The 239,002-nt window shown below is 43.1% G+C and overlaps 2 protein-coding genes across 11 annotated transcripts; both read right to left on the bottom strand.

Moving 5' to 3' along the window:
• Nucleotides 1-42,053: 42,053 nt before the first annotated feature.
• Nucleotides 42,054-77,585, bottom strand: LOC125109007 (interleukin-1 receptor-like 2). 3 transcript variants are annotated; one of them, XM_047745556.1, is made up of 11 exons: nt 77,453-77,585; nt 76,910-76,971; nt 75,597-75,831; nt 73,693-73,888; nt 68,281-68,440; nt 64,562-64,636; nt 56,608-56,737; nt 55,704-55,840; nt 53,837-53,980; nt 45,374-45,535; nt 42,054-43,652 (listed from the first exon to the last, which is right to left on the bottom strand). In XM_047745556.1, the coding sequence occupies exons 2-11, from the start codon at nt 76,965-76,967 to the stop codon at nt 43,285-43,287; spliced, it is 1,665 nt and encodes a 554-aa protein (XP_047601512.1). In that variant the 5' UTR covers nt 76,968-76,971; nt 77,453-77,585; the 3' UTR covers nt 42,054-43,284. The 3 variants fall into 3 exon arrangements, with proteins under 3 accessions (XP_047601512.1, XP_047601513.1, XP_047601514.1); XM_047745557.1 differs by having other exon boundaries at nt 64,562-64,633; XM_047745558.1 differs by lacking the exon at nt 53,837-53,980.
• Nucleotides 77,586-89,841: 12,256 nt separating this feature from the next.
• IL1R1 (interleukin 1 receptor type 1) lies at nt 89,842-168,628 on the bottom strand. Of its 8 annotated transcripts, none has more exons than XM_047745351.1 (14): nt 168,316-168,628; nt 165,128-165,233; nt 113,804-113,880; nt 112,167-112,258; nt 111,006-111,072; nt 107,989-108,223; nt 107,691-107,880; nt 106,735-106,903; nt 104,740-104,805; nt 99,510-99,627; nt 97,647-97,798; nt 95,324-95,467; nt 94,403-94,570; nt 89,842-93,082 (listed from the first exon to the last, which is right to left on the bottom strand). In XM_047745351.1, exons 5-14 carry the CDS (start codon nt 111,064-111,066, stop codon nt 92,664-92,666), a joined length of 1,722 nt encoding a protein of 573 aa, XP_047601307.1. In that variant the 5' UTR covers nt 111,067-111,072; nt 112,167-112,258; nt 113,804-113,880; nt 165,128-165,233; nt 168,316-168,628; the 3' UTR covers nt 89,842-92,663. The 8 variants fall into 8 exon arrangements, 7 of the variants coding, with proteins under 7 accessions (XP_047601307.1, XP_047601309.1, XP_047601308.1 ...); XM_047745353.1 differs by having other exon boundaries at nt 165,138-165,233; XM_047745352.1 differs by lacking the exon at nt 165,128-165,233.
• Between the last annotated feature and the right edge of the window lie 70,374 nt (nt 168,629-239,002).

The raw sequence follows: 239,002 nt of genomic DNA, 5'->3' as shown, positions 1-239,002 counted from the left end.
TACTATTAGGTGACGGGGTGTGGACCTATTCTTATTGATTTTGAGGGGGGTTCTCTGAACCTCCTGGATTTTGATGCTTGTTCCCTTTGCCATATTGGGGAAATTCTCTCCAATAATTCTCTCCAATATACCTTCTGCTCCCCTCTCTGTTTCCTCTTCTTCTGGAATCCCAATTATTCTAATGTTGTTTCGTCTTATGGTGTCACTTATCTCTCGAATTCTCCCCTCGTGGTCCAGTAGCTGTTTGTCCCTCTTTTGCTCAGCTTCTTTATTCTCTGTCATTTGGTCTTCTATATCGCTAATTCTTTCTTCTGCCTCATTTATCCTAGCAGTGAGAGCCTCCATTTTTGATTGCACCTCATTAATAGCTTTTTTGATTTCAACTTGGTTAGATTTTAGTTCTTTTATTTCTCCAGAAAGGGCTTTTATATCTCCTGAGAGGGTTGCTTTAATATCTTCCATGCCTTTTTCAAGCCCGGCTAGAACCTTGAGAATCGTCATTCTGAACTCTATATCTGACATATTACCAATGTCTGTATTGATTAGGTCCCTAGCCTTTGGTACTGCCTCTTGTTCTTTTTTTTGTTGTGAATTTTTCCGCCTTGTCATTTTGTCCAGATAAGAGTTTATGAAGGAGCAAGTAAAATACTAAAAGGGTGGCAACAACCCCAGGAAAATATGCTTTAGCCAAATCAGAAGAGATCCCGAATTGTGAGGGGGGAGAAAGGGGATAAAAAGGAGTTCAGAAAGAAAGAAAAAAAAAAAAAAGAAACTATTAAAAAAAAGAAAGCCGATAAAGAAAAAATATAAAAAGAGGAAAAAAATATATATATTAGATAAACTATTTAAAAAACGTTAAAAAAAGAAAACGGTAAGAGTTAAAAAAAATTCAGCAGAAGAAGAGAAAAAGAAAAAAAAAATTGAAAAAGAAAAAAAAATTAAATTAACTTCAAGGCTAAAAAATCATGGGGAGGAAGCCATGAGTTCCGTGCTTTGCTTTCTTCTCCTCTGGAATTCCGCCGCTCTCCTTGGTAGGTGAACTTGGTCCTGGCTGGGTTTCCCGTTGATCTTCTGGGGGAGGGGCCTGTTGTAGTGATTCTCAAGCGTCTTTGCCCCAGGCGGAGTTGCACCGTCCTTACCCGGGGCCGGGCTGAGTAATCCGCTCGGGTTCACTTTCGGGAGCTTTTGTTCCCTGAGCGCTTTCCGTAGATTTCCGGAGGACGGAAATGAAGCTGGCGGCCTCCCGGTCTCCGGCCGGGAGGAGCCGAGAGCCCGGGGCCCCACTCCTCAGTGCGCCCTCAGAGAACAGCGCCCAATGTCTCCCGCCACCCTGGCCTCCGGCCACGCTCCGAGCTGACCGAGCCTGCGACCGGTTCAAGGCAACCCCGAGCTGAGAGTCACTCCTCGGCTCTGTCTCTGCAGCCGGCTTCCCCGTTCTAATACCGGTAAGCTCTGCGACACTCAGACACCCCCGATCCTTCTGCGACCCTGCGGGACCTGAGGCCGCGCTGACCCCGCCTGGGCTTCACCCCAGTTAAGCCTCTGGAGCGATGTCCCTCAGCGGAACAGACTTTTAAAAGTCCTGATTTTGCTCCGTTGCTCCGCCGCTCGCCGGGAGCCGGCCCCTCCCCCTGCGGTCTATCTTCCCGTCGCTTTGGATTCACTTCTCCGCCCGTCCTACCTTGCAGAAAGTGGTTGATTTTCTGTTTCTGGAATTGCTGTTCTTCTTCTCTTCAATCTCCCGTTGGATTTGTAGGTGTTTGCAATCTTTAGATAAGCTATTTAGCTGATCTCCCGCTACCCGAAGTAGTCTCAGCCTGCTACTTCTCCGCCATCTTGACTCCTCCCCTCAGCTACCTTTTTAATTGATATTAAAATTAAAAACAAAATTTCAACAAGAACCTAAAGGACATTTCAAAAGATTTGTCTTATCTTTAAGAATGTTGTTGATTTGACACTAAAGAAGAATGGTGTTTGTTTAAAGGAACAAATAAAAACCAAACAAACAAAAAAAACAAGTGTGAGGGCACCAGGGTGGCTCAGTCGTTAAGCGTCTGCCTTCAGCTCAAGTCATGATCCCAGGATCCTGGGTTCAAGCCCCAAATGGGGCTCCTTGCTTGGCGGGAAGCTTTCTTCTCCTTTTCCCATTCCCTCTGCTTGTGTTCCCTCTCTGGCTGTGTTTCTCTCTGTCAAATAAATAAAACCTTCAAAAAAAAAAAAGTGTGGGTCTTGTAAGTCAGAAAATCAGAACAAGTGTGATGTTAGAACTTTTTTTTATTAATTTTTTAATTTTTTTAAAAAAACATACAACGTATTTTTATTCCCAGGGGTACAGGTCTGTGAATCGCCAGATTTACACATTTCACAGCACTCACCATACCACATACCCTCCCCAAGAACTTTTGTTTTTTAAATGGAGGACACATGAATATCAAGCTGAAGAAGAGAAGAATTTTGCTAGGAAAAATGTAATGACCTTAAAGGATAGGACAGATCTTTATGAAAGGAAAAGGGAGACGCACTGGACCCAACTATTCCTAAAGACTGGGATGAGCTCTTGACCCAGACACAGCTATGAAAGAAATAAATGGAAGATCCAGGAGAAGACTGGGATGGCTGCCTGGGAGGGAGCCCAGAGTTCAGAACTGCCAGAAGGTGGTTCCTAAACTCAAGAAAGGAACAACCGTGTGTTTGGGAAGTCCTCACCTAGAGACAGATGATGTGGTTTATGCACATTTAGGCAGAGCTGGAGGATCAGGGTAGAATATTTTAAATGTTTTTTGATGGGTTTCATGGTACCAGAGAACACAGAAAACAGTCACAGTCAGGGCATGTCCTCTGGGGGAGCATGCCAAGAGGAGAGTGGGGTGACGTCTTCAAGGGATGATCCAGAGATGATGAAATGAATCCCCAAGGGGCGACCAGAACAACCAGGCAAGAGGTCCCAGCATGCTCCACAGACAGCATCGCTATCCCAGAAATTGTCCGCCTACAAAGGAACTCCAGGAAGGCTGGTCTGTTTTAGCACAATAGGTACTTACAGAAAGAAGAAGAAATTCCTTAGGCTACACCATCAGCCCCTTCAAATAAAGGAATTTCCCTGATGCATGCATTCCAAAAATAAAACCAGGACTTTAACCCTATTGGGGCTATTTGACTCCATCTCTCTTTATAGATTTGTATGTATAAGCCTTTCCTTTCCTGGTAGGAAAGGGTGTTGCTAAGGGTTGACCTCATCTAATAGTGATTTAAGCTCTGTCCTGAACTGAAGAATGGAATGAAAGCCCTCCTATACAGATGTGTCCCCTTACCCGGCTAGAACCTCCAGGTGCCAAGACACTAAATATAACACTGGCCCCGTGAGCTGGTTATTGTCCTATTGGACTTCTGTTACTGTTTACGGACCAAGAAATTCCAGGATAGCTGTTTTGCTTATATAGATCAAACTTCTTTTAGAGCTTTAAATGTGGGGTTTTTTTTTCCCTTTTCAGATTTTTTTTTAAATATCCCCACCGTCTATGCAAATTATATTACATCACATCCCCTGATCACATCAGATCAGCAAACTCCCCAACCTGTTTGTTACCTCAAGTAATAGAATACAATGCAGAATTCAACAGGAAATGTTTTAAGGAACTCAAGGCCTCAGATAGCCACACCAGGACCCAAAAGCCAGACAAGCACAGGGGTTAAGACCAGACTTTTGAGGCCAGACCACCTGTGTATGCAACTCCCCTACTGCTTCCTAGCAGTGTAATTTGGGCAAGTTATTCAGTGCCTCCAAACTTCAGTTTCCTTTTCTGTAAAATAAAGGTAACTCTTAACAACTTCCTAAGATTATTGCAATGCTGCATGAGAAAATGGCAATGTAAAATGCTGGGTCCATAACAAAAATACCACCAACAGTAGCATCTTTTTGTAATAATGTGTGGTCTTTTCTTTTCTTTTTCTTTTTTTTAATTTCTAAGAAGTTTCCAGCTCCATCTTCTTTGGAAGACTAATAGTTATCTTGGGACAGACCTTTTTTTTTCCTTGACTGAGGTCACTTGAGCGTGCTCTTAGGTATGAAACATAGATGAATTGGCAATCGCTGTCCTTAGAGAACCATATAATTGAAAGATTTTTAAGATTTATTTATTTAAGAGAAAGAGAGAGAGCATGGGGGAAAAACAGGGGGAGATGGAGAAAGAATCCTCAAGCACACTCCCTGCTGAGCACACAACCCAACATGGGGCTCAATTCTATGACTCTGAGACCATGACCTGAGCCAAAACCAAGAGTTGGACACTTAACTGACTGAGCCACCCAGGTACCCCGAAACTTCTTTTTGATGGGCTTAGCCCAGCTGCCTCTATGGGGAAAAGACCTTGCTACAGAGAAACCTTTTCTGAAAGAAAAGCAATGGACTGGTCCCAGGAATTCCAAGGTAGAGGGGCATAGTGATGGATAGTAGGGTGACCTTATCCAAGACCCTCAAATTGTGAGTGTAGACTCATGACCGGAGTTCTCAACACATTGGTCATCCACTGGAAATCAAGGAGTGAAACATGGAAAGGGGCATGTCCGAGGCTGGCAGGTCCATCCTGAGAGCATAATGGCCACCCCAGGCAATGACTGTGCAGAGAGGAGCACTGTGGCATCAGACTCCTGGCCCCGTTGAATGAATGAAGCAAATAGTATGTGCAATAACTGTAAAGTATTTTTAATGAAGAGAAGTGTGCTATTATTTAGGGGCCCAATTTTGATCAAAAAGCAAAAATCCATTTTGATTTTGCAGGGCCATTGAATGGGAGGTCCTCTGGGGAGAATTCCCCCTCAGAATGGCTCACCACACTCTCAGAATCTTTATGCAACAGTCGGAGTCTTGCACCTGTTGTCAGATCACTGGAAGCAAGAATTGTTGACAATGGCCATTCATTTGCAGGTAGAGTATGCAGACAGGCATCTGACCTAAGTGAAGCTCCTCTTCCTTGCAGGTCTCAGAGAGATTCAACAGTCTGTAAATATCAGGCAAGCCATTCCAGAAGCCCTGAGGCAGAAAGTTTCTAGGGAATGGACAGAAAGGCTGTCCTCATCTCTTAATTTTCTACAGATCTCCTCATGTTCAACTACAGGGATCAGTTCTAGATACTTACTACTGGGTCAATCTTTCCATGGATTCAAACTCATCTGAGAACTTCTGAAGAAGAAAGGTCTGAGTATAGATGTCTCTCATGTCCATTTTCCAATCACTGCACCCAGGGTAGTCTTTCCAGGAACTGGGGAATTGGATGAGTGGCTTTCTGCTACCTTCTTTACAATCAGAAAACCTATGATTTGAAGAAAAGTGTTCAGCTCATATGCTGTGCCATTAGCACAGGGACAACCATGACACATACCTTCCAGGGAAAGTTGAGAAGATCAACAGCCATTGGGAGCATCTCCTATGGAACCAGAGATGTCGGCTCTTAAGCTACACCTAAGCATCCAACAGAGCCCCAAGGGAGGAACTAACTTGCCTCTGTGATCACAGCAGCTGTTGAAATCAATACACTCCATATTTCTACATGCGATAGTTAAACACAAAGACAGCTCCACAGCTTCTTATAAAACAAATCAATGAAGGGGGCACCTGGGTGGCTCAGTGGGTTAAGCCTCTGCCTTCGGCTCGGGTCATGATCTCAGGGTCCTGGGATTGAGCCCCGCATTGGGCTCTTTTCTCAGTGGAGAGCCTGCTTCCCCCTCTCTCTCTGCCTGCCTCTCTGCCTGCTTGTGCTCTCTGTCTCTCTGTCAAATAAGTAAATAAAATCTTTAAAAATAAAAAAAAAATAAAAGAAATCAATGAAGAAGGAGAATGTTAACATTTGCCAGGGAGCAGCTGCCATTTTTTTTTTTTTTTTTTTTGAGACCCTTCTCTATGCCAGGACCTGAGCTCAGCTCTTCACAATATACTAGCCCATTTGTATGCTAAAGACAACTCTGAGATTAGGGTATTATTAAGACCATTGTGTTATAGGAAACTGAGGCACATAGAGGAAGCGGTCCCATCATTAATAAGTGGGAAAGCCAGGATCCAAGGCTCAATCAAGCCACTCACTGGACACCAACATCTGTCTCCCAAATCTTTGTGTTTACTGTCCACTTCTCAACTGCCTTTTAGGTAAATGCCTTTGGTTATAGAGTAAAGAAGGAGGGTATTGTCTAATCAGTAACATTAGCAGTAACAAAATGCTAGTGCTGTACCTTGTTGGCCTTGTGTTTGCTACTGATTCCCTGTAGCCCTTAAAAGGTCACTGATCTAGACACGTTATAAGAGACCACACAGAAGCTTCCTGCTCTCTAGAAGTTTCTGTGGCAAGATAGATGTACTGACAGCACTTGCAGAGACAGATAAGGTATCTCAAGACAAATACATATGCTTAGAGAAGTAGAAATATGTGCTCCACACAACAGACTATTCAAGAAATGCTTTGGAAGCAAAAAGTTAACATGTTTTTTGAAACGACAGTCTCAGAGTTCCCTAGGTCAGCATTTTCTGAGATTTCTTAAACACAGAACACTTGAAAATTATAATACATTGACCCAGTGCTATAAGAGAATACCAGCTATTCAATGAATTTGGGAACACTGAAAAAAAAATAAAACAAATTAAAATGGAAAAAAAAAAGAATATCAGCTATTTTGTTTGCTTAGAATAAAGTACAGAGCAAAGATGTTACAGATGAATTAATTACTGTGAGAAATGTTGAAAACTTAATTTACGTTTTTTTATGACAACATTTAAAAATCAGAGGATTTGTCAATTTTTGTTAAAGGAACAAAACATCACAACTACGTATGGAAATTCTATGACAGAGAATGAAACATAGATACGTGAAGAAAACAGCATATTGAGAATGGGGCAGGTGGCAGTCTGAACCTGACAGCACCCCCAAACCAAATCCTAGCGTGTTCAAGTATGGCTCTCCATTCTTTTTTTTTTTTTTAAGATTTTATTTATTTATTTGACAGTCAGAAATCACAAGTAGGCAGAGAAGCAGGCAGAGATAGAGGGGGAAGAAGGCTCCCCGCTGAGCAGGGAACCTAATGTGGAGCTCGATCTCAGGACCCTGGGATCATGACCTGAGCCGAAGGCAGAGGCTTTAACCCACTGAGCCACCCACGCGCCCTGGCTCTCCATTCTTTAGAGGTAGGTTATCTAAAACTAAGAGAAATACATAAACAAACAAAATTTAAGCTTTTGCCTTTTAATTTGATTTTAAGTGTTTTTCAGAGGGTACATACTATGGCATTATTTGTTTCTGTGTTTATGCAGGACTCAGTAGAATATTCAGGGAATAATAGTGATCCAAGGGATACATTGTGGTTGAAGAGAAGGAGCTGTGCAAAGAGAAGAAATGTAGATGAAGAAAAGAGAAATAGGGACGGGTTCTCACTTCATCCTCTAACTCTAGGAAACCCAATTGTTATTTTTATGAAGTAAAAGAGTCAGTTCAGGTTCTAGATTTTTATGGTAGCCCCATAGATGATCAGAGGTAACCAAAGACAAAGTGAAATACCAGTTGAGAGGCTCCTACCATCATTCCTACCAAGTAGTAGTAAGGGCTTGAATTTATAAAATGGGTTTTAGAATGGAGTAGGAAGGAGAAGCAAATTACCTTTCTATGTTTAAGAGTAGTTAGGTTTATTAATTTATTTTGTTTTGGAAGGAAAAGAGGGAAGGGGTCTGGGGGATAACCTTCAAGGCAGGTGGGATGGTGGAGAACCATTCACAGAGTTACCAAATATTGGAGGAAGATCAGTCAGTGGGAAAGGAATGGTAGCTCTGCCTTTGGATATGCTAATGTTGAGTTACTGTCTTGACATTGAGGTGTTAGAAATAGAAGTCAGCAAAATTATGGGCTAGACCTATGAACTTGGGATTTCTCAGTGTACACATTGTAGTCAAGTCATGGGGATGAGTGGGGTCATTCAGGAAGAGGGCGCATAGCAAGAACTGCAGAGGGGAAGGACAGAGCCCTGGGGAGCGTGAACTTGGGCAAGAGGAGGAATGGCACTCATACAAGAAAGTGAAAGACAAAGAATGGAGAGGTTTCCAGTTAGCAACCCCTGCACTCACCAATGACATCACTGAAAGTGATTTCAGAGGTGTTGAGAATGGCCCGGGTAGGACAGAGTGGGTTGGAAAGAAATGCTAGGGGATGTGACAATGTGAAATTCAACATGTGGTGGTTTGTAAATGGCAAACTGGCATTTGAATCAAAAAAACCCCACCATCTTCTCCTCTCAGAAACATGAAAAGGGGGAGATGAAAAAGTCCCAACGGGAGACAGGGTGCACTCAGAGGAGAATCAGGTGTTAGCTAATTCTGGGAGTTATAAACAATGTTCTCTGAAGAATTTAGGAGTGAAAGCAGTCTATCAACAGTGGAACAATAACCCTTCTTTCTGCCCTCACTGCCATTCCCCCAAATGCCCTTGACTAGTTCCTTCCTCAGATCCCCAGTGTACAGTTTCAATGACTTCCTGAGGAATCCTAGACTCAAACTCTTTCTTTTTTTGTAGAGCCAGGGATACTTTCCCTATTCTGTCACTCTTCGTATACGTAATTTTTTCAAACTCTGTTTTCTTCTAGATTGAGAGCTCCAAGAGGCTAGGAAATGTATTTAGTATCTTCACTATTTTATCCCCACATAATAGGAGCTCAATAAATGATGTGTGGGATGAACAAATGAGTCGGTCATTCTCTGGATAGGGATCCAGAGTTCACGGTGAGAAGGTTTTGCCTGGGGGGTAGCAGTGGGAGAAAGAGTGAACAGGGAGGTAAAACAAGGAAGTATTGGAATGAGAGAGAGAAAGCAAGTCACTGAGAAGTATGTGGTTCTTGGTTTGTGAAGAAGGACTTGGATGAGGTGCAAAACTAGTTGCAGGATTCTGCCTGTGGTTCCAGTCCATAGAAATTTCTGTTTTGATACTTAATTAATAGCATCCCACTAAACCTTTGTTCAGGTGTCTGAACAGAAAGCTGGTGATGAAGTTCAGATCTGGTGTATGGGTAGCAAGTTAAGGGACATCATCCTTCCTACCTACCTTCCTTCCTTCCTTCCTCCCAACTATCCATCCATCCATCCTTCCATCCATCCATCCATCCACCCATTCATCCTACCTATTCATTCATCAAAACTTACTGTGGGCCAGGCACTATTCTAGGGGCTGGTGACACTCTAGTGAATTAAGGACACAAAACCCCACATCCTCATTGAGTTTTGGAAAGATAATAAATAACATAAGTGGAATTTTGTAAAGTGATGAATACTAAGGAGTAAAATGAAGCAGTGAAAAAGGACAGAGAGAGAGAGAGCCTGTGTGTGTGTGTGTTTTGAAGCTAGGGTGAGATCATACATTTTAGATACAAGAGCCAATGAAGACCCCATGTTACGTTTTGAGCAAGGCAGGAGGACCTGGAATGCTCAAGCCACAGGGAGGAGGAATCCAGTGAGGCTGAAGCAGTAAGGAAGGGGAACAGGGAGGAAGAGAAAACATAAGAAGTGTGTCACCAACTGAGGGGGACTCAACAGGGAGATCTTCCTGGCTACTGTAAGGACTTCATTTAGCTTTTACTCTGGTTTGAGGCTTGAGGAGTATGATCAAAAATCTTAACCAGGTATTAAAATCATTACTTTGGCTAATAGATTGGGAAGGGAGACTTAGAGTGAAAGCAGGAGTCACAGCTGGGGACTGCAGTCATCTAGATGACAGACTGGGATCAAGGTGGCTGGGTGGGGATCATGAGAAGTGGTTTTATTCCAGATAGAATTTGAAAGTAAACCAATAGGATATGCCATTGGATTGGGTTTGAGTGTGAGGGTGAGAAGGAAGGAAAGGGAGCCCCCATACTCTCAGCCTGAGCCCTTGAAAGATGAAACAGGCCCCAACAAGGTAAGAAAGGCTTGTAGGTAGGGAAGGTTTGAGAGGGGCTGTTTTAAATATGTTAAGTCTCAAATGTTTATTAAATATCCAAGTGGCAAGGTTGAGTAGACAGTTTGGAGCTCAGGGGAGAAGTCCAGGCCAGAGATATAAATTTAGGAGTTTATCAGCCTATTGATTTGATTTTATGTCATGAAGCTATTTTTAATTCTGGAACTTTCATTCCATTTTCTATGGTGGCTATACCATTCTCACCAACAGTGTGCAGGGTTTCAAATTCTGCACAGCTTTGCCAACACACATTATCTTTTTTGTTTTTGTTGTTTTGGGTAGCAGCTGCCATTTTAGGAGTAAGGTGATATCTCACCTCAAGTGAGATATCAAACCCAGGTGTTGGGTTTGATTTGCATTTCCCTGATGATGAGTGAGATCACAGAGAAGCTCTGACCCAGGGTTCCTCATTGAGGATGAGAATGCTTCTTTGTTTGATCCAACTTTCGTCAGGCTCCTGAACCTTCTCCCAGGCCCAGCTGTACACTTCCCTGTGAAATAGAGTTTTAGCAAGAATCTGGCTTTATCAATTTATCAAGAAACCCACACCCTCAATATCTGATCACCTCAATATCTGATTACCTCAGTGTCTGACCAGGTTTGTCACCCTCCACCCTTCCCCAAGTGATGTCTGATCCAATTCAGACCTGCCTTCGGCAAGATTCCCATTCTATGGGCTTAGCCAGAACTCCTCCCCATAGCCCTGATGTTTCCTCTCAGTAATTTTCCACCCACTCACCCCCACCCTGTTCCTGGGCTCTAAGGCCCAACTTGCCCTTGCTGTGTGAGAAGATGAGCGCCATCGCTCCCACACTGCAAACGCGCCCTGCACTGGGCCCTCTACCTATCTCAGAGGTCCTGAATAACCTGCCTTACTGTCTTGAACAAGTGCCTTTCAAAATTTTTTTTCTTTAACAAAGATGGAGGATGAGTTGCAGAGAAACCAGGAAAGGTCTTCAAAGGTTAAGGAGGGGCAAGAGATGGAAACAGAGTTGGAACTTTATGGGGGCTTGGGGAGCATGAGCACTGCAGACTGCGGGAGACAGGGTGATCTGAGGTATGTGGCGTTCCAGTGATGGACTCAGGTCGAGGAAAAGGGGTGACAGGCTGAGACCCGAGGTCCCAAGGCAGAGGGTGGAGGTGAGGCCTTGAACTAGGGAGATGAGAAAGGGGGCAGCCAGGCCCCATAGGAGGCCTGGGGACAGGGGGAGAGACAGTTTTACTCCAAACACACAGGTCCCCTTCTCACCCCCAGCAGCAGAAGTCAGTGGGCCTGGGAAAGTAGTCTTATCCCAAGGTACTGGGGTCACTCCTGACCCAAAAATCTCAGGAGGCAGGAAGGCCTATAAGAATTGCCCCAGAACGCCATGCAGAAGTTGTCAGGGCCACTGTCAAGTGCGGTATTTGGGGTTCAGTCCCAAATAAAGCCTCCTGTAGTATCCCCTAAGGTAGTCATGCTTTCAGTCCCAGCCAGGTTACCCAGGCCAAAGGTGCAAAAAGGGGAGTGAGAGTGAAGTGTGACGCCCGCAGCATCAGGAAGCCTAAAGAAATGGATTGGTGAGAGAAGACGGAGTTAACAGGACCCGGAAAACTGGAGATTCCCCTGGAACCAACGAATCTGTGACTCATGAGCTGAGCTGGGCTTAGCGTGTCCTGAATGGAGGCTGGAAATTTGGATGCACGAGCACGTCGGGGAGAGGGTGATGGTCAAGGGAGCTATGAGGCACCTGCAGGGCTGAGCATGGGGGGAGGGGCTGAGCACTGAAGGCCCAGCCACCCATGCTCCCCTGGATTTCTCACAGCAGTGCCACAAATAACAAGACAACCATGAGATAGATCTCAGCAAAGCCTGACCTTGCGACCCAGCCCCCAACCCTCCTTCTGCCAGGAAGGTCGGCCTCTGGAGCAACCATCCACAAGCTTTGGTATAGGCGCTCTACACCTGTGTTTGGAAACCACTCCTCTAGCACCATGTGGAAGCTCTAGGTTGTAGTCCTTTTTTTTTTTTAACGTTTAAATTCAATTAATTGATATATAATGTATTATCAGTTTCAGAGGGAGTGGGCGGTGATTCCACAGTCTTATGTAACACCCAGCACTCATTACCTCATGTGCCCTTCTGAATATCCATCACTCTGAGTTATATTCTTATTAAGAACAATTAAATGTTATTACATCCCCATAAATGTCTAAGAGTGAGTTGTGTCTAGGCCCTGGGCTAGCTTTCAGGAAACTAACTGTGGGTGTGGTGATAATGACAGACGTTAGCCTAGGCCTGGGACAGCGAAGCAGCCCAGGGTTCAAGATGTGGGCCGAGACAGGGCGGGGTGGGCGGGAGGGGGCAGGAGAGCTTGGCCCCAGTCGCGGGAGGTGCTGGGGAAGGCCACCCAAAAGCCCACATGTGCTGGCAGGATGCTGTAGACAGGCACGAGGCCATGGCCACACGAATGGCCAGCAGCAGGACGGGCCTGGCTGCCAGCAGCAAGGTCAGGGCCTTCAAGGATCTACCCAGAGCCATGACAGAAACCAGAAGCTGAGAAACAAGGCAAAGGCTGACGGGGTTTTGTGATTCTGGCATGTTCTTCCTGCATCTGCTTGACGTTGTCACATGCACGATGAAGTATCAAGTATCAAGAAGGCTGAAAATATGACTCCCTGGAAACTTTTTGGAGAGCCTCCCAGGCCCAGAGGCTTATGATATGATGTCATGAGAAGCCGCCTCCGTCTCTGAGCCCTCGTGGGCTGCTTGCTTCCCATGACCCCATCCTGAGACAAATCACCCAGAAGTAAATGCCACCATCCACTTGAACATCACACGCTCTATTCTCCTGTTCTATTAACTACTATTAGCTATCGCTGGCAGCAAGCTCATTGTACGACAAAGGCTGTACTAACCCCTTAGCTTCATTATCTCCTTTATCGCACAGGAGAAAACATCATCCTGATTTGTAGATCCAAAACCTGCGCTTAATATAGTGAAATAATGGTCGGGGCACGGGGATGAAGAAGGAGGCAACAGGGGCTGAAAACCTTGGTGTCCTTAGCTCACACCCTTTCTTGTTATTGTGATAAAATAGACATAACATAAAAGTTACCATTTTGGCCATTCTGAGGCGTACGGTTCAGTGGTATTGAGTCCTTTCATGCTACTGTACAACCATCACCACTGTCCATTTCCCAAGTTTGCTGGGCTCCAGGCTCTGGACCCATCAGATAATACCTTCCCGTTCCCCTCCCCAGCCCCCAGCAACCCTGTTCTACCTTCTGTCTCTATGCATCTAAGGTTTCTAGGTCCCTCACAGAAGTGGGGTCATACACTTCTTGTCCTTTTGTGACTGGCTTATGTCACTTGGCATTAAGTCCCCAAGGGAAAGCAGAACCATAGCCACGGGTGGTTTTAATCCCATAAGCCCAACATTTTTGCATGGTGCCTCTCTGTTGACTTAAGCTCGTCATCTTGCTTTTGCTAGAGATAGTATTCTGGTTACATTGTGACTGTATTTGGAAATAGGGCCTTTAAAGGGATAATGAAGATTGAATGAGGTCATGTGGTGGGGCCCTCTCCCAATAGGACTGATGTCACCACTAGAAGAGAGACATCGGGGATGGGTGCACGTGGAGGAGAAGCTATGTAAGGGTATGAGGATACCGTGGGAAGGCTGCCATCAGCAAGCCACGGAGAATGGCTTTCTGGAGAAACCGAAGCTCCCAGCATCCCGATCTTGGCCTTGCGACCCCCAGGGCTATCAGAAAATGTCTGCTGTTGAGACCACCCAGGCTGCAGGATTTTGTGACAACAGCCAGAGCTGACTATGTGAACGTGGCTGGCTGTGCTTTGACACACAGGACCAGGTGACACAGTGGCCTCCTCCAACTGACAGCAGTCCCTCCCCCATCTGACTTGTGGGCATGGAGCACAGTGGTTACCTGAGTCTACATGTATGCCTCATACCGAGAGAGATGTAGTTTCTAAGCCTGCCCAGGAGCCGGCAGTGGATGACCTTTCAACATGTTACGTTTCCAACCCTGCACTTGGTCCCCGTGGCTGCAGTTTCAGTGGCCCCGAGAGGCTTGTTTTCACCAGGGGCTACACGTTCCCATGGCCTGCAGCACCACAGAGACATCAGGGCTTCACCAACTCTGTGAATCAGTCCCCTCCAGCCTCTGGGACACCAGGAGGGGCCACCAAAAAAACAAAAACAAAAACAAAAACACCTCACAAAGAAAGTCATGTGGCAGGAGAAATGAGCCTCCACCTCCTGAAAGGAAAGTTACTCATCTGCTTCATAAAATTATAAGTCTTTGACCTCAGATTCAAGTAATTATCCTACACTTTCTAATACTCTGTGATTGAAGTTGTCACTTTCTGATACCATCATCTGTGTGTCATTTTGCTTTTCAGCAAAATGAGTAGAATTTTTTTTTTTTTTTTGGTTCTGAGACCTATAAATTCTAAAAGACAGCCTACAGATGGTCTGGAGAAGCTGGTGGCCCTGAGAGAATTTTCTGGAGGGTAGAGAGAGCTGGGTGTGGAAGTGTGCATTCAGGGAGAAGGAGAGAAAGCCAGAGATCCTGCCCAGAGAAGGTACCACGAGAACTAAGCAATTGCTAGGAGAGGGTCATCAGGGCCACCCAGGAAATTCAACGAGGAAGATGACACCCCACAAGCGGTCTTGGAAATGGATGATCCAACACAGGGAAACTGAGTAAGAGTGAGAACACCCATTACTGAAAATGAAATTCATGAATTGTCATGAAAGAAGAGAATATCAGTCATGCCGTGAGGCCACAGGTTTCCAGACCGATGTTGCAGCCGGAAGCCAAAGAGGGTCGAGGCAGAGATTCCAGCAAGGTCTTCAGGCTTCTAAGACAAGAAGAGAAATAGGGGCAGGGTTCAGGGAGTAGGGAGGAGGCTAAGGAGAATAGATGCGTGTGTGATCGGAGAATAGAAACTAAAGGTGAACTAAAAATCAAAAGGGAAAATCTTCCTGCAAAAAGATCAAGCCAGTGGCAGCAACCACGGCCCCTAAAAAGAGTGCTCACAGAACTGGGGTGACAGAGGGCTTCACTTGTGGCCAAGCTACAGGAGGCCCTATGGCCTGGATCAATGCCAGCCCAAGGTCACTCGTACCAGGAAGGCTCAGCCCAAGTAGCAGGACGTCTGTGCCTGTCATGGGTTGTGCTGTGGTCGGTGGACCAGCTGGAGAAGAGGAAACCAACAAATAGGAGAAAGTGAAAAATCTCTGTGTGCCCTGGGCAAGATCTCTGCCTCTGTAATCATTTGAGAGTGATAATGGGGAAGTTCATGGGCATCAACAGCAAAGGGACTCTGCCGTCGGCAGTGGACCTGGGTGGGGTTCCCATTTGGTCGTGCCTCTTCCTGTCCCCTAATCCTGTTTTCTCTGCTGGCTATTGAGTAAAAGTGGTGGCCCTTGTGTTACATCACACAAGTGCCCTGGAAACAACAGTAAGAGAAACACAGGTTTCTCTGTATCAACCAGACAAAAGCAGTGGCTCTTCTCCCAGCATTCACATGGTCACATTACCCAGCTGCAGTGGGAGGCCTGCCATGGTGTGCATGGACCCTTCTCTCCCCTCTACCCCCCGCACTCCCGAGCCTGTTTCCCTTATGTTCTCCCATAGCATCTTGCCAGATCCGCACTTTGGCTTAAAAATCCATCCTGGTGTCTCTCACTATGCGTCACTGGTCCCATTTCCCAGCTACAGAGGAAAGGGACACCATCCGATGGGCCATCACCGCCTGTCTTCCCCAATGCAAAATTTCCGGAATCATCAACCATGTTCTCCCTCCTCCCCACTACTCCTCCTCCCTGAGAAAGATGACTTTTTCTCCCCCCCAGCTATCCCCACCCTTTGTGTGTTCTCCCCTTGTGTGATCTCTCAATCTCCCCAGCCCTGAGGGCCATCTTAACTCTTAAAGGCTTCTGCCTTGTCTCATTTTCCTGTGTCTACGGGCACCCCCACCACTCTCTACAAGTGGTCTGAACTCCCCGCCCTAACGAAAGCCTTCCCTTACATTCACTTTCCTCTGCTACCGCTGCCCTCCGTCTCTCCTTCTTTCCTGTCCAAGTGCTTGCTTAAGCCCTAGCCCAGCCTTCACCACCCCCACTGCACACCCACTCCATAACCCTTAGATTCTGATTTCTGCAGTCTTACGTGAATGGCTAATTAAAAGGTAACTGAAAGACCTTTCAAGTGGCATGTTCTCAATTCTCATCTACCTTCCATGGGGACTATTTGACACTGTGACCACTTCCTCTTCGAAACTCCAACCCACAGCCCCACTCCCTTCTTGCCCTCCCTCCCACTGCTGATGGCTCTTTTTGGATTCGCACTCTGGTCCCTCTCCCCGCTACAGCTCAAATGCAGGCATGGTCTCAAGATCTGCCATCACTTCTCTCTCCAGGGACTCTTGTGGATTCCCACAGCTGCAGTCATCAGCACATCCAGGTGGACCATTGTCTCAGCCCCCTCCTTGCTTCATCTGATGGGCAAATTGTCGCATGCCACCCACGAAATATGCATTGTGCTCATCCACTTCTTTTAGTACTCACTGACATTACCCTGATTCAGGCCTTCTCATCTCGCCAGCACTACTGCAACGGCTTCCTCATTACTCTCCATGTTAGCTGTCATCTTAGTGCAATTTAGTTTCCTTCTAGAAAACTGGTTCACACAGCCCATAGAATGTGTCCAAATTAATTGCTTAAGAGTCTTCACTCTGGTGCATGCCCCTGCCCCAAAAGAGCTGCAAGACTATGAAGAAATTATTTGCCTTCTTTGAACCTCACAGTGTTGTAGGAACAGTTGCTCGGGTTGTACACTGCGACAAGTGTGCCCAGATGCTGAAACAAGTTGAATCTAAAATCCAACTCATGGTCCAATCACCAAATCAGTGGCCTAGGCTGAGTTTCAGTCTGGTCAGAGCTGGAAGAAGACTTTGCCTAATTTCCCCAATGCTTCAGTTAGGATTGCACTTACCAGATTTCTTCTGCAATACACATATATTTCTGCTGCTACTTGATACTCAGAATCAAATCTTTTATTTTCCCCAAGTATACCAGGTACTTGAACAGCCCAGGATGTGTCTCCATCATCTCTGTAATAATTTGTTCCCCAATTGTGCACCTGGGGAAAAGTTCATTCTCTAATACCGCTCAGTCTGGAAAGGCTCTGTGCGTCCCACCAACTCTCTTTAGTCCACATCCTGGTAACACAGTTATTGAGGACTATGTCACTCTGGCTTGGATTTTGCTTTTGGTTGGAAATCTATCTCCTCCACTTGTTTTTGGGTGATCTGACAGCAAAACCCAGAGCAGAACCCATTCACATTTGCTGTGGTGAGCTCGGTATTCCTGACAAACATGAATTTGTAGCTAAGCACTATTGGGTTATATCTGGAAAACAAAAGAATAGAGCAGAGTTGGCGGAGTAACATGTTTATTTCGAAGGGACCAGGTTAGAGAAGGACTTTACTTTTTTTAAATTTTTTATAGATTTTATTTATTTATTTATTTATTTGACAGACAGAGATTACAAGTAGGCAGAGAGGCAGGCAGAGAGAGAGGGGGAAGCAAGTTCCCTCCCGAGCAGAAAGCCTGATACGGGGCTCGATCTCAGGGCCCCGGGATTATGACCCGAGCCAAAGGCAGAGGCTTTAACCCACTGAGCCACCCAGGTGCCCCTAGAGAATGATTTTAAAATAGCTTTTTAAACTGAAGCAATCAAGCACAATGGCCCTAAGTAAATTAGAAAAAACACCGATATGCAAAACAAAATAAAAGTCACTCTTAATCCCTCCAGCCACAGATGACCATTGTCCTCATTTTGCTCTGTAATTTTATAAATGTTATTACATATTGATGATTTATTTTTAAAATGAGATTTATGTATTACCTACTTCTTTACTGAGTATATCATGAGTGTTTTTGATGATATAAAATATTTCCTATGGAAATAGTATTTTTGATGTCTGTGTAGTATCCTGCTGGGTAATTGTACCATAATTTATTTATTTAAATACTCCCCATATAGGTAGACTTCAGCTCGGGTCATGATCCCAGGGTCCTGGGATGGAGCCCCACATTGGTCTCCCTGCTCTGTAGGAAGCCTGCTTCTCCCTCTCCCACTCCCCCAGCTTATGTTCCCTCTCTGGCTGTCTCTCTCTCTCTGTCAAATAAATAAAATCTTTAAAAAAAAAAAAAGGGAAGAAAGAATGAATGCCTAGAAATTGATTTGAATCACTGGGTCAAAGGTCAAGTACATGTTTAAGAACATGCTTTTGACATTTGTAACTAAACTGGCTTGGAGAATCACCATATCCACCTCACCTTCTCATTTGAGATCAATGACTTGTCAATTTCACCACCCTCACCAAAATGGGTGTTTCCCATTACAGAGTTTTAAAGCTAAAAATAACCTAAGAGATGATCCTCCACGAGGGTCTCCCCTGTCTGACTGTGGAATCCCTGGGGGCCAGGCAGGCATGACCTATTTAGTAAGCTGAGCAGGTAACTCTGTGCAGCCAAGTTTGAGAACCACTAAGTCCAAACCCCACGTTCTCAGGTTTGAGGAAACTAAGAGTTTCCTCAGAGGAAACTAAGAAACTAAGAACATAGAGTAGAAGGAACACTAATCTCTCTTCCATTCCATGGAGAAACCATTCTCACAAAATCCATTCATCATGATTGGCTCATTTTAAAATCCACATTTTTTGTAAGTGTATTCTTATTTTTTTTTTGAAGATTTTTTTTTAATTTTTTTTTGATTGTTTAATTTTTTTTTTCAGCATAACAGTATTCATTATTTTTGCACCACACCCAGTGCTCCATGCAATCCGTGCCCTCTACAATACCCACCACCTGGTGCCCCCAACATCCCACCCCTGTAAGTGTATTCTTAAAAGAAAGGGAGGAAAGGAGCATTGACTCCCATAGTTAAACTCTGCATGAATTTATTTTTTACAAAATAAGTAAAGTTTGCTTTTACAAAACTCCAACAAGTGAATTTGTTTGTGTCAAGACAAAGAAAAAAAGACCAAAAATTCATTTTTAAACAAAAATCAATCCTGATAGTATAAGTCAAGTAACTATTTCTTTGTTGGGAAAACAAAACAAAAACAAAACTGTGCACCTGCAAGTGAAAACACTTTTGGGGGTTGGGGGGTGGGGGAAGTACTGTAGCTTCGTGGCTTTAAGAATCTTCAGTCAATGGCAGGGGGCACGTTTGGATTTTGTATTTATTTTAGGTCACATTTAACTCAAGTTGAAGAAGAACTGTAAATGGTGTGATGTATCATTGCTGCAGATGTGAGCACATGGAGAACTGCGTATGCGTGCGTGTGTGTATGAGTCTGTGTGTGTGTGTGTGTTTGCTGGGCAGCAGAAGCTGAGGAATCGTGCCTGACACGCACTGTCTTTGAGACCCTCTGCATTAGCAACTGTGACCACTGGCTGCTCCCAGTTACCACTTTACAAGAAAGTGATTGTAGCACCTTTTTTTTTTCTGAGAAGGGAAACATTCTCAGAAAGGAAAGAAAAGGTCTTTTTGCTTTGTTATTCTCTGTTCTCAGGAGACACACAGCTTGTGGTTTTGAAAGTCTGAGTGGCCTGTCGCCAGATCCACCTTACCCCTCCTGCTGGTGAAATGGAAACAGATCTGTCTTGGGTACTGATCAATCGGTGAGCAACTTGGCAATGAGCGCCCCCACCCCCACATTGCCAGGAGTGGCACCAGACATGCCCGGAACCCCAAAGAGCTTTGGCTACAGAACGGGGAGGGAGAGTGAGTTCACCTCTCGCTCTGCAGGCAGGACTCTCACTTCCCTTCAGCTTCCTACGGGAGACCAAGAACAGCAATGTTCCCGGAAGCCATTCTGCTCTCAGGAGCAATTTGGCTAAAGGACAAAGCAGCTAAGCGTTTAGAGAAACCAGAACACCTTCGTCCAGGAGATGATCTTTTCCTGTTTTTGAAGTGTTATGATAAACCTTGGGCACATTGGGATCATTAGGTGACGACACCCAGAGGACCCTCCCCAGGTGATTCTGAGGGCTTCTCAACCTCAGCACTACTGACGTTGGGGCCTGGGAATTCTTTGCTGCAGGTGCTGTCTTGGGCATCATAGGGTGTCCAGCAGCATCCCTGATCCCTCTACTCATGGTTAGGTGCAGAGAGCATCAGAGGGGGGCACTTACGAAAGGCACAGAGAACAGAACAGTTGTCTGCCATCTTACGAGGAGAGCAGGCTGGCTGGCTCTCACACCGAGAACAGGTATGGTGGGACAGACTACCATGTCCCAGGCTCGTGTTCTCATCCCCCAGACACGTCCACGGGTAGGCATGATTCTCTGTACAGATCAGAAAACAAAGGCTAATTGTTAAGGTCACCCAGACACTGTATCACCAGGTTGGGATCAGAACGGGGTCACACACGCTTCTTCTATCACTATCACAAGGAACCGAACTCATGATCAACTGTGGAATTTTCAACAGAACAAGGTAAAAAAGGGTCGCATGAGAAAGGGCTGGATTATCAAAATGAGCAACTGGATTTTTTAAACGCAAGAGACATTCTTCTCACTGATGTTGGACACTTTTTCATAAACAGTGGATACTAGCTTTGAGCCAGAATGTCAATTTTTGGGGGGGAAAAATGTCCAGGGATAATTAAAAAGGCCGAGGCAGTATGAAAGGATAACAGAGTCCTAGCAAAGCACCTAGTTATGTCCCAGTTAGAAGCTGAAAGATATAAACATGAAATTTTTAGAAGAGGGAAAAATAGATATTCAGCAGATATTTCTCTTTTTTTAATGTAATAAATGGCCCTACCAGAGGGACATTCAACCAGAAATTAAACTTGGGTGTTGTGTAAGCAATAGTGTTCTTCACTGAGAGTCATTTCTCCTACATCATAATGTAAGGGAAGATAAGAAATCACTTGGGATTCCCTGTAAGGCCGTACTCATTTAGAAAGTACTATCACGTTTCACGCACTGACAGTGTCTTCCCTTAGAAGAGTAGATGCCCTTCAACAGACGAATGGATAAGGAAGATATGGTCCATATATACTATGGAGTATTATGCCTCCATCAGAAAGGATGAATACCCAACTTTTGTATCAACATGGACAGGACTGAAGGAGATTATACTGAGTGAAATAAGTCAAGCAGAGAGAGTCAATTATCATATGGTTTCACTTACTTGTGGAGGCTAAGGAATAACATGGAGGACATTGGGAGAAGGAAAGGAGAAGTGAGTTGGGGGAAATTGGAGGGGGAGATGAACCATGAGAGACTGTGGACTCCAAGAAACAAACTGAGGGTTTTGGAAGGGAGGGGGTGGGGGGGTTGGGTGAGCCTGGTGGTGGGTACTAAGGAGGGCACGTATTGCATGAAGCACTGGGTGTGGTGCATAAACAATGAATCTTGGAATGTGAAAAAATAAAAATAAATAAATAAATAAATAAAACCCAGTAGATCCCAGGAAAAGAGGACCTGCTTCCCTGGGGAAGAAAGGGTGACCCCACATGGGAAAAGGAGTCACAGCCCAAGAGACCAGAGCAGGTGGCAGCCGTGGTCCACAGAGTGGCCTGCACAAGGAGGACACATGCTGCAGTGCCCACCGGAGTGGCCAGGACAGTGATCACAGCATCCCCCGCGGTTCTGGATTCGGCCTGTGGGAGACGCTCTGCTCACATGGGGAGCAGCACACCTCCCTGCAAAACTGTCCCTGTGTCTTCCACCATCTGGTCCCATCCCAGCCATCTTGTACTTACTCCAGACCCCAAAATGCCTGTTTTTTGTAGCCCAAACCTTCACCATCTCATGCCCCGGAGGCAATGCCCCCCCCACCCCATCCCTGAGCAGTGAGGAGCATGGATAACAGACATGAAAAGTGAGGGTACCCTTCTCCTTTGCCTTTTGGCAATGGGTATCCTAACTGCACTTGAATGTGTATCCCAGCGATGTTTCCCTGGACATGATACTGCAGACTTGACAACTGTGAGTGAAGTGACCTGAGAATGTGTTAATCGGGCACTAACATTGTCATAGAAAAATTATCATCTTGCTTCTAATGCCACAGGAATGACGACGATAATTGCCAAGAGATTATCTAACACTATATGAACAAATATTCTGGTCAGGATGCAACAAAGCCAGAAATAATTAACAATGTTACCTGCAAACAAACTGAACCACTAAAGAAAAAGAATGGTAACCCTCTTTGTCAAAATGAAAATCAAAACTCAAAAATCCCCAAGCGAATACAATCATACCCAGGAAAATGTCACATATCAAATTTCTGGAATGCAGCCAAAGTAGGAAAGCAAACAGAAGTTTGGTAACCTGTATACCTCTTGTATGCATGGGAGATACGAGGAAACTGAGTAAAACTCCCTGATATAGGTCAATGAATGCCATCTCCAGCTAAAGTTGGAAGAAAGATGTTGGGGGCTGGATGGGGGACGTGGGGGTGCAGTTATGGGAGGTTAGGGGGAAGAGCACAGTGAGCAAGGGTAGGTTGCTAGGAGATTGAAATAGGGTGTCTTCCCCACTGGTGAGTGTTTCTGATGATTTAGAGTCATCCTTTCTTCCTGGTACAGAGAGGGAAACTTACAAAGGAACATTCCCTTTATGAATGCAAATATTTCATACAAAAGGGTAACTTCTACTGTGTTCAGCGTTTCTCATTTCTTAGAAAGACCGCTCAAAATAATCTTTGTGCCCAAGAAGCATGTTTCGGGGGTGGGGTATGCTATAACCCTTCAATCCTTAGATTTTAAACTAGTTTATTGATCTCAACTCAAAATACCTTTAAACACAAACTGGTTCTATTACTAGGGATATTTAACACTTATAGTTTTGCTCCTCAGTCCAATTCCATCAGTCTGCTTAAAAATGAGCACAAAGAAAATTCAGAGACTTTTGAAAGTCTTCATAAGTCGGCCCTCTGTTGAGGTTGCTAAGGCACAGTGGTTTCCTGAAAGTGACCTTCACTACATTTTCTTGTTTTATTGTTCAAAATATTCTGTGACCCCTGCCCTTCTGCTAATCTCTAGCATCAGTGATCCAAATCTCTTTCTGACCTTTCTGGTCTTCAACGGTTTCCTCTGAACTCCCCCCAAGGAGTACCTCATGATTCTTCTTTCTTCTCTGCTTGTTGACTGTATTTTTTATTTTCCCTTTTTTTAAGAGGGACACCAAATCAGTGAGCCCTGTGGTTTGTAACCACTGAAAAAATCAGCTGTTTTGTTCAGGAGCGACCAGGAGTAAACAAACTTACCTCTTTACCTAAAATTCACACATGGTAAGGGTGATGAGTGGGTAAGCAAAAGAGGGCTTCCTGGCCAGAACAAACAAGTGTATATCTTCAGCAGAATTTTCTTGTCATGTTTCTACAGTCTATCCTGCATGTCTTCAGCAGTGGTGCAAAACGAAGTGAGAAAGAGAGAAAGAAAAAAGACAGACAGACAGACTTGGCCATGCACTGATAATTCTAGCTCATGATTCTAGCTAAAATAAGAGGCACAATTCTTACAACTGTCCCAGAAGGCCCCTCCTATGGGCTCCCTTCTTTCAAACAATCAGACCAAAACCCATCGCACCAAGCCCCCTGCCACAATCAGAACTGGCCTCACTATGGAAAAGTTAACTGTTGCATGATTCACATCTAAACCCATCTCTGTGGAGGGATTCAGGCAGCTTAGGGGCAGAAAACACTTTGCTTCTTCCCTTCTAATTTCGTCAGCTGATGTAATAATGACATTGACATAAGAATGATTAACAGGAGAAAAGCAAATTTAATTTCCTATGTGCAGGGGCCCCATAAAAATATGAGAACTGAAGAAGTGATCAAAGCGAATGGCTTTTATACCTTTTAGACCAATAATCCTCTGCGAAGAACAGAGAAGACAAAGGCGTTTGGGCTTGGAGAGATATAGTGAGGAAGTAACAAGGTTTGTCTGTGTGGCTTTCTCTGCTGTGAATTCCCTGTCTCTGGTGACAAGGATCCCTTCTACCCTCGTTGTACAGAGAGGGGGACCTTTCACATGGGAAATAGATTTCCTGCTTTCAGGGGGACAAAGGAAGTTTGAGTGTCCTCCTTACACTGGCTGTTTCTCAAATATCATTAATTCAAAATAATCAATATGTCAATATTGGTGTACTTGGGGATGCTATATTCTTCTCTCCTTTAGTAGTCTTTAAACTAGCTCTCAGGGAAAAAAGAGAAAGAGAGAGAGAAAGGGACTTCTTTTCATTGGGATGTGTCAGATATAAAAAGGAAAACCTAGAAGTGTCCTCCCACCCCTTGTCCTAGTTGGTACCAAGATGGGCTATGCTTACAATCAAGGCATTCTACTTTGGGACAGATGAAGGTAGAGAGACACGTAATGGCAATCCTTCCTTACACCAACACGTGCCTGTGCTCAGCTCCCATTTTTGTAGTTGCTTGGCTTGTTCCTGTAAGAAATTTGTTGTGAATGAAACAAGATGGGATCGGGAGGGAGACAAACCATAAGAGACTCTTCATCTCACAAAACAAACTGAGGGTTGCCAGGGTGTGGGGGGTAGGGAGAGGGTGGTTGGGTTATGGACATTGGGGAGGGTATGTGCTATGGTGAGTGCTGTGAAGTGTGTAAACCTGGCGATTCACAGACCTGTACCCATGGGGATAAAAATATATTATATGTTTATAAAAAAATAAAAAGTTAAAAAAAAAAGAAAGAAAGAAATTTGTTGTGACCTGAAGCATTATTTCAACAATCTCAAAAAAGACCCACTGATAACTAGCCAGTCTACTCCAAGCGGCTCCATTGGAAGCAGGGAATCAGCCCTCACTGTTTCATTGATTCCCAAGATTTGTGGAGGGAGGGGAGAGTCAGGGAGGAGTAGAGAAACATGACATTGTTGGTTCAACTTTAATTTCATTTTACTGATTATTTAAAGCATGTATTTGACTCGGTTACATGAAATAGATAAATAAAAAGTTGCTTCAGAGCCATTGGGTCATTTTATAATTTAAACTAAAACATGTTCATCATAGAACCCCCACACTTATTTAATATGTCTCTTTAATCTCTTTTCTAAGGGGAGAAAGTTGCAACATTATTCTAGAGAAATATCTGCATTGTTTATGGTTGATCTTGATCAGAACGGAAATCTAAAGGGAAAGGAATGTTGAATGTTGAGGAGGTTTTTATTTGTCAGAATTCTTTCAACTCCAAGAAACAGAAGCCCAACTTAAGCAGAAAGGAGAAAGGGTTAACTCCTGAACTTGAGAATTCCCAGGGAATTCAGGCACAGTGGGATCCAAGATCGCCAACAATGTCATAGAGCTCTCTTATTCCTTCTAGCTCTTCTTCTCCTTCTCTGATTCTGTTGATCTGTCTAGCTCTTTGTTTTTGGCATGATTCTTTCTTGATTCTGACAAATTTTAAGCTCATGGAAAGAAAAAAATGCTACTGGCAAATCTACTTCAGAGAGAGAGAGAGGTGTTATGGTGAGGGGCACAGAGAATGAGACAGAAGCATACACTTTTCCCCACTTAGTCCAGCTGAAAAAATTCTTGCATGGTTCTGGCTTACCCATCCTGAGGCATAAGGCCATGGTTGAATTATGTGCAAACCATACCATGTTAGGACAGATCAAGCCTGGATCATGGACCATGAGATCAACATGTATACAAGAAGTAGTTTCCTAATGGAATCAAAAGAAGGGTGAGAAGACGTGTGGATCAGACCCAAAGTGTATGGATCAGACCCAGGTCCACAAACCAGGACCCTGCCAAGGAATAAGCAAAAACAGGAAGAAAACCATCACTTAGAGCCATCATGGCATACTGAATTTTGGAGTCAGCTAACTCTGTATCAAATAGTATTATATATTTGGGAAAGTTACTCCATTCAACTCTCTGAATCTCAACTGATGTATCCACCAAATGTACCTCAGAAGGGTGGTGTGAGGACTTGTATGCTCAGTGCCTGGCACATAGTAGATGCTCAACAAAATGTTAATCCTACAGTCATCAGAAGTACAACTGGAGATACCACGTGTTATTCCCATGTTGCCATGTTTGTGCAAAACACCTACATTCAGTCAACCTTGTCTTGCTTTCTCCTGGTTTCAAAGAGCATATACCCTGCTTCAAGTGTGGTACCCATTACTACCCTTTCCCCCAGGGGCCCACATTAAATGTCAGCTCTTTGTTCTTTTCCTGTAACAAAACTTCCATGTTATATCTCTATTCCTTTTTTTTTTTTTTTGAAATTTTTATTTATTTGACAGAGAGAAAAGGATTGAGCACAAGCAGGGGGAGCCACAGAGGGAGAGGGAGAAGCAGGCTCTCTGCTGAGCAGGGAGCCTAATGTGGGACTCCATTCCAGGAGCCTGGGATCATGACCCAAGCTAAAGGTAGACACCCAACCGACTGAGCCACCCAGGCATATCTCTGTATCTCTGTTCTGTGTCTCTGTTCTGTCTCAGCTAGCCATCACGCTGTAACACAATCAGAGTTTTACCCCTGTGAGTGTGTAAGTGGAGTTGTTGGAGGTATTTGCATTAAAAACAAAGCAAAACAAAACTCTTCTCTTGCTGGGATTGTGTTGATATTGCATATACCTTTTTTTTTTTTTTTTTCATTTAACTCCAGAAAGTTATGTGGTAAAGAACTGTTTTTGGAGTAACACAGGGTTCTGAAATCCATAAAACGTTACTAAGTAGGCAATCACCTATGCAGAAAGCCAGATCTAATTGAGACACAGGGTTACATAACAGATATAAAGTACCATTCAAGTCAATAACAAGCATAGAACCAAAGGTTTCTGGTGTCCAGTGACAGGCTGTTCTCAAAAGCTTGAGCCCACAATGACATAGGATAATCAAAAGATCCTGTCTTAGAGTTCAAGGAGAAGCTCACAACTAATATTACCCTTTGTTTTGTTTCATCAGCACACTATATGACTGCAAGAACCACAAAGAGTCAGACCAATTGCAAGTTTTCATTAAGGTGAAACGTATTATAGAGTTTACCATTCTTTAGTGGGCAAGTCTGTGGACTAAGTACCTTTGCATCATTGTACAACCCATCCCGCCATCCATCGTGAAAACTTGTTCATCTTCCCCAGCTGAAACTCTGCACACACTTATATCTAGCTTAATAGTAAATGTTTCATGTGTGTGAAAACACATAGAATAGGACCATGAATACAAATGCCCCTGCCACTCAGCTTCTCACATTTATTCCAGATCTCCTCCTCCTCCTTATTCTTTATTTTTAAGAAATGGAACATTTGTGGATGCAACCAGATATCATGTGGTGCACTCAGGCCCATTTCACTATCTTCCACCCCCAAGGTAGCCACCAGGTCCATAATTTCATAACATTTGTGCGTAGCCATAAATAACACATAGTACTGTTTTGTGTGTTATTGTATCTTTACTATGTCTAACTGGTATATCTCTGGTATGTATCCTTCTGCAGCTTTCCATAAACATTGCTTTGAAGACTCTTAACTCTAGGAAACAAACTGAGGGTTGCTGGAGGGGAGTAGGTTGGGGGGATGGGGTAACTGGGTGATGGGCATTAAGGAGGGCATGGTATGTGATGAGCACTGGATGTTACATGCAACTAATGATTAACTGAATTCTACATCTGAAACTGATGATGTACTATATGTTGGCTGATGGAATTTAAATTTTTAAAAAGGGGAAAAATGCTTTGAATTTTACCCATAACAGAACTCCCCCCAAATCTGGCTTTGACTCTCATGGTCCTTTCCATCTCCTTTCTTGTCCCAGTACTGATTTGTAGGTGTGTAGGGCCAGAGTCCAGTGAAGAGGAGGGGAAGAGAAGCCATCTCGAGCACTGTGCTTCCCTGGGTGAGACCATGCAGAACATGGGATCAAGGGACCTCACTCTCATATCATGGGGTACCAACCATGTTACCTAAAATATTCCATTCTTTCTCATCTGAAGATCTGGGAACAGAGAACCCAAGCAAGATTTTTTGTCTGGTTCCTCATTTTCAGCTGAAGATGAGACTGAGAATGTGCTTCATTCCCCATAACTGAAATACAAACAGCTCGAGCCAAAGGCGCACGGAAAAGAACAGCACAGAGGAATCGATCCTGACACCTCACCACCCCAGCACCTCACCCCTTCCCAAAGAACAACCATTCCACACGTGGAGAGAGGTCAGGGGATGGAATTTCAACTCCTGCTGTGCCTGCCTGGCTGGCAGATTGTGAGCACCTGGTAGGTAGGACTCGAAGGGCTCACCATTTACCCACTTTAGGCCCGTGGGCGATGAGTGAGGACAGCAGTTCAGATGCCCCAGGGAGGCGACTGCCACCACATGCAGTCAGAGATGTAGACATCTTTCATTTCTCTCACTGCTCTAACTAGGGTCTGAGAGACAGAGCCAGGGGACAGGGGCATGACAGCACCCCGTGCCTACCTTCACTCCAGCCACCCAGGGCTGGTCTCCCATCTCCCCTGAGAAAGCAAAAGGAAAAGATAGGCTTTGAATCAAATGACTGACATTTTAATATAGAATAGAGCAGCATCCAAAAAGTGACTATGAAGCTACAAAACCTACCCAAATTATCATTAAGACACCTCATGGGAAACGGGGGCCCAGCACGGGAGGGTGGGGAATATATATTTGCACCACACTTGTTGAGCTCAATGACCTGGGTACTCCTGTCTCCCACCAACTGCAACAGCCATACATAATGGTTGGGATGATAAAGTGAGATTTCGTTTTACACTTTTCCTTCCCTGATAAGACATGTCTAGAAAAGCCTTACAGCAAAAAACTTCCCTGTTCAATCCTATAAGAAGCCCAAGGCTGCCTATTTCTGAGGCAAGGAGGAATGTAGGATCAGTATGCCTATCTACTCTCCACTAGAGATTTTTCTTTAAATCTCTACTGAGGTATAATTAACAAAGAAATCTGTAAGATATTTGAAGTATACATAATGATTTGTTATACACTGTGAAAGGATTTCTACCTTTGAGTTAACCAACACATCCATCACCTCACATATGAATTGATTTTTTTTGGATGAGGATCTTAAGTTGTAGTCTCTTAGCATATTTCTATTATACAATGTGGCATTATCCACTATGGTCATCTGTTATACATTAGATACTCATAAGTTATTCATCTTTTAAAAAATTATTATTTCATTAAATTTTCCATTATGATAAGTGTACTTTTAATTTTTTAAATTATTATTATTATTTTATTTAAATTCAGTTAATGAACATTTAATGTATTATTGGTTTCACACATAGAGGTCACTATTGATTTGTATTGCTTTCTGCCAAAGCAGTTCTATTTGAAAGTCTTTGAAATAGAGAAAAAAAAATGTCAGGGCGCCCTCTGCAGGAAACTTGGCACAACTGCGGGCGCCTCCTAGGCAACCTCTGGCCTCACCTGAGTTTATGGGTTTGAGACATCCCTGCTGCTCAATCACAGGGGCCTTAAAGAACTTCCAGGAACCCAAGCAAAGCACAACTTTTGGATTCTCTGTCTTGGACCACACCCTTGAGATACGTGACAGGTCCAGCCCCAATACTGGGCTGCCCTCCTGTTCTCCCCAGAGCCCACTGCCCAAAGTCCTGAAGGAATACCAGCTACTGAAATCTGCTTCCCATTTGATATTCATCCTTTAAACCCCAATCTCAAAGTATTGATACAAGTAAAGTCAGTTCAGATTATCCTTACTCCGCTTGAAAGGCATTATGTAGATTCCGAACTTGGACAGGAAGGAGACTGCGATTCAATGTCACTGATGTTCCTGGGCCCCGTGTTCCCATTATTCATTCATTTGGCAGACCCCTGGGAGGGCACAGTGGGGCCGGGCACCATACAGGGTGGGGAGGTGCTCAACTCCAGACAAGACAAAGGCTGTACCCGCTGGGACCCAAACTGACTCTTGTCAGAGTTGAGAGATATGACCCTATATTTTCACCTTGAATAAGATGCACAAAGCCAGTCTATCATTCAAAGTCCTTTGTGCAGATTTTCAAACCAAGCTGGTAATGTTTGAAACAGAAAAATTGGAAAACTGAGTAGGGAACTGATTTCAAGCACGGAGGTCAGGGGCGAATTCCTAACTCTTGTCCACCCACCCTCAATAAGATATTCAATTTTGTTGGTTTATTCCAAAAAAAGACATTGAGTGTCTTCTAAAAAGACCTTCTCAGCTTCAAACATCTCTTCCCAAGAATATCTGTGCCCTGGGGCACCTGGCTGGCTCAGTTGGAAGAGCAAGCTGCTCTTGATCTTGGGGTCGTGAGTTCAAGCCCCACGCTGGGTACAGAGATTACCAAAAAAAAGTAAATAAACTTAAAAAAAAAAAAAGAATATCTGTGTCCCATCAGTTGTGGAATAGGAAAAGAAATCAAGGGGATGACATCAAAGCAGGGCCAAGACCAGCCTAAAGCCCCAAACCCTCTCTTAGTTTGAGGGGATCTCAACCTTCTCAGAGGGAATCATCTCTCCACAGGCACCTGCCTGCCTCAATCCTGGTCTCTGTCCTCTTCCTCCCCGGGAAGAGAGGTCTGCCCCCCGGGCCTTTAATACAAGAGACCCCAAAACACAACACCAGCCTCTCTTGCCCTGGGTGGATTTTGTCAACAATGTTGTTGAACTTACTTACTCCATCAGAGTAGTTAGTAGGATTCAGTGGGAGCCTGGATGTTTCTCTCTTTCCATGTGGACCCTGGACTTGTCCTCACCCCTGTAGTGTGGCCCTTCAGGTTTTTAAGATGTCCGCAGTGGGATGGAGCGGTAGCAGAGCCCAAACCTGCAGGAGTGCCCCAGCCGCCATGTTGAAACCCTGCTGGAGAAGATCCCCTGGTAGGGGTCCGGGGCCTGAGCATGCTCTCCCAACAGGAGCACTAGAGGGAGACAGGCCTGGGAATTACATGACCACACCCCAGCATGGAGACGTGTGTTCCTGGGCCCTACCAGATCAAAAACAACCCCCTCATCCTGTCAATCATTTCTTTGAAATGTGCAAAAATGAAATGGGCAAAAATATGTTTCCCATTGTCGTTACCAAAATAGGAACTCAAACGTGAACCTCAAATTCTTCACTGACACACCTTAGACTATTTCCTTTTCTGGCATCTTCAATCAACATGCTGTGAATCACAACTAGTACAAGCTCTCCGGAGGGGAATTTGGAAGGGTGTACCAGATGTCTTAACCTGGAAATTCTATTCCTAGTAGTTTATCCAAGGCAAATCGTCAGATGAATGTACCACGTTTGCCAAAGTTATGAATTGGAAACAACCTAAACATCCATAAATCAAGGATTAAATAAAGTATAATACCTCCACCCAACCAGTGAAACACTATGCTACCATTAAAAGGATATATGGTGACCATAGTTAATAACACGGTATTGCATATTTGAAAGTTGCTAAAATAGCAGATCCTAAAAGTTCTCATCACATGAAAAAAATCGTAACCATGTGTGGTGACAAATGCTGGCTTATTATGGTGGTCATTTTACACTATACATATATCAAATCATTATGTTGTACACCGGAAACTAAAGAATGTTGTATGTTAATTATACCTCAATAGAAAATGTGGCTTATAACTATATTGGCTTGTAACTATGTCCATGTTATATTGCTATGTTGGTATGTGGATATTTAATGGAGAACAATTAGCTATGTACTGCAAGATCAAATCTTTGTAAATATTCATATATACACTAAAACACGAATAAATACTGTTTTTAAATAATTTCCTATCTTATGAGTTTTTCCAGTGAGCAGAGTCGAGAAAAGAAAAAGCCGTCTATATTTTCAAAACAAAACAAAACAAAATGCCTCCTTCCCTAGCTTCATCCTACCTTATAGAACACTCCGTCTCTTTTTTCATAGGCAAATTTACTCAAGAGTCTGAGAGTTGGAGTTTGGTTTTTTTATTTTTTAATTCACTTCTTAATTTTTTAATTTTTTTTTTTTTTTTGAGAGACAATATGAGAGCATGAGTGGAGGGGGACAGTGCGGGGAGAGGGAGAGAAGAGAGAGAATCTCAAGCAAACTCCCCACAGAGTGTGCGGCCCGTCTCAGGGCTCGATCTCACAACGCTGAGATCATGACCTGAGCCGACATCAAAAGTTGGGCGCTTAATCCATTGAGCCATCCAGGCCATCCTGGGCTTTTGTTTTGTTTTGTTCTTAAATCATCTTTTAACTACTTTATTTTTCAAACTTATTTTGGAGAAAATTTTAAACATACAAAAATAGAGGAAATTGTATGTTGGACCCCACGAACCTCATTCACAGCCATCTTGTTTCATCAGTTCTCCCATGCTCTCTACCCCTCCCTGCACTGGATTATTTTGAGACAAATCTCAGACATGGTGTTTAATCTGTCAGTGTATCACTTCTAAAACACAAGGACTCTTCTGGAAACATAACAATGCTACCATGATCATGCAAAAACAACAACAACAACAACAACAACAACAGTAATGCTCCAAAATCATCAAACAGCCAATCGGTGGTAAATTTCCCCGGGACCATCTCTTACAACTATGTCACCCTGGGTGGGTTACCTAATCTCTTACATCTTTAATTTCATTATTTTAAAAAAGAGAAAATATAGGCTACTTGAGAGTATCAACTGAGACAATATATTTATAAAGGTTAGCATGGAATCTGGAACATTCTAAACATTAACTAGTAGCACTGGATGATTTGTGACGTTAGACACTTTCTCACTCACTAGACCTTTACATGAATTAGCCCTTACGTTGTACATTTCCTGTTCATTTGCTTTGGCCCTTTTTCTATTGGACACTAAGGATATCAGTCTTTAACTTCATACTTCTGCGCAGCTTTTCAATTTATTCCATGCCTTTATTTAACTTATGATTACATAGTAAAATATGTCAATCTTTTGGGACGCCTGGGTGGCTCAGTCGGTTAAGTGGCTGCCTTCTGCTCAGGTCATGGTCCTGGCATCCTGGGATGGAGTCCGCATCAGGCTCCCTGCTCAGTGGGGAGCCTACTTCTCCTTCTGCCTGCCACTCCCCCTGCTTGTACTCTCTCTCCCTTTGGCATATAAATAAATACAATCTTTTTTTTAATGTCAATCTTTCTTTTGTTTTGACTCAATATAAGATACACCTATATTTTCTAGCATTTTGTGATTTCCTAGGTTTTTTTTAAATTTGGCACATATAAACTTTGAGAAACACTTTTTAAATGAGCCCTGTAATCTATTGTTTAGAACACACACACAAAATGTAATCATTCTCTAACTCATGAGCTTACATTTTTTTATAGAATCAGGTCTTTCTTAAGGTAGAACTTTTCTATAAATCAGCTCTCTAAGGTATATAAGATAATTTGGGCTTACCATATTCACAGCAATACCAAAAACCAGTTCTTGTCTAGGGCTCAAAATGCTTTTCACAGATACTGACAACTACTCTACCAAGGAAGTACTATTCTCACCTGGATTCTGGGGCTGAAACAATGTGGCTGAGGGAAGAGAGCTTAGATCCCTTGAACTCATATTCTGCCTCTCTTTCCTCCTCTGAAAAGCGGATCAATGCACGTACAGCACGTAGAAGAATCTCTGAAAAGTTTTAAGTACTCCACAAATGCTAACTAGCATCCTCATCACTGCAAGCATTAATGCAGTAATGACAATAGTAAATGCAAAATACTAATTATAGTAAAAATGACAGTATAGTAAAAACAAGATTATTATTACAATATAATAAGAGCCAATGTTCACTGAAGTCTTACTGGTGCCAATAAGCGTTTTACTTGCTGGTTATCGTACAGTGAGGGTACTTCTATTATCCCCTTTTTACACATAAAGAAACTGAGGCACAGAGTTTGTGACTTGCTTGAGACAATCACCTGTTTGGCAACTGTATTCAGTTAGTGAGTTGTGACTGCAGTCCAAGTCGTCTGAGGTCAGGGCCCTCTTTCTGGAACCACCACACTGAGACCCGTGGCTTGTGGACACAGAAAAAGGAGGACTTCCTGGCCTCCCTCACAATTCTTGGGCAGATTTCAGTAGTCTCAAAAGCCCAAGGGGTAGGAGCACAGTGGCAAAGAAAATGGCCCTACCTCAACCCTTCCCACGGCCTCAGAAGAAAAGACATTCTTGGCCTTTAGTTAAAACCTTCCGAAAGCTAAAGGTGTGCCCTTGCACGTACACCTGTGAACACCCCGTTCTGCCTGGGAGGGGGGGCCGGGAAAGGGGCGGGCTGGAGGGCATTGCCTCGGCCGCCAGCAGAGGGCGCAGTGGCGCCGTGAGGGGTCCAGACACCTGCGTTGTCTCCTATTTATTTATTTATTTATTTGCCAGGTTAAGTCTTGAACTTTATTTTCTCCTGTGTCTCGTGAGAGGAAATGTTTTTCTCTTTCTCAGTGTTTGTCACCCACAGGGCTGCTTTCTTTTCCTCTTGATGTCATCTTTTTACACAGGCAGGAAATTATCTCCATTTAAAACTGCTGTTGGGGAGATTTCTGCTGTCCTGTGGTCATTTGACATAACAAACAAAGCTAATTGACCTGGAAGTTAGATACTCAAAGAAGAGCCATAATAAGTTCCTGATAAAGACTTGTTGATTCAACAAAGCAGAATGTCATGACTGACTGGGTCACCAGCAGTATGCAAAACTGGTGCTGTGTTTTTCAAATTGCTTTGGAAACACAGAAGTTCGTCATGAAACAGGTTGGTGGGCTGTGACCCGCATTTTGAAAAATTGAGCCAGACTAGAACAAAATAGAATTGAGCCCATAACAAGAAATGGGGTTTCTTTTCCATTCCTCCTGTGTGTGTATGTGTATGTGTCTATACTGAGTTGCAATGTAATTAATCCTGTGTAGTTCGCAGTTTTCAAGATATGAATGCCTTTGGTAGCAAATGCCAGCACTTCACCTATAACCTCATTCTGAGGACTCTAAGTTTGGCACCCCTGGCCTGTCTTGCACTTGGTTCCATCTGGGGTGGGGTGAGACTAAGATGTGGGTCTTCGGGCTGGCCACATTTGATAGATGTGTTGAAAATCATCCAGAGCACGTGCAACCCTCACGCCTTATAAACGTTTTCATTTTCTAGAAAGATGCTAACCAGAGTGCTGGTGGTGGTGATGATTAGGTGATGATTCTCCCTAGAAGGCAAGTACCTCCTGCTGAAGTACTTCTCTTTGTACACAAAGAGAAGGTGGGAAATAGGGAGTAATAAAGGGCAGAGAGAAATGAGGGTGTGACCACAAAACCATCACAATGAAACCTTTGGTCTCCAGGGTTCTCCAGGTAAGTCAAGGGATGGCATGAATCGATCAAATAAAACGGTAGGTGTCAGTGGCTCAGATTAAAAAGTAATACAGCCACTGAGTAAGAGGGGAAAAAGTTACTATGCATCGTTCTCACATTTTTCTACAACTATGATCACAGTCTGGGATTCACCCAGTTTTTCAGGTGACACAATCTCTGGGGGAGTGCCATCAAGTTACAAATATTTGAATGGTGACAAACTGGTTACTTGGTTGTTGTAGAAAAGGGTTTTTCATCTCTAGATTCATAAAAATGTCATTTTCATAGGAGTTCTAAACAAATAAAATTATGAATTATATTTCAAAATTGAGAAGAAGTTTACTCAATGGACTTCTGAGATTTCCAAGATTTGCAGCTGAATGTCTCCTTGTGGACAGAGGGGAAGGGGGACACACTGTTCAGGTACAGGCTTCCGTGTAGGACTGAGGCCACCATGGCCCACGGTGATGCTCCATCAGCTCTCACCATGGCTGGCTCTCCCCCATGACTGAGCTGCCAGAGTCCCCACACCAGTCCCACCACACAGCAAGAAACTGCTGTCTTATAGGAGAGAAGAAACAGAGCAAAACACAGCATATGCGGGCAAAACATTTTGGTACAATGTCTTACTGCTGGGTGTCTCCCTTGACAATTCTGGGCCTGAACTGGAAAAGATGTGCTTTCTCCTCTTCTGAGGTGATAGGAGGTGAGGGCCGAGTCATCTCCTGAGGAAGACAAGAAAATCTCCATCTTATAGTCCAAGCCATCTGATGGTATATCCCTATGGATTCCAGTCTGTTTTGTTCTCCTTTCTCTTTCTATAAAATCTTGTCTGTCCTTGCAGATGTCAGCTGTGCTCCTAGGAATTAGTCAATGGTAGCCAGGCCAGAACATCTAAGTTAGGCTGTGGCAACTGTCATTAATAAGAGAGCCTCTGAAGAAAGGTGGCTCTGGAGGACAAGACCCAGGGCTACAAGGTCTAATTTCCCTACTTTAGGAGAGAATCTCTCTCTCTCTCTCTCTCTCTCTCTCTCTCTCTTTCAGAGGACTAAGGTTTGACTTTTATTAAGAGAAATGGCAGCACCCCTTCGAAGCTACCTGGGTATGGAGAGGAGAAGGGTTCCCATCCATCAAGGGCCCCAGAAGAATACCATCTGAGATGTGTGGCCTCCAGCCATTCAGACTGGATGTTCTGCAGCTATGAGAGCCACGGTCACACCCAGTCACTTATTCTAAACATCGTGGATTTGTCTGCAATAGTCTTTATTCTAAGAGGGAAACCAGGGAGGAATTTTCCACTTTCTTAATTTTCCAGACACAGTCCTGGAGAAACCCAACTAAATGAAGCATGTGTTGAAGGGAAATTTATGAAACTATGAATCAAGATCAAGAGCCAAGGAAAGGTCAGCAGACGGGGCCACAGCAAGCAGCTCTCTGAGGCACTGTGGGGTTCAGCAGGGGTAGAAGACACTGAGGGTCTATGCCCCCCCCAGCCCCCATGTAGTTAAGACAACTCCTTGTAGCTCTGTGAGGTTGCCAAGCACTTTCGCATGTGTCTTCATCTCAGCTGACCTTCGGGGGAAAGACCAGACCTTCCTGGGCCGTTTATTTGATATGACTCAGTCTTCACCTAGGACTTTCTCATGGGCAGACTCACGGTAATTGAGGGGGGAAACCAAAGGAAGTGGGTTCTGGTGCTGACTCAGTCATTATAGGAAGGTGAGCCAAAAGGTAACTGAGGGGTTCAACATCTGTATTTTATCTTTTCTCTAACCCATTCACCTCTCACCCCTGCCCCCGGGTCAGTCCTGCCCCCTCAGGTTATCCCAAGAGACCTGGGGCCCATCCCTAAGGAATGGGGATAAGGCTCCATTTACCTCACCAAGCTCTGCTGGGGAGACATGAGAGAATTGGTGGTGGCCTTCAGTTTTCATATAATCTGCCTTTTTTTCTATTATCCATGGACATCTAAACTTTCTTTCTTTTCCATGCTTAGACATGAGTCCATCAGCTGGCAAATGGATCTTACCTTCTAACCGCCACTTCAGGGACAATTCAATTACTTATATTTTTACCACATTGTATCTCTTTATTCCATAAAAACTCATGGAAATTCACAATGGAGTTGCTCAAACTAGTAAACTAGTAACAATAAAATTGACAATGAGATGGGTGTCACCAAGATTCAAAATGGCAAATATTTAATATGACACTTAATGCTCCTTGGTCTCCAGCAGCTTAATTATGGGTCTGAATGCTGAGATTAAACGCTAAAGAACACCTACAAAACAGTGGAAAGGCACATTTCAGGGACTGTGTTATGAATAAAACGGAGGGAGCTCAGTGGAACTCCAGCACCCCTTTCCTGAAATCTCTGTTAGGAATCAGCGCATTCTCCAACATGAGCCATTAATGATTTCCCCATTTTTGGCCAAGGGCTAGCTACACAAATGCTACTCCAAGCCCTTCTCTCCCATCACCACCACCCCAACCAAAGAGTGCCTGTGGGCCCCTGGAAGGCTCTGAGGGAAGCAGTCTTCAGGGCAAAGTCTCATTTCAGGAGTGTTTGGATGGAATCGTGGCAAGAAGTGAACAATCCCCTGTAGGGATCTGAGGGAGAATGGAACATGGTCTGAGAGGTGGTAGGACTCGCTGGAGGCCGGGGGAGGGGTAACAGCGCTGTCCTCCAGAGACCTAAGAGAGGGATAGTATTGTCAGTTGGATCTCCCAGTTCAGGTATTTCCTTCGGTTCTGGCCTAGGCTACTGTGTGGTAGAACTCCCAGGACCAGGTTTCAAAACTCCTTCAGCCTCCCAAATCAAGACCAAACAGCAAGCAAGGACAATAATCAAAGGCTCCATGGGAAAGGATATCCCTGTGTGGATACCCAGGGGATCGGGAAGCCTGGGGGTCCCTGCGTAAGTGGAAGGGGACACCGGTCAGCAGACCGGACAGGATCGTTTGGAAGGTTAGTCCAGCCAAGAGCCCACAGCACAGGGCATAGTCATAGACCCCATCGATGCCAATACAGAGCAACCCATCTCCAGGGGAGAGTGTGTGTGTGTGTGTGTGTGTGTGTGTGTGTGACTTTAAGAAGCTAGTAGAAAATTTAGGAATCTCCAAAAACCATGAGCTGCCTACTGCAAAACATTCAGTGCCCATGGATTTTTTTCCCCTCTCAATTACACTTTTGTCCCTGAATATCATAGCCAGAGTTCTATCAAGTGTGTGAAACCTGTCCATAAATAATATCCACTTATCATCCCCACACTCACATGTGTTATATGCTTTTTCCTCGTGTCATTCCCAATTGATGACAAGCTCAGAGAGGCTAACTGGCTTCTAAAAGGCCCCACAGGAAAAGCTGAGTTTCAAACACAAGCTCTTCACCACTAGGCAGAGGCCTGGACCCCCAGGTTCCCAAGTGGTAGTGAGGCTCCAGGCAAGAAGTGGAATTCCGTGAAGTTCAGTGCTTTGTGATAGATGTGATAAAGCTGTCCCAGGAAAGGATATAGCCTCCTTCATTGACCTCTCTCATCTAAAACCTCCAGCCATTCAGAAAGATCCATTCAAGGAAGGTAAAACTTACTGAAGAACTTCTTAATCCTGAATGTTAAATTTCCTACGAACCTAAAAATGCTACAGTTTTGCTTACCGCTGGGTAGACACAAGACAGAATAAAACATAAATGTGTGTGTTCCTAAAAAGTCCCAGAGCAAATCAAGGGAAATCACTCAGAAGCCCTAACTGTGTATTGCTAGAAGTCCATTCCCAGGTTTCTAGAAGTCAATTCCAATGAGTGGCTGGTGTCACAGGACTGAGAGGGTAAGAAAAATTGCCACAGCATAAGCCACAGCACAGTGAGAAGATGGAGGCATCTGTCCCAGCTCTGCCACCAAGTATCCAACGTCTTCAGTTTACTCCCTTCACTCTTCCAGGCCCTCTCTGACTAGGATCTGTTTCCCAGTCTTTTTCACATCATGGCATGCACACAAGCCTTGAGGAAACATCTCAGGAGTCACTGTTGTCAAAGACCTACATCTCATTGGTGGCAGACCAGTAAGGCAGTCCTGGGCTAGATGATGACTAGAATACCACAAAAATCCCAAGTCTGTGTTCCTTTCCAAACAACTTCCAGGAGGATTCCCCGAATGGCTCACTCAGCATGTTTATCATTGGACCTCTACATAGAATTGTGTAAAATTCTGAGATCACATCCAGTAAGTACAGAAATGAAAGTCCTTCTAGGAAAGGGGTCCTTTTGTCAGGGCCTGGGGACCTTTTTGTGTAAGATGCCTTTGAGGAACTTGAAAAATTCTGTCAACATTCTCAAACCGCACCCAAAATTTTGTGTGTACATACATTTTTTCTAGGGAGATATCCACATTGTTCCTCAAATTATCAGAAAGTGCCACTGTTTAAAAGGGCAGAACTTATCGGGATAAGACAAGTCTTATCCATCTTTGAAAACATGTGGCCCTATTGTACAAATCTTGATTCAGAGCACATGGTCTGTCATGAGGAGCATATATACATGCCTGAGAACATCAGCCCTGTGCCCAAATACATGAAAGGCCAGAACCCTCGAGAAAAGGAGCCTCTTATATAGGACATGAAGCAATAACAATAAAATTGCAGGGGCGCCTGGGTGGCTCAGTGGGTTAAGCCGCTGCCTTCAGCTCAGGTCATGATCTCAGGGTCCTGGGATCAAGTCCCGCGTTGGGCTCTCTGCTCAACAGGGAGCCTGCTTCCCTCTCTCTCTCTCTCTCTCTGCCTGCCTCTCTGTCTACTTGTGATCTCTCTCTGACAAGTAAATAAATAAAATCTTTAAAAAAAAAATAAAATTGCAATGTGCTGATATAATTCATTGCTATTGCACTAATAATACACCTTTACATATTTTCAAACAAAAAGAAACATAGGGCACATGTTGGAGGGGAGGGAAGTTTCTGACAAAAAATCATTCCAGCTAAGAAATTCACCAACAGCACTGGCCTCCCAGTAGTCCTAGGTTTTCAGAAAATACCTTTGCTCCTGATGGATTGGCTTTCTTTTTTCTGACAGCCTCAACTTGTGCTGTGTGGATACAGTCATTTATAAAAAGTTAGTCACTGGAAAATCCTGGAGAACCTCTTTCTAAAATTCACAGGCAACCAGGACAGCCTAGGGTTTCAGCCTGTCTCCTGACTCATGAGGCTGCTCTGCCTCTCTTCATCCTCCAGAGAGAAAGGGCTTGGGAGGAAGGGGTAGTCTGTAGGGGATGGGATAAGAAAAAGTGAAGGGCAAAGCGCCACTCTGGGTGCGGCCACAGAGCCTTCTCCAGCATCAGCGGCAAGCTCCAGGTACAAGCAGAGGAGAGAAAACTGAGGGGTGAGGGGAACAGAATGAGGAACACACCAGTGGCCATCCCTTCGCTTCTGGGTGCACCAAGAGAAACAGCTTCCTTTACTTGAACGGGCAAATTCTCCAGGAGGAATCGCTGGAGAGAGAAACCAAGAAGCAAAGGGTTCACAAGCATCTGATTAGAAGGACCCCGAAAAGCTTATTTCTTTTGGTGGCTGTCTCTTGTCCCTGTAAGATTACCTGATATCCTTCACCCTGGGAAGAAAGAAAGAAAGAAGGGAGGCGGGACTACATAAGAAGAATGAGACAAAAAGCAAATATTACACGTGAATCTTAAGGATCTGTGGCTAAGTGCAATAAGCCAAGCACAAAAGAACAAGTCCTGTATGATTCCACTTACACGAGGAGCCTAGAGGAGCCAAAATCATAGACAAAGAAAGCAGAACGTTGCCAGGGACTGTGGGCAGGGGAGAGGGGGAGTTACTGTTTGGTGGGGAGAGAGTTCCAGCTGGGAAAGATGACAAAGTTCTGGAACCGGAGGGTGCTGATGGTGGCACACAACAGGGTGAAAGGACTTACCATCACTGAACTGTACACTTATAAATGGTCGCAGTGGTAAATTTTGCATGACATATATTTTACCACAATTTTAGAAAATCTTTAGGGGCGCCTGGGTGTTAAGTTGTTAAGCCTCTGCCTTCGGCTCAGGTCATGATCCCAGGGTCCTGCAATGGAGCCCCACATCAGGCTCCCTGCTCAGCAGGAAGCCTGCTTCTCTCTCTGTCCCTCCCCCTGCTTGAGTTCTCTCTCTCTCACTGTCTCTCTCCCTCTGTCAAAAATAAATAAAATCTTTTTAAAAAATCTTTAAAGAGCAAATATTAAATAAAATAAAGAGTGGCCTCATGTTAAGTGAGAACCAGCATAAGATGACAAAGAAATGTGTCATGTGGGGCGCCTGGGTGGCTCAGTTGGTTAAAGTCTCTGCCTTCAGCTCAGGTCATGATCCCAGGGTCCTGGGATCGAGCCCCACATCGGGCTCTCTGCTCAGCAGGGAGCCTGTTTCCCCCTCTCTCTCTCTGCCTGCCTCTCTGCCTACTTGTGATCTCTGTCTGTCAAATAAATAAATAAAATCTTTAAACAAAAAAAAGAAAGAAAGAAATGTGTTATGTTGGGTCACCTTAGAGCATACATGCTAGAAGACTGGAGTAGGCTCTTTATCATCTCAGAGCCCACCAGACACTCTATGCTATCTGCAGCCTGTGAAGGCCACCTGTTCCTGCTCTCTGCCCCTGCCTATTCACACTGCTCTTCTCTGCAGGCTGGGATCCCTGTTCTCCCAACTCACCCCTCCTCCTTGGCAGTCCTCCTCCCCTGTCCTGCCCACTGGCGGACCCCCATCCAGTCCCCATGGACCCTTCACTAGGGCCATGCCTTAGACTGCTTGGGCCGCTATCACGAGATACCATAGGCCAAGTGTCTTCTAAACAAAGGAAATTTATTTCTCACAGTAATGGAGGCAAGAAGTCTGAGAACAGGTGCCCCCGTGGTCAGGTGGGGACCTTCTTTCAGGACACAGACTTCTTGCTGTGTCTTCACATGGCCGAAGTGGCAAGGGATTTCTTGGGCTATCTTCCATGAGAGTACTAGTCCTATTCAGGAGGTCTCCGCCCTTCTGACCCGATCACCTCCAGATGGCCCTACCTCCCAATACCATGACACTGGGTGTTAGGATGGCAACATGTGACTTTGGGCAACATAAACATTCTGACCCCAGCAGGCCACTTGTTAGAACTTGACGTCCTCAACCACGGAATGAGAGTGTTGGACTCTATCTCAGCTCCTCAGGTCAGGGTCTTTGAAAGTAGTGATGAATTTCCAGCTAAATTTTAGCGTCAAAAATCCTTGTGCCTTGTTAAATCATAAATGCACCTGTGATGAGGGGATGCTGGCTAACCTAAAGATTTCTTTGTTTTATGTGTACTAGAATTACATCATCTCGGTGTGCTAATTGTGTCTCTCATGCTGCTCAGAATCCCAGCCTTCAGAGGCCAGCTGGAGAAAGAAATGAAGTGTTACTTATTTTGATTGGACAGATCAAGTCTTTCAAGGTTGGGACCCAACAGGAGGGTGATTAATGGGCAATCCCAGTGGGGCCACACTTGGGCCACACTTGGTCCCCACTGGTCTGTGTGACCACTACATGCTTCCAGTATCCATGTGCTAAGATTATGGTCAAGAAAAATTACAGTTCTCCTTGCCAGCCCTCTCTAAGCCCACAGATTACCTCCTGCCATCCCTAACTTCCGTCTCTGGCCCCACAGATGCCACACCACGCACCAAACTTCTTGACATCTCATCTGCCACTCTACAATCCTCCATGTCCCATTCCCCAGGGGCTCTGTGTATGGGGAGTGCCCATTAGAGTCCATAAGTGAATGAAGGCCTTCTGGAAGGGTGACATCTTTCCCTAAAGAGGGAGCTCTGACCCAAACAAGCAACAGATAGAGGTCCTGTCACAACAAGGACACAACGGCAAGCTTCAAGCCGACGGCCCAAATGCCAGGCATCCATGCCATCCGTGAACCACCTCATGCCAACAATGCCATCACAGGTGACCAACCCCATGTCGGCCCCCCACTAGCCAACCAGGAGGGGTCAGGACGTGTGCTTCAGTGGCTGGGCAGAAGAAGATGGTGGAGGCCTTTTGGGAGGCATGTGGTACCTCACTTTTTTCCAGAATTTGGTCTTGGCACACTGTGACTGTTCTGTGAGGTCCCCGCTCCACTGGATGGCCCCGTGCTTCTGCTTGATGTACTGAATTGACTGCGGCATGGCCGTGTAGTCCTTGACCTTCTCTAGTTCAATCAAGATGACCTTCATCCCGTCCTGGATGAGTGCATTGTAGACTGCAATTTGTTCTTCCGACATGTTCTTTAACACGTCAAAGCTCAGGGATTCAGGAACTAAGACAATGATCAGCCTCCGGCATAGCTTGATGTTTTCATCGATGACGTTGGCCACCGCTGGAAATAAAGAAGACGCAGACTATCGCATGAGTGAAAGAGCCTAGATTCATCTCTGAGAATATTAGAAATGGGTCCTGGAAGGACAACATAGATTTTAAAATAAATGTCACTTAGGAATGGATAACAAAAGTGGTTTTGTTTTGCTTTTTTAACTTTTATCATATCTTCTGTGAAACCTTTCTGATTTTCCCTGAAAAAATTGGCCCTTTGTGTTCATAAGTCATATTTTTTTGGTAGTTGGTTGCTGCAAGGTCACTTACCTTAGCTCACTGGCTGCACCCACAGACTGTGACCTACTCAGAAAAAGGGTTTTATAGTGCCTAACTTTTATCACTAACTTCACTGAAGGTCTAGTATATAGTAGATGATAAACACATTTTTTTAAATAAATATATTTTAAAGGGACAGGGAAAGTGTAGATAGATCAAATGCTGTATTAATCTTTGTTTGTGTTTTCTTCTTGTGCTGTAGCTAACTAAATGCCCAGGATTTATAGGACTAACTTCAAATTAGTAACACTGCCTGATGATTTCTTGGGGATAGTTCTGGAAATATCCAGCTACAGATGAAACTTGGCCTTTTTTAGCAATAAATAGTAACTTTTATATCCTCCTGATTCTTAGAATATAAAAATAGACTGTGACCTCCCCAAGCTCATGTTCTTCTTCTCTTCAGTTTATTTTTCTATTTCTTGTGCCTAGAATATTACCTGTCACATAGCAGGTGCTCAATAAATATTTGCTGAATAAGTGAGTGAAAGAATATGCTTATGAAATTTGAAGTCTTCCCCATGTTTACGGCGAGCACTAAATCAGATTTTCACTTCCTCATGGAGGTTGATCTTATAACTTATAAAAGATGTGGGCTGAGATGCGGTTGTCTCTCACCATAGAGATAAGCAACTTACAAATCCGAAGTACTTGGCCACCTCTCCACAAACAACCCAGAGTGGACCGCTACCAAATGCTCTAATGTAGTCCTCTTGGTTTCCTCTTGACCAGTGAAGGAGGTTTATTTCATATTTTAGCCGTTTGTTGTATAGCCGCCCAAGAAAAAACATGTAGGTCAAGAGGGAAACTTTATCTGTCAGATGTCTAACATGCGCTAAGCTCCATACTGGTCTCCACTCAGATTTTATCTCATTTCATTCTCTCGCTCGAGTCAGGGAAGCACTCTGTTCCTCATTTGACAGATGAGACAGTTGAAGCTCAAAGATGTCACCCACAGTGCCCAAAGCTACACTCTTGTTCTATGGGAGACATAAATAAATAAATTCTATTTTATTTATGTAGGAGAAACCTGGGTAGTTAAGGTTTATAAAATCATCTTTAAATATGAGCTGATTTACATATTTGAACTGATGGAGGATACTCAGCAGTTAGTCTCAAGGACGTGAGGGCAAATGACCTCTTTTTACCATGTGGTCTCTTGGCCAAGGCTGTCATTGGTCAGCTGTTCGTGTTACTCATAGTGAGAGTCACATTATTTCAACCAGGAATCCCAGTTATCCTGTAACAGGAATGAGCCCCAGAGAGAAGAGAACTGGTCCTAACTTGGCTCACGGACTGTGGGCTGAGGAAGTGCGAGACTCTCTGTGGTTCCATGGGGGAAGATGAGCAGAGTCTCCCAAGCCCTCCCCACCCCCATTTGTGAGGTGAAGGAAAAGAGACTTCCCTTTCCTTTTTACTTGTGGCTTTGAAACCTCACTCAAAACATACCTTGTCCAGGAAATTCATCCCTGCCAAATATAAATAATTTATATCCACACTGCCTCTCCAGCACCTCAGGCAGAATCTTCCACACAAGTGTGTCTACCTCATGGCTCTGGATTTCTCTTTGAGGCTTAGGGTATAAGACATAGGCATCATAGATCTTGCCATCTGAAAAGGAAATGGGATAAACTCACGGAGTTACTCGTACCAAATTCTCTTATGTTAACAGGAGCAAAAATCTGGCTTGGTCCCATGAGGTCCTTTTCCCTTGGGTTCAATGACTTCAGAGTGATCAGCTGGCTCTCTTGGTGCCAACATTGTCACACTAGGCTTCTCATTCTCTCAACACTTTAAATATTTCACTTCATACTCTTTCACTTGCATAGGTTCTGAGGACAAGCTGAATGCAATTCACATCTTTGTTTCATGATAGGTAAGTTGTCCCCCCAACCTCTGGCTTCTTTTAGGATTTTTTTTCCTTATCTTGGATTTTCTGTAATTTGAAAATGATAACCCTAGGCTTTTGTTTGTTCATCCTGCTTGGTATTCTCGGAGCTTCCTGGATTACAGTTTGCTGTCTGACATTAATCTGGGGAAATTCTCAATCACTAGTGTTTCAGATACTTGCCTTCCTTTCTCTCTTTCTTCTCCTTTGGTATTCCCATTACATGTATGTTACACTTTAGGTGGTTGTCCCACACTCATTGGATACTTTGTTTTTTTTTTTCCTCCAGACTTTGTTCCTTTAGCTTTACAGTTTTGGAGGTTTCTAGTGTGATAGCCTCAAGCCCAGAGATTCTCTGTTCAGCCATGTCCACTCCACTAACAAGCCCATCACAGGCAGTCTTCATTTTTGTTACAGTTTTGTTTTGTTTTGTTTTGTTTTCCTAATGGCTATCTTTGTTTTTGGTCCTTTTTGAGATTTTTCATCTCTCTGCTTACATTGCCTATCTGTTGTTGCATGCTGTCTGCTTTTATGCATTAGATCCCTTGGCACACTAATCAGGATGATTTAAATTCCCAGCCTGGTAATTTCGACATCCCTGCCATTTCTGGCTCTGATGTTTGCTCTGTCTCTTCAAATTGTGCATTTGCCTTTTAATATGTCTTATACTTTTCTCTGAAGCTGGATAGAATGTACCAGTAAAAGAAAGTGCTATAAACTGGCCATTAGTAACATGATGGTGAGGTGTGGAGGGAGGGGATGTGTTCTATGGTCCTGTGATTAGATCCTTTAGTGACTCTGGACTATGAACTTTGTGAACATTTCTCAGTCATTTATCCCCGCTTAGATGGGGCAGGATGGCCTGACTGGGCTGGAGTTGGGTATTTCCTTCTGTGCAGTCAGCTAGGCTCTGATAATATCCTAGCAGGTAAGGCTTTCATTAACTAGTTTATCCTGAGGTCAAGCCTTGTTAATAAGAACAGAGTGCTCTAGGATATTTCAGAATGACTTTTCTCCTCCCCCTGCTGGAAACACAAAGAAATTTTTTCTTTGATATTTACAGTCCGAACCAGGTCAGGCTTCTAGAGGGAAAACTCACAAAAGTGTGGGTTTCCACCCCTTATGACTAGGTCCCCTGAAGAATTTAAGTCTCAGATTTGTCCACATTGAACCTCCAATGATTTGTCAATTACTGTTGCTACTCCTAACACATTGGCATTGACCTATGAGGAAGATGGTCCTTTCCCCCTTATGTAAGAATCATTTCTCCAAGATCACACAGCCCCAATTCCAACCTGACTCCTTTGACTTAAGTTCACCAGTCCCCATGGCGAAAATGAGAATTGAAAGCAGGAGTTTCCATCAATGTCACTCCGGATGGGTCCTGCGCAATGGTGGACTGTCATAACTGCACCAGGCAAAATGGGTCCAGTCTCTCGTGATTCAGACCCACTAGAGAATTTCGTCACTGTAATTGCATATGGCATTATAGAGACCAAGCCTCTGAGTAGACTCCAGGAATCTGTTGTGCAGTACGGAGACGTCCCACACAACAGCACATTTCGTCATCACTGAATGAGCTAAGCATCTATTGAGTAACCAACCGCAAGTAACAGTCACTGTGCTCACCCCTGAACAGATGAACAAGACACAAGATCTAACTGGAAAGACCATTCAGAGACTTGGAAATAAAAACATAAGGTGCTACAAGATAACATGGCAGAATGAACAGGAGAGACGGAAAGAAATCAAACTTCCATAGCCTGGAGCTCTTGGGGAAAATTCATAAAGGATGGAGGGCAGTTCCTGAATTTTAATTGGTTTAGGAAAAAATGAAGTGGAAGGTAAAGAGGCCAAGAAGGGGGAGAGCTTGAGAAGGGCATGGAAGGGGGATGCTTATGCTCTACTCAGGGGTCATGTGAATGAGTAAGAAGCTCTAGCAGGGATAGAAGGTTCTAGTGAACATCTCATTAGAAAATGTGATTTTTTGAGCCTCAGGCTATTAGGAAATTCACAGCCAACCTAAGGGGACCCAAAAGGAAGGCTGTCTTTTATTCCCTGTTCATGGAAGTTTGTTTGAGTGAACAGACTTGAAAAGAAAGGTAGGTCTGAGCCCAAAGAAAGAATACTTGTATACTTCAAGTTGTCATCTAAATAATAGTACAGATGGTCCCCAACTTAGGAGGGTTCGATTTATGATTTTTTTGACTCTATGATGGTACAAAAGCAATACATATTCAGGAGAAGCCATACTTTGAATTTTGAATTTTGATCTTTTTCAGGCTAGCGATATGTGGTCCTATCCTCTCTTTGATGCTGGGCAAGGTAAAAAGACACAGCTACGAGTCAGCCACGCAATCCCCAGGTTCAACAGTCCATATACTAACAACAATCTGTACCCACACACCATGCAGTTATCCACCTTCAGGACAGTATTCAATCAATCACATCAGACAGTCAACCTTGATTGTAACACAGACTTTGTGTTAGATGATTCTCCCCAACTGTAGGTTAATGTAAGTATCGAGCACATTAAAAGTAGGCTGTGGGTTACATGCATCTAATGCATTTTAAAATCATGATATTGTTAACTTATGACAGGTTTATCAGGCTACAACCCCATCATAAATCAAGGAAGAGCTGTAGTTAAAATGTGTCCAGAACTTTAGAGTTTACACGTAGCCTTTTCTCATTTCATAAATTCTCATACCAACCACCACTTTTAAGGACCTGAGATAGAGGCGGTCTCTATCATAGTTGCCAAATGTCTGAATGAAATTGGATTTTACAGAGGCTCAAGGATGTTCTATCTCTATGGGGGAGAGAGAAGTTTTAGATCATGAGACAATCAGCTTTTTAGTAAACTGGGGTCATAAAGCAAGTACCAAAGGGATGATGAATTTGTGTCTGGAGTCTGCAGAAACCCAACCCAGCTAAATCTCCTTCTGCAACGTCTTCAACGTTACTAGTCTAAACCACCACTCCGTAAGTGGGTATTTTTCTGAATTAAATTTGTTGTCATACTCTTGACTTTCTAAAGCCAGAGGCTATATGAAAAAAAAATATATTAAGATTTCATAAAGGCTTTATTTTTAAACATTTTAGAAATGATGTAAATTTCCTTAAAATCTTGATAATATTTCATCCTTTTATGATAAAGGATTGGTTGGATTGGTACTCTTCTCACCACATAGCAGACATCCTGAATGAATACAGTGATTTTTGTCTATAAATCTGTGTTTATCACCACCTCTGTCAGAAACCCTGCCACTCATGTCTCTCTTCTCTCAGGCTCTTTCTCTTTCTTCCTGCTCATTAAAAAACAATACAAAACAAAAACCTATCTTTGCTAAGTGAATTCTCTCTTGACAGTGTTCCATGTTCCCTGTTTTTCAAAGAAAAGAGAGGTGCAGACTCAGAGACAAAAGAGAGTTGGGTAGTGAGCAACTCCCACACCTTTTAGAAGATAAAAATATAAAATGCTCCCAACTTTTTGGTCTTTTTTTTTTTCTTTCTAAGCTTTTGAGTAGAAATGTTACCTTGGTGGCTCATTCTCAAAATGCAGTGGGTTCTCAGAACTTTCAAATGATCAATTGATCATTTATTCACCAATATAGCAAAAAAAAAAAAAAAAATCAAGCTTGAGGCCATTTTGCTTTTCCCGTCAGCCTGTGGTTTTGAAGGGCGCTCTCAGACAACTGCCTGCCAGCTTTGGCTGTCATAGTCACAGTGAGGGTCACATTGGTATCCTTGGATTACGGGAAAGAACGCTGAGACAGACAGGGCTATGTTATTTCTGTGGCCTTTGAGCAGCTAAGTGGTCAGCCTTGATTCAAACCCAAGTCTACCACTCCCTCTGGTGTGGCTGAGATGAGAATTGGGAGGAGGAAACTTCAAAAGCATATCCCTGATTAGTCCTGTGCAAGTGTGTCAGATTGCATTTTTTAAGAAAATAGCCCTAGCAATATTTCCAGTTCCACAGGCTCTTTCAGAACTGACCACACCCCCGATAAAGAGGTAGAATCCATTTCCACTCCCTTAAAATTGACTAGGACTCTGTACCTGCCTTGACAGATAGAATGTGGTAGAACTGACTCTGGGAATTCAGGGTCTGAGTCATAAGAGAAAGTATGGGTTTTCCTGACTCTCCTGTTCTTGAAACACTAGCCCCTGGAAGCCAGTTGCTATGCTGTGGGGAAGCTCAAAGTAGCCCACACAAGAGAGACCACATGGAGAGGCCCTGGGGAGAGAAACTGAGGCCACGAACTAATAGCCAAAATCAAAAGACAGCCCTCCAGCGGGGTTCCCAGACATTGTGGAGGTGGCACAGGCCATTCCTGCAGTGCCTTTTCACATCCTGACCCGAAGAACCCATCAGCAAAATAAATGGTTGCTCTATGCTATAAAGTTTTGAGGTAATTTGCTTCCCAGCCATAGTAACTGTAACAGCAATTGGGAAGGTAACAATGGGCAATAGATAAAGATGAGTCTGACATGCCCCACCCCCCCAACTGTCTATTTCACCCAGAAAACTATAGAAATGTAGACCTACTGGTAAGTTTTTACGGAAAGGGCCTGCTGGCAGATACTCCCACAGACTCCCTCTATATAGTGGATAAACCTAGACAGTTCATCTAGGTTCTGGCCAAGCTCCTTTTTTCTCCTAAGGAGATTCAGCCCTAATTTTGATGCTGAAATATCTGCACGTGCCTTTATGGGCCATTGGCACAGAAACACAAGAGTTTATGGGCGTGTATTCATATTTATGAGAGATTGCTAAAAGATCATTCAACCCCTTAATTTCTTTTATGTTATTGCTAAATTTCAAACCTAATCAAACTGGACCCAACGAAAAATCAGACAGAATCAATCTGGCCTTCACATAAGTGCTTTGACATAATTTCATGAGGTTTGGCCTTTTAGCCCTAACATGGTAGACACTAAAAGAAAAGTCACATTCAACATGCTACCACTTTTACCACAGGAATGTTGTCGTAGACAAGATTCATTATATTACACCCTTTAAAGATGAGGACTCCCCACAAAAACTCTACCTCGGAAAATGGTCCCAGAAGAAGCCACATGCTCTCATAAGCAATTGAAGAGTATTTGTGAACACCACACAATGCATCTTGTCATTGCTTTTGCCTTTACTTCTAAAGCCAACTCATCTTCAAAAAGTGCCCAAGATTTGTCATCAGTTCTACCCCCAAGCTTTATTTTACCATTCTACACTCTGTTCACTGTACCTATTTTGTTTTTGTTTTTAATTGTTGTGTTCTACATGTATATTCTCCACAAACCTATTTGGAAGGTGGTGAGACCTATGCAAATCTCTCTAGATGTGTAAATTAACCCTTATATTTTTGTACACGCATGCACACCTGGAAGGAGAATTTTTGAAGTCACTCCTATAATTTACTAGAGAATATACAGAACCCATGGACTAGGGCAGGTGATAACTCAATAAAACTGAGCTATACCCACCTGTTACTCATGTTATAAAGCCTAACTCATGCAGCTGGGATAATAATTTATCACAGGAAGGACACAATTTGTCTATTTCTTCATTCCTATTTGCCACCCCTTACTCCACAAGCTCCCCCCATAACTCAGAAAATATCCCCCAGGGACACAATGCTGGAAATAGCAACTGGGACAAATCTTAAGTCTCATCACAAGCTCATTGCCAAAGCCAACACTCAGAGAGGAATTTATAGGGGTCATTCTCATAGATGGAACTGTAGAGATTAGACATTTAGTCATAAAGTATACAAGCACTTATCTGAATTAAGAAAAAGAAAGAGGAGGGGCGCCTGGGTGGCTTAGTCCTTAAGTGTCTGCCTTCGGCTCAGGTCATGCTTCCAGGGTCCTGGGATCAAGCCCTGCATCAGGCTCCTTGCTTGGCAGGAAGCCTGCTTCTCCCTCTCCCACTCCCTATGCTGTGTCCCCTCTCTTGCTATGTCTCTCTCTGTCAAATAAATAAATAAAATCTTGGAAGGAAGGAAGGAAGGAAGGAAGGAAGGAAGGAAGGAAAGAAAGGAAAGAGGAGCCCTGGCCCACTGAGCTCCAATGCCCAAACTCTCAGCAGGAATTTGGGGTGGAGCCCAGTCTCCGCAGAGGGTGGGGCTCCCTGAATCTGTCATCTGCTCAGCTCCCCCTGCTCTGGATGAGTCACTATTCCTTTTTTCTCTTCCTGCTAAACTCAACCTCACTGGCAGGCAGCTGCACCAGCCCTGGGTTCTCATGCTCCTGAGAGTCCCAGTTGAGTCAGGGAGTGAGACACGCACCAGGACCAGCGATATGGGAATACCACTGAAGTGTCCCCAGTGTCCCTTCAGTCAGTAACCAGAAAGCAGGTGGGCCACTCATGTGTGTGTGTCAGAAAAGACAAGTGGGGGCACGCAGGTCTCCTCCGTCACATTCGTAGGTGGGAGCATAGGCACAGGATGGCCCCGCGGGGACCACAGCCCCGAAGAGAGACCCCACATCCAGCCAAAGGGCCTCTGGACTGGAGGGGATTTCAGCAGCATTGGACAGGCACAGTCAGGTTTCCCTGACTGGATTTGGCTCTCAAGAAAGAACACGTTGCTTTCTACACTGCCCTAGGACTAACTGTTTTGAATTCGGAAATTTAGCTTAGAATAAAGTCTGAGTTAGGACAGCTGTTTTCTCAAACTGATGGACAACAACTTGTGCTGCATGCTTTATATGCTTTATATATCCCTGAATTCCCACTCCAGTCCTCATCGCTCGTCTCTGGACCTGAGTGGCATAGATGTACGTATTTCTGTGCACGTGAAGCAAGTGGACTTATCTCTGCCATGTGTTAATTTTCCATCCAATCAGGGGACATTAAAGCAGACTATTACTTTTTTCCAAGGCCTTAATAGATCACAACCATTCTGAGACAACAAGAAAATAGCACAGAATTTTAAAAACACACTTTTGGGGGGTTTGGGTTTTGGGGGTAGGGGTTCCTGGGTTCCTTAGTCGGTTAAGAATCCAACTTCTGATCTCAGTTCAGGTCTTGATCTCAGAGTCATGAGTTCAAGTCCCAAACTGGGCTCCAGGCTGAGCTTGGAGCCTACTTATAAAATGCAAATAGAAAAGAAAAAAAACACCACAATGGTGGGAAGTGCCTGTTCCTCAGAGTTTTAGGATCACACTGAGGCATTTGTGTGTTGAGATGTATTGGCAGGACGGGAGCTCCACAGACCAGACTGAAACCTGGGGTGGAATGGCCGAGGCAGCTAGCTTTGGCCTTCAGACTCCAGGGTGTCCCTGGGCCCCAGGTCCTTGCTCAGTGCCTTCCTGGACATTAACTCAGTTATTCCTATAATACTCTGTGAGGCAGGCTCTGAACATTTTCTCTCCCTCCCCACTTCCTCCTTTTCCTTCCTTCCTTCTTCCCCTTCTTCCTCCCTTCTCTCCTTCCCTCCTTGCTTCTTTTTTTCTCTCATTCTATAGCCAAGAAAGAGAAGAACATTCAACACTTCCTAAGATCACAGGGGACTAAGTGGAGAACCAGATGCAAACCCAGGTCTCTCCCCAGCCTTGCGAGTCAGCCACTTAAATCTTTTTAGAAAGCGCTCCTGCCACAGGCAGCTCATCTCCCTCCATAATGTCAACTTTGCTCACGCCCCACCCCCTTGCGTTGAAGATGCAGTGCGGGTGGGAAGCCCTCTGTCGCTCTAGGAGAAGCTGTCCTCTTTGGAAAATAGCAGTAGGTGTGAGAACTCTCCAAAATGGTCACAGTGGGGCCCAGAAGCTGATGTGCTCCTCCTGAGCAAAGATTTGCTCAGCCACGACCAGGCTGCAAGCCTCATTCCACTGAACAATGCCTGTGGCCATGAACCAATGGCTTCCCTGAAGCATGAGACATTCCAGGAAGAGCCCTTCCTCCCAATTTGCCAACAACATGAAAGGCAAGCTAGTAAAATAGAATGAAGAGCATTTACAATGGTTATACAGATGAGCGGAAGCCAAGGAGGAGGCAATCTGCTTTGGTTGCCCACACTTACCTTCTTTGCTCCCGGGAGAATGGAAAGCACTTCGATACCAGAGTACAATGTCGATCTTAAAAATGTTGTAGAGGTACATGACAGACGCTGTTGCGCCTACCAAGGCGAGAAGTCCTCCTATCAAGTAAGCTTGAACATTCGGAGCTACAGATGACAGCAAATAAAGATGTAAATAATCCAATAATAATGATAATACAAATGCCAAATGGACAGGTACTAGAGGTCGATGAGGATTCTGCTTAAGTATTTTCTTACAGTTAAATATAATAGATACATGGGAGTAGAATAATCTGGTGTAGCCCGTGAATTTCAGGAAGGAAACATGCCCTTGGGAACCTGGGGAGGGAAATTCTGCAGAAGCCTGGCCTCTCATGGTGGCCACAGCTGGGCTTGAGGGCATGAGGACTGCTCTCAAAACACACACACTGCCAGGTCTCACTTAGCCAACACTACTAGACTCTCCCGATGTACGGCCTTGAACATGCTTATTGGAAGACCTTCCCCGGTGGTTCTGTGGCACATTCCTGATTGTTCCACTGTCATAACTGCTTTCACAGGCACTCAAAACTGACAGCACGATACCTGTCATACATAAAGAGCCATCAGCTGTCTCCCCTGAAAATCCTTGTTGTCTCCCTGAGATTGGCCGAGAGCCAAACTCCCCCCTTATCCTCCCTGTGCCAACAAGGTCTGCACCGGGGGCCTGTCTGCAAGGCACAGTCTGGGGAAGGGCAGAAAGGGTGTCTACCCCTGCTCTGCTTCGCAAACACAGGGCAGAGCGATTATGGCAAAAGCAGTGGGTGGGAGATGATCAAGAAGGAGAACCGGTTCTCCTGGAATGTCAAGTCCCTGAAAACAGGCTCAGGCACCTACACATCCCAGAAGAGGAACAGCACAGCTTTCTCCCTTGCCACCGCCCAAGACCAGTGATGGCACAGAAGGAGGCTCTGGGAAGGAGAGAATTTGGAAAGAGGAAGAAGGACAGAAGGACAGAGGAAGAGAAAGTCTCTCCATTCTTAGAACCCACCGCATACACCACTTCCTTTTTCAGTCCCTTCCTGGTGTTCTAGTCTCCACAAGAAAGTGTGTATGCATGTATGTGTGTATGGGGGGCGTGGGTAGAAGGGAAAATTCTCTTTTCTTGTGTTCAAACGTGTTCAAAGAGCACAATCATTTTTTTAAAAATACTCCCTAAAGAGCTTATCATGACCTGCCCTAGGTCACACCATGTTGCAAACAGTTTGAGATCAAAGACACCCCATGCACTACTATATGTCTTTAAATAAATGTCACGATAAAGCACAATAACTAAAATGCATTCTGGGTCAACCAAAATAGCAATCCATTGATTAAGTCCCAGCACAGCCAAGTGGAACTTCTCTGCACGCAGGTCCCTGATCTGATCCTGACCACGTTTGAACCTCTAGCTTCTAATTCTTAGATGGATCCACACTTCCCTCCCATCCTTCCACTTCTCTCTGTCCTTCCCCAGCTCTTGGAACAACAATGCCACCTTCTCCTTTGGGAGGACCCAGGTCTGGGAACCTATAACGGTTCAGGGATCTTCAGGGATCTTGGTACTGCAATGGTCACAGTAAGAAGACCGTGCCGTGCAATATTTATGAGAGTCATAAAGTCCCTGGTAATAGACAGGAGTGACGGCCCGATATTCTTGAGTTGGTCACTCATTGCCTTCAGGAGCACTGACCTCCCCTCTGCTCTGGAAATGAGATTAAAACCATCAAATGCCAAACAAGAAATTAATGCTGAGTTTCCCTACTGAATATCGCTTTGCTACAAGGAGACACTTGTCTCCTTGTCATCATTTTGAACCCTCTGAACAGTGTGTATCCCTCAAAACCATTACCTGGGAGTTTTAAAATAAAATATGCTGCGGACACTCCAGCGTGACAGACAAAAGGATGGCCGTAATCTTCCATTTTCACTTCCAAGAAGGTTATGTTCACTGTGTAAAAAATATCTTTCTGGAAAAAAATGTGTGATCTATAAAAGAAAGGAGCCAATCATTTATACATGAGTCCTAGTTCCCCAGCATAGAGTATCATCTTCAGTCTAGAGAATAAAATTCTCTCTCCAGAGAACACTTTGGGCCATCACGTTACCCTGAAAATGCTTCATGGACTAGCTAGGTGAGGTGCATGCATGGTGGCCATTCCAGACTTGCATTTTCTTCTGGACAGGGACAGACAGCATCCTCAGCCCTCCAGAGACTTCCCCTGGTCATCTCCACTTAGGCTAATTTACCTACTCTACATGTACCCAACACCAGTTCTTCCATCCCTCGGACTAGTGAGTCTTGCTTGACACCACCCCAATTAGACCACCACAAATTGGGTATCTACCATGCAATTAGTTCATGATTAAGTCCTGTTTCCCCCAAGAGTCCCTGTGCTGCTGCCCACTTTGCTACTGAAGCCTTGAGGATCTATGGGTCATGATATAACGAAATAGGAATGAGGCTGGTTTTAAGGACTAGCTGAGAGAAAGAGATTTTGTTCCGGGAAGCCCATACTTGATGTTTTGCCTCATGTGTCTAACTAGGACGTGAGAAGTTTGATAACGTGGGCCTCATGCTTCTCTAAACCAGAAGCTTGGCCCTGCGTAGCGCTGAGGAGATCTTTGAGAGACAAAGCCAAAGAGGGTTGAGGAGTCATTGAGAAGCATCTACAAAAGTAGTACTAGCAACAAAATAACTTAAGTGAGGAAATTCTTGTCGGCTTTTAGGGAAGCCAGAAAAACACAACACTTACTCAAATCCTTCTCTGATGCGTCTGGATTCATTATAATAATCATCCACCAACATGTTGTTGACTCTCCAGCACCGGAGATTTGTATTATCCCTAGTGTCTGTGATATTGCAGTCCACAATAAGAGGGGAGCCTATAAAAAAATTCATAAATGTTACGTGAAAAGCCTACCAAAAAGTGGTCACCTAAACAACATCCTGAATATAATTTGGTTACCAAAAATTCACCCCGGAGATCAATGTTCCTCTACTTTATTCTCTCCCTGGACAGAGATCACAGGGACAAGGAAACTTCCAGAATGTCTATTTTGTAAAGAGATACCCATGTGCGGCCAAGTATCACCAGCTTGGGACACAGACACTACCACCAGTCTTAGGAAACTTAGCAAAGAACTTTACAAAGTATTTCACATACATCATCTCCTTCAGTTTTCTCACCTTCAAAACATTCCTACGATCAGGAAAGAGGAGGCTCTATAGATAAGAACACTGAAGTTCAGATCGACTGGTGACTTGCCCAAGGTCACATGTGAGAGAAAGAAACTTCACCAGTCGTGACCCCTCTTTGACCCCATCACACACAGTCACAAATTATATTTAATAGGTTTTTTTAAAGATTTTATTTATTTATTTGACAGAGATCACAAGTAGGCAGAGAGGCAGGCAGAGAGAGAGAGGAGGAAGCAGGCTCCCCACTGAGCAGAGAGCCTGATGTGGGGCTCAATCCCAGGACCCCAAGATCATGACCTGAGCTGAAGGCAGAGGCTTTAACCCACTGAGCCACCCAGGCACTCCAATATTTAATAGTTTTATATTTTTATTTAATTTTTATACTTATTGGTTTTCTATTTTTATTTTATTTTGCTCCCTGAGCCTAATACCCTCCATCTATTTACTCTACACAGAAAATTATTTCTACACAATCTATGTTTCTTTATTCTAGGTGGAATTAAGGTTTTTTTGTTTTTTTAAATAATGAACTACAACCCATGTAGAGTAAAAAGTATAGGACATAAATGCAAAGCACTCATCCATACCTCTTTGACCCCATCAGGAAACAGCAGATTGGCCAGAAATCCAGAAGCCTTCCCCATGCCCGCCCCTTGCCTGCTTTATACTCTAACACTTCCACATTCACACTTGAACTGTAGCTTCTGTTGCCCCACGTTTTGTTTGTGAGGCTCATCTGTACTGTTGCACGTAGCTCTACTCCACTCAGTGAAGGGAATACACTAGTGCATCTCTATTTCTTGTACTGCTGCTCCGCACACACCTGCATCGCTATAGTGTTTGCCTCCGTGTGAAGACTGCTCCCCGCTGCACACCTCCTGGGGCGCCAGTACACACCTGTCCTGTATACACGCCCGTGTCTGTGACGGTACACATGCCCAGCTACCGGTAAAATCGGTAGATCGTAGGTGATGCGTATCTTCGACTTTAAAAGAGATGCCACATCGTTTCCCAGCACGGCTGTACCGATTTACGTTCCCACCAGCAGTGTAGATGAGCATGTGTAAGAGGGCGGGCTCAGCAGTATGTGCTATTGTCAGTCTATTTATTTTCGCCAGCTCGGTGCTGTCTGATCTCACACCTTGGACTGAATTTGCGCTGCCCTAGATGGCACCTGCTCCACCATGTTTTTAGACCTTCGTTGGCCATGTTGGCATCCTCTGTTGTAAACAGTCACAGCGGTCTGCTTCGCCTTCTGGTAGGTGGACTTGTCTTTCAATAAATGGAAGTTCCTATGTTTGCTGTACTTGTCAAATTCTACCTCAAGACTAGTCATTGAGGGGCACCTGGGTGGCTCAGTGGGTTAAAGCCTCTGACTTCAGCTCAGGTCATGATCTGAGGGTCCTGAGATCGAGCCCCGAATCTGGCTCTCTGTTCGGTAGGGAGCCTGCTTCCTCCTCTCTCTCTGTCTGCTTCTCTGCCTACCTGAGATCTCTCTCTGTCAAATAAATAAAATCTAAAAAAAAAAAAAAAAAAGACTAGTCATTGACTAATATGTCTTTATTTTTTTAATCTTTCCTTACCCCAAATTATGAAGGATTTTTTCCTAGAAATGCATCATTCTGACTTCCATACTTAGATCTACAACTCACTTGAAATTATTTTTTTATAAACAGTGTGAGAAAGGTGTCAAGTTTTTATTTTATTCCATATTCTGTCCCATTGTCAAGTCCCACTTGTTGAAGAGATCACATCTCTCCTAGTACTGTGTCAGCCTCACCAAAATCAAGGGCATAATATGGCAGATTTATTTCTGGGCCTTCAATTCTAACCCACCGTCTACCTTGTATCAGAACTACACTCTCTAGGCCACGGTAGCTTTTTATTAAATCTTGAAATCGGGTGGTACAAATCCCTCAGCTAGTTCTTTTTCATTAAAAGTGTCTTGACTATTATTCAGTCTTTACTTTTCCATACCAACATTATAACCAACTTACCAAATTCAGCAAAAACTAAAATCTGTTTGGCTTACCCTCAAAACAAAGGAAATGTGTTTAATAGTTTAGTCTTGAGCGTGTTGTTTCTTCTATAGGCTTCTAAAGATAGATTTTTAAAAATTAGATTAAGGGCATTCCCTTACATTCCTAGTTGTTGTTGTTGTTGTTTTTCTTTTCAGCGTAACAGTATTCATTGTTTTTGCACCACACCCAGTGCTCCATGCAATCTGTGCCCTCTCTGATACCCACCACCTGGTTCCCCCAACCTCCCACCCCCCCCCGCCCCTTCAAAACCCTCAGATTGTTTTTCAGAGTCCATAGTCTCTCATTCCTAGTTTTAAAAGAGTGTTTTCTTTTTAAATAATAAATTCCTAGTTCAGGCATTCTAAATGACTTTTCAGTATCTATAAGTGTATTATTTTTTCTCTTTTGGTTTGTTATGTAAAATAAAAAAGGATGGCTTACATAATATGAGGCAAGTTAGCATTGTTTCACATAAACCAACTGAACCGTAATGTATCACTCTTTGGGTATGCTGCTAAAATAAGTTTGCTAAGAATGGGGGAGCCAGGTGGTGGGTATTATGGAGGGCACGTATTGCATGGAGCACTGGGTGTGGTGCATAAACAATGAATTCTGTTACACTGAAAATTTTAAAAAAAATGTGCTTAATTTTTTTCATCTGTGTTGATGAATGAGATTGGCCTGAAATTTCCTTTATAACGACGTCCTTGTCGGATCCAAGTGTCAAGATTTTCCTGACCTAATAAAATGAGTTAACAACTGTTTCTTCTTTTTCTACTCTGTGAAACTATTTAAATCTGTTGGATTTCTTTATTAAATGTTTCGTAGAGCTCACCAGTAAAGCCAGGTGGATCTAGAATTTTGTTCACGACAAGATTTTTTATTTCTAGTCATATGCCAATTTTGAAATCTGTATCTTCTTATACCAGATCCTATGTGCTGGTTTTTATGGAAACTGCCCATTTCTTTTTAGATTTTCAAATTGTTTGGCACTAGGTTTTCCAGAGTGTTCTTTTATGACCTTTCTCATGTGTATATGATCTATGGTGATGGTCTCTTTTTCCTTCAGATTGTGCTTTCTCTCTTCTCTTAATCGTTCAGGGGCTTAGCAATCATGTTCCACTTTTCAGAAAACTAAGTTCTTTCCTGTTAATCACTCAATTGCATGTTCATTTACTATTTCACTATTGTCTGTGATTACCGCTCACCTCGTTTCTCCCATTTTGTTGGATTCATTTTGCTTCTCCTTTTCTGTCTTCAGGGATGAGCTTGCATCTCATGGATATTTCAACTAGCTTCCTTTCCTAATTCAGGCTATCAAGCGTGCTCTGATCAAATTTTTGTATCCCACCAGCCTTGGTATAAACTTTTCATGAGTATTCATTGTCAAAATATTTTCTGATTTCTACTTTTATCCATAGGATATCTAGAGAGTTTTTTTATTCTATTGTTTTCTATAAAGTCTAGCTTTGCAGTCCAATATACAGTTGATTTTATTAAACATTTCTTTTTTCTTTTTAAAGATTTTATTAATTTATTTGAGAGACAGCAAGCATAAGCTGGGGGCATTGGCAGAGGGAGAGGAAGGAACAGAGCAGGAAACCCCATGTGAGGCTCAATCCCAGGACCCTGGGATCATGACCAACTGAGCCACCCAGGCCTCCCTTTATTAAACATTTCATTTTGCTTAGAAAGAATGTGTAATCTGTCGCAGCTGGGCTCGGGGTTCTATGATATGAACATTAGGCCATTTGTTGGGCACATTTTGTTTGTTGCAATAGGGTGTTCTGCTTGCTTTGTTCTACCAGCTACCTTGCAAAGTGTCATTATTATCATTCCATTATTAGTGTGGACTTAATCCTGAACTGGCTGTGTCTTTCTGCATGTATATACACACATGCACAAACACACACTTCTAAGGCCATGTTATTATGTATCTACAGGTTCACTATTGAACTTTTAGTCATTATGAAGGATCTCTGTTCACCTCTAATAATGGATTCTACCTTCAGATCTACTTTGATATTAATATAATTATACCAACATTATCTTGGTTAGTGTTTATACCATATATCATTTTCTACTCTTTTCTCTTCCAGCATCTTGTAAACAGCCCAGAGTTTTGATTTGTTCTTTCAAATCCAGTATGACAATCTTTATTTGGAGTGTTTAGTCCATCCTGAAATCGGTGACAGATGTACGTTTAAATCAACTATCCATATATATCATATCATATATATCATATATATACATATCACATATATTTTTTTTTTGTAGCATCTGTCCTATATCTGTCTTTTCCCTCTTGCTATCTTTTGACTCCTTCTTTCGGATTTCCTCTTACCTTCCTCTTGATTATTTTTTAATTATTCCATATAATGCTCTATCTTTGAAATTATTATTATTTTAGGGTTACCCTAAATATTAAAACAGAGATCCTTGAACTTATCAAAGCCTGATATTATTGATTATTTCTATCCTCTTCTAAGAGAATGTAAAGTCTTAGGATGCAATTGCTTTTAGCCTTCTCCCGACAGACAGGCAAATGCAGTTGTGAATTCTAATTCCATATATATTTTAAATTCCATGAACAGTCATCATCATTATTGCCTCATAGAGTCACGATTCATTTGGATTTACTCACTTATTTTTGCCAACATTTGCTCCTTCCTTCCCTCCTCCATAGCTGATTCACAATCTAGAAACATTTCCTCCTACTTAAAGAATACTGTAGTAGCTCCTTTGGTGTAAGACTGTGCTCAACAAATTTTGTCGTTTTTTAGTTTGTCATATTTTCACTGACTATAAAATTAGCAGCGCTTTTTTTTTCAGCAGACAACCTCCACTCTTTCCATCAAAAATTCAAACAGTGGGCTTACTGTTGCGCATAGACGATGGGTTTTTTTTTTTCCTCTTCCCCTAACTTTTAAGATATTTTTCCTCTGTTTTGGGTTTTCTGCAGTTTCACTTTGGTATTTCAAGGTGTAGGTTTGCCTTTATTTGTCCTGCTGAGTCTCCTTAGCTTACAGCATCTTTGAATTAATGTGTCTATCAGTTTGGAATATTCTCAGGTTATCACCTAAATAATACTGTCTCTGCTCCGATTTTCTCTTTTCTCTTTCTTCTGGGATTGCAATTACATACATGTTAGCTCTGTATTTCTTAGTCTTCTGTCTCTCTGTGCTTAATCCTAGGCATTTTTTTTCCTGACCTATATTTTCGTTCAGTAACTTTTTTCAGGTGTCTCATAACCTTCTAAACCTTTTATTGAGGGACACCTGGGTGGCTCAGTTGGTTAAGTGGCTGTCTTCAGCTCAGGTCATGATCCCAGCATCCTGGGATCAAGTCCCACATTGGGCTCCTTGCTCAGCAGGGAGCCTGCTTCTCCCTCTGCCACTCTGTGCGCTCGCTCACTCTCTCTCTCTCTCTCTCTCTGACAAATAAATAAACAAAATCTTAAACCCTTTATTGAGTTTTTGGTTTTGGTTATTATATTTATCAATTCTGTTATTTGATTTGTTCTTTTTCAAATTTGATATGGTCATTTTTTAAAAGTCTGCAGTTGTCTTTTTAAAGTTGCAATCATGTCTTTTCCTTCCTTAAACATGGTAAGCACAATATCTATCTCTCTGTCTATCTATCTGTCTCTATCTGGGGCCCTGGGGATCTGTTTCTGTTGTATGTGGTTTACCATCTAAAACATACTGAGTCAAAAGTTATTTGTGAAGGTTCTGAACACATATTGGCATTTCCTTCTACAAAGTTGATACCAGTCCATTCATTTATTTAGCTACTTAGCAACTATTTCTTGGGCATCTGCTTTGTTCTACAAACTGTTCTGAGCACTGATGATATAGGAAGGAAAAAAACAGACAAAATGACAGCTCCTAAGGAGCATTCAAATAGAATTAGAGATACCAAGACAAAATATGTGGGGTAGTGATAAGTACTTTACTGAAAACAGAGCTCAGGGGATAGAGCATGATGGTGAGTGAGGTGTGCTTTGTTTTTGTTTTTTAAGATGTTATCTATTTCTCTGAGAAAGAGCAAGAAAGAGAGCATGAAAAGAGTGAGGGACAGAGGGAAAAGTAGGTTCCCTAGTAGGCTTAATGTGGGGCCCAATCCTAGGACCTCAAGATCATAACCTGAACAGAAATCAGGCGCTTAACCATCTGAGCCACCCAAACACCCCAGAATGGTGCTGTTTTAATGTGGTGGGCAAGTGACATGACATTCAGTGGAGACCCGATGGAAGTGAAGGAAGGGACCAAAGAGCTGTGGGGGGAAGAGCATTTCAAGCAGAGGGAAAGGCATATGCAAAGTCCCTGAGGTGGAGATGTGCCTGAGATGTTCAAGGAACCACAGGTATATCAAGGAGATCAAGTGTGAACTTACCAGTGTGAGGACTGGCAAGGGGAAGTCAGCTGTGGAGGGCCATGTTGGGAATGCAGGAACTTTTGAATTCAAAATAAAATTTTATTCTGAGTGAGATGGAAAACGGTTGAGGAGCTTTAAACACAAATGTTTTAAAGGGATCGCTTGTATTTGTGGCCACTAATGTATTAGAACACCCTTTATGTTATACTTGCTAATATTTGGTATTTATATGTTTTAATACTTACCAATTTCTTAGATACATATCATTGTTTTCATGTACATTTCTTTTATTTCAGATGAATATATTTTCATACTCTGTTAGTCTTTTTTTTTTTCCTTCTGAGAATTATTCATTTGCCTTATTTGGATTATTCTTAGTCCTTGATTTGTTGATATTTTTGTACAGAAATGATATTACCTGTTTTTTGAGATCTCTGTCCCAAACATTCTCTCTTAGTTTGTCATTCACATTTTAACTTTACCATTTTTCCTGTATATAGACATTTGCAGCTTCTATGTGAGTATAATTTTTAATCTTCTGTGATTTCTTCCACTGATTTTATGCATAGAAAGTACATCATTTTGAGGTTAGGTATAAATTTATCTCAGTTTTAAATGGTACTTCACTGGGTTTATTTTTATATGTAGTTTTTTAATTCATCAAAAATGTATTTTTATATCTGAGGTAAAGAATGAACTACATATTCTTCACATTTAAAAAGTTACACTCATACCACACACATACTATGTCTCTCCTTCCCTACATATTTTTAAATGCCACAAATCTCCTTTACTAAATTGTTGTATTTTCTAGGATATGTTTATTATTTTCCATTATGTTGCTTTAATCTTTCTATTTGTATACAAATACCAGTATTTACATATTGTTGCTTTATAATTAAACATACTTTACTATTTACTAGAAAAGATCTCTCTTTATTCTTCTATTCAATTATTTTCCTGCTAAATTTTTTCCAACATTTTTTGACATGAATTTTTAAAATGCTTTATCAAGTTTCAGAACATTCAGTGAAATTTAACTGGTTTTATATTAAACATGTATATTAATCTGCCCTTAGTGATTTCAATGGCTTCAATAATTTTACTCACCCAGTTGTACTTCAATTGAATTGTTTTTTGGATAAATGATTTTAGGAATTCTTCCTGCATATCCATTTGTTTCTGCTAAAAAATCATACGCACATGAAATTGCATTAGAATCATGTATGATACATTTCCAACTATTTATCCAGTTATAGTGTAAAGAAAACATGGCACTGAGCAGGTCTTACCTAAACATGAGCCAAGGAAAGAACAAAACTCCTGGCATGATAAGCTACTGCCTCTTAAATGCATATTTTTAAACCAGAAATTGAATTGCTGAGCAAAAACCCTAAGACCTGGGCTACCAGGAGATTTCGCTTCACCATTCTATATTTTATATAAATGTAAACTGATGAGATTGTGTAATAAAATCTTATTACCTAATAATCCAATTACAGTTTATTTTTTTTCTTTTTTTTTTTTTAAGATCTTATTTATTTATTTGACAGAGAGAAATCACAAGCAGGCAGAGAGGCAGGCAGAGAGAGAGGAGGAAGCAGGCTCCCCGCTGAGCGGAAAGCCCGATGCGGGGCTCGAACCCAGGACTTGGGATCATGACCTGAGCCGAAGGCAGCGGCTCAACCCACTGAGCCACCCAGGCGCCCCCCAATTACAGTTTAAAAGCACTGGCTCTAAGCCAAGCTCTGGTCTAGGTCCCAGTTAGGGGGAGAGAATGATCCTAATGTTTTATGTTTGGTCCCACTGCTCCAACCTCCATCCCTGCTTTTCCGTATTCTTTAAATCTGGTCCTCTTTTGTTCTTTGGTTCTCCCATTCCTTCACCCTGCTGTGAGACTTGTCTTCACTCATACTGACTTCCCAGCCCTTTGTTTCTCTCCACTTATTCCCTTCCCCATTTGCTGATTACTTCTCTACCCTCATTACCTCGCATGACCTCCCCCATTCAACATTGCTCCCGTTCACCTACCTACTTCCCATTATTCACACATACCATGGTCTGTTTTGTTACAGGGCTCCCTCAGTTGGGAAAAATCTTGCCCACTCCATCACTCAGTTAATGTGTCCTGTCAGCATGACTATTATCAAGAAGCGTTCCCTGACCCTCAGTCTTCTCAACAGGTCCTTGTCTGTTCGATCTCATACTTTCCACTCGCTCATGGCATTCATCTCTTTGGTAATTATACATCTCACTAGCAGACTATCTGACTTATCTCTGCCTCCCTTCCCTGCTCAAACTTCAAAGCTCAATCAGAGCGGTGGTCATGGGTGGTTCCTCCTTTTCATGCTCTCTCCACAAACCACAGGACCTGGCCTTATTAGGCACTTAGTAGAGAGCCACTAAATTACTGTCCAAAGGTGATGCCTGGCTGGCTCAGTGGGTTAAAGCCTCTGCCTCCAGCTCAGGTCATGATCCCAGGGTCCTGGGATCGAGCCCCACATAGGGCTCTCTGCTCAGCAGGGAGACTGCTTCCCCTTCTCTCTCTGCCTGCCTTTCTGCCTACTTGTGATCTCTCTCTCTGCCAAATGAATGAATAAAATCTTTTTAAAAAATAAAAAAATTACTCCCCAAAGAAGAATCCCCTGCCACTTCTACTCGAGTTCAGATCATCGGCACCCTTGTGAAGACTGAGTATCAGTTCCCATCACTCCTTACCTCACGCTTACATAGGCTCTATCAAAGTTAACTTTAGACCCAATACAAACTACGCAGGTAGACCCTTCCATGCTTTGTCTTAGACTATTCTCTCTGCTCTGCCTGACTCTTTACCTTTATAAATTTGACTCATCCTTCAAAATTCAGCTGAAAAGCCATTTCCTCTTGGAAGCCTTCCAAGACCATTTGCTTGCCTCCCTTCTGGCTACTTCTGATTCTTTTCCTTCCCAGACACCATCTATAACTCTATCCTTACTGCACGATGTGAAAATGATTCATTTACACCTCCAGCTCTACTACCACCAGGCTGAGAGCTTCTCAATAGAAGAAATGATGGTTGTTTTTTTTAAAGTTTTTAATTATCAGGATCCAACAATTGGGGCATACAGTAGATCATAAATAAGTGTTTATTGCAAGGGTACAAAATATAGACTATTGCAGTCAATGACCTCTTGAGGTAGTCTCCATTTTCCTTTCGAGGAATTCCTTCAGTTATCAATGGAAAACTAAGCATGATCGTCAGCAACCACTCAGTTAATAAATGGGTCTATGCCTAATCTAGTCCAGGCACTGGGCTAGATGCAGGAGATTCAACTGTGAACAAGACAAAGATCTTTTTTGCTTACATCTGGAGAGATAACAGGTAACATAAAACCCAAGAACATAAAAATCACAAAATGTAATAGTTAATTTTCTTAAGTAAAGGTTTCTGGTGGGGGAGAAACAGGAAGCCACCGATGCTGAACACATAGTCCGAGAGAGCCACACCATCAAGAAATTGCTAGGTACCACCCAGTACGATGAAGTCTGACAGAAATTAGTGACAGACATGATGGTTCAAGTCAAAGAAATATTCAGGAGCACCACCTGCGGGGTTCAGTCGGTTAAGTGTCTGCCTCTGGCTCAGTTCAGGATCCCAGGATCCTGCATTGAGCTCCCTGCTCAGTGGGGAGCCTGCTTCTCCTTCTTCTCCCTGATTGTACACTGTCTCTAGCTCGCTCTCTCTCTCTCTCAAATAAAAAAAAATGTTTCAAAAAGAAAAAAGAACTATTCAGTCTTGAGTTCTTTCCATTTAGATGAATCAACATAGAAGACAACTGTCTACTGAGAAAGGAGCAAAAGACACCGTAGCAAGATCTCCTTCTGAATGTGCAGAGAAGAAACGATGCTCATCTGGGCACCACAAGCCTTTGTCTTGGTCCTGTTTCTGTCATTAACCAGGTTTGCAAGCTTCCTAAGTCACCCCCTCTTGGGCCTCTATAAAATTAATGGCTTAAACTAAATAATCTTTAGGGTTCCTTCTAGCCCAGCCCAGAGACCTTGAACTCTGCTTGCTGTGGGCGGGGGAGGCCAACGTTGGAATGGACCAGCAAGGTAGTCACATCAGTGATGGCTGAGGAAAATAAGAGTAACAGTAATATCTACCACTACCCGAGCACCCGTACTTCACCCGGCACCCAGTACCCACTTTACATGCATGCTCTCATGTAATTTTCATGCCAAGAGTATTGGGTATTCGGGTGCCCGGTGTCTCAGGTGGTTAAGCAACTGCCTTCGGCTCAGGTCATGATCCTGCATCGGGCTCCCAGCTCCATGGGGAGTCTGCTTGTCCTTCTGACCTTCTCCCTTCTCATGCTCTCTCTCATTCTCTCTCTCTCTCAAATAAATAAAATATTAAAAAAAAAAAAAGAGTGTTGGGTATTCTGTTTTTCCAGATGAGGAAAACAAAACTGCTCATGCCCTTTGCCCTCTCCTCTCTACCCTCAGATTCTAACAGTGGCAAGACTGAGAGCCTGTGAACCTTCAAGAAAACTGAGATCAAGAATCACTGCTGCCCATGGGGTGCCCGGGTGGCTCAGTGGGTGAAAGCCTCTGCCTTTGGCTCAGGTCATGATCCCAGGGTCCCAGGATCGAGTCCCGCATCGGGCTCTCTGCTCGGTGGGGAGCCTGCTTCCCTTCCTCTCTCTCTGCCTGCCTCTCTACCTACTTGTGATCCCTGTCAAATAAATAAATAAAATCTTAAAAAAAAAAAAAATCACTGCTGCCCAAAAAGCCAGCCATCTCATGCAAAGCCAAGAGGAAACCAAGGCAATGGCTACAAGCTTACTTACCAATATTCACAGTGATGCTGTTTACAACAGTGTACTGTTTCCCTATGTGTGTCAGTCGGGCTTGACATGCATAGCTCCCTCCGTCCTCTGCCGAAACATTGCTCACTGAAAGCTTCATTTCCCAGGAAATAAACCGTTCTCCTTTAATCTCTTCACAGTCCTAAATACAAAAATATACATATATATATATATATATAAATTAAATCAAAGAGTATTTTGGTGTATCAGTTACATTTCTGGTTAACAGCACCCTATGAAAATGGGGAGAGGCAAGAAACATGTAATCTCTAGACCTCGGGTAATTTATACTGTAACTGAAAATGATATCTATATCTATAGGTATCAGTGGGTAGATCGATAGATAGATATCTACAGATATGACGAGTATGTTAGAGGCTATCGTGCACACTGTCAATATTAAGTCTAATGGAAGTTGAGAGGAAAGAGGGCTACTGGAACTAGAAGGCAGACCACATGGAGGAGGACTGTGTGGGCCCACAGAGGAGCGTAGAAGGAGGGTGTGAATAGGCAGGAATGCCCTCCACCCACAGGGGCCCATAGCTTCCGGTAAACCACCATCTCATGACACCAAGCCCCTATACCAAGACTTCAAGCCCAGGTGATTAATGAGCTCTTCCACTGTGTTCCAGGCTCAAATACACCTTCTCCACCTATCAGGTTGGACTTTACAGAGGTCCAAAATAATTCTTCGAGAACATTCTGCTTGGAGGCCTGAACAACAGTCAAAGTATGCTGACTAGGCTTATGGGCAGACGTCACCTAACTCATTACATCACCAATGCTGCCATGACATCAACTAGAACAACCTCACACCAAACCAACCCGAGGCCTGGTTAGTCTCAGGAATGCCCTTCTCACTTGTCATCCTCGGCAACCACCCCCAGGGCAGGCCTCCCCATCCATGGCAGGACACTGTCACAAGCTCACATTCTCATGCTTCTCCCATCTCACAGACCCCCTCCTAAACTCTCTCAAAACGTTTCCCCTTTCTTTGGAAAGTGCCGCTCTATAGAGTAAGTTCTCGGATTACTGAGTCCACATACTCATTCAAGCATTCAGGTTCCTGCTCTTTGCTATGTTGTGAGAAGCGCTGTCAGGCAGATGTAGTCACTGTCCTTAGAAAGCTCACAATCCTACTATAGCAGACCAACTTACAACCCCGGTAAAGATTTAACTGCCCACGTGTCCAGCTGTCTTGTCCCTGAGTCAGCTGTAGCTAGCTCAGCATCAGAACCCATTCTTCACAAAGGGGAAACTCAATCATGCCAGAATGAGCATTTGTTTATTTACAATATGAATTTCTAGAAGACTCACATTATTCTTTATTTGGGAAACCCAGTTATAATTGGGCAATTGCTTACCAAGTAAAATGGGAATTACCAGTGAGAGTCAGATGGGTGAAGGCATCAGATTCCAATAACGTGGTGCCCCCTTCTTGAGAGTAGGGACAAACAAACAGCACTGGGTCCTCGGACGATGAAAACGTCTTCTCTAGAGAGAGCTTGGATAGGAGCAATCCCCAGGCCTCCCTTTCTATGTTTCCAGTATTGACCAGTCCCCTTCTGATCAACTCATTCTTTCTTTCAAGGTATATAAACATTTAATCATATTAAAATCTAGCCCTGGTAGTTTAAGAGTTATTCTGTCCCATCTCCCATGGCCTGAGCTGAGAACAAAAGTCAGACACCCAATTGACTGAGTCACCCAGGGGCCCCTGAGCATTATTTTAAAAATAAAAATACCTGAACCCCATCCACGGATAATCTGATTCAATGAATAGAGGACAAGCCCAAACAAGTGCTTAAAAAAAAATCCATTGATCTTAATGCTGAGGTAGCAACAAAGTTGATCCTAAAAATCCACCTCTCTACAGATGTCAAGTGCTTTTAAATCTATGACCATGACAGGTCCAGGCCAGGAGGAAAAAATTCCAGAAGAGTCCTACTGTCAAGAGGGTCCTGATGCTGGTGTCAGGAGGGAATGGTTGCAGGGCTGTAAGGTGGAAAACAGGATGCTTCAGGAAGAGTCTACAGAAGCCACAGAGAGGAACTGAGACTCACCATATCCTGAGAAGGCTAAAGCAGGACTTGGAAAATGGGTAATGTCACAGTCAGAGCCAACTGAGGTGGAGGGGACTGTGGCCTGGCAACCAATACCCTTTGAACAGAACAGGGATACTGTGAGGGGATTTTTTTTTTTTTTTCCAAATAGGCTTTATGCCCAATGTGGGCCTTGAACTCACAACCCTGAGATCAAGAGTCACAAGCTCCACCGACTGAGCCAGCCAGGAGCTCCCTGGAACAGGATTATTGCTAATAATTAAACTGTAGGGGCACCTGAGTGGTTCAGTGGGTTAAGCCTCTGCCTTCGGCTCAGGTAATGATCTCAGGACCCTAGGATCGAGCCCCACATCAGGCTCTCTGCTCAGCGGGGAGCCTGTTTCTCCCTCTCTCTGCCTGCCTCTCTGTCTACTTGTGATCTCTGTCTGTCAAATAAATAAGTAAAATCTTAGAATAAATAATTAAATTGTAGAGAGCCAATGTTAATAAGAGGATCATGAGAGAGAGTATGCAGTGTTGATTATACTTGCTGACACACATTAAATGAATAACTGTGTAATTTTTCCATTAGCCCAATAGTTGATACACAAAATGAAAAACACTGAAGGTAGAAAGAACTTGGACGCCATCCATCTAGTCAGCAGAAACTTCCTGAACTAAGGCTAATACCTAAGGACCAGGTATTAGCCTTGCAAGTGGAAAAGGCACAGCGGGTAGCTTTAACCTCTATAAAGATGAACTTTTCATTAATGGAATAGTAGGTGTTCAAAACTATCACCAATTATTCTGAAGGTGATGGCTGACAGACTAAGACAGTGCTTTTGACAAACCTATGCATGTAGGGGACAAAAGCTAGAGTCAGGGCTTGACAATGAAGAACATCCCCATCCAATTCTCAAGTTGTCAGCTGGGATGTGAAATGGCCGTGTGGTTTCATTGAACCACCAAAATCATGGTCCTAAAAAATGACTGAACCAATCCTCACTTCAAAGGATGATTCTCACAAGTTTACTACTGAGCCAAGCAAGCCAGACACAAAAAGCTTCATACAATAGGACTCAATTTCAATAAAGTCCATAAGCTGGCAAAACTAATCTATGCTATTACAAGTCAGGGAATTCGGGAGGCATAGTTTTTGGAAGATGGCAGAAGCGAGCCCTCTGAGGTCCGGGTGGTAGTTTCGTTCTTGACCTTGATCGTTGGAAGGAGTAGCCAAAAGGTGTGTTCACATTCTGATAATTAATCAAGCTTGTCCAATTATACTTCATGCCTTTTCTATACATATACTATACTTCAATGAAAACTGTTCATTCATTCCCAACATTGGTACCCAGGATATACAAATACATAAAATCTCCTGTAAGTCAGTAATGAAATGGTAAGAAAAAATAAATTAACAGGGCAAAAGATAGGAGTCAGAAGTTCAGAGGAGAATTCCAAACGGTCAATAAACGTATGAAAAATTTGGTCCACCTCCTTAATGATTAAGGAAAAGCAAACTAAAACAACAATTAGGTAACAACTGTACCTACCAGACAGATTTAAAAAATATAAGTCTTATAGTACAAAGTCCCACATAAGGTTTTAGGGAGCCCAGAATATTGCACAGGAGAATAAAAACTAATATAAAATTTTTTAGAATAACTTGGCAGCATCAATAAAACTGAACACCTTATTCATATACATACTCTACAACCTAACAGTTATAAAGCTAATCAGCATGTAGCCTAAAAAATTCACACACTGGCAAACGTGGGTTAAAAGAGAGGGATAAGTGGCACCTGGGCGGCTCAGTCAGTTAAGCAGCAGCCGACTCATTTTGGCTCAGGTCATGATCTCAGGATCCTGGGGTTAAGCCCCATTTGGGCTCCATACTGAGTAAGGAGGCTGTTTGAGGATTCTTTTTCTCTCCTTCTGCCCCTCTCCCCATGCATGCACACATATTCTCTCTCTCTCTCTCTCTCTCTCTCAAATAAATAAATCTTAAAAAAAAACAAACAGGAATAAGGACATTCATTGTCACAGTCCTCATGAGACAGAAAAGTAGAAACAATAAATGAACATGAAGCATATAATAGAAAGGATGAACAAGGCCAAAACTTGATTGTTTGGGAAAAAAAATAATAGAACGGACAACTCTCTTATGAGACTAGTCAAGTGAGGAGTGAGAGAGAAATACATCATAAAAGGGATTAAAAGAAGAACCTCGGGGTGCCTGTGTGGCTCAGTGGGTTAAAACCTCTGCCTTCGGCTGAGATCATGATCTCAGGGTCCTGGGATCGAGCCCCACATCGGGCTCTTTGCTTAGCAGGGAGCCTGTTTCCCCCTCTCTCTGCCTGCCTCTCTGCTTACTTGTGATCTCTGTCTGTCAAATAAATAAATAAAATCTTAAAAAAAAAAAAAAGAAGAAGAACCTCACCAGAGAATTTAGACACGAAAAGAGCAAAGATGACAAGCAGTTGTGTACCAATACAAGTATCTGAAATATTTAAGGAAATGAGTGATTCCTACAAAAAAAGGAATCTTACCAAAACTTCTTCAGGAAGAAATAAGAAACTGGCATAAGGCTATCTCCATTAAAGAATCTGAATCAGCAGCTAAAAAGCTTTCCACAGAGAAAACTCATGACCCAGACGGTTGGACCGGCAAGTGCCGACAGGCAGAGAGAGTTACAGGAAAACTAATCCCATCTTAAATAAGCAGCCTGTCCCCCTCTGTGTCTAGGATTACGTCTTAGACATTATCATCTGACAAGACAGCCAAGAAAAGAGAGTGCTGGAAGGCGCAGAAAGGTGAGTTTAGGATTCCCTGTTTGCGTAAAAATGGAAGGACAAGGGTTTGGTTTCATTTGCTTGTATAGCATTATACAGAAATAATGAAGAGAAGGCAAGTCCCTAACAATGGCAGCCACAGGTTAGGAAAGGTGTGATGGGCCCAGGGCAAATATAGCTCAGGAGTGGGAAGGACACTTGCCAGAGGTGACTTTTTATACTTTGGGATTATTGAATCACAGGCATGTAGTACGCATTCCAAGAAATTAATTAATCTGCTCAGGAAAAAAAAAAAAAAAGGATACTGAAAGTAGCCTGAAAACGATTATTGTAGGGAGACGGTGAATCCAAGTGACAAAATATTATAAAGTTGTAATAACTATTAATTTTAAAAACAATAATTAGAGGGTAAATTATCAGTAACCACTGACAAACAAATCTGTCTCAGGTACACAAACCTCTTCACTAATTCTGCCCGAAAAGAGCCAACTTCAACTAAAAAGCAGGTAAGTTTTAAAGAAGAAGAAAAATATCAATAGGAAAATTATTTGGTTTTTTACCTTATACCACTTCAGTGAATCTAAAACACAACTCTGTGGGAAGTTCAGATGACAGGTAAGGCTGTCGTCCCTTCCTGCGTGAAGTATTTGTTTGTATTCATCTGATAAAATCAGCTGGCCATTTCCAGAAATACCACACCAGTCTTTTCTTAACACAGTGAGGTTAACATGTATTCTGTGACAGGTGTCTGTGCCGCTGTAGGAAAAGGGCAAATGGAAACCTCATGAACTCAAATAACCACCAGATCATCCGAAGCTGTTCATCTTCACATCTTGCCAAATCATCATCAAGACACTGAGTAAAGGGGCACCTGGGTGCCTCAGTAGGTTAAAGCCTCTGCCTTCGGCTCAGGTCATGATCTTGGGGTCCTGGGATTGAGCCCCGAATCGGGTTTTCTGCTCAACAGGGAGCCTGCTTCTGCCTCTCTCTCTCTCTCTCTGCCTGCCTCTCTGCCCACTTGTGATCTCTATCTGTCAAATAAATAAATAAATAAAATTTTTTTAAAAAAAGAAAGAAAGAAAGAAAAGACACAGAGTAAAGGCTCTGCCCCAGCCCAGGCAGGCTGCAGCTCACAAATCATTAATTACAAAAGGAAAAAAAAAAAATGTTTCTGTTGCAGAAACGCTGGTCCACACCTTGGCCAAAGGATCGGGCTGAACAGCACCAGTGAGGGGTAAATGGATACCACAAGCCTTGGGGTGCATTGTCTGCAGAGAACACAAACTACTTACCTGGTATTCTAGCCAAGAAAACCACAAGGAAGAGAAAATACATTTATAGTAATGTATTTATCAAAAAATATGTGTGTATAAGTGGACCTGTGCACTTCAAGTCCATGTTGCTCAGGAGTCAGTCACATACGGAGGGAGAGAGTGAGAGAGAATTCTAAGGTAAATGTGGCAAAATGTTAAATAATGGGCAATCTAGATAAAGGGTATGTAAATGGGGGATAAATGGGGCTTCTTTATACTATTTTTGCAAATTTTGTATGAATTTGAAATTACTTCAAAGTAAAAATATGCAGTTGACTAAGTATGTTTCATCTCTGTATGTTAAAGATTTTTGAGAATTCACATTTATTTCATGACAGAGAGCATCTATGTCTACCTTCTATGAAAGGTTATCTTTCCTAGTTTATAACTCCCAGATTTAAGTATTCTAAATAGAATACTTACTTACAGAGAGCATCTATGTCTACCTTCTATGAAGGTATTTTTACCTTCAAAATTTTTTTTTTACCATCAAAATTTTTAAAAATTTTTAAATCTGGGAGTTATAAACCGGGAAAGATTACCTTTCATAGAAGGTAGACATAGACATAGGCCACTATCTTTGGTGGGACTAATATGCTTTCTGGCTCACCGCAGCCCCCACCAGGCTCAACTGTCTCCCACCAGACCTGTGCCACTCCCCTACACTACTTCCCAGCACAGGGCTCAGCATGAGGGCAACAACACAGCTGATGGTGATGCCGAATCACCATTAAGTCCCTATCACAGAGCCCTTACAAAAAGGGCTCAAAGGAGGTTTATTCCTATCTGGCTGTGCCACCAGTCATACACACTTCCCGAATTCCAATTAAGAAGGTAGTAGTAATACTGGGAGAAACAGGTTTTTAAGCTGGTCTGGCCTGTGGCCTCATGATGGAGGTTTCCTCACTGGAAACCATCTGGTAACAATTAGAAAACTATTATCTATTCTTCTCATTGAATTTTCTACATTTGTTAAGAATTTTCCTAAAAGAATTATATATGTATACAGTTATATACTATATTATATTTCCACATATATACATTAAATATTTTATATATATTTATATAAAACATTATATATTTTTACATACATATATCATGTAGAGATATATCAGAGAGAAAGAGAGCTCTATTTTAAATGAGAAACTTACTTTATAACACATTGGTAGATCCCAGAGTCCTCCTGTGTCAGGGGGAGAAACAAAATCCAGTTTTGCTCCTGGTGAATTCTAGACTGTGTGTTTTTGGATACTGGGATTTTGCTAGGATATTTATACCATGTTACATGTACTTTCCCAGATGTTAGTGGTGGGTGTGTACAGTCAAAAGCAAAAGGTTGGCCTGCTGAAGGTGCCTCATTTTGCAGACTAACATCCTTGCATGCATCTAGGGAAAGAAAGGGGAACAATCATGAAAGAGAACTCTAGCATTATAGATTATTAGTTTTAACAAATGCCTCTTTAAGGGGCTCCTGGGTGGCTCAGATGGTTAAGCGTCTGCCTGCCTTCGGCTGGGGTCATGATCTCAGGGTCCTGGGATAGAGCCCTGCATCGGGCTCCCTGCTAGACAGGAGGCCTGCTTCCCCCCTCTCTCTCTCTGCCTCTACTTACTTGTGATCTCTCTCTCTGTGTGTCAAATAAATACATAAAATCCTTTTTAAAAATGCCTCTTTAATTTTCTAGCCAGTTTAAAATTTTACTGGAGAATCTCCTGTGTGGGAGTTCGGTAAATCTTCTGCTGATTTGAAGGCATAATTGGAAGTCCTTCAAATGTGTTCATAAAACATACGGACTCGTCCTCCCCATTTGGAATGATTTCTCTCCATCCATTCTCTTCTAAGACCCTGAATCCCCTTCATCCTCTTCCTTCAGAGTGAACATTCCTATTCTGAGCCTTCCTTGTTCCGTTTCTTTCTGCTTTGCCACCCAGGTATTTCACTCCGTCTTCACAAAAAGGTGTAAGTATACATCCCAAAAAAGGATTGCTTTAAAAAAAAAAATCTGCTCATTTTTAAAGTTCGTTGCTACTGAATTGCACTGAAGAAACCGTGTTTCTTCTTGGAAGAAATGTTGTGTTGATGGTTTCTGTGTTTTAACCCTGGGTCATAAAATGACCCTTTGTCATATAAAATAGTGTTATTTCCACTGGAGCATTTTGACTCCAGACTTCCAAATTTACCTATTCCCCCACCCCCTCCCCTCCAAAGTCACCTCAAAACTCAAAGGTGAACTGGAGGCTGAGCGTCAGAAGCTGGGAACTGAAACTTGCCCTTTCATCATTCGGAGGGAATTCTGTCTAGCCCCCTGGGATAAGTGTAACCACGAGGCTCCGGTGTCATGAGATCCCCCGGGGGGATCCGCACGGGGTTGAGGGGCGGAGTAGGGGGACTCTCTCAGAGCCACAGGGAGGTGGGTTAGGAGAGGGTGGCCTCTGAGGCCCAAGGACAGCCGAACCTGGAACCTACCTGCTCGGACAAAGGGTGGGAGAGCGAGGGAGAGTCCGCAGAGCAGCAAGGACAGCATCCCCCTGTTGGGTTACGAGGAAGAGAGAAGGTGGGCGGGGATGGGGCATGGCGGGAGCGGCGACAATGAATCTCAAGAAATCCTAATCCAGGCCTCTGGACTTCCCTTCTTCGTGGGGAGCCCTCCAGCTCTGGCCCCACATTAACCCGACGTGCCCCCAAATACTCCCTCCTCCCCGCCCGACCTGCAGAATTCCGGCTGGAGAGGGATTCGCGGAAGGGGTTAGGAGCCCCCGGGTTCAGGTAGTCAGGGTAGTGGCTGCAGCAAAGAGACCCCCAGCTCCGGGGTACGCCTTCTCCGCCATCTGGCAACCAGGCGGGGTCTGCGTCCTGCGCGCGGCGGGAGACACGCTACACTCCCCGCAGCCCCCTGCCCCGCTGGATCCCCACCTGCACGTAGTCGCGCGTAGCCTCCCCTGCGCGTCCCTAGCCTCGGGGGTCCTGCGGGGCCCGGCAGTCCAAACGGAACCCCCGCCACCCGCTCACCTGGGAGAAGCCAGCTCAGGCCGACCTGGCAAAGGTCGGCAGGAAAAGAGAAAGGAAACCGGAACGCCGGGGGACTGGCTGGTAGACGGGAGCTGCGCACCTTCGCCCAGAGACAGAACCCTCTCCCCCAAGGTCGCCCAGCCGGTACGGGGCAGCCCCGGAGTCCTGACCTCTGGCCTCCGGATCTGTCACGTACTTGTTTGCCAGCCACCTCTTTCCCTGCACACCTTTCCGATGGTGGGCGCCCCACCCGCTTGGCTCAGTCGCACACTCCCAACAGGTGCCTACCTGCCCAACCGGCCTGGAGCGCGCAGGAGCCCGTGGAGAGTGGAGAATCCTGCGAACAGGCACTGAACCCAGGCGTGGCGTTTCCATACCAGGCTACTTCCTTGCCACCGTGGGCAGGAACGGTGGCATCACACTAAGAAGTGGGTTTAAAGACGTGTTTCCTGATTTTCTGGCAGCTAACTAGTCTTTCCTGGGCCGGCCTGTCTGCTAAAATCTACTCGGAATTGTCCCCGTAAAGCAGTTCTTTCCTTTCTAAACCCCATTTGAGCAGGAATTCCATGCTCTGCTTGGCTTATATGGAATGTCCCCAAAGTGGAACCCATCCCAGTGGCTTCCAAGGAATAGCCTTTATCTACCTGATTCGTGTGGTCAACTTCTGTAAAGCAGACATCCCAGCGGGATTCTAACCATCTGGAACAGGAGGTCTGGTCCTGTTGAAATTTCCAAATAAGATAATATCAACCAGGACTGTTGCGCTGGCCATCAGGAAACACGTCCAGAAAGATCCCCGAGGGGCTCTGGGACTTAGAAAATATATATAAAATGCCAGCTCCATTCAGCAGATTCCCAGCCAACCATCTGGTGGTGGTTGTAGTTTTAGAAACAGAGGCAGAAGCAGGACAGGAACAGGACAGGAGGAGTTCAGCATCTGCATTAACAGTAGCACTTTCTGGCATAGCCCGAGGCCAGGGGATGGTTTGCACATTTCTATGCTGTTACACATTACTAAGGATTCCAAAGTGCTTGTTTACGTGGGTTACATCTGCCAATAGTTACTACATTTGAAAGTAAACTGAAGAGCTTGTAAAACATTTATGTTCTTACTTATTTGGAATAACAACAATAAACTTAACATAAATGTTACCGTAAATAGCATACAGTTTATGAAAAATATCCAAACTTTCCAAGGAATAAACCTAACCAAAGAGGCAAAGAATCTATATTCAGAAAACTATAAAGTACTCATGAAAGAAATTGAGGAAGACACAAAGAAATGGAAAAATGTTCCATGCTCATGGATTGGAAGAACAAATATTGTGAAAATGTCTATTCTACCTAAAGCAATCTACATATTTAATGCAATCCCTATCAAAATCCCATCCTTTTTTTTTTTTTTCAGAAAAATAGAATAAACAATCCTAAAATTTATATGGAACCAGAAAAGACCTCGAATAGCCAAAGGAATATTGAAAAAGAAAGCCAAAGTTGGTGGCATCACAATTCCAGACTTCAAGCTCTATTACAAAGCTGTCATCATCAAGAAAGTAGGGTACTGGCACAAAAACAGACACATAGATCAATGGAACAGAATAGAGAGCGCAGAAATAGACCCTCAACTCTATGGTCAACTAATCTTCGACAAAGCAGGAAAGAATGTCCAATGGAAAAAAGACAGCCTCTTCAACAAATGGTGCTGGGAAAATTGGACAGCCACATGCAGAAAAATGAAATTGGACTATTTCCTTACACCACACACGAAAATAGACTCAAAATGGATGAAGGACCTCAATGTGAGAAAGGAATCCATCAAAATCCTTGAGGAGAACACAGGCAGCAACTTCTTCCTAGGAACATCGCCAAAGGCAAGGGAAGCAAGGGCAAAAATGAACTATTGGGATTTCATCAAGACCAAAACAAAATTATTGAGAAAAGTTATATTGTTCTACATACTATCCCCTACCCCTACTTAGTGTTTGCAAATCTCTTTGATGTGTAACCTGAGAGAAGACAGCTGGACTCTCAGACCTTTTTCTGTATCAAATCTCTTAGGATAGAACCTGCCAGGCAGCCTCTGAAAATGTCCACTATACTCAGGTGAGAGAATGAGAATTAAAAAGACAAATAAGATCTGAATATTATCATGAAAATCATTTTGATTTCACAGATCTTGGGGGGACCCTTTGGGCTCACACTCCGAGGATTGCTTTGTTAAGCTATGAAAGGAGATCTTTATTTCTCCTAACATCAGCATTAAATGAGGTTCCTCTGCATGTGCACATTTTGCCAAGTTTGTGTCTTCCCCCAAACAAAACAAAGGGGTTACTATGGAAATTGTCAATTGATACCCATATAGAACTATTGTTACAAGCAGTATTAGAAGTTATTTCCAAATTTTTCTTAATTTTCAATATCTGTTTCAGTTTCTACCTTATGAACAAATGTGGATCATATCTTATTTTTTTATAGTTTGAGTATAGGCATGAATGCCAAGTCCATTCGGTATAGTTGCCCCAAAGCTTATGAAGTTTTGAGGGGGTCACCCAGTCCCCTGGCAGCACCTCTTACGGGACATTTCTGGGATTTCCCTTTTGCAGGTGAGGCTCTGGACCAGAAACTGACACTTCCAGGGATGGTTTCTATGCCAAGTGTGTTTCCTGATACAGGGAGAAGGAAGCACGTGGCTTTGAAGGCAGAGCTGATGCAAGGTGGGGGTGGGCAGGATTATAAACTTTACAATTAAAAACAACAGAAAACCAAAATATTTACTGCAGGCTCTCAATTACTTTAAAAGTTTGGAGAAGTCTGATAACATTGTTTGCTAATGAGAAAAGGGGAGGAAGAAATTCAAACAATTTAATTATGAAGCTTCTATGTTGGCTTTGTTCCAGCCCTGAGAAAATTGTTGTTTTGTGCAGGAACTTCCTGAATTCAATCACTTTATTCTTCTTTTCTGATTTTCACATTTAAAATTTTCCTTTTAAATGGGCATCATGCAATAGTTAACAGCTAAGTAATTCAAAATAAGTCCTAGGTCATGTGATCAAGACCCAGCCTCAGAAACCATGATGACCAAGTTTCCTGTATAGGTGTCTCTCCCTATTATCCTATTTAGTGCTTACCATTCTGATGTGTGTGTGTGTGTGTGTGTGTGTGTGTGTGTGCGCGCGCGCGTGCGCATGTGTCCCTTAAGCAATATAGAGTATGATAAGTAAATATTTTGAGTCATTCTGGTTCATGCAAGGTCACTACTGTATGACTTGCCATTGTATGAATGTACTGCGATTTATGTATCTGTCTCCTTTGGACATTGTTTCAAATTCATATTTGCTCTTAAAAATAGTGTAGTCATCGGGTGTTGTGGTCGGGCACCAGTCAGTTAAGTGTCAGACTCTTGATTTTGGCTCAGGTCATGATCTCAGGGTTGTGAGATGAAGCCTGAAGACAGACTCTGCACTGAGCAGGGAACCTGCTTAAGATTCCCTCTCTCTCCCTCTCCCTGCTCATGCACCGCCCCCGCCTCTCCCCCCCAACAACCCCCTCTACCTTCCTCTAGGTGAAAAAAAAAATAGTGCTGTGTAAATATTTTTATAATGTTCTTTTATGTGGATTTTTGAGAGGTTCTCTAGAGAGTAAAATTGCAGTGTCTTTGGGTAGATGCATCTTTGTATTAGAAAAATCCCCCATTTTTTCCACATTAGCATCCTTTAGAGGATAGGAGTTTCATCCTTTCATTTGGTAATGTCAGAAGGACTTTGCCTTGTTGCCAGTTTTGTTAGCCCAATGATATAGAAGCTATCTTGTGACCTTGTGACTTTATTTTACATTTCTCTAATTCCTAGGAAGATGGGACACCTCTGTCTCTGTTCATTAGCCATGCATGTGTCTTTCTGTGAATTGCTTCTGTGAATTACCCACCTGGTTGCTTCTCAGTTTTTCATCTTGTCAGTTTGCAGAGAGCTCATTGAGTCCTACCTCTAGTGCCTCCTGTAGTTGGTTGCCTTCAAAGGGAGGCACAAATGTATCTCATTGCCCTCTTCCTGACCGGAAATTCAAACACCAGAGGTACCCCTTATCTATAAAATAGGGATGATTAGACCCACTTTACGGAGAGGTCATTTGTAAAAACCTCCTTGCAGAGTGTCTGACAGCAACAGAAACTTGATAAGCGAGGGTACGATTTATTTTCATCCTCCCACTGACCCCTCCTCCTCACAGTCTTTCCCAATTGCAGACATTTTTGCAATGGGAACATTTTTGGAAGTTTTATGCTGTTAGTCACAAGCCATGGGTAATGGACTCTTTCCAGTTGTTTTGTTTTATTGTTGTGTTTGTTTTCTCAAGTGAAAGAATTCCTCCTAGGATTCATCGCCTCATCCTGAGAGCAGGTGTGAAACAACAGTCTCTGGGCGAGGGAGGCATTGCTGAGTTCAGGTTGGTTGAATTTTACCTTCAATCTAGTTGCTCCTCACACGAGGCTGTGTTGCATATATGGAAGAGTAGCAGGGCGGTGATTTGTGGTGAAGGTCTCACCTATGAATGTACATTTTACATAACTGACAGTGGCTTTTCTGTGTTCTAATTAAATATCTAATGATTTCCCACTGAACCAAACCTGCACGTAAAGTTCCCCAGGGATAATGAAGCAGAAATATGTTCTCGTGTAACAGGAAAATGCTCAGAAACCCAGATTAGGCTAGGGTGAGGGGTGGAGGTTCTGCCCAGATCTTTATACCTTTAAGGTTCTTATGTTCTCACATTTATCCTCCCTGGGAGACTTGAAATCTACAGTAGCAATGCTATGGCAGGCTGTTGTTGCTGAGATGACATGAACTTCCAGAGACAGAAGAAGCTGCAGGGCAACAGCCTTTGGTTTCCTGAGGTCCCGGGCCAGCCCTCTCCCCCAGGCTCAATGATCAGCTAGCTCCTGGAGCTCACGTGGTGAGCACTCACCAGCCCCTGCCACACACCGGAAGACATTCTTGAGTGCTGGAAATAGCTGTAGAGAAGACAGATCCTCTGAGAGCTTGCAGTCCCGTGGCTGGTGTGTGTGGGGACAATAGATATGGGAGAGTCACTGAGTAAGAGATGGTTTATGTATTTACATATCCATAAAGGGTATGAAATATGAAATGATAGCATGCTGGGAAAGGCTTCACTAAGGAAGAGATCCTATAGCTGAACTGATGACAAGTAGCCCACCAACTAGCTATCTGGGGAGAGAGTTCTCCTTCTAGTAGGGACAGCTAGCATAAAATCCCTGAAGGTGGGGAGCATTGGCACATTTCAAGATAACACAGATGAAACCAGTGTGACCTGAATAGAGTCAGTCTGTAGGAACCCTGGGTAAAGAAGTCACAGAGTAGGCTGGAGCTAGACCATACACAGGGCCAGAGGCAATAAAAGGAAGGTTGGATTTTATTCTAGGTAAAATTTAAAGCTCTTAGAAGGTCTAAGGCAGAAAAGAGATATGATCTTATCTACATTTTTAAAATGTCACTTTGACCATTAAAAGCTGATCAAAATGGCTAAAATTATAAAAACTGACACTACTAAGTGTTAACAAGGGTGTGGGACAACTGGAGCTGTCACATACTCATGGTAGGAGCAGAGATTGGCATGACTACTTAGGAAAACTGCTGGTATTTTCTGATGCTAAGTCAGCAAATCCACTCTGAGGGATATGCCAAATAGAAATGCATGCCTATGCTCACAGAAAAGACATTTGCCTGAATATTCACAGCAGTGATATTTATAACAGTCAAAAACTAGAAGTTAGGGACGCCTGGGTGGCTCAGTTGGTTAAGCGGCTGCCTTCGGCTCAGGTCATGATCCCAGCGTCCTGGGATCGAGTCCCGCATCGGGCTCCTTGCTCAGCGGGGAACCTGCTTCTCCCTCTGCCTCTGCCTACCACTCTATCTGCCTGTGCTCATGCTTGCTCCCTCTCTCTCTCTCTAACAAATAAATAAATAAAATCTTAAAAAAAAAAAACAAAACAAAAACTAGAAGTTACCTAAATGTGCATCGACAACAGAAGAGGTAAAATGGAAGGGGTAGAGTCACACAATGAAACACTGTGGAGCTGTGAGGGGTGACTACACACAAACACAGGCAAGGACATGGATGAATCCCACAGATGAATCTCATGTATATATATGATGTCAAACAAAAGAAAATAGATTTAAAATAAGACATCATGCTACTGGACTTCACATACATTAATTTCAAAACCAGGAAAAATTAATCTGTGCTGTTGATAGTCAGAATTGTGGTTTCCCTTGGGGCAGGGGCTGTATGTGTCTTGAGGGGGCACATGATGGAAATGTTCCAGTGTTGGGCATCTTCCTTTCTCGATTTAAATGCTGGCAGTGTGGATAAATTATGTCTGTAACACTTCATGAAGCTGTTCCTATATGTTCTCTTCTCCAAATGTAGGTTATACTTCGATTAAAAAAATCAAAGAAAATTTCCTCTGGATGCTGTGTGAAGAATTGGTTACGAGGAGTGGGGTAGCAAGAGGAGAAACATGGCCCCAGGTAAGAGGCTACAGGAGTAGACCAAGGAAGAGGTGATGTGGTTAGGTCTAGGTCGATGATGGTGGAAATGAACATATGGGGACCCATTTAGTATACCCTTGAATGTCTCTCTGTTCTCAATTTCAGTCTATCTTCAGTCTGATTCAGAAAATCACAAAATCACAGGGTTGGAATAGAACCTACAGTTTGGCTCTGTTTTGGGTAGAGTAATATGCCCCCTCCTGTACATGGGGCATTGCATGGTGCAATCATCAAGATTTCTAAGCCCTCACAATTTAAGGCCTTTTATGTTACACACACACACACACACACAATCATAACAGCCTTCCCCCACACCCGCCCAGCACCAGCTGATCTGGATCAGGCATTGCCTCCCACTAGAGACACCTGCTATATATCACCTGGTTTAATCTTGCATCTGCTGTTTGGATTTCTTCATATCCCTGCTTAGCTTAGACTGGGAGGAATTCATTCTCTCCATGGCAGCCCAGTCTAGTAGTAGGCCTACTAGCAAACCAATCCTTCCAAATGGGAGGAAGAAATGTCATCCACTTAGGGATTATCTTTATACACTTTGGGTCCATAGAAAGAAGAACCTAGTGTTCCACATTGCCACGCATCTAATGTTGCTGATGCTCCTACATCGGTCCTTCTCCCCAGACCTAGTACCTGACATCAGAGACTCTACCAGGCACTCAGCTGCTGGCTTATCTCCTGGCCTCTGACACATGAAGGACATGGGACTTTCATCACCATAATTATAGATGTTCCACTTGTGTCGATATAACCTATGGTCTGAGCGGACTTGTGTGCCATTTTGGCTTGTTCTTGCCCCACCTTGTGCATTCATTCATTCATTCTAGAATTACTATATGAGAACATCTTAAATACTTTTTTTCACTTTTGTTGCTGCTAAGCCATCTTACCACACCTATACTTACACATTTTTTTTATTGTAAGTGAACTGTCTTACATTTATCCCTAATCAATGTCATCTACAGTGATTGGTTAAAAAGATTATTTATCTGGGAGTTGGAACATCTGGGCTATATTCTTAGTCCTCTTGCTGATTAGCTTAGAGTTTTAAAGAATTTGGGGGTAAGGGTCACCTTACTGTCAATGCTAATCACCCCAACTGTCAATGCTAAGTGAAACTTTGACCTCATTGTTTAACTTACAAAAAATATTTATCACAAAGGATACCCTTTTTGCCTATCAAATTGACAAAGGTTTAAAAACGAGTATTTTCAGTGCCTCATACTTCCTGTGGGAAGGCAAAGCAAATGCATCTATGCAATTCAATTAGTGAAGAACCTGAAAAGATCCAGTGCCTTCCAGCCTACCAATTCTAGGAACCTATGCAAAGCAAATAATGAAGGAAGTAGACAAAGATATTTAGGCAGGGTTGACTATTTCATTTTTCACAACCAATGGCTAAAAAACTGGAAGTAATCTAGCTGTCCAAACAAAGCAGAAAATCTAAATTATGGACCATCCATTTGACAGGTTTAATTGTCCCTCTCAGATCACATCTCAAATAATAGTAACATGGGCAAATATTTTTACTAAGTTAAAAAAAAGGGGGATTAAACTGCACATATTAAATGATCTCAGTTATATCAATAGAAAAACAATAAAATGTTAGTAATTAGGGGCACCTGGAGGACTCAGGCTGTTAAGCATCTATCTGACTTCTGCTCAGGTCTTGATCCTGGAGTCTGGGATGGAGCCCTGCCTCCAGCTCTCTGCTCAACAGGGAATCTGCTTCTCCATCTCCCTCTGCCTCTCTCACCCCCAGTCCCGCTGCTCATGCTCTCTCCCTCTCTCATACTCTCTCTCAAATAAATAAATAAAATTTTTTTTTAATATTAGTAATTATTGGGCACCTGGGTGTCTCAGTGGGTAAAGTCTCTGCCTTCGGCTCAGGTCATGATCTCAGGGTCCTGGAATCGAGTCCCGCTTTGGGCTCTCTGCTCGTCAGGGAGACTGCTTCTCCCTCCCTCTCTGCCTGCCTCTCTGCCTAGTTGTGATCTCTGTCAAATAAATAATTAAATCTTTTTAAAAAAATGTTAGTAATTATTTTCTTAAACATTGTATTTATTTGTTTGTCAGAAAGAAAGCACAAGCAGGGAGAGAAGCAGGCAGAGGGAGAAGCAGGCTCTTTGTTGAACAGGGAGCCTGATGTGGGGCTCCATCCAAGGACCCTGGGATCATGACTAATGCTCTGAGCCTAACGGACTGAGCCACCCAGGTGTCCCTAAGTATTTTTAAGTTGTAAGGTTATGAATGACTTTTTTCTTACTTGTACATTTTAGAAATTTTTGCATTCTCTCAAACCAATATTGTTTCCATAATACAAAAAGATTTTTTTTAATTCATTTAAGAAAAATGGTTCTAATACCAACAACTTGCAGAGGGATTCCTATTCCCACTTGCTAACAGCCTCCCTGAACCTTTACTCCCTAATTCCTCTGCATCATCAGGTTCCCCCAGCCAACATTTCTCGAATGTCCTCTCACCCAAAATCTCTGATAACTCCCCTATACCATCTCCGAATGATAAAGAGCAGATATTTTAGTCAGGGATTTAAGACCTTCTACGGTACAAATTCATTTTCTGAAGTTCCATCTCTTCACACTATTCTCTTTGGCTAGATTTAAGTGTTTTCTGATTTTGAAGTGTTCTCAGTGTCTGGTATAATGTGAGGCAGATAATTAGCACTTTTAAAACAATCCAAAAGTAAACTTGAGAGCAAAAATATTTCCCCTACATTTGGGAATTTGAGGGAGGACATGGAGTCCAGTTTTAGGAAACAAGAAATCCAAAGAAAGCAGGATTACGGGACGTCCTCTAACAATAGCGTTCAAGCAGACGACCACTGTGCACAGCTGTAAAGGTGACGAGAAGCTCGACTCTGTCTGAGGCTAAGTATAGGAGAACTGAGGTAAGATGCCTGAGGAGAGATACAGCAGCCGCCACCAGGCAGGACTGACTGAGCAGAGTGAAAGGAGAAGTGGGTTCCCTTGGGAGCTGTTCCTCATGCAATGCCCCCGCCCCCGCATACTAAAGAAGTCCCAGGAGTCACAGTCTTTGGCTATATTTAGTGAAAGGAAAACCAGGGAACACTATGGAATGGTATCAGTGCACCTTGTCCCTGATCCAGAAGAGGGATCCCAGTGACACTTGGGATCACTTCCAGGTCAAAGGTTCTGAGAAAAACAAGCTTCACTGACTTTCACTCTCAGTCAATTCGTCTTCCAATTCTCAGCACAGGCCTCAAGAACAACATCCTGTTCATCTAGATTCAAGTGGTAACAGGCTCCACTGGTCTCACAGCTACAATTCTCCTGACTGCCGGGTTAATGTTGGGGGTAGCCTCCTACCTGGGGCCATGTTTCTCCTCTTACTGGCTTAAGGTGAACACACAGGGTCTGTGTGCTTTAATCAGCCAAGACCTAAGCAACATGTGTTAAGATGAACATGTTTTTTGTTTTGACAGGTTAATACTCACTTTAGATAGTGTTCTGTTTCCTGTAACTCTTCCTCTCCCTAAAACAAATATGTGCACACGCACACACACAATCATGTTTTGGCTGTAAAATAAATGTTGATACAGCAAAAGAAGATCCCTCTCACCTATCTCCCCGTGTACATTTTTTTATGTGTGATCTATTCTTCCTATTTTATGAATTCTGGTTACTGCCGTGGTCCATTTGTGCATCTTATCTCAGTGAAAAAGGAACAACTGGCCCCATCCCAATTCCAGAACATTCTCTTGCTACCTGCTACCCTCTCTGTGGCTTTCACGTCAAGCCCAACTCACCACACTCACACATTCTAGCCTAAGATGAAAAGATTTTCTTCTGACAAATTAGCTTGAGGAAATCTGATTTTATAACTCCATGATACCTGTATTTAAAAGCCCCTCAATTATTATCTGGGAAACCTGCTATACAAGTGATCCTGGAACAATGCACAGTTCAAACCTGCATTTTTCTAGGGTGAAGTATACATTAAAAATAACAAGCCAGATCCTGACTTGGTAAAACTGAATTAAATACAAGCTATTATCATTTTTAGAAGTTAACTCCAAGATGATATGCTTTTTTCCCTGCTCAACAGGGAAACTGCTTCTCCTTCTCCCTCTGCCCCTCCCCCTGCTTTTTCTCTAATAAATAAAATCTTAAAAAAAAAAAAAAAAAAGATGATGTGCCTTCCTCTCCCTCCACACCCAAAACCCCAGAATCTGAAAAAGATACATTCTGGATAAATGGGATAATTTTTTTGTTGTTTTATCTGATCAAAAGGCAAAATTAAAAATATATATATTTTGAGGTTCTTTCTCAGATGCTGGTCAGAGGCTTTCCACACATAAAAACCTTGAAACACAGGAAGTCCTATTTCACAGATGAGAAAACAGAGGTACAAACCAACAAAGTGCTTTGCTCTCTCTTCAAAACTATGACAGTGCAGGAATTTATAACCAGGAATTTTTCTACCAGATAACATCCCGACTAAGAAACATTTCAAAAGAGCAAAAAACACACAAAAAACAAAGCAAAACAAACCGTATTCTGAGGAAGTTATTTGGTAAAGAAAATAAAAATCCTCATTCAAAAAAAAAAATCCCACTTTTAAATATTTTCTTTAAATGATTGTTAGCATTGACATGTTTGTTTGTTAAAAAACATATTAAGTGGTAAAATAACCAAAATCTGGTGGAAAGCTCTCTGAATGTTTCCAGTAAGAAATTCTGTAGAGGCAAGTTTTCTGGATAGCTGATCCCCAAATTTTCAGAGGTTCTTACATTTTTTCGTTTTTTACTGAGAAATCCTTCAGAAATGTGTGAAATCCCTTTCTTTAGAAACCAGACATCCCTTCAAGTCCCTGGGCAGCAGAGGGCCAGTGTGAATGAGCATCAGTCACTGGTCCTCGGTGACACAGTCACTCGGGGGCTGATGGGAGCAGGGCTCTTGGCTTCTGTGTCGCACAGCTTCATCTGAGCATTTGTACTTTATTTTTCCAATGGCTTGACTTCCCACTTTCCTCGGTGTCAGCTGCCACTTCTGGTTGGCAGATTCTCTTATGCAATACCATTCTATTTGCAGATTCTAATATGACCGAAGTTTATTCATAGAATTGCTACTAACCAAGCTTCCATTTCCTGAGGACCTGCTGTACATCAGGCACAGTGCCTGTCAGAAGATACCTCATCCTTCTAATCCTTTCACAGCTCTACGAAGGAGATATTATACCCATTTTATAGGTGAGGAAACTGGGGCTCTGATAGTTTGTCCACATTTGCACATCAAGGAGGAGGCAGAATCTAGGGTGGGCCTTCAGACTCTGGGCTGACCCGCCTTCCTCGGGCGTGCTCCCTGGGTGCTGCCAGAGCCACCAGCCATGTGAGAAGAGCTGGGAGATGAGAACAGAGCAGCACTGACGGGCCAGGGCTCTCTCTGATCCCTGGAGTTCTTGAGCATTGTGAGCTTGCGCTGTGGACACCCCGTTGGCCGATTTCGTTCACTTCCAGGGTCAAAGGAGAAAAGCAACAGAAACTTTTTGTAAAATGTAAAAAAGTCCATACAAATGCTGCCCTTAACTTTTTTGAACTAGTAAACAGCAAATCATTAAAAAAAACAAACTCACATTTTAATCCATTTTAGAAGCAAGCAGACAAGTAGACTGCCCCGGAAGCTACAGATGGGATTCAGGGCTCAGTGGCTGGCTAATGGCCTCCAAATTCCCCAGGTACCAGGGGTCCCCTCCCTACATCAGACCTGGGAGTGTGGCCCAGTAAGCCCAGGACACGGCCGGGCAGAAACAGATTTTCATGAGAATATTCAATACTAGGTTTTGCCAATTTTATTGGAAAATAAAATCAGTCCATTGACCAGTGATACATGCTGTACATGAATCAGGTGTTTTACTGTATAAAAATACTTGGTATCTGCTCATAATCGTATAAAGACATTTCTAAAAACCCTTCATTATTAACCAGTAAAAATATAATTTATCAAAAATACCACTGGAAAAAATGGCTCAATACCTTTTCTTTTATCACAAATACACAAAGAGGCGGTAGGAGAAGAAAAATACAAATTCTGCTAAACTAGTTTTCACTACTGGAAGCGAAAGGCTTTGTTGGCAAAGTTTCCTTCAAACACTTAGGCTGACCACCATCAGATAATGCAGTAAAATCTAATTAATGAGGAAGGCCTGAAAGGAAGAGCTTAAAAGAGGTTTGGGGGGGAAACAATAAAACAAAGGAAGTTCCCAGAGAACTAAGAGTGTCGCTCCTTCCTCCAGAATCCTCCCCTGGGAAATGGGAATGACACGGTGACATGCGCTTTCCTGTTGGGGCTCCTCCTGGTCCCAGGCACATCCCTTGATTCTTGTCCCTCCCTGAACTCCAGGTGCAATGCCACTGGTAATTCTTGGTCAGTCTCCCCACTCCTTATTTTTCTCGCCAACTTTGCTGCTAAGTCTAGGTTTCAGAATTGGCTTCCTTGGCGCTACACACGCAAGTGTATTTTATAGATGACAGACTAAAAATCATCAGCAACCTAGGTTTTAAGTAGCTGATAGGCCTTTTGGCCATGACCGCCCCAAACCCCAGCCAAAATAAAAATAAGGCTGGTTTTTTGGAAACAGCAGTTCCAAAACAGTGCTATTAGTCAAGGCTGCCAGATCGGATCCAAGAGAAAGCAGGTGGAAAGAGAAGAGGCAGAGCATTCAGCTCTGTTTCTGTCTAGCTCTGATCACTGTGGGGGACGGGGATACACTGTGCCATTTGCGTTCACTCGTAACAGTGAACATTAAAAATAAAAAAACAGAGGGCCTGTCCATGTTCATCAACCTTTAAAATGGGGCAAGTGGCATGTGAACTTGGCTTTTCAGTTTTCTGGGGTTTCTCTAAGGAGTACCATCAAGTTCTAAAAAATAATTTCCTATACCAAAAATCTAACTTGCTTTCAATTTTAATTCACTAAGAAATATTTACCTTTCAGGAAAGAATATATGAAAGCAGAAATAGTTTTCAGAAAACCCAACCAGAATTTTTGTCAATTCCAACACTCAGAAGTTTAGAATTTGGTTTCTTAAATGCAAGCCTTCCTAGACTCAGCCACCATCCTAGAAAACAATCATTTCTTCTCACAAAAGTGCTAGGGGGTAGGACTGAAAGGGATATTTATTGACCCGAAGTCAAGTGTTCAAGACACTACTACACTCAAAGCCAGCAACACCGTTGTGAGCCCTAGGTCCGACAGCACTAAGAATGTATTTTTTTAAAAAATAGGTCACTTGCTCTCTCTATAACATTAGGATGATTATGAAACTTAAATCTGATCATCTGTGGGCATTTTTCAATAAGAAAGCCCTACCCAAATCTATGTCAAGTAGGCAAATCACTTGGAAGGCACCCAGACAAGGAGAGACACACCCACAGCCTCCCCAGCCAAGAGCAGAGTTTCTGGCTGGAGACAGAACGCCTTCTCATAAAGTGACAGCCAACAGACTAAGTGCTACCAGACTCAGAGGAGAGAGCTGGTGTCCTAGGGCAGTTTCCTGGGGAAATCTCTTAAAGAAACAGAGCTGGAGTAAATTTCAAATTTCATAAAACTCTGGTCTGCTGGAGAAAATTCGAGAAGGCATTCTGGTCAGAGGAGACAGGAGGAGAAGCAGGTATGAAGAAGCAGGAGTGGTGGGCATGAAGGCACACGAGGCTGACTTGGGAATTCACACAGCAGGACGGTGAGGGAACAGCCATGCAGACAGACTGGGGAAATAGGGTGTTGGCTCCTCAACCAGGAGGAGCCCGGCAGAGGGCTTTTAGTAAGAGCAGGAGGAGCTTAGAGCAGCACTTCATGAAGGACAGCTAATCAATCTGTGGGCCAGGTGTGTGGCAGAGAGGAGGAGGAAGTGACTTGGAAGTTGTCCTTCCAAAGAAGCGATGAGTCAAGTGGAATGCAGAAGAGGAGGGTAGAACAGAATGGTCATTCCAGCGAGGGAAGCATGCAGAGCTGGATCAGGTCTCTGCAATTCCTGCTTTTTAGTCTCTCTCTCCAGCACAAAGCTGAGGTTATTTCAAAAACATGCAATCCTTACAAATCCCTCTTTTCACCGAAATGAGAGTTATAAATGTCTGTAAAATGAAATGCAGTCTTTGGAAAAGGAGAGCTGGCTGTCGATGCATATGGAAAGTGCAAAGCAAATGGAAAGTTCTCCTACCCTCGTCTGTGAAATACCAGTCTCACTTTGCCAAGGAAAGCCGGGGGGTGGGGGGGAAGGGACCAGGCAGTACCCGAACTGGGCCATGGCCCCGCCCTTGGACTGTAGACAACATCATAAAACCGTTTATAGATGCTAAATATTTCCTGCTAGTTCTTCCCTCTCATTTGTGGTCCCGGTGCCTGTTAGCAGTCCAAAAACTCAGGCAGGGCATCTGCTGCTTTCTAAAAGGATTTCCAAGCCCTCGGTTCTGAATTGGGCTGACCTGCTATCACCACCACATTCTGTTCCCTTAACGATCTGATTCCAGATGACCTCAGGGATAAGGGATGTCACAGGTGCATTTTATGACTGTACAGTCAGTGGGGGCACAGCCCAGCCTATAATGCCCGAAGACGGGAGTCACCCAAGGAACTCTGGGCTGAGCTTCTCCCCTGCTACCCGAGAGGCACCTGCACCTCCTTCTGCAGCGTTTTCTTAGAGTCTGGCCTTGTGGCCCAGGACAGAAACTGGGGTTTGGATGAAGGGGGCTGCCGCTGGACTGGCATGTGGTATCTGACCTTCTTCCAGAACCTTGTCTTTGCAGACCATAACCCCTCTCTAAAGTCCCCTGACCAGCGTATGGCCCCATGTTTCTGTCTGATGAATTTAATGGTTTCTGGCATTTTTTCATAGTCTTGGATTTTCTCCAGTTCGAGCAGGACAATTTTAATTCCATCCTGAACGAAAGCATTGTACATGGCTATCTGCTCTTCAGATGAATTCCCCAGGCAGCCCAATCCTGTTGCTTCTGGGACCAAAATGATAATCAGTCTTCTGCTTTTCCTTATGTTTTCATTAGTGACGTCAACAATGTCTAAAAACATGAAGCACAGTAAGAGTGAGTAAAATTTCAATTAATAATCATTCTCTCCCAAACCAAAACCCCACAAGGTTCTTCCCATCCCATCCCTTTTGTCTTCTAATGCTCTTTTTTCCCATCCTTTTTTTTTTTTTTTTTTAAGATTTACTTATATGAGAAAGAAAGAGAGAGCATGAGCATGGGAGGGGCAGAGGGAGAAGCAGAGAGCCTCTTTGGGACTCTATGCAAGGACCCTGGGATCATGACCTGAGCAGGCAGCTGCTTAACCAACTTAGCCACCCAGATGCCCCCTCTTTTTTCTCATCTTAATTAAGATTAAAGAAGTTTCTGATTTTATAGACCAACTCAAAACCTGACCCACAAAAGTTGAATATTTCATTTAGGACTCAGAATCTATTTCTGGTAGAAATTTTAAAACCTTAAACCATTTGATTTCTTCCACTCCTGTGGTGCTATCTCAGGTGGAAAGTAACTATTGGATCTGACTAGTTGTGAAGTTTTCCAAAACTAAATAAAACTTAATTATTCTACCAGCAAAATATGAGAAAAGTAAGTATTTTGCATTTAATAGATGTGAAAACCGCCATCACACACCACCGAGGAGGTTCTTAAAACGGCCAAATCTGTATACCTACACCATGGTCCTTCTAGAAAGACAAAACCTAACTTTAGCAATTATTATTTTTTTTTTATTTCTTTTCAGCGTAACAGTATTCATTGTTTTTGCACCACACCCAGTGCTCCATGCAATACGTGCCCTCCCCAATACCCACCACCTGGCTCCCCCAACCTCCCACCCCCCGCCCCTTCAAAACCCTCAGGTTGTTTTTCAGAGTCCATAGTCTCTCATGGTTCACCTCCCCTTCCAATTTCCCTCAACTCCCTTCTCCTCTCCATCTCCCCATGTCCTCCATGTTATTTGTTATGCTCCACAAATAAGTGAAACCATATGATAATTGACTCTCTCTGCTTGACTTATTTCACTCAGCATAATCTCTTCCAGTCCCGTCCATGTTGCTACAAAAGTTGGGTATTCATCCTTTCTGATGGAGGCAGAATACTCCATAGAGTATATGGACCACATCTTCCTTATCTATTCGTCCGTTGAAGGGCATCTTGGTTCTTTCCACAGTTTGGCAACCGTGGCCATTGCTGCTATAAACATGGGGTACAGATGGCCCTTCTTTTCACTACATCTGTATCTTTGGGGTAAATACCCAGTAGTGCAATTGCAGGGTCATAGGGAAGCTCTATTTTTAATTTCTTGATTATTTTTACAACGAAGACTTTTACTCTTTTCCGTGACACACTCACCTTCCCCAACATAGGCATCCCTTCCATAAATGAACAGTTTATATCCATACTGTTCTTCTAAGACCTCAGGCAAGACTTTAAACACAAAAATATCTGAGGGACAGGTGGACCCTTCCCCAAGAGTCTTTGGATATAGAATGTAAGCATCATAGATCTTTCCATCTGAAGCTAGAGAAGAAAATGTGAAATATTTAGATCCAAAAAAAGGAAAGAATTGGTAATGTCAGTCTCCCCAACATGCTGTTCACAATGAATTATTAATTTGTGTGTGTGTGAGTGTATGAATGAAGCAGCTGTACCAAAAATACAGTAACTTTTTAAAGTGGCGCTCTCCTACAAGTCTCTATTTTATTGTGTCTCACCCTGAATGTATTCTTTATTACTGAATGGCCGCCTCATGTGCAGAGATTCTTTTCCTCTTGGTCGGGGAACTATCCTTAGCAACCTGGTCTTATCTTCTTCCCTGTGTCTCAGCCCTGAATTCTATCCATTCTTCCTTTTATGTAGTATCGTAGTATTAAATTTTTTTTTTTTTGCAAGGTTTAAACAAAAGAGAAAGCGAGAGCTTCCCTGATGCATGAAAACCATCGTTTCTTTCCTCTGAAGGCAGATCATGGGGTCATCTATGTCCTACCCACGCAAGGGGCCGACCCTCAACAGTACTAAACTGGACCGGCAAATAAATGCTCTGAAATGCCTGTTTATCCCGCTGTGAGGAACACTAAAGCAGGAACTTGCAAACAATTCTATTCAGCCTGTTCAGTCCCCAATGTATAATGATGTGTAAGAGTAATTACTATGCTTGTATATGCCACTTTTCATTTTAAAATTTAAGTAAAAAGCCTCTCAGTTATCTTCTGTTATCTCTTAACTACCCCCTCTCTCCAACAAGGAAAACTTGCCCAGAATACAAAATCATACCTTTTTTGGGGAGAAAATCATAGCAAGAATCCCGGTACCAAAGCACAATGTCAACCTTGAAGATTTTGTAGATGAAAACAGAGCATGTAATTATTACTGTTAACATGACAAATACACCAATCGTGTGCTTCCTGAAATCAGGCACTATAACAGAGAAGAGGGAAAAAAAGATATTAGAACCAAAAGAATTAAAAATTTGGGTATACCAAATTAAATATTATCATCTCAGAGAAACCATTTTTGGGACTGTTCTGCCATCCCAAATCGCAGATAATATTAACATATTCATTATTATCACTTTATAAAACATACTAATATACAAAGCCATCTAGAATTGATACTTTATAAAACTGAGGTGCACTATATTAAATCTCTACCTAAATTTTACAATACAGCTGACCCTTGAACAGTACAGGTTTGAACTGCATGGGTCAATTTATACTTTTTTTTTTTTTTTTACAATACAGTTACTATAAATTATGATTTCCTTAATAACATTTTCTTTTTTCTAGCTTACCGTATAGTAAGAACGTAGTATATAATACACATAACATACAAAATATATATTAACTGTTTATGGGGTCAACAGCAAGCTATCAGCAGTAAAGTTTTGGGGACTCGAAGTTATACTCGAATTTTTTGACTGGGATAGAAGTGTTGATGCTCCTGACTCCCATGTTAGTCAAGTGTCTGCTATATACGATAACACAGAAAAAGTGCCAAAGTGCATAGGATAGAGCACTTCAGAGCAAAACAAGTCAAAGTCACTCAAAACCCTACAGAAGTTTCTGGAGGTATAAGAATCAGGAAAGCTGAAGTCTAGGGGAAAGGAAAGAAGGGGCTTAGGAATGCCAAACAGAATGTGTCACTCTTCCACATTCTTCTAGCTTCATTCCCTCCAATGATCACAGTGGAGGAGGGGCAGAGTAGCAAGGTGAAGGAAAGGTAAGGGGGTGTGGTGTAGAGAAGAAAGAAGAAAAAAGTGCCTTCTAAATGTCAGGGCTCATGTAGGCATCCAGAAAAGAGAGTCTAAAAGCTCTATTATTTTAATTTCCCAATCTGGGTCTTGGATCCATCTGTAGCTGATTTAAATATGAAATAGGAATCAAGATATACACCATTTTTCAGACCAATATCCAATTGGCCCAATGGATAGTTCAGACTGATAGCCTTAATTATGGTAGTTTCACACAAAATCATGATACCTGTAGTGTAAATCTTCCAGATTTGCTATTTTTACTCAATACCACCTTGATTATTCTTGCCCCTTAACAGTTCCATATGACTTTAAGAATAAACCTGCCCACAACAACACACCCACATAAAGACATACCCAAACTTGCACAAATACTGTTGGAATTTTGGTTGGAATTTTTTTTGAATCTATAGATTCATTTGGAGGGAACTGATATCTTTATAATACAAAGTCTTTCAATCTATGAACATTGTATATCCTTCTACCTATTTAGGTCTTTTCTAATTTATCTCAATGACTTTTTTTAGTTTGTATCACAGAGGTCTTAAATAGCATTTGTCAGATTCATCCTAAGTATTTGATAATTTTTGATAATATTATAAATTTAATCTTTTAAGTTTAATTTCTATTTGTTGTTGGTATTTATTGACTACATAAAAATACTGTATGTATGTACATATATGTGTTTACATGTAGAGAGGCACTAGTGATCTTGTTAAATTCATTTCTAATTCTAATAGTTTGTCTATAGGTTTTTAAATTTTCTCCCATGTACACATTCATAAATACCCTATATTTAATCCAACTACAAATAATCAAAATATTTCACAAATATTTTTAATATTGTGTTTGATTCTGTAATTGAAAAAACCCCAGTAACTTCTGACATCCTCTCTGGAAAGTGGATATTTAGGCTTCCCCTGTCCATTATGCTGTCATTTACTTAAAATGTTCATTAGATACCTATGATATGCCAGATTTAAGTCACTACTAGCTCTGGAAATAGAATGGCTATTAAGATAAGTGGTCAGCACCATCATAGAATTTAAATCAATAAAGAAAACTAAGTATGACAGATACTGTGACAGGGGCATAGGGTTCTCTGAAACTATATAACAGAGGCACTAACCTTGTCTGTTTGGTCAGAGAGCTTGTTAAGGGCAGGCAAAAGGACAGAAAGCTTCCAGGAGAAGAAATGGTACAGCTGACAAGTAAAAGAATAGAAGTTTGCCAGGTTAAGAGGACTCCAAAAGCATTCCAGGCAGAGGAAACAGTACTGCGAACCTCAAGGTCATAGACTCTTGCAACAGTGAACCAAAACTGCATTTCAAATATTCTGTTGTTTACCTGGATGTATTAATTGGATATAAGTTGAACTTAGGCCATCTGTATTCCTGGCTATACAAGTAAATGGATATAGATAAAACCTATTTTCCACTTCTGAAATATTAAGAATGGCGATGACTGTATCCTTTCCTCTTTCTGAAGGATTTTTTACTCTGTTCAAAAGAGAGAGAATAAATAATTTGTTTAAGGAAAACTATAACTGAGACACATATACATGGTTTATCTCTTTATTCACCACATGAATTGCAGCAGAAATTATCACCAGCCCTATGCACAGGAATAATAACCAGGCTGTTAGCAATACTGATCTGAGATTTTATAGCGCAAAGACCACTGTCTGTAAAAGACTCAGAAGCAGAGATCAAAGTAAAATTACCAGCTTCCAAGAAGAAAAAGATGGATGTGCATTCTAGTCACCATGAGGGCACGGAGAAGAATGCATGAGACGAGGAGCCTGGAGCAGATGGCCAAGGAGAATGCTAAGGAGTCGGGAGTTGATCCCTAGAGAGGAAACAGAGAGCCACTAGAGACTTGAGACGTGGAGCCCCTGATTCTTGGTCCCACTTAACGAGTCCTTCCTCAACTTTTTAAAAAACCAGAACACAAACTCGACAAGGCAAGAAACAACAAATGTTGGAGAGGATGTGGAGAAAGGGGAACCCTCTTACACTGTTGGTGGGAATGCAAATTGGTGCAGCCACTTTGGAAAACAGCATGGAGTTTCCTCAAAAAATTAAAAATAGGGGTGCCTGGGTGGCTCAGTGGGTTAAAGCCTCTGCTTTTAACTCTTTATCAGGGTCCTGGGATGGAACTCCACATTGGGCTATCTGCTCAGCAGGGAGCCTGCTTCCTCCTCTCTTTCTCTCTGCCTGCCTCTCTGCCTACTTGTGATCTCTGTCAAATAAATAAAATATTTTTTAAAAAATTAAAAATAGAACTACCCTATGACCTGGCAATTACACCACTGGGTATTTACCCCCAAAGATACAGATGTATTGAAAAGAAGGGCCATATGCACCCCAGTGTTCATAGAAGCAATGTCCACAATAGCCAGACTGTGGAAAGAGCCGAGATGCCCTTCAACAGAGGAATGGATAAAGGAGATGTGGTCCATATACACAATGGACTATTACTCAGCCATTAGAAAGGATGAATACCCAACTTTTGCATCAACATGGATGGGACTGGAGAGGATTATGCTGAGTGAAGTAAGTCAAGCAGGGAAAGACAATTACCACATGGTTTCACTTACTTGTGGAACATAAGGAGTAACATGGAGGACATTAGGAGAAGGGAAAAATAAAGGGGGAGAAATCGGAGTGGAAGACAAACCACGAGAGACTATGGACTCCAGGGAAACAAACGGAGGGTTTTAGAAGGGAGGGGGGTTGAGGGGATGGGCCAGCCCGGTGATGGGTATTAAGGAGGACACGGATTGCATGGAGCACTGGGTGCTATATGCACACAATGAATCGTGGAAAAATCATGGAACACTACATCAAAAACTAATGATGTACTGTATGGTGACTCACATAACACAATTAAAAAAAAGAAAAAAAAAAACAGAACATGAAGGGTAATTCAGGAAAGTTGCTTCATTGGAATGTTGTAACATATTTACCCAAATTCAAGAGAAAGCCTTCCAAGTGGTCTGTTATTTGCACCACAATGACACGTACTTTTACCTGAAGTGTAGAAGATCTTATAAATCCTGTTCAGCTCAGCAAAACTCAATAGGGACAGCAAAGCACCAAGGGCCCATCAACTAACTTTTGCTATCCAACTAAACCATCAAGGTTGTATACATTTCACGACATGATTTTAATACCACAACTTCTCTGTTACACATGTTAGCATACTTACAGCACATATTCCTCTGCCAGCACGGAGTCGTCCTCGTCAATTGCTGACCCATTCCACTTCCAGAAGACAGAGTCACTAAACTGGCCACTGACATTGCAGATTAATTGCAGCTTGGATCCTGCAAAGCAATGTAGTTTTAATCTTAGCAATTGACTTTTATCTGATCTATCTAGATTAATAAATGGCCATTGAGTAAAGATTTTAAATTATAGAAAATTACAAAGAAAAAGAAAAATTGCCCTTAAACCCACCACTTGGAGATAACTGTTATTAATAACTTCATGCCTCTCATTCCTCATCTTCTCTGTGTACACATGCAATTTTAAAAATGGAGTGTTATGGTCTACTATTTGTAAATATTGTATCCTGGGAATTCCTGCTCATGAGATCAGCCTTCCAAAATAGTCTGTTTCAAGGCCGTTTACTATTCCATAATACAAATACATTAGGATTGATGCTTTTCCTATTGCGAAACACAATTTGTCCCTAATTTTTTCACTGTTAGGATTAATATTTTTTTTTAAAGATTTTATTTATTTATTTGACAGAGAGAAATCACAAGTAAGCAGAGAGGCAGGCAGAGAGAGAGGAGGAAGCAGGCTCCCTGCTGAGCAGAAAGCCCGATGTGGGGCTCGAACCCAGGACCTGGGATCATGACCTGAGCCGAAGGCAGCGGCTTAACCCACTGATCCACCCAGGCGCCCCTAGGATTAATATTCTAATGATTATTCTTGCACATCAATATTGTACATATACTAAAGCACTACTTTGAATCAGTAAGTACAGATTTAAAAAGCCAGCCCCCCTCACGCAAGGGAGACTATACATAACATCACTTTGTCCAGCAGTGTAAGCAAGTGCTTTTTATCCCCTTAGCCCCCAGATTCCAAATACTTTTGGTCATTGACCAACAAGAGAAAAAAAAAATTCCATTTAAATTTTCAACAGCATTGCTTGAAATCAGGGTGAATGAACGTGTCCTTTATAAGTTTAGTATTCATTTGCCTTTAAGAACTGCTTGTTATGGGGCGCCTGGGTGGCTCAGTGGATTAAGCCGCTGCCTTCGGCTCAGGTCATGATCTCAGGGTCCTGGGATCGAGTCCCACATTGGGCTCTCTGCTCAGCAAGAAGCCTGCTTCCCTCTCTCTCTCTCTCTGCCTGCCTCTCCATCTACTTGTGATCTCTCTCTGTCAAATAAATAAATAAAATCTTTAAAAAAAAAAAAAGAACTGCTTGTTATGCCATTACTTGAGTCTCATATAAACCTCACTGCTGTGTGGGAGTTCTTTATAATAGCCATGATATTAACTCTTTATCATGCATGAAAACTATTCCAAATACTGTTCAGAGTTCACTGCTTTCCTTCTATTTTTGTTTATGGAAATTCTTTGGGTATAGATATTTTTATTTTTTACTTGGTCAAATTTCTGTTTTATCTGTTCTCACTTTTTTTTCTAAAATCGGGAAAATATCTATGTACATTTTCATTGAGGTATATAAAATGTTTTCATTGTTTTATTGTTTTGGTTGTTTTAGTTCTTTACTCTATCTAGAATATAATTAATTGGGTATGGTGTGAGGGAGAGATTTAACCTAAGGCTTTTGTCCAAATAGCTGATTGATCATTTCAGAACCACTTATTGAATAACAATTTGTAATGCCACTTTTATAGAAAATAAATTATTTATTTGAGACTTTCTTGATTTGAATGCGTATACTAATGTCAGTGGTACCACAAATCTTAATTACTGCAGTGTTAGGGTAAATGTTAGTATCATTTAGAGCTCTTCTTCCCAAGATTATCTTAATAATCTCATCATTTTAATCTTCTGGGTGAATTTTAGAACTACTTGCCAACTTTTGTGCCCATTCATATTTTTATTGGAGTCCCATTAAAACTATAATTTTAAGAGTTGCTATCTTTACAATTTCCAGTTTTCCATGTAAGAAAAAATAGACATTTCTATTACAGTTTTCCTTAATTCGGTGTTTCTCAAGATTGTTTTCATTATTGTTTCCCTTTGGAGCCTTTTAAGACATTTTTATCCTAACTGCTTCCCTCCCTGTGAATTTTTAATACCACAGACACAGTATATTGCTTTAGATTTTTTTCCACTAAGAACAAATTTTCTCCCCATTGGAAATAACATCACTCCCACTCTTTGTCGATATGTAAGCTTTAAATCTCAATTTTCCTGAGAGATAGGTCAGAATTTGTACGTTTTTTTTCTCTCCTATAAATCCTATATACTTTTGAAAGATTTTGCTAAGAATTTTATAAACATCTCTATGACTTGTTGCAAATGGGATCTCTTTGCCCATTATGTTCTCTAGCCAGTTATTGCCAAACACGTTTACCATTTTAGAATATCAATTTTAGTCACTTGCTTGCTTCTACAAATATTTTTATTTTAATGAAGTTGGTATAGACAATGTCCATTTAAAACCCCTATACCCAGGCCAAAAAGTACAAATGAAAGAAAAAGAGCAGTGCTCTGTTGCATACACTTCTGCATGAAAAACTTTATTAACTACTTATGAAAATTACAAGTTTTCGGGGAGTCTTACGACAAGCTCTTTCTTTAATCTTAAAATGGTTTATCTTCAGTGAAGCCATCTTTGGAGTTAGTCCCTATCTTCACCATCTCTACGGCCCCTCAACTTCAGCCCAATATTCCTCTTCTTTGGGGCCAGACCCTCAAATTTTAAAAGCAGTTTTAAGGAAAGACCGTTTTTCCACAGCTCAGTTCTCTGAGAAACTTCCATCTCCTACTGAAAGCCACATGTCCAGACGAGCCAGAATTTCAGGGCCAGTCAGAAAGCCATTATGAACACTAGCATTGGCGAGTTATTTACCACAAGCCTGAAGACGCACAGTCCTGGAAAAGGGCGGCCCCTCTGTGCACATGTGTAATTTGTAAAAAGGAGAGGGCGACGGGAACTGAGGTTTCATCACCAAAACTCAGCGCCAGGAAAACAAACGATAATGACTAATGGACACCAGAATTCACACCACCAGATGCCTTAAGGAGGTAAGGGGCCAGTCTTCAATTCCATCTTGAACGCCACATGACAAAAGAATTATTTTGAAACTAAAAGAGGATTAAGGGGAAAGAAGAAAAAAATAAAAATAATATCTAAACTGTGGTATGACCTCCCTGTTTGTTCCTGATAAACTTCAATCATATCTTCCTCCATTCCCAGCTCCCCTGGACTGTCATTATCAGCAATCCCCTGACCTTCAAAGAAAAACCTGAGTGAATTCATGGGAACATCCGGTCTTTGACAGTATGATTCTTTGAGTTTCCTGAGATGTGTCGTCCGCCATCGTCACTTCAGAGCGAATCTCACTGCCACCATGTCCAGTGACTGAGTTTAATGTACACTCTTTCCTTCTTATCCCTCAAGTCCCCAGTTAAAGGTTTTGCCTCCTGGTCAAACATAGTGATGACGGCTTCACCCAGAGTCTCCTCCTCGTAGTAGTGGTCTCAGGGAGGCAGGACCTCGCTCGGGGACTTAGAAATCCATCTCTTCCCCACAGCACACCACCGCAGCTGAAGGGACTTCTGCTACACCTAGAATATTAATTTTGTATCTGGCCAATTAATAATATATTAATTCTAACCTCTCCCCGGTAACTCTCTTGAAATACATACGTACATTATATGATCTGAAAATAATAAAGTCCTCTTCCCTGTTACAGTAAGCATGCCTTGGTTCTTTTATGTATGACGGTATCAATGGGGCACTTCTAGAATATCTGAAGCAATGCTGGTTATTTGGGCATCTTTGCTTGGAGGGTCTATGCCTGTAGAACATCTCACACTAGTGTGGTTCTCCATTAAGAATATTAGGGACTATCAGTTTGAATCGATGTTATTTATTAAGTTAAGGAAGTATCCCCCAGTTCCTATTTTTCTAAGTCATTTTATTGGTATTGAACCTTAGCATAAGCTTGACACCCTTTAGGATAATCATGTGACAGGGTGACGTGTGCATCTGGTCAACGGGGTATATTAAAATAATTATCTCCTAACATGAAGCTATTTTTTTGATTTGGAGATCAATGCCACCTGAACTTCAGAGGCCTAAAATGTATGCCTCTAGAACATGAATTCTTAACAGAAGCTATGGCCAACAGGGCAAAAAGTGGTTCGTGGGGAGAGGGCAAGAAAATCCTAGATATTGCAATGGTTTGTGGCCCGGCAAAGTGCCGTGGTAGAGCAACAGATATGCAATAGATCTGTGGCATTAGAACTAAGAAGGGGGGCGCCTGGTTGACTCAGTGGGTTAAAGCCTCTGCCTTCGGCTCGGGTCATGATCCCAGGGTCCTGGGATCGAGCCCTGCATCAGGCTCTCTGCTCGGCAGGGAGCCTGCTTCCCCCCCACCGCCCCCTCCACCTGCCTCTAGGCCTCCTTGTGATCTCTGTGGTCACAAATGTTTACCTTCTAATCTCTGTACAGCTATTCACTGTCTTCATGCAGTGACTTTTACAGAAAAGAACTTTGCATTTCAGCCTGGCTTTTGATCCTCTGATACCAAAATCTGTTTTTATGTTTGGACCAGTGGTTTTCAAGAGAACATTCGGTGATGGAAGAAATGTTCTATATTTGTGCTAATACAATAATCAGTGGACACATATGGCTATTAAGCCCTTGAAATATGGCTAATGTGACTGAAGGACTATTTTTTAATTGAACTAAATTAATTAATTTACTTGATTTAAAGTTACATGTACATAGCCACATATGGCTAGTGGTTACTGGATTGTATAAAGTAGGTCTGGATGCTTATAGGATTATGTCTTTGCTCTTGAAATAAAAAAATTTCACTGACTTGGTGGTCATTCTAGAAAAATACTTTTCCTTTTTGGTCTGTTATCCTACCCGTCAGTCTAAAAGTTTAGTTCTGATCTTAAGAAATCCATCCCGTGCCAGTCAGATAAATTACATTTCTCATTTCTAGTCCTGTTGAACTTAGCCTTTGGCTGATGTTTTCATGGAAACATCCACAGGAAAGTGAGGGTGGGCAAATCAGATGTGACTAGATTTCTGCTAGGAGAGGCAGGAAATCGAAAGAAACATTTAAAGACATACTTTGTTTTTATTTTCCCACTAATTACAGATCTACTCAGTAAACAGTTTTGGTAATGTGTAGCAAAGGTAGAGTTTATCTTAATCTTGAGTTCAAAATAATGATTTCAGCATAGGGTGATTGGAACCCACTTACCCAGCCCTACTTCCACCGTCTCGTTAGCTGGACTCACAATTACAGGCCTCAGAGGCTTGTATTCTTCTGAAAGACAAACATCCACAGGGCTTCTTAGTCTTTTATAGATCAGAATCTCAACTGATGACAACAGTTAGCAAAATGTACGAAGACATACCACGTGGCGGCGGGCCAGATATGCCCCCGCGTGCCCAAAGCGTAGATGGCAAGAGACAGAAGACAAGAGATGAAGGAAAGAGGCCAATGCGGATGTCACGGCTAAGCACAATGCCTGCTGGTAAGCCTGGGCCCTGCACAACCCGTTGAGTTTGGTGCTACAAACACACACATCACAGGGACTCTAGACAAGTGCGTCTCGCGAAGCAAGTCAGGAACAGCAAGTAGCTGTGGAGAGGGACTTCCAAGGATGATGCGTGAACCAGAGAGACCACCCCGCACTAGACCTGCTTCTCTTTAGTAAGTGCAGTCATGACCCAAGAGTGCAATGCCAGGCGATTTGGCAGAATTTATTTAAAAGGGCAGAAGAGTATCAAGGAGCTCCAGAAATTCCTGTTTTATTTCCAAGAAGATTGGCTTCAAAGGTCCATCTGTGGCCAAGCCTGAGAAACTATGAACTGAAATGCCCAGTATTCCAGCACAGTAAAAAAATAAATAAATAAATAATAATAATAATAATAACCTCCATTAAGGCTGGATCTTGTCTCTTCTGTTCCCTAATGTATACCTAGAACAGTGCCTGGTATATAGTAGATGCTCAATTGATATTTCTGAGTCTGTTCTCTGAAAACAAAATATGACCTCTTCTCTGAAGTATATTATTTCTATAAAAGGGATCAGAAAAGACAGAGAGTATTTAAAATATATTTAATCTATTAAAAAAATTCCCTAGTTCTCTCTAAAATTCTGTCTGCTGGTCTGCTTTCTGTATGTCAAGAAAGACAAACCAGAGCTACCCCACGGTCACAGAGAGGCTGCTAAGATGGTTGTAATGTAAGGAGTGTTGAAAATTATAATTCACTAATGCTTGTAGGAACTAGGCAAGGAATTCATTTTGTTTCAATAAAATTAATGTTTGAAATATATAAGTTATTAGAGAATTGAGAAAACTTAGCTCTATGTAGGGTGATTGTGTTTAGGGTCTACCTGAGACAGTCCCCATTTATGCCGGCTGTCGCAGCATAACCACTAATAAGGTCCCTTTAACTTTTAAAGTCATGGTTAGAGGAACTCTTATTACTGAAAGTTTACAAAATCTATTTACAGAAAGGCTGAGCATTCTGCCTATCCCCAGGTTATTTGTAGGAGTGCATTTTCTTGTAAAATTGCTTTTAAGGTGAAACACAGTTAATAGAGAACTGAAAGCCTCGGGAATATTTACAAGAATAATTATCAATGCCTATTTATTTCTCCTCTGTTTTGCACCAGGCACATGATCACAGACTGAGCATACTTGGTCACTAATCTCCCCCAACAACCTTGGAAGGTTGTATCATCTTACAGAGGAGGAAAGAGGCTTAGAGAGGGAAAATAACTGAGCTAACAAGAAACTAACAAGAGGTACAGTACACTCTAGGAATGCAACACATTCCAAAGCCCATTAGCATCCACCCCATCAAGATCAAGTAGATGTTCCTTACTGCTAGACACTCAGACTCCCCAAGCAAAAGCACTCAGGACTGCCCTTCCTCATACTCTAGTCACAAGAAACCCCAGAGCTCTCTGGAAGAACCATCTTCAGCCATGGCAAAGAACAAGCCTCTTACTTCAGTTGGAAAACACAGCTCTTACCGTCTGTCTAATTAGCCCTGCATCTGAAGCAGGGATGTAAAACGTGTACACAGTATTAGCAACAAAAAAGCTAAAGCCATGCAACCTTTGGCAAGTTATCAAGCTTCTCTTGGGTTTAGCTTCTCCCTGAACAATGAAGGTACCATTAGAACCATGGTTTCTGGGCCTTCCCAGATTCAAACTCCTAGGATTGGAGCTATGACTCACCTATAGTCTTCAGTTCTATAACGCGGGTAACACGATATTGCTTTCCCAAGTACATGTAGAATATTCCACAAGTATATTTCCCATTATGTGCTGCAGTCACATTTGCTATAATAAGTCTATCTTTCACTCCACTAAAGTATATATTGTCAAGAAGTAGAGGTTTGCAATCCTAGAAAGAAGGAGAGGAAGGAGGTATTAAAACCAATTAATGATTTTCCCCAGCCTACCAGCAAAAGAAACTCCATTTTTCCATATTGGCAAATATTTTATGCATGTAGTGTGTGTGTGTATATGTATGTATATGTACATATTCATATATATTCATAGATATATGAATTGAAAACCTCGGGAAAATTTATAATAATCATCATCATACACCTGTCTTATACCAAACACATGATTGCAAGCTGAGCACATATATGAATATATATGACTATGTTTCTTGTGTACAAGTTTTAATATAGTATTTTTTTTCAATAATCCCAATCACATTTCCAGGATATTAAATCTTTATGCCTGTGAGCCTTGCACTTTGAAGACAAGTGAAGACAAATTTACTTTGCAAGGAAAACATGTTTGAGGGCATAATGCTAATGCCATAGTTTCTTAGTAATGCTGTACTTCCTTTCTGCGTTGATATGAATTATTTTGTATTTCTTAACCTCTAACAAGATGATTCCCCATGTAAATTCCAACAAACTAGGTAGATCAAAGGTACCAAAACACGAAGTGGAATGCTACCCAATCCAGTTTTAAATAAAATTAACAGAAAGTAAGACTTATTAAATGTATGCAGTCTTAAAATTAAAAAAAAAAAATTCCTATTAAGTTTCACCATGCAAAAGCAACCAATACGTTAAATGAAAAAGTACTCTGCAGATTCACTCTATTGTCTAGGTCAGAAAACTTTTCTATCTGCTGGAAAAAGTAAAATACCATATTGAATATAAAATTACCTTCTGCCACTGTATTTTTGGTAACTTATTATTTTCATCTTTAAAAAAGTCCATATAGGGACACACAAGTTGTCCATCTGCTGCAACAGGTAGTCTCTGTGTAAAGATAGCTTCTGTGTTGTAACACAAGTTAGGTTCATGCTGTACAAACTTAATGGTTGTTTTAATTTTGAGGCAATAAGTTGCATTCCTAAAATCAATCAAAATAGGTGAATTCAGCACAATTAAAGATGTTTCTGTCCTTACCTATTGCAGGCACACAGAACACATGTTTGCAACATATCGATTCCTTTCTTACCTCACGGTGCAAAAGTAATACCCCGAATCCTCCACCATGGCAGGAACAAACCAAAGTTCATCTTTGTGCTGATGAATCCTGGCACCTACATCCATAGATATAGGTGTCTTGCTGTCATTTTTATACCAAATTATAGGGCCTTTCTTTTCATTTGGGTTAAGAAAACAGGAACGAACATCAATTTCATATGCAGATGAAACTAAGATTACTCGTTCTGTCCGTTCCTCACATATGTCTTGAAAAGGGAAAAAGAGAAAGCAACGTCTGTGAGAAATTCGTCCATGTTTCTTCATGCAATATTGACATTTAAACGCATCAATTATAAAATGCATCAATTCATATTACATAGGAGTTTTAACAGCTTTATAATGAAAGGCATGATCTTGGAAGACTGAAAGATTTATATTCAAATCCAGTCATGCCACTTACTATCTGTGTGCCCTTGGGAAAGTTATTTAACCTCTCTTATCCCCTCTTTATTCATCTAAAGATTGGTGCTAATATAGCAGGAGACAGATCTGCTTCAGTACAAAATGGACTAGATTTGCCCTGTCACCTGAACAACTGAAAAAATGGACCAAGTATATGAAATATTCAAGACATGGGACATCAAGGAACAAAGGACAGAAATGCCAGCAAGATGGAAAACATAGTAGGTGAGCCCTACAATTTTCCCAAGTTACTGCCTAGAGAAAGATTCTAGGTCATGACATTGCAAGGAGGAAACACAAACAAGGCCAGGGTTCTGTCTGAATGGAGAAGACAGAGCTGGAAATCCAGGTAAACCACAAGTTTGGAGGACAGAGCAGGAAAGGGATTGGAGCTGTATAGATACATAGACAGAGAGAGGGTTTTGGAGATCTGTACAGTCTCCCTCAAGGTTTCAGCTGAGTACCAATTAGTATAAGCACATAAGGAACTACCCAAGGTCAGAGTGAAGATTGCCAAAGGGATTGGAGTGAGTACCCACAGGACCACATACTGCTGTTCTCAGCAGCTGGAGTGGAAAACCTCGTGGCTCATGGAACATCAGGTAGAGAACCCAGAGGGTTTTGACCCTGTAGATGGAGCAAATTAGGCCTAAGATAAGACTTTTTCTGATCTTGACTAATAAAGCTTAAAAGCAAAACCTGAAAAGATCAACTATTTCCAAGTAACAACCCTGTAGCAGAACGGTTCAAGAACATTTTTAGTAATACGAAAACACCCAGCACCCAAAATGGTAAAATCTATAGTGTCTAGCATTCAATCAAAAATTATGGGGTGTACAAAGAAGTGGGACAATAAAATCAATGATTAGAAGAAAATTATCAGGGCACCTGGGTGGTTCAGTCAGTTAAGCGTCTGCCTTTGGCTCAGGTCATGATCTCAGGGTCCTGAGATCCAGCCCAGCATCCATCTCCCTGCTCAGCAAGGAGTCTGCTTCTCCCTCTCTCTCCATCCCTCCCCTCACTTGTGCTCATGCTCTCTCTCTCTCTCTCTCAAATATATAAATAAAATCTTTCAAAAAAAAAAAAAAGATGAAAGTAATCAATCAAAACTGACCCGGAAATGATACAGATCACAGAATTAATAGATTAAAATAGTTATTGCCACTGTGTTCCATTTCTTCAAGATATTAGATCAAACATGTTGAGACATAAAAAAGATTTTTTTAAAACTTGAATTTCTAGTGATGGAAACTATAAAGTTGACTTGAAAAATACACAGGATATGATTAATGGCAGATTTGACACTACAGAAAAAAAGATGACTGAACCTCAAGCCATAGCATTATTAAATCTCCTTTAAAGTAACTGAATGTTTAAAGTAAAAATTTAAAAAGTATTGTGAGATTTATAATATATAAAGAAATAAAACATAGGAACAATCTGACAAAGCTCAAGAAGGGAGAAGTGGATGTGTGTTGTTCTAAGTTTTCTATAGTATATGTGAAATAGTATAGTATCACTTGAAAGTAGACAGCAGTAAGTTAAAGATGGATACCATAAGCCTGAGAGCAGTTATTTTAAAAAAGACAAGCTATTAGCATAAACCAGACAAAGGACAGAAAGTGAATTATGATATATGGATGGCAAAAAAGCACATGAAAAGAAGTTCATTATCATTAGCAAGAAATGGAAATTAAAATTACAAACAGCTATTACTCCTTTAGGTATTAAAATCAAAAAGGTGGACAATATCAGGTGTTGGTGAGATGTGGAAATTTCATTTACTGCTGGTGACCATATAAAATGGTACAACTGCTTGGAAGACACTTTAGTAGGTTCTTAAAAAGTTTCACATAAGCCTACCATATGACCCAGCCATCCCCCTCTCAGGTATTGACCTAAGAGGAATGAAAATATATGTCCACTCAAAGACCTGAGTGCTAACTTTCATAGCACCTTTACTCTGAATAGTCAAGAACCAGAAATAGCTGAAATGTCCATCAAATGTGAGTGGATAAATGAATGGTGATAATACCCATATAATAGACAACTACCATGTAATAAAATAATATCTATCCATTTATACAATATGAACAGATCTCAAAATAATTATGCTGACAGAAAAAAGCCAGACTAAAAAAAAATAAATAAATAAACAAAAAAGCTAAAAACGAAAACAAAGAAACTGGATGGAGACATCCAGATGTCTCTGGATGGTTCTCAGCTGTGGGTTCCTAATGGCTGCACTTAACACCTCTTCTGAATGAAAGCCAGGATCTCCCATCACACTCCTCAATCGGCAACAAAGTTGGAGAAGGCCTGGCCTTGACATTGGAGACCTGGATCTTAGCTGCTGCTCTGACACTAGCTATGTGAGCTTGGGCTCTTAGCCTCACTGTGCCTCAATTTCCCAAACCACGAGTGAAAGAATGTATAGTACAGTTCTGTGATTAGGAGGCTCTCTGTTCTGGGATTCAACAGAAACAGGTGAGGAGAAAAAACTGACTCTGTCAGGGAAGATACTTCATGTATCCTAAATAATAGGGCTTCTCAGCAGACAAGAAAATGAGGAAATGCTTAACTTACCAGCTTCCAGAGAAGAAATCAGTACAGCTGTAAAACAAACAAACCTGAGTAACAGTTTCATATTCTCCTGAAAAAGAGAGGAATGGATGTGAAACAGTAATTAAAATGTTACTATTCCAGAAAAATCTCTAAAACCATATAAACTAACTCCCACCTGCTTCCACCCTCATCCTCAAGTCATGATGATGGGTTATTAGTCTCCCTGCCTCAATGTGATCTTGCTTCTGGACCTACCTCACAGCAGGAGGACTGCATTCCTTAAATATCCTGTTATTCTGACATTTTATTCACATAAACCGGCCTTCCCCTGAGTTCGCTCAAATTAACTGCATTATTATATTTACTTCTAAACTATATTTAGATTATTAAAGTAAGAAGTCTGGCAACCCGGCTTATTAGCTCTTTCTGTAACTGTGTGAGTGTGTGTTTTAAGGCTCCATGATAGAGAAGCAGAAAATAAAGGGTTAAAATATTTCCCAGTGGCCGGTTCCAGGCCAATCAACTGCTGGTGTTAGTTATCTGAAACAATATAAAGATACCAGGAAACTGAGTGAACAGTGCCAGCGGTTAGTTCAGGCAATTACAAGATCGGACTTGTTTGATTACTAAGTATGGGAGAAGAAGCGGAAGGTGCCGGGGTGAGTTTTATACAGATTGTATCTCAAGATGTAATTCTGAATTAATTGTGGGAAAATGCTGATTCATACAAGTCCAAGGCTAATGGCCTGCCACCGCAGGGCAGTGTGGTGTTAGACACAATGGCTCCCTGGGCCTCAGTTCCCTCATATGTACCAGTGAGGGGGCAGTCAGATCATCACTGAGCCATTCCCACTCCGATAGTGGAACACGGAAGCCAAACCCCCTGGGTCCAGGTTTTGCTTCGCCTGCCCCAGAACTGTTCTGAGAAAAACCAGGGAAGAGAGCAGCCCCTTCCTCTCAACAGGGGACTTTCTGAATCCCTATAAGTCCCCAGAACCTTAGGGCAAGGGGGTCAGCTCTGGGCTATGAGATGGGGTTGAATCATATGTCCAAGGACGGACCGTGAAAGTGAGGGATGTAAAGATGCACCCGAGACTAAACAAACCACGCTCCTGACAAAAATTACCATAATCCCCACTAGGCCCCCCACACAACACAGAAATTTCAAGGATGATCCCAAACCTGACTAGACTTGCACTGCCAATAGTTGAAAGGCTGGCCAAGTGAGGAAGTCTCCCAACAGCATCTGTATTGTGCTATTTGAAGGCAGAGTGCTAGAGCCAGAAACAAACAAAAAAATAATAATAATAATAATAATTAATGAAATAAAAAAAATAAAGCAAGAAGCTACTCTTCAAGATGGCCACCATTTAGGCATAAGCCCCATGTGATCACAGTTGTGTCCCACACACCCCCTTCTTCCCACATCCTTCTGTCCTCTGGTCAAAGCTTCCATTCCCCATTTGACGAGACAGGGATGACAGGAGCAGTATTTGTGGCTGACAGCTGCTGAAAGCAAAATGGTTGTCACATGTGAGGGGCACTGAACCATCGGGCAAATGGTCACCCTCAAATGTAAGCTATCATAACCACCCCCGTGCTGATAAGCTATCATAACAGAAGCTTTGGTGAAGTGTTTCCAGTTATCCATTCATCCCTTCATTGGGTCACTGCTGAATTCAGCAATTGTATGCTGGATATCTACTGCACGCCTGCAGCTACACATGGCCCTGGGAACACACAGGAATAACAACCAGGGTCTGGGTCAAGGAGCTCATCAGCCAGCGCGGAAAGCAGGCAGGGCCACAGAGTTAGCCAATGATGCAGAGGTGTCTTTGGGGACAGCAACGCCCAGGGCCCTAACTCAGCCTGGAGGAGGGTTCCTGGAAGGGGTTACCTGAACCTCAGGAGGTGGTGGGAAGCACATCTACTTCTGGAGCATAAACCAAAGGTGGGAAGCCAAGAAGCAAAGCTGGGGAGGCTGACAGTGCCCAGAACACAGAGCCCAAGGACAGCTTGGAGTTGGGGCTGCAAGTCACAGATGGCAAAAAAGAGACTCACTTAAGGGTGTTATGCTACAGGGTGGTGTACAATCAGATTTCACAGAGATCTTGGCACCTGTGTGGAATATAAACCGGAGACGAGAGGGTAGGTGGAGAGAGCAGGCAGCCGTGAGGGGGTGTCCACATGAGAGGGGATGTGGCCTGAGCCAGCCAGCAGTGAAGGACAGACAGAAAGGGGGTGGATCTGAGAACTGCTCAGAGGCCTGTGAAAGGAGGGGTGACGGAGCGGGTCTGGGATGCACCAACCCTGATTCCCTCAGGTGGGGACCAGTGAGGGCTGGGCCAGGTAGGAGGGACAGGTTCCAGAATGCACAGACAGCCCAAAGAGAGGCCCAAAGGATGTCGCTCACAGCACCACTGGGCCTGGGTCTGTTGGGGCTAGCCAGCAGTGTCGCCTCCAACAGAAACGGAGACTCCGAGTGTCAGCTGAAAGCTGAGTGACATGGACACAGGGCCCGGCATGTGCTGGAACTGGACAGCACACAGTGCGCTGGGAGCCATCAGCACACCGGTCATAACCTTAGTGATCGGTAAGTGATCCCGGAAAGTGGGTGAGCAGTGGCCCTCGGTGGGGTCACAGACCCCTTCAGAACTCAGATAAAACCACAGAGTTGTCCCAGAGGAACGTGGGCGGACAAACAGAACGTTCTATGCACCTTGAGAGACACGCCGGGATCACCTGAAGCTGAGGCTGGAGACTCCAGCCCTCTATGGGAAACGGCCCGCAGGCCCCCTGGTGGGGGAAGCAACCGTTACCTTGGAGATGGCTCTTCCTTGTGTGAAGTGGTCCTGCTTCTCAGCACGGAGTCAGCATCCTCGAGGGGCGACTCTACCTGGGGAAGGAAGCACGCACACCAGTGTGAGCTGCAGTAAGGGAGCTTCTAGGCACCGACCGCTGCCCAGACCTTGAGAAGCGTCTAAAACCAACCAAAACAAACTGACAAAAATGAGTCAGCATGTTTAAAGGGCACCACGCTCCACAGTCCTCTCTGAGACAACGGTTTCAGAAAATTGAGGGGCGGGGGGTGAGGAATACCCAGAGGTCGACAACCACCACCTCTCCTGGAATAACCGCACGAAACCTGGCACTTAGCTGGCCCAGGCAGGCAGAAGGGTGGCACCACCTGTGGGCACCTCACCACTTTATGCCCTGGGAGAACAGAGCTCAGAGAATGAACCAGATGCCAGGGAGAACATGAACAGGCCCTTTTTAAGGGCAGGCACACTGTGCGTCCTCAGGCTTCCTTCTAGCAAGCTTGTCGACACACCTGCATTCCCAATGACAGAATCTGAAAGAACTTCCCGAAAAGCTGAACCGTGATGTGCCCTATAGGCATTCCACCATCCATTCCCTGGTTTTTACGGTTTACTTGGGATATTTCGGAGTCTGGTATTTGCTTCAGGTCTGACTGATCTCCTCAGGCCTTTGCAACACTGGTCAGGCTGAAGCATAAGGCCTTTTCATGTCCAATCCATAAAACAGCCTGACTGATGCAACACCAAACACTCCGCTTAGATTAAAATGGACTAAACAGCACCTGACATTCATGTTAGGTTTACAGGAAGGTACACAGCATCACATTAAGGGGTCAGAGGCACAGAGACTTATCCACATCAATTGAAACACAAAATCAAAGGCTCCCTGATCTTCCCATCCTCTGTCTGAAGCACAGTGCCCTCCCCACCTCCATCAGTGTGGCCCAGAAATGAGCACAGCGTGGGGGGACCCATAGGGAGAGTGTCAGAGAAATGAACAGGGTGAGGACGAGGAGAAGGATGGGCAAGAGGAATGAATGGATTTGGAAAGTCCAGGAAACCTCTTGCAGACTTGACTTCCCAAGTCCCCCAAACCACTTCACTTCCCTTCTTCCTCTTTGCCCCAAAAGTCTCTAAAAGAACTTTTATAGTCACTGTCTCTTCTCCCATCCTCTACTATTGGTTCATGGCTTCTGCTCCTTGCCATCTGCCACTCTCCCTCCGTGGTGTCTCCACAGGGCTCCCCAGGCCTGTCACTTGGTTCTAATCTTCCCAGTCCGCCTGCTTCTTCTGTGACTTCCCACCAGCTCTGAGCCAATTCTGATGTGAGGCTTCTCCCAGGGGCCCCAGTAGACGCCCCCCCTCCTCCACAGCCAGGAACACCAAGTCGCATAGGTTCCACCTGACCCAGGGCACCTGGTGCCTCATACCTCTGGCTCTGGGACCCAGGGCTCCCCTGGTGGCTGCCCTTCCCTACCTGGGCTAGGAGAGAAAGGTACAGAGAAGACTGTCTCCCTCTCCCATACTCCTGTGAAGAGGGCCCCATCCTACTCATCTTGCATTGTGGTAAGAGCTCAGGAAGGAAGCGAGGAAGGGAGGGAGGGAGAGAAAGAATCATCTACCCAACGTCTTCACATTAGACTACACAGGGAGGAAAACCTGGCCTCGAATCAAGGGGGAGAAAGGTTGGAATACAGGTACTGAGTGTGAGTCAGAGAAGAGAAATGCCAGGGGAAGCATTATGAGGCTGGGAACCACACTGGAAAGGGAAGATTACTACTTCAGGGTGACACAAAAGACACAAAGGCTGCACAGCCAGGAAGCCAGGGAGGACGCTGAGGGAGAGCAGAAGGAGCAGGACCAGACACTGGGCATAATTCCCTCCAGACGGGATACTGGCTAAGTCAACCTCCCTTGTCCAGAGGCAACTGGGCAAAACCTGCTGTGATTTTTGAAATCAGTTTACAAATAAAACTCAAAATATATTTTTAGAAAGTACTGACAATAAAAAAATCACAGATCTATTCTATTGTGTTATTTATTGTTCAGAGGAATTTTCCACATAAAATAAAAGGATGAAGGGAGAGAGAAGGATTAATGCTCCCAATAAATTAACACACAGCTCCTTTCCTACCCTTACAGGCAGTGACATCTGTATTACACATGAAACTTTCCACCCTGCCTACCATCCCCTCCACAGCTGATTCCAGCAGGAGTGCAGAGGTCTGGGGGGGGGGTGGGGGGGCACACCGAGGTACTGACACTGGACCAGGCCCCAGCATGACAGGGGGCCCTGGCTGGTCACTCCGCCGCCCCCAGCAGCCTGGTCCATTCCCATGCAGGTAGGAAAACAGGAAGCAGAGTTTTCTATGACCATCACGCAAAAAAGCGATCCATCATGAACTTCCGGAGTACAGTTCTCCTCACTCTTTGTGATCATAATGTACTTGGAAACCGGTACACACCACGGCTCTGTGGCACACGGCAGATATGTGCGAAGCCTCTTGTTTGTTAGAGAGAAAAGTGGAAATGAGACCAGAGCATGGCCGACTCCAGCAGGCACTCAACTACAGAAGCAGAGATGGGATGTAAGGGTTAACTATGAGCAGGCCCCCAACAGAAGATCCGCTCATCTCCCAGCGCCGTCCTGTCTGTCTGCGAGGAACTCCATACCCTGCACAGATGCAGTGAAAGTGACAGCTGGGGGATGGAGAGACAGCCGCCAGAACCCATGAGGCTTCCACAAGGCCCAGGGGCTCCGGTGCAGAGGGAAGGGGTGCCTTCCTCTATTAATGCCTTCTTATTCCTGAAGAATTTTCCCACAACCTTGAGGAATTTCCTTCTTATTCCTGAGGAATTCCCCCACATTGTGTGTCTTGCCTGCCAGGCCAGAAGCCAGGCACAGGACAGAGGTGGCACACATCAGACACACCCCAGACCTCATGAAGACACATGCCCCTGTGGGTCCACCTCTGGGAGGGGGGTGGCAGGCACAAGGTTCTGGAAGCAGGCTGCGCTGTCCCACACAGCATTTACATGGACGAGTCCCCCACGTGGCTTGTGCTCTTCCTGTCCACGTCAGCCTCCCAGCTGGACTCCCTAGATGGTCCCCCAGGTCCGTCACATATCATGAGGTGCCCTGAGAGTGCCTAGAGATAGACATCCCAGTCCTCACATCCAAATCTACCCTCCCCCCACCCGTACAGTTCGGGCCACTCAGCAGACCAGGCAGACATGGTGGCTGCGGAATCCACGGGGGAGAGACCTGTGTGTGGCTCTGCCCAGGCTGTTTGGACAAGGAATCTCCCGGGTCCCAGGTGCCTGGATTATGGCCATGCTGGTGTGCACAGGCTCCAAGGAAGCACATTCTTTTAGCCCCACAGACTCCTGGCCATGCTGAGGCCCGAGGCCAGCTGAGAAGCAGTGCAGGACCGACCCTCCAGAGTATGGGGCCTGCATGGGACCTCTCTTACTTGGCTCTAAGGGTAGTTCTGCAGGAGCCACACCTCTGTAGAAACCCAAGAAGAGAGAGATGACACCAGCAAAAGCCTCCTCCCCTTCCTCCTTCTGGAGACCTGAAGGGTCCTACATCTGAAATTTAAACAGAAACCCTACTGGTACTCCTACCAGCTCACTCCTCACACTGAGTGCCTGACAAATACATACACAGCACCGTTTAATACAACTTCCCATCCCACGCATTATTCGACATATGTATATATGGATATTTGACACAACAGAAAAATAGAGAATTGGGCTCTGACTAATTGACTGTAACTGGGAAGGGCCTGTGGACAGTCCCTGAAAGAAGCAAAGAGGAAAGCAGGTTTTTCAGCTCACAAACTGTCACAATCTCCATGTTCTGCTGAGAACCATCGTGAACACATATGGGGAATGGGGCATGGTATTAAAATCAAGTCTATAATTATGATCTTCACCTGTTACAAGGACTCAAACATCAATTACACAGTCTCCAGTTTTGTTAAGACCAAAAATGTCAGTTTTCAAGACAAGATGTATAAAGGAACTTACTCATAAAACCACAGAACCACGTGATTGTGGAAAATTCTTTAGAATTCTGGGCTTACACAAGTCCCTGTTTCTTAATCTAGAACCTGCAAATCCCCAAGAAGCTGCAGACAGCCAGGGAACTCCAAATCTAACTTCTGGGATTCTGGTTTGCCTCAAGGATTTTCTGGGCAGAGTCGTTTTTATATTAGAGAAAACACAGCTATATTCCGAAATGGAAAGAAAAATCTCCCAGAGCTAAAGTATGAGTCATCAAAGAAATGGCCCTTGAGGGAGCCACTTTAGAGAGCTAGACTGAGCATCTACTTTTCATTTCTCAAGAGGAGTCCTTTGCTGGTAAAATCTGGGAGGCACTGTCTTGCATAGACAACAATCATCTCTACCTGGTCCTAGTCATGGGAAATGGAACTATAAGGGCCACACAACGTCACACCCATGGGGCCAGACAGAGCAACCTCACCCTAACATCAAGGAGGCCCCCCAGGATGGTTCCACGCTCAAGAAAGGAAGGAGACCAAGGATGTGGACACAAAGGAGTCTGGGAGTCACCACAGTATAATAGAACCGTTTCTGTTATGCAGAGAAGAGTGACACATACCCCACCATACACAGACATCCTAAAACCCTATTATGCATTCATTCAGCATGGCTATCCCTGATTTTCCTCCAGAGAAAGAGTTCTACAGAACTATGAGTAGACAAAACCACACCCATGATGGAGGCAATAGAAACACTCATCATCCCAGAAGGTCTGAGAAACACTGAAATTTTGGCCATCTTCCTATCAGAAAATCCAAATGCGTGGCTCACAGCAGATTCATCAGGCTTATTTACTCACACAAATGAGACAAGAAAAGTTTTTTAGTCATCAAAGGCTATCATGGACAGGGATATGGAGATAAAGGGAAAATAGTCACAGAGGTTTTAGGTGTCACTAGGCTGTCCAAGTTGTTGAGCTATAACAAGGCATGAAGCCAACAGATACGGTTTCACGTGGGTTTTAACAGAAAAGGGAAGAATAAGGCACAGAGGGACAGGATTACCATCAGCAGAGGGCTACGGACAGGAATGGCCAGACCAGGGCCTCTTGATGGCTGGACTGAATTTTCACACAGTGTGCATTTCTCCACAATGAACCTGTGCTCCTGGACTACAGCAACCAGACCCAGCAATGGGAAAGGCTCTGCTCTCCCAGCCCTTGTCTCCTCTCGAGTGATCTGCCTGACCCTGTTAGCTCTCCTGCACAGCTCCCATTCCACTTGCCAAAGGTTCCATACCTGAATCCTGCCTCCCAGGACTTGTCCCCAAGCACTGCCCAGCAGCCCACCACAATAGTTCTGTTTCTCAAAGTGAGTGTTACAGGTAATCACAGGGGACTAGACATTCTCTACATGAATTTTTCTTTGTCTTCACTCCTCTTGGTTTGTTTGTTTTTTGTTTTTTTTTTTTTACCAAGATATAATATGCATACAGGGAAACACATAGTAAGTCTTAAGTGTAGAATCCCATTAACTGTGACAACTGTATACCCCGGGAATACAGTATACCTGTGTAGAATTCCATTAACTGTGACAGCTATATACCCCAGGAATACAGTATACTCACGTAGAATTCCATTAACCATGACAACTGTATACCCAGAAATACGGTATACCCGTGTAGAATTCCATTAACCGAGGCAACTGTATACCCCGGGCATACGGTACACCTGTGTAGAATTCCATTAACTGTAACAACTGTATACCCCAGGAGTACTCCATCAAGATACAGACCATTTCTATCCTCCCCCAAAGTTCCTTTGTGTCCCTTACTAGCCACATTTCACAGCATATGGCCCCACCATCCTGATTTCATCACCACCAATAGGACCCCATAACTATCAACATGAATCACTCTGGATGGCTGGCTTCCACCCCATCTGCACCCTGCTATGTTAGGGTGCAAAGTGACATTAGGGCTTTAATCACTTACTACCAAGTGATGATGAGGAGCAAACCCTTGGTTCTCAAAGAGGCTGGTATGGCTGCTAAGGGAACACTTTTGAAAGTACGGAGAAGGGGACACTTTGGGTGATCACAACAAAGCACCAAGTGGTAGAGTCACTTCCAGAACAACACAGGGCAGTTCTGCAAAGTAAAGACTGTCTCTTGTCCTGCATGACCTCCAAGCCATGCACATCATTTACCATTTGGAGAGCCGAGCGCCTAATTCTACCCTACACTTACATAGAATATACATTGTTGGCACACGTTTCAGACATACTGAATTTTCCAGGAATGTGATTACTGTGAAAACAGAGAGGAGACTAGCTTTGACTACCATATAGACCTTAGACCTTGAGCAAAAGTCACTCATCATTCAGGGGTACCTGGATCCCCACTAGGATGCCTTTGTTCTGGACCACACTTGGAGCCATCCCCTGCAACCCTATAGTCTAGTCTCCATAATACATTAAGTGGCTTTGCTGGGTTCTAGTTTGGCTCTGCCCAACCACCCATCCACACAGTGGTTCTTTACATCTAGCTATTATACTAACTAGTTGGAAATTCCATTATGGGTAAGTTTTCTTATATCGTTTCATAATTGTAAATATTTGCATTAAAGGGGGTAAGGGATTCTGAACTAGCTGAGAGGCACTGATCAAAGTAACAGCATGTAACTCTTGATTGATCTCAGGGTCAGGAGTCATAGGCTGTATCTGTTGGGGTCCTACACATTCTCTGGTTTGGGAAGCTGCATGTGCAGAACTCGGGGTGCACAGGCCACCTCCCCCACCTCCTACTAGCATCCTAAGTCCAGCTGAAACTCGGTTACCCAACTGCACTGACAATGGAGAATTATTTCAAAAGACAGCCTACAATTGCTCCTCCTAAATGGGGACCTGCAGGGGAAAGGTCCTACTTTTCTCCATCCCAGGAATTCTTTTACTTCTGAGCACTTTCTTTACATCTTGAAGACACAGATGGCTGTGCCCCACCAGGTCTCCCCTCTCCTACAGCCTCGGCAGGAAAGTACATCAGTGTCGTCCACACTGGCTACACATCAGAACCACCTGGGGCTTTAAAAACACCGGTGTCTGGGCGCACCCCCAGACACGCTAGTTTGTTTGCTCTGTGGTCAAGTCCTGCCATTTCTCATCAGAGCACCTCAGGCACTGCTAAGGTTCAGGCAAGGGTAGGGAACAGGCTTCCCTCTGTATTTGCAGCCACACTTGGCAACTCTGCAAATCTGTACTTCATGAAAGTTTACATGTGACATATTTCTAGACTCACTGCAGGCCCACTTCATCTCCACTCTTGGTTTTCTTTCATCCGATTTTTAACCCATGGCATCTTATAAATCCTTTCTGGAACAGACAGGAATGGAAAAAAGAAACAAAGAATCCACTACTCTGCCACGTGTATGAGATGAGGAGACAGCGCCCAGTTCAAAGGCATGCAGGTGACGAGGGACCTTCGGACACCCTAGCCCCTTTCAGCGCTTGGTGAGAGCAGTCTGGGGCCAGGGCTCCTCCAAGTATTCGAAAGCACTGAGCATGGCCCTGAAGCTGCAGTCCACTTCCTGGGGTCACAGCAGGCAAGGACAAGAGTGGAGGGAGCGAGGAACAAAGCTGCTGACAACACAGATCCTGCAAGCCAGCGTGATGACCTCAAAACCTCAAAGAAAGGAAAACACAAACCCAATTCCTGTGCACAGTAGCAATGGGGAACATCATGGGGCTGGACCACAGCCAGTGAGTCCCAGTGCCTCCTGATGCCTGCTGTCCTTCAGCTGACAAGTTCACAGTGGGTCCATATGCAGCTGATGCTCTGTACCTCCCTAACCCCTGTGCTATGGTAATTTCACTGCAACTGTCCAGCTTTGAAGCTGATCAATAAGACGTTCTGTTGACAACATCTCTACCTGTTTCCAGGTGGACGCCCATCTCCCCTGCCCCCCCCATGCGTCCCAAGCACACGCTTTCCAACATCCCCCATCCAAGTGCACAACTGGGCCCTAGAGTATATCTCAGCACCCCTGCCAATCCTCAGGAACCCAGGCGCCATGTCTGCACCCGTTACCTTCCTGCCTTCTCCCCTGGAGACACTGAATGGTGTCCTGCCTGTGGGCAGCCAGGGTGCCCACAACCCATTCAAAGAGGCAAAGTTCAAAGAACTTCCTTATGCAGAGAGACTGCAATTGTCCCGGGACTTCACAGCCATTAGAGGGCAGGGATTTGCATCTCTCCTATTCACTGCTCTATCCTCCGTACTTAGAATACGACCCAGAATAGGAGATATTGAGTAAACATTTGTTAAATAAATTAGTGAATCTAATATTGAACAGTGTGTCACCAACAGCAAAAGAATTACTCAAAAGATATTATTTAAAAAAAAATCCATAAAGAAAGCCTTGCCACATTATCCCACACAGGAAGCATAGAGCGTATTTAAAAACGGAGGTTTAATTCAGCCGTGTGAAAGTCACATGGAGAATTCAGGTCAAACATCCTTTCTGGAACCACATGGAGGCTACCCAAGGGTGGACAGGTGTAAGTCATGCTCCACACACAGTACAGTGGCAGCTAGCCAAATAAGACTGAAAATAAATAAGGGGTTCCCTATCCCTTCACTCATCAAATCCCATCCCAAAGGCCCCACGTTTTTGTCTAGCTCAAAACACAATACAGGATGTGAACATAGAATATTAAATCAGAAATTAAAAGCAGTCAAGAGAGAAAAAGGTGCCCACAGCTGCACGTAAACAGGGTGGGAAAGGGCTGCAAAGTTCCCAAGCACCCCACCCCCGCCCCAGCTTCATCCCCTGGCTCTCCTCAGTTCACCAGTAGTCATGGAGTTAGTTCCATTTGATACATTCACCTTCCACAAGCCTGGTACAAGCCAAGGTAACCCAGCCAGCACCTTCCAATGATGAATGGATCTCAGCTCATCTTTTCTCCACAGCTTCCGTAGCCAAGACATCCCTTACTTGGTTCCTAGATTGGGGAGCTAAAACCCCCAGAACATGCCCATCTGGGGAACGTCTCGAGCCAGTGGGAATCACTGAGGACAGTTGCCCCTGGGCAGGAATCTGAGCACCCTCAACAGCACAGAAGAGAAAGACCTGGTAGGTCACGGGAGCCATCATGCCAAAAGGCAGAAGACAGAAGGCATAGGTCTGGAGTCCAAAGGGCTCACTCTCCAGTCCCAGTCTCCACTCGCCAGTCCCCCAAGTTAGTGTCACCCTATGTAAAGCTCTGCTTCACTCTGCTGTGAAAGGAAAGTGATAATATCATGTCTCTCACAAGACTGCTGGGGGGATAAAAAAGAAATGTAAAGGGTCTTATTAACTGTGAAGTACTGGCCCTGCCTGCTGTGAATAAATGCCTTTTGCATGTCTGCAGCTACACCCAGCATCAGCCCTTCCCTAGGGGGCTGGGGGAGGGAGGGAGTGGCACAAGTTACCCTCCCCAACTGTGTAGACCCTTCTTCCCTAATCTTGTTGACCAGACTGACCCCTCTGAGCATAAATCCCTGAGAGGGACACTCCCAAAGCAGCTGAACTTGGCCGGATTCAAATGCCTGGAAGCAATTTACTTAAATTCCCCCACCCCCACCCCCACCCCCCCCACACACACACCCTGGAACAACCCTCCAGGACCGTCGCAAACCCCCACCCCCACCCGCCACACACCAAAGGCATTTGAACAACCCTTATTCCGGCTTCACACAGGAATACAAACAAACAACCCCCCTCCCCCCCAGATTTCCCCGCCATCACCTTCTTCCACATCAAACTAACAAGCAAGGGGGACGGAGGAAGGACGCTTTCTGCGCGGTGGGTGCAGAGGGGAAAGGTGTCAAAGCCACGGCGGGTACCCCCCCGACCCCCGCCTGCCCTGCCAGCCAGCCAGCCAGGCACACTGCAGATTCCTCCTACCTGGGCGAGCCCCCGACGGCCCCGAGCCCAGCGCGGCGGGGCGAGCGCCCCGGGAGCTGGGCGAGGGGCTCGGGAGCTCCGGGGCGCGGGCGCACGGCGGTCACATGCCGGGGTTTCTGGGGGCGCCGGCCGACCGCGCTCCCGCCCCTCCCGGCCGCTGCCGCGCGCTCCGGGTCGGCTCCCGGGTCTGGGCGCGGGCACGAGCAGGAGCAGCACCGCCCTCGCGCCCGGGAACTGCGGGGCGCGGCTCCTGCTGCGCTAAGGCTCGGGCTCCAGCTCCCGCGCGGCGGGCGGGGACGGATGCGGGCGGGCGGAGACGCCGGGGCGGGCCCGGCGGGGGAGGGAGCCTGCTGGCCCGGTGCCCCGCGCCCTACGCGAAGGAGCCTAGGAGCCAGGAAAGCCGCCCTGCCCCCCGCATCCTCGCGGGTCTGGGGCCCCCGCCCCACGCGGGGCAGTGACGGTCATCCCACAAGAAGTGACTTTTGGAGCGACTCACCTGGACGTCTTAACCTGGCTACCACCCAGCTGCGGGGTCCTGGGCATGAGTCGGGCGAATCGAGCTCCCGACCCACCAGTGGGCTTTCAGGTCCCACACTTTTCAGCCAGAGACAAGACAGTGTGGGTCAGCCACTGGAGCCTGAGGCCTGGCCCCCTCCTCACCCTGGCTTCTTACGCACTAACTTCTTGGTACCTCCGTTTCTTCTTCTGTGAAAAGGGATCGTATCAGCACCCATATCATGGGGAGGTAACATAAATTACTACTGTAAACCAGCACCCGCACAAGGATAATAGAACACAGGAGTCCCTTGCTATTTGTTATTATTTATGTGCCCAGGTGAAAAAGGAGCTTACAGGTGGTACAGTCTTGATACCAGAATTCTTGGCCAGACCAGGTAATTCTTTTCAGCTTAAGACCCACCTATTCCCATCCACTCATTTTGCACGAGAGAATCGGTACTCCGAGGAATGCAATGAATGGCCAGATGTGAACCTTGGTGCACGGAGGGAAGGAGGCTGAAGTACCAGAGTAGTTGGCTTGGGCTCTAAGCCCAACAGCTAAGGGCTTGGAAGTAGCTCTTCCCTTTCCACTCCTCTAGCAAGTGACTGGACCCTGATTTGTTTTGAGGCCCTAATGAGCCATCCTCCTCTGAGGAGACATTGAGTAGATGATGATGGCTTCCGTCCTAACAGAACTCACACCCTCCCTTCCTATATCCCTTCCAGGCTAGGCAGGCGCTGGCCCAGATAAAGAAAACAGCAGCAATAATGCATCAGTCCAAATGCTGCCTTGTGGTCTAGAATGATGATAATTTCTCTTTAAAAAAAAATTTTTTTATCTGGTTCCAGGGTTCACATCTCTTTCCTCTTGCTCCAAGGAACGGGCTCAACTCTATGGCCAGTAACATGGTATTGTGAAAATTCATCAGATGGCCCCATCTCTTTAGGATTCCTTTTTAGAGTGTGGTTTTTGAAACCTTAGGATCACCAGGAGAGAGATCTGGACCCCTGACTCCCAGATCAGTCACGTGAAACTCTCTGGGGCTGAGGCCCAAATGCCAGTGTTATTGAAACTCCCAGGTGGGGACAGCTGGGTGGCTCAGTGGGTTAAGCCTCTGCCTTTGGCTCAGGTCATGATCTCAGGGTCCCGGGATCAAGCCCCACATTGGGCTCTCTGCTCAGCAGGGAGCCTGCTTCCACACACACACACCCCCACCCCCCTCTCTGCCTACTTGGGACCTCTCTCTCTGTGTCAAATAAATAAATGCAATCTTAAAAAAAAAAAAAAAACCTCCCAGGTGATTCCAACGTGCAGCCAGTGTTGGGAACACCTGTTCTTCTAAGCCCAAGGCCCCATCGTGATGGTGATAGTTCACAAACAACTAGCATTGTTGGTGAAATAAACACATCTCACCATTTATATAGTGAAGGTTTTTAAACAGTTTACAAGTTGATAGTAAAATTGATCTGTGCAGTCATGTAGAAATTAAAATTATACTTTTCCTTGTTTTTTTCTTCGTATTCTGATGCTTCCCACCCGCCCCTAGCCCAACTATCCTGTTAGACACATGGGCCCCTAGACTCAGATAAGACAAACACCCCTCTAATATGAGGACGGGTTTTGAAGCCCTCCCCTTCTCACCTATAACCACTGTCCTATCTGGCACCTTGAATTCACCTCCTCCCTCCCTCAGCCATGCTAACCACTTTCCCTGACTCCCTCTTCCCTTTGTTTCCTAGGTAGCTCATGTGTCCACCTGTCCTGCCGCATACCAGAGCTGAAGACTCGTGAGGTGGAGATTGTCACGCCTGTATACTCTGGTCTCAGTCACATGCACATGCTCTGAATGAGAGTGTGTCCCGCAGTGTGAGACATGCCCTTCATGAAGGCGATGCCAACCATGTTTGAGAAACAGAAATAACAGCCAGAGTCTTGTGACACAATCTGGAGTGTGTCTCCCTCACTACCTTCCCACCTCTGAGACTCCTCTTATTTGGAAGACTTGGCCACCCACAGACCACCTTTCTTGAGAGACCATCTCCCTGGGGATTTGGGGGCACCTGGACGGCTCCGTCGGTTAAGTGTCCGAGTCCTGATCTCAACTTGAGTTTTGATCTCAGGGTCATGAGTTCAAGCCCCGCTTCGGACTCTGCGCTGGACCACCATGGATCCTACTTTTTAAAAAAAGAGATCATATTTCATATGCCCCTCCCATCAAGCTGCTCAAATCCCCTTTTTTGAGAGGAAGATCTAATAGTGCACAAGAAACAAAGTCCTGGACACCGTCAGGGACGTCACAGTCCATTAGGACCATCATAGCAAAGCCCTATGTCCAGAATGGTCTGTGCCAAGGGGCGGCTATGACCATAGAGCTTCCTGGGCCTGAGGACAGGCTGTTTCACAAACGATGATGCAACACTCCCAGGGTGTTTCAATCCCCAGAGCCTCCAAAGAGGCTGCTAAGGGGTAAGAAGGGCAACGCTGAGAGCAGCCTTGGCAGCTGAGGACACTGGGGCAAGTGTGATCCCAGCTGGGGTCGTTAAGTCCAAAGGATGACCTATGGACAGAGACCCTCCCCAGAGAGCAGGACAAGCAGTGAGCAGGCCATGCCCTTCACCTCCACCACCCCTAAAGAACCCCAGTGACTGTCCAGAAGGACAAAAGGGGTTGGGAGAGGGAAGGATTCTGGAAAGAAGAGATGGAGTCTTGAACCAGTGGAGACTAAACAACTCTGAATTGGCAAGATTTTTTTTTTTTTTTCTGATGCTAGAGATGGAAATGAGGATCTGTGGGCTAAGTTGACTTCTGTTTGTGGAAAGTAAAATTACATCTTTGCACACAGGGCCTCTGTGATTCTTGCAAAGCCTCTTTTTTGTTATTTATAGACCTGCCAGTAACTGCTTACAGAACCACAGTGTTCCCTGAGAGAGATTTAAAAACCACTGTCCTACATGGACTTCCTTCTACAGCCTCATTTTGCGTTCCTTTCACATAGTTTCCACCTCCTGTCCTCCAAATAACCACTTTTTCAATCTGTGTCTCGTAGTACCTCCCACTACTGCCTCTTCTCGTTTTAATTGGCTCAGTCCTGTCCCTTCCTCAAGCAGTTAGCTGTGGGTTTCTCTTATCGTCTTCCCGTTCAAATTCCTCCGATTTTGCAAGACCTTTACCAGTCAGAAAGCAGCATGTGAACTTGAGATGGGAGCGGAGGAGAAAGTGGAGAGTATCATAAAATTGCCTCGGGCAGTAAACTGTTTCTTAACTTCCTTTATAAGAGGAGGACGAAAAGACGGACAAGGCAGGCAGGCAGTCACGCCAACTTCTTGTCCTAATTGCAGCTTTCATGTCACTCAGTGAAAGCAACTGTGCGCCAAAGGCTTCTTGCCCCTGGTTTTTCCCACGCTCACAACACAGAAACAGCACAGCAAGCTGCAGAGACCCATAGACTCGGTGGCTTCTAAGAACAGCTGCACCTAATGGAACCAGACAGGTGGCCTCTTTCTTATGCCAGGTCTTGATTCAATCATTGGTTCAACACATAAAAGTCAAAGCACCAGTAACCAAACCACCCATCACCATCCAAAAGTTAGCTATGACCAGCTTCCCACATCATCTGAGAGGGGCCTGTTAAAGCCTTTGTCCTCAGTCATATATGAGACACAAAACAAAAATCCTGCCTTCCTTAGACTTATTTTTAAACATAACGAAAGTACTGGCTGCCTTAAATGCTTTCCCTGGTATGTCTACAGAGTCCCACCCTCTTTGGTTCTCTGTAAGTTTCTGGTAAGTCATCTCTGTGTTTTCTCTTTTCCACAAGCACCTTCCAAAATCCAGATTCATGTTGCGGCCTCTCAATTCTTTGATCCTTTCTAAACATCACTGTCAATTTGTTTTCTTTCAGTGGTTCCCTTTTAATATGATCACTGTAGTAGATGGAAGATGGCTGCAAATTCTTTGCTTCGCCAATCAAGAAGTGAAGTCTGATTTCCCTCCCCTTGAATCTGGGCTGGGCTCACTGCCTTACCCAACCTGTATCAACCAATAGAATGAGGTGGAACTGACTTTTTGGGACTTTGGGAACCAGGTCATCAAAAACCTTTCAGCTTCTTCTTAGGTTTCTTGAAACACTCACTCCTGGTGCCCAAAGCTGTCAGGTAAGAGGTGTTAGTCTCCTGGGACTGCCATCCTATTAGAAATTCTAAACCACATGGACGTCACATGGAAGCACTCCAGTCTGCAGCCCCAGATGACAGCCAGAACCAACTCCCACCATGGGAGAGTCTCCAAAGGAGAACCACCCAGCTGAGTCCCATTAATCCCAGAACCATGAAAAACAAAATAGTACATTGTTGTTTTAAGTCACTGAGTTTGTAACACAATAATAGCTAAGCAAAGCAATGACCCTACTCAGGAATGTGCCACAACTCTCTGTTGACCTGTCCTGTACCATACAGAGTCAGTCGAGCATGCAAGTTCTCTTTGAATGAAAATGACACCTAGCCTCCCTCCTCCAGGATCACGTCTGGCCACTGCCCAGTTACCAGACTTCCTGAAAATTGTGATTATGACTATCTCACCAGCAAATAAAGGAAAAATGAGAGTTTGGGGATAGTCGAACGGGTTTACCTTTAAATATGGTATTTTGAGTAAAAGAAGTAGCTATAACCTTGTACTTTTCAGCAACTGCTAACTGCAAGATGATTTAGTTTCTAGTGTTGTATTCAGTGGTTTTCCAAGAAACAGAGCAACTCAGGAGAAGTAAACGCAGAAGATCTGTGCTATCCAATACATGGGACCTCCAGAAACATGAAGCTTTTTAAATTATTTAAAATTAAGAAGTCAGTTCCTCCAGTTGCCCTAGCTATACTTCAGGAGCTCAAGAGCCACACGTCACTAGTGACTACCATATTGGACAGCACAGCCATAGAACATTTCCATCACTGCAGAATGTTCTATTGGACGTTGCTACTCTACAGTCTAGACAATTCAGGGCCTCTGGACTAGAGGTCCTTTTCTGGGGCACTAGTTTTCATCCAAAATAAACAATCTGCTCATTTTAAATCTATACCCAAGAAAGAATCTTCACACCTTCCTCTTCCCTTCTGATCAACTGTGTCATCATTCAGTCTACCTTTCATTGCTCAGCTAAATCATACAAGATCACATGTTTTCTCTATATTTTATGAGCTCATTTTTTGTAAGTACTTTATATTCATCAGTATATGCCTTGTCCATAATTTTTTCGTGTCTATATCCCAAGATCTTCAAGGAGAGGAACCATGTATTGGGGAAGGGGTGGATATCTCCATCCCCTGTCCCAGAATAGTCATATACAACCCTGAATGTCGGAAGTAGTCAACTGACCAGGTAAAAGGAGAATGCAGAGAAGTTTTTTATGATAAGTGTCACCCCAAGCTTTTATTGCACCCACAATGATTTCTTGCAGACAACACTATTGTCCACAGTCACAAGATCATAAAATCAGCAACAGGATATTTATTACTTTTTGGTTTAAAAAGAGAAAGAAAGAGAGAGACCAAGATTTAAAGTACAATTGTGTTAGCATTGTAAAATCTTACCATGCTACATTCATTCCTTTTTGTTATTCTCTAAGGAAAAAATCATTTACCGAGCTTTGCCCTATTGCTTTGACATATTAACTGTGTGCTTGTCAAGTAACTTGATGATTTCCCAATCTGGACATCAAAATAATGACACAGAGAAACAGTCTCAGAGAAGGTGACCAAGGAGAAGAAGTGTGGGTGGCATCCAGAGCCCAGGCTTTCCTAAGAGCCTGAGGAACGTAAGTGCATAAGATTTTGAATGCAGAGAAAAGCCCTGGGAAGAGAGTTTTTCCCTATGCTCTCCCAGGAAAAGGAGAGGAAGTCGAGAATAAAACTCAATGCTTAGAAAGTATTGAGCACTTTCTCCACCTTCCCCGCTCTATGTGTGGAAGTAGTGAAGTAGGTACATAGAGGCCTCAGGGAAAGGCAGCAATTGGGAAAGACAAATGCCATCTGCAGAGAAACCCAAGCCAGGCAGGGCAGGGAGCAGAGACCACAGACAGGAACTGTGCAGGCACACGGTGGGTTCAAGGGCAGAACCGCACCCCTGTCGCTACCCTCTCACATGCTGATCTTGTACATCTTTCCAATTTATCTCAAGGTTTTTCATATTACTGATATGAAAATGATGCCAATAATATTGATAATGATGTTACCAATTGTAAAGGGTATGGCTTTTCAATTTCAATGCCTGACTATTTATTCCTAGTATATGGAAATCCAACCGGTTTTTACATATTGATCTTGTGATCCACAAAAGTCATTTATTCTAGTAGCTTTTTATTGATTTCATAGGATTTTCTAAGTAAATCACCATGTTGTCTGCACATAAAGACAGTTTTACTTCTTCTCTTCCAATCTGGGTGGCTTTTATTTCTTTTCTTGATTTTTTACACCAGCTAGATCCTTTAGTACCATACTGAATAGAAGTGAAGAGAGTGGACATTCTTGCCATGTTCCTAATCTTAGGAGAAATCTTCCAGTCTATGATGTTAGCTGTAGGTCTTCCCTAGATGCCCTTTATCTGGTACACTTCTATTCCTAATTTTCTGAGAATTTTTATCAGGAATAGAAGTCAGATTTTGTCAAATGCTTTTTCTGCATCTGTTGAGATCATTTCATGGTTTTTCTTTTTTGGTTTTTACAGTTTTTTACGATTTTTTAAAACAATTTTTACAAGAAATTCTTTTTTGGTTAATACAGTAAATTATATTTATCGACTTTCCATTGCTAAGCCAACTTGGCATTCCTGGGATAAAGCCTTCTTGGCCATGATGTATTAGCATCTTTATATATCATTGGAATGGATTTACTAGTATTTTGTTTAGAATTTTTATGTCTTTCTTCCTGAGGAATGCTGGTCTATAATTATTTTTTCTTGTGATATCTTATCTGGTTTTGATATCCAAGTAATACTAACATCAAAAAGTTGGGGAGAACTCATGAGTCAGGAAATGTTTATTCCTCTTCAATTTTCTGGAAAAGTCTGTCAGAAATGATATTATTTCTTCCTTAAGTGTTCGGCAGAATTTGCCAGGGAAGTTATTTGGGCCTGCAGCTTTCTTTCTGGGAAGATTTTTTTTTAATATTTTATTTATTTATTTGAGAGAGAGACAGTGAGAGAGAGCATGAGCGAGGAGAAGGTCAGAGGGAGAATCAGACTCTCCGTGGATCTGGGAGCCCAATACGGGACTCAATCCCGGGACTCCAGGATCATGACCTGAGCTGAAGGCAGTAGCTCAACCAACTGAGCCACCCAGGTGCCCTCTGGGAAGATTTTTAACTACAAATTCATTTCTTTAACAGATAGGAGCCTATTCAAGTCACCTGTTTCTTCTTCAGTGAGATTGGTAGTTTGTGTCTTTCAAAGAAATTATCCAGTTCATGTAAGTGTCAATGCTTTCAGCATAATTTTATTCCTAATATTCTGTCATTATCCTTTCATTTTTTTTAATTTAAGTTCCATTAGCCAACATATAGTACATCATTAGTTTCAGATGTAGTGTTCAATGATTCATCAGTTGCAAATAACATCCAGTGCCATCATGTGCCCTCCTTAATGCCCATCACCCAGTGACCCCATCCCTCCAGCAACCTTCAGTTTGTTACCCAGAGTCAAGAGTCTCCAGTGGTTCATCTTCCTCCCTGATTTCTTTCCATTCAGTTTTCCCTCACTTCCCCTGTGATCCTCTGCGCTATTTTTTATATTCCACGTATGAGTGAAACCATATGATAATTGTTTTTCTCTGATTGACTTATTTCACTTAGCATAATTATCTTTCTAATATTTATTGTGTAGTGCACTGATATTACCTAAGCCCTGATATTTATATTTCTGTCTTATCTTTTATTCTTGATCATGCTAGCCAGACACCTATCGATTTTACTACTCTCCTCAAAGCATCAGCTTTTGGTGTCATTGATTTCTCTATTATATTTCTGTTTCCTATTTCATTGCTCTCTGTTTTGATATATTATCTTCTTCTTGCTTTACATGTAATTTGTGTTTCTTTTTTCTGGTTACAGTGGATGCCAAGGTCATGGATTTTACACTTTTCTGCCTATTTATTTATTTGTTTATTTTAGAGAGAGGAGAGCAGAGGGAGAGAGAATCTCAAGCAGGCTCCACATCCAGCATGGAGCCTGATGTGGGGCTCGATCCCACAACCCTAAGATCATGACCTGAGCTGAAATCAAGTGTCAGATGCTTAAATCAACTGAGCCATCCAGGCATCCTAATATAAATACACACACACACACACACACACACACACACATACATACACACACATATACTGTATATGGTATATGTGTGTATATAAACACACATACATACATACAGTGAAATACTACTCAGCCATAAAAATGAATATAACCTTGTCATTTGCAGCAATGTAAGTGGACCTAGAGGATATTAGACTAAGTGAAATAAGTCAGTCAGAGAAGTACAAATACCATATGATTTCACTTGTGTGTGGAATCTAAAAAACAAAATGAAACAGAAACAGACTCATAGATATGGGGAACAGACCAGTGGTTCTTGCAGGGGAGGGGTTTGGGGTAGGCAAACAAGTGAAGGGGATTAAGAGGTACAACTTCCAGTTTAAAATAAATAAGTTGGGGTGCCTAGGTGGCTCAGTGGGTTAAAGCCTCTGCTTTCAGCTCAGGTCATGATCCCAGGGTCCTGGGATCGACCCCCGCATCAGGCTCCCTGCTCAGCGGGAGACCTGCTTCTCTTCCTCTCTCTCTGCCTGCTCTCTGCCTACTTGTGGTCTCTGTCTGTCAAATAAATAAATAAAATCTTTAAAAAAAAATAAAATCAAATAAATAAGTCATGAGGATGAAAGGTACAACACGAGGAACATAGTCTATAATATGGTAGTAACTTTGTATGGTGACAGAAGGTAAAGGTGATCATTATGTAATGTATAAAATCATACCATGTTGTCCCCTGAAATTAATATGATATTGTATGTCAATTATAATTCAATTTTTAAGAAGCAACTTACAATACTATAGTTCCATCTTTTCCTGACTGGATTTTCTGCTATGTGTGGCATTCACTTCACTTTTATGTATGTTATAAACCTCACACCGCACTATCACTGCTTCTTCTTAAATAGTCAATTTTCTTTTAAAGAAATTTAAGTCATGATTTCATTGCCATTTCAAGGGCTCTTTATTCCTCTGGATAGCTCCAGATCTCTGTCTACATTTTCCTTCTTCCTAAAGGATTGCCTTTAATATTTTTTAGTGTAGGTCTGCTTGTGATGAATTCATGTTTTATATATTTGAAACAGCTTAATTTTGCCTTTGTATTTGGATATTTTCATTGTGTATAGAATTCTAGGTTGATGGTATTTTTTTTCAGTACTTTAGAGACAATGCTTCAAAGTCTTCTAGCTTACATTACTTCTGTGAGGAATCTGCCATCTTGTCACCCTTGTTCTTCTGTGCCTTCTTTCACTGACAGCTTTTAAGATTTTATTATTTACCACCAGTTTTAAACAATTTGATTATCACAGAACGTAATGTATTTTTCTCTGTGTTTTTTGGGGTTCATTGAACTTCTTGGATCGATGGGTCTATAATTTTCATCCAATTTGGAAAAGCTCTGGCCATTGTTCAAGTATTTCTTTTGTCACCCCTCCTTCATCTGGGGGACTTCAATCATATGTGTAACCATCTGCTTGAAATTGTCCTACAGTTCACTGATACTTCTGTCCTTCTGTTTGTTCATTTGTTTCTCTCCTATGTGTTTCATTTTGATAGTTTCTGTTGTGTTTTTAAATCATTAATCTATTCTTCTGACACATCTAATATAGTATATTTTGATCTCAGACACTGCAGTCTTCATCTCTAGAAGTTAGAGATGGGTCTCTTTTTTATTTTTAACATCTTCCACTTCTCTACTTACTGTTTCAAATATATGGAATACAGTGATAATAACCATTCAAATGTCTTGGTCTCTAATTGCCTTGGTCTCTAACTCTAACATCTGTGTTGGTTTTTAGTTCATTTTGATTGATTAATCGCTCTCCTCTTTATTTTTCTCCTTCTTTGCAATCATATTAATTTCTTTTTAGATGCCAAATAGTTAAAATAATTTTAGATGCCAAAGAAGTTAAAATAAGGAATTTTAACTTGTTGGATGCTGGGTATTTTTGTGTTGGGGGATGCATTTTACTTATTAGAAGTGCCTCAGTTATTTTGGGTCTTGCCTTTATGACACATTAGGCAGGGCTGTGGCAGCATTCAGCATGGGGCTCATTTTGCCCCACTGCTGAAACCCTTGATCTCATGCCCTACCAAATGCCTATAGGTTATGAGGCTCTCCAGTCTGGCTTGTTGGAACAGAAATTATTCTTGGCCTTGTGTATTGTCTACTATTTCATCTACCCCTGTAGGGTAGTTTATTTTCTGGCCTCAGGTAGTTGCCTCATACATGTGCTCATCTGTACTCTGCTACACTCTTAAGGGGGACCCCTTGCAGACTTGAAGTTCTTCCTCATTGCAACTCTCCCCTCTCTGGTATCTCTTCTGTCAACTACAGCCATCTTGGTCTCCCTTGGTGTTTAGCTCTATCTCAATTCAGTTTTCTGGGAAGTTTGCTGGTTTCCACCTGGGTCTCCCTTTCCTATGGAAGTGGCTGGACTCTCTTCCATAGCCTGGAAGCTCTCTCAAATAGGTAAGCAAGAGCAATCTCTCTGGGGTTCCTGGCCTTCAATGGCAGAGGTCCAGTGCCTTAAAAACCCTGGCTTCATGTATTTTGTATAGTTTTTTTGTTGTCTGCAATGAGAAGTAAATCCAGACCCTATTAGTCAATCTTGCTGGCAGCAGAACTTGGCTACACAGCTTCCAGAGTTTCCATGACAGTTGGCCATGAACATGGCCATCTTTACACATCTCAAAAAATTTTTCCTTTCAATTTTGTTTGGGAAAGTTTTTTGAAATATTTATAAAACATAACCCAGAATTAATAAAGGTTTGACAGGACTGAGAATTTTGAGGAAGGAAGTAAACTGTGAATGATGTCAGGTAAAGAACAATGTGACCACTGACAGGTCCCAGAGGCAGAAAGACCAAGATTGTGCTACAGGGAGTGGAAAGGGAAGAAAGTGAAGGGAAGAGGAAGAGAAGGAAGGAAAAAAGGAAGAAAAGAAGGAGGGTGCAAGACATATAAAGTCAAAAGAACCAAGTTATCTATCTCTAGGGTTGCCAAACCCAAGAATTTAAAAGGAAGAATTATTAGCAATTGTGATTGGTTGAAAATAGGTATTAGGAGGGCAAAGTTGAGAGGAAATTCTATGAGTGTTCAAAAAAATTTGTTAAAAAGAAAAATATTTTATATTAGTGGCTCTCAGAGATTTCTGAGATCCTTTCAGAGGTCCACAAGGTCAAAACTACTTTGATAATTATTCAAAGATGGTACATGTCTTCTTCACATATATATATTCTCTTTCAAGTATACAGTGGGTTTTCCAGAAGCTACATGATGTCCATCTCAAAGACTGAATGCAGAAACAGATATGAGAATTCGTCTGTCTTCTATTGAGCCGAATATTCAAGAGATTTCCAGAACAATGTAAAACAATGCTACTTTTCCAATTTTTTTTTGTTTTCAAAATATGTTTTTGTAAAAGAAATGTTATTTGTGTTAATAGGTAATGATTTTATATTTATTCTAAGATGATCAATAAAATTTTATTTTTTAATTTGTTTTAATTTCTAATAGTTTCTAAGCAATAGAGTTCACCACATAAACTAACCTCTTTAAATTTCTCAATAATTCTTCAGAGCATAAAGGGGTCCTTAGCCCACAAGTCTGAGAACCTCTGTTCTGCCTAAAGCTTTTGCAGCCTTATGGAGACCCCTGTGTACTTCATGGAAGTATCTTCCCAGGAACGAGGATGAGGGGCAGATCAAGAAGTCAGAGGGAGAATCACCCCCAACACCAGCTGCTTCATCTTTTACCCAGACTATGAAATGATAACTCACAGAACAGCAGCTTCCATAAGTGTCACCTGCCAGAAACTGGGTCTAAACTCATCCCTGAGATCTGAAATGCTCTTCTAGGTAGTACAAGTCCCACCCCAAATTTCTCAAAGTGTTTGCAAAATCGACAGTGCTGCTTCTAATCTATTTTATCATAATGTTCCCACACTTCATCTGATCCATGCCTAATAACTGATCATTTATGAAGGAAGGAAATGTGTTAACCATCAAGCAACTATTACGTCATTTAGATGATTACAGTCATTTAGATGCTTTAATAGGACATCACATTTATGCTTACCATGCTATGAACAGTATCACTATCCCCTTGTTTTAGAGACAGAAACAAAGCTTAAGAATTTGCCTAAGATTATTCAGTGAGTGGAATAACCTGTTGGAATCCAGCTCAGTCTCCAAAGCTGCTGGTCTTTGCCAGTCACACTGCAACCTTTCACTGCCCTGCCATTTATCATTGTTGTGGTATCGTTGTTTGTAAAGTAAAAAACACCTTAAAACATAGGAAGTCTGCTTTCCACAACTAGAGGGAGAAGAGCCGAGTGGTTGCAAGTGTAGACAGTGGACCTGGACTGCCGTAGCTTGGGTCCCAGCTCTATCTCGTACTAGCTGTGTGGTGCTGAGCAAGTCACTAAACTTCTCTGTTTGCTTGATGGTAAAATAACATTATTAATATTACCTGCTTTATTGGGTTGTTGTGAGGACCGAATAATATGGAAAGAATACTTAAACATGGTCTAATACATGGTCAATAATAGAGATGATCATTATTTGCCATACATCAGTTAAATTTCGGTACCTTACTCGGGATCTCTGAACCTGTGAAATGGGATAAAATACCTGCCCAGTTACACCAGAGTTATTGAGAAAATCACAGATAATGAATGTACCTGGCAGTATTTTTAACTGAATGATATGCAAATAAGCAAACATTACAGAAGCTCTATATGGCAAAAAATCCTAATGTGATGTCATTTTGAATAGGGGGTTTTCTGGTAAAGAGTACATCAGCATTTCTGGCTGAAAGAGTATGTACTTGTCACCACCACTGATAAATTCCTCATTCCAAAAACACTAACCAAAACCACATTTAAAAAGCCAGATATTTCTGCGCAAACTGGCAAGGCTAAAGTAATCAAGGGTGAAATGTAAAAGAACTTGGTCCCTGAAATAGGACAGTGCATTTTGCCAATATCGTAACGACTATCAGGCACTGAAATCCAAACAGTCCTCAGCGATAATGAAGCACTTAAAACAAACCAAAGGTCAGTTCGAGACCAGAAGTTTCTCAACATTCCTTACGTAAACTCAGAAATTCAATTATTGCCATGCCAAAGTTGTTCTGTTTCTCTTCATTTTTCATTGTTAAAAAGCTCTACTAAACTTGAATCATTTCCTGTCTTGACAACAGCAACATCTTTTTCCCGTTCTTTCTCCACTACTAAACTCCAAATCGCTATTGCCAAAGAAATTCTCCTTGCCAAAGAGGTAGCTGAAGTCCCTGGATGTCCCACGCACAAGTGCATACAAAAGAGTGCACACACAGTCGTAGCCCATCTGAAGTCCATGTATCTTCTGGCTCACTTTCTCTATTACCTTGTGATCTTGTTCATAACCTGCTATGCCTCCTACCGTGTAAGCCCCATGAGGGTAGGGTTTGGGTCTGTTTCTTTCACTGTTGTACTGCCATTGTCTAGAAGAAAGCCTGACGTGTAGTAGGTGCATTTTAAATTATTTACTGAATGAATGAATGAATCACTTAACTCTGCACATTGAAGGCTCTTAGATGTTTGATTTCGGTATTTTTCATTCGTTCCATTTAACAGTGTTTTACCTTCTTTGCCCCAACTCTTCCACAACTGGTTATAGTTCTCTTAACCATCTTTATTTCACCAGGAACTAGCCATGAATATGCAGGTTGTTATCATGAAAACAACTTATCTGTTCTAGGTCCTTCTAAGGGTAGGTGGGGAGCAGAGCCAGCCAATGGGACTTTACAATATGGAGACCTGGAGCAAAGTGTTTCTCACCCTCAACCATACAGCTGCCATATACAAGAAAGAACCCAGAAAAGGGATTTACATAAGAACTTAACCTGCTGTTCCAATTCGTGGCTTGCATTTGGACTAACAAGTGGGCTGGAAAGAACATTGATGTTCAAACCCTCCTCTTTCAAATGCAGACTGGATAGCCACTGGCCCTAGATACGGGAAAGGGGCCTCATGAATCAGAGAGATGACTGAGTCAGTGGGCCCCACTTCTGGATGTGCACCCATGTCTCATGCACATTCCAGAACCCTACTTCCTCAGCAGAATCTCACCACAGATGGTGCCTGGAAATGTGTATGACTAAAGAGCTACCAATTGCTCCACAGATCAATACCTATTAACCAACAATCCCCCCAAGGGTTCTTCCAACCCATGATTATGAAAAAATAGATCTTTGGAAGGGGAACAGCACACCCTAGGGTATTTCTAAGTCTAGTGGAAGTACTTTGGGGTGTCTCTTTGGGCAGGTGCTTCATTTAGTGGACAGAAGTCTGGGATACTAGAGGTTCTGCAATACCCAGGACAGTACTATACAACAAAATGTCCTTCATCCTACAAAACTCTCAAATATCCCACCAGACCAGAATGTGAGTAAAACCTGAGCCTGGAACCTAACTCTGTTTTCCACAGAATCACAGAATAATTTTGGTGCCATTTTAAGATGTACTCAATTTTCTGGAGACACAGCTACTACAAAAATTGAGGGGAGGTAGAACTTTATTTTTTCTGGAACTTTAAAAAAGATTTTACACCACCGGAGAAAATCACATCATCAACGGCAATGCCACTAATGATAGGTGAATCTCCAGAGAGACACAGACTGTTTTCATCTGTTTGTAGTTTGCAGCTGCCATATTACAGACCTCTCTGGGTGTCCCTGCAAGCATCTGACAATTTCTTTGTGTCTTCCGGTTCAGTCATACCCATGTCTGTACATGTGGAATTGAATGTGGAATAACTTTCATTTCTCCTTCATATCATGGTTAGGGTAATAGAGCTAAATTTTTTTTAAGGTTTTATTTATTTACTTTGGGGGGGATGGAGAGTCGAACGGAGAGGGAGAGAGAGAAAACCTCAAACAGACTCTGTGCTGAGTGTGGAGCCTGACACAGGACTCAATCCCACAACCCTGAGATCGTGACCTGAGCCATAATCAAGAGCTGGACACCTAACTGATTGAGCCACCCAGCTGCCCCTATAGTTAAATTTTTAATACCATGTGTTGGTAGGATATGTTATCAGTAAATTTCATTGTAGAATAGTAGAGGGCATTTGTAAAAATATTTTTCAAGAAAAAGAGCATTAGGTCCATTGAAGTAAAGAACTACTGATCAAAACCATTTAATTCATCTCTCAAAACAAAGCTACTGGTTGGAGATGACATCACTACTGTCTTTGATTCTACTTTTTCACCGTTAACTTCATCCCACTTGGTGCTCTATTCAATGATAAGTCCTCTAGGAAAACCATTTCAAATTCCAAATTTGGCAACATTCAAAGCATCACAAAAGAGGTCTTTTATTCACAGGCAACCCTCCCATCCCTACCTGTGAGAGTCTCAGCCTTCCTTGTAAGCCTGTTTTGAAATATTACACCCAAGACCATGAGAAACCCTCAACTCAACCAGGCTGGCTGACACTCTGGAGCCATAAGTGCCACAGGGAGGCTGAAGGTTCTTAACATTTTGTGCTTCGCCTTTTTAAACATCTCCCTTATTTTCATGTCTCACCTGTGTGCCCCCAAGCGGATATTGGCTGCTGAATGTGACTTAATTCTGAGCTCACCTTTGTGACGGCCCTCAACCCTTGTCAGAAGCTCTTCCCTTTACTTTCTCAGGAAGCCCTCAGTCCAAGAAACAATAAAAAGGTTACTGAGACTTATGACCAAGGGGGGGCCGGGGACACTGTCTGTGCCAAGCTAAATCTCAGCTCAGAATCATTCTCTCACACAGAGACAATGAAGTTGCAAGAATAAATCCTCTACTGTGGTTTTCCCCCCAAGTGACTCTGCAGGGAGAAAACAGCACATGCTAAATGATCAGTGGGTTCTAGATAGTTGGGGAGTGGCTGAGAAAGAGGCTCCAGGAGATCTCCCAGCCATCAGCCTCGAGAGCTAGGAGGATGACCACTCTGCCATCTCCTGCATTACCCTTGTCAAACCTTTCCCTGGCTCAGTAGTGAGGGTAGCATCTGAGATAACCTCACTCAAAAACCTCCCCTCCCCCCCTTCTACCCTCTCCCCTCATTTCCTCTCCTGACAGTTTCTTCTATGTCCCCTTCTTTGCTCTCCATCCACCAAGAACAATCCACAGAAGACACTCTACTCATATTTCTATATTTTCTTCGAATTGCACTAGTGTACATTATTTTCAACCATAACATTTTATTGTTGCATAAATGTAAAGCATGTATGTGAAATATCTCCCCTGGCCCTTTCATTTGCCATTAATTGTGGTAAATGTGCTTTTGATGTACTCATATTTGCTTTCAGCTTGGAATTCTGGGAATACTTCATTCCACAGAAGCTAAGGGTATTTATGAGAAAACTCAGCTTGCTTCTCAAAGCAGACTTCACAATGCTTTTCCCAACAAGATAAAAAATGCAACTTCAAATGTAATAAGGAGAGCCTGACATTGGTACATCTGTGGTTAAATGTATTTGACTGATGAAACTTTGACATTATATTATTCATCCTTTGAATCAACACACATTGGACCAGGACACAATATCACCTTAAGGAAATAGACTAAATGTACTTGGTATTTAACTCAAGGCTACATTCAATCTTTCTGCACTCATATAGATGCCTTTGGGTTGGTGTCTACTCAGTGTATAGCATACCCTTATTTCTTGGGAAAGTAAACCAACTTCCCTGACCCCCACTTCCAGTCCATAGGTGTGGGCATAGGGGGATATTCTTGGTCTTGGATGGCTGGGCCAAGAGTACTCACTAGATCCAAAGCTGGAACGTTTACATGCTCTCTCTCAAGAATTTTGCATCGAGCCTGAAATATACAGAGCTAATTTCTATGTGTCATGGATGGAGTCAAAACAAATGTTTTGTTCTTCTTTGGACACAGCTACATGTAGAAGAATGAAACTCGACCATTCTCTTACACCGTACACAAAAACAAACCCGAAATGGATAAAAGACCTCAACATGAGACAAGAATCCATCAGAATCATAGAGGAGAACATAAGGCAGTAACCTCTTCGATATCAGCCACAGCAACTTCTTTCAAGATATGTCTCCAAAGGCAAAGGAAACAAAAGTGAAAATGAACTTTTGGGACTTCACCAAGATCAAAAGCTTCTGCACAGCAAAGGAAACAGTCAACAAAACAAAGAGGCAACCCCCGGAATGGGAGAAGATATTTGCAAATGACAGTACAGACAAAAGGTTGATATCCAGGATCTATAAAGAACTTCTCAAACTCAACACACACAAAACAGATAATCATGTCAAAAAATGGGCAGAAGACATGAACAGACACTTCTCCAATGAAGACATACAAATGGCTATCAGACACATGAAAAAAAGTTCATCATCACTAGCCATCAGGGAGATTCAAATTAAAACCACATTGAGATACCACCTTATACCAGTTAGAATGGCCAAAATTAGCAAGACAGGAAACAACCTGTGTTGGAAAGAATGTGGAGAAAGGGGAACCCTCTTACACTGTTGGTGGGAATGCAAGTTGGTGCAACCACTTTGGAGAACAGTGTGGAGATTCCTTACGAAATTAAAAATAGGGGCACCTGGGTGGCTCAGTGGGTTAAAGCCTCTGCTTTCGGCTCAGGTCATGATCCCAGGGTCCTAGGATCGAGCCCCGCATCGGGCTCTCTGCTCAGCGGGGAGCCTGCTTCCTCCTCTCTCTCTGCCTGCTTCTCTGCCTACTTGTGATCTCTGTCTGTCAAATAAATAAATAAAATCTTTAAAAAAAAAAAGAAATTAAAAATAGAGTTTCCCTATGACCCTGCAATTGCACTACTGGGTATTTACCCCAAAGATACAGATGTAGTGAAAAGAAGGGCCATCTGTACCCCAATGTTTATAGCAGCAATGGCCATGGTCGCCAAACTGTGGAAAGAACAAAGATGCCCTTCAATGGACGAATGGATAAGGAAGATGTGGTCCATATACACTATGGAGTATAATGCCTCCATCAGAAAGGATGAATACCCAACTTTTGTAGCAACATGGATGGGACTGGAAGAGATTATGCTGAGTGAAATAAGTCAAGCAGAGAGAGTCAACTATCATATGGTTTCGCTTATTTGTGGAGCATAACAACATGGAGAACATAGGGAGATGAAGAGGAGAAGGGAGTTGAGGGAAATTGGAAGGGGAGGTGAACCATGAGAGACTATAGCCTCTGAAAAACAATCTGAGGGTTTTGAAGGGGCGTGGGGTGGGAGGTTGGGGGAGCCTGGTGGTGGGTATTAGGGAAGGCACATACTGCATGGAGCACTGGGTGTGGTGCATAAACAATGAATTCTGTTACGCTGAAAAGAAATTAATAAAAAAAAATGAAAAGGGACTCCTTCCTCTGCTGACAGACAACCCCTCCCCCACCAGAGCTGGTTCAGCCCTTCAGGAAGCCAGACTGCTTCTCTGCCTTTGGGTTTCCAGAGGCACTTGTGAATGTTGACTAAATTTCTTCCTTTCTGATTGAGAAAGTTTAACTCATTTAAACAAGCCAGTGGCTCTTGCTAGTGCCAGCTCCTTTTGTCTGTAATCAGCATCTAGCTGACAGCCCTCATTCTTATCAGATTTTTTCGTAGATTCTTAGATTTGGTTGTTTTTGCAAGATTTGGCTCTCCTCTGTTTCATGTCCACTCATTCATTCTCGTGTGTATGGGGTGGGGGTGGGGGGGACAGAGTGACAGAGAACAGGACTGCCAAAGGACAAGGTATTACTACTTACTGATAACACATTTTCTTTTTCCAGAAAAGACACACTGAGAAGTCAAAATATCATCAGAAGTGTTCTGAATAATCAAGGATTCAGACAGGAGGATTATTCTAGCATTTAATGGCTTCAGTTTGGGGGGCCTTCATCTTCACTCTGCACCAGGACCTCTCAAGGACTGACTGGCCCACAGCCTGGCTGGGCACTGCCCCATTTGTCTGGGAGTCCTTGTGTCTTTGCTCTGTGGGCAGGCTGGGCTTCTTTGAGCTGGACCCATATTTTCTTTTGCTGCATTCCAGGGAGGAGCATGGAAGCCAATCTATTGCATCAAGTTGCTCCAATCCCATTTATATTAATTCAGAGAGTGATACTATATACTGGGATTTATATTTCTTGAATACATAAACAACATATATTTTTTCTGGGTCACCCTGTGCTTCTGCTGGGCCAGTGACTTCACACTTTTGAAGAAGAAGCATTCATTACCTTGGGAAGAGGAAGACAGAGGCTAGAACAAACAAGGTATTGCTCATTTTTGAACTATAGAATAGAGTCTAAGGCCATGACCAGGCAATAGCTTAAGCTAAAATGTCATTCACTGTAATATGTGTAATAGGAAAGAAAAAAAATGATGCCAATTAACTATGACCTACCATCTATTGTAAAATGTATCTTAAAATGTGCTGAAAAGGTGTTCCAGGCTTTGTTGAGAGATCAAAGGGATTTATTTGGAACTCCACAAACTGGACTTCACATCTTAAAAGTCAGGGAGGTGGACTGAATCCATACACTGAAGACTAAGCAAGGCTAGACTAGGGCGGTGGAGACTTTCTACCACACAGCTGGGCAGGGAATGTCCTGAAGCTGATGGGAAGAGCCTGCAGAAATAGAAAAAGGAGAAAACAAGAGCTCAGCTCCTATAGTCACATCTGGAAGGGGGAGCAGAAACCTATGGTCACAGGGCAGGTGGCCTCCTCCCTTTGAGGTAGCTTGGGCAGACAGCAATTTTCTCAGAGAAGGGGGGCACAGATTGAGACTGGCTTCTGGCTCTGCAAGGAGGATGGCACAACTGACAAGTTGCCACCGGCAGAGTGGGAAGGGCCTCCAAGAGTTCCTGACACCGGGAGAATGGACGAAGTCCAGGGGCCTCACACCTGCAACAATGGCAAGGCTCAGAGTTATCAGCACTGGCTGGCTTCATGGCCCATACTGGGTGAGACCTGTCACACCCAATAGACACACAGTAGACAAAATGTAGCAGGGACCTAAGGACAGGATGGCCACCACTGACAAAGTGGAACGAGACATCTCACCAGGGCCAGATTGGGTTGGGTCCCTGTCCACAATGCCAGCATGGGAAGCAATCCTTATTGGTGTTAGAACAACCGTAGGGAGAGGACCAGAAAAAGAGCAAGAGGGAGAAACCCTAAAAGGCTATCTACCAAGACTTACTAAGATTGAAAGTAAATTGTGACTGAGACAAGACTTGTATGTGGGTAAAAACCTTGACATGGACCCAACATGCTGGAACTCCTCTATTCTTATATTTATCCATTCAATAAATAGTTATTTCACACAGACTACATAGCAGGCAGTGTTCTAGGTACTTGGGATATATCTGAAAACAAATCAGACAAAAACCCTACTTACGTGGAACTTACATTCTCTAGGGTGCAGACAGACAATAGACAGTAAACATAATAAAGAAGGAAACTATAGCATATGAGAAAGTGAATGTGGAAAATGTGTCTGCCTCAGGAAGACTGAGCTTGAGAGCAAGATTGTGGTTAGCTACACTATATTTCCCATCTGAGCCCCTACACTTACTTATCTTACACCAGCATTGCCTCAGTCAGAATAACACTGAAGGACAGAAAAATGAACACAGGATAGAGCTTCTCCTCAAGGAACTGACCATCCAACTTGTGAGTTTCTACAGTGAGCTTCATGGGAATTATGAAGGAATTATGTCTTTTCTTCATGGAACAAATATTTACCAAGCACCCACTAAAATACAGGCCAGGCACTGGGGACTCCCACAACGCACACATGCACAACACATAAAACATTTACAACACATACACAACACACACATAATATAGACACACACAACACTTTCCAACACACATGACACATGAAAAACAGTCACACAACACAGCCATACAACATACGATATACAAACACACAAACACATTTATACAACATATACCCTAAAAACATACAACAAACACAACATTCACACACTCACATCACACACACATCGAAGTCTCTGTGCTGAAGTATTTTCACATGAAGGACCACATGATGGAGATGAAGGTTGATCTAGTCAAATAAACTGGTGAAAGTTACTTATACTGAGGTGGTAACTGAAAGCTCTGAAACATCGGGGGAAACTCCAATGGAGCTAATTCAGGACAAAGCCTTTTGTCCACCTGAGTTGCCAAAGGAGCCATTACAGAGTTCTCTGAAGGGATTTACGGCCATGAGAATGATTTCCAACTAAAATCCATCTGCACAGCCAAGAGCGAATGGTCTGCACTTACTATGTCATTCCCACTGACACTCCAAACTCTGTCCCTGCTAGACCAAGAAGGACATCTGGCACCAGGTGTACCTGACATCTTCCTCAACACCTGGGACTCAAATGAATGTTGCAATTGCCTTGTGAGGTAGTGTCATCAGATTTCAGTTCCAGAAGTTAATCTGATGCCATTACGTTTGAAACAATAACTTGATAATTACTTACAATTTGTTTTCTAATTTTCAATAGACTAAAGGAAGTTCAAGGTGGTTTCCATGATAAATATTCCAACTTCACGTGAGAGTACAAGGGGAAACCCTTTTTGGACAAAGGCATATTTTTGAAGCACTTTAAAGAGCTTATGTTGTAATTAGTTATTCTTGAGTTATTGAAAAGAAGATCCAAACTAAATTCAGCATGACATTACAGTTTTTACCATTATCCTCTGGCAAATGTTTTCTTTGCTTCCAGAGCTTATTTGGAGCAAAATGTGCGTGTGTGTGTATATATATATATATACACACACATATATACATATACATATATATATATATATATGTATATATATATATATATACATATTCTTTTTTCTGTTCTTGCTAAATTGCAAAACATTCTTTACTATGCAAGAGGACTGAGTTTGATGGAAAAGCCCCAGGAAGTAGTAGCTTTGGCACTTTTTCAAAGTCTTAATAAGTAAGGATAACTCTTGAAACTCAAGTGTTTGGAACAGAGTAAATGTTTTCTGCCTCTTAGTATCCTCCACCCACAAAGGCTATTTCCGAGAAGCCCCTGTTACACATCCCCAAGGGGCCATACACACTTGGACACACATTTAAACACACAATAAGCTGCCTCAAGTGCCCAAGTCAAAAGGCGAGACTCACCTACATAAACAAATAAGCAGGGAACATGCCAGAAGAAAGTTAGGATGGAGACTCAAAGACAGCTCTTTGAGTACAGAACTAACTGAAGAGAAATGTTGGCAGCTGTTTAATAGTCTGAGAAGTCAGAGGTAACTAACAGTAATATATGCAACCACTTGATTTTATGATATCAACAAGAGAGCCAAGTGAGAAACAAGCATACGTGGGGATACCGCAAACAGCATTGACCCACAGGTAAGAGAGGCCAAGATACCTCCAGCTCTACTCTTTCCAGATGCACTAATCAGCTCCAGGGCCCCCTCTGTTACCTTGCCAGGATGGTGAAAGCACAAGTGAAGTGATTATTGTGGTAGTTGCCCATGGTAGGTGCTTTGCATTGTTATTTTTGGTCCCCCAAAGATAAGTGGAGAAGGTGTGATGATTTCAAGGGTAGAGTCAGAAGGTCTTCCCTTTCCAAAATTGGACATGTGGTTTCATGAGATATGGGACATTACTCCAATATTTAAAACCAAGATGTTAAAACTAAGAGTTTACAATATTTACTTTGTCATGTATCTAAGATTCATATGGAAATAAGGATTATCTTTTTGAAGTGATTTTTCTCCCTTTCCTATTTATCACTAGAGTCTCTCAAACTGGGTCAAACATTTATTGCAATGGGATAACAAATTTACATGAGAACAATAAGAAGCAGAAATAAGATGTGCAAATTTTATCTAGAAAAACGTAGTCTGTTTTACCACAGTGAGACAGTGTGGTACGGACATAAAAACAGACACATAGATCAATGAAACAGAATGGAAAACCCAGACATGGATCCACAAGTTTATGGTCAATTAATCATCAACAAAGCAGGAAAGAATACCCAATGGAAAAAAGACAGTCTCTTCAACAAATGGTGTTGGAAAAACTGGACAGCTACATGCAAAAGAATGAAACTGGGCCACTTTCATATACGATACAAAAAAATAAATTCAAAATGGATGAAAGACCTATATATGAGACAGGAAACCTTCAAAATCCTAGAGGAAAACATAAGCAGCAACCTCTTTGACCTCCACCATAACAACTTCTTACTAGACATATCTCAGGAGACAAGAAAAACAAAAGTAAAAACAAAGTATTGGGACATCTTCAAAATGTAAAGCTTCTGCACAGCCAAGGAAACAGTCAACAAAACCTTTCCAGCCTATGGAATGGGAGAAGATATTTGCAAATGACATAGATGATAAAGGGTTAGTATCCAAAATATATAAAGAACTCAAACTCAACATCCAAAAAATAAATAATCCAGTTTAAAAATGGGCAGAAGACTTGAATAGACATTTTCCTAAAGAAGACATGCAGATGGCCAATAGACACCTGAGAAGATGCTCAACATCACTCAGCATCAGGGAAATACAGATCAAAACTACAATGAGATACCAGCTCATACCTGTCAGAATGGCTAAAATCAGTGACACAGGAAACAAAAGGTATGGGTGAGGATACAGAGAAAGGGGAACCCTCTTAGAATGTTGGTAGGCATGCAACCTGGTGTAGCCACTCTGGTAAACAGTATGGAAGTTACTCAAAAAGTTACAAATAGAGCCACTTTAAAATAACAATTGTATTACCAGGTATTTACCCAAAGGATACAAAAATACAGATTTGAAGGGGCACGTGCACCTTGATGTTTATAGCAGCATTATCAACAATAGCCAAACTATGGAGAGAGCCCAAATGTCTTATCGATAAATATAAAAATATATATATTTTTTATTTTTATTTATGTATATTTATATATAGTGGAATATTAATTAGGCACAAGAAAAAATGAAATCTTGCCATTTGCAATGACATGGATGGAGCCAGAGAGTATAACGCTAATCAAAATAAGTCACGCAAAGACAAATATCATACAACTTCACTCATATGTGGAATTAAAGAAACAAAATAGATGAACATATGGGAAAGAAAAAAAAAAAAGGAGAGAGAGAAGCAAACCTAAGAGCCTCTTGTTCCGGAACAACCTGAGGGTTGCTGAAGGGAAGCGGGTGGGGGGATGGGCTAAATGGGTGATGGTATCAAGGAGGACGCTTGTTATGATGAGCAGTGGGTGTTATAGGTAAGTGATGAATCACTAAATTCTGCCCCTGAAACCAATATCACACCATATGTTAACTGACTAGAATTTAAATTAAAATTTGAAATAATAAAAAAAAAGAAAAATGTAGTCTGACCATAAACACACTAGGATCAAATAGAAATGTCTGCTAACGTGATTTTCTGATTTCCCTTGTTCCTTTCAAAGGGAGAAAGGGAGGGAAAAAAGCAAATTCAAAAGGTTTTTGGAACAATGACCATCCTCTTTATTTTATTTTTAATTTTTTTTGTATCCTCCAACATGTGCAACAATGCAAAGCACTCAGTAAATACTTTTTTGACACCTTAAAGTCAAACTTAGAAGTGATCTCAGCTATAGGGAGAGTGATGTCTACCCCCCTTCTAGGCTGATGCACTAACAGCACTTACAGACTTTCTTATAAATAAAATTCCCAAAATACACTGAAGAGTATTTGGATGCAATGAAATTAATCCAGAAACATCATTTGCAGAAGTGTATTGGTCATTTATTTCAAAATCTAGCTTACCTTTACATTTTATTTTTATATTTTGAAAAGAAGAGGAAGAAAAAAAGCAGTTGCCATATTTACTTAACAGTCAATGTGTCCCCAATTTGTTACATAAATACCATGCTACCTTCAAACCTCTTAATGGCCATACCTAATCTTATTTTTTCACTGCTGAGGAATTAAATATTTACTGATTAGTGTAGAAGTTAGTGTAGAAGTTCAGATTTGTACTTCCACAAATGACAAAGAGCATAAAGACTATCCCATAAAGGACAAGGTGTCATTTGTTGGAATTCTAATATTAAAATTTTAGAGAGCAACTCTTCTTGTTTATGACTTTACAAACTGTGGTTTATACTTTCAAAGTTGGGACAGATCACGGAAATCGTCTACCCCATCAACTCCATGATTCATATTCTTTCTCTCATCCACTAGATGGGTTTTTCCAAGAAGCATTATGCTTGGAAGAATCTCAAGGGAAACATACCTAATCTTTTTACATCCAGAACTTCACTGTCACTGCTTTAGACAAGTTCATGTGGGTGGAGGAGGGGTGTGGAAAGGGGCAAGTTCTTAAATTTCTTCCACAGGAGGAACAAAGGAGGCATTAGAAGTTAGAGAAAAGGAGATTAAAGTTTGAGCCACCTGAATGCAATACACCCACTTGTCAATGTGTAACCTACGTGGGCTTCTTTCTCACCTCCTCAAAACGGATGGTTAGACCAAAACACCCTTTTCTTCTAAACAATCCAGGTTCGCTGAATAAGTAATACCAGGCAAGCTGCTACTTGCCCTCTGCTTCAATGTTGGCAGTCAGAGCCTGCCATGCTGGGTCCCCCACTGACCCTGGGGCAAAGCCAGATCACTGGGTTTCAGCTCCCAGAGCCACCTTGCTCTCCCCAGACTCTCTTTGCAGACATTTGCTTCCTTGCCAGCTTCCCCAGAGGCTACTTCTTTCCCTCCCCCAAAAATGTCACCCTTCCTCCTCCAGCTCAAGAGCTCCTTCCCACCCTTCCGAGCCCTTCCCAAATACTGTGCACTCCTTCCACAGGAGCCTTCTGGGGTTTCCCCACCCCTCCGACCAGGGGAAACAGGGGACTCTTTCCCACTCCCCTGAACCGTTGGCTTCACCTCCCTGCCTCTGATGGCACTGGCAACCCCCAATTTTGTTTTACAGGAGCTCTTCACTCCCCTAATACTCAAATGCTTAAAGATAGGCTCTTTCTCTGACTGTAGCTTGAACTGAGTAGACGTTTACATCTTTGTTAAATAAATGACAGTGGCTACAGTTACACCACTAAGGCCCACCATGTCTTAGAAAATTCAAACCACGTGGGTGGGACAGAGAGAGGCTTTGATAACTTCTGAGGACAAGGTATTCTGGGAAATGGACCTAAATTCCCCCAGCAGGTAGGATTTGGCAATCGCTCTGGACAACCTTGTTGTAGCCAGCTTCTTGTTTACTCGGTAATTTACTGAATTTATGGCTGTCTCCTTCCCAGGTCAGTGGTTCCCAACCCACGTTATACCGGTTGCATGGTAACAACCATCTGGTGAGTTTTTTTAAAATCCCTATGCTGAGACCCATACCAATCACATCAGAACCTCCCATGGTGGGGCCATCAGTAATTGTTTTAAAGCTCTCCAGGTGATTCCAACATGCAGCCAGGACTGATGACCACTGGTCTAGATGGTAGAGGGTAACCCTATGCAGCAGACCTTTATTCTATTTGACAAAACTGTGTGGTTCACTAACACAGCAAAACCCATTTTCTACAGGGCCCCAGTAGACTGTGGCCAGACAAAGGAAGAGACAGTTCAACCTCAGGAACACACAACAGGTTTCCCTAAAACAGTAAGTTATAATTTGGACATCAGTTCCAGACTCAGGGAAGTACCCGTCTCTGCCACCCCTTCTCCTCCCCCCACCTCACTCCCCGGGACATTTTTCACTTTCCTATGCACATAGTTTCTGTACACTTGTCACATTATCTTACCAGCATTCTAAGCAATTTCAGTGCGGAAAAAAGAAGTTTAGAACTCTGACCTCGCAGTTAAATAAACCTCAGAATTTGAGGTTAATGATAAACACTCGAGCATGGTGAGTGATGTTGGGTGTAATTTCCCACATTATTACAATAGCAAAACTGTAACCTCCCTTTCTCGTTGTGAGTCAGCTCAGGAACCCACTGTATTAATCTAGAGAAATGTTTCATCCTTGGGGGAAATGTATTCAAAAGAGGTAATCATGGCAGGTTCACGCTAGATTTTTTAAATCAATGAAATCTAAGCACACACTCTATCACCACTGATTATAACCATGTATTTTCCTTCAGGGAAAGAAATCCCATGAATCTTTGCATTCCCAGCTACATTATATATATATATATATAAATCAATGTAACTGTATAATACGTATGTATATCAATATAACACTGTGTAAGTTCCGGGTATACAAGGTATTAATCTGATACATTTATATATTGCGAAATGATTAGCCTGAGCTAACACCTTCAACACAACACATAATTACCACTTCTTTTTTGTGGTGAGAACATTTAAGATCCACTTTCTTGACAACTGTCAAATATGTAATACAATACATTAGCGATAATCACCATGCTGTACCTTAGATCCCGAAAATTGCCAATCTCATTACCGGAAGTTTTTATTCTTTGATCAAAATCCCTCCACGTCCCTCGAATTTCCCCTCAGCCCCTGGTAACACCGCTCTGCTCTGTTGCTCTGAGTTCAGCTTTTTTAGACTTCACGTATACGCAGTTTCATACAATATTTGTATTTCTCTGTCTGGCTTATTTCACTTAACCTAATGCCCTAAAGCTTCATCCATGTCATTGTATATGGCAGGATTTCTTTCGTTCTCATGGCTGAATCATATCCCATTGCATATATGTGCCACATCTTCTTTATCCACTCACCTGTGGACGAATATTGAGGTCGTGTCCATACCTCATCTATTGTGAATACTGCTGCAATAAACATGCAGTGAAGATATGGCCTCAAGATCTTGTTTTAGTTTCCTTTGGATACGCACTGCTGGATCATTTGGTAGTTCTACTTTTAATTTTTTTTGAGGAACCTCCGTACTACTTTTGGTAGTAACTATACCAATTTACATTCCCACAAACAGTGCATACGGCTTCCCTTTTTCTACAATCTTGCCAACACCCTTATCAGTTACCTTTTTGATATACAGATGATTCTTTAATGGAGAGATGATACTATTTGTGAAACCAGGTTTCTCCCACCTACTTCAGGCAGCATCTGTTGAATCGTTCCAGAGAAATAGTTATCAAGTTAATTTGTACCTTGCTATTATATATATTTCATTTTTTATTGATTTTAGTTTAAATATTATCTACTGACCATTTCAGAGGGTAGAAAATAACCCGCACACATAATATTTTAAAAAAATAGCTTACAGATAGCATGAGCCAATTTGGATGATAAGTTCCCATCAGAGGTAGAAGGAGGGAGGCTTCTTGTGAACAAACTCTGAAAAAGGTCAGCACTCATAAAAACATAACTACTTCATCTACATCAGAAAAAGAGCAATTCCATACACTCGTGTTTCCCTTCTTCATCATTTCTGCACAATGCAATACAAAGAAGTTTGGGAGCCCAACAGACACAGGTTCATAACCTGATTCTATTAATCAGCTACTACCATCTTGAGAAACCACCTGCTATCTCTGGGTCTCTGTCTCCCTCAATCCAAATCTATATAAGAAACACAGGTAACATCATGGGTAGCAATCATGGGCAGGAGAGAGATCAGAGCGGGGGTGGGGGCAGGGAGGCAGCAGGGTGCTCATTGTTGGTACTCCCAAGATGGATCGACTGCTAGTCAGCCTACAGCAAAGAGATCAAGAGACCAGCAAATGAAGTTACAGATAATAAAAAAATCTATGAAAAGTTACCCCAGGATTTCCAGTCAAGTGCTACCCTCTCACTAACTCCGAGAATAGAATTAGGGAAACCACATCAGTCTGGGGGTAGGTGCACTCATGGCTTTGGAATGTGTAGGTTTTGTGGTCCATGTTGAAATACGCTATTGGCAAAAATGACTGAGTGGCTACGGTCATCAAAAGCCAAGATGGGGGGAGGAGTCAAGATGGCAGAGAAATAGCAGGCTGAGACTACTTCAGGTAGCGGGAGATCAGCTAAATAGCTTATCTAAAGATTGCAAACACCTATAAATCCAACGGGAGATTGAAGAGAAGAAGAACAGCAATTCCAGAAACAGAAAATCAACCACTTTCTGCAAGGTAGGACTGGCGGAGAAGTGAATCCAAAGCGACAGGAAGATAGACCACGGGGGGAGAGGCCGGCTCCCGGCGAGCGGCGGAGCAACGGAGCAAAATCAGGACTTTTAAAAGTCTGTTCCGCTGAGGGACATTGCTCCAGAAGCTTAACTGGGGTGAAGCCCAGGCGGGGTCAGGGTGGCCTCAGGTCCCAAAGGGTCACAGAAGGATTGGGGGTGTCTGAGTGTTGCAGAGCTTACCGGTTTTAGAACAGGGAAGGCGGCTACAGAGACAGAGCCGAAGAGTGAGCTCTAAACTCGGGGTTACCTTCAACCGGTCGCAGGCTCGGTCAGCTCGGAGCACGGCTGGAGGCCAGGGTGACGGGAGTCATTGGGCGCTGTTCTCTGAGGGCGCACTGAGGAGTGGGGCCCCGGGCTCTCGGCTCCTCCGGGCCGGAGACTGGGGGGCCGCCATCTTCACTCCCGTCCTCTGGAACTCTACGGAAAGTGCTCAGGGAACAAAAGCTCCTGAAAGCAAACCCAGCAAACCCGAGCGGATTACTCAGCCCAGCCCCGTGTAAGGGCGGTGCAACTCCGCCTGGGGCAAAGACGCTTGAGAATCATTACAACAGGCCCCTCCCCCAGAAGATCAACGAGAAACCCAGCCAGGACCAAGTTCACCTACCAAGGAGTGCAGTTTCAATACCAAGGAGAGCGGCGGAATTCCAGAGGAGAAGAAAGCAAAGCATGGAACTCATGGCTTTCTCCCCATGATTCTTTAGCCTTGCAGTTAATTTAATTTTTTTTCTCTTTTTCAATTTTTTTTTCTCTTCTTCTGCTAAATTTTTTTTAACTTTTACCGTTTTCTTTTTTTAACGTTTTTTAAATAGTTTATCTAATATATATATATTTTTTTTCATTTTTATATTTTTTATCGGCTTTCTTTTTTTAATAGTTTCTTTTTTTTTTCTTCTGAACCCCTTTTTATCCCCTTTCTCCCCCCTCACGATTTGGGATCTCTTCTGACTTGGCTAAAGCATATTTTCCTGGGGTTGTTGCCACCCTTATATATTTTACTTGCTCCTTCATATACTCTTATCTGGACAAAATGACAAGGCGGAAAAATTCACAACAAAAAAAAAAAAGAACAAGAAGCAGTACCAAAGGCTAGGGACCTAATCAATACAGACATTGGTAATATGTCAGATCTAGAGTTCAGAATGATGATTCTCAAGGTTCTAGCCGGGCTTGAAAAAGGCATGGAGGATATTAAAGCAACCCTCTCGGGAGATATAAAAGCCCTTTCTGGAGAAATAAAAGAACTAAAATCTAACCAAGTTGAAATCAAAAAAGCTATTAATGAGGTGCAATAAAAAATGGAGACTCTCACTGCTAGGATAAATGAGGCAGAAGAAAGAATTAGCGATATAGAAGACCAAATGACAGAGAATAAAGAAGCTGAGCAAAAGAGGGACAAACAGCTACTGGACCACGAGGGGAGAATTCGAGAGATAAGTGACACCATAAGACGAAACAACATTAGAATAATTGGGATTCCAGAAGAAGAGGAAATGGAGAGGGGAGCAGAAGGTATATTGGAGAGAATGATTGGAGAGAATTTCCCCAATATAGCAAAGGGAACAAGCATCAAAATCCAGGAGGTTCAGAGAATCCCCCTCAAAATCAATAAGAATGGGTCCACACCCCGTCACCTAATAGTAAAATTGACAAGTCTTAGTGACAAAGAGAAGATCCTGAAAGCAGCCCGGGAAAAGAAGTCAGTAACGTACAATGGTAAAAATATTAGATTGGCAGCAGACTTATCCACAGAGACCTGGCAGGCCAGAAAGAGCTGGCATGATATATTCAGAGTACTAAATGAGAAAAACATGCAGCCAAGAATACTATATCCAGCTAGGCTATCATTGAAAATAGACGGAGAGATTAAAAGCTTCCAGGACAAACAAAAACTGAAAGAATTTGCAAACACCAAACCAGCTCAACAGGAAATATTGAAAGGGGTCCTCTAAGCAAAGAGAGACCCTAAAAGTAGTAGATCAGAAAGAAACAGAGACAATATGCAATAACAGTCACCTTACAGGCAATACAATGGCACTAAATTCATATCTCAATACTTACCCTGAATGTTAACGGGCTAAATGCCCCAATCAAAAGACACAGGGTATCAGAATGGATAAAAAAACAAAACCCATCTATATGTTGCCTACAAGAAACTCATCTTAAACCCGAAGACACCTCCAGGTTTAAAGTGAGGGGGTGGAAAAGAATTTACCATGCTAATGGACATCAGAAGAAAGCAGGAGTGGCAATCCTTATAGCAGATCAATTAGATTTTAAGCTAAAGACTATAATAAGAGATGAGGAAGGACACGATATCATACTCAAAGGAACAGTCCAACAAGAAGATCTAACAATTTTAAATATCTATGCCCCTAACGTGGGAGCAGCCAACTATATAAACCAATTAATAACAAAATCAAAGAAACACATCGACAATAATACAATAACAGTAGGGGACTTTAACACTCCCCTCACTGAAATGGACAGATCATCCAAGCAAAAGATCAACAAGGAAATCAAGGCCTTAAATGACACACTGGACCAGATGGACATCACAGATATATTCAGAACATTTCATCCCAAAGCAACAGAATACACATTCTTCTCTAGTGCACATGGAACGTTCTCCAGAATAGATCACATTCTTGGTCCTAAATCAAGTCTCAACCGGTATCAAAAGATTGGGATCACTCCCTGCATATTTTCAGACCACAATGCTCTAAAGCTAGAACTCAATAACAAGAGGAAATTTGGAAAGAACCCAAATACATGGAGACTAAACAGCATCCTTCTAAAGAATGAATGGGTCAACCAGGAAATTAAAGAAGAATTGAAAAAATTTATGGAAACAAATGATAATGAAAACACAACGATTCAGAATCTGTGGGACACAACAAAGGCAGTCCTGAGAGGAAAATATATAGTGGTACAAGCCTTTCTCAAGAAACAAGAAAGGTCTCAGGTACACAACCTAACCCTACACCTAAAGGACCTGGAAAAAGAACAAGAAAGAAACCCTAAACCCAGCAGGAGAAGAGAAATCATAAAGATTAGAGCAGAAATCAATGAAATAGAAACCAAAAAAACAATAGAACAAATCAACGAAACTAGGAGCTGGTTTTTGAAAAAATTAATAAGATTGATAAACCCCTGGCCAGACTTATCCAAAAGAAAAGAGAAAGGACCCAAATAAATAAAATCATGAATGAAAGAGGAGAGATCACAACGAACACCAAAGAAATACAGACAATTATAAGAACATACTACGAGCAACTCTACGCCAACAAATTTGACAATCTGGAAGAAATGGATGCATTCCTAGAGACATATAAACTACCACAACTGAACCAGGAAGAAATGGAAAGCCTGAACAGACCCATAACCAGTAAGGAGATTGAAACAGTCATCTAAAATCTCCAAACAAACAAAAGCCCAGGGCCAGATGGCTTCCCGGGGGAATTCTACCAAACATTTAAAGAAGAACTAATTCCTATTCTCCTGAAACTTTTCCAAAAAATACAAATAGAAGGAAAACTTCCAAACTCATTTTATGAGGCCAGCATCACCTTGATCCCAAAACCAGACAAAGATCCCATCAAAAAAGAGAACTACAGACCAATATCCTTGATGAACACAGATGCAAAAATTCTCGCCAAAATACTAGCCAATAGGATTCAACAGTACATTAAAAGGATTATTCACCACGACCAAGTGGGATTTATTCCAGGGCTGCAAGGTTGGTTCAACATCCGCAAATCAATCAATGTGATACAACACATTAATAAAAGAAAGAACAAGAACCATATGATACTCTCCATAGATGCTGAAAAAGCATTTGACAAAGTACAGCATCCCTTCCTGATCAAAACTCTTCAAAGTGTAGGGATAGACGGCACATACCTCAATATTATCAAAGCCATCTATGAAAAACCCACCGCAAATATCATTCTCAATGGAGAAAAACTGAAAGCTTTTCCGCTAAGGTCAGGAACATGACAGGGATGTCCGTTATCACCACTGCTATTCAACATAGTACTAGAAGTCCTAGCCTCAGCAATCAGACAACAAAAGGAAATTAAAGGCATCCAAATCGGCAAAGAAGAAGTCAAACTATCACTCTTCGCAGATGATATGATACTCTATGTGGAAAACCCAAAAGACTCCACTCCAAAACTGCTAGAACTTGTACAGGAATTCAGTAAAGTGTCAGGATATAAAATCAATGCACAAAAATCAGTTGCATTTCTCTACACCAACAACAAGACAGAAGAAAGAGAAATTAAGGAGTCCATCCCATTTACAATTGCACCCAAAACTATAAGATACCTAGGAATAAACCTAACCAAAGAGACTAAGAATCTATACACAGAAAACTATAAAGTACTCATGAAAGAAATTGAGGAAGACACAAAGAAATGGAAAAATTTTCCATGCTCCTGGATTGGAAGAATAAATATTGTGAAAATGTCTATGCTACCTAAAGCAATCTACACATTTAATGCAATTCCTATCAAAGTACCATCCATTTTTTTCAAAGAAATGGAACAAATAATCCTAAAATTCATATGGAACCAGAAAAGACCTCGAATAGCCAAAGGAATATTGAAAAAGAAAGCCAAAGTTGGTGGCATCACAATTCCGGACTTCAAGCTCTATTACCAAGCTGTCATCATCAAGACAGAATGGTACTGGCACAAAAACAGACACATAGATCAATGGAACAGAATAGAGAGCCCAGAAATAGACCCTCAACTCTATGGTCAACTCATCTTCGACAAAGCAGGAAAGAATGTCCAATGGAAAAAAGACAGCCTCTTCAATAAATGGTGTTGGGAAAATTGGACAGCCACATGCAGAAAAATGAAATTGGATCATTTCCTTACACCACACACGAAAATAGACTCAAAATGGATGAAGGATCTCAAGGTGAGAAAGGAATCCATCAAAATCCTCGAGGAGAACATAGGCAGCAACCTCTTCGACCTCAGCCGCAGCAACATCTTCCTAGGAACATCACCAAAGGCAAGGGAAGCAAGGGCAAAAATGAACTTTTGGGATTTTATCAAGATCAAAAGCTTTTGCACAGCAAAGGAAACAGTGAACAAAACCAAAAGACAACTGACAGAATGGGAGAAGATATTTGCAAATGACATATCAGATAAAGGGCTAGTGTCCAAAATCTATAAAGAACTTAGCAAACTCAACACCCAAAGAACAAATAATCCAATCAAGAAATGGGCAGAGGACATGAACAGACATTTCTGCAAAGAAGACATCCAGATGGCCAACAGACACATGAAAAAGTGCTCCATATCACTCGGCATCAGGGAAATACAAATCAAAACCACCATGAGATATCACCTCACACCAGTCAGAGTGGCTAAAATTAACAAGTCAGGAAATGACAGATGCTGGCGAGGATGCGGAGAAAGGGGAACCCTCCTACACTGTTGGTGGGAACGCAAGCTGGTGCAACCACTCTGGAAAACAGCATGGAGGTTCCTCAAAATGTTGAAAATAGAACTACCCTATGACCCAGCAATTGCACTGCTGGGTATTTACCCTAAAGATACAAACGTAGTGATCCGAAGGGGCACGTGCACCCAAATGTTTATAGCAGCAATGTCTACAATAGCCAAACTATGGAAAGAACCTAGATGTCCATCAACAGACGAATGGATAAAGAAGATGTGGTATATATACACAATGGAATACTATGCAGCCATCAAAAGAAATGAAATCTTGCCATTTGCGACGACGTGGATGGAACTAGAGGGTATCATGCCTAGCGAAATAAGTCAATCGGAGAAAGACAACTATCATATGATCTCCCTGATATGAGGGAGAGGAGATGCAATATGGGTGTTAAGGGGGTAGGAGAAGAATAAATGTAACAAGATGGGATTGGGAGGGAGACAAACCATAAGTGACTCTTAATCTCACAAAACAAACTGAGAGTTGATGGGGGGAGGGGGGTTGGGAGGGGGGGGTGGGGTTATGGATATTGGGGAGGGTATGTGCTATGGTGAATGCTGTGAAGTGTGTAAACCTTGTGATTCGCAGACCTGTACCCCTGGGGATAAAAATATATGTTTATAAAAAAATAAAATTAAAAAAAAAAAAAAGCCAAGATGGAACTCATTGTCAGCCAAGAAGGGACATATTGTCAAGAGGTTCAGCCTCTTTAGAAACAAGATGGGATAATTTATAAGCACATTCACATCCCATAATTTCCCCCTCAAACTATAAAAAGAGGCAGACATCCACAAAATACACAAACATGCCATCACCTAGTTATAGAAGAATATCATTCATTCATTGGCTCATTCGTTCGTTCATTCATTCATTCATTCATTCATTCCAGGAATGCCTGACAGCTTCAGACATCAAAATTGCTAAAATCCTTCCTGAATTTTAGTTTTTAAAGAAAACCATGCCATTGTTTTGGACCAACTGAGCACAAATGTAAGAAAACCAAAAGCCTAAAAATCTAGAAATCCTAAAATATTTATTTCTGTCATGATTAACACAGGCACATTTCAAATTTTACAAATATGTCTCTGGACTTTTTTTTTCTTTTTTTGTTAAAACTCCTTTTGCTGCCTTTCTTACCTGTCATTCTCACTTAGTAATCCCCTACCCTACCTTGCTTTGATTGGACAATTCTGTTTGGGTTGAGTACCTAAAATTCACCTGAGGAGTCCTTTCATATCAGAAGCAAACCTGCTGTCTTTTCCCTGGACCAGGAGAAGTTTCCTGAGCTTAAGTTAAGAAGCTGACCTCATATTCTTCCTGTTTCCTTCCATGTTCCTATGTCCACAGAAACCTGCATCCCTTCATGCCTTTTCCGCAGGCCAAGAGATCCTGGAATCTTCATTCCAGATGCCACACACACACACACACACACACACACACACACACACACACACAAATCCCCACTCTTCTCTGGCCACAAATGACTGGTTGTGCCATGGAGATGAACCTGAGTGCCCACCCAGTCATCAATACTCTGTCCCGGTCCCCTGTGTTTCTTCACAAGATGGAAGAACTTCTTGGTTTCTAGCCTTACCATTAGGCTACTGAGGCTGTGGTCCATCCACACCCCTTCTGAAGGGCCTTCCCAGCACTGCAGACTCATAAGCAAAGCAGCCCCATCAGAATGGAACCAGAGGGACCAGAGCGAAAGAGGATACACAGTGGAGAGAAACCCTCTCCCCAGGGCCTTCCCCAGACAATAAAACTTAGGAATTTGCTCCATTCTGGAGCACAGATATCCATGGCTTCAGTGCTCAGAGGACAGTCACACTCTGCCCCTGGCCCACTCAGTGGTCTTGAGGAAAGCTCTCAATTCTTCATCTCTAAAGGTAGAATGATAACCCTATCTGCACCTCCAGGGAAGGATATGGGAGAAGCTCCAGTGCCCAGAAGGCTCACCAGCACCAAGCAGATGCTCAGGGCACACAAGTGGCCCACAATGCAAGGCCAGAATTCTCATCTAGAATCCAGAAGTGACTGGGCCCTTTTGCTATTTCTTTCCTGCCTTCCTTTTGGTTGCTGACATTTTACTCAGTCTCAAAACTAGACTGTAATCTTCTGCTCATTTTCCAAATCTTTCTATTTTCCCTCCCACTTCCTCTTCCTCTTCCTCTCAGGGGCACTGAGCACTAGGATTAGCCTAGCATGGACATGCAAAATGATAGGTTATTTTAGTAAGGTGTGAGATAATGAAGGAGAAAGGCCTTGGTAAACTGAGTTTTATCTCTGAGAGAGGTAGAATGTGTATTAGTGGTACGTCTCTATGGCCATTTTAGACTAAGCTTTTGTCACTTGTCACACACACAGGAATTTAGGGCTGGACAAAGAGTGAAGTGTAGGCTGGCACCAGCCCTCTACCAGATGTCACCCATGTCACTATCTCTTATGCCAAATACAATGACTTCTCCCTGTAACATCCATCATCCAAGTAAGCATTTATGGTCTACGTGGGTAAGATTTTAGACTCTGCCACCATCTTTCCAGCCCATGACTGAAGACTACCTGAAATTCAGAATAAATTCCAGCATCTTGACAGTGGCCCCAAATGCCCACAGTGATCTGCCCCCTGCCCTGTCTCCAAACTCACCTCTAACCCCCCACCCACATACCTGGCCAGCCCTGTACATACCTTCTTTTGATCCTCCAACAGGGCTCTACACTGCTGTTCTCTCTGTCCTCCACCTGTGTGCCTCAGAACCCCCACTCTTCTACCAGACTCCTACCACCGGGCTAAGGCAGATCTCAGCTCATCAGTAACCATCTTAGCACCAGCCTGTCTCCTTCATGGTGCTAATTGCAACAGGTATAACACATGCTACTGCCCAGATGTTTTGTGTGGCCTTTGCAGGCAGCAACCAGACCACCCTCACCCACTATGGCATCCCATGGCTAGGCACCCAGCAGGGCTTCAAAAAATAATCACTGGGTAAACCAAAAGTTATGATCACAAACAGTTTTTAGAACAATCCCAATACTGCTACACACCTATTAGAATGGCCAAAATCCAGAACATCGACAACACCAAATGTTGGCAAGGATATGGAGCTACAGGAACTCTCATTCATCACTGGTAGGAATGCAGCACGGCACAACCACTTTGGAAGACAGTTGGTTTCTTGTGAGACTAAAAACAGACCTACCACACAATCCAGAAATTGTGCCCCTTGGTATTTACATAAAAGAGCTGAAAACTACATCCACACAAGAACCTGAACATAGCTATTTATAGGAGATTTATTCATAATTGCCCAAACTTGGAAGCAACCAACATATTATTGAGTAGATTCATAGATAAATAAACTGTGTACATCCGGATGGTGGAATATTATTTAGTGCTAAAAAGAAATGAACCATCAAGCCATGAAAAGACATGGAGGATAATCTTAAATGCACTCTACAAAATAAAAGAAGCCAGGCTGAAAAGACTATACACTGCGTGATTCTAACCATATGGCATTCTGGGTAAAAACAAAACTATGAAGACAGTTAAAAGATCAGTAGTTGCCAGGGTTTTCAGCTGGGAGTGGGAAGAATGAATAGGTACAGCACAGAGGATATGTAGGGCAATAAAAAACTCTGTATGATATCATAATAATGTATGCATGTTATTACATACTTGTCTAAACCCATAAACAGCACAACACTGAGAAAGAACCCTACTATCAACCATGGACTTTGGGTGATAAAGATGTGTCATTGTTGGTCCATCAAGTGTAACTAATGTTGGGGAGCATATTGATAATGGAGGGAAGAACTTATATGGGAAACCTCTATAACTTCCCCTCAAATCTGCTGTGAACCTAAAACTGCTGTCAAAAAATAAAGCCTAAATAAAGAAACCTCCATGATGAAATGAGATATGAAAATTTTAAAAGCACACCGACTTAACCTCTTCCCCCAAAAGACCACAAAAGTCAAATAAGAACCAGTTGGCTAGCATACTATGTTGACAAGAGCATGGAGAAACACGCTCTCAAACATTCCCAGAAGTATTATCTATTATAACCGGGTGGGAGGTGGATGGGCAGTTTTTAAATACATATCAAAATCACAAATGCCCAAGTCTTTGACCTGCAATTCCACTTCTAGGAATTGAGCCAATAAACATGTTTGTGTGCACTTCTGCAAAATGACACAGGTGAGGCTGTTATTCATTGCAACACTGGTTGTAATAGCAAAAGATTGCAAACAACTTAAAAGTCCACTGAAATGTTAAAAATACACCTTGTTAAAAATACACCTTGTTAAAAATGCAGATATGGAACAGGGTGCAGAAGAGTATAAACCATTAGGGTGTGTGATGGCTTATTTTATGTGTCTATTTGACTGAACCCAAATAGCTGGTATGTGTCTATGAAGGGATTTCTGGATGAAACAAGCCTTTGAGCTGAGTAAAGCAGGCATCATCCAATCCCTTGAAGGTTGAAATAGAACAAAGAGGCAGAGAAAGGTTCAATTCACTCTTCATGACTACTTGAGCGGAGACATGTATTTTCTCTTTGTGTTCCTGGTTCTCATGCCTTCAGATCTGGATTAGAATCCACACCTTTAGCTCTACAGCTCCCAGGCCCTGGAACTGGGCCACCACCTTTCCTGGGTCTATAGCTTGTAGACAACAGACAATGGGACTTCTCAGCCCTCTTAACCACATGAGCCAATATTTTATAATCTCTTCTCTCTCTCTCTCTCTCTCTCTCTCTCTCTCTCTCAAAACAGCCCAATGATATGCCCAATTTTACATATAAAACCAATAGGAGATTGATATATCTATTTCCTGTTGGTCCTATTTCTCTGGAGAACCCAAATACAGGGTAGAAAAGGTAGAAAAATTATTAACAGTTACTCAGCTACTTGTTGGTGGGAAAGAGATGTTTATTGGTTGGGAAAGAGATGTTTGAGAAGAAGGGAGAGGAAAGATTTCACTGAATAGCCTTTTACATGTTATTTGTTGATAAAATAATTTTTTTAAAGTAAGCTCCATGCCCAGTTTGGAGCCCAACATGGGGCTTGAACTTACCACCCTGAGATCAAGACGTGAGCTGAGATCACGAGTCAGATGCTTAACCAACTGAGCCACCCAGGAGCCCCTTGTTGAAAAATATTTTTAAGTTCCAAAATCTTACTGAAAAGTTTAATAGAAAATTATGTAAAATACTATTTTAAATTATATTCTCATACTCATCTTCTAATTGGAACAACTAAACAAAGAGAAGATAGGTAATCTTCCCAGGCGAAAACGGAGCCAGCCCCCTCTCCTAAGCTAGAACTTGCCTTACTCTGTCCCATCTTCCTTGGAGACAATCTTGGTGTACAACTGGGGGCTTGGTGGTTGAAACCTATAAGGAAAGTGTCCCTGCATATTGAATACTCAATGAGTCTAGAATGAGGTGATAAGTTGGATGGTCCTGCCAGGGAATGTTGGCCTGAAAATCAACTTCAGCTACCGTTTCATAATGGCCCACATAGATTCAGAGAGAACAAGGCAGAGCACCCCCACCTCCCCACAATTCCAAAGTGGGAGGCTGCATTGACTGAGTTTCTAGGCCTAGCACCTCCAAATATAGACCTGGACTCAGCACTTTTGGATGAAGAACCAAGCACATCAGCACTCAACCGTCCAGACCAGTTCAGCACATAGGCTGGAAGTTTAATACACTTGATATAGATTGATGGGCATCACTCATCCCTAGCTCATCTCATCACCTCTTGGCCACTTACTGAGCTTCTCAGAGTCTCAGTTGGTTTTGTCCTTGAGCAGGTATAATAATACCAGTCTTACAAGATTGTGAACAGATTAGACATAAGAACTTAGATCAGCATGTGTTCCTTGGTGGGAACTCAATGAATGGTGACTATATACTCAAGTGAACAGCACAAACATCATCAGTGGTCCCAAACCTATGTGACATTGTCTCTAGAGTTCATTCAAACCTACCCTCACCAACCTGTGGACTCTAAGTAAGACTGTGTGGTGAATCCCAGCCGTGCACCGACTACTGGTGTGACTTTAGGCACATCACTTCTCTGCACAGTTTCTTAATCTTTAAAATAAGATCGTAACAATGACTACCTCGCACATGAGGCACTTATAACCACAGCTCACATATAGTCAAGTGCTCTATTAAGTATTAGCCATCATTATTATTTATTTGGCACCAAGTTCACACCATTGCTAAGTATCAGTTTGGTTCTGATTCAACAGTGTAGCACTGAGCTGGGGGTAAGAGTGAAATGCTGTAACACTTATCATATTCATACCAAGTCCATGAGACTTACACTCACTCACAAGTCTATGCTCTCCATTTTCCTGGTTCTACCCTTGGCTTGTATTCATTTGCTTAATATCCATTAAGAGCTTTAAATGTTCACTCAATAAAAATGGAAACCAGTCCAAATAAAATTAAATAAAATTATCAATCTGCCACAGAAAATCTCCATTTTCAAAATCTTCTGTGATTCCTTTTTAAGAAATTCCTTTCCATGAAGAATTAGGTAACAATGTTCTCAGCTCCCTTCTGTGGACTCGTTCAAGAAACATTCATTGAGTCCCTCTCAGTATCAGACCCGGATGGGGCGGAGAGAGTAACACAAATAGAACAGGTCTCAAAGGTCCCCTTTGAGAAGGGGAACTGAGCAAAGCAAGTGGTCAACGACAACGCAATAAAGAAGAATGGTGTGCTGTCCTGCACGCAAGTGAGATAAGTAAGCAATAAAATAGAAACCATCTTCAATCTAAAATATCTCCATGTACTGCTAGAACATACCGAATATTAGGCCTGACTCCAAGAACCAAGAAATATGTTGCAACACACACACACACACACACACACACACACACACACAGTTTCTAAGTCTAGAATTAGAACACATTGTCAAAATTTCAGCATGCAGTTCTCCAAACACGACATACTTTATAAGGTGAGGATATAAATAAACTTCATAAAAACAAGCAATCATAATTGTACTGTTTTATATTTTTCACTTTTTTTCTGTTCAAAGAACATTCCTCTGTCTCATCTCTGTTCCCAGTACAATCATGTAGTGGGATGAAACGTCAATCCTTATCTTCAAATTTTATATACAAAAAGGAAATCAATTCATAAAGACTGAGTTTTGCCCTGGGTTGTTCAAATGGTAGAAAGAGCAAAAGCATCTGATTCCCCACGCTCTCAGCAGGCCTGCTGAGCGACATCAAATGAGGTCAAAGTCCCCAGAAATTAGGTTGGCATAAGTTACTGTAAGAAATGATTGCTTTGATGTGAACAACCAAAAAAGACAAGAATCTGAACCCAAAGGGGGCAGAATAGGAAGTGGAAAAGTTCTACAAAGGGTTCCCTTAAAGCAAATCAAGACAACAAAATAGGCTTTGCCAGTTACAGATTAACACATTTATTTAAAAAAAAAAAAAGTCAAAACCCAATGTTGGTGAAAGTGTGGTAAAATGGTATTCATGCAGTGCTGGAGGGAGTGTAAATTAATAGCACTTTCCTAGATTAAGTCTAGTGGCAGGGATCAAAAGCTTCAAAAATGCTCATGCCCTTTGACCCTATTCCCTCTGGAAATCTAGTCCAAGGAAATAATCAAGAAGAGACACAACGTTTTCATTTTAAGTACATTAGTTCTGTAATGTTGATAATAGAAAACAAAACACGCCAATATCTACCAACATGACTTAATAAATTGTCTGTATAATGTGATCAAACAGCTTTTGTAGAAAGAAATTGGCGTTTCTCTCACCATGATAGGTTTTTATCTTCCATCTTATTTATTGATCTATATGTCCTTTATTTTATTTCTGACAGTGAGGATATACTAATCCTGTCAGTTTCGCAAGAGATGTTTTGGAAGTGAATTTCAGCCATTCCTCCAGCATGTCCGGCAAGGTTTTCTCCTAAGTAAGCGAGCAGGCATGTGCCCAGAAGGTGTTAGGGGAAAGAAGATGAGCAGCCATCTGCTGACTTGAGAAAGACAATAAACATCTCTTTTTAAATTCATCACCAGAATTAAGAAGATTAAATTCATCTCAAGAAGTGCTCCCTGCTCCTTGTGGGCAGCCTTATCTATTTCCTTTCCCCAACAGATCCACACATTTCCAGAGAGCACAACACTTCCCTTGGCCTCCAGCACAAGCGGTGGTCCCCAGAGGCCCGTAGGTGAATAGCGGGATTCACAGACCAGCTGCACCATCTGAAAACATCCTTCCCTAACCCAGCTCCCCGAGCCCTCTTCACCACAGCGCCAATGAGCATTTTGCATAAAAGTAAGGAGTTGTCAATTGAATTGAATTGAATTGAACAGTAAAGCTCATTTTGCTTTCCTTTTTGTGTTCTCATTTCCTATCTTTAATCTTCCAGATTCTCTCCCATTTTCTTGTTCTTTCCCACAGAAACGCTACTCATAGGGTTATGGAAGTCAGTCACGTCCAATAAACACCGGGCAATCATCTCTTCCGAGTTCTCCTTACAGCTCTGGCAGTAGTATTTGTAAAGCCTCAGGAAAAAAAAAAATGCTGTGCTTTTAAAATGACGTTTTAAGCCTTCAATGGAAGAAGCACATACAAGCCTTGCTAGTACAACACGTTATAACTTTAAATGCAACCAATGCGTGTCTGTTAATAGTAAGGCAATGCCTTCGGTCAAACATCGGGCCAGATTATGCCCCTCTCAAACAGACAAAGCTTAATGCAAATGGATCAATTTGCATTCTAACATTCTAATTCAAACATCAGCAACATTTTAAAAATATTCTTATTTATAATACTCTTCACTTAAACCTCACAATTTACCAAACGTCATGCCACTATTTATGGCTCATAAGTAGTATATAGTTATAAAATATATTTCCCATATCTTTCATAGTTAATCTTCCATAGAGTAAAACATACATTATCATAGTCGATCTTTTAATATGACTCCCAGACACATCTTAAGGTTAAATATGCCTACAGAGCCACATAATTCCAAGAAATTCTTAAAATCCTGTTTTCAACAAACAGCATAACACTATCGGTTTTATCAAAGTCCGTTTGTCCCTCCTAAATCTTTCATCGGTGTAGAAGTAAGCAAAAAGAAAACGAGGAGGAAACAGGGGAACAAAAACCAGAAGTGCAATTAATCATCTTACCATCTCCTTTCTTCATCTTGGGGACACTTGGAGATGGCTGGCCTCGCAGGAGGCGGTGACTTGGAGGAAAAGCCCACAGCAGTTTCTTCCCCCAAATAAGTCAGCTGAGTTGACGTTGGTTCTTAAAAGCAAAAGTGCATTCTGAAGACAGCCCTGGAAAGCCTTGCTAATTCCTCTTTTCTTTTTCCAAAGAGCTTTGGATCTGGTCTGCGCAGCACGAGAGTGTCCCTCACGTCTTGTCAGGCGACCCAGTTTTGCCGCAGCTGAACGGAGACTCTGAGTGACGTGTGTGTCAGAGTCTATGGGGCTTTAATCCTCAGCAGTGACACATGCGGGGAGCTGTGAACAGGAAACTCAGAGCTGGGCAGACAGCCAGAATCATTCCAAAAACGTGCCAAACCCTTACGAAATACCAACATACTTGACCGCACACTCGAATCAAATGCTTCACAATCCCCATGTGACTTTGCGTTAGACCTAGACAAGGCTTACCAGCATGTCCAGCCCAGCAGGGGTCCCATCAGCCGATGGGTCAAGGCCAGGACTGGGGACTCATACCCTCTCCCTCGGCTGCCAGCCTCCCAGATCCTTCTTGTGACGATAGCCACAGACGAGAGCTTGTAGGACCTTTTCAGTTCCTTTTATCTTTCAGCCCCGGGGCCCCTTCATGATATGCCTGTTCACCTGCCACAGGCCCTGGGAACACAGCCAGGCTCTCTTGTCAGTGTCCTGGAAGTGGGAGACCCATTGATCACCCCTGGGCTTGGGGTGATGATCGGACAGTGGCAGGCAGGAGGCGAGGGAAGGGCTGTAGCCAGAGCCTCTGGCTTCCACCAGAGGCAGCCGAGTTCATCCAGGAGAGATGTACTGGCCTGCTGCCTCTTTTCTATCTCTCCTTTGGCCCCTCCTATGCCCCACATTCTAATTCATGTTCTCCACAGGACACGGGGTCCAGGTTTTCACAGTGCAGCTCAAAAATCTGCAGCATGAGCAAACCTCCCATGTTGGCCTTTAGGTTCCTCCATAAGCCTTGTTCCCCCTGCCCTTAAAGAACTCCTTGGGTTGTGCCCATCTGGAGGGCCACCCACCGACTTGAGAAGACGCCACTCAACCTTGTGTTTGCATGTGCTCTGTAGCCACTACCCTCCCACTCCCTCTCCTTCTTCTCTTGAATGTGACAGCACCTGCTTGTGCATTTCCCCCTTCTCATTGCCCCACTCCCCATACTTCTGACCTTTACCACTGTTCACGGAAGCTCACCGCGCCCCCCAGCTGCGTCCTGGGATGATCGTTTCCGCCCCACTCCCGTGTCGTGCCTCTGTGATAACAACAGACAGCAAGAGGGGCCACTTGTTATGTGTCAGATGTTTTTCTAGCACATTTAAATCTTTTAGACCCATTTTAGAAAAGGTGTAGAAAAAAAATCAACACCTTCCTCAAGGTCCCTTCCCCAAACAGGGTGGAGCCCGGATGAGCCCGTTCAGCGTTGCTCTTCACGTCTTACTTGGAGTCAGTGCCGTTTGTTTGGGAACATATGTACTCAGGGACAAGGCGGTTTCCTCACGCGGTGGTGGTATCCTTTCCAGAGAGTGTCCCAGAATGCCTTCCCATTCTGGGTAATTGCCAAACAGCCATGATTAATTGGTAGATTAATGAAATTTAATTGAGAGACCAAATGTTCTACTTTAGCCGTGGGCAGGGATTTTAACAACATAAAAAATAAGCAGAATGGTCTTGAGGCTTAAAGCAACATTCCTGCAGTAGTTTGCTAATATTTTTAAAACCTATCTAAAATGTAAGCAAGGGGCACCTGGGTGGCTCAGTGGGTTAAGCCTCTGCCTTTGGCTCAGGTGATGATCCTAAGGTCCTGGGATCGAGCCCCACATCGAGCTCTCTGCTCCGTGGGGAGCCCGTTTCTTCCTCTCTCTCTCTCTCTCTCTCTCTCTGCCTGCCTCTCTGCCTACTTGTGATCTCTATTTGTCAAATAAATAAATAAAAATAAAATGTGAACAAGCAGATTTAGACCATCTGGTAAATCAACAGATTGTTAAAGACATAACCCCAGTGAGAAAGCTGAGAAGACCCTCAAAGTTCACAGTGAACTTGCTGCCTTTCCTCCAATGTGGAGTAGATATGAGCCCTGAGGGACTAACTCCATCCCCAACTCTAGGGTTGGCCCCACTGGTCTGAGCCAACCAGGGTCATCCCACCTTTCCTTCCAGAGAGGTCATGGGATGGGCACAATAGGGCAAAGCCAGGCGGCATGTGGCATTCTCCTGGCCCTAGTAAAGGGGCAGTCCAGTCAGAGGAAGGCTTGGGGCTTCCACTTGACAATGATAGGAAGCACCCCCTTACGGCTGATATGAGAACCCTTCTTTTTTTTTTTTTTAAGATTTTATTTATTTATTTGACAGAGAGAGATCACAAGTAGACAGAGAGGCAGGCAGAGAGAGAGAGAGAGAGAGGGAAGCAGGCTCCCTGCTGAGCAGAGAGCCCGACGAGGGCCTCGATCCCAGGACCCCGAGATCATGACCTGAGCCGAAGGCAGCGGCTTAACCCACTGAGCCACCCAGGCGCCCATGAGAACCCTTCTTAAGATGACAAAAGTGAGCTTGAGAATGAAGCCCACACACAAGGGAGGGGTTTCCAGAGAACTACAAAGAAAGTGCTAGAAACTGATCCAACCCATATTATCTCAGGAATATTCAGTAATGAGAGCCAACATCTACCTTTTGGTATTGCCAGGTCAGCCAAGCTGGATTTTCAAAGTGTCCTGACTAACACAGACTCCCACAGCAGAGATCAGTGGTAGCTGGGGAGCCAGGGGAGGGGCATCTCAGGGGAAGGAGGTTGACCCCTTTTCCTCTGCGCAAGCAGCTTGCCATCTTTCTGCCTCCAGTTCCTCCCTGCTCCTCTATATCCTCCCATCCCCCTTCCCCTCTTCTCATTCCCTTGCTCCTCTCCCTCCTCCTCCTTGGCCTTCTTCTTCCCCCTCTTTCCTCTCCTCTGTCTCCTCCTTCTCCTCCCACTCTTTCCTCCCATAGAGGAAGAAAGAACACCAATGGAGAGAATCTGAGTGGACAAGAAGAGGCCAATTAGGAGAGAAGAAGCCACAGTTAGCAGGGGTTTTACAACTTCCAAACAAACACCAGCTCATGAGCATAAGACCCAGATGAAGCTCTTACGCTCTTTGACACACACTAGCAGCTTCCAGGGCTGCTGGCCAAGAATGACTGATGCTGGAAGATAAATGATACTTCATTCCAGAGATGCTTCTGGCCTCTCACTGGGTGCAAGACTCTCTTCTAAGCATTTTGGAATTAGTGGGGGAAAAAAAAAAACAAAAGGCCTAGAAGACCCTGCCTCAGCCTCAAGAAGCTTACCATCCAGTAGATAGCTGACTGCAGATGCAACAATGGGCTTAACACATCATAGGTATTTGCCTCCCAAAATAAGAGTTTGTGACCCCACTTTTTCCCTAATTGGTTTAGTTTATCATCTTATCTAACCTTCCAGTGAAGGGGAGAGATTTCATTTCAAGGATTTTTCTGACCCTCTTTCCCGCTCCAGACAATTTCTTCTCCCTTCCTCTTTCCACTTCTCAGCAAGGAGAAAAATATGTCAGGACATGCATGAACACACACACACACACCCCTCCCTGGGATTTCTCAGTTGCTTAGTTCCTCCACAGAGTTAAAAAAAAAAAAACAAATAGTCATAATTGGCAACAAAAATTCAATACCAGAAGTTAATGGAAAATCTCCAAACTCCAGGATCCTTTATAAATGTTGGAGCATGGAACTCACTGAGCCAAGCCCAGAGCATTTACTATTCAAACTATAGAAAACGTCATTATGACACACTGGTCTCTGCAGAACCCCAGAACGTTCTGTATTTATCCTTAAGAGGTCAGAAACAACTCATGTATTTTTCCCAGAATATTCTTAAGAAAAAGTTTACACATTCAGGATTGACTTGCATTTAAGAGCATCTTTAATGTGTTCATAATTCATGTGTTTCCTACGCAGCAACGGATGAGAGAGGACAATATGAAGAAGCATAGGCAATGTCTTTGAGCATGAACACATGTGTGGGTGCACATGTGTGTGTCTGTGTGCACGTGTGTGTGTCTGTGTGCACGCATGGCCATACCTGGAGTCTAACCTTGGTTCTCCCACCATCGGCTGGGAGTCCTTAAGAAAGGGTAAACCTCTGTTTTACAGTCCAGCAATTTTGCAATAAAATGGACACTGACCTGGGCCCCAGGAGACCCGAAGGAAAGAAACTGCTTTAACTTCATCATGCACCTTTAGGGAAATCACCTCTCTGGACTTCAGTTTCTACATCTGGGGGAAAATAATGCAGTGTAGTTGAATTCCTTGTGACATAAAGTACAGCCAGAGGCCAAGAGCATCACCAGGGAACAGGTCAGAAATACAGAATCTCAGGCCCCTACCCCAGTACTACTGAATCAGAATCTGCATTTTTCAATACAAGCGCGCAGGTGACTCATGGGCATATTTGGGTTTGAGGACCACTGGTCTGCATGATCTCTGAAGTACCTTCCAGTGACACATTCTGTTAGTTTAATCTTTGTTCCTTTAAACAGGAAAATTAGCACATCATGCCAAATGGCCGCCTTGTAACCTTTGTGGGTAAGCCCTGGGAGAATCTGGCTTGAGACTTGCATGTTGATTTCACTCCTGCTCCAGGCAACCAACATATAAACAATCAGATTGTCCCCATACCCTTCCAGACCACCAAGTCACGTGGTGTCCTCCAGCTTCCTACCAAACCTCTTAGGAGGAGGCCATTCTTTAATATTTCATTATGTCCAGAGAGCTTCCTCAGCCATCACTGGGTCTGAGGGATTTTGCAAGTAGAAATTAGTGAACAGGAAAGATTTTAGATGAATTATTACATAGCTAGTCCTTTAGCACTTAATGAAGCTGTGATCACTGAGAGAAAACACGAGTTGACTAAGAATGAGTCAAGCCTGGTAAGGCTCATTCAATCTGTTTGATGGGGTTATAGATGGGGAGATTATGCAGAACACTGCAGACTCAATGAATCGAGAGCTCATGAAAGCAATTGCAAGCCTCTTTTTTTTGTGAACAAAATGAAGAACACAGTTGGTAGAACTGGATACTTTCATAAACACCCATCCTCCACGGCAAATGGGTCCACCTGAAGAGTGGTCTCCGGTGGAAAACCTCAGGGGCCCTATTTGGTCCCTCCTAGGAAAATGGCAGCCTGGCTGCGTGTTCCATGGTCATGGGTGACCCACCAGTTGTGGTAAGTAAAGAGTAGAGGATAATGAGGGGAGGGAGGATTGGAAGGAATACATTACCCCCCAGTCCCCACAAAAGCAAATTCAAAGTTAGAAAGCAGAACTGGAAGAATCTGAAGCCAAAAAAAAAAAAAAAAAAAAATTAGCAAGTGCGCATTGGCAAGAAGAGCCAGGGAGTGTAGAGGTGGATCCTGGTAATATTTCCAGAGGCCATATATGAAAGGGAGGAGGTCACAAAGCCAAATCAGAGGCTGGAGGCAGAGCTGGTGGGCCCAGTGAGAGTCCCTGTAGCCTAGGGCAAAGCTGGCATGTTTACATGATGGGGGACCCCGAGGTAGAATAGACTGAAAAGTCACTGAGTAAACCAGCAACCCAAAAGATCCCACTAGGAGGGAACCACAGCGCCAATCTAACAAAACAGAATTTAACAGAGACAAATGTAAAACCCTGTTCTTTCTTCCCAGTCCTAATTTTGTAATTATAGGACAGGGTACACAAAAAGCAGAAGCATCGGTGGAAAACAAAACCGAACCAATGTGGGCGATCTTGATGGATTAAGACATCCTTGATGAATCCTGAGTGCAATCAGAGACTGCATGCTGAGCCGTCCTAGTGGAAGTGTGACTTCTAACACAGGGGAGGGTGGTCACTCTCAAGATCAATCTGCAGAGCCGTCTTTTCTAAACATGTTCCCATCGAGGCACGCTCATGCTTTCCTGGCCTGAGAAAGCCATCCAGGCTCTTCTGTTGGCCCATAAACCAAGGGGATTGATAGCAGCACACCTGGAAACCATCAGGCCAGGCGAGGGGCCAAGGTATCCTACCCCAGAGATGGAACTAAGACAATGGGGCAGAAAGTTCTAGAGGCCGATATAAGAAAGACCTTTCTAACAGTGGAGCTCTCAGCCATGAAATGGGCCAAATCCAAAAATGCTGTGTCTGTCCCATCCCAGAACCACTCAAACAAAGGCCACGTGGGGGGTGTGGGTTTGAGCATGAACCTCTGACAGGACTCCCTTCTACCATCTCTTCTTGGCCCTCTGATTTTTCTTTCAGTTTATAGATTGTTTTGTTTTGGTTTGTTCTCATGACACATCACTGTTAGGCAGGGCATTTTCTCTCCATTCACACATTGAAATAGAAAATTGAGCTAGCAAGGGCAAATCCAAGTCTAGAACTTTTTGGTTTTTTTTAAGATTTATTTATTTATTTATATAAGAGAGAAAGAGAATGCACATGAGCAGGTGAGGGGTAGAGAGAGAGGGATTGAAGCAGACTCCCCACTGAGCACAGAGCCCAACACGGGGCAGAACACGACCTGAGCTAAAATCATGAGCCGGACACTTAGCTGACTGAGCCGCCCGGGGGCCCCCCAAGTCTAGAATTTAGATCTACAAACTTCAACTCCTTTCCTCATTTTCTCTCTAGCTGTACACTTCTGTAAAGTTTGGGTACTGTGTTCAGTTCGTCCAGTGAATAAGGAATTCACTGTCTTTAATATGGTAAGACGGTGTATTACTTATATTCATAATAGGTCAAGTTCTAAGTGAGTTCCAGCCTAGTAAAAGTGTCTGACTTCTTGTGCCATTAAACATTAGTTGATGGGGTGCCTGGGTGGCTCAGTGGGTTAAGCTTCTGCCTTCGGCTCAGCTCATGATCTCAGGGTCCTGGAATCGAGCCCCGCATTGGGCTTTCTGCTCAGCGGGGAGCCTGCTCCCCTCACCCCAACCCAGCCTGCCTCTTTGCCTACCTGTGATCTCTCTGTGTTAAATAAATAAATAAAATCTTTTAAAAAAAAATTAGCTGAAACTATTTTGTCTTCATTTGCTCTTCGATGGAAGTTAATACTGTTACTAAATCTGTAGGAAGGTTCAAAAGGTTCTGATTACTACAGATTTTTTAAAGTAATTTTGTTATAAAAAATATATATATATAGCCATAATACAGAAGATAGGAGAAATAAGGTTTAGAAAGTCCTTCCATGCTACCTACTTCCTGATCACTGTTAGCATTTTGGAATACTTCCATCTACTCTGTTTTTCTATGCACATAAGTTTTTGTAATCACTTTCTCTTTCAAGTAAAATGTGCCCAATGTGGGGCTTGACTCATGACCCTGAGATCAAGAGTCATATGTTCTACCAACTGACCCAGCCAGAATGCCATCTCATTCAATTTAACATTATATCACAAGCAGTTTTTTTGTGCTTGTAATTACATGGCTTTCGTAATTATAATTTTTTGTATAAAACTTTTGCGCAGTGCATACGACCTCCTATTCTGACACATTTCCCCTTCTTTGAAGTCCCGTTATGGGTAGTTTACGTAGTTCCCCTTGCGGCTTTCGTTTTACATTTAAAAATTAAATGGATTTTTCCACACACTACAGTTCAAAAGTCTGGATGGATGGACAGCTCCACGTCATTAACCATCGTTATTTGGGAAGGAAGGAATTGCCAATAATCCAGGATTGTTCTCCTCTTCATATTTTTCTGTACGTTGTAGATATCTTACCAAGAGACCATATTACTTCTAATAGAAACTTCAAAATTCTATAGAGTATGAATTAAAGGCTCAGTCATTACAAATGGAGCACTCATGTGCTCCTGCCCCTTTGATCTGATACTTACAAAAATCACAAACACCACTGCCTTCAGTACAAGGAAGTTAGTAGATCATGTATTATTTTAACTCGCTTAACGTCAGAAGCCATTATGAAGTGCCTTGGGAGGGAGTGCATGCGTGGCCAGAAAATATCATTTTCCATGTTTGTTATTCCTATATCCTCATAGATGAAGGTATCATGAGCAAAAACACATTCATTTTCCAGCTCACTGCCACGGTGGTTTCGGTCATAGAAACCACAAAAATAAGAAGGTCCAAACGTACCTATTGGTTCACAAAAGGCTGTAAGACTACACTCAGCTCTTGACTCAATTTCAAACCCTGTTGTTCTTTATAACAAGTAGTTCTCCTTTAAAAACCAGTTCAATTTCATTACTTCATCTCCAATTCCCTTAATGTGGAGGAATCCTAACTAATCATGTTCCTTAAAGTTATTATAAGTAATTCTTCCTTTAGAAGTGTTATTTCCACTTCCTCTCAAACTTCCTCTCTAATAAACTTGAGTGCTATTTGTCTAAAGGGATGATTCTTATTAAGATATTTTCACGATATTCTCCATTACCTGTTGCCAAGGGAGAAAAGATCTTTATCTGGGATGAGAAATTCAGGTTCTAACAGCAGTCCTCAAGTGGGGAGGGGCAAGGGCATGCAGAAAACCTTAAAGACAATGATAATGTTCTATTACTCAGATTACTTGGTGGGTTCATGGGTGCAGGTTTTTTAATTTAAGGCTTTATTCATTACATTTATCCCTTTGTAAATTTTGAGCATTTTGTAATTTAAAAATAATCAGTGCCCCTCTCTTGCCTTCTTGCTTTGATTTTTTTCTTAAGATTTTATTTATTTATTTGACAGAGAGAGAGCATGCACGCACATAAGCAGGGGGAGCAGGAGAGGGAAAAGCAGGCTCCCTACTGAGCAAGGATTCCCCACATAGAGCTCAATCCCAGGACACCAGGATCAAGACCTGAGCCAAAGGCAGACACTTAACCAACTGAGCCACCCAGGCACCCCTTGCCTCCTTCTTTAAAAGAAAAAAAAAAATTTTTTTTTGGAGTGAAACTTCATCAGATAAAACAGAATTTATAAACAGGCAGAATTTTTCTTCCTCATTGATTCATTGGTGTCCTTTCTTGCATTTTTTAATCATCTCTGCGACCTTTTTTTTTTTTAAGATTTTTTTATTTATTTATTTGACAGACAGAGATCACAAGTAGGCAGAGAGACAGGCAGAGAGAGAGGAGGAAGCAGGCTCCCTGCTGAGCAGAGAGCCCGATGCGGGGCTCGATCCCAAGACCCTGAGATCACGACCCAAGCCAAAGGCAGAGGCCCAACCCTCTGAGCCACCCAGGCGCCCCTCACTGCAACCTTTTTTTACCATGACTGAAATTGTATTTTCCCCCATTATACTATCAAAAAACCAGCATCATCACTACTGGCCATACAGGAACTGGATGTATGTGACTCTCAGAGGAAACGTCTGGTACAGTGATGTGGCAGTTAGAAAAGACACTATCTTGGAGCAGGGAGGTCAAATCCAAACTCCCAGAAAATGCTGCCAAGTGGACCTTGATTAGGTTTTGACATACATATAAACCTGTGAAATCATTACCACGTCAAGACAATGACTATACCCATCATCCCTAAAATTTTCTAAAACCCCTTTGTAAATTCATCCCTCTTATCCCACCCCAGGCTACTGCTGATCTGCCTTTCTATTACTACTGATTAGCTGGTATTTGTAGAATTTTATGTGGATTGAATCATACAGTATATGGTCTTTTTGTCTGTCTCTTGTCACTCTGTATATTTATTTTAAGATTCATCTATATTGGGGGACGCCTGGGTGGCTCAATCAGTTAAGTATCTGCCTTCACCTCAGGTCACGGTCCCAGGGTCGTGGGATAGAGTCCCACATTGAGTCTCCTGCTTATGCTCTCTCTCTCTCTCTGTCTGTCTCTGATAAATAAATAAATAAATAAATAAATAAATAAATAAATAAATAAATAAAATTATTTTAAAAAGAAAAGATTCCTCTATATTGTAGTATGTACCAGTAGTTGGTTCCCTTTAATGCTACATAGTATTCACTGGATGGATATACCACTGTTTTTATCCATTCCATTCTTGATGGACATTTCAGTGGTTTCTGGTTTAGGTCTATTTTAAGTAAAACTTCTATGAATATTTGTGTACAAATCTTTTTGGGCTTTCACTTCTCTCGGGTAAATATTTTGGAATGAAATGTCTGAATCAGATAGTAGGTATATTTTGAATTAGAGGGGAAACTACCAAATTGCCTCCCAATGCAGTTATACCATTGCACATGCCCGCCAGCGGCATTTGAGAGTTCCATTTCTCACACTTTCTCACCGTTACTTAATCTGGTCAATCTTTTCCATTCTAACCATTTTAACAGATATTTCCCGAAGAACTAATGATGTTGAGCTTCTTTTCAGGTGCTTTTTTCCAACCATATATCTTCTCTGATGAAGCATCTATTTAAACCTCTTGCCCAGGGGCGCCTGGGTGGCTCAGTGGGTTAAAGCCTTTGCCTTCAGCTTGGGTCATGATCCTAGGGTCCTGGGATCGAGCCCCACGTTGGGCTCTCTGCTCGGTGGGGGGCCTGCTTCCTCATCTCTCTCTGCCTGCCTCTCTGCCTATTTGTGATCTCTGTCTTTCAAATAAATAAATAAAATCTTAAAAAAAAAAAAAAGAAAACCTCTTGCCGATTTTTAAGTTGGACTTTTTGTTTTCTTTTTTTAATTTCTTTTATTTATTTCTTATTTCTTTTTGTTTTCTTAACTATTGCATCTTGAGAGTTCTGTGTATATTCTGAATATAAGCCCCTTATCAGATACAAGATTTGCAATGTTTTCTCTGGCTCACCTTTTCTTTCTCTTGAGTATCTTTAAAAGAGCAGAAGATGTTCAATTACGATGAAGCCCAATTTATCCATTTTTTTCTTTTACGGATTATGCTCTGGGTTATATATATCTTTGCCTAACCCAAGACTTTCAATGTTTTCTCATACTTTCTTCTAGAAGTTTTATCATTTTAGGTTTTACTTTTAGTTCTATATTTTTAAGATAATTTTTGTAGCAGTGTGAAATGGGGATTAATATTTCTTTCTTTTTTTTTTAGCATGTGGGTTTTCATTTCACATATGGATGTCCAATTGTTCCAGCATCATTTGTTGAGAAAACTACCCTGTCTCCAATACCTTTTTAAACTTTGTCAGAAATCATTTGCCCATATGTGTGTACCTCTAGTTTTGAACTCTCTGTTCTGTTCCATTAATCTATTTGTCTGCCTTTATGCCAATATCATACTGTCTCGATTATTGTAGCTTTATGATAAATCTTTAAAATGGACAGTTCATGATAAATGGTAGTAAGAAAGAGCCCTGTTATGGGGAGAGGAGGTGAGGTGCAAAGGTTAAGCTCTTAGGGGACAGCTGCCTTTGTTCCTCTACCTTGCTTGTGTGTGTGTGTGTGTGTGTGTGTGTGTGTGTGTGTGTGTACATGTGTATCAGGATATCAGAGAACTGACTACTATTTCTTTGCTAAATAAAAATTCTCCTAGGAAATTTCCTTCTACATATCTCCACTGCTAGGCTTTAATAGCGGTTTCTAGAAAATCAATCAAGTATAAAAACTGTGTCACCTTCATACTTTTTTAAAGTCTAAATGCTGCACCTCCTCACATACACTGGCCAACATTCATGTGTCCAGGTCCTAGATTCTTACCTCTAAATATAGTAATGCATGCAGCCATTTCCCAAGTTACAATATCCAGTAAAAATGAACTTCAAAAGTTTGGTAGGAATGGGTTAATAGCTTTTCTGGGGTAACTGTGTGACAAACCTAAAGACCTTGTGGATCAATTGCTCTAGCCATAGAGCATGCATTATCTGTCATAAAGGTATTTGTTTGTTTGCAAATGACATATCTGATAAAGGGTTAGTATCTAAAATATATAAAGGACTTAGAAAACTCAACATCCCCCCCCAAATAAAAGTAATCCAGTTAAGAAATGAGCAGAAGACACGAATAGCATTTTTCCAGAGAAGGCATCCAGATGGCCAACCGACACATGAAAACATACTCAACATCACTCATCATCAGGAAAATACAATGAGATTCCACCTCATACCTGGAAGAATGGCTAATATCAAAACCACAAGAAACGACAGGTGTTGGTGAGGATGTGGAGAAAGGGAAACCCTCTTGCACTTTGGTGGGAATGCAAACTTTCACAGCCACTCTGGAAAACAGGATGGAGATTCCTCAAAAAGTTAAAAAATAGAGCTGCCCTATGATCTGGCAAATGCACTACTAGGTATTCACCCAAAGAATACAAAAATTCTAATTCAAAGGGATACATGCAGCCTGATGTTTACAACAGCATTATCAACAATGGCCAAATTATTTTGATGATATCATCTATATCTATATCTATATCTATATTTTATATATATGTACATATATATATATCACTCAGCCATAAAAAAGAATATTACTCAGCCATGTCTTGCCACTTGCAATGACATGGATGGAGCTGGCGCGTATTATGCTAACCAAAGTAAGTTAGTCAGAGAAAGACAAATACCATATGATTTGTATGATCATATGTGGAATTTAAGAAATAAAACAAATGAGGGGCACCTACATGGGTGGCTTGGTGGGTTAAGCCTCTGCCTTCGGCTCAGGTCATGATCTTGGGGTCCTGGGATCGAGCCCCACATCAGGCTCTCTGCTCAGTGGGGAGCCTGCTTTCCCCTCTCTCTCTCTGCTTACTTGTGATCTCTGTCAAATAAATAAATAAAATCTTAAAAAAAAAAAGAAAGAAAGAAAACAAATGAACATGGAGAAGGGGGAGGAGAGGGAAAACCAAGAAGTAGATTCTTAACTAGAGACAACAAATTGGTGGTTCCCAGAGGGGAGATGGGCAGGGGTATGGGTGAAATAGGTGATTAAGGCCTGAACTTGTGAGGAGAACCAGGTATTGTATAGAAGTATTAAATCACTAAATTCTACACCTGAAACTAATATATTACCTTATATGTTAACTAACTGGAATTTAAATTCCAGAAACTTGGGAAGGAAAAAAAAATTGTTTTGTCTGTTGGGTTGCTTTATTCAGTTTTTTATTTTGTTTTGTTCTGCACAGGGTTTTACAAGGTTTTGCTAGCCTTCTCAATAAGATGAGTTAGATTGGGGGCTTTTTTTTTTTCTGTCCCTTAGAAAAACTGCTCTTTTTTTTACCCCCCCATTTGGTCTTCAACTCACTCTTCCCTTCCCTGACCACCTTTAACCACTACCTACCTTGGGCAATTGGGGCCACAGAAACCTAAATCCCTACAGAGGTTCTACATTCCATTACGGGAATCACAAACAGTCCATCACACCAAGTACTATTTTCTCATCAACCTCTTCATGAATAAAAGGTGGAAATCAGTTACTATTCAGCCTCTCATTCCAAAAGGCTCTCATTCTAAGATGTATCACAGAGAGACATCTATATGTACCTTTGGTTTAGGGGTAGTGTTATCTCCCTTTCTGGACTCCGAGTTTTCTAAGGGCATCTTAGCAAAACTTCACTTGATCCTGAATAAATCCATATTGAGAAGATAGTCCCTCTTGGCCTGCAAAAACCCTAGTCCTGGAACAGGAATGTGGAAACACATCTCACCTTGGACCCCACTCCAACCCTCGTTGTCTCAGACACCAGCTTTGACTTCAGCCTTCTCTTGTTTCCCTCCTATGTGTCCCATTATACAGATAAACCCCAGATCTGTAGAACGAGATCTCCACTTCTAGAGGAACCAGCCCTGCAAGTGTGCTTCCGTGGGCTCTGTTCTCTGAGTTTATATGTGGTGTGCAAAATAGAATTTTCCATGTCATTTTTAGCACAGGCCAAATGTTATTGAACTCATTAATGAGGAAATGAATAAAGAAGACCCAAAAAAGTTGATTTAAAGAACACTGAGAAACACAGGGTTCGTATAATCAGCTGGAAATGAGTATCAAGATAACATTGTCAAGAACTTCTGCTTCTGGGGCGCCTGGGTGGCTCAGTGGGTTGGGCCTCTGCCTTTGGCTTGGGTCATGATCCCATGGTCGGGGGATCAAGCCCCGCATCGGGCTCTCTGCTCAGCAGGGAGCCTGTTTCCTCCCCCTCTCTCTCTCTGCCTCTCTGCCTACTTGTGATCTCTGTCAAATAAATAATAATAATAATAAAAAGAACTTCTGCCTCTGGGAAGGATGTACTAGAGAAGAGATACACTGGACATTGCCACAGTAATTGGGCAAATGTGGACATATTTAAGTAGCAGTATTTTTGAAAACATCAGAGAGCTGTGAAAGCGATAAGAAGTGGGGAAAAAAATTCCGGGGAATACGGAACAATTAGAATATTAGCTTATGATTTCCAACCCTTTTTTTCTCTACTGGCATTTACCAATTCAGGGTCTGAAAACTTTTCAAATGCAGAGTGAAATCTGTTTGAGTTTTGAGGTAATTCCAATTCAAAATCTCCCAGAGACTGCCTGTTTTCTTCTCAAGACATTTGCCAGATTTTTACTCTCTATGGTACTGAACATTGGAAAACAGGGCTGTGAACCTCTAGAGTGCATATCTGGACCTCCCAATTTTTCAGGGCTAAGGAAACAGAGACTCACGAGGCTCTTTATGAAAAGCCCAGAAAAGCCTCAATCATGACACCCCTGGATAAGCCAGGTTCTAACGTTTCTTTTTAAAGCTGCAAATCCTGATTGGTTTGAGCTAACCAATGCCTCATTTCAACTGCCTAACAAAAAAGTAAACTCTTTCAGATAAACAATAAAAATAATAATTCAGATTAATAATAGCTATGGTCCTCTTGTACACGTTGTCTGGCGAAATTAAAAACTTACTGAAGGGGCAAAAAAAGATGACCAATGATGAAGAGAAAAAAAAACAGACAACAGAATTATTTACACATGACCAAGACATTATGGTTAACAGATGAGGATTATAAAATAACTACAATTAATACAATTCAAGAAGATGGAAAAAAATACAACCTAAGTAGGTGAAAGGACAGTAACATCAACAAATGAGAATCTATAAAAAGTAATCCAATAGACAGTCTGAAATTAAAAACTTTAACATTTAAAATAAGAAAGTAATTAATGTTGGGGTGCTTGGGTGATGCAGTCGGTTAAGCATTAGACTCTTGGTACCAGCATAGGGCGTGATCTCAGGGCCATGAGACCGAGCCGCACCTCTGGCTCAAATAAATAAGACTTTGTTTTTTTAAGGCTATTGATGAGTTAACAACTAATTACACACAGAGCCAGGGTTAGTGACCTGAGAGACAATTTAACAGAAAATGTCTAAACTAATGCATGACTAGAAAAAAGAATAATTTTTAAAAGAGCACAAGAGACATGTGAGACCTATTTAAAAAGTCTAACATAATTAATCTTAGAAGGAAGAGGGAGAAAGAGCAACTCAGAAGCAATCTTTGAAGAGGTAATGTTAGCTAAGTTACAGGGGGAAGTGATTCAAATAAGAGGGCTGAAGGCTGCCTGCAGAAGGGAGGACAGAGCAGGACAAAAGCAGGGAAGGGATGTGTTTTGGTTTTGCAGAAGCAGCATTTCCAGCCAAAGCGTAGCCCAAACCAGGTGTCTCTCCCTTATGCAAGCCAGTTAGAGCCAGACTGGAGCTGAGGACCTGCGCAGAAGCCCCTCTGACTTGTCCTGAGGTTACCTTTAGTTCATCATAATACAAAAATCTCCTCCTATGGGTGGAGCTTCCCACCAGTTTTTGAACATGCTGACATGGGAGACACAGGGGACTGAGCCAAAAGTTCCATGCAAGCCCTGCCCCCCACCCCCTAAAAACACTGACTACAGCCACCTGTGCTAACCCCACAGGGAGACGGTGCTTTGAGAGTTTCCAGTCTCCTTACTTACAGAATGAATAATGAAGAGTTCTTTGCTTTCCTCATTTCCTTGGGTTCAATTTGACACACCCGAAGTGGTGAACCCCTTTAGATTGGTTACAGTAATGGCCCCCAATTTTTTTCAATTGTTGAACTTCACATTCAAGTTCACTCTTCTAGAGCTGTCACTCTCCTGTACCCTCAATGGGCTGCATTTCGTTTAATTGGTCTTCATTTAAATAGGCTTTCCCCGCCAGGGTTTTTAACCTGGCCTTTCTCTTGAGCCTCAAGCACTAGCCTACATACAGTTGTTTTTAAATAACTGGTAACTATGGTTGCAGGTACTTGAGGAAAATACTTAAAAAATGAATCATCAGTAGTCCTCAGACCTATTCAACCATTCAGATCTTTCCCTCAGACACTGGATCCAAGTAGCCTGAGATGGAAGATCCCATATGCTTGAGTCAAGCCCAGCTCAGGAGATTACCCTCGACCACTCAGAACTTCCAGCTCTTTGATCAAAAAAAAGACACTGGTGGGATTACACACAAGGAGATGGTATCACTCCAGACCGCAATACTTTGGGGACCAAAGCAGCTGGGGAGAAGGTGCCTCCCCAAAAGAAAAAAAAAAGATTCTATTCCAGACACTCTCAGTATAAGTCAGCAGCTGACAGGCAGGAAAGTTGTATCCAGTTTGCATTTCCTTTCTGAACATCCACTGAAAGAAGGTGCTCTCTAACTTGTGGAAATGAGTCAGCACATGAAGCTTACCCTCCTGATGCAGGAACTTCTTGGAGTCCAGGGCAGGACTGGATGTCCTCAGAAGCCTGTCAGCAATTACCGCTATGCTAACTCATGAACCTGCCCCCACAGAAACCCCTGGTCCCACAGGAATGACCCTGCTAAGCCTCATGATGCTTCTGACATCATTCCCATTTTCTCATGAAAGGGCCACAGGTCCAAACCCCACCCCTGACGGCAGCTCCTGGGAGGAAGTCATTCTTCACATGAGAAGCTCCCTGCTCATCTCATGGTTACTTAGGGAAGACACTGGAAAACCCTAACAATCTCTAAAAGCCAGACAGTGTTATAGGCTGAACCCTTAGCTTTCACTTGCACTGACCAAACAGCTCCTGGCACTAAATCTCTCTGAAAGGCAGCCCGACTGATGGCATACCCCCTTGAAGCATGTCAAGAGAAATAGAAATGGTATTGTGAGAAGGACTAGGACTCTGTCCCCAGGAGTTCTTTTTGTCAGAGCAGGGTGAAGAGGGAAGAGCAGGAAAACCAATGCCTCTGTTATCACCTGCCCATGGCGGAGGGTGTGGGATCATCATGACACCATTTCCAAGAAACGGCTTAGTCTACCCTGATTCCAAAGCTTTACTTCAAGTGAATCAACAACGTCTGAAAACATAAAGAATGCACTTTGATCGAAAACATTCCAGATGCACTACACATCCTTGGCTCCAGGACGAAAAAGGCAATTATTTTTGGGAAAATACAGTTAGCATTTTTTTTTCTCTCGTGTTTTCTACCAGAACCGACCATGTGAAAGGGAGTTTTCCAGAAATAACATTCAAATTAAAGGAATGGATATAAAATGTCATGGACACTATATATAGGAGAGGGAAACAAAAACAAAGATAACTGTAAAACCAAAAAGAAACAGAAGAAAATTTGAAGAAAAAACCGGAGGAAGAGGAAAAGAAGAAAATGTGTGTGTGGACAGTAGGGTGGTGGGCTCTCTGGCCCGCATCTACTGATTCAGAAATTCTGTAAGGCTGGGAGACTGAACAATCTGTACTTTCCAGTGATTCTGAGATAGGCTGAAGTTCGAAAAACACTGAACTGGAACATTCTGTGACCCATATTTTTACTTCTTTAAAGGTGAGACTGCATTTTCTCTGTCTCATGTCAGTGTCCCAGTAAAACGGGCTAGTAGCGACCATGAGTGACTGGATGGGCAGTTTCTAGTACAGTCTCTGAGACAACCAAGAGAGGAGCCCCAGGAACCACCCTTGTCCAGTGAGCCCAAATCCACCAACAACCTGACACCCTTACTACGACTTCTGGGTAGCGGTAACCCGCAACACAAGTTTCCGGCATGTCCACTCTGGTTTTCATGGGAGAATCAAGGTGTCATTCACGTCTAAGGAGCCCTGGCCTTCTAAACAGGGGTGCAAGATCTCTGGCTTTCTTCCTTGGCAGGAAGATGGATTACTCAGTGGTAGCTGAGGTGCTTCCCAAACCTCTGACCCAAGATTGGGGAAGGAGTGTTATTTCCTGTCCTGGGTACAATTAGTCTAACTCAATCTTCATTTGTATTCTACAACAAAAACTTGATCATGTGTAGGGCAGGGGTGAAACTGTTGTGCTGCCAGACGGACAGATAGATGCTCTGGTGGGTTGTAGGAGAGACTTTATTTCTGGTTCTTGGGAGAGTGCCAGACAGGCCATTGGGTGTGGTTCCCATTCTCCCAACCAGTTTCAACCAATGCAGCATATTTCTACAGGATTTTTTAAAACCTCTGCATTTAGAAATAGGTAGTTTCAGATACTCATGCTTTATTGAGAATATACTCGCATATCATAAAATTCTCCCTTTTAAAATTGTATGATTCCATGGGTTTTAGTAGATTCATAGAATTGTGTGTCCATCAGCGCTATCTAATTTCTGAACATTTTCCCCACCCCAGAAAGAAATCTCATGTGCTTAGGTGGTCACTCTCCATGCACCTTGCACCCACCCCTGGCCACCGCAGAACTACTTTCTGTTTCCATGGATTTGCTCGTTCCAGACTTTCCATGTAAATGGAATCAAACAATATGTGCCCTTTTGTGACTGGCTTCTTTCACTTAGCATAATGATTTCTAAGTTCATCCATGATGCAGTATGTACCATACTACAAATCTCCCTAGCTATCTGAAAGTTCACTTTATACCACTGGCTTTTACAAAAGACATTAGTACCTATTTTTACTAACTAAAAGATATCCGATGAGATTTTTTCACTTTTATGAAATGGTAATTGTTTCTTCCCCTTACATCATTTCAGCTTATGAAAGGTTTTTTAGGAACACTCTAGTCTTGAAGAGTGGGTGAAATCTAGACTTTATTCCTTTTCATGGCCAGATAGTATTCCATCGTGTGGATATACCACTTGTGTTTGTCCATTCATCAGTGAATGGACATTTGGATTGTTTCTACATCTTAGCTATAATGCATAATGTTCCCAGTAACACTGGTGAACTGGTTATTTTGTTGTTAATTATGTTAGGTATATATCCAGGAGTAGAATTACTGAGTCATAGGGTAACTCTATGCTGAACATTTTGGAGAGCTACCAAACTATTTTAGACCATCTGAGTGAACTCTTGCCAGCAATGAATGAGTGTTCCAATTTCTCCACATCCTTACCACGTTTTGTTATTACCTATCTTTTACAATTTAGTCATCTTAGTGGATGTAAGTTGGTATTTGATTATATTTTTATTTACATTCTTTAACGAATGATGCTGAGCATCTTTTCAAGTGCTCATTGGCTTGTTCAAATGGTTGTTTAATGGTTGTTCAAATCCTGTGCCCATTGTCCAACTGGGTTGTCTGCCTTTCTATGTTAACTTATTGAAGTTTTTTATATGTATGGATACAAGTGTCTTATCAGATATAGAATTTCAAATATTTTATCCCATTCCATGGGTTATATTTTCACTTTCTCAAAAAACAATATGTTTTAATTACGGTAAAGTGCAACTTTTCTGTTTTTCTTTTATGACTTGTGCTTTTGGTGTCATAGCTTAGAAACTATTGCCCAACCAACATCATAAAGATTTATACCTATAGTTTCTTCTAAGAGTTTGATCATTCTTGCTTGTACAGTTGGGTCTATGATCCCTTTTGAGTTAATTATTGTGTATGATGTGAGGTAGAGGTACAAACTTTTTCCTTTGTCTGTGGATATCCACATGCCCCAGGACCATTTTTTGAGAAGACTCTTCTTTCTCCCATTGAATTGTCTTGGCTTTCCTGCTGAAGTCAGTTAATCCTAAATGGAAGTGCTTATTTCTGGACTCTCAATTCTCTTTCATAGGTTTTTATGTTTAGACTTCATGATAACACCACACTGAGTACTGTAACTTTGTACTAACTTTTGAAATTGGGAAGTGTAAGTCATTGAACTTTGTTTTTGTTTTATTTTCAAGATTGTTTTGAATGTTCTGACTCCCTTGCACTTCCAAATGGATTTTATGATCAGCTTCTCAATTTCTGCAAGAAAGGCAGCTTGGATTTTCACACAGATTATGATAAATCTGCAGATCAATTTGGGGATTATTGTCATCTTAAAAATGTTAAGTCTTCTGATCTGTGAATATAGGATATCTTTTTTTGATTTGGGTCTCCTTTTACTTCTTCTAACAATGTTTTATATTTTTAGTATACCAGTCTTGTACTTCTTTTTTTTTTAATTTTTTTATTTTTTCAGCATAACAGTATTCAATATTTTTGCACCACACCCAGTGCTCCATGCAATCCGTGCCCTCTACAATACCCACCACCTGGTGCCCCCAACCTCCCACCCCCCACCCCTTCAAAATTCTCAGATCGTTTTTCAGAGTCCATAGTCTCTCATGGTTCACCTCCCCTTCCAATTTCCCTCAACTCCCTTCTCCTCTCCATCTCCCCTTGTCCTCCATGCTATTTGTTATGCTCCACAAATAAGTGAAAACATATGATAATTGACTCTCTCTGCTTGACTTATTTCACTCAGCATAATCTCTTCCAGTCCCGTCCATGTTGCTACAAAACTTGGGTATTCATCCTTTCTTTTTTCTTTTTTTTTTTTTTTACAGCTTTATAAACATATATTTTTATCCCCAGGGGTACAGGTCTGCGAATCGCCAGGTTTACACACTTCACAGCACTCACCATAGCACATACCCTCCCCAATATCCATAACCCCACCCCCCTCTCCCAACCCCCTCCCCCCATCAACCCTCAGTTTGTTTTGTGAGATTAAGAGTCACTTATGGTTTGTCTCCCTCCCAATCCCATCTTATTTCATTTACTCTTCTCCTACCCCCTTAACCCCCCATGTTGCATCTCCTCTCCCTCATATCAGGGAGATCATATGATAGTTGTCTTTCTCCGATTGACTTATTTCGCTAAGCATGATACCCTCGAGTTCCATCCACGTCGTCGCAAATGGCAAGATTTCATTTCTTTTGATGGCTGCATAGTATTCCATTGTGTATATATACCACATCTTCTTTATCCATTCGTCTGTTGATGGACATCTAGGTTCTTTCCATAGTTTGGCTATTGTAGACATTGCTGCTATAAACATTCGGGTGCACGTGCCCCTTCGGATCACTACGTTTGTATCTTTAGGGTAAATACCCAGCAGTGCAATTGCTGGGTCATAGGGTAGTTCTATTTTCAACATTTTGAGGAACCTCCATGCTGTTTTCCAGAGTGGTTGCACCAGCTTGCGTTCCCACCAACAGTGTAGGAGGGTTCCCCTTTCTCCGCATCCTCGCCAGCATCTGTCATTTCCTGACTTGTTCATTTTAGCCATTCTGACTGATGTGAGGTGATATCTCATTGTGGTTTTGATTTGTATTTCCCTGATGCCAAGTGATGTGGAGCACTTTTTCATGTGTCTGTTGGCCATCTGGATGTCTTCTTTGCAGAAATGACTGTTCATGTCCTCTGCCCATTTCTTGATTGGATTATTTGTTCTTTGGGTGTTGAGTTTGCTAAGTTCTTTATAGATTTTGGACACTAGCCCTTTATCTGATATGTCATTTGCAAATATCTTCTCCCATTCTGTCAGTTGTCTTTTGGTTTTGTTCACTGTTTCCTTTGCTGTGCAAAAGCTTTTGATCTTGATAAAATCCCAAAAGTTCATTTTTGCCCTTGCTTCCCTTGCCTTTGGTGATGTTCCTAGGAAGATGTTGCTGCGGTTGAAGAGGTTGCTGCCTATGTTCTCCTCGAGGATTTTGATGGATTCCTTTCTCACATTGAGATCCTTCATCCATTTTGAGTCTATTTTCGTGTGTGGTGTAAGGAAATGATCCAATTTCATTTTTCTGCATGTGGCTGTCCAATTTTCCCAACACCATTTATTGAAGAGGCTGTCTTTTTTCCATTGGACATTCTTTCCTGCTTTGTCGAAGATGAGTTGACCATAGAGTTGAGGGTCCATTTCTGGGCTCTCTATTCTGTTCCATTGATCTATGTGTCTGTTTTTGTGCCAGTACCACGCTGTCTTGATGATGACAGCTTTGTAATAGAGCTTGAAGTCCGGAATTGTGATGCCACCAACTTTGGCTTTCTTTTTCAATATTCCTTTGGCTATTCGAGGTCTTTTCTGGTTCCATATGAATTTTAGGATTATTTGTTCCATTTCTTTGAAAAAAAATGGATGGTACTTTGATAGGAATTGCATTAAATGTGTAGATTGCTTTAGGTAGCATAGACATTTTCACAATATTTATTTTTCCAATCCAGGAGCATGGAACATTTTTCCATTTCTTTGTGTCTTGCTCAATTTCTTTCATGAGTACTTTATAGTTTTCTGAGTATAGATTCTTAGTCTCTTTGGTTAGATTTATTCCTAGGTATCTTATAGTTTTGGGTGCAATTGTAAATGGGATGGACTCCTTAATTTCTCTTTCTTCTGTCTTGTTGTTGGTGTAGAGAAATGCAACTGATTTCTGTGCATTGATTTTATATCCTGACACTTTACTGAATTCCTGTACAAGTTCTAGCAGTTTTGGAGTGGAGTCTTTTGGGTTTTCCACATATAGTATCATATCATCTGCGAAGAGTGATAGTTTGACTTCTTCTTTGCCGATTTGGATGCCTTTAACTTCCTTTTGTTGTCTGATTGCTGAGGCTAGGACTTCTAGTACTATGTTGAATAGCAGTGGTGATAACGGACATCCCTGCCGTGTTCCTGACCTTAGCGGAAGAGCTTTCAGTTTTTCTCCATTGAGAATGATATTTGCGGTGGGTTTTTCATAGATGGCTTTGATAATATTGAGGTATGTGCCGTCTATCCCTACACTTTGAAGAGTTTTGATCAGGAAGGGATGCTGTACTTTGTCAAATGCTTTTTCAGCATCTATGGAGAGTATCATATGGTTCTTGTTCTTTCTTTTATTAATGTGTTGTATCACATTGATTGATTTGCGGATGTTGAACCAGCCTTGCAGCCCTGGAATAAATCCCACTTGGTCGTGGTGAATAATCCTTTTAATGTACTGTTGAATCCTATTGGCTAGTATTTTGGCGAGAATTTTTGCATCTGTGTTCATCAAGGATATTGGTCTCTAGTTCTCTTTTTTGTTGGGATCCTTGTCTGGTTTTGCGATCAAGGTGATGCTGGCCTCATAAAATGAGTTTGGAAGTCTTCCTTCTATTTGTATTTTTTGGAACAGTTTCAGGAGAATAGGAATTAGTTCTTCTTTAAATGTTTGGTAGAATTCCCCCGGGAAGCCATCTGGCCCTGGGCTTTTGTTTGTTTGGAGATTTTTGATGACTGTTTCAATCTCCTTACTGGTTATAGGTCTGTTCAGGCTTTCTATTTCTTCCTGGTTCAGTTGTGGTAGTTTATATGTCTCTAGGAATGCATCCATTTCTTCCAGATTGTCAAATTTGTTGGCGTAGAGTTGCTCGTAGTATGTTCTTATAATTGTCTGTATTTCTTTGGTGTTCGTTGTGATCTCTCCTCTTTCATTCATGATTTTATTTATTTGGGTCCTTTCTCTTTTCTTTTGGATAAGTCTGGTGAGGGGTTTATCAATCTTATTAATTCTTTCAAAGAACCAGCTCCTAGTTTCGTTGATTTGTTCTATTGTTTTTTTGGTTTCTATTTCATTGATTTCTGCTCTGATCTTTATGATTTCTCTTCTCCTGCTGGGTTTAGGGTTTCTTTCTTGTTCTTTCTCCAGGTCCTTTAGGTGTAGGGTTAGGTTGTGTACCTGAGACCTTTCTTGTTTCTTGAGAAAGGCTTGTACCGCTATATATTTTCCTCTCAGGACTGCCTTTGTTGTGTCCCACAGATTCTGAACCGTTGTGTTTTCATTATCATTTGTTTCCATAAATTTTTTCAATTCTTCTTTAATTTCCTGGTTGACCCATTCATTCTTTAGAAGGATGCTGTTTAGTCTCCATGTATTTGGGTTCTTTCCAAATTTCCTCTTGTTATTAAGTTCTAGCTTCAGAGCATTGTAGTCTGAAAATATGCAGGGAATGATCCTAATCTTTTGATACTGGTTGAGACTTGATTTAGGACCAAGAATGTGATCTATTCTGGAGAATGTTCCATGTGCACTAGAGAAGAATGTGTATTCTGTTGCTTTGGGATGAAATGTTCTGAATATATCTGTGATGTCCATCTGGTCCAGTGTGTCATTTAAAGCCTTTATTTCCTTGTTGATCTTTTGCTTGGATGATCTGTCCATTTCAGTGAGGGGAGTGTTAAAATCCCCTACTATTATTGTATTCTTGTCGATGTGTTTCTTTGATATTGTTATTAATTGGTTTATATAGTTGGCTGCTCCCACATTAGGGGCATAGATATTTAAAATTGTTAGATCTTCTTGTTGGACAGTTCCTTTGAGTATGATATCGTGTCCTTCCTCATCTCTTATTATAGACTTTGGCTTAAAATCTAATTGATCTGCTATAAGGATTGCCACTCCTGCTTTCTTCTGATGTCCATTAGCATGGTAAATTCTTTTCCACCCCCTCACTTTAAACCTGGAGGTGTCTTCGGGTTTAAGATGAGTTTCTTGTAGGCAACATATAGATGGGTTTTGTTTTTTTATCCATTCTGATACCCTGTGTCTTTTGATTGGGGCATTTAGCCCATTAACATTCAGGGTAAGTATTGAGAGATATGAATTTAGTGCCATTGTATTGCCTGTAAGGTGACTGTTATTGCATATTGTCTCTGTTTCTTTCTGATCTACTACTTTTAGGGTCTCTCTTTGCTTAGAGGACCCCTTTCAATATTTCCTGTAGAGCTGGTTTGGTATTTGCAAATTCTTTCAGTTTTTGTTTGTCCTGGAAGCTTTTAATCTCTCCGTCTATTTTCAATGATAGCCTAGCTGGATATAGTATTCTTGGCTGCATGTTTTTCTCGTTTAGTACTCTGAATATATCATGCCAGCTCTTTCTGGCCTGCCAGGTCTCTGTGGATAAGTCTGCTGCCAATCTAATATTTTTACCATTGTACATTACAGGCTTCTTTTCCCGGGCTGCTTTCAGGATCTTTTCTTTGTCACTAAGACTTGTAAATTTAAATATTAGGTGACGGGGTGTGGACCTATTCTTATTGATTTTGAGGGGGGTTCTCTGAACCTCTTGAATTTTGATGCTTGTTCCCTTTGCCATATTGGGGAAATTCTCTCCAATAATTCTCCCCAATATACCTTCTGCTCCCCTCTCCATTTCCTCTTCTTCTGGAATCCCAATTATTCTAATGTTGTTTCGTCTTATGGTGTCACTTATCTCTGGAATTCTCCCCTCGTGGTCCAGTAGCTGTTTGTCCCTCTTTTGCTCAGCTTCTTTATTCTCTGTCATTTGGTCTTCTATATCGCTAATTCTTTCTTCTGCCTCATTTATCCTAGCAGTCAGAGCCTCCATTTTTTATTGCACCTCATTAATAGCTTTTTTTATTTCAACTTGGTTAGATTTTAGTTCTTTTATTTCTCCAGAAAGGGCTTTTATATCTCCCGAGAGGGTTGCTTTAATATCTTCCATGCCTTTTTCAAGCCCGGCTAGAACCTTGAGAATCGTCATTCTGAACTCTATATCTGACATATTACCAATGTCTGTATTGATTAGGTCCCTAGCCTTTGGTACTGCCTCTTGTTCTTTTTTTGTTGTGAATTTTTCCGCCTTGTCATTTTGTCCAGATAAGAGTTTATGAAGGAGCAAGTAAAATACTAAAAGGGTGGCAACAACCCCAGGAAAATATGCTTTAGCCAAATCAGAAGAGATCCCAAATTGTGAGGGGGGAGAAAGGGGATAAAAAGGGGTTCAAAAAGAAAAAAAAAAGAAACTATTTTAAAAAAGAAAACCAATAAAGAAAAAATATAAAAAGAGGAAAAAATATATATATATTAGATAAACTATTTAAAAAACGTTAAAAAAGAAAACGGTAAAAGTTAAAAAAATTTAGCAGAAGAAGAGAAAAAGAAAAAAAAATTGAAAAAGAAAAAAAATTAAATTAACTGCAAGGCTAAAAAATCATGGGGAGAAGGCCATGATTTCCGTGCTTTGCTTTCTTCTCCTCTGGAATTCCGCCGCTCTCCTTGGTATTGAAACTGCACTCCTTGGTAGGTGAACTTGGTCCTGGCTGGTTTCCCGTTGATCTTCTGGGGTAGGGGCCTGTTGTATTGATTCTCAAGCGTCTTTGCCCCAGGCGGAGTTGCACCGCCCTTACCCGGGGCCGCGCTGAGTCATCCGCTTGGGTTTGCTTTGGGAGCTTTTGTTCTCTGAGCGCTTTCCGTAGAGTTCCGGAGGGCGGGAATGAAGATGGCGGCCTCCCGGTCTCCGGCCCAGAGGAGCCAAGAGCCCGGGGCCCCACTCCTCAGTGCACCGCCAGAGAACAGCGCCCAATGACTCCCGTCACCCTGGCCTCCGGCCACGCTCCGAGCCAACCGAGCCTGTGACCGGCTCAAGGCAACCCCGAGCTGAGAGTCACTCCTCGGCTCTGTCTCTGCAGCCGGCTTCCCCGTTCTAATACCGGTAAGCTCTGCGACACTCAGACACCCCCGATCCTTCTGCGACCCTGCGGGACCTGAGGCCGCGCTGACCCCGCCTGGGCTTCACCCCAGTTAAGCCTCTGGAGCGATGTCCCTCAGTGGAACAGACTTTTAAAAGTCCTGATTTTGCTCCATTGCTCCGCTGCTCGCCGGGAGCCGGCCCCTCCCCCCGCAGTCTATCTTCCCGTCGCTTTGGATTCACTTTTCCGCCAATCCTACCTTTCAGATAGTGGTTGATTTTCTGTTTCTAGAATTGCTGTTCTTCTTCTCTTCAATCTCCCGTTGGATTTGTAGGTGTTTGCAATCTTTAGATAAGCTATTTAGCTGATCTCCCGCTACCCGAAGTAGTCTCAGCCTGCTACTTCTCCGCCATCTTGACTCCTCCCCCCCCAGTCTTGTACTTCTTTTAAATGTTACTATTTTATTCCTTTTTATGTTATTAGAAATGGAATTGTTTTCTAATTTCATTTTCAGATTTTTCAGTGCTACTATATAAAATATTATTAGTTTATACACCAATCTTATATCTTGTAAACTTGCTGAACTTGGTTAATATCTAACAGTTTTCTGTGGATTCTTTAAAATTATCTGAAAATAAAGATAATTCTTCCTTTCCCATATGAATGCTTTGTTTTTCTGATCAAATTGGTCTGGCTAGCACTTACAGTACAATGTTGAATAGAAGCAGTAAAAACAGATATATATCCTTCTGTTCCTGATCTGAGGGAGGAGATGGTCTTTTACCATTAAGTATAATGTCAGTCATGAATTTTTCAAGGATGCACATTATCTACCTAAGGACATTCCCTCCTATTCCTAGCCTGTTGATTTTTCTTTTTTTTTTTTAATATTTTATATATTCATTTGAAAGAGTGAGAGAGATCACAAGTAGGCAGAGAGGCAGGCAGAGAGAGAGGGAGAAGCAGGCTCCCTGCTGAGCAGAGAGCCCAATGCGGGGCTCGATCCTAGGACCCTGAGATCATGACCTGAGCTGAAGGCAGAGGCTCAACCCACTGAGCCACCCAGGCGCCCTGATTTTTCTTTTTGTCATGAAATTTATCACATTCAATGCTTTGTCTGCATCTATTAAGATGATCATGTGGTTTTATCCTTTATTCCACTAATACGGTGTATTACATTGACTGATTTTTGGATGTTGAAACAATCTTGCATTCTTAGAATAAATTCCCTTTGACCATGGTATATAATCCTTTTATAAGTTGCTCTATTTGGTTTTCTGGTATTTTGCTGAGGATTTTGCTGTCTGTATGTATCAATGATATTGATCTTCATTTTACTTTTCTTATCATATCTTTGTTTTAGTGTCAGGGTAATACGGGTAATACGGAATGAGTTGTCAAGTGTTCCTTCCTTGTCTGTTCTGTGGAAGAGTTCTTTGAAGGACTGACATTAACTCTTCTTTAAGTATTTGGTAAAAATGAATATTTGCTGGAGCACAAGTAAGCCATCTGGGCCAGGGTTTTTCTTTGCAAGAAGTTTTTTGTTGTTGTTACTAATTCAATTTTTAAAATTTGTTGTAAGTCTAGTCATACTGTATTTTTTTTGTTGAGTCAGTTTTGGTAATGCCTTCTTAGGAATTTGCCCATTTAATCTAGGTTCTTTAATTTATTGGCATATAATTGTTCCAAGTATTCATTTATAATACCTTTTCTGTCTGTGAGGCCACGAGTAAAGTGACCTCTTTCATTCCTGATTTTAATAATTTAAGTCTCTCTCTCTCTCTCTCTCTTTTTTTTTTTTTTTTGGTCTTGGTCAACCTAACCAAATTTGCCCATTTTTCAGGAAAGCGACTTTTGGTCTTACTGATACTCTCTACTTCATTTTCAATTTTCTATTTCATCTATTTCCATTGTTTATTTTATTTTATTAATTTATTTTTTATTAACATATAATGTATTATTAGCCCCAGGGGTCTGTGAATAGCCAGGTTTACACACTTCACGGTACTCACCATAGCACATACCCTCCCCAATGTCCATAACCCAACCACCCTCTCCCTACCCTCCTCCCCCTGGCAACCCTCAGTTTGTTTTGAGAGATGAAGAGTCTCTTATGGTTTGTCTCTCTCCCGATCCCATCTTGTTTCATTTATTCTTTTCCTATCCCCAAACCCCCCACATTGCATCTCCCCTTCCTCATATCATCTATTTTCATTCTAATCTTTATTATGTACTTCCTTCTGCTTGCTTTGAATTCTATGTTCTCTTCATTTTCTAGTTTCTTAGGATGGAAAAATAGGTTATTTATTTGTGGTTTTTTAAAATATAGTCATTTACATTCCTATATTTCTCTCTGTGTATTGCTTTAGTTTTATCTCTTAAGTTTGGTATATTGTGTTTTTAGTTTCTTGCATCTTTAAGTATTTTCTAATTTCTCTTTTAATTTCTTCTTTGATTCATTATTTAGGATTGTGTTGTTTAATTTCCACACATTTGTGAATTTCTAAATTTATTTCTTATTTATTTTTAATTTTATCCTGTTGTGATTGGAGAACATACTTTGTATATTTTGATTCTTCTAATGTATAGAAAATTACTTTATGACCTAACATATATTCTATCCTGGAGAATGCTCCATGTGCAGTTGAGAAGAATGTATATTTTGCTGTTGTTGGGAAGAGTATTTTGTATATGTCTGTTAGGTCTAACCCACAATGGAAAATTCAGTGTCTACCATCCAATCAAAACTGCTAAGCATTGGGGATGCAGTCAATATTTTAGTAGTATTGTATGGTGACAGATGATAGCTACGCTTGTGGTGACCATAACATCTGTACAGAGAAGTTGAATCACTATTTTGTACACCTGAAACTAATGTAACATCATCTGTCAACTATATTTAAATAAAAAGAATTTTTTAACTACCAGTATGAAGAAACAGAAGAATATAACCCATAATGAGAAGACAAGTCAAGCAAAACTACCAGAGATAACACAGATTATAGAATTAATAAACAAGACATTAAAACAGTTTTTATGACTATATTCCACATGTTCGAGATGTTGAAGTAAAGATCAAACATATTGAATAGACATGAAAGAGATTTTTAAAGATCCAAATCATACTTAGTGAAATGTAAACTAACATGTCTGAAATTTTTTTAATGGATGGGATTAACGGCAGATTCACTATTGCAAAAGAAATGTTTAATAAGCTTCAAGAAATAAGAACAGAAATTACATGAGAGACTGTGGACTCTGAGAAACAAACTGAGGAATTTGGAGGGGAGGGATGTGGGGGGGTTAGGTGAGCCTGGTGGTGGGTATTATGGAGCACTGAGTGTGGTGCATAAACAATGAATCTTGGAACACTGAAAAAATAAAATTTTTTTAAAAATAAATTACCCAAAATAAAACAGGAAGAAAAATTTGGATTAAAATGAACAGAGTGGGGCACCTGTGTGGCTCAGTCAGTTAAGGGTCTGCCTTCGGCTCAGGTTATGATCGCAGGGTCCCGGGAATGAACCTCACCTTGCACTCCCTCCTGTGAGGAATCCCTTCTCCCTCTGCCCTTCCCCCCAACTCATGCTCTCTCTTTCATAAATAAATAAAGTCTTAAAAACAAAATCTGAAATTGTAAAAAAAAAAAAAAAAGGAAAGAAAAAAATAATAGGGGTGCCTGCCTGGGTGGCTCAGTTAGTTGGTTAAGCGTCTGCTTTCAGCTCAGTTCACAATCCTAGAGTCCTGGGATGGAGCCCCACATTGAGCTGTCTACTCAGGAGGAAGCCTGCTTCTCCCTATCCCTCTGCCTGCTGCTCCTCCTGCTTGCTCTCTCTCTAAAACCTTCTTTTTAAAAATGAACGCAGCACTGATAAATTGTGGAATAACTGAAAGTATCCAAATATACGTGGAATTGTAGTTCCCAGAGCAGATCACCAAGAAGTAAGGCAGAATGAGGTGATAGAAAAAATTATTTGAAGAAATAATGACCAAAAATTTTCCACATATGATGAAAACTATAAACCCACAGATCCAAGAAATGCAATAAACCCCTAGCACAAGAAACCTAAAAAAGACTATACCAGGGCACATCATAATCAAGTTGTTTAAAATCCGTGATAAAGAGGAAACCTTTAAAACTGCCAGAGGAACAAAGACAAAAACCACTGATTTCTTATCAAAAATGAAGCAAAGTAGACGACCTTGGATGAATATCTTTAAAGCACTGAAAGAAATAACAACGCTGGGTCAACCTATATTTTTTATGCAGTGAAAATATCTTTTGAAAATGAAGGGGGAAATGAGGCTGTTTTCAGACACATGCAAGCTGACAGAATTCATCACCACCAGACATACTGTAGTATGTGAAATGTTAAAGGAAGTCCTCCAGGCAAAAGGAAAATTATACCAAATGGAAACCTAGATCTACACAGAGGAATGAAAGGCAACAGAAATGACAATACCTTGGAAATATATGTAAGATTTTGTTATTATTTAAATCTATTTAAAAGATAATTGTTTAAACCAAAATAACAGCAATGTATTGTGGGGCTTGTCACATGTGGAAGAAAAATCTGTGATACTAATAGCAGAAAGTCTGGGTAGAGAGAAACGAAAGTGTTTTAAGATTCTTAAACTATACATGAAGTGGTGTAATATCTCTTGAAATTAGGCTCTAAGAAGTTTAAGGGATGCTTAATAAACCCCTTCATGGCACAGACTGTAACTGACATGTTTGGGCACCTGTCATCCACTGCCAATAGTGCCAAGAGACTGATCTTAAAGCTAATTGGGTCAAGCCTTTCCTGGTAAAAATTTAAATGGCTCTGAAAATCTTCCCCCATAAATTCTGAAGGCTAAAACCTATCTTTCCACTCCCTTTTTTTTTTAAGGTTTTATTTATTTTTTTGTAAGAGAGAGAGAAAGCATGAGGGGGGAAGGGTCAAAGGGAGAAGACGACACCCTGCTGAGCAGGGATCCCAATGTGGGACTCGATCTGGGGACTCCAGGATCATGACCTGAGCCAAAGGCAGTTGCTTGACCTACTGAGCCACCCAGGAACCCCTCTATTTTTACCTATCAAGATACCCTTTACAAAGCTTGTGAAAAAATAGATCTATGGCATCGGGCCTCCTTGGGACACTTCTGGAAATTGTAGTAGACAATTAGGAATGTGTGGGGTGGTTTTGCACTAAAAATTTGCTCCTGGTGAGTGGGTAGACATGTCTTGAGTCTCCAACATGCATGTGGGAGGAGACCAAGAAAGGTATAAACCCTCTTATGGATGGCAAAGAGCTTCTCATATCTGGCAGAATCCTCACCTTGCCTTTAAAACAACACCCATACCGGAACACCTACTTGGGTAAGTAGAGGACTTAAGACCCACACTTGGAGTCATCTATTTCAGTGCCTGCTTTAGAGAATTTTCTCTTTCAATTTCCATATCCTTTTCCATTGAAGGAACTCTACAGACTCTGAGTCATTGAATGCCGTTATGAAAAATATTCCCACCTTTTCACTCAGCAGGACCTCAGTGAGAAAATGGGCACGCTCCTGACGAGACATCACAGTGGATGAAGGAAGGCTGCAGATTTTGTCACTCTCTCCTTTGAGAGAGATGGTTTGTTTTCCTTCTGCTTGCATCTGGTGTGAATGCTTTACCCACAGGAAGCAGGGAAAATGTGATGCCAGCCGCGGGCCAACACCTCACCAACACCCAGCAGCTTCCGGTTTTATACTTTGGAGAGTTCTGAATTACAGTGTAAGAAGGAGTCTACCCCGAAGGAGCAAATACATGAAACACCATACAGAGAGGCCCTTAGACGACATGGAAAAGAGACTCCCTGTCAGTAGCTATCCTCACCGTGTGAGGGAACCACCATGAACCCCCATCATCCCAAGGAAGCTCCCACATGACTGCAGTCCCAGCTGATGTTACATGGAGCAGAGCTGCCTGACTGACCCCAGCCCACCCACAAACTCAGGGGAGAAAACAAAATGGTGGTTATTTTACTGGACTTGGTGGTGGGCTGGGGGCGGGGGGTGGAATTTTGCAGCAATAGATAATTAAGACAGCCAGCAAAAAGCTTAATATTTGAGCCTCTTTGAAAATTACCAAAACTAAATTCAAAAACCAAACCTCAAGCCTTATGGTGAAGTTGGGAACCATGTGCTGATCATCGCTGGTCAAATAAAAAGACCATGGGCTGAGTGGGACAGCTGGGTTGAGAATTGACTGAGCTACTTATAAGCTGTTTGACCTTGGTAAGTCACTTGACCTTCTCTTCTCCATCTGCTCATCACACAGTTAACATCAAGTTTAAGGAGATTCTGAGGAAGGCCGAATGAAACCATATAAAAGAAGCTTTTTACTGGGTAAGGTAGGATTGCATTTTACCTCTCCTCTTTTCTTTGAGCTTAGGATTGTTAAACACAAATCATGGCTCTTCGAAAGGCTCTCCTGCCTTGGAATGGCAAGAGGATGTGAGATCTAGGCTATTAAAGAAGTACTATTTTATCCATTTGACATCCAAGAAAGGGTTCTCAGGTGGTTCGTACATGCTCAGATTTGGAAGCCATTTCACTGAGGTTTTGTGACATTCCAGGTAAGGGGTAACAAGAGCAGTGGAGGAGTCACACCAACTGTCAGTACCTGGTGGGGCGGGGGTGGAGGTAGGAGTAAGGGAAGGCGCTAATAGCAGAGATTTTTCAGTGATTGAATTTTTGTTTCTGTTCCAATTCATGGAGGCCACGGCTCCTCTTTTCATCCCAACATTTTCAGAACCATCATGTTGCCTAATGGACCCTTTTGGTGCCCAGGTGAGTTTTTGTTTCTTTATTTGCTTATGATCTATCTCCCCCATAGGATGTCAGCTACATGAGAACAGAAACCTGCCTACTATATTCACATTTTAACCATGGCCCCGAGAACAGTGCTCTAAACACTCATGAAATACCTGTGCAAAAAATGTCTCAGTCTGTCCAGGCTGCTGTAACAAAACACCACAAACTGGGGGTGCCTGGGTGGCTCAGTCTGTTAAGCATCTACCTTTGGTTCAGGTCATGATCTCAGGGTCCTGGGATCGAGCCCCGCATTGGGCTCTCTGCTCAGAAGGAGTCTGCTTCTCCATCTCACTCTACCTCTGTGTTCTCCCTCCCCCACTCTCTCTCTCTCTCAAATAAATAAATAAATTTTTACTGGGGAGGGTATGTGCTATGGTGAGTGCTATGAAGTGTGTAAACAGGGCGATTCACAGAACTGTACCCCTGGGGATAAAAATATATGTTTATAAAAAATAAAATTAAAAAAAATAATAAAATAAAATAAATAAATTTTTAAAAAAGAAAAACAATACCACCACAAACTGGGTGGCTTATGAAGAACAGAAATTTATTTCCCACATTTCTAGAAGCTGAAAACCTGAGGTCAGAGTGTCCACATGGTCAGGTGAGGGCTCTCTTCTGAGTTGCAGACTTCTCATCGTATCCTCACGCAGTAGAAGGAGCAGGGAGCTTTGTGGGCGCTCTCATTGGCTCTCGTCCCATTCATGAGGGCTGCACTTTCATGACCTCATCATCTTCCAAAGGCCTCACTCACTAATATCATCATCTTTAGGAGTTAGGCTTCCAGCATATGAATTTGGGGAAGACACAAACATCCAGGCCTAGCAACAAAGAAATAAGAGACTCTCCCGCTTTGGCCCCCAGACTGCACCAGGAATGGGGCCTTGGGAATCTGCCTCTTACTGAGTTTTCTAAGTGGTTGATCCTCACATACTCTGAAGATTGAGAACCACCCGACCTAATGGCTGGATCAAACAAGAGCATTTAGGAAAAACAAAGAGACTGAAAAGGTTTCATGATATTCCAGACCGAGAAATACAAAGCAAGTTTTATACCTACCACCCAGGGCTGCTTCCAAACAGACCAATCAGCCTATTTTACTTGGTTCAAGTTCAAAACTGGCCAGAAGTGTACTCCCTCAGCACTTGCACTGAGAGAACATCCTTCTGACAATTCTTTGACACTATTTCTAGGCCCAACCGTGGCTGGAAGACAAGCCCTGATCTTGTCCTGACGTGTGAGTGTGCGTGTGGTTCCAGGGTTAATCTGTCAGAAGATGAAGTTGGCAAGAGACTGACGGCCTGCTTGTCTGAGGGGGGCAGGCAGTGAGGGGGCCCCAGCTTGAGGGCCAGACAGACGAAGGTTCAAATCCAACTTCTAACTTCAGTCCTTACAACAAACTTATTTTAGATAGATCAGAGATTGAAATTTAAAAAATTAAAGAGAAAAATTAAGTAGGAAGCTATTTTTATAGTCAACAACGGAAGGACTTCTCAGCATGACCTCAAAGTTAGTGACTGTGAAGGAAAATAATGTATCATTTCAGCTACATAAAAGCGAGATCCTTTCATCCAGAAAAGACAATATTAGAAAAAAATTAAGTTTGCCGGGCGCCTGGGTGGCTCAGTGGGTTAAGCCGCTGCCTTCGGCTCAGGTCATGATCTCAGGGTCCTGGGATCAAGTCCCGCATCGGGCTCTCTGCTCAGCAGGGAGCCTGCTTCCCTTCCCCTCTCTCTGCCTGCCTCTCTGTCTACTTGTGATCTCTCTCTCTGTCAAATAAATAAATAAAATCTTTTAAAAAAAATTAAGTTTGCCAAACAAATGAAAACTTAGGGCAAAGTTTTGGCAGCATGCATCACCCACAAAGGGTTAATGCTCATAAGAAATGAATAATTCCCACAAATCCAAGCCAAAACTGGGCAAAGCGTATGAATACCCCATCTACAGAAGGAGAGAAGCAGCCCATGAACATGAAAACTATGTTCAAGATTACTAAAAAAGAAAGAAACCTAAATTACCGTAATAGAAAAATAACCTGTTTTGGCAGAGACCAAAAGAGTTCTAAGAAGCAAGTGCGAGATAAAAAGAACCAGGCGCAGCTATTGCAAACATATCTTGTTAAAATCTTTTTTGGAAGATAAAGTGCGAATGCCAAGCAAAAGTTAAAGGTCACATCCCATTTCACCCAGCAATTTTATTTCTCGAAGTTTATCCTAAACTGGCCTTGGCACAAATAAGCAGCCCTGTGTATAGGGTACAAAGCTACTGGGTTTCTTTTAATAGCATTTCCAACCTTGAAAAATTTGGACAGACTCTCAGAGTCCATTGTAGAGAATGTATGGCCCAAATGCTTCCGTGTAACATGACCATTGTCCAGTCCTTGGCCACTGGTCAGGGGACAGGTGCATCAAGGACTCCAACTAGGGTGAATCACACGACTCTCACTTGGCATGTGAGGCAGCAGCGATTCTCTCTCTCTCATCACTCTGAAGAGGGACTATAAAGCCTGGTGCTACAACAGTCACTTGCCACAATGAGGGGAAGCAACCTTCTAGGAAAACCAACTCGCAGACAAGGGCACATGAGAAGAAATGCCAAAGATAAGAAGACCAACAAACTAGAACCACTGGATTAAGCCCATCTAAAAGCTACATTTTCCCATGGACTTCAGTTACGTGGGCCAATAAATGTTTTCATTGGTTAAGTCACTTTCTGATACTGCAGCCAAAAATCTCATGATGGAACCATCTGTAGGGAAGTGGTTGAAGAAATTATGGCACAGGGATGCCTGGGTGTCTCAGTCGGTTAAGTGTCTGCCGGCGGTTCAGGTTATGATCCCAGGGTCCTGGGATCGAGTCCCACATCGGGCTCCTTACTCAGTGGGGGGTCTGCTTCTCTCTCTGCCTGCTGCTCCCCCGGCTTGGGCTCTCTCTCTCTCTCTGAAAAATAAATAAGTAAATCTTTTTTAAAAAAAGAAAGAAATTATGGCACAGCCGTGTAATAAAGTACTGTGCACAGAGTAAGAAGTATAGATAGGTGTATAAGCAGTGTTGTGTACAAATTTCCATTAATAAATAAAATGCTAGGGAATCATATGCATCATATCACTCCATTTAGTTAAAAAAATAAATTAAGCTATAGAGGGAGATATAGATTAGAATCAGAGGGGATGAGGAAGCTTTTATTCCTACCTTTATGAACTGATTTTTTAAGGTTTTGGCAATAAATACATGTTACTTTTAATGTACATGTATATGCACAGATATATATTTCAGTTTTAGAGCGCTGAAGTGCCCTAGATACCATCATCTAAAAAGTTATGGTCTAACAGATACTAAGGGCATAGGCTCCAAATATCATCGTTTTTACATGAGATCAATTTCCATAACCTAATGCTTATTTAGCTTTCAGTTACTTTCTCTAGTTCCTTGCCTGCCTTGAAATAGAATGTGTGTCTTGATCTCCAGAATAATAAGAATAAATAGAAATTACCTCACAGGGTCTGGCACAAAATGGCCAATAAGTCCCAGTTCTCGTTATTTCATTTTTCTTAAGGGGAGCCCCTTCTGAAATTTATTTTTTCTTGGAGCCCAGTGAAGCTACTTTGGACAGTCCATGTCTTCAAACACCCTAGAAGCAGCAACAGTTCCCTGGGTCCAGCTCAGGAGCTGGGCCAGGCCTCCTGACCCTGGAAGTGACACGGTCACAAACACAGTTCCAGGGAAACCAGGAGGGGCCCTTTATGGGAACCTTAGACTCACTGACCCAACCAGCTGAAAAGGAGCCTTGGAAAAATCATCTGGCTGCCCTGCCCATTTTTCAGAGGATTAATCAAGACAAATCCCCTGGAATTTTCCTTAACTGGATGTCACCTCCTGTTTTCAATGTGAGGAATACAGATGGAGAGCTGACAGCCAGTGGAGTCTTGAGCCACATCGCCCAGGTTCTCGGGGTCAGGCTTTCTTTCCCCGGGGTGGGAGAACTGAGAAGCAGCTCGGTTAGGAATGTGGTCTCCCCAGAAACCAGCAGCCTGGGGCTCTGAGCCTGGCTTTGAGATTTTTTAACGGCCTTCAGTAGAGCTTTATTTTTTTTAAGATTTTATTTATTTATTTGACAGAGATAGAAAGAGCACACAAGTAGGCAGGACCCTGGGATCATGACCTGAGCCGAAGGCAGACACTTAACAGAGCCCCTCAGGTGCCCCTCAACAGAGCTTTTGATTGCTCTCAGGGTAGCAGTTCTTCTAAAAGAAATGTTGAGCCAAGCTTGGCTTTGAAACTACCTTTCCCAGACATATGTACATGGGTGTAGGCATACATAATTTCAGGAACATTTCCATGCATGTTCCATGTGCTACGGAGACTCAGGAAAGATACTGGAATCCATGCAGATTTTCACATAAGGAGGGTAATGTCCTACTGAGTCTTTTGAAAATTTTACAAAGTACAAAAGAAACAAAAGCTCGTGGTGCTCGTCTCTGGCACACAGGGCGCTCAGTAAGTATTTGTGGGATGACTGAATGGCTTGGCTCTGGGACCTGACACATATGACTTGCTTCTATTGGGCCCCATTTCCTCTCTACAGATGGGAATAATCACACCCGCTCTGTGGGATGGTGCTGAAGGCTGAGGTGAAATGTTGTGTCAAGGAAAGGCCTGCTGTGAATATAAGACACTGGGCATGTTGGGGAGGCCAACCTTGGTGTCCAGCTATGCCTATCAGAAACCAGCAGGCGATCTGAGGTGAACTTCCTAAGGAACTGTACCACCACCCTCCACTCTTATCTCCCCTAGAAGGTACATCCTCCCTGTAGTCAGGTGGCCTTATCAGTGTCCCCACATGGCAGGCTCAGCCACCTTTGTGCTCTGGTTCAGACCAGGCTCCTCTGAAATGAGTTTCCAGGCCTGCCACCTGCTTAGCACAGTTGGCTCTCCCCTTCAAGTTCTTCAGTTTCAGCTTTCCAAGAAGCCTCCAAATCACACTCCAGGGCCACATCTCTCTTCTGTCCTCTCCCGTGCTCACCACTTATAGGGAGCTATAAGACAGTGGGCAACTTTCCTGGATGCTCCCCTAACAGAAGGCAGATGCCAACATGGCCACCATGTTGACTGTCCAAGTGCTCATCTTAAAAGCCATGAGGAAAGAGTTTTGTCTTATTTTTGCTTTTCTTTGTTGTAATTCAAGAAACATATCCTTATGTATCAAGAGCCCAAAACCTGGAAGCCTGGGGCATAGAGTTTATGTCATCATAACTGGGTGTACACACTGGAACCAGCACATAACACAAGAAGTATGAGGGAATATGACTGGGTTTGGGGCTGGAGTGGAAGTGGGGTGGAAGGGACCCAAGACAAGGCGGCATCTGTGTCTGGGTTTCTAGGCAACCTCTGTGCTGAAGGCCATCTCCAACATGCAGGCTGTGGGCTGGGAGCAAGGGGGTTGGGGGGAAGGAGGTGGGATGCCTAGGAAGATGGCCTGAGGGAGGTCTCAGGGTTCCAGGAGGCTTGGTGAGCTGCAGGAGGCCTCAGTAAAGTTCCTTGGCTCCCCCAGCCTCCCCCAGAAAGCATGTCCCTCATGAGATCCAGAACAAAGCCAACAGGCAACATGGGACAGCTCCCAGTGAGAAGGGCCAGGCAGAGAATCTTGGACCAGTCTTAATACTTGAGGAGACATGTAAGACTGAGCGAGCCTGAGTTTTCTTGAACTGGAAAGATGGCATTTTTCCGCCATTCATACAAGAAAGTTCCATTTGGCTATAATTGTGACTCAATGTTCCACCTGCCATCCAGCAGCTACCCACCTCCCCTGGGTAGCCAACCATCCCAGTTTGCCCTGGGCTGACCCGGGATTAACACGGAGGCCCAAGAACTCAGTCCCAGTGCTAATGGATCCTCTTCTCAGGATGTCCCAGGTTGAGTGAGGAGCAGAGACTGTGTCCACATTCACAATATGTTCACTCAACCAGCAAAGCTGAGTGCAGCTGTCCCCACACTGAAGTCTGATGGGGGAGGACCATTCTTAAATAATGAAAATACAGCGTGATGAGGGGAAATATAAACTAACACAATGAGATAGCACTGCACACCAACCAGCATGGCTCAGATTGAAAAGATTGACAACAACGATGTTGGCATGGGTGCGGTGCTCCAGGAACCCTATACGTGCTGGGTGTGTGACGCCACCAATTTGGAGGAAAGTGATACTTCTTAAATAAAACTATATATACGCCTACTCTTTAACCCAATGAGTCTGATCCTAGATATTTTCCCAAGAGAAATAAACACATATGTCCACAAAAGACCTATACTTTATAGCAAACTTAGTCATAACAGCCAAAAAGTTGGGAAAGATGGCAAAAGAAATGGTGGCATATTTGTACAATAGAAGAACACTCTTGGAATACATACACACACACACACACACACACACACACACACGAATTCCCCACAACCTTCCACTGAGTGAAAGAAGCTCAACACAAAAACCACAAACTCCATGCCCTGTATATAAAAAACACCAGGAAAGACAAAACTCACCTGTAATTACAGAAATGAGATCAGTGGTTTCCTGGGGCTGGGGTGGGCAGCAGTGACCAGGCAGGGGCACAAAGGAACCCTTCAGGGTGCCAGAAATACCCTGTATCTTGCCTGTGGTGATTATTACACAGATTTATACGCTTGTCAAAACTTACCAAGCTGCATCCTGAAAATGGGTGCCTTTTCCTGCTTGTGAATGATTCCTTAAAAAGGTTGATTTTTTTTTAAAAAAATCAGAACCAGGGGGCACCTGGGTGGCTCAGTGGATTAAGCCTCTGCCTTCGGCTCAGGTCATGATCCCAGAGTCTTGGGATCAAGCCCCGCATTGGGCTCTCTGCTCCGCAGGGAGCCTGCCTCCACCTCTCTCTCTGCCTGTCTCTCTGCCTACTTGTGATCTCTGTCTGTCAAATAAATAAATAAAATCTTAAAAAAAAAAAAAATCAGAACCAGAGAATGTAATAGGATGCACTAAGGTGCTGTAACAAGCAGAAACACAGAACACTGAGGGGATGAAGGAAGCCTTGGCCATGGGACTGGGGCAGAAAAGTCAAAGGAACAGAGCAAATGGAAAAGAGAAGGAAACGTACCCCCTGCAGAGACCGCCCATCTGCGCAAGGAAGAACACAAACCCTGCCCTGCAGGAATGGCACAGAAGGGGTGGGTGGAGGCCACTGTATGGAAAATAAGAATCAAAAGTTAGGTCAGGGAGAGTTTGCAAAAGGCCCTCTGGACTCTACCTTTGGGCTAGTGTTGCTCAATCATAATGTCCTGATTCATGGAGAGAGCCGCTGGGTGGCGTGGGGCAAGTACTACTAATTAGGACTCCATCAAGGGGATCCCTGCAATGTAGACCCCTCATGTGCAGGCTGCTGTATTTTCTTAAGGGAGGGAGGAGGAGGGCATTCCCTCTGAGTGGGACCTTCCCTGTGCTGCAGAGTGACAGTCAAGGGCCACTTCTGTTGGTAATGGTTGGGAAGATTTCTGGGCTTCAGAAAGATGCTCCAGCTAGAATCAGGGGAGGATTGGAGTGAGGTGAAACTAGAAGGGAGGCCAGTTACCTGGCTGGGTTTGGGTTAAGGCGGTGGAGACACAGGAAAGAACATAAATATATGCTTTGGTAGCAGATACAGCAGATTTTGGAAGATTAAGAGCACTTGGGTGGGGTTCATCTGGTGGCTTAGTTCAGCATCTGATTCTTGATCTCAGCTCAGGTCTTGATCTCGTGGTTTGAGTTTGGGCCCCCCGTTGGGTTCCATGCTGGGCATGGAGCCTACTAAAACCAGCAACAAGAACAAAAACACTAGGAAGTTGGGTAAACTATGAAATGCTGCCTTGGTGTGTAGGCCGACCATCATTCAGGGCAAGATCGAGAAGAAGGGGGACAGTTGGGGAGCGAGTGGTCTTGTGTCCAGTTGCCCATGTTTATGATCTTCTCTGCTCTTTACCAAAAGTCAGAATAAAACCATCCTCAATGCTCTCTGCGGGGCACATTAGCTCCACATCAGGCTTCCTGGAAGCATAACCTCTCCCCAGGTGAACCCCACTGACCTACTTCAGACCCGAGACAAGAGACCGGCCCAGCTGAGAGGGATGCCCGCAGGCTCTCACTCGCTAACAATCCCATCAGCTGCTCTCTCTGCATACATGGGTGGCCCTAAGTAACTCCATTCACTCTGGGCCTTGCAGACCTAGCCTAATGCCACTTCTATACAAAGTCCCACCCCCAGTGATAGTCAATGGGTTCTAACAGAAACAAGCTATTCTGCAGGATACAACGACATAAGGCTCTTGCTTCAAGGGTTTTGTATCAAGAAAACCCGGAGCACTGGGGAGTTTATGTAATCAGATCCTCCCAGTGCAGAGTTTTCTGGAAGCAAGTTCAGAGTCCAAACAATTTTACCCCTGTCTCTACATCATTTTCAGCCAACCCTCCTTATGGGGAGGTTAAGAACAGACATGAAATTCTGAGGCACTGATTATGTATGACTTTAGCAGTGTATTTGCAATAAACTTAGAAAACAACAGAAGCACACGGTTCAAAATCACAGTCTAGAGAAGTCTAAAGCGAGCGTGTTGTTTGTCCTGGGGGAATGAATGCGCAACCGAGAGTCTGGTAAACAATTCCCCTGGGGAAATGGGTTTGGTGGGAGGAAGGAGCTACTTGGTAGGGTTGCCACTCTAAGGCCTGGAAGCTAGGCTGGCGGTATGTCTGTCAGACAGGGTCAGACGGTGCCATGACTCAGAAGTTACTCTGCTTCTCAGTAAGAAGCAGTTCTTCGTCCGTTTGACTCAGCCTTCCATGCCGAGCTGCCACACTGAGAGCTCCTCACCCCACTGTCCTCAGGGGCCCTCCTCCACCCGCGCTCAGGCCCTGCCCCGCTGGCCAGGACACCCCAGACTCGCTGCTGTTGCTGTGTGTGTCCACAGCTTGTCAGCACCCTCCTGCCCGGCCAGATTCCCTCTTGGGTAATGTTTATGTTTCCTGTGACTGGATCAGAAGCAGCCGGAATTGGTCAGGGTGGGCCCCACAGCACCCCCCCGGGATGATATCTCCTGATATCTCCGCCGTGGAGGGCAGTATCAGCAGCAGGCCTGGGATTTGGGCTGCCATTACAGAAAGAAAGGACACTTCCAACTTTCTGAGCTAACAGTTTTATTTGTTGAAAAATAATAATTGGGCCTCGAGAGTCAGGAAAAAGGGAGGAAATAACATTTCTTAGATATTCAGGGCTCAGTTACATACCAGACAATTCTTTTTTTAAATGTGATTACTGGCTTCCTGGATCAGATAGACTTGCGACCCAGCACTTCTCCAGGCAGTGGGAATGATGGAATCAGGAAGCAGGGTGCTAGCCCAGGCTGGAGCTGCCACTTTCTGGGAACCTTGGGCAAACTACTTGGCCTTTTTGTGCCTCAGTATCCCTACATGTAAGAGGCATGGTGAATAGTGATGGTACCTAAGGCACAAGGCTCCTGCAAAGGCCATCTGCTCGTGCATGCATGAGCACCTAGCGTGTTTAGTCACAGTTCTGGAGGGATTGTGCTGTCTCAGGCAATAAAACAGACACAGATTCCAGTCCATATGGAGAAGGAAGGGGCGAGTGGTTGATGGGGTGAGACAGAGACTTGGGAGAGAAAAACAGGTGCCCAGGGCCCAAAACGGGTGATGACATGCACACTGAGGGCACTTGTAAGGCCCCGAGAGTGAGTGCCTCCTTAAACTGTATTCCCTGGTACCAGGAACTAGGTGGGGGTGCAGGGAAGGGTTGGTCAAGCCAGGCAAAGTGTCTTGTAAAGCCCTTAATAAATATTGGCTGCTCTTAAGAGGAGCAGAAAAGCTCTGAAATAAAACTAGAAATTCTTGAAAGAGTCAAGAGGATCGGGTTATTTAGTGTTGGAGCAAATAACTGCACACACCTCGAAGCATGGGTCCCCAGCTCTAGCTGCATTTGAGAGAGGCCAAGGGTGTAGTACATTTGGGGGGAGTGGGAGGAAGGAGGCATAGATGTAGGCACATCAAAACAAAAGCATTCATGCTGAAGCACAAGCAACCCGAGATCCTGATGTAATTGATTGGGGAGAGTTGGGGGACCGGCATCAGGCTTTCAAAACTCCCCCCAGAGTCTCCAGTGCACAGTCAGGATTGAGAACTACTACCCCAGGTGGGATGATGTCTGAGTCATAGTTCAGTCACCTAGTGGGAGCACACTGCATGCCAATCACCTTGTTAGAGTCTTTACGAGAATCTTCTCATTTCTCCCTCATCTGATTCTACCAGGTCAGTCAGAGTATCATCCCCATTTCACAGATAAGGAAACAGAAACTTCAAGGTTTTATGTAAATTTCTCAAAGTCATGAGGTTCACCACCTTACGCTGCCTTTCAGTCACAGCCCTGACGATAACTAATGTTTTTAATGAGTCTACTAAGTTTTCGGGGAAAGAGTAAATGTGCGCAAGGAGCTCTGCTTAAGAACCCAAAACACGGTGTCATTTATCTTACAAAAATGACCGTGCAAAATAGTTACAAATTTCCAAAGTTGGGTATTCACAGCAGTGAGCTCTGGTTCCTGGAAAATCCACTTAAGAGCACATTCCTGGATGGTGCCCAGTGAGTGAGATGTGTCTGCTCTGTGAGGGTAAGTCAGGGGCAGATAAGAGGCAAGGGGTCTTGTCAACTCTGACGCACCAGAAATGGAGCACAGTGCCACTTAAAAACAGAGGTCTCCTCCCTGAACCACAGGGTGAAGTTGAAGAGGAAACCTAAGTTTCCGGAGAGGAATTAGCCAAGTCACAAAGGAACCACTAAGTCTGGGAGGCCACACAGGAAAGAAAATCCCAGACAGATAGAAGCTTCTGGCCACAGTGTCCCGATGCAGGACCATGATAATAAAAAAGAAGCATTGGCAGCCACCCCAGAGTGGGCTCACAAGGAGAGACATTAGGCAGCTGCCCTGTGGTTCTGGGGCAAGGGTGGGCCCTAGAGAAGCTGAGGCTGGAGTATCAACACATGGGCAACATGGCTGGGTATGAACTCTGTGGTTTCTTCTCTTCTCCTGCCAAACCATCACTGCAAAATCCCAGTCTGCCTCTTACTAGCTGTGTGATCTTGTGCAAGTTACTTAACCTTTCTGAGCCACAATAAGTGATAGCTAATACTACTGTTTACTGTCATTAAAAGTGGATGAGAGGGTGCCTGGGTGGCTCAGTGGGTTAAAGCCTCTGCGTCCTGGAATCAAGCCCGCATCAGGCTCTCTGCTGAGCAGAGAGTTTGCTTCCCTCTCTCTCTCTCTCTGCCTGCCTCTCTGCCTACTTGTGATCTATGTCCAATAAAAAAAAAAAAAGTGGATGAGTATTGAGGTACCTGAGTGACTTTCTCCGTTAAGCATCCAACTCTTACTTTTGGCTTGGGTCATGATCTCAGTGTCGTGGGATCGAGCCCCATGTCGGGCTCTGCACTCAGTGGGGAGTCTGCTTCTCTCCCTCTCCCTCTTTTTCTGTCCCTCCCCCTGCTCACTCTCTCTCTCAAATAAATAAAATCTTTTTTAAAATTAATTAATTTTTTAAAAAGTGGATGAGTTTTAATAGAATTATGTTATGCACAGCCCATGATCTTAGAGCACTGTGTTGGGCAAACCTTTCCTGTAAAGTACCAGATAGTAAATACTTCAGACATTGTGGGCCAAGAAGCAAATATCTATTTGTCCTGGGTGGGAAGCCCATTCTGGGCCCAGGTGCATCTGTTGGAGACAGTCTCAGGAAGAAGAGCGCCCTGAAGGCCAGATCAGTGTGATGGGGGAGTTGAAGGCGATTGAGCCCCCCCGTCAATTCTCTTTGCCAAATGACCCCCAGACCCTCTCCTCCTGGAGAGCCTGTCTGCCCTCAGGAGGCTAGAAGTGAGGTTACTGAGACTCTAGCTCCCAGATTGGGAGCCCAAAGCATAGTGCCCAGCAGGTGCTGGGAACAGAGTGGGGAACAGCAGAGAGGAGGGACACACCAACCTGGGTTTGTGGTGCTCGACCAGTACCTCTGGGCCATAGAAAACAGGTGATAGGTGGCACTTGGCCTGGGGGTTGCAGTTTGTTAACCCTTGATGCAGCAGGAGAAGCTTAAAGGTAACCCAGTGTGAGTTTGCAGAATGACCAGTGAGCACACCCTCACCAACATTCTCCAGAGCAGGACCCCATCAACGGGTTACAGATACACTTCCATGGGTCACTACTGATGTAAGAAAGAGAATGGAGTATATCTCGGTTTTCAATTGCAGCCATGTATATGGATGTATGTTCTGAATGCAATGTCAAATGGGTCTCTTACTGAGGACTGCACTTTAGGCATCCTTTTTAGCTTCTGTATACCTCAAAAGAGGTTCTCTCCTCTATTCATCAAATATGTATGGAACATTTACTATGAAAACTGAGTGACAAGCTTTTTGAGGAAAAAGGTCAAATCATAACCTTCTGCTTTCCCTGAAACCTACCATCTTGCCTGGCAGGTAAGAAGCAAAGAGAGGAAAGGAATCTGCCTGCATGTGAGGCCAATGTCTACTCCTTGGAGGCCTCTGGTGAGGGGCAGGTCTTTGCTAGCAACCCCCCACCACAGATCTCATAGGCTCTTACAACTAGAACTTCATACAGGGCCTCCATCCAGTCCAGTGGTTCTCAGACTGTGTTCAGAGGAACCTCAGGGTTCCTTGATGTGCCTTGAGGGTGTCCGGGGCACAGGCTCCTGCCTTCCCTCCCTGACTGCAAGGGAGTGGCTTCACATTTTCTTCCCGTATTTTGAGGTGACCTGCACATTTCTTCTGACCAAAGGGCTCCAGTTCCTGAACATTAAACACCAGCCTCCTCAGAGATGCACACTCATGTGTACCCGAAGCCAAGAACCACCTCCCACCAATCTTCCAGTAATTGCTCTGTGACCCTCAGGGGAGGGGAGGCCTTGTGCTCACACTAAACAAACTTCAAAGAGCTGTTTGAAAGGGAAAACTGATCACAGGTTCTTGAAAAGAGGTCAAAGGACATTTGATTACAGGGGGAGTGATTATTTATTCAGAGTGTGACATGGAAGCTCTGTGGGAGGTTATGAGCCCTGTTCAAGCAAATAAAATTGCAAGATCTTTTTGGTCAGGTGAGTTTTCAAATTTTAGAATGTGTAGTATCAAGTTCTGTTGACTATCGGAGGTCTGGTTTCCTCAGGAGGATATGAAAATAAGTCATCCCAAACGTACAACTGAAGCTGTCTACCACCATGTCTGAGCTTGTGAGACCCAGAGAAAGAGTCAGGGTTCTAACTGGACCCCAACTAGCATGTGTCGTTAGACAAATGGCTCAAGTGACCCTCAACTTCTCCACCTACAAACCCAGTGCAAGCCCATCTCTCTGCCTCTCCAAGTAAGACGACACAGACGGAACAATTTCAGGTCTTTTGATACTTAAGGTGTCATGTTATTCATTTTCCCCCAGTCATTTGTTTCCGGGTCTTGAAGGAAAATCTCACAAAAAGGGGAATTTTAATTAATACCAATTCACTGAGTTCTCAGCATATCCTGAGAAAATGGTGACTTTTTCCAGTTCACGAGGAGATTTCCCAGGAAGGGAGGTGTCCCTAGTGATTCCACAGCCTCATCTCAAGAGAGGAAAAAGAATCACTTTCTTTTTTTTTTTTTTTAAGATCTTTCTTTTTTTTTTTTTTATTTGACAGACAGAGATCACAAGTTGGCAGAGAGGCAGGCAGAGAGAGAGGAGGAAGCAGGCTCCCTGCTAAGCAGAGAGCTCGATGCGGGGCTCCAACCCAGGACCCTGGGATCATGACTTGAGCCAAAGGCAGAGACTTTAACCCACTGAGCCACCCAGGCACCCCAAGAATCACTTTCTACAACAGCCATTGTGTTGGACAAACCATTCGCCGAAACAGCATGATGTTGAGCACAAGTCAAATAATGTACATGATCACCAAGTTTCATTTGAATGCACCAGCCCTGGATTTTGACCAATGAGAGACACACTGCAAGGCTTTGCGATTTGTCAAGAATACATCCCAAGCTTTACATTTCGACCTAATATTCTACCTTGGGCTCTGGGTGCAATTAATCATAGGCACTAAAAATCTCAGGAAAGGAGAAAGCTCTCTGGAAATCCTGAGAGAGAAGGGATAGGACCAGATTCAGGGACTGCCTGAGTTTACGATGGCTACCACACATGTCCGTAACCACCTGCGACTGTAGTGCAGTGCTGTAGCCCCAGAAAAATCAAGCACAGGACGGAATGCAATCACCAAACAATTTACCTAGGAGATAGCCTTACAAAACAAACCAGAAGAATATTCTTCTATGTTTAGAAATGAGGAAACAGTGATACAAAGACAGAAGCATGCCACATGAGTTGTAGAATGAATGAGGACGTGTCACCCAGGCCTCATCAATCAGATGATACCATGCCCACGGCCACAGTGAGCAGTCCAGGGAGAATCATAGGACATAGCTGAGCAGAAATATCTGAGAAGATTATCATTTCTCAGGGGGGTTGTTGTGCAAATATAAAGGTTGAGCTACCAGTGGCTAATATACCCACCATATGGAGAGAATCATTAAAGAGACAAAGATAAGGCTCCCTGATGGCCCCTGGATTCAACCATATCTGCAGCTGTGTTGTCCCCAGGTTTTACTTAACTTTACTGTCTTTTAATCCAATAGATTCTCTCTCTCTCTCTCCCTCTCTTCCCCTCCCTCCCACACATGTTACCTTGAGATGGGTTGTCACTTACAAATAAAAAAAATTTACTAACATAAGTGCTTAGTTATAAGAAGTGAGATTATATGCAAAATTTTATATTTTTAGTCATCTTTATATTTTTTACCATAATTCAAAAAAAAAGTGACCTAGGTAAAAAAAACATATAAATTAGAACTCTTGAAAATATTATCTTCATAAATATGTCAATGAGAGAAGTTGCCTGCTCATTTAATACAAACATGAAGTTAATCCTTGGTCAACCAGAGTCAAAATGGGGACTTTCCAAACTGGGATGTATAAGAGGATTTTGCTGCTCTGAATGCCATCCAAGGGAAACACTTCTAAAACACAGAATGCTCGATGAACCCACTTCAGTCTTTCAATCCAAGAGAAAAACGTTTATAGCTGTGAAGTTATAAAAACACTTCCAAGAATCTAAAGTCAAGTGTTTTCTGGAAGATCAATTTGCTGCTTTGCACTCACTAAGATGTGTTATTAATAAAATGCCTGTTAAACCATGGCTCTGAGCTCTGGTCTGCTGTTGCTCGTGGCCAGGATTCCTATTCCAACCTCGTTCACTCCAGAGTCTGTGAGTTGCTCTCACCATCACAGTGTGAACAATGCCATGAGGCAGCCACTGCCATAAGCACAGTCCAAACTCTGGCCTGGCCAGAGACATATTCTGCTAGAGAAACCCCTGAGAGCAAAGGTAACGATTCGGTGCCCAAGATCAGAGAGCTGTTTAGGGAAGGAGCTGGAATCCCAGACCCTAGTGGGGGTGTCCCCAGCCCCTTTCACTCTGGGTCTCATTTGGAAATGATGAAGAAAATCCATGTGGCAAGTGTTTCAGTCCCAAACCATTGCCATCCTCACCTCTGCATGTCAGAATAGAACCAAGGCCACGTGATTATCCTCCACAGTACTGTGACACTTGGGCCCCTGGGATGACAATTTACCCATGACAATGGTCCCCAAGACTGTAAGTCAAGGAATGTTGGTTCTTCAAGGAACTCCTGGGTCACTTAGGGATGCTTTTTCTACATAGGGGAAAACAGAGGCCCAGAGACAGGAAGTGATGTGTCTAAGGTCACATGGGCACACCTGGTGACAGAGCTCAGACCCAAACCTGGATCTCACTCACCTGCCAGAGCACTCTGCCTCAAGAGATTTCTCATCTTCCCACATGCTTGCCTTCCACTGGTGCCCAGTGCCAGACCTCCAGCTCACAGTTAATCCTGTAAGGTGACAGGTGTGCAGACTCGCTCAGTTTTGCCTGACCCCAGCTCCCCCAAACTCTAGAGACATCCACTATACCTGTAAAAGAGGGATTTTTTTTCATTTTCCTTTTGTTTGAAAAATTGGTTTTAATGTTTTGATAAGCAATTCTAAAGCAGAATTTTGAAAATGTTCAAAAGTCATTTTGAAAACAGAGCTTGAATTATTTCATTTTGATTCATTTGTGTGTATGTGTATAGATATAGACATATATAGACAGACTCAGATACACACACGCAGATGCATATATACATTTCCATATACAGAAATACATATGGAGAAGGGAAGGAAGAGACAGGCAGAAGAGATCATATCCCATAAAACAGTAGCCGAAACTCTCCACCCCCAGCCCTTATCAAGCCTTTAGCATAGCTCACATCCCTGTCTTTGACTCATACTGAAGCTGGGGTTCCCTTTGCTCAGCGAGGCCTCCAGAAGCACCTACAGAAGTAAGCACTCATGGTAGCTCGCAGCGGCTGGGCCCAAAACAGCCAGACTCCCAGAATTCCTTTCCGGTGGTCTGCCCACTAGCTGTACTCTTTCAAATGATTCCAAGTTACTAATACTGGAGAGAGGCAATCAAGAAAGAAAAGCAGGGATTGCATCGTGGCTTTGGGTGCAAAGTTACAGAGGTTGGGACGGGCAGATCCAAGTGGCACAAAGTGACTCATCACTGTAGGACCAGAAGGTGAGCGCCCTGCAAAATGGCTACCCTTGAGGAGCCTTGGGAGAAAGAACAAATGAACCTTTGACAGCGAGGGGGTCAGGAGGTCTAAGGTGGGGGAAGGGAGAGGAACAGTCCCGAAGTGGCTTGGGGTTGCATGTGAGATTCAAGCCCTCAAGGGGACAGGAATGATTCTTTACTCCACTCTCCAGAATAGAAGATTTTCACCAAGCCCCTAAGTCAAACCGGCTGCTTGTGGACAGCAAAGTATTGACTTAGACTCTGTAAGGCGGGCAGAGGATGTGCTCCAGCGAAGAGGGTTTGCCTGGATGCTCGACTAGAGCAGGCAGCCAAAAAATGTTAAGTTTCCTTGTCTCCATCCTATGCGGCTGGGTACCCAACTGCCTTTTAGGTTCACACCAGGTTCTCTGATTGGAAAGCCTGAAAAGGGTCATGGGGAGCTATGTGCTGTCAAAGATGGGATGCACAGGGTCCCCCAGTAGTAGGGGAACCTGCGGCCTGTTCTGATAAAGCCATCCCTTCCCTTTCCCTGTGTGCCTACTGCAAACATGGAATTAGGTGCATTAATTAAGTAGTTCATTTGTTTTCCGCTTGAAAGAGTTCTCTTCAGGTAATTAGAATATCTTAAAAAACTGTTTTGGAGCTTGACATAAAGATGGACTTGGGTGCTAGACGGGGGAGGTCTAGAAAACTCTCCTTCTACTGGCAGAAAAGGAGCAAGGTCAGTGTTCAAACGTTCCCACATCTTCACAGGGTTCAAACTGGGGAAGAAACTAATGATTCTGGACCAGCAAGTCACCACCACCAACACACACACACACACACACACACACACACACACACACACTCCCCAAACCATCCCCTCAAGAGGAGAAGACTATACAATTGACCTGTCAATTCTTGGTGACTTCTTAAGAGTCCACATCCAAGCAGACCTTCATGATCACCGCAGGGTTGGAGACCTTGATGAATGACCAATCTGAATGGCCCCACAGGATTATTTCCTCCTACGGCAGTTGATCTGGGAGCTAACTCCATAGGTCTGAGCTAGCTAACCAGAAGAAAAAGCCTCCATCACCTCCTGAGTTCTAGAGGCCTCCCCTCTCCCTCTAGGTCACTTTTTTGAGCAGAGAGCATCCATTTTTGCATAGTCACATAGTCCCTGTCCCTGGATCCCATGTAGAACTTTATGAATGGGGAGCCCCTTCAGTAGAACAGACTTTGTGCATGGCCCCAACTACTGGGTGATGAACACGCCAGAGTTTATGTGGGCTCTTAACCAAGACATTAGGGCAGCCTGCCCTGCCTCTGAATGTCTCCAGAGGCACACTCCTTCTGAGTATTCACTTCTGGTTTGTGTCATCTTTCTGTTTCCTCAATCTCCTTCCATGGCCTCTTCACGTTACTGTCATACTACCTGCTTCCACCAGCCACTCCCCCTTTTAAAAGAACTGATTTGAATTCTGTCTCTTTTGGGAGGCCAGATATCCAAGTACCAAAGGATAAATATACTCTTGGAGAAGACCAGAGAACTTTCTTTTGTGGAAGAGATCCAAAAAATCAGGAAAGAAGCGAAGTCCCACCAAGACCACAAGCCTTTTGAGCATCTGTAACTAGGATGCTGGAACCTCAGAAACAACAGAGGAGAGAGCCTTTCTAAGAAGGACCTTTCTAAGGGCCCATTCAGTAGAGTGAGCCCAGAAAGCCGTGTTCACCTACAGTGAGAGCTGTCTTTCAAATCTGGTCTCCCTGGGCTGCAGGCAGCTTCCTCTGCCACTTTGTAGAAGGATGCTTTGCGGGAGCCATTAGCAGAGCCTCCCCTGATGAAGGAGCACCCAGTTTGAGCTCTGCAGTGTCTGACACATCATGCAATCGCCAGTCCAAGAGCAAAGGGCTCCACACCATTCCTGAACGTAGAGCACACACGGTCACAGTCGAATGAATGAGAGCATGAGTGAGTGAGCAAATGAGAACACAAGGATCTTGATCACTAGAAACAGTTCCTGGAGCTCATGGGATTCATGAATCATGGGATTCATGTAGGACTCGGTCCTTTAAAGATGATCCTTGGCAATACAGAGACTCTTTCAAACTGTTGTGTCAGCTGAATTAAAATTGAGAAAAGCAATGCATTGAGGGGATGCAGAAGCTATTCAAGGTCAATCAGTGAAGAGAACCAGGAGGAGGACAGAAACACTGCCAGAGCTCTCTGGGGCAATATCTGTGGCCAGTTCTTAATGAGGAAGCATCAGTGGTTAACATCAGGACAGCACTGTGCCTACACCTGTGCATTGTGCTGAATCAGTGTATACATATTCACGTGGACATTTGACACTCTGGATCTGGTGGTAATATACTCTTTGGGTGGTTCTTATAAAATCTTGAATCCAAGGACTTCTTTGGGCATGAGTGGGGAGCTGTGGCTGAACCAGGTGGAGGCAATATCTATAGGCCCGGGGCCCACAGAAGGCAATCCAAGAAAAAAACATTCTCAAAAATGGGGCCTGAATAGGGTGGATTCGGGTCTTCAGGTGCTACATCTTACCCAGGAACATTACAACACCTGCAGTAGCCAGCCCCTATGATGATCCAAATGATCCTCACTTTCTAGTAGGCACGCCCTGTACCTCAGCTACTTAATTAGGACTGACCGGCAGAAATAAGAGCAGAGGCCTCCTAAGGCTAGGACATAAACAGCACTGGAGCTTCCACAGTGGCATTCAGGACCCCACATTCTGGAGGAAGCCAGCCGCATGTTATGAAGACCCTCAGCTGCCCTGTAGGACGTGTGCAAGGTGGGGAAGGGAGGTCCCCTGCCAACAGTTCCCTGCCAACAGTCAGCATCTCTTGGTCAGCCATGAGCCTTCTTGGAAGCAGAACTCCCGGTCCCAGTCAAACCTTCAGATGACGGCAGCCCCGGCCGGCATCTTGACTACAATCTCATGAAGGTCTTGAGCCAGAATGCAGCCCAGCCAGCACTCCTGAATCACTGGCCCTCAGAGACTGTGAGCTAATAAACAGTCGTCCTTGTTCAAGCAAGGGAAATTTATTAAACAGCAACAGATAACTAATACAGTATCTATTTCAGCTTGCAGAGGGCATTTCTTCACTCAATTCCAAACTCTTAACTCTATTAACTGGATCATTGGGAGTGGCAAATCTATGGCTCATGTACTCACTACCCCAGCCCTCCTCATATTCAGGAAATACAGGAGGCAATTTTGGAAGACAAAAAAACTAAACAACATGTGTATATCCATATGAATATGTACATACACACATATACATACACGCTCACATACACATACTTACACATTGCATGTGTACTCTCTCTCACTGCCCCAACCCCCCTTTCTATCACACACATACACAGTACAAAATTAGAACCTTGAGAATTTTGGATTTACTTTAACCTATGTAAAATGGGTAAAGTTTGATGCATGAAAGGTATTCTAAGGGAAAGGAGTGTATCCCAGCCAGGAGAGCTTTGACCAAAGTTAAGTGTGTGTTGATAAAATATCTAGAAGGGACATGTTTAGGAGCCAAACCAGGAAAATCAGGTGACCCAGGAACACAAGGTGCTGTGAACTTAGCCAGGCTCACTCCTAAAATTTCTGAGGCTTGAAATGAGAGTCCAAAGACGGGCCACATACCATGTATCTGGATATTTCTAAGGTATTTAATATAGACTTAGGAATGCTAAACCTGAACTTCTACCTGTTTGTGTCTGGGGTCTATGGCTAGCAACCAGGTGGTTCTCTGACCCTAAAACTTTGGAGGATTCCCCACCATCCCCACCAAGCCATACCTCACTCTTCTGACTCAGAGTTTCTAAGCAGTTCCAAAACCACATCCTCCCATCCAAAGGGAGAAAGAGACTATAATTATCCAGGGAACCCAGCTCCTGCCAAGACACCCACTTTCAGCAGCTGGGGGCAGTTAACTTTAAACAAAAGGAGCAACTGTCTCTGGGTCCTCAGAGCAGACCTGTGATTTTCTCCTCTTCCCCCACAAACCCAGTGTTCCCACCCCAATATACCTAGGCTCAGAGGGGTCCAGTTTGTTCCAAACAACTTCCTTCCATAATCCCTCTTTGCTCAGTGTTTGGCCAAACCTTCGAAAAAATTCCTTAGGAAACTGAAATTAAATTTAAAAAAATAAGTGTTCGAGATTTGTAGCTTATTTCTCTAAAGTGTGGGGCCTGGGGCAGGGCCATCTTACAGACCTAAGGGCAGTTCTGAGCCCAGCCATCATGGATGCCATTGCTAGAGGGTGCTCTTAGTCAAGGCCAGTAGAGGAGTCACCATACTCCTCCTTGATCAGGATGCAGTTGAGGGGATAGAAGCATCTCATAGTTGACCACTAAGATCCCCCTCAGTGGAGATTCCATCTTTCATGATCCTTTAATATCCCTCGCTGACAGCTTGTCCTTGGGTAGGATTTTCCATCCCTCATTCCTTTCAAATGAGCATAAGGGATTCTTGCTATCCATGTGAGCACTGACCTGCTCAGGCTTAGGGAAAAAGAACTAAAATAAGGTCAGGGGAATCCAATTTTGCCAACTTACTCTATGAGAATGGGTGCCTCAGTCTCCCTGTCTGCCCCTTCCAACCTCCCAAAGGGTGAGAGAGTTATTACCTTAAGGATAAAGACTAAACAATCCTCTTCTTGGCCCCTTGCCCATATCAGCAATTCTACCTGGTGCTCCAGGATCCCAGGGATTCTATAGATGAGGGATCAGTAGATCAAGCCCAGGGACAGAATTCTGCCCACTCCCTGTTTTTCCAACCATGTCCACATCTTTACCTAATATCTATGGCTGCTTCTGTGCTGAAATGACAGAATTGAGTGGTTGAGATAGAGAGTGTGTGGCCAGCAAAGCCTGAAATATTACCTTCTGACTCTTCACAGAAAGAATTTGCTGACCCCTTCTCTAGATGATGACAGCCATTAATATTTCTAGTACTTACTATGTGCTGAGCATTGTTCTAGGTACCATATATATAGTATCGCATCCTCACACCAAGCTTTGAAAACATCCAATGAAATTATGCCAGTTTCACAGATAAGGAAACAGTAGCAGAGAAAGAGCTTAAGGAACCTTCTCCAATGTCACCAGCATAAGAGGGGCTAGGACTCAGTGCTGGCCAGTCTGGGTCCAGAATCCATGCTCTTAATGGCCATACTAAACTGCCCGAAAATTCTGTGAGGAAAATTCCACCTACATTACTGGTGGATTGATTTCATGCAGCCTTCAGACCCCAAATTTAGCCCCACAGTTACCTCCACAAATCACTTGGAAGGGATATGCCCACTATAAGGAACAAATGGGCATTCTGGAATTTAATAGCTTCTTAAATTTGATTAGAATGAGCCCATCTGTGGGAGCCTGAACATCACTGGGCACCAACAAAATGAAGTTTCTGGCTGCAGTGTGAACCTTCCTGAAGACCTCAGTGACTCCACTCACACAGGGCAATGGCCCTAATAAAGTCTTTCCTGAATCACCATCCAGGCCCTTCAGTGCACAGTCCATCAGTCACCCTGGGACACAATTCTGGGGAGGCCAAACTTTGCCTTAGCACATCTGCCACCCTTCCCATAAGTGACCCTGTTTTATCAGTTTGCTTCAAAGAAATGTTAACAGTAAATCCAGCTGATTAAAGCCCTCCACTGAGGGAAGAAATGACTGTTTATTTAAGTCCCTTGCTTTAGTGAAGCATGATTATTTCCATTCTGGAAGTGTTTTTCGGAGAAAACCAGCCAGCCATCGTTCAATAGTGGGTTTCAAAGCACTGGTTGATATCAATGAGAAGCAAGAGGAAACTTCTGAAAACAGGGCCATTTGATGGGAGATCCCAGAAGACTTCATGCATCCTGATCAAATAGGTTACTGGCTTCCTCCAAATGTTGGCCTGAATCCCGGTTGTCAGGTGGACAAGGATTTAAACAGCCCCACCTATCCACACAAACAGGAAGGTCTACTGCATCTATCGAATGTACTGGAAGTGATACACTCTCTCCCTTTCTGGCCATGTGAGGAGACAGGGGCATGTGTAATTGATCTTAAACATCTCCATTTTCTTGGCCATCTGCAGAGCAGGGTTGGCTGGGTTGCAAAACCCTGTGCAGACGTCGTGGCCAACTTAAACATCTCAGATGAAAAATCGCTTTTAGGTATAACTAACTTCCTAAAGTACTTCTGTCTTAAAAGAAATCCTTCGAAGCAGCCAGAAAAATGTTAAAATGTCTCTAACTCAACTTGTTTGTTTTGCAAATAAGAAACATGAAATTCCACCACATTTGGTGACAGGTGGCTAAGATCTCACCATTAGCCCTGATACGCTAGAGAAAGTTGGTCTGATTAATGAAATGGAAGAGGAATATACTCATTTGGTAAAACAGTGCTTTGAAAAGTATTGTTGTTCCCATCCCAGCACATCTGTCCTCTTCCCCAGAGACAGCGACATTAACCAGGCTTCCATGCATCCTCAGAAACATTCCAGACTGAAACAGTATCATCGGTATATACACAGATAAACTTCTCTCCCACAAACCAGTGAGTCAATGTGATCGCTCTGGGTGTTGTCACAAGCACAACCAGGACTGTTTGTATTCATGACATGCCACCAGGCCCACGCTCACTTCAGATAGTCATCACCTGCCAGGTCCTGCACATGCACCCTCCACGCTCATTCCTGTTGGCAGAACACAGCCCCAGCTGGCACTCTGCATGCTGCCCACCTAAAGATGGACTAAATGGACTTAAAGGCAAAAGCCCTGAACCCTGGCTGGGCATTTAGTGAGGTTGCCTGTAATAGGCGTGTGGCTTGGCCCTTGGTATTTCACCAGATTGGGGGAAATCCTTTTTGGCTTGGACATTTATGCAGAAAGTTATTTTTCCTGCCAACGGAGCTGAAAACACCCCTCCATCAGGAGGTCTGGGTGGCTCAGTCGGTTAAGTGGCTACTTTGGGCTGAGGTCATGATTCCAGTGTCCCGGGATGGAGTCCAGCAGTAGGCTCCTTGCTCAGAGGGGAGCCTGCTTCTCCATCTGCCCTCTGCTCCCCTTGCTTCTGCACTCTCTCTCTTTCTCAAACCTCAATTAAATGGGTGTAGTTAGAGCTGCCTCGCTCTAGAGGCTCTAGAGCTGGGTTGTTGCGAAGATGAAATGAGTTCGGTATAAGACAAATAAAAGTATGAGCTCATGATTTTCTAGCCCTTAGCCAGACTCCAGGAAAGAAGAGAAAGAAAGACCCAGAATGAAGGGGCTCACCAGCTAGACCAAGGTTCCAAGAGGAAGGACAGGGTTCCAAGAGCTCAGGGACTGGTGAAGTGGCCTGAGGAGGGCTTTGTCTGCAGTACACAAGGAGAAGACTGTGATGCTGGGGACACTCTTTTCCCTCAAGGGCAACCTCAAAAGGTTCAGGTTGTTCCCACTGATTTCTGGGCACATGTTGCTATGACACCCTCTCCACAACTTCTTCTAGATCCCTGGCAAAACCCATTTTTCATTTTGTGCCACCTTTGGGGACAGCATGTTCCATGAACTTACTCCCTGTCCTGTGGGGTCGTGTATGTGTGTGTGTGTGTGTGTGTGATCTTCCACATATTTCCTGGCATATCCTGCTTATCCTGCTCCAGGAGAAAATGGGCAAAGTCCATTTTCAGTCTATAAGTATCTTTTTAAAATAGCTTTACAGATTTGTATTCTCCAGGCTGTCTCCTGCCCTCGGGCACCCTCCCTGATTTGTTCAGCCCATAAAAACCACCCTTGGTTTGCAATGAGTAACTGAGTTTATTGCAAGCAAGGCTTGGGTCTGGGGGGGCACATATCAGCATCTGCTGAGAGGGTGCTGTGCCTGGAATGGGGCTTTGGGCTGGGTACGATGCGAGGGGACATCAAGGGAATGATAACTCCCCAGTAAGCCAGGAAATCAACCAACAATCAGAGAAATCACTGTAATTCAAAATCCCCCAGAACCTAGGCTCAGAGAAACCAAGATTTGGAAATTATGATCAATGTCATCTGAAGATTATGACAATTGAAGGATCATTTATTCTGTGATAGGCCACCACCATTTATTATTTCATTTAATTTAATCCCTAAAGCCACTTTATGAGATAGGCATTATTGTCTGAGTTCATGGAGATTTTAAGGACCCTGTCCAATGTCACACAGTGAGCAATTGGCTGAGCTGGGATTTGAACCCAGGCTAGCCTGGTGCTTAGTCAGCTACCACATTATAACATCATCTCCCTAGTCTGATGCATTCTGGAGACATCCAGGAAGGAGGTGGGATGGTCAGAGGTGAAGGACAATTCTGAGGCAATTTGTGGCCAGATTTTTTTTTAATATGAAATGAATTAGAGTAGGAGGAGGTTGTTGTCAGAAAAACAGCTCTCAGAGCAAAGGGTGTTGTGGAAATGTAAGAAAATACTTTCATCCGTAGTATCTCTAACACCCTATCTCATAGACATCTGGTCAACCACTCTTGGTTAAATGTTTGTTATAGAAATTGATACAAAAATAATTTTAAAATTGGCATTTCTACTAAAAACAATAATCTGCACTTGGGTTCTTCTAAGATTTGAGGGCTGTCCCTGGTCAGGTGAGAATGTGTTGCTTAACTACCTCTGTTGCCAGGATCCTGAAAAGTTGATTCTAGAATGACCTGTCTACACTGGTGCTCACCATCCTGGGCAGGCAAGGCTCACAGAACCCCAGGGCAGCATCCCCCCAGAGCCATGTTCCAAGGCCCGCCCTTCAGTCAAATGGAGCCCAGTTCTAAATTCACAGACTGAGGATTCCCTGGGGCTTGGCAGCACCAAATGACATCATAGTCACAGCCATTAAATAGCTGATTCCAAACTTTGGATATATTCCATCTACACGTTTGATGTGAAAAAGCGAACACCAGAAATTGAGGAGCAATAAGGATGTCATCAATTTCTCTGCTCAAAGTGTGGGTCCTGAAAAGCAATTATTCCACTTCCTGGGCTTAATGGCTCATTCATCTTGAATTTCTCTAAAAGAAAAATATCTTCCTAGCAATGTCAGGCACAGGAACACTGGGGCATCTCCACCACTGCTGGTGAAAATGTAAGCATGTAGTACCTTTCAGAGGGTATTTTACTTAAAGCCCTTGAAATGCACATCTGTTGGGCTCAGCAAATTCAGTCCCAGGAATTTACCATAAGGAGCTATTAAATGGGTGTTGGCAGAGTCAATGATGTTTATTGTGGCACTGTTTATAATAACTAAAAATTAGAAACAACTTAATGCCCTCGGTAGAGACTGGTTAAATAATTTTTAAGATGTTGACTCAAGGGAATATCATTCATACCATTAAAATTTTTCTTGTAAACATGCATTTACTGATATGGAAATATTAACCCCAACTCTACTTGACCCTTTTGGGATTTTACTAGATGCCAGCTTTTCATGAATGACTTCTATCCCCTTCTTTAATGATATTCAAAGGACCATTTCCTTGCCCTTATACCACTCAAATATCAAATGGCTTCCTCTAATACATCCTAGAATGTTGAGTAAATCCAATTTAAATTACCTCATGATTATATAAGCTTATGGTACCCATTCTTGACTTGCCCAAGTGGAAATTCCAGGTTTGATAAATGACCTCCTCTGAAAGTCATCGTCTCCTCTGGATCCTGGTCCTACTTCAGACCTGCCCCAAATCTAACCTGACAACTTCAAAATACAGCTAGTAGAAAAGCACGCATTGATCATGCTAGACAGGAAACCTAGGGACCAAAACCAACTTTCGAGATATACAAATACTTCAACGTGATCCAAAATGTGGGAGTACACAAAGAAATCTCTAACTTTGCCGATGACTCAATTCTTCCAAATGATAAAATGGCAAGCTGTTCAACTGCAAAAAGAGCCAACAAAGAAATGAATAGTAGTCAGGAATCTACAGCTGTACTTCTCTGAAAGTATTAATAATTATACTTTTCCTTCAAATTACTTTCAGAAAAGTCACCTCTACTGTTTTTATAAGACAAATATGTCAGCCTATTCATCATAACCCTGAGAAGAAATACAGCCATTGATTGTGTCCATTTCTTGGCAACATTTACCCATCACCCCACTGAGTCAAAGTGTAGCAAAGCCACTGCTATCAGAAACAGGCATTGTGCGTTTACCCAAAACCAATTTCCAGCTGTAGTTGGAAAAGTATGTGAACTTTGGGTTACCACATCTTTAAAAAGAGGCTCAAGGAAACTCTCAGAGCACAAATGATGGTTGCAAAGATGTGTACAAGGTATACAAACATTAGACAAGAAGGTAGAGAACTGGATGAAAATCCCAGCATGGCCACTGACAGTGGGTGTGGCTTGGGCAGAATTCCCCTGGAGTTCAGAGGATTTGATCAGATAACATTCCTGAAAGATCCTCTCACAATGGCTGGAATTTACTAAGGGCTCAGAAAAATCCTGATCTGCCTTTTAATGGGAAGCATGCGATGGGATGGAAGCCCACCATGTTGAGGTTTTTCAACCAGAAAAGGTCATGGCACTAGGGATAGTAATGTTATCATACAAACCAGGAGAGTATGTATGATGAGACCACCCTCCCCAAGACCCTTGAGAAACCAACCAATGCCCTGTCCCATCTCCAGAGAGCCAGCACTTGGTGGAAAGCACCACAAGGACCCCAGACCCATTCAGTGCAAGATCTAAAAGAAGAGACAGCCAGTAGAAAAAGGACAGGAGCCTGGCCAGAGGCAGCCATCCGTGGAAACTTCAAAGGCTTTCCTATCCCCCTGCCAACCCCAACCAACCCAGAGGTGTTCATTCAGGGGAAACAAAGAGGGTATAGGATGACAGACCCTTCCATATACACAAGAACACAACACACACACGCACACACGTGCATACACACACACACACACACACACACACACACACACACACAGCAGTGGGTAAATGGAAGACATATGTCATGAGATTAAATTTTTTAAATGATCAGTACTAAATCTCAACAATCAGAACTAGACTGTTGCAATAACTCAACAGTACTGAAAAGTCATGGAAATGGACCGATGAGTCATTAGGGGGATCCCCACCCAGAGGAAAATGTGTATGTCAGGACACAACTGGCAGTAGTTATCAAAAAAGAATTTACAAACCATGTCATGCTTTTGCCTCCAAAGAGGTGAGATGCCTGAATAAATTAGTCACATAATCGGTGAAAGATATCTTTTTTCCATCAACACCTATGTGACTGAGGTCACTTGCAGGGTGAGAAAGGCGGTGATCTTATGTGCACGGCCAGTCTTCTGGACCTCACAGTGGTACTGGACACCAGTGCTCCCTGCTGGAATCCCTCTCCAAGCCTGGACATGAACTCAACAATCAAGCTCCTCACTTTCCAAGCACCCAGCTGGTCACCTCAGATCCCTGGCCTCATCTGTGGGTACTCCCCCAAACTGTGGCTGTACTTCTGCTTTACTTCCTCTCAGAAAGCTCACCATAGTTATCGCTTTACCTGCAACCCCTGTTGGAAATCTCCTCACACTACACAACATTCCTACTGCTCTGTGCCCTCATGTTTACAGACTGACTCTGGAGACTCAGGTCCTCCGCTTTAAAGTCAATGCTGAGAATGGAAGTGTGCTTTCCCCTCCTACGGGCAAGTTCTTCAGAATCTTGATCCCAGATCCCAGTTGTGGATCATAGAGAAAAAGAGAGAGATGCCCAAACCTCCCCGTGATTTGTAAATGTGTATATTATTGGAACTTAGTTGAAGCAGGGACATTTTGGCCTAAATTTCAAAATGGTACATCTCCTTCTAAGAAGAGTAAGACTTCAGTGACTACTGGAAACAGAAAGTAGTGGCTAGGTTCCAGTTATCTACTGCTGAGGAACAAATTACTTCAAAATTTAGAAACTTAAAATAACAAGCATATTACTTCATCTTACAATTTTGTAGGTCAAGAATATGGGTGGCTGGGTGACTCATCTGTTCCATGTGACATCAACAGAGGTCGTTGCTGCTTGGTTGGAGAAAGCCTGGTGTAGTGGGTCTCTGATACACTGGCACCTTGGCAGGGGCACCAGGGACACTGAGCTCAGCAGATACTCTCAAATAGAGCACTTACCTGGGGCCTCTCCAGCCTGGCAGTCTCAAGGAAGTTAGACATCCAATATGGCAGCCCAGGGCACCAAGAGCAAGTGTTCCAGTCAAGACACCCAGCTATAAGCTACAGAGATCCCTGTGGGTAAACTTTGAATGGCTCAGGAAGTTACTCCTGCCTCACTCTATGGGTCAAGCAAGTCACTAAGACCAGACTGCATTTAGAAGGAGGAGATTTAAATGCCACTTTTGATGAGAGAAGTTGCAAAGAATTTGCTACCATCTTTCTTTTTTCTGACCATCTTTTGTCTACCACAGACCCTGCTGTCATCCCTTTCACTAGTTTATGCTTGGGTTAGGGCATCGAGTTTGCTCTACAGATGACACAGTGTCATCCCTCACTAGCTCCCAAAGACGTGATTCGTTTTTTGCAGTTGCTGTAGCCAGCAGCAGACTTAGCATCACTTTTAAGCCTGGCAGAATTAATGACTGTTAGAAAAATATCACAGCAACACTGATACTAACATCCATTCCAGCAGAAAATGGTAGTAAGAGTGTGAGTTTCACAGGCACAACCTACCTGGGTTCAAATCCCTGCTCTGTAATTTACTGGCAGTAAAAATAATTGGGCAAGAGACTAAAATTTTCTAATGCTTGCCTTTTAAATGAATATAATACCTCCAGCAGGTGTCTCAGGGGCCCCTCACTCCTGATCTGTGTCCATTCCTTCAAATAAAATATTATGGGGGACCTTCTATAGGCCTTCCAGGAGATCCCGGGGACAAGAGCCCCAGTGGTCACACCCATAAATCACTCTTGGCATGTTTTTTCCTTACTTCCTGCCTCCCTAACTGGGCTCCCTCCCTCCTGTTTCCTGGAATCACCTCCCCCATAAATGATCTGCATCCAAGTCTTCCTCCCAGAATTCACCTTCAGGGGAGCCAAAACTAAGGGAATTCTCACGGGTTGTTCTAGCATAACATAATCTCAGAACATGAGAAATGTCTGGCTGGCAAATAGTTATCCTGAAACATGCTCATTCTCTCATCTAAGAAAAGATGTCAGGACCACTCACATTTCCCCTGAACACAACAAGCCCTTTCCAGACCCATTCACTGCCCAGCCTTCCCTCCCTCCACTTGGCGAAACCCCCACTTACCCCAGTGCATCCAGCTCTGACCTCCCTGAGCTGATGACATCTCCCAGCAGCACACCTCTCTCCTTGCTGTGCCTTCCACAGTCTTGTGCTTTGTCATACTCATTACGTTGTCTTTGCTGGTCTTCTGCATGAGACAAGTTCTCAGAGGGCAGTGAACAAGTCTGTTTTTGCTAGCTAAGGAAGGAAAACAATATTTGTTGAATGAATGAATAAATGAATGGGTGAACTAAATGTTCTTTCTTCTGTGATGTATGCACTATCCTCAACCTCTTCCCACTAGCCTTCCACCAACCTGCACACACAAGCACCCTGCAAGTCATTCCCCTTCTACACTCAAACAGCATGCTGGTGTAAAATGCATTTACCATGCTCTTCTTTGTAATATGAATTAGTGGGGTTTTCTTCTTTCTTTCCTCCCTTTCTTCCTTTCTTTTCCTTTCCTTTCTATTCCTTTCCTTCCCTTCACTTCCTTTCCCTCCCCTTCCCCTTCCCTTCCCTTCTTCCTTCCTTCCTTTTGTGAGAGTCCCATCATAACAGTCTGAACCATGTGCTCATAGGAACCTCAGACATGTTGGTTTCAGTCGCACCTGGGTCTCCCCTGCATAACCTTCCTGTGATTACTGCACAGCATGTCCAGGCTAACATTCAGCCTTACCCCAAGATCCACCCTCTTGCAAATCAAGGACAACTGGCTGCCCCTACAAAACAATATTCTCACCGGGGAAAGGGGCTGCCCCAAAGGAAGGGAGGTTGGGCAAGGGATTCCATTGCAGACACAGCTGCTGAGGGTTGACAGCCGAGGGACATGCTGCATTGTCACAGCAGCCCTCTTCCAATCCAGCCCATGGAAACATGTTGCCCAGTTCCTAGGAAACTGGGGTGATAATCAGTGAGAAAAGAAAGCCTGGTCACAGGCTGCATAGTAGAAAACCGAATGCATGGGGCTAGGCTATGGCTTTCTCAGACTCCTGTGGGGTCAAGGAAGCCCATGGGAAAGATTTGTTCTAGGAGATGTAGTAAAAGCCGGCAGAGAGCTCAGGAAAGGGTTTCCAGGTAAAGGTAAAGATAGAACAGAAGTTCCTCTTCTCCTTCTCCCTGCCTTGAATGTAACACCATGTCTGGGACTCCAGCAGTCATCTTGTGACCAGGAGAAAAGGTCAAAAGTTCAAGAGTCACTGATCCTGACATCTTTGGGCTGCCAAACCTCTATACTTCCAGTATGTGACAAAAAATAAACACCAATTTTTGTGCAGATCACTCTCTATTGGTTTTTCCTTACTTGCAGCCAAATGCATCCCAACTGATATGGATCTAGACTAGAGAAGACTCTTAGTTGCCACGTGGCACCCTCCCCAGTGGCACCCACAGCTGGTGTGGCCTGGAGAAACAGGTGCGGTTTATGAAATGTCATGCCCACTCTTGTTCCATGAGCTCCTGGAGAGCAAGGAAATGTTGCAGAATCCGTCAACATGTCTCCTTCTATACCATCACCAAGCCCAGCATCTCACTCGTGCCAGTTACTTAATAGACTTTTGTTTGTTTACCTAATTTGCTTGTAAGCAGAAGAAAACAAAGAATCTTCTTTGGGCTACTGCAGAACAATTGTATTTAAGAAATATTGGAGTCAGTGCTGTCCGTGAGCATGGGGAGGTCATGAGGCTCATGGTTCCCCAACTTCCCCCAAATCACCCCACTCTGCCACCACATGCTCTGGGTTAAGGGGTTGGTAGAATGGAGAAAGGGAGACTGAGGGCAACCTCTTCAAAAATTTTCTCCCCTGGAAGATTGTAATTTCAAGTGCATTACAGGAATATTTTTTTAAAGATGGCAGCAGTCAGAAGGGATGGCAGCTGGGTGGGCAATGATAGGCTCAAACAAAAAGCCCTACTCATGAGATATTATCAGAATCCTTTCTCTCCAGGAGGTTTCTGAATTCAACCTGGGCTTAGGACTTTGAAGATAAGTCTTCTGAATTTCCTCAGGATGAGCACTGCTGAGCAAAAGCTGACTCAAAAAGACATGGCAGACTCAAGTGTTTACCAAGAAAAGTGTACTCAGCACTTGACATAATTCCGAAGGACTTTATCCTAAAAATATTTTTATTAGAGCCTGAAATAATTTAATCACAGGCTTCTATTAGTCAGAGATCCGCCAACACCCTGTGCCGAGACTCTCAGACATTTAAACAGGAAACTCTAAGTCCAAAGAACAGAAAACATTCTGAACCGAGCCAGAGAGTTAGAAAGTGACCCTCCCTGCTCAGACTAAGCTGTCCGCCTCCCCGGCTCCACTGTTGGAAGATAGCGTTAAATCTAAATCTTGAAGTGGGGGTGGGACAGTTCTTTTCACAGTGGGATAAAGGAGCTTGCTCAAGGCTGAAGACAGAGCCTGGCAGCACAGAACTTCGAGAAGGGGAACTCTGATCTCTGAGTGTAGGAGGGAGTGATTCCTGGAATAGGACTCCCATGTCTTCCTTTGGTTACAGAGAAAATCCTCCTTGTTTGCCAGAGAACATCTCACCTCCCGTGAACACCAAGAAGCCAGCACAATTTGTTCACTCATTTGTCTGATATCTTGGACATTGGGAAATCTGTAGACCTCTGCCATACAAATAATATTTGTAAGGCGGATTCCTTTGAGGCAACCAGGTAAACACCTGGGTAGATAAATGGGCCCACAGGGGAAAATCAGTATAGACACTCCAGGAGGAGGTGGTGACACACCAGGATGGAGTATAGACACTCCAGGATGGAGGTGGGGGTGGAGGTGGAGGCCAGGGACTCTGTTCTCCTTGACCATGTATGCTCAGAACCTTCCCACTGTCCTTTGTTCATTCATTGGCCAGGTATGAATGCTGGGTGCTTCATGTGAGCTCAGTCAGGTAATGCATGCTAAGCATAAGCAACCAGGACAACCAGGACAAAGCCAAAGTGTGTAGTTTACAGACCCTACCCTCAAAGAGCCTATAATTTGCTAGATAAGACAGATGGGACACAGGCAACTTCAGTGTTCTAGAAGACCAAGTTCAGGGACTAAGAATGTGACCTCTGGAACTAGAGAACAGGGTTTGATCCCCATTGCTGCCCCTTTCTACCTTTGTAACTAAGGCAAGTTACTTAAGGTGCTCAAGCCTCAGTTTCCCCATATATCAAGCAGAGGTATTATTACTAGCTGTCTCATAGGTTTGGGACAACAAAGGAGATAGAATCTGAAAAAGTATTTAGATAAAGCCTGGCCTGTTGGATCAATATATGACAACTATTCCAACTGTGAGGGCTTCCTGGTGCCCTAGGGGCACGTAAAAGAGGTGTCTTTGCTGGGTTTGGGGGTTGGGAAAAGCTTCTCAGGAAAGACCTGAACAGGAAGAAGGAGTCAGCCCAATTGAACACAATGGGAAGTTTTCCAGACTGGGTAACAACACATGCCAAGTCCCCGGGACCAGAGACAACAGACCTGAGCAGAACCGTGAGTGGTTCGGTATGGCCAGCACTGGGTGAGGAGAGGGTGAGGGTCTCACAGGAGGTGAAGTGTCCATCAGTTCACTTGATAAATATTTGAAACTGCAAACACAGCAGTGAAGAGCTACAACCATGGCCCTCTTGGAACTTACATTTTAGTATAAGGAGACAGAAGCAGACAAAATAAATGACATATGTAAGCTGACTGAGAAAAACCTCTTGGTTTGGACTCCAGCATCCTGCCAATAGACAGCCATTAAAAAGTCTGAAACAGAGCAGCCACACCACCATGTTTGGGCTTCAGAAAGATGACTTTAGGGGCACCTGGGTGGTTCAGTAGGTTAAGCATCTGGTTTCAGCTCAGGTCATGATATTGGGGTCCCAGGATCGAGCTCCACCTTGGGATCCATGCTTGGTGGGGAGTCTGTTTCTCCCTCTGCTCTTCCCTCCACTTGTGCTCTCTCTCTTTCTCTCAAATAAATGAATAAATAAAATCTATCTTCAAGGAAAAAAGAGAAGGAAGGGCGGGAGGAAGGAAGGAATGAAGGAAAGAAAAGAAAGAAAGAAAAGGAAGCGGGGGGAGGGAGTAGGAAGGAAAGAAGGAAGGCAGGCAGGCAGGCAGGCTGGCTCTGACTGCCCTGTGGAAAGTGACCTGCAGTGGGAGGCCAGCCTGGAGGCAGAGGATCACGTCCCACCTTGAGACTGTGAAGCTAGGCAAAGTGTAAGCCTAGGATACAACTGCAGCCCAAGGAAACTGTGAGACCATGGCCCACGTGAAATTCCCACAAGAGCACATCCCTGCCAAGGCCCCTCACCCCACCCCCCTTCAGCACCTCCTTGTGGCCAGTTCTCTCCAAAGAGGGTTCAGAGTCCCAGGAGAGAATCTGATTGGCTCAGCAGTCTTGTCTGTGTCATGCAGTCCCCCGGGGCATCTCAGAGTCAGTCCTGTCCTGAGTAGCCTCCTCAGAGCCCTTGCCTGTGTCTACTATGAGCTTTTTGCTCTGTGATGCTATGGGGGCTGCTTTGGAAAGACAAAGACAAAGTCAAATCCTGAACCTGCTCTCAAATTACTCACAGCCTCATAGGGGAAAAAAGGGAAAAGTTGAAAGCACTAAATGTTATAATAAGGCCCACATAGGATTCAGGACTGGAAGGGACAATGTCCTGTGTTTGGTTCGGCTTTGTGATGGAGGCGGCATTGCAACAGAGCCCTAAGAGAAGAGTAGGGTTTGGAGAGGAAGAAAATGCATGGGCAAAGCCAGTTGCAGGGAAGCCAATGGTAAATGGGCAAGGTCTTCCTCTGGCCCTGTCCTTTCAATGCAGAAGCCATTCAGCCACCCATCCATTCTTCCGTCTATTCATTCAATAAGGGTGGATGGATCACCTACTGAGTACCAGGCCGTAGGGACCTCCTCGCTTCTGAATGTCTTTTGAACAATTGCTGGACATTTTTTTTTTTTCTTACACATCACACAGGAAACAAAGACATGGACAACAGCCTTATAAAGGCTTTGTCCTGATCTCTGGGTCTGGTCTCCATGAAGAAAGCCCAGTGGTACTCAAAACTTTGACCACAGCCTGGCGACTCTGCCTGTTCTTTCTTCCAGGGAAGAAATTCTTGATAATGAAGAGTTGAACAGAAACAACAACAAAGTTGTGGTCCAGTTGCCGAAATAGTCAAGAACTGCTTATTTTTAGGAGGCAAAATGTCACTCCTGATGTTTCCTTCATCAGGACCCTCTTGGACCCCGGTCCCCTCTAAGCCACCCTGAGGAAGGAGGTTCGAGTGACCCTCCCATGAGTTTCAGAGAGGTGCCAAGCATGCTTTGCTCTGTCACGTGCTCCTGTTCCACCTTTACAGTCCAGGCTATCCACAACCTCTGCCAGGCTCCTCTGTGTCCTACATTCTTTTGGGACCGAGTGCTGGAGCTTGTCCAGCTCAAGCTTTCAGAATCAGGAAGCTCCTTTGCCACACAACGACAACATACCCTCCAGCGACGTCTCTGTCTGTGATAAGGGTAGTGTTTGGTTCCCCCTTCTGCCTACTCTTCCATCCTTCCTCTGAACTGGCTCAGAACGCAGCTGGGAAAAGCAGAAGTGATAAGGAGTGGGATTTGTGGGTAAAATACACATCATGGTAGAAACCTCTGATGGAAACATCTGACGGCTGGCTTTTCCCTTGGAGGTTTATGGCAGCCCACACAGGATCATGTGGCTATAGAGGTTCTTCTAGGGAAGGTAGTGGGCCACTTCCAACCCATGTTATGCTTTGCCGCACGGAAGCTTCCCTTGGCAACCATTGCAGCTCATGGGTGATTGGTTTGCTTGCTTGCCTTCTTGTTAGCATATGGTTTCATACTGAGGCTGTTTGAAGTAGGACAGGGGCTGAGCAGGGAGGCAGGCCCTGTAGTGACCAAAGCCAAGTCAGACGCCTTTGGAGACAGAGTGGTACAGCCTGACCTTGAACTACATTAGCTACAGGCAAGTGTGGTACGATTCCAGGAAAAGCTGAATCAAACTGGATTAAGCCTTTTTAGTAGGGGCGGCACTGCTTCTAAACTGCAAGGCTGCTGAGTTCCTACGCTGCCCGTGGGCACCAAGACGTTCTAGCCCTGCACTGTCCGTCCCGGGCCTGAGTTGGCAGAGCCAGATCACATGGCCCAGTTTCCATCTCCACTGGGGCAAAGGATGCTACTGTGGAGGGGCACATTTTACATTCATGGGCCTTGTCCATAACCCAAGAATCTTAAAATAGTCAAAGTGCTCAGTGAGTTTCCATATGACATGATTCTTGCTAGATGGGGTTGCAAGACTGTTTGTTGAAGGAACATGGCGGAAACTCTATTTCAGGCACTCCATTAGGACAATAATAAAGGAAGGCAAGGCACAGATGAGGCAGGGTAAAGGGGCCATTAGGACAAGGGTATTGAGTCTGGCCTGGGGTAGATGTTGAACTGATAGCATCTAGTGGGATTACCAAGCTCAAGAGAGGTGAGCAAGAGGCTGTGGCAAACCCAAACTTACTGATTTTATAGCTCTCAGAGGGAAGAGCCACAGGGGACAAAGGTCTAGAAAAGTGTGCCAGGATGAATGAATGAATGAATGAATGGGTGGATGAATCCTGGTCTGGAAAGCAGAGGAAGTTACAGTCAAAGCCTTCAGACCCACAGGCACAAGAAGATGAAAGAGGTTAAGCCAGGGCTCCAACCTGGCCCCAGCTACAGAGCATGGAGATTGCCAGCACCCTGACCACTTCCAGCAAAATCTGTGGAGGCAGGGCCGGGCGGCCACAGCTTTGGTTCAGTCCTTTCACGTGATCCCAGTATGCAGCCAAGGCTGGGACCCTCCTGCTTATCTGGGACACACACGCTTGGAGCCTGTCCCACTGCTTCAGAAACTTATTTATGTGGCAGAAATGCTATAAGGGTCTTGATCATTCCAAAGCTGAGGGAAAACCAAGAACTGGGTTGCGCTTGGTGGGAGGATCAACTTCAGGGGACCCCAGGGGCACAGGCAAGGTCTGCAATCTGCTGAGGGTGATTTTGAAGCTCAAGTGGAGCCGGAAGAGATGCCTGCTCTTGGGAAAGGTGCAGAGGCCTAGAGAGTTCCACAGTAGGAGGCCGTGGTCACCAGCACTCCGGGCCAGGACCTCACAGGCCTACTGACAACACACTGGGGAGGCTCTGTCACCGGGCAGGGCCTGAAATCCAGGACTCACCTGGAAAGACTCCAAAAGAAGTTCTGAGCGGGGAACCAGGTGGGGAAGAATGGCACCAAGAAACACACGGAGCCTGGGAGAGGGACTTTC

Source organism: Lutra lutra, chromosome 9, assembly GCF_902655055.1.
Source record: "Lutra lutra chromosome 9, mLutLut1.2, whole genome shotgun sequence".
In the NCBI taxonomy this organism is placed as follows: domain Eukaryota; kingdom Metazoa; phylum Chordata; class Mammalia; order Carnivora; family Mustelidae; genus Lutra; species Lutra lutra.
The sequence above is the reverse complement of the archived record's forward strand: the minus strand, read 5'-3'. Positions and strand labels throughout refer to the sequence as shown.

Bases quoted from the DNA above. Each gene is read 5' to 3' on its own strand.
- LOC125109007 (XM_047745556.1), bottom strand. From the start codon at position 76,967: ATGCTGTCCTTGCTGCTCTGCGGACTCTCCCTCGCTCTCCCACCCTTT. The intron at 64,637-68,280 runs GTAAGTAAGCTT...ATGATTTTTTAG, and splicing joins CAGCATCACTGTGAATATTG to CAGAAACAAATGGATATGCA. The intron at 53,981-55,703 runs GTAATGGTTTTG...TGTCATCTGTAG, and splicing joins TTTTATTTTAAAACTCCCAG to CTCCGAATGTTCAAGCTTAC.
- IL1R1 (XM_047745351.1), bottom strand. From the start codon at position 111,066: ATGAAACTGTTACTCAGGTTTGTTTGTTTTACAGCTGTACTGATTTCT. The intron at 106,904-107,690 runs GTAATTTTATAT...CCTTCTTTCTAG, and splicing joins CAAAAATACAGTGGCAGAAG to GATTGCAAACCTCTACTTCT. The intron at 94,571-95,323 runs GTATGATTTTGT...TTTCTTCTCTAG, and splicing joins TGATTTTCTCCCCAAAAAAG to CTTCAGATGGAAAGATCTAT.